At 44.7% G+C, this 288358-nt stretch overlaps 3 protein-coding genes and 1 long non-coding RNA gene across 8 annotated transcripts; 2 read left to right on the top strand and 2 right to left on the bottom strand.

Moving 5' to 3' along the window:
• Positions 1-4361: 4361 nt before the first annotated feature.
• Positions 4362-9328, bottom strand: LOC144943004 (uncharacterized). Its single transcript, XR_013639434.1, has 2 exons — positions 9096-9328; positions 4362-5281 (listed from the first exon to the last, which is right to left on the bottom strand). It is a non-coding gene; the product is annotated as an uncharacterized LOC144943004 (long non-coding RNA).
• An 8877-nt stretch (positions 9329-18205) lies between these two features.
• GLB1L2 (galactosidase beta 1 like 2) lies at positions 18206-86235 on the top strand. Of its 5 annotated transcripts, XM_078870122.1 has the most exons (20): positions 18207-18531; positions 19818-19942; positions 25122-25340; positions 31405-31473; positions 33392-33487; positions 35290-35398; positions 36658-36750; positions 37315-37396; positions 38275-38339; positions 39423-39507; positions 40736-40873; positions 45996-46076; positions 50421-50527; positions 54726-54872; positions 61076-61147; positions 62444-62522; positions 67014-67101; positions 68676-68787; positions 83551-83667; positions 84835-86235. In XM_078870122.1, the coding sequence occupies exons 2-20, from the start codon at positions 19851-19853 to the stop codon at positions 84916-84918; spliced, it is 1935 nt and encodes a 644-aa protein (XP_078726248.1). In that variant the 5' UTR covers positions 18207-18531; positions 19818-19850; the 3' UTR covers positions 84919-86235. The 5 variants fall into 5 exon arrangements, with proteins under 5 accessions (XP_078726252.1, XP_078726248.1, XP_078726247.1 ...); XM_078870126.1 differs by having other exon boundaries at positions 18206-19942; positions 83598-83667; XM_078870121.1 differs by having other exon boundaries at positions 18207-19942.
• Positions 86236-112333: 26098 nt separating this feature from the next.
• Positions 112334-149823, top strand: LOC144942896 (popeye domain-containing protein 1-like). The gene is made up of 7 exons (XM_078869898.1): positions 112334-112599; positions 114538-114662; positions 119495-119682; positions 120541-120649; positions 124692-124859; positions 137723-137846; positions 149645-149823. Exons 1-7 carry the CDS (start codon positions 112341-112343, stop codon positions 149821-149823), a joined length of 1152 nt encoding a protein of 383 aa, XP_078726024.1. The 5' UTR covers positions 112334-112340.
• Positions 149824-164193: 14370 nt separating this feature from the next.
• LOC144943005 (alkaline phosphatase-like) lies at positions 164194-235897 on the bottom strand. Its single transcript, XM_078870127.1, has 10 exons — positions 235776-235897; positions 226718-226966; positions 225151-225380; positions 215380-215557; positions 206501-206670; positions 184842-185046; positions 182139-182273; positions 171631-171822; positions 169086-169190; positions 164194-164405 (listed from the first exon to the last, which is right to left on the bottom strand). Exons 1-10 carry the CDS (start codon positions 235876-235878, stop codon positions 164194-164196), a joined length of 1779 nt encoding a protein of 592 aa, XP_078726253.1. The 5' UTR covers positions 235879-235897.
• Positions 235898-288358: the final 52461 nt, after the last annotated feature.

Genomic DNA, 288358 nt, shown 5'->3' on the forward strand with positions numbered 1-288358 from the left:
AGGGATGAAACGGAGGGACAAGAGGATGCATCAATGGAAGTCAAAGTGAAGGCGACGAGGTCTGTTGAGGTTTTGTCTGAGCAGGATTTAGTGAGGTACAACCGGACTCTCATTGGTAAGGACAAAGTCAGTGTTGACTTTGGGAACTCGCATGCTTCCTCTTGCCACCTACAGTTACAAGACAAAGCTATCTCAGTGATGGATGAGAGAAATCTCGAGGTGATCTATGGCAGTGAAGATGGCGGTGACAAGTTGAAGCAGCAAGATTTAGAGTATAAAAGACAATCGGCAAATGTTCTAAAGTCTGAACACATGGCCACAAGCACAGTAACGTCCAATAAGGGCAACCTAAAGACTAAACACATTGAAATATTAGAGGTGCGTGACCTTGATTCCACGGGAGCATTCTCTCGTGCCGATTCTGAACTGGGATTGCGAATCGTGAGTCAAGCTGTCATGCAGCAGGCGTATAGACAGGGCGTCAACGTTTCGCCAGACACTCCTGTCAGCTCCTTACACACGACTCACTCGAATACATTGGAAGCTAGCACTGGCACTGCCACACACTTACCAGGCTCGTCATTAGCTGTGTCTAGACAAAACAGTGGCGCAAAAACCCAAATGCAGGCTTCGTCCCTGCATGGTAAGTCTGCAGACCATTTAACGAGTGTGGATTTTGGCAGCCGTCCTGCTGCATCTGACACAGTTTCAACAAATTATTCAGTGTCGTCCGTATACCATGGTCATTCCAGCAACATGGTCCTCCCAGTGCAGACAGAGGTATTTGCTGATCACCAGTCGATGGACACAACTGCAACATTCATGTCTTTGGTCAAGTCAGGGCAGTCAGAAATAACAAATTCATCGCAATCTCAAGACCTGAGCGAAAGTGGAGCAAGGCAGGGGTCAAATACATTTGAAGGAAACAAGGTAATGTTCGATAGCAGCTCGACCCTACAAGGTTCGGGAGTTCAAGATCGCAGTTCACTGTCGAAGAGGACCAAAACCATTATTGAAGGGAGGAGTGTGACACCAGCAATAGAAGCTGTAAAACATGCTCGAGATTACCCAATGGCTGTCACCTCTGGGGATCGTCAAGGAGCATCTGGAGCAACATTTTCAAAAGCCTCAAGAAGCACCATATCTTCATTTTCCTCTAGTCAGCCCAGCAGCACCACAACTCAGACAGAGCCTTTGTCACCGTCCCAGTTCAGGGAAGAACCGGGACAGTTCACTTTTCAGAGTTCAGAGGTCATCATAGAATCACAGGCTGGAGACACTGTTGAATTTGGAACTAAACAGACATCCAACACTTCTGATATCAGGAGAGTCCAATTTGATAACGCGAGCCGAGAAGATCGCTCATTATCAGGGAATACAAAATTAATTCTGGAGGGAAGGAGAACAGACGTGTCATCATTGGCAGGAGGTACAAATATAATTGACATTCAGAAGGGTATGCAGTACAGCACAGCTGTTGGCCATCGGTCTAAAGGAACTTCCCTAGGCGGTGTTCCAGAAATCATTACAACAAGTGCCATCACATTTTCTGCACCAGTGTCCACACATCAGTCCTTTAATATGCAAACAGAACCATCAAAAACTTTAGTTGTTAAATCTGTGCAGCATTCTGTTGGGGGTGGTCAAGAAGGAAATATCGCTACAGCTGGTACAGGTCTTATTCAAGGCTCGAGTTCATCCTTTTCTGCTGGTAAAACCACAAGTGTGAAGAAAACGATGTTATCATCACAAACTCTAATCAAAAGTAAAGACTCTAGTTCAGAGGCAAAAGTGCTGCATTCAAAGCCTCACCAATGTAAAGACAGCAGCAGTGATGTGCATGGAGAAACATTGCAAAGTTTAGAATGCTCTGGAATGGAATTTGAACACAGAGGCACCCAACGCGTGGGCAGTCAAGAGCAACAATTTGTTTTAGAAACGATGAATTCAACTATTGAAGGAACACAAAATTATGCATCACCATCACTAAAAAGTGACACAAAGGTGCTATTTAATAAACAAAGGAGCTATACCGGAGATGTAGAGTTTGGAGTTCAATCAACCACCCGTGCTAATTCCATAAACAGCTCCAGTGGATTTGTATCATCACTTTCATCCATTCAGCAGAATAAAATAGAAAGACCACCTTTACCCGCACTGGCAACGTCTCTGGAACACAATGTTGGTGACACTTCAAAGGTATATTCCACAAGTGCTGACAGATGGTCTAAGCAAAGTTCTTTGTCGTCATTTTCTTCCGATGAACACGGCAGAAATACGATCCAAGGGCAAACGATTTCTTCTATACCTGCAAATAAAGGGAAATGTTTGGATATAAGAGAGAGCTTCACTGCATCTACACAACCTGGTGGACTCAAACCAGGCTCTGTTCAGCTAACACTTCCAGAAGAACTTTCCAAAAAACAGGAAAAAGAAAATCAATCTGTCAATTTAGTAACACAAAATACGTATTTCAGTTCCATCCAAAAGAGCCCTCAAAAAGAAATGACAAACGCAAGCAGCACTTTCATTGAATCAGGAACGGCAAAGCTATTGAGTGAATCAACACAGTTAAATACCAAGTTGAAACTTGCAGATAATTCTATGCCGTTCCGTACAAATAAGACATTAGTACAGCCATCGAGTGCAACCAACAGTGGCATTCAATCTGCTGATAAAATGCCAAACAGTGTTTCTATAAGAGGTTCAGAGGCTTCAGCCATTACCAAATTGCATGGATCTTCACTAGGTGCCGGTTTGTCAAGCTCGCAAGGAAAATGGGAATCCTCACAGGGTGTCCTGACTGCTCTGGCTGCCACAGGTTCAAAGGGTCATGGCATTGTTTCAGAGGAATTTGGGCACAAGCAGCTTACTAGTCCAACAAAATCAATGGGTCAGAGTCATTACGCTTCCAAGTCTTCCTCAGCAGGTACTATCTCGTCCGACATGGGTGGCAGTGGACGTTCAACTTCTTACCAGATTTCAGCGTCTGACAACACTGTTGAAGGTCACGTTAAACATGCAATGTCGCTATCGCAACAGGCTACAACATACCATCTGCAGCCATTACATGAGGCTGTTGCCCCAGTTAAAGGTGCTGCATTTTCTGCTTCACTAGAGCAGCATTCACTTTTGCATCAACAAAACGTTAGTGGAGCATTTGGAAGAGAACTACTGGAAACAGCAGACAAGTCTCAAGCTCAGCTTGGGGGCATGGTGAGTACAAGAATGACCACATGCGATGCAACTGCAACACAGCGTGGCATCTGTACAGTCACAGGCTGGGAAGGTTTCACAATCTGTGCAACTACAGAGAAACATGACCCGTGAGACCACCGCATCCCAACGAACAAACCAATCTGATCACAGGGAGAAACAAGTCTCTAGCCACACGTCCATCCGTGCAAAGCCCTCCATTTCTGGTTTGAAGCAAGCAAGAGGCGGTGATGAAACGATACGGATAGTGAGAGATAAATCAAATGTCACGCCAGAAGAGGAAGCAGGGTATTTCAGATCATTCCATAGATACGTGAGTGGCCAGACGAGCCTGGGCACTGGATTCTATGAGGTACATTCTGTTTAATATTCATTGACCATCCCCATGATGCTTAGTCTCACTTTCACAAGCAAAATAGTAAATGTTTCTAAATCGCATGCAACTGCCATTTCAAAATAGGTGATATGTTGCTATGCACACAACATGTAACTTCAGTATGCATATTGTATCAAGTGTTGTTATCGTAACATGAGTGTGCTGGTGAACTTTTTATTGGATTCAGAATCACACTCTTCCATTATTTTTTCTAAAGATTGGATAATCTAAAATAGGTGTCATATTTGGATGCAAACTTGTATCAGGCTTCCTTTAAAACGTCCACCTTCCAATTCAAACATGAACATTGATTTTTTTATTGGGATTTTTTAATGCTAAATTTCACGTCATAATTTTTGGAGGGCTGTAATTTTTTGGCGGCCAATGTTTTATATATAAAATTATGATTTTATATTTTGTTTCAGCTCTCTATAAACTATCTAGATGCTAAATTTTGTGGGCCTAGCTTTAGAAAAATATAATAATTTCACCTCAATCTTAGGTAGCTAAAATTTGTTTCTTGAAGTGTAGTTATAACCATTGACCTATACTTTTGCCAAATACCGTATCAGCTTTCCAGCACTTCTAGGATAGTGTAGTAACGCTCACGACTCGTTCACACCGGAGTTGGAGGCACACTTGTTTATTTAACACCAACGTTGTGACATACACATTTGAGGGGGTATCGGCCCCCTCACCCGTCTATCTGAGGACACACCTCTCTAGCTAACCCTAGCCTGCCTCTGAGTCCTCCACTAATGGGCTAGGGGAGGCTATCTTGGCCCGACACTGGTCAGTCGGGCCCGGTACCCAGAGTCCAGACCAGCACTGGCTCTGGCTCTGGTACCACGCCACTGGCTCGAGCCTGCGCGGTCCTGATAAGGACGGCGTACCAGGGGGAGTCCAGGGCTCTATCTCAGACGTCTTCCGCCTCCTCTTCTTTAGCTAAACATCACTCCCGAGCCCTTCGATACATTCCCCTTTTATACCCAACCCCTCCCTGAGGGGTGGGGCCCCGGGGGATCATAACGACCGAATCGACCCCCCAGGGTGTCTGGCGCGGACGTCGCAGAGGGCACCTGCTTGTGCACACATGTAGCCCCGCCTACTGTGTTTGTTTACCATAGGCTGCCATGCATAACGGGCTCTCTCTCTAACACCCCTACATCACTCCCCCCCGCATAGCATGCAGCCGTCCCGGCTGCCAACATACAAAAATTTGACAATAAAGGTGCCTTCACCCCCTGACCGCGCGTGTGCCTCACTATTTTTGAACAATAACAGGAACCAGAACAAGAACGCAACAACAAGATGAGAAACAACCCGACGCACCCCCCCCCGAATAAATACGAATTCCGTAAAAAAACAGCCTATATACAATCAGCAGGGAACCCACCACGCACACACAACACACGGTGAACCCAACATATGTACATCCGAGGAGCGGGGAACACACCACCCACACAACACCCAATAAACACAACAGCTATGTACACATTTTCCGGCCTCACAACAGTTTGCGCATTTTAGCGCGCGTCCTTGCAGCGGGCCCCTCGCACGGGGTAACCCCGCGTGGCGGACCATCAGGTGGCGACTGTCCGTCTTGGGGTGAGCATTCATCCGACTCCGCGTGACCCTCGGTATCCGCAGGAGGGGTGATCGGGCGTGAGCCCGTCACTCCCGATGCTCCTGAAGGTGGCACAGCCGGCAAGGCATTAGGTGAGAGCGACGGAGACGGACCCAGCGAGTCGGCCGACCCCCCACACGTTTGGCCACGCGTGTGTGAAGTGGGATTGTGTACCGCTGCGAAGGGTTTCAACCTAGAGGGGTGCACGAACCATCTCCGCTTCCCCCACTTTATGCGCACGCACTGCGGACGTAACACCTCCACCACTTCCACAGGGCCCCGCCACGGCCGCACCAGTTTAGAGGAGGTTGCCAGTGGCACCTGGGGGCAGTGCAACCATGCCTTGTCCCCCGGCTTCCACTGCAGTATGTGCGCTCGACTCAATCTGAGGCGCTCATTCGCCTTCTGACGGAGGTCAGAGTTTTGCATTGCAGCATCCCGTGCCTCGGTCAATTTGTCCAGATTAAATTTAACATGGTCAGCCAGATTAGTTTTTCCCTGCGGCACGGGGATCCGCAACTGGGCACGAACAGGCGGGTCTGGTTCTCGGCCGTACATGAGGTAAAAGGGAGAAAACCCCGTAGCTGCATGGGGTGCCATCCGGTACGCCGCCAAGACCCCCTGAATTTGTAGGTCCCAATCCGTTTGCGAGTCCGAAACTTGTTGTGATAACATGGACGAGATGGTGCGATGCAAACGTTCGACCATCCCGTCAGTTTGTGGGTGATATGGGGAGGTCCGAATTTTCTTTGTGCCCAGGAGATCGCAGACTTGTCTGAGTAGTTTACCGGAAAAATTTCTGCCCTGGTCGGTCAGCAACCTCTCCGGAGCACCTTTGTCCAGGACATAACCCTGAACAAAGGCCTCCACGATGGCTGCTGCCGACTGGTTGGCCAGAGGCCAGGCCATAGGCCAGCGTGTAAAATACTCGACACCAGTCAACAAATATCTATTCCCCCTGGGGGTGGCGGGGAATGGTCCCAAAATGTCCAGAGCGACCAGCTCGTTTATCCTGGACACTTTGATCGATTGCAAAGGCGGGTTAGACTCCCGTGCCGGCGGTTTGCGTTGTGCACATTGAGGGCATGATCCCAACAAATCCCCAACATCCCTCGTCATGCCAGGCCAATAAAAATCAAGTTGCAACAAGGCGAGAGTCTTTTGGGTCCCCAGGTGTAGGAGGCGCTCATGAGCGGCCCATACCACCCTACCCCGCAACCCAGTAGGGACCACCAGCCGATGTCGGCGTGACTTCCCGTCCCAATGCATCAGCAGACCTTGGCACATTTCCCATGCGTCGGAACCACCTCTTTTTCCCCCCGCCGCACCGCCAACGCGACGTCGCCACCCGAGGAGGGAGACATCCTCCATCTGGAGGCGCCCCCATTCAATGACGGGCAACCCCAACAGGGAATCTTTGCCCTGTTGTTCGATCGAATTAGGAACCACTGCATCGTCGTCGTTGGCGGCCGCCAAGACAGGTAGCGATGTGTCCCCTGGAGGCCTGCAACGTCCAGACCCCAGGAGGCATGCACACTCGGAGGCGGTTGGCAAGCGTGACAGAGCGTCCGCGTTGGTGTGGCGAACGCCCTTACGGTATGTGGTTTGGAAATCGTAATCCTGGAGGACCTCCAACCATCGGGACAATTGTCCCGATGGCTGTTGAACCCTCAGGGCGTACTGCAGTGCCGCATGATCTGTGCGGACGGTGAAACGCCGACCGTACAGATATGGGCGATACTGTTGGATGAAATGGACAATTGCCAACAGTTCCCTACGGGTGACACAATATCGTTGCTCCGCTGGAGACAACACCCGACTGCCGTACGCAACCACATGTTCCACGCCGTCAACCACCTGGGAGAGCACGCCCCCAATACCCGTGTTGCTCGCATCGGTGTCGAGCAAGAACGGTTTTGAAAAATCAGGGTAAATCAGGGGAGGAGCGTTTACCAAAGCATCCCGAAGGGAGCAAAAAGCAGCCTCCTCCTCCTGACCCCAGCAAAACCGAACCCCTTTAGATGTTAAAGCATGTAGGGGTTTGGCGATAGTCGCAAAATTAGCGACGAAGCGTCTATAATACGACGCAAACCCAATAAAACTCCTAACCTCTCCCACTGAGGTGGGAGTCGGCCAGGAGCTTACACACTGCGTTTTGGCGGGATCGGTAGAAATACCTGAGCGCCCCACGATGTGCCCCAAATAACGCACCGACTCGCGTAACAAATGGCATTTTTGGGGCTTAAATTTCAAATTAGCAGCCCGCATCTTTAGGAAAACCGCCCGCAACCTCTGGAGATGTTCCTCAAAAGTTTTGCCAAAGACAATGACGTCATCCAAATAAATCAGGCACGACTCCCATTGCAATCCAGCCAAAACCAATTCCATCAACCGCTGGAAAGTTGCCGGCGCTGAGTGTAAGCCCATCGGCAACCGGTTGAATTGAAACAGGCCGTGCGGAGTACGGAAAGCAGTTTTAGGCTTTGAATCATCGTCCAGAGGAAGCTGCCAGAATCCCGAAAGTAAGTCCAATGTGGAGAAGAATCGCGCTCCCGCCAAGGCGTCAAGCGATTCGTCCATCCGTGGGAGCGGGTATGCGTCGGCAACCGTAATTTTATTAAGGCGCCGAAAGTCAACGCAAAACCGCAACGAACCGTCCTGCTTCTTAACCAGGACGATCGGCGCTCCCCAAGGGCTGTTGGAGGGAGAAATTATGTCGGCGGCTAGCATGTCATCAACAGCCGATTTGACATGGTCCTTTTCGGCGGGACTCAACCGAAAAGGATTTAGGCGTATTGGCGCGCTGTCACCCGTATCAATATGGTGACGCAGCAGATGAGTGCAGCCCAAATCGTATTTATCCCGACTGAAAACGTCGGAAAATTCCCTCAGTAGTGTCTTAAGACGTTGGCGCTCTAAATTTGACAGGTCCGTCGATCCCGCGCAAAGCGCCTCGAGCCACCCTTCATCGCTGTCTGAATGTGGTCGCGGTGCAGGGGCAGCGCCGACATGACTCGCGACGGGTTCCTCACAGGGCACCGGCGTTGCGTGAGCAAGCACGGTCCCCTGTGGGACCACCACCGTCTGCGAGCCCACATTGAGGACCGCGATGAAGGGTTCTCCATCCCCTCTCACTATGGTCTGGGCCGGGAGTAAATTAGGTCCACTGACCCCGGCCCTAGACGGTCCCAGCAAAACCCCTTGAGCCCCAATGCCCTTAGCGAAGGGCCGCCGAAGTCTCAAAGGAATTAACATTTGCGCCCCCGGAGGAACGCGCACCGTTCTATCTACGAACGCCGGCACCGTCGCGAACGCCGTCCGGCTCGTAGCGGGGGATGGCAAAAACGCCATGCGTCGGCCCGATGGGAGCTCAATGCATCCCTGGTCGATTAATATCCTAATCGGCATTTTGGCCAGGAAATCCGTCCCCAGCAGGCACGGAACCGCCAGCGAGGAGGAAACAAAAATCGGCCCAGATAATTTAATATCCCCGACACAAATTTGGGCTCGAATTTGTCCGATGATGCCAAGTGAACCCCCGTTAGCAGCAAAGAATGGCACGTTAACAGGCATCAAAGGACGGCTTTGGGCAGGGAGAATGTTATAAATCAACTCCGAAATAATGGTCGCCGATGCTCCTGTATCGACCAGGATGCGCACCTCGACCCCATCGATGTGACCCACAACGGCCGACGACCCTGACGACGCGGCTACAACCCGATGGGCCAACACGGACCACTGGCTGGGTTCAATCTGAGTACCCAGAGCGGTGCGTGTTGGTGCCATGGTACGCGATATTGGCCCCCCCTTCGCTGCGGTGTTTAAGTGTGCGACGGGCGTGTGCGTGGGCCAAACGTGAGGGGTGCCGCGACTCGCCGGATTATGATGGTGGAGCTTGTGACGAGGGCCGGCGTCCCGTTGAGGTGTCGTCCTGCGCTGCCCAGGAGAGCGGCACCCCGAGGCGACGTGGCCCCGGATGCCGCAGTTGTAACAGCGTGGAAGCGCTGGTGACGACGATGGATGTTGTAGACGGCTTGAACCGGCCCGGTCCTCCCGTACTCCCGCTCCATGCTGCCGTTGATGGTCGATGGCGCAAACCTCTTCCGCCGGGAGGGTGGCTGCAGCGACGGCACGCCCGCTCGCCGCCTTGCTGGCCTTCCGTCGTTGAGAGGACAGGTTTGCGTGGAGAAGACGGGCCGCTTGGAGGGAGCACATCTCTGCATCGTCCTGTGCGACAATGACGATGTCTAAGTCGTCCGCCAGCAAAAGTATCTTCTCTGTCACCATGGCGTCGACACCCTCGTCATCCATTCGTGGAAAGGCCTCCTTCGCCAGTGCCAGGAGGCTTGTGCGGTACGCCAGGGGCGACTCCTTCGTCCCCCGCTGGCGATCGTAAAAGAGTTGGCGACAGTCCGATGGTGGACCATATACCGCCGACAGCACCTGCATCGCCTTCCGCAGCGTGGAGCGCCTCTCCTTCGAAGCCGATGTTAGAGTGGCGAGGGCGTCGCTGTCGAGAAGTGCTGGCAGCGCGCGGAGAGCCTCGGCGTCTGTCCACTGTGCCATCTCCTGGTGAGCGAGGAAGCGCCGCTGGAAGCCGCCCCAGTCGCCATCCTCGCCCACAAATTCCTTGAGTGGAGGTAGCCGCTGATGTAAGGCAGCGGCTGCAGAGGAAGAACGCACTCCCTCGTCCGCCTCACTCAACTCAGCGTCGGCACGAACCAGCGATGGCATCGCCGGTCGCACCCGTGGTGACGTTCCGCCCGTTGGTGGTGACGCGGCAGGTACTGTACTCCCGCCGTTGGACGCGATGCTTAGAGCGGCCACGCCCTCAACAGCAGCTGCAGCGATGGCGGGAGTTTCAAAATGTTGCTCCGTGGAAATGGCGGGAAGGCGCTGTGATCGTCGGCTGCCGTTGCCCCGTGGCGGTCCCGCAGCCCCCAGCTGCGTGATGGTGTCGAGCATGGCGGCTGCGGCGTACAGCAGCTCGGTCAGCTTCGCGTGCGCCTCCCTCAGCCCCTCCATCGACGGCTCCCCTTCCTCCAGCTGCTGTGGCGTGGATGCGCCCAGCCCCGGCTGGTCGATGGCATCTTCAGCCGTCTCGGGCCCTCCGACTGCAGTGGTGTCTTCTGCCTCTGGTACCCCGACTCGAGTCGTCCGACGTGTATCCATGTTCGTACTTTGTTTCACTTCTGACGCCAGATGTAGTAACGCTCACGACTCGTTCACACCGGAGTTGGAGGCACACTTGTTTATTTAACACCAACGTTGTGACATACACATTTGAGGGGGTATCGGCCCCCTCACCCGTCTATCTGAGGACACACCTCTCTAGCTAACCCTAGCCTGCCTCTGAGTCCTCCACTAATGGGCTAGGGGAGGCTATCTTGGCCCGACACTGGTCAGTCGGGCCCGGTACCCAGAGTCCAGACCAGCACTGGCTCTGGCTCTGGTACCACGCCACTGGCTCGAGCCTGCGCGGTCCTGATAAGGACGGCGTACCAGGGGGAGTCCAGGGCTCTATCTCAGACGTCTTCCGCCTCCTCTTCTTTAGCTAAACATCACTCCCGAGCCCTTCGATACATTCCCCTTTTATACCCAACCCCTCCCTGAGGGGTGGGGCCCCGGGGGATCATAACGACCGAATCGACCCCCCAGGGTGTCTGGCGCGGACGTCGCAGAGGGCACCTGCTTGTGCACACATGTAGCCCCGCCTACTGTGTTTGTTTACCATAGGCTGCCATGCATAACGGGCTCTCTCTCTAACACCCCTACAATAGTATTAACATGTGTATCACTCACACACGCACGCATGACTGACTGATTTATACAAAATTCTGTGACCATAAAATTTTGGCATGATATTATGACTATATTAAAGTTTCACCTTATATATGATGTATATTTCCAAGTGTTATACAAATTTAAAAGTTTTCGGTGTATTTGTGATAAAGATTCATATACATCTTCTTAGGTTTTCCATTCATTGGCTACCATAGTCTGATGAGCTCCCCCTAAGTTTGTACCCATCATCATTTTCGTTCTTTTGTCTATCATGTGTATTAGACCTCCCCTCCTCCTCTCTGCCCATTGTGTTGGCGGGTGCAGTGGCTGGCCGCTTGCGAACAATCGCTCCATTGTGTTGGCGTGTGCAGTAATTGGCCGCTTGCGCACAAGCGCTTCCACGTCCATCGCCCACCCTTTTGGCCTCGCCCCCCCTCCCTCCCGATACGTTCCTTTCATTGGCTACCATAGTCTGATGAGCTCCCCCCTCCCTCTCCCTCCCCCCTCAACTCGCTTTTAAGGGATTACATCTTGAATCATTGCCTCACTTGATACAGCTAATCTGGCTGTGACGGTCCCACCTGATGACGGAGACTTGTGTTGCCTCCGAAACGTCGTGATTTTTGTTTTTATTTTATTTTACTTTCTACGTGACTTTACCGAAAAAACCTAAGAAGATGATTCCTTGCAGTCACGAAAGCTTCAAATCTAGAATTCATATACATGTTCTATCCAGACTATAGCCTCATATGGTAATTAACAATTTCATGACATCATTGCCTTAACCTGGATTGATGGAGTTTTATAATTACTTTTTTGTAAACATGTAGACATATAGGCAAATAAAATGTCATGCTAAGCAGTTCCTTTATACTTACGAATACTCATATCACTGTTATGTAACCCAACAAAAAAACGTATTTTTCATTTCCCACGCGTTGTGTTTCCTCGAATCTGTGGGATTGCCCTTGAAGATGAAAGAGCGTGGCTCATCTTCGAAAAGGACGCTTTTAGGCCAACATCAACACTTGTCTTCACTATCAAAGGAAACAAAAAAGTACCCAGTACAATTATGTGACAGTACACTCGGTTTTAAATTCACGTTTTTACATAAACACAGTGTCATGTTGTAAATAAGTGAATATTATTGTACATTGTTCTTTGCAATATTTTCTCTGCCATTCTGTTGCAGGTGAAGAAGATTTATGGCCTGGCCCCACAAGCCTATCTCATCGGCATCAGCAGTGACAATGACCTCTCCAAACAAGAGTGAAAAATACTGTCCTGAAATGGACCTTTGTGTCTTCTTATATTTCTAAAATATACAGGAGCTCGACATCATGAGCTGCTTAACACGTCGGCTTTCGCGACCAATATCCATAATATAGGTTTGTTGGGTTAAATTGTTTTTTTAGGTTAGGTTAGATTGCAAATGTTGTGGATTTGCTCTCCAACACACCAGTGTGCTGCACTAGTCACATATTTGGCATGTTCTATTTACGTGACAAACCTTACCAATTGGCTGTGTCGGGTGGTGGCGGGTATAACAACACATTTATATTTACGCGATCTAATAAAAAAAAAACTATATTATGGATTATTATGATCTGCATCTATCTAGTTTTTTTCATCTTCCTCTGCAAATATTTAGTTTTTATGGCTGACTTTATTGACACATTTGTCCATGGCATTAGCCTGAGGCCATAATTACTGTCACAGGATCGTTTGAAACTACAGCAACATATTTTAGTAACGTGGACTTTAAACTTTTAAACGGAGTCAATTTTGAAGGTATCTAAAAGGCTGCTTAAAGTGGGTCATGCTTTGTTTGTGAAGCCATCCAGAAGTGCCTTCTCTGCTACCTTCATTGCATCATTACTACTAAAGGGGGAATGTCACCGTGAACTTTAGACTCATTGGCTCCTTGATCCATGTTGAGGACTCTCTCTGCCAGACTGACTGTTTCATTCATTCTGTATTCAACCACTCCACTGCAGATCACAACACTTACATTTCTGCTTCTTCCCTTAAACTGCGCTAACTGTAACATTGGCTCCCATCAACTCTTTTCCAAATATGTAATTACCTTGCTCAATTTCATTAAATGTGTTACACTGTTACATGTGACAACTTTAATTGTGGCGTTTGTTGCTTATCGCTTTGCATTTTGGGACTTTGGCCATGTGCTCAGGAACTGTGATTTAATTATCGGTCTAGATAAGGCTTACTAGATTCCTCAATTATAAATTGCAGTATAGTGCAGTGTTCAATATTGTTTTATTTCAGTTAACAAAATTGTGGTTATTGCACGGATATCTTTGGCAAATTCCCAGAGATATCACAGTACAGCTGGGACTGCATTCGTTTCAGTTGAAGAAAGTCACATTTTACGAGGGCCCTTTATATCTGTTGTGAGCATGTCCATCTCTTACTTACATTTGGAGCGTCTAGCACAATACAATACTGTCTTTCAGACACGCTCTATTAAATGAATAAATTTTCCAGTTTCTTGGATGCATCTCAGAACTTGTTAGCCACTGAAGGTCAAAGTGTACCTTGGACTCATTCAGGCTGTACCCATATGGCCGTTTACATATGATGTGACTTGATTTAATCTGTTCGAGGTCTTCATCAATTTAAAAAGAATTAGCTTCCATATCTTGCGCCATATATTTATACTCGTTTAATAACATGCTTTGTTTAATACGTACTGTGTACCAAGCCAATGCCTTCTTGCACAGTAATCTTTCGGGTTTGTAAATGTACGTATAATCATACTGTGGTCGTGTTTTACAGTTTTGGTTTAATTAAACTGTCATAATATTTAAATGTGAAATGTAAAACATAAATACTAATTCGAATAACTTTTTTTTTTATTCAGAGCATGCATGTTAAATTACATCTTTAAAGAGTAGGATTGTTTTGCTATCGTGTATAGACTCAGCATAATATTGGCACGATATTCTGTATGTAGCATGTTTTCCTTAGCCTTTGAAAATTTTAATTAATTTTCTGCAATTCACGTAATTGGATTACTTTGACCCGGGGCGGGGGGGGGGCTTGGTTATGTTACTCGCCAACGTGTACAGCTCGCTGCACAGGGCGAATACATGTTCGACCGTGTGTAATTCCTATTGTTACTTCATACATTTTTGCAGCATTAACAATCATGCAGTATAAGCATATATTCTAGGTAAGTGTATTTTACGTTTGGAGATGACATGGTGATATTGTGTAGGTGAAATGTGCTAGTGAGTAAAAGTTTCTTAGAAACGTTACACGAAAGGTGAATGGTCTACATCTGGATAGTACACCTACACAGATAACCGTGTATACTAATTTAAAGTAGCTAGCTTGCGGATACTGTTCATTGTCCAATGTTAAGTTGTAACGGATATCCAGTACATATTTAAGAAAGCTGTTCACACATTCTGACTGTTTTGAAAATACTGTATTAATAAACATGAAACCCACACAATGTATGTGTTGTGTCAATAATTAATTAAAGCTTATGAAATCACTATACCTACTGTACTGTAGTTTCGCTCAAGCTAATACTGCAAAATTATACAACAGAATCTGTGAACAAAAAGGATACCCGTTTCTAGTATATTTGTATTACTGCATGTACTTGCATATGCCCTGAACATGTGTATATTGCTTTCATAACTAGGTAGAAGCCTGTTGTGACATCTGTGGAATGGGGTTCGCTTAGGTACAATAACAAGGGCTTATTTTTGAGAATATGGCTTCATACAGTACCAGTATTAATGTAACACTTTGCCATGCATTTGTTCGGCATTCAATCGCTTACTCCTGTGTGCCACGTGACCAGGGTTTTAAGCACTTGCTGTACTTTACAGCACGGTAGGAATTTCAGGTGGAGGTGGGGTTGAAACAAATTAACAATTGCACATTGGCTAAGCCACTAAATTATACATCCAGCTAAGGATGAGTGTATGTGCATTCAGAGTTTGAGATGCAACAATGTAGCACACAAGCACATTTTGACGAAATATTACATTAACTGACGGCAATAAGTCATTTCAATATTACTTATTTCCCAGATTGCCTCCATTCATTTGAAACCATTAATGTGAAGTAAAGTTTTAAAACGAACACTAATCAGTAGGGAAATGTATTGTAGTGGTTTCTTGAAGTTTCAATAATTTTAGTTGAATAGGTTTAGGCTTTATATTGGTACAAGTAAAAAAAATAAAAATCCATTGAGCAATATATTATTTTTCAATGGGGACATGCTCACAAAAACGTGATTACAAAAAAAACCTGAACAAAACAATCAAAAAACAACTGTACATGGCCAAGTTTCAAATGGCAAGGTCTGCATCAACATGGTACAACGAGCACATTAAAAACCAAGGCTAAAAAACAATACGTGCCAAAAATATATATGTAACGTAATGTACGCAAAGCAGAGTGTTCATGTAGTTGTGGGATACGAATTTCGTACAGTCTATTTACGAATTTACCCTCTTATTTACAAACAATGTTTGAGAGTACTGTACGGTATATAATTGGATGCCGTTCTCATCCACTTAATGGGAACACTTCCAAATGCCGGCGAATAATAGGAACTTATTGGTACGCTGGGAATCGAAGACTCAGTGGACTTTACATCTTTCGTGGACAATATAAGTTGTGGGTACGTACTACGTAGTATGGTTGCGGACAAGAGGAGTTCTGCACAGTAGTTAATGGTTTGACTGCACATGAGTGGAAATGGCCTTGCCTCACATGCATACCTGTCAACCCATACGGTTTACCCATATTCTTGTACAGGTAAATTGAGTTTTCAGGTCCGTGCGGCATATAGCCATTTCAATACGGGCAAAACAAATGTCTATTTGCATGTTTCTCCCTTGTGATGGGACTTTGTAAGATGAACGTTGAGATTTATAAGGGGCACGGGGTGACCAATACGGTCTGAATTGGTCTGTAATAAGGTAGGCACTGACAAGGAGGTAACAAGTATGCAGACTGCTGGTGGTAAGTGCTTTTAACAAGTAGCGCCGATGAAGGCCGGAACAGTACACGAGGGGGTGGGTGGCCAGCACCACGCCGACCACCTTTGTCTCCCCAGTGGCGATGTTTACACTGATGCCAGGTACTCATTTAAGGCCGAGTCGACCTAGGGGAGACCCAGGGCCGCCTCAAGACATACACACACACGTCATGCTTGACAGCGGGGATTCATTATGTTGATAAAAAAAACAGCAGAGGGAAGTTACTTTAAAATGGGACCTTTTTCCCAGTACCAAAATATCAAAAAGTAAGAATAGGGTTTGCCCTTTCTGGAAAAAAAACAGGTGTCAAGATGTTCAAACACCAAATAGAAACATTTTGCAAGGAATCAAGTCTGCATTAACCACACCCATATTATCGGAGCATGTTTTGTGTTTTGCATGTTCACCACAAGTACGTGTGGTAAATTCAGTACTTGATTCCTTGCAAAAGGTTGATATTTGGTGTTTGAACGTCTTAACACCTCTTGTTTTATTGCCAGAAAGGGTAAAACCTATTCTTGGTTCATAATTTGATACTGGCAAAAAAGGTCCCATTTTGTAGCTGCTCACCCCAAGCTATGTGTAGTGTGAGCAGAGCGGGAGACAAGGTTCTTGAAGAGGCACCTTCTTTATTCAACACTATCAGGTCCACAGGTTCATCCTCGCTTCTCCCGAGTCGTCTAGCCGAGCCTTAACACAACCCTGACCGTGTTACACCGACGGCGCCGACCAAGACAGCCAAGAGCTATCCGGCCGACGACAGCGACGAAAGCGGCGAAGACGACAGTGACGACAAGCGAGTCCACTTCCCAGAACCGGCAGCCACGAGCTCTCCGCTGCTTTTATGCTACCCGGTGCGGCCTGGCTCCGCCCTAGCCGCGCCTCCCTTCTCGAACCCACTTGCGGGTTCCAGGGGCTTCTAGACGGGGTCTTCTATGACCCTTGCCCCAGTTCTTCCGCCCTGCCGACACACCCGTGTATATGCTCACCGGTGTGTGTGTACTGCTCGTCCACTGCAGTTGCCGTTGCTGGACAACAGACGGCGCTATTACACTACAAATGCTCTGATAGGGCATTGTCCTTGCACTGCTTGCCTTTTGGCATTCTCTGGTCTGACACTGGTAGTGATGTAGTGGTTTCACTGAGACACACACTTGTTCTTGGAGGCAACACGTTTATTTAACAATCCCAACAAGGTAACTCCCTAAACGTACAACGTAGCTAACTAGACCCCAACGGGGTCACTACATAACGTACAACATAGTTAACTCTGTACTCTGGTCCACTACCTAACCATACAACGGGATACTATATAGCGGTAACCACCACGGGGTAACTATATAACCGGACCAGGTCCGTTAACACAGTATGCTTCACGACTAACAAGCCCCGGAGACCGAAGAGATGTAGACGGCGAGTTGATTCCCAGAAGACAGCCCAGATCGACTCTCGGGACTCGTCTCTTATGCTCCTCAGCGTGGCCTGGCTCCGCCCTCGGCCACGCCCCCTTCTCAATCTTATCAGAAGAACGAGGACCCGACACCACGTGTCCCGTTACCTCTTCTGTACGGTCACGTGCCCTCTCGTGTTCACCCAGACTATTATATCCTCCCATGCGCCCCTCTCTGCATTCACCAGAGCCATGTCCCTCATGGACTCTCCTTTGTGCCCCAGCAGCACACGCCGCTGACAGGGACATTTACACCCTGGTTCTCCTTGGAACTGCAACTGGCGCCACGCGTCGTCACGACAGTGAGACTAGACCCTACAGAAGGCTGTCTCTGGTGTATACCAATTAGTTTCAAAGACAATGCAAATATATTGTCAGAGCACGTTTTGTGTTTTGCATGTTCACCACACGTACGTGTGCTTAATGCAAACTTCATTCCTTGCAAAAGGTTTCGAATTGATGTTTGAACATCCCAATACCCGTTTTACTGCCAGAAAGGTTAACATCTATTATTACTTATTCATACTTTGATACTAGCAAAAAGGTAACCCATTTTGTAGCTACTCACCCCGAGCTATAAATACCCTGGTAGTGCATTGTCATTGGACTGCTCGCCTTTTGGCGTTCTCTGCTCTGACACTAACGAGACTTGGCCAGGCCAATCAGTAAAAAAAATGTTAAAATATATCGTCAGTGCATGCGTTTTGCGTGTTCACCACAAGGCGCTGTGCGTGGTGAATGCAGTTACAGTGACTCGATTCCTTGCGGAAGAAGTCACCGGTTTTTTGTTGTTGTTGCCGCTCGGTCTCTCCTCGCACCGGAATCACTCGCAGAGTGGGTGGGACGGCATCGTCGTCGTCGTGAAAACGATTCGGGGCGGCGATAGGGAAACAACAGAGCCTCAGCCATCGCGCCAAAGGGGGGTGTGAGCTGGCCAAACCAGTCCGAGCACGTTTTATATATATAGAATGCACACACACGCTACAAACAATTGAATAATCATCTCTCTCGAAACACACGCAAGAGAAAGTCGTGTGTCACACAGTTCCGCACTGTATGTAAACCACACACTGCACACACTGCACAGACACATATACAGTACTTGCATCTTACGTTTAAACTACAGACTGTGTTGCAACGTACGCACAACGTACAAGTTCTACATTGTTGTACGGTACATAGGGGCCGTGATCGGCACAGCACGAACACCGATGGTAGCCAGCACACTTAGCAGTACATACCAGCTCACGCACACACGCCACTGTATTCTAAGCGAGAGTGAATAGCGATATGTTTAGCGTATATTTGTAGACACTTTATCGAACGCTGCGTGTGTGTACGCGCTATACGCAGCACACAATTTCGTTGAACCGCACTGAATGTAGTTTAACTGACACACCGAATGTGCATACACAAACACACGACGGACATAGTTCTAGGCCTTTGCACGCTGCATTCACTCCCTGACTGTTAAAAGCACCGGCAGGTGATCTTAGGTCAAAGCAACACACGAGACGTGGCACACCGCGACATGAACACACCGTGCACGTGCAACAGACGTGACCACGGTGGGCCCCAAACCCACGACCCCGCCGTCAATGGCGATGCAAAACAAAAGCTGTGTACACAGCGGGGCAGGGTGGCGACTTCACTGGAGACAGCACGCACACTAAGCCACGCTGCATAGAGACTGCGTATTGTTATCATTGCACACGGTGCACACCCCCCCCCCCTACATCGACACACACACACCCCATACATCGACACACCACTGCGTCACACCTGTTGCAGTCAGCTGTACGTAAACTTTCCTGCAGCGGCGTGTCGCTTTTCAGTGTACCACCACCATCATCATCATCGTATGTTCTAGTTTATCACTCTCATTCTTGTTTCATCTCCCGAGCCGCGACGAACAGGTTGAGAACTTGGGACAGAAAGTTTGTGCTTGATAGAGAAAGTTGGGGGGAAATCCAGAAAATATCCAGAAAGTTTGTGCTTGATTGAGAGAGTTGGGGGAAAATTCAGAAAATATCCAGAAAGTTTGTGCTTGATTGAGAAAGTTGGGGAAAAATCCAGAAAAAATACAGAAAGTTTGTGCTTGATAGAGAAAGTTGGGGAAAAATCCAGAAAAGATATAGAAAGTTTGTGCATGCTGAGACCAACCCCTCACCCCCCCAAAAACAACTTTGGACCGAATGAGTTCCATTGCCATTGCTCCGTGAAGTTTTAGTGAAGTCCACTGACGTTATAAGCTAAGCGCCACACGGCCACAGATAGCCACCCACGTGCGTTGTTGTGAGTTTCCGCGTTTGGCTCACGTTTGCCGTGCCGCAAATACAGCGACAGAGAAGTGCAGGTGGGTGGATTACAACCATGGCAAGCGTCACCATGCGAAAGTCGCAGAAGAACCGCGTTTACTGTTTATTGATCGTGCTGTTCGTTTTGGTGATCATCTACATGCTCAGGTGAGTGGCGTGCAGGTGAGTGTGTGTGCGCAGATGATTGAGTTTGTGCGTGCAGGTCATTGTGTGTCTTAAGTTCAGGTGAGTGTGCGACTAAGTGCAGGGGGGTGTGTGTGCAGGTGAGTGAGTGAGTACAGGTGAACGTGTGCAGGTGAGTGCGTCGAAATGTGCTGGTCAGTGAGTTTGTGTGTAGGTGAGTGTGCAATTGAGTTTCCAAGTGCAGGTGAGTGTCTTGAGGGTACAGATGAGTTAGTGTGCGAGTGTGTGCAGGTGAGTGAGTGTGCGAGTGTGTGCAGGTGAGTGAGTGTGCAATGTAGGTAATTGCGCGTCGAGCTTCAACGTTTAGGTATGTGCACACTGTAGATGAAGTTGCATGGAGGCAGGGCGTGTAAACTGGTGAGTGGACAGATATGAATGCACAGGTGAGAGTGTGCATAGGTGAGTGTACACGCGTGACGATTATCAGAACCGGCCACGAGCCTCTCTTATGTCAACTCAGCTCATGAGTGCCTGGTGCGGTGTGTAGTAAACATCGCCATTGGGGAGACAAAGGCGGCCGGGCGTGGTTCTGATCACACGCCCCCTCGTGTTAGGGCTATACGGGGGATCTGTGTCTTTCAGATATCTCTACAGGTGAGTGTGTGTGGAGGTGCAGAGATGGGTGCGTCTTTGAAGAGGTGTATTTTCACAGGTGTGTGTATGTGGATTCCAGGTGAGCGTACAAATTCAGTGGTGGAGGTTAGGTTAGGTGTGTGTTAGCGAGGTGTATGTATGTGAGCTGTATGTCGGCTGTTGTATGCGCTTTGCAGTTGAGTGTTCAGGTATATTTCAAAACGTGTGACTACCATAATCGAATTATTGCACAGTACAATGCCATACTTAAGAAAATCATTTAAATATTATTGTTACAGGATATATCTAAAGGACATGTATATGAAAAAAAGTACGTTGTGGTTTAAGTCTACAGGACTGTATTTTAATTTAACCAGAGTATTACTTGAACATCCACTCCAGAGATATTGCAAGGTTCAGTCCTTATTGGTTGTTGAGTCGGGACATTACATGGAAATGTAGAATTTCTACTCCACTGCCATGACGGTCAAATAAGATGTGCTCTGCCACCAAACCGGTGCACTCCGACTTAATCTGACTGCCGTGACTACCACTGGTTTAATCACACCGCAATATCTTGTCTTGGATCAGACTTGGTGGTGGATGTGGCACGTGCCACTCTGCCAAGGGGGCTCTTAGGCACTGCAAGTTGGGTCTGCTTGGCATATGGACTTGCAGTCCAGCCCGACCACTGCTGTCTCTGCTTCAGCTGGCATTTAATTTGTGGCTCGCGAGTACATAATACAAGTACATGTCCCAGCCCTGTGCTGCTGTTTATGTAAATCGTTAATGTTCAGCTCAAGAGTTGTATTTAATGGGTGGCTCTAGGCGCTGAATGATGCACAACAGTATTTTATTGTGCCTGTTTTGGAGAATTGAGCCAGCAACATTGCATTAAATCGTGGCACAGAATCCCAGGCTCCCACATAAGCTCACAACCACCTTTTAATGATCCCTGATGTTCGTCCTCTACATCACCACGGATGAGAAGAGTTATACTGTAATAAATAAACAATGGCCTATTTTGCCACATAGACATGACAGAAATTGTGCAGTATTCATTAGTTGAATACTGTATTATGGTTATTTGTGCTGAAGCGGCCTGTCCGGTAGTGCTTATGCGAAGCATTTTGCCGACAATGTTGGTCCGCTTCATTCAACTCAGCAAAATTTGCATAAAAGGTCTGGTTCTGCTGATGAGACTCGAAACCAGACCAGAATTTTCCCGCTTAAATTATTCTGGAAAACATTGGTTTAAACTGCCCATAGGCAAAAAACATAGCACGGTTGGCCACGTGCTGCAAGAAGTTCAACATACAGTACATACATTAATTAGAATACACGTCTTTCCACTGGTGAGAAAGTACCTCCTTTTAACTACATCATTTGGTATCACAAAAGGTTACTTTACATGCTAAGACATTTATTAGAATGCTGCACAGTATTTTATAGGCTTGTCAACATATTTCATTGTTGTACGCAATTATGTGCTTGCTTCCACTTTGGCCTGGCAAGTAATATGTTCGTTTTAAGTGGTTAGCTTGTTCAGTTTTTAACTCTGCGACCAACGTTCGATTCCCAGCCTTGGATAACTTCAGTATCAGAACCGGACATGCCCTCTACCCCTTCGCCAACTCGCACTGACCTGCGCAGTGAAGTATGGTAAAAAAAAACCATAACAGACATGATTAAGGGAATGCCATTCATTGGTGGATTGAGAATGGCTGGAATTACTTTTATGCTGCACTTAGCAGACTCAATACATCTATTACAGTATTTTTTCCAGTAACTGAAATGACCTTTTCCCTATACTGTACCATAGAGTGCATTGCTGATAAATACAATTTGAAACAGTTTTTCTGACCACTTATTCAACCTTTATGGCTGGGTACAGCCAAATTAAATAAACGCCAATTTTACTACGTGGCATATTTCTGCAGTCTACTTACAATATTGCACTGTTCTTATTGACTTATATGAACCCACTAAACTCCCAGCACTGAACGCTATTGCAATACCGAATCCTGCACATTCGCAACAAAGGTATTCATTGACAGCTTGCGTGAAGGAGCAAAGCTTGTTAACATATTGTTGAATCGGCAACATTGCACAACCCTTGTGGGTTTTGGGCCAAAGTGCATTGCTATAAACGTAGAAAACCTTACGTTTGACCTTTGAGTTCTCCCTCCAATAATGGGAGAGTGCGTATAGATACTTTGAACCAAGGGATGTGTTACACAGAATGCAGTACCGTACTTAAGGTGCCAATCAAAGTCCACACAGCCAGTGTCTGTGCGGAATCGGGCACAGAAAAGGCAACGTATTTTTGAGAGGTAAGTGCCAGTTATTAAGCTCTCATTGTCACCAAATAATTCTAGATTTGAAGTTTTCGTGACCTGATGACGGAAGCTTGTGTTGCCTTCGAAACGTTGTGATTTAATTTAGTTATTTTCATTCTTTTTTTTCATCTACGTGACTTTACCGAAAGAACCAAAGAGTATGTCACCAAATAAATTAACTCCATTTGGCTAAATTCAGCCATTTAAACCTTTTTTAAAATTCATTTTCATCGTGTTCACTGTCCGTATTTAGTACTGTGCTATATTTTACAACAGGCTCGAAATGCCATATGTTATATGGCGCTGTTAATTATATTCCTGTAATTAGCATAATCATTGTCAGCCATGGTCTCTTTAGTGCTGGATTAAGGCTTCTCCATGCCTTCATGTGGTTCTGGTCCATGTCATAGCAGGTAATATACATCGAATAAACACTTTCCTCTTCGGGCACATTGGTATCTTGCTTTTCATTGTGAAGTTCAGTTTTCCAAAAGCACTCCAACCTGATCTTGTGTGCCTGTTTCATCATTTAGATTATGGTCCACATTGAATAATTTGCCCAGGGTTTCTAAATTTTTCACTGTTTTCCAGTTGTGTCGCTTAAATATATATAGTTTGTATCTCTTTTTCTTACTTGTACAGGAACTGTAGGAGGCTTTTGTTTTACCCATGTTTATTGAGCCGAAATGAACATCTTTGTTAAGATCTTTGAATTTTCTGTAATTTGTTTCCATTGGTTTGTATAACTGTGTTGTAATTAAAATAGAAGACCTCCGTTTATCTTCATGCATTTATTTCTCAATCCAATTTTCCGAAAATTCATATTAATCTTGCTGTCAACGGCTTTGGCGATAGTGTATTTTATCATCTGCTCTCTAATGTGTATGGTATGGAATAAACTAGTGAGTGGTCGGTCTCAGGTGAGAGGTGAGAGGTCAGTATGTGATAGCGACAGGTGATTGTGGTGCGATTGCCATGTCACGCAAGTCCATAGAGCGGGTGAGTTGCCCACCGGTGTGTAAGGTACACATCTTTTAACCCCGGTGAGAACGTTTCCAGAACGACATCTGGCACTAAACTAGAAAGTCTTGGCAGCACAAGCATCATCTCCAATGGAGGCAAGATATATGAATCCACTAGATAACAAACAAATTTTGTTCACATCGTCGTTCTAACTGGTTTTTATATAATAAAATAAATAGTGCACTTGATTTAGATGTTATTTTAAAGGAGGGATACTTTATTTCAGCTGACCCATTGATTTTGCAGACTCTTTATACTCATTCAAATTGGTAAAGCAAAGACTGTCATTGTCAAGTCACTCAGTACTACCTTTTCTATTTGAACAGAATTGTGATGTAAAAAAATACACTTACTTGCTCTGTATCTGTTATTTAAATCCAGTGAGAGCACATTATGATGAGTCCTGTATTAACATGAAATAAAAGTGCAAGGATAACTAAGCACAATATGGTAAATTAATTAATTAATCTATTCTGAGCTCTTTGACCATCCCAAAAGTTCTACCCCCTACTGTGCATGCATCTTTTGTGTATCACTCTGTGGTTACTGTATTACATTAACTCATGGCATGTTTGGATTTTAAAATGGACTCTGAAATTGAAAACAAAAGTTATGCAGTTAGCAATTGGCCACACCTGATGTGCTATTAATGCACACACTGCAGGAGACGTGTTTAGTGCAATCTGCTCTTGCCTAGATGCAGTAAAATAAGAACATTCACTTGGTCCAAACTAAAGTAATTTGCAGAAATGCTTTTCCTGTAAAGATGGTGATTGAAAAAATTTGCCTAATTTTGACAGAACTCTTAGTAAAGACAATAACATCTGGTAACTTGGCAACATTTGTTAGAACTGCTTTTTGTGTTTAGTTTGTTGTCCTTCCCCTGCACCTCCGATTATCACGGTTGGCGATATACGGTGAAAAGAACTTCAATATACATACATACATAACAAGCCTGATGAGACCTGGAAGATCAAAACCAGGCCAGAGTTTGCTTACTTGAACAAATGCTGTTTGACAATAATTGGTCTGGAAAACCAATACGCAGATGTGCTACACTTTATATACATTGAGACAGACCATAGTTCTGCTTATATATGTTTTTTTCTGAATTTTCCACAACAACGCATCATGATTTTTAAACATACCATACTCCCAGCAGGGCATAACCTCAGCTATGCATCTTCACACCCCACCCTGTGCTGCAGAAACCTGCAGAGCGAGGTTCAGTTGGACATGGATGAAGAAATCCTGAAAGCCGACCTCAAAAAGTCAGGCTCACTGAAGACACATGGTCAGGAGTTCACGCTTGACGGAGAGGCGCTGCACATCCTGGGAGGATCGGTGCACTACTTCCGCGTACCCCGGGAGTACTGGCGCGACCGCCTGCTCAAGCTAAAGGCGTGCGGCCTCAACACGCTCACCACGTGAGGACCGGGGCTTGATGCTTCCATGCATCACTCATGATCCAGCACTCGCTTTTTCAGTGTAGCTACTTTCTGGAGGCGTCGGTCACCTACTTAGGACTCTTCTGTCGCTGCTACCGTGGTTACTATTTCTGTGAATTCGCTCATGGATTAATTACATTTACTTCCTTTGCTGGTGGTCAGGTGCCTCATCCCCTTTCGATTGCAACTACCATGGTGACTGTTGCCATGAACTTCACTTGTTCATTCCTCCATCCATGGAGAGGGTTTAGGCTACCAGACTTGACTGTTTCATTTCATCCATACTGTGTTCAACCACCACAGTGCCGTTCAAAACACTTATCTTTGTGCTGCTTTAGTTGCATTGCTTAACTTTGTAATTCACGCGCCATCGTTTATTTTATCCAAGTTCTTGTAACATTGTTCAATTTAAGAAACACTAGTGGGAAGTACCCGGCTTTGCCTGGGCGAAAAAGACACACACATGTCGACTTACACACACACAGACATTGACCCACGCACACAAACACATCGACCCACACACACACACATGAACTCACACACATAGACTCACACACACATCGACCTACACACACTTCAAGTTCATTTATTAGGTATAGCCCTGTGAGCCATTCGGCTCTTGAATCGGGCACAACCGCAACAAACAAAAAACAAAAACATGAACAAGAAAACATCTTAAAGTGACTATGTGCAAACAGAAAATCCAAGAAAAGACAGCAAAATATTGCAGAAAAAGCACCGTACACCAACACTGTGTGCAAAAATCCCAGTAGGATGCAAGTCAACAACAACCACAAGACAACTTAGATTAAGGCCATCAGTCTAACTCTGTACTACAACAAACAAACATGGCCAAACCAAAAAACTTTTCGAAAATCACCAAAATAAAGCCATAAAAGCAATGAAACAGTGATCATAGGAACTGTGACCGAATTTTCACAATAAACGACGTAAACAACATGTACTACCAAACTCTGCAGCCATAGCTGGCTGCATGAGTCACTCCACAACAGCAGGAGCATCAGTCAGAGTATCAACATTTTTCAATGCACCTTTAAGATCAGAACACTAAATCAAAACACAGATCATACTTTGCAGCGATCATCCGGACTGAAACATTGTATTTTAGGCCACTGAATTGCAGTGGCAGCTAGGGGTGTACAATGGACTTACACACACACACATATTGACTGACACACACACATGGACTTACAAACACACATGGACCCACGCACACACATCGACTTACACACACGTACACCGACTCACACACGCACCTCAACCATTGGGAAAGAACCATCTGAGGACCCAATCAAAACCATCACCTTGCCATAAATAGCAGAGGTCACCAAAAAGATCTCCAAAATCATGAGCAAATACAGGATCCAGGTTCGATTTAACACAGTACATAAAATTTGTGATCTGATCTCATCTATGAAGGATGTGATCCCTGACATGCAATACCCCGGCGTCTACGGCAGTCGTTACATTGGGGAAACTAAGCGACATGTCTCGGACCGTGTTCGTGAACATAAGGCAGATCTGAAACACGGCAGGACCAATACCTTGGTCGTGGCTAATCATTGTTTTAATGTGGTGGGCTCACACGAAATGTATTTCTCTAAGACGAAGGTACTTTGCAAACCCACTGGCTACCAACAAAGATTCGTTCATGAAGCCATCCTCATGTTCAGACACAGACACAACTTCAATCGAGAAGATGGGTACAAACTGAGCAATCATTGGAAGGACGATGTCAACCAGTTTAAGTCATAACTGGCTGTGATGTTCCCATCTTACCACCTTCCGATGTTAGTTGTTATTTTTGGCTCTATGATTTTACATTAACAGGTAAAATTTCCTACACTAACACAGCCACCTCGCTCGCCGAGCTCGACGTTGCTGCTCTGCGATCTTTCATCAACATGTTCATCTCTCACATTAACATGCTAATCTCTTACATTAACATAGCCACCTCAGCGCCCTCATCGTGGAGGCCGCTCTCCGATCATACATTAACATGCTAATTTCTTAGGTTTTTTCGGTGAAGTCACGTAGGTAAAAAATTAAAATTAATAAAAGTAAAATAAAAAATAAAAAAAAATCACGACGTTTCGCAGGCAACACAAGCTTTCTTCTTCAGGTGGAACCGTCACGGCTATCGTGATGTGACGGTTCCACCTGAAGACGGAAGCTTGTGTTGCCTCCGAAACGTCGTGATTTTTATTTTATTTTTATTTTACTTTTATTAATTTAAATTTTTTACTTACGTGACTTTACCGAAAAAACCTAACAATATGAATCCTTGCAGTCACGAAAGCTTCAAATCTGGGATATGCTAATTTCTCACATTAACATCACTAGCCCGCCCACTTTGTTTATGACCCTTGGGCTACACCCATTTTAACCCTTTAAAACAGTCTGCCTAAGCAGCTTTCCCCCTCTTTTTTATCCTGATGACGATCGCTTGTGTTGTGATCGAAACGTGGTAGTTTTTTGTTATTTTTTTGTTATTTTCATTGACCTTTCTACGTGACTTTACCGATAGAGCCAAATAATCTTTAGGCATGCTTACCTGTTGCTGGCTACTTGGTATCTGGGCCTTTGAGTCTGCGCTCAGCAACTGTGATTGAAAATAATCATTGTCACCATTAGTGGTTCGCTAAAAATTGACACTGGAAGTAGTTGAGTGGTGTCCTTCTCTTGGACCATTCCCTAACGTCTATGATGCTCTCCTCACTTCGGGACCCTACAGCCAGATGGTGGAGAACTAGAAAAGCAGATCTTTGAGGCTGGCTGTTGATCGTGCTGGCAAACACTAGAATAAAACTATAAACTATTTTTTTATTTTACCAGTTAAGGTCTACTGAGCTATATAGCTATTTTTTTTATAAGCGACCTGAACAGAAATGATAGCTCAACGAAGTGGCTTATCACATGGAAATGTATAGCAGCCAAATACTCTAAATGCATGTTTCTAAATGTAGAGGGAAAAAACGGAGAAAAATGTACGCAACCACAAGGAGTGAGACATGAAAACTCCAAATTTACAGGTGTAAGGGTCGGGATCAAACCCACCACCTCCTGTATACCAGGTGAGGGAATTAACATCTCGCCACCATGATACGATGTTAAGACATCGAGGAGAAGGAAATAATGATGGCGAGTTATGGGGCTGTCACTGGTATTGACCAAGGTTACCCTCTGACCTTCACCGTGTGCTCACTTGCCACTGTGCCAGACATCATGCAGTCAATTTTAGCTATTCATCGGTGTCGTCACTCTGTGACGTTCATTATAAAATTGATGGTAAAGACTACGACGTTATTCAAGGGTTTATCTGTTGTCACCAGCTTGTCCCAAATTAAAAGCATTGCACCTTGTAAAAGTAAAACTATTCACAGATACCTTTGTTGGAGGTGACTCCATAGTTCATTCACCTCATCATTTCTGTCAGAATACTTAGGTAGGGCACCTCAAATCCAGACAGCCAAAATCATCAATCTTGTCCCACGCAACTTTATCTTGCTCAAGCCTAGCGCAGTTCTGAGGGATTAAATGTGTAAGTACAGTACAGTCAATAAGTAACACGCAGTGAATCACTCTTTACAGAAGTATTGTTAGGCAGGCATCGTCTTATGGGACAGCCCTTGACATTGTGATGTTTTGCTGAATGTGGGAGTTGCATAAGAACATTTTTGTTTCATAATGACACGAGTCTGAGAACGTGCAATTGATTAGTCTGTAATTCTTACAAAAGCAAACATTTTCTAAGCAATACACTGATAGATATATGCGGTTTTAGTATTTATTAAATTGTTGCAAGTTAATTTCTTGATTTATATTCTCAGGTTTTTTCGGTAAAGTCACGTAGGTAAAACATTAAAAGTAATGAAAGTAAAATAAAACAAAACAAAAATAAAAATAAAATTCACGACGTTTCGGAGGCAACACAAGTCTCCGTCATCAGGTGGGACCGTCACAGCCAGATTAGCTGCATCAAGTGAAGCAATGATTCAAAATGTAATCCCTTATAAGCAAGTTGAAGGGGGGGAGGAGAGGGGGGGGGAGTTCATCAGAATGTGGTAGCCAATGAATGGAACGTATCGGGAGGGAGGGGGGGTGGGAGGGGGAGGGAGCCAACAAAACATTTGGCGACGGCTTGGACGCGGCTGCTGCGCACGCCAACACAATGGGCAGAAAGGGGGGAGGGGAGGTCTGATACACATGATAGAACAAAGGAACGAAAATGCCCATGTTTATACCAATGCAGGCTGAAAAATGAAGAGAGTACTGTTAAAAATAACTGGGGATGTTAACACTCGGTGAAGTAAATTAAACTTGCTTATAAGGGATTACATTTTGAATCATTGCTTCACTTGATGCAGCTAATCTGGCTGTGACGGTCCCACCTGATGACGGAGACTTGTGTTGCCTCCGAAACGTCGTGAATTTTATTTTTATTTTTGTTTTGTTTTATTTTACTTTCATTACTTTTAATGTTTTACCTACGTGACTTTACCGAAAAAACCTGAGAATATGAATCATTGCAGTCACGAAAGCTTCAAATCTAGAATTCTTGATTTATATTGTGGTGTATCAGTGGCCCACTGGTCAGCACGCTGCACAATTAACCTGAGAACCTGAGTTTGATTCCTGGTCAAGGCTAATATCAGTGGTTTGTGATATGAACCAGTGCTGGGCGCCGCCTTTGCCAACTGGAACTCACTCGTGTGGTGAAGTATGGTCAAATAATCCACACAACAGACATGGCGTGGGGAAGCGGTCATCCAGCAGTGGACTGTTAAAGACCTCTACACATTGACATGTAGATGTAAAAATAATGTGAAACTGCAAATGTTGCACTGTATTGCTTAAAATGTGTGTGTAATGTTCAAATGAATCGACTTCAGTAGATGGCAGTCTGGCCACATGCTTGTGGCTACATGTGCTATTTAGAGCTGTGCAGGCTATGATGTTGATTTTAAAATACACAAGATAAAAAATGAGATGTTCACAAATTGATGCTGCATGAGATGAGAATTTTGCATAAAATGCAGTATAATCTTGGTACATATATCATGTATTCCTGCATATAAGGAATATCGAGGAAATTATTAGAATAAAAGTATTGCTGTAAATGCATTATTTCGTTGTACCAATTATGCTCAAACAAGGGGTTGTGTTGGGAAATCATCATGAAATAACATAGTCATGATTCTTTTGCAAATGTAACAGTGGATATATAGTGCCATTTACACACCCACGTGTAAACCAGCACACATCTACCACACCCACCACACCACAGTCCATTTGGCACGTGGCACACATGCACACGTAGACTTCCGCACACAAGCACATGACAGTATATCCTGTGAGGACATTTTGCCCACTTTAACGCATACACATGTGCACACACACGTATACGTGCGCTCACCCATATACGTCTTCTCACAAGCACTCACATGGACAAGACAGATCCCTATTATAGCCTTAACACACTTTTGGGGCAAGTGCTAATATCGATCACCAGTGAAGGCCGGAACGGCGCATGAGGAGGTGGTGTGGCAAGCACCATATGCGGCCCCACCTTTTGTCTCCCCAGTGCTGATATTTTACACACTGCACAATTTGGCTAGCCATCGAACAAACACGATCACTGCATTGTGCGCTTTCGGAAGCGCTTCTGCGGCCGTCTGGAACGATCTTCCTTCCGATATTAGGAAGCCACTTCGAGCTATGCACTTTTAAATCTAGATTTAAAACTCATTTCTTTAAAACTGCTTTTTGTGTTGAGTTTGTTGTCCATTCCCCACACCTCCGATTAGCACGGTTGGCTATGTACGGCGTGCAAGAAGTTAAACATACGTACATACAACGTACCGATTTAAGGCTTAGTTAACCTCGCATTTTGGTTGTGAGCAGGAATCAAACTCGGATAGCTGTGTTTGTTGTGCAATGCGCTAATCACTACACTACCACTTCCCATACACACCCCTGTACACTTACACATGCATATCTCTCCCTCCATGTCTGCACACAGATATGTGGCGTGGAACCTGCATGAGCCGCAGCGGGGAGTGTTTGACTTCAGCGGGTCTCTGGATATTGGGTACTGTCACAGTGAATGCATTACCCAACTGCTACTCATTTATTTATGTGTTTAATGTTTATTATGCATTTATTCACTTTAGTATGCCACAGTAAAGGGCTGCCTCGTTCACATGTTCAAATCCCCAGTCGATGTGCTCCTCTCTTCTTATGGAGCATTTTTTGTAGCTTAACCTGCCTGGGTAGAGAACATAGCAAATATGAACATTAAAGGAAAAGTATAAAAGAATACGAACATTTATAAAGCATGGAGATGCAATCACAGTAGACTATGATGATCCCATGGTGCATATAACGCGTCTGATTTTAAATGTTGATAAGATTGATAGAAATATGCTTTATAGCTATCTATCCACATATCCACCTACCGAACTGGTTACCTCCCTATCCACAGCCACATTTTTAGCTATAAAGCTATGCAAAGAACACCACTCGTGAATGTGTATACACAATGCTAATTGAGTCATTGAAAGGTTTAAATGTGTGCAGTATATGTCTATGATGTGAAATGGGTCAAATGTTGGCTGCTTTGGAAAAATGTATGAATTTATAATGCCTAGGCTTATGAATTCATTATCTTGAAACCTTTGCACGTTTACCTCACACTTTGTGCTGCAGGACGTAACCTGCTGTGTACAAATACATCACACTCGGGGAGGATTATCCATTAGAAGTTCGAGTCAAAAGAACAGGGAATGTGGGTGTTAAAGTCTACACACTACCCATAGTGATGTGCAACAAACAATGATTGACTAAGCTCCGTGCTGTGTTGAAGTGTATTCATCTCACCGCGACTTATTTTGTCTAGAGTAGACGGCTGTCTGCTGGTTGCACTCAGATGAACTAAAACGTACAGCTTCAATTGAATCTAGTGTGTATTTTTTCACTAATTCTAGATTTGAAGCTTTCGTGACTGCAAGGATTCATATTCTTAGGTTTTGTCGGTAAAGTCACGTAGGTAAATTAAAATTAATAAAAGTAAAATAAAATTAAAATCACAACGTTTCGAAGGCAACACAAGCTTCCGTCTTCAGGTGGAACCGTCACAGCCACGACAGCTGTATCAAGTAAATGAGAGATTACAAGAGCTACCACTCCGTATATATAATGGTTATATATACGGAGTGGTAGCTTTTGTAATGGTTATATATACGGAGTGGTAGCTCTTGTAATCTCTCATTTACTTGATACAGCTGTCGTGGCTGTGACGGTTCCACCTGAAGACGGAAGCTTGTGTTGCCTCCGAAACGTCGTGATTTTAATTTTATTTTACTTTTATTAATTTAAATTTTTTACCTACGTGACTTTACCGAAAAAACCTAAGAATATTTTTTCACTAAGTTCATGTTCTAAACTAACCCCGATAACTTGTTTATTTAACGTGAATGCTTTTCACAGCCAATACAATTCATCTGCATCTGCTAAATTTGGCTGTGACGATTCTTCAACTCATCAGTGAGCTGAAATTATAATAATTGGCGCGTAACACGCTTGCACACATAACAATTCATGTGACTGAGTCCGGTGGTGATGGGGCTTCATGACGCAGATTTGGTCATGCCACTAAATAGTCTAACCCAAACATCGATCTTTTTATTTCCTAAAAAGAAACTGGATTTTTTGTACAAGCTCAACATTCCTTATTTTCAATTCCACGAGTTTAATTCCATCAGCCACCCAGTAATTATTCTGGTGCTTCATACATGTCTGCTATAGCTGTTAAGTGGATGTTAAAGACCCTGTGATATTCTCTACAGAAGTAAGCGTGTGTGTGCTCTTGAGATAAAGCACATCTGAAATGTTATATTTCCTTCAAGTAAAAATACATTACTCTCACAATTAGGTAGCGTGTTTTACAAGTTATAGTTGCTCTTTGCATGTTTGATTAAACACTCGTCAATGTTTGTAAATGTTTTAAGGGCATTTATTCAGCTGGCTAAAGAGTTGGACTTGCATGTGATCCTGAGGCCTGGACCGTACATCTGCGCCGAGTGGGATCTGGGAGGTTTGCCAAGGTATTTCACATATCAGCCGCACACACACACTCACACCCCGTTGTTTAGCTTGACAGACTGTTGAGGCAAGTGCTAAGAGTAAATATCCATTCAGATCCGTGAGGTAAGTCCTCGCTTCACATGTGTTCACACAACGCGCTTTCGCTATCACGTGTTCCTTCCGTTTGGGGAACACTTTTCGTACAATGCACCCGTTATAATGCAGATCACGCCCTGTTGTAACGCGGTTTCCTAGTGGTCGACAACGAACTGCTTTCTTGAGCTGCGCGACTGAGCGGTATGTTACAGTATGCGGAATGATAAATACGGCGTTGTACCCTTACTTGTGCCAACATCTTACTGTGTGAGCGTACATCGTATCTCGCCCAACTTGATTGTTAAATTAATTATGGGGAAATTGTTTTCGCTCAACACATTTTTCGCTTCACGCAGCACGTTTCAGGAACGCATCTACCACGTTAAATGAGGACTTCCTGTACAATACATGTAGAATAGTGTGGCTAGTGCTGATTTTAATGTATCACACCTCCTATCTGTTTAGGCGGTCAACCAAGGGTATTCCCAATCCAGGCTTGGAAGACACAAACTCAGGCACAAATTGTACCGTGCATAGATTGTTTGTGTACAGTGGCGGCTCCTGCAAAATCTCTCAGGGGGGGAAAATGTCTGGATGATTGATAAGGATAAGGTCCACCCATGCAAAGGATAAATTAACAGCTTAAGCATGTAAAGGCAACTTCACTTCTTTAATATTAATGAAAAATAAGGTGACTCTTACAATACATCTTGTTTGTTTCTATACTCACTATTAATACAATCCACTCATGTTTCTTTTATTAAAGATTCCACTAGGTGGCGACAAATAATTTTGTTGGATGAAACGTGCTTACGTATGATGACGTAAGCACGTTAGTGCGAGCCCTCCCGGAAGCCATAGAGAATGCATTGCAGCGCCCCCCGTTCGAAAAAAAACATCTTTGAATGTAAGTCTATGGGACCACTCGGGGCGATTCTCAGCCGGAGGGAAATCGCCCAAAAAGAGGCGGTACTCCACAGAACGTAGCATGACGCTGATTGGACTATATCCAGAGGCACAGTGACGGCTAGCGTGACTCTGTGGTTGAATGACATTGGTGGTGCGTCGCCCAATCGCCCTAATGAAGAAACCGCCCCTGTTTGTGTATGTGCTAACATCAAGCACATATTCAAACCAGCGCAGCACATGACGATATCATGCAATGATCATTGCGTTTAGCGTAAGCGTTGGACATTCCAGATTTCTATATCGGGGACAGACAGCTCAAAAGACAACTAAAGTTGACTTTCCACAGAGTGGGATTTATCTTCTTGGTTCTTTCGGTAAATTCACGTAGAAGGGAAATAATACAATTCTAAAAATGAAACAGGTCTGTCGGAAAGACAGCGTCTGTCTTTCCGACAGACCTGTTCTTCACCTGAGGACGGCTGCTTGCATTGTGGCCGAAACGTCGTGAGAATAGTATTTTATTATGTTGTATTTTTATTATTTAATTATTTCCCTTCTACGTGACTTTACCGAAAGAACCAAGAAGATGAATCCCTGCAGTCACGAAAGCTTTAAATCGAGAGTGGGATTTAGTTTCATATTGGTGGAGGGCTGAACAGCCAAATTGGCTTCTGACTGGGATGTGGGAATTTGAACTCGCATCCTTCCAATTTACACACTTACAAAGCTAAACTGGTTTTCAGGCAGTGGTTTGAAAGAACAGTGATGGTTACTAATTTAACACCGATATATTTGTTTCTTCTTTGTTGTGTTACAGCTGGCTTCTGGCAGACCCAGATATGAAATTACGGACAACTTATTCAGGATTTATAGATGCAGTCGATAACTTTTTTGAGAAGCTCATGCCAAGTGTGGCTCCTCTACAAGTGAGTGATGTTTGTAAACTGCTTAACAGTAACACTTTAAATCCTGCGTTTCAATTATGCTTTGTTTTTGAAAGGGCGTCTTTCATGCTGGGGCATCTCAGAACTGCAATAAGTGACTTACGTCACTTTTCATCTAAAAAATGTTGAAAGCACACCACCAATGGCAGTTGTCCCTGTATGGCACAAGGTGTCTTGGCACCTGGTCTGCAAGCAGGCATCAATATGCCCGGATGGGGCGATGATTGCTGCTGTGTGTTATTCCGATTGAAATATTTTAAATAAATGCACTTCATCATCTTTTGGGCTGTGTTTAGATTTGGGGGAGTGGTAGTGTCGCGGTTAGCGCGCTGCGCTACAAACCTGGCGACCCGAGTTCGATTCCCGCTCATGGTCAACACCAGTGACGATTATCTGATCAAGTCCTGGGTCTCACCTAGGTCGACTCAGCCTCAAATGAGTACCTGGTGCGGTGTGTAAAAACATCGCCAATGGGAAGACAAAGGCGGTCGGGCGTGGTGTTGGCCACACACCCCCTTGTGTGCCGTGCCGGCCTTCATAGGTGATGGCGAACAGCGTTTGCCCCAACGCTGTTAAGGCTATTCAGGGGGATCTTTGTCTTTGTTTAAGTTAGAATTGTGGAGCATGTGCATTGGTTGGAAATGTTTTTAGAAGATTAAAATTCTGGCAAGAGTTATATTACTTGCGATGATTATTTTTAAATACAGTGTATAGTCATAATAATTAGATTGTTAATTAAACTGAAGACATTTTTTTCAGTAGGTACTTGTACCATTATTATTAAATGCAAGAACCATTGGAAAAACGTCATTGAAGAGGCTGCAAACTTGGGCCTGGGAATTAATGTGAGCAAAACCCAGGTCATGTCCAGACCTTCGCTCAACAATTAAGAGATGTCTGGCAGGGACACAATTGGAACCTCGGATAGTGATTGATTGCGAGCCAAATTAAACCATTGAAATAAAGAGGATGAGATAATGCATTCATAAGTGTGCACATAATGGTCTCCTGTTTCAAGTATTGTTTCATGTATTACTTTACAGCATGATGAAATGTTTTGATCGTGCAGACCAACTTTTATGGTCTCTCCTGCAAGCATGCCAAATATTAGACTGCTTAGCTATGTTTATCCACTCTCTCCTTGCATGTTTATATAAGCAGTTCATATCGTTTAGATGGCTAGTTTTAATGCACGTGTATCCGTAACCTAATGGTGTTTTGTTCTTCTTTAATGTTTGCAGTACACTTACGGTGGCCCCATCATTGCAGTGCAAGTGGAGAATGAGTATGGAGCTTATGCCAAGGACACTGGCTACATGGAATCCGTAAAGCAGGTAAACAGCCACAGCAAATATGCAGCCATGGCGGCTGCTGATAAAGTGACAGCCAATGTGGGCATCAAGATGCACAACGACACTAACAGCAATGAGTGCAGCAGCAGCAGATGTTAAAGATGTTTGTTAAAATATTCTTTTTTAAATTAAATCTACTCGTAACTGGACACAACAAAAACATTGTCACAAAACCAATTTGCCACACACAGCAACATCTACAGCAATAATCTTAGCATGTTCAGTATTCGGCCTAAGGTAGGGAACTGCCTTGATGTAATGGTTAGCACACTGGCACTTGCCGTACAGAAGTTGCCAGTTGTTTTCCATCTCCCTGCGTGGCAATTATTTTAAAATTGGTGCATTCATTTCCTAAAATTCTACTTTTGTATTCTGTAATTAACCAGGGAATGAAATAACCCCATTGAGATCATGAAACATTTCCTCTTTTGCAAGGGTTACCTGGAATATGTTACTGGTTACCAGTTACCTTTAACTACCCTAATACTAACAATACTAACCACGTGTGTCCCAACTTTATGGGCTGTCTTGTGAATGTGTTTGCAGGTTTTGCTGAAACATGGGATCATCGAGTTCCTGATGACATCGGACAACAAAGATGGGCTAAGCCAAGGAGCACTGGATGGAGGTACTTGTATATCTACACCTACATATACGTTGTTGTAACTGTTCACGTACATTTATTTATTGATTTATTTATTCCACTAGTTGGCACTGGCAGGATTCGGAACTCCCAGGTCGGGTTCAGGGCTGCCAATGAAGCTGAGCTCCATCCCACAAGACAATGCTGACTTATGTAACGTACAGATATTAATATGCTCGAGATGCTGGTATAAAGAATCATCGTACAATTCCATAGACCTGTTAGTAAATACAGTACATCCTTTGGTAAATTAATTCGTCTGGCACAACGGGATATGCTTCTGTAATTGCCATATGTTAATTTAGAACATGTACGTTTATTCTAACACAATTGGCAAACACTGGAGAGGCAAACTGAGTTGCCCTCTTTGGGCAGTGGGTTCTGTATCATTTGGGTTGGTTGTGATTGTGTGTGGCTCAGCTGGTACACGAAATGCGATCTTTGCTGGAACATGTATTGTCAAATACCGCCAGCCAGGATGACTATTTTCTTTTGTATTTATATGGAACACATTGATGCAGGTGTGGTTATTAAATGCTAGAATTGTAAAAAGTCAGTGCCCGAATGCTCAAGTAAGTAATTTTGGAATTAATCATGCTTTTTACTCAAAACGTTTAACACAGGGTTCATTATAAATGCATCATCAGTCATTTTCAATGTGCCATATGTTATTTTCCTATAAATACCTGCAGTATTCGCATCTGGTAGGGGGGTGCTACATTTGTTATGAGTTAGAGAGTGGTGGCTTTGCCAATCATTAATGTAAATGTGAATCAATTCAGTGGCATGTGCCCAAATTTCACCATTATATATACACACACACACAGTCACAACAAGAAAAACTTTTGATAACTGTGTTTCAGCTCTGTCAACTATGAATTTCAAGCATTTTCAAAGGAGCTACTTTGAGCATCTTGATTCAGTTCAGGTTGGTATGGTCCTCGAAGTTTGTCAATTAACAAACAAATATTTTGTTTATTCTGTTATTGGTTATCATCAAATAACATCTTGTAATAATTTCCCGATAGACCCACACATTTGTAGTACTCTTACCGCATCTGTATGCAGCTCTGTAAAACTTCATTTATGCCACATCTGTTTTGATGTACCATGCTCAATTTGATCCCTTCATTCAGCATGTTCTCTCTTTTGGCCACTGATCTGTCAATACCTTTGACCATTTTGACCTTTTTTACTGAGCAGTATAAATACAATTTAATGCAAAGAGTGTCTGGGATGTCTGGTATTTTGATGCGTTGTTTTACATTTTGTACATTTGTTTTCATGTGCAGCATTCCAGTGATGTTTTTGTCGCTTATAACTCCAGTTCTACCGTATTTTCTTTGTTGATCACCTTGCGTGTTGTTCAGAAACATGTTTTACCTGTACTTTCCATCATCATCATCATGTACTTTAAATCATCAATAAGCAAATACTATTATAATTGAGGAAAAAATATACAGGACTATCGTCATTTTGGGGAATGGCCCTTCTACATCGTCCATGCAAAGGACTGACAGAATCATGCAGGTGTGTGTTTGGGGAGTGGTTAGTGTAGTGGTACAGGTAGGAACAACAGTTCCACACTGCCCACCAGGGTTTATTTGTCTGTCGTGCATAGCCCCTCCCAAACATGTACGCTGCCGGATTGGTTGAAGTGCGTCACGTGACCGCGAGCTTTCTGTCGTGCACGAATGCGCTGTCCAACCAAGTTCCTACCTGCCCACTCCGAAGGAACGTGTTTAACTCACTGTGGCAAAGCTGGCAATCTGAGTTCAATTCCTGCACGCAGCCAACAGATGTGATGAACATCTGCACTTCTGGGCCTCTGATAGGTGAGGTCAGCATAGGTGGGCAGGCATGGTGCTGGCCAACGCCATCCATATTGTGTGCAATGTTGACCTTAATGTGTGCTCGCTAACAGCACTTTGCTCCAACAGTCTGTATGGCTACACGGGGGATCTATGTATTTGGCTTCGTGCATTTGTCTTTGTGCATTTTATGAATGCAGCCAAACCTTCCTAAAATGGTCATGGAGTTCTGGACGGGATGGTTTGACAGCTGGGGGAACTACCACATGGTGTTCAATGCTGACGGTATATATATATTTAATATATACATTGTGTTTGCAAACATGTGCACGTATGCTGCGTACGATATTTCTTGCATCACTGTACAGTATTGGCCTTTATATATGGATTTGCTTTGCAAACATTAAGTCTGACAACACATGAAGGGGCTCTTACATCAGGACCATATCCATCATGTTCCAATTGATCATTTTATGCTCAGTCAACCTAAGGGACACGCAACCCAAAATCAGATACCAATTTCTACTGGTGAACTTATCAGGGGAATTAAATCCACGTTGCTTTACGTCGGTGCAGTGTATAGACATTCATACCATAGGTTCATACATGTGTCCATACTGTGGGTATGAATTGCTTGCAACTTACATTTGTCAATAAAAAGTTATATTATCCTGCCACCTTTATTATTATATGCAGTCTTCGGTATGTAATGATGCACCAATTAATCAACAAAAATTAGTTATTGTGCTCATGATGCAAACATTGAATTGTTGATGTGAGAGTTGATCATTTTAGATGTATGGAAGTTATATACAAACAATATGCTCATGTTACATTCAAGCTAGTGTAGTGAAGAAAATTACAAGTAAGACAAAAACATAAAAAACCACGAGGCGGTAATAAGGAAACAGTAATGATTCTTCATTCTGACAGTTCATCAAATCGCAGTGTAAAGGGGTTAGTGTTGTGTCATACCTAGTATATAGCATTGGGCTGTAGACTTATTACGAAAAAAATGCATTCATTTTTTAAATAACCAATATACTAGGAAAACACATTTATCACTAATTTGAAAAAAATACTACAGCATTGTACTTTGACATATTTATTTTGGAAACTTTCCAGAAACATCCATGGAGATCATTTGGCTGCTATACATTTCCACATGATAAGCCTCTTCGTTGAGCTATCAATTGTAACGAGATCACTTCTGAAAAATAACTAATAGCTAAGTGGGCTTTACCTAGTTAAAAAAAACAGTTTAGTTTAATTAATTTTAGTGATTTGCTTTGTTTTGTTGTAACTTTCTGACCTGCCCCTACTGGACATCTGTAAAAAAAAATTAGCTTCATAACTCATTGGATTTCTCCAAGATAAATAATAATTCTTGATTCTGAATACTGTGTGTGCTGACTCTAACTTCAACATCATCACAACACCAATATCCTGGTATTGTCACTATACAAGAAACCACTGCCATCTTGTTAATATGTTCATGCTTGTCCTATTGCAGCACTGATTGACAACATGAAGAAGATACTGGACCAGAAAGCATCCATCAACCTCTACATGTTTCATGGAGGAACAAACTTTGGATTCATGAATGGGGCTGTGGAGTTGCCATCATATCAACCAGATATCACCAGTTATGGTGAGCGATGAATCTCATCGTTACATCACTTCCACCATCATTCTCATCTTGCTCATTATCATACTCAACATTCGCATCATTACTACCACCAATATCGTCATCATAATTGTCATCATCACCCACACAACCATTATGATCAGTACCACCACAATAATTATAGTAATGAATATCAATGACTCCACCATAACCATGAACATGATCATCCCAAATATAAACATTGTTCACATCATCACAACCATCATCATCATTATAAATATACATCCCCTTTGCTGTTGGCTGTGCACATCTGCTGAATAAGTGATTTTAAAATGTTTTGGTTGGAGAGCTGCAAAGATGCAAAGATAAGGTACAAAAGAGTAGGTACATTGACTGAATCTAACAGCATTTTGTGGAGTCTTGAATCACGAGACCATTGCCCCAGTACAGACATGTAAGCTGGTTTTGCTACACACAGGCACATTTCCCCCCCCCCCCATACATATTCAGGATATTTGCGTTGCTGCCTCCATAATCTTATGTGAGTATTATCCCTCTGAGCCACCCGCCCGTCAACATTGCATTTTTTTTTAATACAATACAATATGTATTTACAAAGCCGTCTAAAGACATTGCAGTGTAGTGTACGATGCGCACTGGGGAAAAAGTGACCTCATTTGAGGGTGGAGATACATGGGAATGTACGGGGCTCTGGGAAAGAGGGATTGATTATTGAATTAAGGACTTATTGATGAGCATACAGCTTAGGCGGAGGAGAAGAGAAAGACGGTCTTAAGTCTGAACTTGGATCAGGGAGATAGAGTTAGCAGTGGAGAAATCAAGGGGTAGGAATTCCAGACAGCAAGAGCAGCAGAGAGGGAGAGACCTTTCATCGAGCTGAGGTTAACTGAGGATTTTGTCAGGATGTCATTAGGCCACAAGCCCAGACCAAATATTCCACGTGTCAGTACCACCCACCTGAGGTGGCGTCACATTAGTGGCCAACAACAGTGTGATAACCGTTTGAAATTTATGAGTTATCAAATAACATGCTCCTAGCAGCGGCAAAATGAATTGGCACAACTGATCTTTTGCTGCCAAAGAGGTCTTACCACTTTGCTCCGGCCCATTGACTATTGGCGGCTGCTGGAGAGCTTGTCGGGGAAAGTAGAGTGATGGAGGATGGATGCAAAGGTGATGGAGGCAGGAGATAATCCATGGAAGACCTTCAAAATATGTTGATGGTCATCATGTAATTGATCCAGTTTGAATTGGGAACCAGAAGAGAGATTTGAATAGTGGATTCCTTCTCTTAACTTGTGACATCTTTATCAAAAGTTGCCCATTGTGTGCTAGTGGCATTGCACAATTCACAAATTTGGAAAGGGCCTGCAATTTGGGTAAAGACATAATAATATATCTACGGTTACTTTGGTCCATTATGCAAAAGGCAAGTGGAGTCTCAATGGGCCCTCGCCCAGTTACATTTTGATTGATGGGCCGTGCTTGACAACCAACATTGGCCAAATTGTATTTAAGCTATAAAAGGGTCCTCGTTAAACCAACTAATCAGATGTGCTGAATAAGCTCATAAAAAAATCCATTTGCCTGTTTTTTGGGGAGGCCTTTCATTTATCAATTTTATGTGTGGTCCACAAGATTGTCTTTTAGTGATTATTTTGTTTTACAACATTAATACCTCTGCTCAGACATTACCGTGGAAATCAAAGGAGCGCCCATCCATGCTAAAAAAATTATTGTGCAGCACAAGCTATCGCTATAGATGTAATACATTCACTGCACTGCTCCACAGGGTTGATTTTCAACTCATCCCATGCTATTACCATGCAGTGTGGTGCTTTATACATCTTAATGAACAAATGTCTGCATTCTGTATGCAACCTTTGTTTAAAGAGGATTACTGGGACATAATTTATCTGTAGATATATGATGCACACATGGTTTGTATGAGCTTATCGGCTTGTGTGTAGAGCCATGCCGGTGTGTATGTGTAGTGTATGCGAGCAGCGTTGTTTAGTGTTGAGTGCACTGCGCTACGAACCCAGTGACCCAAGTTCGATTGCTGGCCATGGCTCCATCAGTGGTGAATATCTGCACCTCTGCTATGTCGACTCAGCATTAAATGAGTACCTGGTGCGGTGTGTAAACAGCACCGTTGAGGCAAATGCGGCAGGGCGCGGTGCTGGTTTTCATCAATACTCACGAACAGCACTTACTCCAACAGCCTGTGTAGGCTGCAAAGGGGATCTTTGTCTTTGTCACGGTGGTGTAGGGTTGGTACAGTCTGGTAAGCCTGGCTTTCCAGGTTTCTGGCCATGATGCATTACAGCAGTGCCAACTGGTATTTGAACTTGGCCTGGGCCCCTTCTAAGTTAACTGGACAGAAAATAACTATCGGTGCGACTGGCCGTGTTTGTGTGTTTGCAGTCGCATATTTGTTATCCCACTGCGCTGCAAACTCCATGTCCTAAGATCGATTCGCAGTCACGGCTCACATCAGTGGTATTATTTGAACCGGTCCTAAGCCTCCCCTAGGTATACTCAGCCTTAATTGACTAAACTTCATGCGATGTGTAAACGTTAGCACTGGTGGAGACAAATGACTGGGTGGGGCATTGGCTACACCACCCCCTCATGTGCCATGCCTGCCTTCATAGATGCTCGCTTACAGCACTTGTCCTAACTGTGTATGGCTGTAGGGGGTATACATCTTTGCCGTTACCGTCACTTTGTGGAAAACGGCAGCCGTTGTTTGGGAACCAGTGATATAGAATGGTTTTCACACTCAGCTGCAGTGTGTATGTTATTGTTTTCAATCCATGACTGCCAAAATATCTGAGGCAAGTTACATCTGCCTCTTTCCTGGACTTCCTTTCATTCAACTCAGCCTTGCATTATTACCCGGAGCAGTGTGTGAGCATCACCACTGGAGAGACAAAGCTGCCAAGGTGTGGTCCGAGCCACTTGAACTCCAGGTGTGCTGTGCTGCCCGAATTCGGCGCTCGCTAACCGCACTAGCTTTAACGGTCTGCAATATTAAATGGGGCATCTATTTAGTGGGTGCACTTGTGTAATGATCCCTGAATTCGCTGGTTGAAACATGTGCTGTGGTTTTTATTTTCATACTTTCATTACACGGTAAAACAGGAAAAAGCAGTATGTTTAGTTTCTTATTATTTCCACAAACTATTTTCACGGAGAAGTGCAAACACTTGCCAGAGCGTATTCATGACATTGGGCACATACAGTACTTTTCATTTGAAAAACGTACGAGAAAGACGCGTGCACGATTATTGTTTTTTAAATGCTTTATTTATTACAGTTTAAAGAGAGATATTGTTACTGTTATTTAGATCTGTATTTCAGACTAGGATAGCATTTGATAATACACTGCAGAGGAAAGGCTGTCTCTCTAACAAAATAATGTCAATCTGCTGAGAGAGATAGAAAAAAAACCTGTTTTACTCAGAATTCAATACTGAATTCAGAATAACCTTGATGAAACCAGAGGTGACTGGGTGTCTTAGATGGCTAATTCCATCTCAGATCATTGAGGTGGCCCTGTTACATTTATGATTAGATCGCAGGCATCTGCCCAAGACAAAACTGATGCTTACACATTGCACCAGGATCCTCCATGTGACTCATTGAGATTAACCATGTCATGTGATTCACATCCTTCACTTTAACTCGCTGAGATCCCATTGGCGTTCATTGTCTTGTGGTTGACAATTTATCCAGGCAAGAGCCCACTGAGATACATTGTCTTGTGATTTATGTCCTGTGACCCACACGATCCCCATTGTAAATTGTACATTTTATTATTTCCAAAAATGTTCAAATTGCACCTTGCTTTCTGACTGCATCAAATTTCACCCAGTCGAATGTTTCTTAATAGTTAACAAAGGCCAGGCACAATGTTATTGTGAGTGCATTGTCTCATTCTTTAATACATATAAAATCCCTCACAGAAGACGATAATAGAAATAAGAAATAAATACTGTCCCTTAAAATGTGGAATATTCCAGCTCTTGTTTGCCATGAAACTCTATTGCAGGGCATGTGGGAAGGTCGCAATTGAAGGTGTTTCGTAGGTGCACACTAGTCAAGTGACATGGTCCTCTATGTGCGGTTCTCTAGCAGAGTTATGCACTGCTCACTGCGAGCGTTCCACACTTGAACGTCTTCGTATAATGAGATGGTGTCCATAGCATCGGAATGTAACTGGGAGGGATAAAAGCCCCACAAACAAATACATTTTAAAATGTGCATGGAAACATTTTAAATGTTGGTTGATGCTCCCTTTGTGTTGTTCCCAATTTACGTAATTTCTCGTGAGGCCTTGTAGCCTGATTGCACACATTTTTTGTTTCTTTTCGATTGGCAGGTCAATAATTATATTCATAATCAACGATTTTTGGGTTTAGATCGCGTTATTTATAAATGTGTCGTAACCCTCCACCACCCGACACGGCCAATCAGTAAAAAAGTGTCACGTTGACAAAAGACAAATAGTTCACTGCTTTTGTCAACGTGACACTTTTTTACTGATTGGCCGTGTCGGGTGGTGGAGGGTTACGACACATTTATAAATAACGCGATCTAAACCCAAAAATCGTTGATTATGAACAATATTGGTCGCGAAAGCCTACGTGTTAAATAATTATATTGTTTGCTGCTTCTCTGAGGACGTAATGTCAATATTTGTTGTCTACCACTGTTTAGTCCCGCTGAAATACTCAAACGTTTTTTTCCTATGTGAAGACTTGCTCCTACCCATGGAATGTGTAATTTCCATCATTGGCTAGGATGTTTAACAGAGATTAGTACCACCTGAATGATTTGCATGAGCAGAAAAACACTTCAATTAATCTCACTGTATTCATACATTTAACATGTGCCAATGTATTGAAATTGTCTGTTTGATATTCATTCTGTAAAATGCTCACGTTGTCAATATAAAGCATTCCAAATATCTCTTATGTTATGAAATACCTTGCTGTGCTATGGCACACATATCCTTTGACCCAAAGTTATTTTGTTTATTTCCTTAAAAACTATCACCAATTCTAACAAAAACATCAAACGAATGTAACGCAATGCCTTGTTCCATTTGCCATTGCAGATTACGATGCACCACTGTCAGAAGCTGGAGACTATACACCCAAGTACAAAAAGATAAGGCAACTACTGATGACTCAGTTCAGTAAGTGTAACTTTGTTTAGTTTCTCTATTTATATGACACGCCAGTGTGGTCTGCTACAGTTTTCATGAGACGAGGCATTGACCAGTGTGTATCATCTCATCAAATACCCTGAGGTGTATTTTGAAAGTGGGCCATTATGTTCTAGTGTCATGTTTGGAAATTGCCAAACATAAAACGAAAAATTACTGCAATAAATATGGGATGATTAAAATGTTTTTTTTTAAGGAGAGGAAGGATAAGTGGTTAGCAAAGCAGAAATTATTAGCTGTTGATAATCTCCACAAGTAATACATTTGAAATGAAAAAAATGTTAACGTCTAATATTTAAATAAAATGTACATTCATTAATACACATGTAGTGAGTCCAACTGAGTCGCAAATGTTGTTCATTAGAGGCAACACTTTTATTGTAACATCAACTCACTAACACAAAGGGGTAACTGCCCCTTCACCAGATCCAGCGTAGGGTGGTGACCACCCAGCTAACGACACTACATGTAGGAGTTACAGCTACGAAGGGTCGGACCCTCACTCGGGTCCCCGACCACGTGTTGATGCCTTGTAGGACGTAGAGCTTCCAGCTTGTAGACGTGGACCTTCAGCTTGTAGAATGCAGCGACCCCGGTCCCTCTTAGCGACCCGCCTTATATCCCCCCCCCCCCGGGTCGGGGCCGCTCTGCCCTTGGCCCCACCCGCCTTCTCGAGCGTTCCAGCTCCCTCTCCATCCCTCTTGAGAGCTCTCCCCGGACACGTGATCACCCCTGAGCCCCCCCACCTGGGGGCCTCTCTGTGGACACTCCGGATCACGTGTCTACGGGGTCAACCAGAGTTCCATGTCCCTGGGCTGACACTCTCCCGCTCTCCCTGGTGGGAGCTCGCACTACACACTATGCGTGGTGCCCGCGCTATCCCAGCGCTCACCAAGCCCCGCTAGGGATGGTACTACACCCGCCCACGGGGTGTACGCAATGATATTACATCGCACGCCACGGCCCTCTCAGGCCAGCACCTTTACATTGACATCCCTGATGTCACTGCACACAGTTTAACAAATTGCATTTGGTGGGCTGTAGAGTTCCGTTAAACTTAAAACCACATGCAGTCCCTTAATGTCTGTGAAAAAATATATATATTTTTAAATACTCCCGTTATGCAGACTTTTAATTATTATTACGCTCTAAAAGGGAAAAAAATTGTGCTTATCCCATTATACACACGCAGATGGTTTCTTTGATCGTCAAGAAATGGGCTCGTTGTCCCACCCACCAGCATAAAATATGTTGGCAGTTCCCCGATTATGATCTGTCCATTGTGGAATTTCTTCCCAGCAAGCGTTCAGTCCTATGAGACTTTACACACATTTAAAAAGCACTCAAACCCCATCTGCTTTATTGTGCTCATCCTGGATTAAGCTGATGTTGCACCACCATTCTCATTATTGGCTGTGTTCAGTGACAGGGCACTGGTACATGCAAGTTAGTAGCAATTTTACATCTGTCCTCCTTTGGTTACTTTGTTATTTGCATACGATTTCACTGGCGTGTTCAAATTCTGTACATGTGCATTATATTAGGACTCAAAAAAGTATATGGCTGCTCGTGACGTGTAATTTGCTTGCGCAAAAAACCTGTTCTCTTCAGAATGGACAGAAACACAATTTAAAGTTTCACAGCAGTTTGGGGTATTAGGAACACGAGACAGACCTTCATATGAAAATATTAGATATTCTGCAGCAGAACATTTTGACCCTATGCTTTTGTAACAAAAGTTTCAGCCCGAGTGCCTTGAAGTTGGCTGATAGAATATCCCTGCGGAGTGCCAACATCTGCTGTACATTTGTTGCTTGCAATGACTTTGCTGCGTTTCTGGAATCAGTGCTCTGTGAATACGGCATGCCTTTTGGGGAGATTGTACACAATTTCCGTTCTTGCTCAATTCAAGAAATGTTTTATCTGTTGCAGTGGCGGCTCCTGCAAAATCTCTCAGGGGGGGGCAAATGTCTGGATGATTGATAAGGTCCACCCATGCAATGAATAAATTAACAGCTTAAGCATGTAAAGGCAACTTCACTTCTTTAATATTAATGAAAAATAAAGTGACTCTTACAATACATCTTGTTTGTTTATATACTCACTATTAAAACAAACCACTCAAGTTTATTTTATTAAAGATTCCACTAGGTGGCGATAAATTATATTGTTGGATGAAACGTGCTTACGTATGATGACGTTAGCACGTATGATGACGTAAGCACGTTAGTGCATGCCCTCCCGGAAGCCATAGAGAATGCATTGCAGCGCCCCCGTTCGAAAAAAAAGATCTTTGAATGTAAGTCTATGGGGCCACTCGGGGCGATTCTCAGCCGTAGCGAAATCGCCCAAAAAGAGGCGGTACTCCACAGAACGTGACATGACGCTGATTGGACTATATCCAGAGGCTGACAGTGACGGCTAGCGTGACTCTGTGGTTGAATGACATTGGTGGTGCGTCGCCCAATCGCCCTAATGAAGAAACCGCCCCTGATCTGTTGTCTATTGCACCTTCAATAGTGCTGGATATTTTTGTTGGCCACTTGGTGTTTTGTGCCATTGGTGCTGTGCTAATCAATCATGATTTGACATATATTTAAAAATAAAACATAACAGTTTATATGTCAGACAACTGAACTATATTTCGAGCTGACTATGGCAGGTTCCACCATCCTTAGAAGTTAGGGGTTAAGGGTATATCCAGATAAGGCCATCTGTCTGGATGGTGCTGAGGCCTAGTGCACCAGGTTCAATTCAAGGTGGTACGAGTTCAACTCCTTGTCATGGGTCAGCTTGGCCCAACTTGCCTCTCGTGTTATAAAATGAGAACAACTCGATTCACTTAGCATGTAGGTTTTCCCAACCATAATTAAGATTAATAATCGATGTACCCATATATGTTATCGTACATTAATCGTTAACATGTAGTTTAAATTAGATGTATTGCTCTTACGATATCATGACACCTATTTAAGAAGCCGTTTCAGGTGACAATTACTCTGACTTCCTGGATTTACCGGATGATGCTTGACGCATTTGCAAGCAAACCACCGTATCTAATTGCTAGATTTGTATGTGAGAACTTGGCTTAAACACTAATATTTGGCACGTTAAGCACTTGTACAAGAAAACTGTTTAATTCGTGCAGGGTTTTTCAACGCAAATTTGGCCAGATCGTTTCGTGGCCAAACCCAGCAATTAACTATGAATCGAGAGCGATTTTTTTGCGTGGAAAGACTGGCCGGCCACAATCGGAATTTAAATCTTCACTATTCGCTTAGAGCCACCAACAAAGACGAGCACCCCTGCATGCTAGTTTGAACATGGTAATACAGTACAGTAATTGACTTTTAAACATAAACTTCCTAACTGAATTACGTATCGTAACCAGTTTTCATTGACAGATTTGCATTCTCCAAAATATGTGTTCAAAGTATAGTTCGGCTCAATTATACACCATGCTTACAATTATATTTTTGGGGTGTTGGAACGTAACTTCGTGACAGGTGGCTAATTTGGCCCCGATACCCAAATGCAATGGCATACTGTTGGAAAAACTGTCATGGGATCTTAAATGTCTTCAAGCAGATGTCAAAGCTGGCAAATGTAGCCCGGTTAAAAAAAAAATCTGCCTCCGTTGCTGTGTTTGTCCCCATTGCTGCTGGTGGCAGTGGAGGGGAAAGGTTTGAAACCCTTGACAACTGTTGTGAGCGATTCGGAGAAGAGACTCGGCATCACAAGCAGCATCCCATGTGGTGCAAGAAACGCCATCAACCACAACCGTTCTCCACAATTTATGTTCATCGTCATCTCGAGGGAACAGCCCACGTTCTCACAAACCGTATACATCTTCAATTACAAATGAATTGAGACTGATTGTCAGCATGCGCCTGTGGTAGGTGAGCATCGCAGAGTAGTGAAAATCTAATGGCCTCATAAAGTTTGTGACACACATGGTGAAATTTGGATCCTTGAGCATATAAGATGCTCTTTTAGCTGAACAAAAAGCATCATCGATGGAAAGTGTCAGTCTAATTATAAATTGACCTCCACGTTCTTAATAGAGAGCCCTGCTTGCCCTTCGAGTAATCAACTTGGGCCCTATTGTTGGTTTTAAACCATCCTGATGAGTACATTATGTCTTTTTGAGACCGCTGTTGTTCGCACCTCGATGGAGGTAACGGAGGCTGCTGGCGCATCGCAAATGGAAACACGAACGCAATAGCAAATGTATTTTCTGATCATGGTCTTCATCATCATCATCATCATTCTATCGGCAGTGCTTCACTTGTAACCGGACGTTGTTGTTCACAGAACTGAAACTCATCGACCCTCCGCCACCTACACACAAGGCTGCCTACGGAATAGTCACCATGAATGAATACTTGCCTCTGTGGAGCTCCTTGGAGTTCGTTGGAAAGGTGAAACACACACAGTAGCAATCTGTGCAGAGCTTACATTCATTGAGTATTATTAATGAAGCTGATGGACTACTCATTGCTGTGCCCGGAAGAATATTTTCTTTGTCCAACATGTAAAAAAAAGAGTTGAGGTGATTTCTTGCTGAAATAGCCATTGAGGCAGTGTTAATCTGCTGTTTATAGTTCTGAGCCAGTGGTGGAAATTCCACATTCCTGTGGTACTCATTGTATCGACCCGGATGGATGATGGGATGTCAACCTCCAACCAGGATTTGAAGTCACAAAATGGCGGCTGCTTTAATGTACTGTCCTGATCGCTTGTTAACTAAGGGTCTGCTGGGCTTCATTAGCATAACGACAGAGACTTATTTGTGTTGTCTAAAAATGTTGCTTAACTCTTTATGTTGAATGTGAACATTGGAATACACTTTTTGTCTTTTTTGTAACATTGCTGAGAATGCAAGTGTTGTTGCCTACTTAAATTCCAATTTGATAAGAGATTGGCCCAAGACCGTATCGCTGGCACTGCCCTCTTTCCTAGGTGTTCCAGCTGAGAGCCTCCTCAAACTGGACATAGACGATTAAGAAAATAATAGTCTCCCCTTGAAAAAACTGAAATCCCCTGGACAATTATGGCATTATTTTTTTTATAAATGAAATCCATGAAGTAGTTTGTTACTATACACATACAGTCATTTAAAACATATTTCAATCGAAAACCCTTTTTGGGTTTAAATCTCAGCGCATGCTGTGTTTCCACTAAAAACAAATGGACGGAGCAATTTCTTTCACTGCAGAGACATTGACAATTCCGTCAAACCCACACGACCTCATTTCAGCCAATCGCAGCGATATGGCATGCGTGACGTGAATACATTTAATAAATAATTCCTAAAAGTGTACTGTAAACCTAAAATGACATTTATTTCTACTTAGTAAAAAACAAATGTGAATATAATCACTGTTGCGTGCAACATTGTATACAAACGATGGCATTTAGTTTGACCGTTAGGACACGACTCATTTTACGGAAACACTGGAATGAGATTGTGATCGCATTATATGCACATAGTGGGGTTGCACAATTGGTTAAGTTGCATTCAACACCTGAAGCTAAAATGTATCTCAGATTGCCAATCAAAGCAATGCAAGTTAAAGGGGAAAACAAATATCACAATTGCCTTTGGTGTAAGATGAATAATGGAGTGAAATTAGTGGACTTTGAAAAAACCCAGAATAACTCTTACAAAGCACAGCATCACTCTCAGAAGCAGTGCTGTGATGGTGTTGATATACAAACGGTTGCCGGGCAAAATGCAAATGCTCCCGGTAATGATGGTCTCAGCCCCGCAGGACACACAGGATTCCTGTTTGATCCTTTGATTGAATCAGTTCGTGCAGGTGGAACCTCTTGATGGGAGTAGAGCCCATTTAAAAAATTCGATGCTGAGTGTTCCCAAGTGCTTGGGGATCATTTCATTTTTTTGGTTCTCATTGCTGGCCTCTGCCAATTAGTTAACCTCTTTGACATTGCCGGAAATAATGACAACAATAAAATAGCAAAATGATCCATCATGCCACTCTAGAAAATGTGAAAACGAACGTTAACAATATGTAGTAAGGCTACTACTTCCATCTGGTGCAAGGGCATACTAGCAGTTTTATAGTTGTGAGCTTCAGATTCAAATTAACACCCAAGCACACACGCACAGAGCCCCGTATCTGTACCATGGATACATATTTCAGACGCTTCTAGCGCTTACATCTGATTCTGGATCTTTTGTGAAATGATGGATTGTGTTTGATATGAGCTCTCTGACATTTCATGGAATTTCGTGACATTTGAGGCTTTATTGAGAATGAGCGTCCCTGGTAAGTGAGAGGCAAAGAGAGAAAACGCTGGGTAAAAACAAGGGTGGGATGGGGAATGTAGTCCAATAAAGGATGAATCCTCGCAAAACACCTGCTGAAGATTAAGCCTTTCACAAAATAATTTAAAAGTCACGACAAAATGACAGAATCTTAGATGAACCTGTTCAGGTAATTTTGGTGTTCTCTGTAAGGTTATTGGATGTCGCAGTGGTGTAATGGTTAGCACACTCTGTACTTGCAATCCAGAGGTCTCTGATTTGATTAGATTTTTCAGCGTGGCAATTAAAACAATGTCCCAGGTTTCTAAAATCCCTCCACCTCTGTTCCCCCATCAGTATACTTGGGTATACACACCACAGTCGATTGGCAAGTTGTGTGTGGTGTGGTAAAGTATAGATACTCCCACCTCTTCCAAGTTATCTGCTCAGCGCGGAAGAGTAAACTTAAACAGTGGTTCTCAACCTGGGATACGTGGACCTCTGGGGGTACGTGGCAATGTCCCAGGGGGGTATGTGAGGTGATTTCAAATGTGTGAAATTATATCATACATGAGAGTCATTTGGTGAAGAAATCATATATAAATCTGCCTATATAAAATAACTACGATACATTTTTATCCATAAGGTAAACGAGAATGATATAAAAGACCTCTCTCAACGTAATGATCGTAAACAATGTGGTTTCCTAGAATAACCAGCGAGCACAGACAAATTGCGTCACGCATGCTGAGCGTCCGTTGACATTTTATTTTTATTCGCTTGCAGTCACTCGCTAGTTAGGATACCTCACAAAATGGGAAATTGGTTAAAATATTGATGTTAATTATTTATACATGTGTAGTGGTGATACGCGCTGGGTGTATACGTCGTGTGCCAGCGCGTATGTACGGGTGTGTGTGTGGTGACGCGCGCTGACGGGGAGGAGCAGGCGTCAGTGCGCGGGTGGGGGTAGTGCTGCTGATTGGCTGTGTGCCGGTGACGCGCTGAGAGGGAGTGATCGGGTGGCAGCGCGGTGTGATTGGTCGGGGAGTGGAAACACGCGCTGGGCGGAAACGGATCGTAGAGATAGCGCGTGGTGATTGGGTAACTGAGGAGCGGTGCCGACGTTGAGATCCGCATCCGCTCCGTCTCCCGGGAAGAAGAGATATATAAGGTGATGCACAGAGGAGTAGGGGGGCAGAAGTGGAACCATCTAAGAATGAAGACGAAGGTGCAGAGATAGAGCCCGGAGAGGAGAGTAAAGGAGAGTAATGGAGAGTAGAGGAGAGGAAGGTATAGGTGTGTAGCCGGAGAGAGAGAACGGTCTACACGAGCTGAGTAATGTATAGTGTGTAGCCAGAGAGAGAGAACGGTCTACACGAGCTGAGTAATGTATAGTGTGTAGCCAGAGAGAGAGAAAGGTCTACACGAGCCGAGTATGCATACGGTGTAGCCAGAGAGAGAGAAAGGTCTACACGAGCCGAGTATGCATACGGTGTAGCCAGAGAGAGAGATGCAAAGTCTACACGAGGCGAGTGGAGAGTGTAGCAGAGGCGCAGAGTCTACACGAGACGAGAGAAGAGTGTAGCCGAGGCGCGGAGTCTACACGAGGCACAGAGAGCCAGCAGCACAGAATCTAAGAGAGTCAAGAGAAGCGTAGGGTGGAGAGAAGAGGTCACGAGTTGTACCGTTGTATGGTGACCGCATTGTGAAGAAGAGAGGCCACGCGTTGTATCGTTACAAGTCAAGATTTAATAAAAGAAGTGTGTTCCCGTCAAGGAGTTTCCTGCCGTCATTTTCCAATACTTCACATGTATTTCACAGAACTATGGTGGGCCAGGCAAAGGGAGGGGGGGCGTATTCAGTTGAAACAAAATTCAACAAGGGGGTAGAGTGGCCCAAAAAGTGTTGAGAACGACTGAGCTATAAATACCCTTGAGAGGGTCTCTCTAGAACCCCCTCTAGCAGAGGGCCTTCTGCCAGGAGTGGCACGAGTGCGACATGTCAGGGCAAATCGCACCTTTACACGTATGATAATAGTTTTTAATCTACAGGCCGTGATATGCTACGATGCAGTGCATGCAAACTGAACGTGGGGCGAGGGTTCAAATCCATTGGTGGTGCTGAGCCTGTGGTAGAACAGACACATTGCTATGGAAGAGACTCGTATATGTGAGACACAAGTGGTACGGATATTATCAACCCTACAGGGATGATGAGCAGAGTCGACCCTCGACCGGATTTGAACTCGCAACCTTTTTCATTTGAGTCGAGGACTGTAATTGCATTGCTACCCAGTGACTAATGCATAATTATAATGCCGTATTGTGTGCATGTGATGTCTCCAGCCGATACACTCTGCTCTTCCGATGAACATGGAGAAATTCCCAATCAATGATGGGAATGGCCAGTCCTATGGATATGCGCTCTACGAGACGAAAATCCGTCACGGAGGCTTACTCAAGTCCAACTTGAACGTGCATGATCGGGCACAGGTGAGCATTGTCTCGTCATCATCTGTAAACTAAAATTAAAAATTACGCAGGGTTCAGATGGTCATGTCAAGTACAATATTTTCGTGTCAACGTGTGGCAATTTTCTGGCACAGATTTGCCACCCAAAGTGCCATTATAAAGTTAAACGTGAAAATAAACAATTTTATACAGTTAAAATATCTATTTGAAAGCCATTTGTGGCTGTCAGTTGTATGCAAGTGAAAATGAAATAGGTTTTCTGGTTGTGGTGGCAGACACCTGTAGCTCATTGCATTTAAAATGTGGTTGCTGAATTGGACATGGATTCATATGCGTGAGATCTACCCGCAGGTCAGTAAAGTTCCAGGAGGAGGTAGTACAGAAACGATGTTGCTGACCTAAGGCTACGTATTTCTTTGTTATCCCCCCATGAGTTTTGGTTTCTCCAAGCTGTCTAGTTATATTCAATGTCAAAAGATATCCCTTCAGCAATTGATAAAATATTCAAAGCAGGTCCATAAAGAAAAGAATACTGAAACTCAGTGAGTATTTTTTTACATGTATGCACAAAGACAAATATCCTCCCTTTAGCCTTAACAGATTGTTGGGCAAGTGCTGTAGGCGAGCACCGATGAAGGCCTGCATGGAACACAAGGGGGTGGTGGCCAGCACCATGTTCGGCTGCCTTTGTCTCCCTAGTGGTGATGTTTACACATTGCACCAAGTCTTTGAGGCTGACTTGACCTAGGGGAGGCCCAGGACTGGTTCAGGTATACTTCACCAATGTTGACCAAGATCAGGAATCGAACTTTGGTCGCTGGGTTCATAACACAATGCGATAACCACTAAACGACAGCTCCTCATACACACAAGCACACACATTTACGCATACATGCGCACACAAGTGTATTCAAAAGGACACCGATACGGCCTACATAGACCTTTGGAGAAAGTTCTGTTAGCAAGCACCAGTTCAATCCGGAATGGTGCACGATGGGTTGGGATAGCCACCACCATGTTATTTATATACTGCACCAGGTATTTATTAAGGCTGAGTCGGCCTAGGAGCAAGCCCAGACCCGGTTGTGTAATCATTATTGTTTTCCGTGGTTGAACATCAAACTCGGGTTGCTTGGTTCATAGCACATTACGCTGACCACTGCCATCATTCCCGACAACACATGCACACATACACACATTCATGTGCACTTAAAATGGAGAAAATAATCCATTTTCAATTTTTATAGTGGCCTTTTTTTATCATAATCTTTTGTTTGTCCACATCCGCATCTATGTAAGATTGCGAATTACCTATTTATTTCTTACATTCTAAAGTTTATTGCATTACTCATTTGGGCATCCTAATTGGTCTCGTATAGGAGCACATTGCAGTGACCCAGACTCTGGTATGGACACAATGTGGAGGAGGGTGCCTTGTGCTTAGAGAGTGCTCTTAGCATTTGAGGACATATTAAATGAGATGGCTTCTTTGTTTGTGGGATCAAAAGCTCCTCCTATACATTATGCAACGATATATTTCGTATTAATCAGTACATTATTTAGAAAGTCGGTTTGTGTTCTGTATCCACACAAACCACGGAATATTCGGATATAGTGCACAAATAGAAAATCAAAGGGACTCTTGTGCACAACTGCAGCTATGAACTCCAAGCCATGGACCGCGTAACTTCGCATTGCCCCAAATATAAACTTGAAGGTGGTCGTGTATCTACAATTCACCCATTTTCAGATAAACCAATATAATGGATAAATCCATTTCTAGTGAACCTCTAAGAGTTGTTCTTCATAAGCCAATACAACAGAAGAAGAAGAAGTGTTTTCTCATGTTGAGCTCATCTCTCTGCAATGTGGAAAAGATAGGATCATTTATTCTAGATTTGAAGTTTTTGTGACTGCAAGAGTCCATACTCTTTGTTTTTTTCGGTAAAGTCACGTAGGTAAAAATGTTGTTTTAATCACGACGTTTCGGAGGCAACACAAGCTTCCATCTTCAGGTGGAACCGTTACAGCACAATGAATGTATTAAGTGAAGAGAGCTCTAAGAGACACGAGATTATATACAGGTTAAGGGGGGGGGGGAGGAGCCAACCTATTTCCAGCTTGATTAGCCTCCCTTTTTAAGCAAGTCAAACCTAAGTTAAACTTTAGCAGTCTTATAGTTTACTGCAGTATACTGCAAGGCAACCAGTTTGTCAGCTTAAATACTGCCTCCTGTTTATGTGTCTCGTTTTTTCTAACCACTTGCCATCGCCTGCACACGGTGCTCTCTCCATCCCCTAACCCCCTGCAGCATAATTCTAGATTGGAAGCTTTCGTGACTGCAAGGATTCATATTCTTAGGTTTTTTCGGTAAAGTCACGTAGGTAAAACATTAAAATTAATAAAATAAAAACATTTATTTTATTTTATTATTAATTTTAATGTTTTACCTACGTGACTTTACCGAAAAAACCTAAGAATATGAACCCCTGCAGCATAACAAAAGGCGGCTTAACTTAGCCCCCCCCCCCACGGCCCATTCTGGCTCATCCCCCCCCCTTAACCTGTATATAATCTCGTGTCTCTTAGAACTCTCTTCACTTGATACAGTAATTTTGCTGTAACGGTTCCACCTGAAGACGGAAGCTTGTGTTGCCTCCGAAACCTCGTGATTTAATTTAAATTATTTTATTTTTTACCTACGTGACTTTACCGAAAAAACCCAAAGAGTAAAGATAGGATCAGTTAGAAAAGCCGCACTCCAAAATTAGTTCAGTACAGTATAAGTAATTCCACCTTTAATTTCTAGATACATCAAGCAATATAAACAGTAGTAACACCTCTACTTTACCCCATCATATGCATTCAACCAGTTGTTTGACTGCAGGGTCAGTGGTGGGTAAAGTGAAGTACACTATTTCCTCATACATCTGCATGTCAATTCATTTACGTATTTGGTGGGACTGCCTAGTTTGTATTTGGGGAACACTTGTGTGCATATTTTTCCATACGGTATTCCCTCGCTATTCACGAGGGGTATGTTCCGGAGATGCTCGTGAACAGCAAATTTTGTGGATTATATCGACCTACGAACATCGTACGCACAATGTTTGCAGATGCTTCTAAAGCTTCGAGAAGTCTCTCTCTCGCATCTCTTACCACTTTCGCTGTCATTACTTTATCCACTTTATCTCATCACATTCTCTTTCATCACTTTATCTCAACACGTTCTTTCTCTCTATATCGATGCAGTCGTGTAGAGTTCCAGATGCGATTAGCGGATAGCCAAAATCGCGGATAGCAAGGTCGTGAATAACGAGGGAATACAGTAAAGTCAACATGATCATCGGCCATGGTTAATCCTCTGCTGGGTGAAAGCCGCCTTAACCGCTGCCACTTTTCATTATCGTGCCTTTTTCATAATCTCCCTAGCATCTGCACATGAGCCGATATCATCACTGCACCTCTCTGGTTGACATCCTCTCAGATGCCTTCTGTTCTTTGGCTGCCACTCCATTATTATTCCTCACCATGAGCCCTCTTCCCTTATAGTGACGTGTTCTGCCGGACCCTACTTAAATTTCTTATGTTTGGATGCTTACGCTTTTATTAACTTGCATATGTTCTCTCATCTGCGCAGTTCACTTTTTGTATCTTTAAGTTTAATTTATTTGTTTGAATGCAAAACGAATATATCTTAGTATAACTTATGTTACTGCAGAGTTGTGGACCGAATTGGATAGCATTGTATTGTAATGTTTTGTTTGTTATTTGACTTCAGCCCGCCCTGACTCGTGTGGTGAAGCATGCTCAGTTAACCCTGACGACCCACAGAGGGGTGCAGAGGCCCTCCTCCAACATATTTACAAAAGGATGGCAGTGTATATGAGCCCAGTGAGATGAGCTGCTTGCAATGTTGACATTCGTAAGAATGGTCAGTTGGTGGCATTTCTCAATGTGGTTGTTGGAAAATATTTGGGATTTGGGTTATGATTCCACGATGCAGTGGCCGATATTTAAAAAAAGCAGCACATGACCTTAAAAAAAAGACAAGCAAAAGAGTAATCTCTCTTGGAAAATAAGTGCTCTAGAAAGGAATGTGTGTGTGTTATAGAACTTGCTGTGCCTTGTATGACCCTTAGACTTTTGGCTCTGCTCACTGTTGGTCACCTAACATACAAACCTATAGCCCATATGTTCAACCTGTCCATCAAAGAAGCATCAATACCTCTAGAATGGAAACATGCCTATGTTCGTCCATTTCACAAATGGGGCCCTAACGATGATCCAAATAACCACCGACCTATCTCAATTTTGTCCCCGTTGATGAAATTTTTTGAAAAATTATTGAACTACCAAATTAGCAGTTTCCTGTCAGACAACAATCTATTACATCGAAAACAATCTGGGTTCCGAAAAAAATACAGCACCACATCTGCTGCTTTTGACTCTGTATCACATTTACGGTAGCCTTGATAATAAGCAGTACTGCGCCAGTCTTTTTATTGACTTATCCAAAGCCTTTGATACAGTCGACCACAACACCCTGTTTAGTAAACTAAGTTGCCTCCGGTTCTCCAAACACGCAGTAGAATGGTTAAAAAATTACCTCTCTTTTCGCACCCAAACTGTATTCACAGATGGTTGGAGGTCAAACAGTGTTAAGATAACAAAAGGGTTTCCACAGGGTTCAATCCTCGGCCCTCTCTTGTTCTCTCTTTATGTCAATGAATTGGGCATTGACCTGGATCATTCCAGGGTAAATCGTTTTGCAGATGACACGATACTGATTACTGCTGGCCGCTCTCCGGATGACGTGATTGCTAAGCTCCAGGGTGATTTCAACAAACTACAACATCAGCTAGTTGCTCTTAAACTAGTCCTGAATACCTCCAAAACCAAGGTGCTATGCTTCTCACCAGGACTAAAGCAGGAAGTTATTTTCCCCCAATTACATTCCTTAAATAATTATCGAATAGAGCAAGTCAAGATCTATAAGTATCTTGGGGTCATTCTTGATTCAAAACTGAATTTTGAAGATCACATTGATTATATTGGTAATTGATAAAAGCTACTATACTGCCTCTACTTGATTACTGTGACATCGTGTATAAATAAGCCCCAAGTACTGTACTGAAGAAGCTTGAGATTTGCATTGAACTGCCCATATAAGACTCACCACTGTGATCTCTACATTGAGTCAAACTTAACATCTCTCAATGTTCGACGGCTTGTGCATCAGATCTTATTTATTCATGATGTACTTACAAAAAAATCCGCAGCTTACCTGCTGGATCTCCTCTCTGTTTCAAAGAACAAATTTGACCTAAGGTCTTCGCTCATTTACCAGCTTCACATTCCCTATTGCCGTACAAATACTGAAGGGCCTTTGCTATTGATGCCCCCAGGGTCTGGAATGCTATTGCCAATAAACTGCAACTTGAATCACTACCTATGAGATCTTCACTCAAAACTGCTCTAGAGGAGTTGTACACCCCTAGCTGCCACTGCTATTCAGTGGCCTAAAATACAATGTTTCACTCCGGATGATTGCTGCAAAGTATGATCTGTGTTTTGATTTTGTGTGCTGATCTTAAAGGTGCATTGAAAGATGTTGATACTCCAACTGATGCTCCTGCTGTTGTGGAGTGACTCATGCAGCCAGCGATGGCTGCAGAGTTTGGTAGTACATGTTGTTTACGTTGTTTATTGTGGAAATTCGGTCACAGTTTCTATGATCACTGTTACATTGATTTTATGGCTTTATTTTGGTGATTTTCGAAAAGTTTTTTGGTTTGGCCATGTTTGTTTGTTGTAGTAGGGAGTTAGACTGATGGCCTTAATCTAAGTTGTCTTGTGGTTGTTGTCGTTTGACTTGCATCCCACAGGGATTTTTGCACACAGCGTTGGTGTACGGTGCTTTTTCTGCAATATGTTGCTGTCTTTTCTTGGATTTTCTGTTTGCACATAGTCACTTTAAGATGTTTTCTTGTTCATGTTTTTGTTTTTTGTTTGTTGCGGTTGCACCCGATTCAAGAGCCGAATGGCTCACAGGGCTATACCTAATACATGAACTTGAATGAACTTGAACTAGACGCCCATTGCAGTGCGAAGATATTTTGGAGCGCAACAGATCGGTTTGTAGCTCTTCACTGTCACAATGTGAAGATAATTATTTAAGAAAACACTCACATTTCCATGTTTGTTTTTGTTTTCTCACACAGATTTTTTTGAACTCAAAATCTGAAGGATTTCTTGACGACGTGAGGGTGTCTGCAGTTATCCCAAATGTAAAGGTATGAGTCTATTTTTTTACTTATAATTTATCCTGATTAAACGAACGCACTTCTCCCATGAGGTGGTGGCACAGACGAGCGGTAGCATTGTTTGCCGCTTGATAATTATAATTGAAATTTATAACGTGCATTCCATTCTAGAATTCCAATGTCCAATGTATGATGAGCAGGAAACAAAAAACAGAACCAGGGCCACTTTAAAGAGATTGGTTTTCAAAGCAGACTTCAATATATCTACCGACTCTGATTGCCTGATTTCAAGTGGCAAGGCGTTCCATAGTTTGGGTGCCACGCAAACAAAAACCTGATCATCAAAAGAGTACAACCTAGAATTGGGACTGCTGAGTAGTTGTAGATCAGAAGATGTTAAGGACCTTGATGGAATATATAAATGTATTAGTTCCTGCAAGCAATGTGGGGTTAGTCCTTTTAAAGCCTTAAAGGTTAATAGCATGATCTTAAAATCTATGCGGAATTTGACTGGTAGCCAATGAAAAGTTCAGAGCACTGGTGTAATGTGCTTACAGAATGGTGTACATGTAAGCACGAGCAGCTGCTACAGTGCTTGTTGCAGACGTTTGCGTTTAGAGCCCCTAGCCACTTGAGTTGATACTTCGGGCGTATTAACCAAAGTCACGCACCGTCTGAATCACAGTGGACATTAAACATGTGATATTATAAAAATAGAGTAGGCTGTGTGTACCGGTGTTACAGTCCTACTTTAGAAAATTACAGGCAAATTGCTTAGCCATTCCGATGATGTCACATAGGTCATCGGAACAGAACTGAAATAAAAACTAAAATAAAATAACTTTTTTAGTACCGAGGCTCCCACAAGGCCATGCGGGGGGGGGGGGGGATGTGGCACAGCTATCACAGAGTGAGATCGTGTTACTACAATTCTCTGCGGTGACTACAGTGTCTTTTAAAACAACAGCGCTATGCCTCTCAATGAAATTAACGCTAACCGCTTGCACGTTCCTAGATTCAACGGTGAACGGGACCTACCCTGCAACTTGCAGACGTCTCATAACAGTAAAGGGTTAATTGGAATAACCAATAACAGCCTAATGCCCACTTCCAAGTATCACCTTATGCCGCACATGCCACGGCTTTTATCAGTGTAGTCCCCGAGGCTAAAGAAATAAATTATAGTTGGGCATTGGAATGATTGACATGTGAGATGCTGGGGTATATGTGAATCCTTATTCCTCGTGTTATTTCATGTAGGCAAACCGACCCCCTGACGGGGCACTGCCGAGTACTGCATTTTCACAGTCTCCTTTTTCACGGCAGGAAAAGTCGACGCTGAGTTTTTTGGTGGAGAACAGAGGCCGGGTCAACTATGGGTTGAACATTGACACCCAAAGGAAAGGTAGGTCTGCATTTTACATGCAACGTTGGAAAAAGTCTTTCATCTGCCCTCCCATCGTTCACGCCCCCTCTTGTGCCCTGCTAAAGGATTTCAGATGCAATTTGTTTGAAGGTCTGATCCGATGATAGCGGTAGGTGTTCAACAAGGGTCTTGTAACTTTTTAATGTTACCATAATGATTTATTCCAACCATGCACAACTGCACTGTTGCACAGTATGATTCCATGAGAGTTTCATTATATCAACCATCGTCAATCCACTGCTCGATGAAAGCCTCCACAAGGCACCTTCTCTGATCCTGAGACTTAGCAATCCATCTAGCACCTGCACACGACCTGAATTGACATCATTGCTCCATTATTTTTTAAGAAGATCCACGATCATCCCTCCCATTGACTTGTTATGCCCCAGCCCACTTACTTTGTCTTAATCGTTTTATGGTGTAATTACACTGCACGTATTTTTTTCCTGTGTCACAATATACACTTTATTTTCTTAATATGTAGACTTGTAATACAAAATGTCAATACATGTGATATGCCAAGTAGGTAGAAATTTAGAACCAATTCAGTCACATTAGACAATGAAAAGTGAAAATAAGTTCAAGAATATGAAAAGTTAGTCGCGATAATGATATCAATAATATATGTAACGTTAATCAAGGAATGTTATATAATCATTAATTACAACCTATGTGTATCAACTAATTATTTGACAGCCCAAAACAAAGAAGAGTATTATTTTTTACACTATAATTTATTAGCAATGATTTCCCAGTTGTGTCACATGGTAAACATATGTATTCTAGATCTCCCTGTTGGCAATGCGGCATTTTATGTGGCAAAGTACTATTTCAGAGGGTGTGACTGACAGGACAGGACTGCTGCTGATGTCTCCTCACTGCATCTCTGAAACAGCAAGCACACAGTAGTCCATTCATGCCATTTTATATTTTGAGCTTTATTTTATTGCTCCTTTTCTCCTAGCCTCTCTGGGTCCACCTTTATCAATTTATTTAGTTTCGTTCTTGGCACGTAGTTGTCTCACAGCCACGATTACAGTGAGGGAAAAAGTATTTGATCCCCTGCTGATTTTGTACGTTTGCCCACTGACAAAGAAATGATCAGTCTATAATTTTAATGGTAGGTTTATTTGAACAGTGAGAGACAAAATAACAACAACAAAATCCAGAAAAACGCATGTCAAAAATGTTATAAATTGATTTGCATTTTAATGAGGGAAATACGTATTTGACCCCCTCTCAGTCAGAAGGATTTCTGGCTCCCAGGTGTCTTTTATACAGGTAACGAGCTGACATTAGGAGCACACTCTTAAAGGGAGTGCTCCTAATCTCAGCTTGTTACCTTTATAAAAGACACCTGTTCACAGAAGCAATCAATCATATTCCAAACTCTCCACCATGGCCAAGACCAAAGAGCTATCCAAGGATGTCAGGGACAAGATTGTAGACCTACACAAGGCTGGAATGGGCTACAAGACCATCGCCAAGCAGCTTGGTGAGAAGGTGACAACAGTTGGTGCGATTATTTGCAAATGGAAGAAACACAAAATAACTGTCTTGTCTCAGCTCTCTGTTAAGTTAAAGAACATTTCTCACAACCAATGTTGATCAATTAAGGACCTTATGTTTCAGTTCTAATCCTGCGGAATGGAGATAAGATAAAGATACACACCTCTGATTCGAACGGTTGTCTACGTATGGTGCAAAAGAAATTCAACATACGTACATATTACCATGTTTGAACATAGACGTTTGTTTTAAAGTTAACTTCATCAACTGACAGATCGGGATTAAAATGAGGAAATAAAGAGGTGAGTGACTGCAGGTTGAAGTGCTTTTGCAAAATTTAATTGAAAAAAAAAATCGATCTATCAGTATGCCAAAAAAATAACATTTTTAATCCGGGCATGTTTGCCTGCGATGATATGTGGATCGGAAACATGGACACTTAGAAAAGAAGTGGAATAAAAGACAGAAAACACGCAAAGAAACATGGGGCGGTGCACGCTTGGATTTACGCAGAGAGGCAGGAAGAAGAGTGGATCAGAAAGCAAGCTCAATATCGACATCTTGAATATTAATAAATGTAAGTGGGATTGGGAGTGACACATCGCTAGAAGGGATGACGTCTGATTGGACAAGACTGGTGATAGAATAGCAGCCAAAGGGGGGAAACACACTCAATAGGATGTCAACCACGGACATGGGATGATGATATCACCTCATGATCCGGGGGAAGATGGATTATGGAATTGTAAGACCATTGGGGGGGAAAAACAACGATGTGAGGAAGATATTATTCAGGAGCGGATTTATCATGGCTGTTGATGATGTTCATCAACAAAATATAGTTTATGGAGTTAAGAGTGGTAGTCTAAGTGGTAAAAGATGATGAATAACCAAATTAAAATATGCTAAGCAACTGTTGCTTAATCCAAAAATGAATGCAAATTCTAGTTTTATGCAGACAATATTACTGCTGATTTAAATTTGCCTTGAATGGCTTATTATGTCGAGTGTGATATGCAACGGTCTCAGCTTAAAAAATTAGTGTGCAGAGCATTTGGTTGCGATGGAAACAGCCTTGTAAGATAAAGAGGGATTAAAATAATTACATGGTGCATCTCATTTGAGCGGGTTGGCGATACATTGTGACCTCTGTGCCATGGATACACGTTAAATACGTTGCATTTTCTTTCTCTCTCTCTCTGAGGGACAAAAACGCTGGTTGCTTGGCTGTTTTGTTCCATTCAATTGCAGGTTAATTTGTCTCACATATTAACCTTTACGTGTAAATGTGTGTGCGGCAAGTACATGAGCAGCCTTGTGACCGCTGCTTATTTAAACATACAAATCAGTGTGAGCTGCCACTATGTTTGAGTGTATTCCCCTTCGGTGAGATCGTCGTATATCCAGCGTAAATACAAGGCAATGACACCCGGTGGTATCGTGTTCAAGGATACCAAATGTGCGCCTCTTAGATGCTGAGCTTTTCTAATAGTAAAACAAAGGTAAAGGGGCAGCTCTGCAATTGCTTGCTCATGCCAGTACTGCTGGAATGGCTTCCATTGTGAGGGACCACTCTCTTGAGGGTTTCTCTACAGTGCACTTGGCCTACTCTTTCACATTGGCCAGACGTCTTGGGAGAAGTGGGAGAATACCCACGTGTTACCCCTACCACATGCAACCTCCCGATTGACTGCGGTGTGCTCATCTCAACTGCTGGGTGGACATAGGTGTTGGGGAGGGGGGTTAAGAATCTTGCACCGTTTCCACTGCCATGCCGGGAGATCAAATGACACTGAAAACCTATGAAATGCAAGTCCAGTGTGCTAACCTGTACACCGTGACAGCATGTGTGCATTTTAGAATATCTCTGCCTGTCCAGATCATCCCTGCAAAATGAGACGATCCTATTCATATTCTTTGGGTCTTTCGGTAAAGTCACGCAGATAGGTTAAAAGAAAATACAAAAAATAACACAAAACCACGACGTTTCGATCGCAACACAAGCGTTTGTCATCAGGAAAAGACTATCCTAGTTTCTTAAACAACATCAACTTTAATTAGTTCTATAGAGAGTGGAGATAACATAGTTGGCTTACTGCACTGCCACCCTGGTGACACGGGTTTGATTCCTGACGACGTACAACACCAGTGGAACATTTTTAAAAAGTATGAACCTGAGCTTGGTTTTTGGTTGACTTTCAACAAATTTAGGTATGCGCTGCTGTGATTCAGCGTTGCTAACATCAGTACTGGCCATACAAAAGTGACTGTACATGCAAGATATCGGTGACCTCACCCACCTCCTTATGCAGTAGCCCTGCCTTAATAGGTGCTCGCTAAATGCACTCGCAATGTTAGTCTATTATAACAAAGGGAGACTTTGTCTTTGTATTCTTATGTGAAAATATGTATTGCTGGTGTAACAGGTTCCGGAGACACTTGTAGAGGTAACTTCTTTATTACAATACAACACTCCAACAGTCCAACAGTCCTGATACTCTGTTACAGCCTAGGTACACAGCCTAGCTACACAGCCTAGATACTCTACTCTGGCTACGCTCCGGAACTCGCCCTCACAAGGTCGTAGAGTCGGGAGTTCCAGAGTCCCAGCGCTGGCTCTCACAGCATCCCCGGGTCTTCAGATGGCTGGTCGTGGGTCTTGGGTCTTGAGTTACAACTGGGCCCCGATCGTCCAGGGAGCTCTCCTTTTATGCCTGGTACAACGAGGGGTGGGGCCGTGTGCGCCCCCAGATATCCCACAGAGCACACACAGCCCCCCCCTTTGGCGGCGCCAAGGGGATTAAGCGTCTGGACCCCCTGGGAACTCAACGCCTGGCTTAAGCGTCTGGACCCACCTGGGAACCCAGAGCCCCCAGCAGCCCCTCCCTTCTTATGTCACTACATTGGCAAGGTTTGCAAACTCGTGTATATGACCTAACATTGTATCTATGTTTGCTTCAGGATTGACTGGAAACTTAACACTGGATGAAAAGCCTCTGGAAGAGTTTCAAATATACCCGATGGAAATGAAACAAGATTTCATCAACAGGTTTTTTATTTTGTTATATCTCCAATGTTGTCATCATTAGTCACGTTCTGAGGAGGGTTCCTTGTAAGACAGGAGAAGCCCATGAATTATACGAAACTGAACGAGAGTACTTACGGGATCACTTCTGTGGGCCTCTCTTACACAACACTAGGTGGTCTTCTTTCAGTCTCGGGAGAGAGAAAATTATTCAAAACGGAGGAAACCAGCCAATATTGGCACCGATAATCTGCCAAACTCTGTGGTTCTATATTGGGGATGTTTGGCCAACCCTATTATGGAGTGTTTATATAAATGGGAGGAAGCCGGAGAACCCGGAGAAACCAGCGCATGTGAGCGGCGTAGCACTTCCCGTAGAGATAGAAATGTAGTGATCTACTTGCTGTACTGCCATGGTACCCTGGCAAGCCAGGAGAAGGCAAGCTCGAAGACCACGAGGAGGGAGTTTAACGAATTTGTAATCCACCAACCCTCACTGCCTCCACAGTGTTAGGTTCCAAGCACGTACCACCAGTGCTTTGCCGAATATCAATCGTTCGATATTGTAAAATTGAAGTACTTGGAGCTAAATAAGGTCAACTAAAGTGTAATTTTTTTTATTTTGGAAAAATCTCGCTATTAAGTTAAGACAATTAAGTTATCTCCACTTGAGAACCTGGTTTAATTTTGGTTGACTGCTCAATATCAAACTGCGGATCTCAGCAGTGTTATGTGTTCTGACATGCATCAAATCGCGAACATAAACCCAGCCAACGACGTGTTTAGAACGTTATCCACGGCGATTTGTGGAGCGGAACTTCGTGGATCCCATTATCCACAGGGTCATTCTCAGAGTTTTCACAAATCCTTTCTGTCCTGCAGATAATATGACTCAGAGGCAGGGCTTAATTTATCACTCGATATTCTCCAGAATGCTGCTACGCTTGGCTTTGGAGTAGGGGTTATTGGCATTGGCACTTCCGCTATAGTACAAGGCACGCCTATCCATTAAAATCCTACATTATTGTACAATATAATCCTATAATCACGTTCATAGTTATATCGGAATATCTGATACAATGATGTCGTTATCATGAGGACAATATGAGGTGAGATGGATGTGGCGTGCCAAAGTAACTCATGGAACGGCGTTCTAGACTGTTGTGGCTGCTAATGGGTACCACAGCTGCAGATAACGAGTACTCCAGTAGCATCATCGAATCTGGATTAGGAAGAAAAAAACAAACATGAATTACTTATCCATAATAGATCAAACTTCACTCTCTAAATCATGGCACTATAATTGTTAACTTAACAGTGGCTGCATTTTGGATTGTTCTGGCTGAAATTGAGCACTGGTCGTGCATGAACATCACTGTATTTATAAGCATGTCCTTTGAAGTGTCCCTTTTTAGCTTTATTGGCCATTTTCTTCCTTTGTAAATGTTTAATCAGTTAGCCAGATAATGATCATTTGTTTGAAGCCAACTGAGTCTCGCTATTTGAACACCAAAGTGATGTGTGTGTGTGTGCTGATATTTTTTTTTATTTTCCTTGTTTCATTTCAAATTGTGTGTACCTGATTTCCTGGTTTTTAGTCTGGAGAAGGCAAAGTGGAGCACAGTCCCCTTGCAACCCTGGCTCCCAGCTTTCTTCCGCGGGACCCTGCAGATATCTGGCACTCCACAAGACACGTTCGTACGGCTCGACGTAAGTTTATTCATCTCGCACGGCAAGAAGCGGGAGCGTAAACGTATAACGCTTTGGCCTCACTGGTGAGGCACACGCGCTTCAGAATGTAAGCAACGAAATGTCACCAAGTTGTTTCGCTAATGGGCAGTGAGTTGGCCAGAGCTTGAGAGCCCATGCTGATCGTGGGGAAGTTTTTTTTCTAAGTTTATGCTGAAGTATATTAGAATGAATGAATAACAACTAAAACCAAATTAGTGGTTGTCATGGATCGGCTAGCCCCCACCATAGGAAAGTGGACGTTTCCACCACTGGCTTCAGGGCTGTAAACGGGAGATTGAGCAGGAATTCACTTCGACTTTATCATGACAATGGTGATTCCTAATTTTCAAGAATGCTCACCACTGGGACATTTGACCAACTCTATGAGTGAGCATTTTACATATCGGAGGTAACGTTGGAACTTGGATATTCATTGACACTTTCCTGGACAATAAATGTTAAATTTTATGTGCTAATAACCTGAAAACCCTTGCCCAAAAGACTTTGGAAAAAATTGTGCTCCTATCCGCCTCTAAAAAAATATTGCGAGACCCCAGCACCTAATCCAATTGTGGGATTATTTTACTTCAAAATGAAAGTACTGGACTGTGTTAATAAAAGACACGATTATTCTACCTCGCACAGCAGCAATTACATTCTCAGCTTCTTAAAAGGAACACCTTGTGCAAGGCACATAAAAGACAACATATCCACATGGCATAAGGAATGGCATCTGTGTGGCTGAACAGACAAGATTAGAGCAGATAGATGGTTTGAAAAATAATGAAAAGAATAGATAACAGGGAATATTTCCACTGAATTCTACACATCCTCGGGGGACATTGGGCCTGGATAGAGCTCAAGATAAAGAGTGCTCTCTGCATGTGTGTACGAGAACACACAACTGCGGTTATGATAAAGTGCGTAAGATGTGTGCCACATTCAATGACTATTTCAATTCATGCAATGTGTATGCAGTACTGAGATTTGTGTATACAGTCGGATTTATTTTATTTATATAAAAAAATTAATTAGATTTTTTTCCCTCTGTATTCAGTTTTTTTAAATAATTGTTCAATAGTTTACACAGTGCATACATTTTAATGTATACAATTAAATAGACATCCAGGGATATCTTTCGAAGCATAATTTAGCATTTTGTCACCGATTATATACGAACTAAATGGCAGCCCATTCTCTTGATGGGGTGAATCTAACCGATTCTTCCCACCATGACCACATAGACCCTACTCAACCCCCAAATGGGCCCACCCCTCTTCCTCTTGGTCACACAACTCACCATGCACCTGAACATCACCGTACACTCACCTGACAGTCACAAGTCATCTGTAACTCACCACCAACCAGACACTCGCACTCATTGCTTATCAGGCACTTTCCACTCGCCACTCGCCTGCAAATCACCTGACACCACTCACCAGACACTCACCATTCACCTGACCCTCATCGGACGCTCACTAGACACTCACCTTAAACTTCACACTTACTGGACCTGACCTTCACCATACATGGGACACCACTTTCCTATGACTGAAAAATGTAATGCCAGGTATAGTTGATGTGCGGTGTCACTCTACCCTGTGCATTGAAGTAGTTTGTGCAGCAGGTGGCACACTGCTCAATGCAATCAGCATTCTGTAACTTAAATTATACATAGGTCATAATCATTAGTATTGGTGTTTGCTGTCTCGCAGCCAGAATGGTCCCTCACTGGACTTTGAAAAACGAATAATACTCAAGTAAATGCTGTGCCTAGCTAATAGACAAATAGATGAACTCCCTTGTTAATATCCTTTTGCATTCATTTTGTAAGTCAGAGGCATCCTTTGGGAACTCAGTCAGGAGTCACATACGTGTAAGTTCCAGAATACTTTGGGTACCATTTCAATAGGCCTCGAATAATATGCAACTTTATATGCTGCCCCCTAGTTTTTCATAAAGAGTGGGGTGCCATTAGTGAGTCATGAAATTGCCTACGAATTATTTTAGCCCTGAGAGCCTGGGTGTGGTTGCCATCGTTACAACAAATTGAACAGTCCGCCTACGTCGATCAAGACCATGCATTGCTACTGTAATAGAGTTTAACATGATACCAACCAAAATCTCGGTACAAATAAATTCCTGCCACCCAAACACAGATGGCAAATTCCCAGATTGTCCAGGTCAAACCCGTACAGGTGGCAACCCCAATCCAGACTCGTCAGATTAATTGGACAACCAGTCCTTAGTTCAGCTGGGACTGGGTTCAAGACTGTTCTGGAAATTATTATGTGCCATGATTATTACGTGCCATATTTTATTGTCGTTATACTGCAGTGGTGTTTATAGGAATATTGGGTACAACTATGTATGATTGTTATGGATAGGGGTACCTTGCATTCTAGTAGTAGTATCTTGCGCCGATAACACTTCTTTTAAGCAAGCCAAACAGCGTTGCGGTGAATGGAGAGTGAGAAATGAAGCCCTGTAATATATATAATTCATGGTGCGGAATGAAATTTACTTTGCTTGTGAACCTGGTTTAAGCACAGCTGGCTGTGAGGGCTGTATAGCAGTGCTCTGACATGAACGTTGAGCTCTCTGAGCTAAACAAAATGCCCTGAATCACAGGGGCATTTAATTACAATACAGTTCAGTTTAGATGACACTTCCTATAACACTATCTGAAGATAAATGATTAATGTTAACAGAAAGAGGAAACGACCATCCGAGATGTTAGATGATGTGGAGAAGATGATGCGGCAAGCTCCTAGTATGTACCGAATGAGTGGGTGGGAGATGAGGAAATGCTATTTTGAATCGTAAGGAATGGTCGTGATTAATGTCACCGCTTCTCATTACAGCAAAAGCTCTGTTATCCGGCAATCCATGGGGAATGGAGGGTGTTGGTTAATCAAATATGCCGGTATCTGGAGTTATACTTTTGGTTCACCAAATGTACCAAGTACATCAAACTTTCAAGAAAGAAACTAAGCCTGCATTTTTAACTATGATATGAGAAATAACGTAGTGTTTTTTTTTTTACAGAAGTACTCGCCAGTCAGTTGTAGAGCATTCTAAGTTGATTGTAGAGAACCAGTGGGGCCGTTTAGATTACGGTATACGGTAGTACTGTATGTACAGGCTTCCGCGAGCACCACCACTCGGTAACGTCTTGAAGCTCCCATAAACAACGGGTCTATGAGAAGCACATGGCAAGATGCAGGATGGCTGTCAAGAAGTTCCCGGATTCGTGAACGAAGATTTGTATTCCCGCCTTTGACAGATGCTGGTTAATAGAGCATTCTGGATGGTAAAGTGCCGGATAACAGAGCTTTTTCTGTATGTATATGTGAACATTAATTAAAAAAAATTATATTCTATGGTTCTTTCGGTAAAGTCGCATAGATAGAAAAAACAGTAACAATTAAATAATACAAATAAAAATGAAAATAAAGTGAATAAAAGATAATAAAAAGTATCACGACGTTTCGATCGCAACACGAGCAATCGTCATCAGGAGAAAAAGGAGGGGGAAAGCTGCTGAGGCAGGCTGTTTATAAAGGTTTAGTAATGGGCGGGGCAGCTAATGTTAATGTAGGAGAGGTCTCCGACACCGGCAGTAGGTCTACACCAATCAAAGAATTGCACTTCACTCCACACACCCACACCGCTGACGGTGGAGGTGGACAAGAAAACACAAATCAAGTCATGACTCAAGTGGTTGATGACATCTTTCCAATGGTTGCGGAGTTTTAAACCGTCTTCTCGGTTGAAATTGTGTATGTGTCTGTATATATGGATGGCTTCGTGAACTAATCTTTGTTGATAGCCAGTCGGCTTGCAAAGTACCATCATCTTAGAGAAATCAATTTCACGTGAGCCAGCCACATTAAAGTAATGATCAGCCACGGCAGAAGTATTGGTCCTGCCGTGTTTCAGATCTGCCTTATGTTCACAAACACGGTCCGAGACATGTCGCTTGGTTTCCCCAATGTAACTGCTGCTGCAGATACAGCTTAGTTTGTAGACGCCGGGATATTGCATGTCAGGAATCTTGTCCTTCACAGATGGGATCAGGTCACGAATTTTATGCACTGTGTTAAATCGGACCTTGATCTTGTGTTTGTTAAAGTATTTGGAAATATTTTTGGTTATCCCTGCTATGTAAGGTAGGGTGATGGTTTTGATTGAATCTTCAGATGGCTCCTTCCTCGCGGTTGGGGTGATGGCTTTGCGGATTGTGTAGTCAGAATATCCATTCGCCTTGAGAGCCTTGTGTACGTGTTTGAGTTCACTGGTCAGGTGCTCATGGTCGGAGATTCATTGAGCTCTGGTGTAGCGTTTTGATGCGGGAATTCTTCTGGGATGGATAGTGGTGGGAATCAGGTTTTAGGTAGGCGTCAGTATGGGTTACTTTCCTATAGACAGAGTGGCTCATTGAGCCATCTGGTCTCCTTTTGATTAAGACATCCAAGAAGGGTAGCATGCCATCCGTTTCTACCTCCATGGTGAATTTGATTGCTGCAGAGAATATAAGCCGGGTCTCCCAGAGGGGCCGACGTTTTTGTTCATCCTGAAGAAACCTTCGTCTACGTTCTCTGAGTCTCCAACACGTGGACCTGGACCCTAGCTGTGGTCCCAGTCCGTATTAGCTAGTTACATTGTAATTAGTGTAGTTCGCCTGGTCGTCACCACCATAGGTTGTTATTCTGTTAAGGGGCAGTTACCCCGTGTGTTGGTGTTAAATAAATGTGTTGCCTCCAAGAGTACGTCTGCGATCAGTTGAACTCATCTGCTATTTAAAAAGAGGTTATTATACGATGGGATAAAACAATGTCCTTTTTTATTAGATGACCCAATTATGCTGGGTGAGATCTGAACACAAAACTTCAAGTGAGCGGAGTAAACACATGCAAATCTGTCTTCCTTCTTATAACATTTATTGACTCAAATGCTTTTTGTTGCGAGTTTGCATGCCCTGCCCTCCATCATTGTTTTTGTAATTAGGTGCTTGAAATTTAGTTTACAATTAAATTATAGTTTTTCCAAGGACAAAAGTGTATAAATCAGTGACGTTAATTTTGGAGTAAATTATTCTCTGTGAATTAATGTTGTTAATTGTGCAGTTTGCACCTTTATTTTAAAAAAATGTGTTGCATATACACATTTATATATATATCCAAATTCGTGTTTTTTGTCTTTAAACATACTTTCCACTTAAAGATTTTTCCCAATGGCGTGAAGAAGTAATTTATATTTCAACACGGTGGTAATTATTGAAGTCATTAAACAATGGTGCATTCTATGCAATTACCTGGATTACATTTTTGCTGACATAGTGTTTTGTACTTCAAAAACAATATCAATTTAATTAATGAAAATTAATGGGTAGGGTGAGAAGTGGTTTAGAGATGCCCCTACCAAGTGTTTGGTTATACATGTGTAGTAAATTCAACTTAGTCGCACACGTACTTTTATGAGGCGACACATTTATTAATACCAACACATTAACACAAAATGGGTAACTGCCCCTTTACCAGATAATAACCTGTGGTGGTGAATACCAGGCGAACTACACTAGTTACACTGGGAGTAGTTACAACGGATATGACTCCGGCTTGGGTCCTCGTCCACGTGTTGGTGACTTCTTCTTGGAGGTAGAACGTAGATTTTCAGATGACAACAGCAACGCTGAACCCCGGTCCCTCTCGGGGACCCGGTTTATATGCTCACTGGCCGTGGCTGGCTCCGCCCTTGGCCACGACCACCTTCTCATACCCTCCAGCCGGATCTCGCCCTGGCACGTGACCACCCCCAGCCCCCACTTGGGGCCCCTGTGTAGATCTTACTCGTGACGTGCCTTCCAGGGTCAAGCAGATTGCCATGGCCTGGGGTAACCTCATTCCATGGCTGACACTCTCACACCCCATCCTCTAGGGGTCGGCACTGCACGCCACGCATGGTGCCACTCAGCGCTATGACTCAGCGCTCACCTAGCCCCCACTAGGGCTGGTACTACACCCACATATACAGGGTATCCGCGATGGCAATGCATCGCATGACGTGAAGGTTTTGCCTTTGTAGTGAGGATTGTAAGTTGACGCTGAGGAAGGGGGAGGAGGTGCCTCGCCCCCCCATGTGGAGTGACGTCACCCGCTAATTATTATTAATGGGGGGGGGGGGGGTCCATTGGAGGATGTCACCTGCTCATGACTATTAATGAGGAGGCTGGCCGACGTGGAGTGACGTCATGCGCGGGACACACAGGCATTCTTGGATCATTATAGGAGTAAATGATATTGGGCAGGTAAAACAATAAGCTGATGGAACAAACATAGTTAAATAATATGTGAAGACACAACATTTCATTCTCCTTCTCATTGCTCTTACCCACAATGCTCCACAACACGTAATCCATTTGTGTACGATACTGCACAGGGTCCCATATTTTATATGAAATGCTAGTGCCAATGACGTCTGGTAATATATCAACATGTATTTAACAAGCCTGAGTCTGCTCATGAGACCAACGTGACTTTACCGAAAGAACCAAGAAAAGAACCCTGCAGTCACGAAAGCTTTAAATCGGAATATGTTTGCATTCTTTCAAACCATACAGAGCCAGCTGTGTTCATCAGAAGTGCATGACCGTATGCTGCACATGCAATGCTATAATTATTGGGAAAACTTGAATGGGATGTTTGGGAACTTCTTTAGTACCGTACGTAGGCAACCGTGATAATCGAAGGTACGGGGGAAGGACAACAAACTAAACAAAAACATCAGTTAAAAATAAATTCGTTTTCAATCTCGATTTTAAAAAAGGCAGTACAGTACAGTCATTGCTTAAGAACCAAATAAAGTATTTTTTTGCTGCTGGCATTAGAAAGCTTGTGGGCTGCTTGGACAAGTGCATTTTAATACAATGTTTTTGTAGACACTTAGTCTGTGATGTGTTTTTATGAAATAAATGTCCCTTTTTGAAAAACCCTCAGATATGTTAATGTGAGTCGGCATGCAATGGGTTTATTTACTAAACTAAACTATTTTTTATTTTACCAGGTAAGGCCCACTGAGCTACAGTGAGGGAAAAAGTATTTGATCCCCTGCTGATTTTGTACGTTTGCCCACTGACAAAGAAATGATCAGTCTATAATTTTAATGGTACGTTTATTTGAACAGTGAGAGACAGAATAACAACAACAAAATCCAGAAAAACACATGTCAAAAATGTTATAAATTGATTTGCATTTTATTGAGGGAAATAAGTATTTAACCCCCTCTCAGTCAGAAAGATTTCTGGCTCCCAGGTGTCTTTTATACAGGTAACGAGCTGAGATTAGGAGCACACTTAAAGGGAGTGCTCCTAATCTCAGCTTGTTACCTGTATAAAAGACACCTGTTCACAGAAGCAATCAATCAATCAGATTCCTAACTCTCCACCATGGCCAAGACCAAAGAGCTCTCCAAGGATGTCAGGGACAAGATTGTAGACCTTACACAAGGCTGGGATGGGCTACAAGACCATCGCCAAGCAGCTTGGTGAGACGGTGACAACAGTTGGTGCGATTATTCGCAAATGGAAGAAACACAAAAAACTGTCAATCTCCCTCGGCCTGGGGCCCCATGCAATATCTCACCTCGTAGAGTTGCAATGATCATGAGAACGATGAGGAATCAGCCCAGAACTACACGGGAGGATCTTGTCAATGATCTCAAGGCAGCAGTTGGTAACAACTACGCCGTGAAGGACTGAAATCCTGCAGCGCCCGCAAGGTCCCCCAGCTGAAGAAAGCACATATTCATGCCCGTCTGAAGTTTGCCAATGAACAACTGAATGATTCAGAGGACAACTGGGTGAAAGTGTTGTGGTCAGATGAGACCAAAATGGAGCTCTTTGGCATAAACTCAACTCGACGTGTTTGGAGGAGGAGGAATGCTGCCTTTGACCCCAAGAACACCATCCCCACTGTCAAACATGGATGTGGAAACATTATGCTTTGGGGGTGTTTTTCTGCTAAGGGGACAGGACAACTTCACCGCATCAAAGGGACGATGGACGGGGCCATGTACCGTCAAATCTTGGGTGAAAACCTCTTTCCCTCAGCCAGGGCATTGAAAATGGGTCGTGGATGGGTATTCCCGCATGACAATGACGCAAGACACACGGCCAAGGCAACATAGGAGTGGCTCAAGAAGAAGCACATTAAGGTCCTGGAGTGGCCTAGCCAGTCTCCAGACCTTAATCCCATAGAAAATCTGTGGAGCGAGCTGAAGGTTCGAGTTGCCAAACGTCAGCCTCGAAACCTTAATGACTTGGAGAAGATCTGCAAAGAGGAGTGGGACAAAATCCCTCCTGAGATGTGTGAAAATCTGGTGGCCAACTACAAGAAACGTCTGACCTCTGTGATTGCCAACAATGGTTTTGCCACCAAGTACTAAGTCATGTTTTGCAGAGGGGTCAAATACTTATTTCCCTCATTAAAATGCAAATCAATTTATACCATTTTTGACATGCGTTTTTCTGGATTTTGTTGTTATTATTCTGTCTCTCACTGTTCAAATAAACCTACCATTAAAATTATAAACTGATCATTTCTTCGTCAGTGGGCAAACGTACAAAATCAGCAGGGGATCAAATACTTTTTTCCATCACTGTATATAGCTCTTTTTCAGGAGCGACCTGACCACAAATGATAGCGCAACGAAATGGCTTACCATGTAGAAATTTATATCAGTTAAATACTCTAAACGCATGGTTCTAAATGTGGAGGGAAAAACCGGAAGACCCGGATAAAAATCTACGCGACCACAGGGAGAATATGCAAACTCCAAATATACAGACGTCAGGGTCGGGATCGAACCATGACATCCTGTATACCAGGTGAGGTAGTTAATATCTCCCAACGTGGTGGCAGTAATCAACATATTCTACAATGGACCGATTGGCTCAGGTTTAATTCCCGGACATACACAACATCAGCAACAGAAACCTGAATCTGGACCTGGCCTGCCATTAGGTTGACTGAGTCTAAAGTGAATACCTGGGAGTGGTGCATACAAATCTGAAATGGGGAGACAAAGGCAACCAGGTGTGTGATCAGGTTTCTCTCCCTTATGAATACAGAAGAGTGTCTCTTTATGCCTCTACAGAATAAGGCTAGGTCGCCCCTGTGTGTGATAAACATAACCTCCTGAGCTCTTAAGTCATTCTGTTATGCCAGTTCAAACAAGATGATTGTAGGAGACGCTCTGTGTGTTGACCTTGGTTTGAATGAGTGCATGTTACAATCTGTCCAGATAAAAGGTGGGCTGCAGTGTTCCTTGTAAAGATATTTGTTTGTATATGTACAATTCATGCCTCTGGAGTGCATTCTGAGATGAATAGAAATTCAAAATTTTGACCTCGGCCCAAATGACTTCCCAGTGGTAATACTGGTAAAAAAAGAGAGTGGTAATATACCAGGAAATGTGTATGTGTGTACATACACGCATGTGTATGTGTACACACATACACATACAAATGCAGCCGTGTAGTGGGCAACATGAGTGTAGTGGTTATCCCACTGTGCTATGCACCCGGTGACCCGAGTTCTAATCCCGCTCACGACCACCAACACCAGTGGCGATTATCTTAACCCATCCCAGGCCTCCCCTAGGTCGACTCAGCCTCAAATGAGTACCTGGTGTAGTGTGTAAACATGGCCACTTGGGAGACAAAGCCGGCCGGGTGTGTCATGCCAGCCTTGATCAGTGCTTTCTAAAAGCACTTGCCCCAAAAGTCTGTTCAGGCTATAAAGGGCATCTTTGTCTTTGTATGCACACATGGTGGTTAGTGCACTCTGCTACAAACATATCTGAAGGGGTCCTAGGGCTGCTGTAGGTCAACTTGGCCTTGAATAAATACCTGGTGCAGTGGGTAATCATCATCACCACGGCACACCACCCCTGCGATGTAATGATGTCTCCTGATTCCGTGAAACAGATTCGGATTGTTATTTTAGTTCTTTATAAGAATAGATTTTTCACAAATTATAACTGACATTTGAATTGCTTCAGGATGACCACACATCCCTTATCTTTCTCTGAAAATCTTGAGACCGCAATGGAGGCTGCGTAAACAGAGAAAGGATCGAGTGGACGGCTGGAACAGATTAAATTGTAAAATAATTATTAAACGACTGTCAAGCTTGTGCCATTGAAAGTGCCTTTAGAACATGTAATATACACGTTTGAGAACAAACACAAGTTCTTGCAAATAGCATACTGCACGATTAGACATGTATTCATCACCAACGAATAATGATGAATTCCCGGGTGCTGTAGATGCACATATGCCACAATTGGAATAGCGTGTGTCTTTGCATGGCTCTTTAACCACATGGTGTCGGGAAGCAGATGTGGTTGGGTCAGTTCTTACTCCCCATTGCCTGGATAATGATATAAACCATCAGCCCATCTGCTTGTCTATTAATATCTATTCTGAATACTGAGCTGGCTTTATAATAAAATAATGACCAGGCTGAGTTTTATTTTAATCTAATAATCAACTTTCTGACTCTGGGATGCTTGAAGTACATATCTTCGTTGTGGGAGACCTTGGGAAATACATGGGTTCAAGCAGTTTTCATCAAAACATGTGAATAATTTTCGAGCCAGTTATGTTTTGAAAGTGGTCTCATACTTAACGGACAAAAGGTACTGCTCTCCTTCGGTTGTCTTGAGCCAGGAGTGGAAATTCTACATTTTAATGGCAGAAGCAAGTATATCTACACTCCAACCACTGTAAACTCTCACCAAGTGGTCAAACATAGTCAGTTAGTGCCAATGTTACCAACGCGAGAGAAGTGGTGATGATGATGAGTCTGTACAGACTCCGATTTCTACTTGACATCCTGTGATATTTTACGTCAATTCTTGAAATGCTGTTGTGGGAAAGAGGCTTGTAATCTTGAATAGTCATTTATCAAAGTTATTCCAAAAGAATTAACAAAAAAACAAGTGACGTTTTTGTTAGTTGTTTTATCCATTGTGTAATAGAAACATAGCACGTGGTTTTGCATTTTAAATTGTACCCTAACCATGCCTAAATACTGTGATTTAATTTGTGTTCTTGCGCTCTTACTATGAATATGTTTTACAGCTTTCATGTGTATGCATGCATATGTTTCGTTTTTTCAGTGGTAAGACCAACGCTGCTCGGTCATGATTGGCCTTGCTTAAATTGAAACACATTGCATGCAGGCACCATAAAAAATGTACACCTCTAGAACATTCGCGTGACCCAAAATGTAAAAACCAATGTCTTTGCTGATGTTCAGAACTGGACACGTGGTTCGTGCGTGTAATACGTTGAAAAGTCATAGATTTCTGGCTTTCAAGTGAGTACTGAGCCAGAAGTGCAAATTCCATTCTGCTATTGCAGGGGGAGTATATATAAAGGATAGCCACTGTTAACCTCCTCGCAATAATTTTATTGACGGCCGAGGAACGATGGGCTGAGGTTAACCGCGAACCAACATTTGAACTCGCAGCCTTCCGATCGTGAGCCGCTCACTCCTCCGCTGAGCCACCTGACCGGGTCCAATGCACGGAGTGCAATGCCGTAGCTCTGTTGGATATGCGCGTTAGCATACCCAACTTCATACAACAGGAGTTGAGACCTCGGTGCAGATAATTGCCTAAGCCCTGACTCTTTATACAATTCATCTGCAGGCCGTAAGGTGAGCTATGAAGCAAAATTGCACAGTGACCCTGGCTGCTCCAATGTGCTATTGCACAGAATGCCTTCAATCAGCTTTGCTTTACTTGCTTTGTTGAAATGTGATTTGTAATTAAACCTCGGGCTTTTTGGGGTTTTTCTTCCAATTTAAGTGTGTTATAAAAAGAGATGAAATTAACACTTAAAAAATTTGTAATTGTTGATGTCAAAGAATGAAATGAATGTTGACACGGTCTGATGAGAAGTAATTTAGTGTACATTTAGAGTGTATTAATAGCTAGTTGCTTTTGAAGCTCATATATATGTGTGTGTAGTGAGAACACAGAAATCACCCGATTTCATCAGATCTCAGAAGCTGAGCAGAGTGCTTGGATGAGCAACCAGCATGCGTAAACCAGGTGTTGTCTTCTGCGGGGCTATGCTATAAGCAGAGACGTTGATCGTCAAGATGTATTGTACACCAATGCCTATAACACCCTGCCTTCGCCAACTCACACTGACCGGCATGGGTGAAGCGTGGTCAAACAACCCCACAACGCCACTGCACGGTGAGGGTGGCATCTTTGTGGATTGACAAAAATGGCTGAAAATTCAAGTACGCCCAAAAATGTACTCTCTAAGATTGGGATATCAAAGGCATTCTCAAACGTGTCGTTTAATTGCATTATCGGTGTCAAAATGACTTAAATACGATGAAAATGTGTCCAAAATTTATAAACGTATAAAAAAAAATCGCCCTGCTATTGGAGAGCATCACCGACGTTTAGCCAAAAGCTGTAGATTCAACAGCAAATTCTATCCACATTCAAGACTGTAAATCATGAGCCTCAATTGCCCCTAAGAGACCATTAAAGGAGACTTTGCATTTAAATTATGTACGTAATTAGGAGTGGTGGTATAGTGGTTATCACAGTGAGCTCTGCTCCTGTGACCTGTGTTCAATATCTGGATATGTTATGGGCCATAACATCAGTGGCAATGAACTAAGCCGACATGTTCCATCGGTCGATTCATCCCAAAATGAGTTTTGTGGTCCGTATTGGCATTGGCAAGACAAAGGTAGGATGGTGGCTACATTCTAATAATAATGTACAGCCATTTGTAAATGCAATGCTGGAGGAAAGTCTCCCCATCTCGTGTTGGTCACAGTTGTTTGGCCAGTGTGAGTTGTTGGTTCATGGATAGCCAGCACTGGATCAGACATCACTTGCCACTTGTTAGTGGTGGGAACCAAACTCAGGTTGCTAGGATATTAGTATAATGCATTGCACTAACCACTCTGTTACTGATTCACGCCAGGGAATTATATGAGAGGGCATTAAATGGTCACTTTATAGCAGATGGCACACTGGTAATTTCCCACTAAAATGTCTATGTATCCTTTGGGATTAAACTATTACCGACCATAAAAATTGCTCAGTGGTGAGGTTCCTGACAATTGTTATTTTGATGCCCAAATGATAATAAAAAAGATCCCTATTCAGTCTTATGGAGCACAAGGAGGAATGTGCTGTTAGTGAGCACCTATGAGGAGCAGGCATTCCACATGGGGGGTTGTGTGGCCAATACCATTTCCAGCTGCCTTTGTCTCTCTGGTGCAGATGTTTATACACAATACTAGATTCTAAAGATGTACTCTCGACTTTCGGTTAAATTTGAAAAATCTCAAAATCAGGCCTAAATACGAAATTTCAGATGTTGTGGTTAGTTTTTTTAAATGATCCTAAAACCGGAAGTTATGTCTTTTATGACATTACTTTTGTGCTTTTCCTGACAAATTGGTGTAATGTGGCACTGCCTTTAGCATGACGACGCTTTCTTTAATCACATAATATTTGCGATCAATAACAGATAAGAAATAGTCTTGAACAATTCAAAAAGCGTTTTTTCAGCCAAATCTCATCCTTATTCAGTACTCATTTAACGAGGAGTTGACCTCGGGAAAGCTCCAGGACAGAAACAGATAGCACATTGAGCTGCTGTGCATGGCCAAGGGTTCATAGCACAGTGTTTACCGCCGCTACATCCCTGACACCATCGTAATCAGCCGTGACCTATCCACAGCTGCATTAAGCCCTCTTCATCATGACGTAATCATTTATCACGGTCTTACGAGAGCAGCTGGGACTCAGCCCAGCTGGTGAGCGTCAACCTTCGTGACGATTAACATGCTTCAGTGAAACGTCGCATATCCGACCTACTGGGAACTGAGATATAGGCGGATATTTGACTGTCAGATGTGCCAAATTGTACATTGGTCTCGGTTATATGTTTTCATTGTGATTCTGGTAGATTCAGCCTGGCTTATGCATCAATGCCAATTCCAGCCACTAGATCAGCATGGCCATTGAAACTTAAGGGCCCAAAGCCTCATTTCACCACGATTCCGGCACTTCGTTGACGCTCAATGAGAGGAACTGTGGGGCCCGGCCATCCCGGTGAAATCTACGTTAAAACGTACAGAATAGCCTTTCGAAATAGACACGAGCAAGCCAGAATTCAGGGTAGGCCAATAAAGCTTCTGGTAAAAAAACAATATCTGGCCGAAATACTGTTTAAGGCACTTTTTAAGCTTCACATGGCATTATGTGGTCTTTCCACAACAGTGACTACAGGAAGTAGTGTTCAGACCGATGAGACTACTGGCCATACCACTGGGACCTCTGAGACCACCACTTCAGAATCAGAATCTTTTTCAGAACTTTTATATGTCCTGGAGAATTCTGATGAGCTGTGCAGTTGTTTTTCACAGATGTCCAGTAGGACTTGGTCTGCTGATACGACCAAATGATATGCTCACTCACGTGACATATATACACAGTTGCTTACGAGTGCATGTATGCGTATGCGCACGCTACAATGCTCTCATGTATTTGAATGGAGATATTTTCTTTGTAACAATCAATACAAAAATCCCAATTCCTGCTGGAACCATTCAGGGTGTGTTTGTAGGAATCAAATGTGATTCCTGCGAGAATCTCCCAGCTCTGATGTCAGCATACGGTGTGTGAATGCAGGAATTTGAGAAAGGTGTTGTATTTGTCAACGGCAAAAACCTCGGTAGATACTGGATTCTGGGACCCCAGAAAACACTATACCTTCCTGCTCCATGGCTCAAGGAGGGTGACAATAAGGTTTGTGAGAATTACCCCAACACACACATACATGCAATGCATCATAATAATCAGCCATGGGAGGTCCACTGCTAGATGAAGGCCTCAAGTGGCCTCCAACTCTCACAATCCTGCCATGTAATAATCTATGTACTAACTGTACATGAACTGATTTAATCTCTCCATCTCCTCTGTGGCCATACTCAGACGCATTCCATTGCTTGGCTGCCAATTCATTATTGTTCTTGACCATGGTCATTGCCCCTTCTATCCGTGACATTTACTTGCGTATATGTTCTTTCATACACGTGCTCCTCTTTAGGAATTCTCAGTGCATTTCTGGACACTTATTTTCCCACTTTTCAGTTTTTTGTTTCGTTAATGACCTTGTTTCTGCACCATATATCATAACACCACTTGTAATCAGTATCTGCGATAATCTAGGCTCTGGTATATCATTGTGCTCATGCCATCTCATAATTTGTACGCCATTGGCTTACCGTGTGTGGACAGGGTGAATCTGAACCGTAACCCTCGCAAGCATAAATGGAAATGAGTGTTCATTTAAGAATGTTATTTAATATTAATGTGCATTGCATGCTTGCTGCGAAGTCAGCAAATGTTGGACCAGTATGCGAGCGCTATAAATGTCAGGTCACCTGACCTTTATTTGCATGTGTGTATGCTTAATGTGCACAATGTGAATTTATAAGTGAAATATGTATGCATAAAAAATGTCAGTGGGGAAGAAATTCCATATTTCCATGGCAGGAGCTTGTGTTACCATGGGAAAATCATTGTGGACTTGATGTAAAGTAATGATCATTTTACGGACCTCGGAGAGAAGATGGGCTGAGGTGATACCAGACCGGGATTTGAACTCATAACGTTCCCATTGGAAGAACTCCAACTATAGCACCATGTGGCTAGACATTTTTTGTGCATAAAATATAAAAAAAACTTTATATATCATAGGAATTGTTCGTGACTAAAAAAGCTCGTGGTCATAAATAGTCACTCCAGTCACTCACTGATGAATGTTTTATCCTATACACACAAGCTGTGTATGATAGCTAAGACTTCCTGTATTGTTATTTCTCCATCTAGAGTACCAACTACAAAATGTGGACTATGGAGTCAGTGGTGAATTTATCCTTCGTCCAAATGATGCATACATTTGTGTTGCAGATTGTGCTGTTCGAAGAATCCAAAGGTGGCGGTGCCATCTCATTTGTGAATGAACCAGAGTTGGGGAAACCAGTAGAAACTTAAAGTTTACTTGGTGTTTACTGAACATAAGTCTGAATTCCAAGGCTTGACTGAAGAAAAGTTTAGAATTTGTTGGCAAGGTTAATTGCCATGGCATATGCTGTTGTGGAAGGTGCAGTTTCAAGTCTATGTACATTTTGGGTAGAACCATCCAGTTGGACGTTTAATCTCATTTGCAAAATATGTCCATTCTCTACTGAAGAAGATTTTCTCAAATAAACGCGATTAATGTAAAATTTGGCACGCCTTTGGAAAATAAAGGGCACATAATTGATTCATGAATCAATTATGATTGACCTCATAATTGATTAATCATATATTTCACGGCACAGAACGGTAACCTGATGATGTTCACCGGTGTTGCTAATGAGCCTTTTTGTGGAATTTTATGGTTTAACCCGTGGATTTTGTTACAACTCGCTGGGAATGAATGTTACACACGAGGCTAACTTCGACTGCCAGTTGACGACACTTGCACTGGCACAAAACACGAAAACAAAGTGTACGCTGTTGTACCAAGTGCTCGTTTTTGGCCATACACAGAGTGCTACGGTGTAACACCGCGAACATTGCAGATTAAGCACTTGTGTTGATGCTTCAAATCAGATTTGGTAAAAGGCTTCATAACGAAATTAACGACAATACCGCGTAATTCATGATGGCCACATCGGTAAACATTTACCATATCCATTTGTGCTGCAGTTTTACAGCACTGCTTTTGTTACTAAATCAAGGCAGTAGATGTCACCACTGTATTGGATACATTCCCGTTATAGACGTTGCTGCAGGAGACTAGGATTTATGCTCACGATAACTTCAATATGGGGTTTTGTTTTGACCGCTTAATCATGCGTTTATTTTTTTGGTTTTTAATTACTTTGAAATTTAAAATGATTTTTGTTGTGGATTTTTTGTAGTGTTCATAGTGATAATAATATGGAGACAGGCATTATGCACTGTACCATGTATTCAAATGAGTGGACTTTTAGTGTTTAAATGTCTACAGTTTGTATTTTTCATTTTAAATGGGTGCTGGCTGGATACTATTTTTCTTACTGAAGCTTAATTCTTATTATTGGTAATGAATATTTTTATTGCACATTGCTGTGGCATTAGTAAAATTTACGGGGTTTTTTGCACTTGGTTGTGTAAATGCACTCTTAAGACTAAATGCACATATTGTCAAACATGTTTATTATATTAAAAAAAATTAAAATCACCAAATCAGTCTGTGTAATTGTTTCTCTACACAACAAGTGTTGAGCTGCAATGTAAAGCCAATTCCTTGAACGATATGGAATGATCACAGGTTCAAATAAATAAATTTCCTTTCAACTCACACCACCAAGACCTCTCTTCTCATTTTTTTGGCACGAAGACTTCAGATAAGATTAATGCTTTTGTCAAACCGTAATTGCAAATATGGCAGCTGTGGTTCGACCTCAGCACTACATATTAAAGGAAGTTGGCTGCTGGTTCATTGCGGTTTTTAGTTACAATATGAGGGCACCTGAGGTGGATCTGCTGCTTGCGGGACTAATGGCACCATTTGGGTCGCAGGGATGGTGCAGTGGTAACACGTGGGCCTTGCGGCAAGAATGTTCTGGCTTTGGGTTCGGCCACCTTTCTGCGTGAAGATTGATGGCTCTCTACACGGGTTTCCTCCCATAGCGAAAACAATAAACACGCAATGCCACTGGCGTTGCCCAAATATCCTAATGTAAAAAAAAAACTGCATTTTACATAATTGGGATTACACACAGCAGATATCGACCCCTACTGCAAAAAAACTTGGCTGGACCCTCCTGACAAATAGACGCGAGTCTGTCAGGCTTCCTGGGTAAAACAAGCGTAATAATCACGAGTACTCAGCCAGCGTCTCTGGCAGCCTGTGTTCATGCCCCTGGGGTACCAGCAGAGGCGAAAATGAGTATTCTTTGATGTCTGCAAGCCAGAGTCACCAATCGTTGCACGGCACAACATTGGTTTCCCTCATGATTAAGTACACGTGCAGCCTTTTAGCAATCCACTGCTGGATGAGGGCCTCCCTACCACACCTTGACCATACTTCACCCTGCTGGTCAGCGCTAGTTGGAAGTGGGGAGCGTCATCATGGAAGTGTAGAAGCACAATCCAATAACTGATTTTACTCCACAGCCGTTAGCTAACCACCACGTAGCCAGATACCCTATAACAACTTGCCTGTGTTTTAATGTTTAATGGTGGGCATCCATTCGATCACTATTCAGGTTCAAACATGTTTATCTTCCAAGAGCTGATAAGAGCAGGTGCATTCCGGATAATTTGGCCATAGGCTTATGACTATCTTCACCTATTATGAAATAGTGTACTCCTCGGGAGCAAATGGTGTCAAACATGAAATGGAATGCACGATTAATTAATCACCGTATAATTTTTACGCAGGAAGTAGTACCTTTCTACCGAGAAAGGAGAAGACATTTGTTGAATGTGACACTGGGAAAGGTCTTTGGCGTTTCAACCCGAGAGCATTTTATTATCACAATTGACAATCATGTTTATACGACTGCTTAAAAGATCTCGTCAAGTATGTGGGCCTGGTTTTGACAGACCATTTTGTAAACTTGACTGCAGATGAATATAAAGTGGAGTAGATACAGTGAATGTAATTATAATCTTTGTGCGAGTGCTTTTGAGATGCATCATTACAGTGTTTATTACCTAGAGGAAGCCATCGTACAAAGCTATTATACTACGATGTATTTTTAAAGTAAAAATAGTCCCAAGTGTTTTCCTGCTCAAATAAGACATGGGTTGGCAGTCGTCTCTATTGGTGCTGCTGAGGCAGTGGTTAGCGCTTCATATTGCCATGGGAGGGGGCAGTCTCTGTATAGGACTAATGGTGACGTCCTTCGGCAAGTCATAGACCCCAGATAGAAGCTGGGCAGAAATGGATATGATCGTTTTTGTACGTAGTTCTTTGGGCTTTCACATCCACACACAACAGCCATATTACTACTCTTCATTTATGTAATGGCACTGGAAACTCAAGAACCAAGACTAGTAAAAGGATGAGCGGTACACACTAAAAGCATCAAAACATTCTCGCTCCCACGGCGCAAGTTTGTTTTTTGAGAGAGCGTAACCTGACGTGGAGGTCAAGCCGAATGGTTGAAGGGAATGACTGGTTGCTTGTGATTGTTCTACAGAGAATCATATTAAGATGGCCCAGTTACAATATATTTCACACCACGATGCGTTTGTGTGGGTTGTCCTACTTATTCAAAAATGTCTAGCCATCATGAGAGAGTAGGCCAAAAATGCCCTCTGGGTGAGCTCTCTCTGGTGGAGGCTCTTCTGGCAGCAGTGGCGTGAGAAGGATATTGCAGGGCTACGCCTTTAACTTTATTTTGCTTGTCTCCTCCCCTTCCTCCGATCCCAGAGAGCACTGAGTTTGGGCTTCTGTCCGCAAAATTTCTGTACACCCTCCCATCCTTTGTTAGGGTTCGTGCCCTTTAACGGGCTCTTGTCAAATCAAATCTAACAAAAGAGGTGTGTGGGTTAGATCGCGTATCACCATCACGTTACGCGATCTAACCCAAAATCATCTTTTATTATATGGATAATATCTTGGTCGCGAAAGCCTACCACGTGTTGGACGTGTTGAAAGATGTTTTCACCATCGCCATTGAACTATCATTGAGATATCGAGATAATGTTTGTTCATCGATCGAACTCGAAATCCAAAAGTGTGACAAGGATGCGCCCCCTGCGTGCACAGTCACCTGTCCACATTGGTGAGGGTGGAACAAAATGTGCCACTCAAAGCTACTCGTGAGAAACAAACTAAAGCTAAAGAAACGGAGCACAGCTACAACCACACCTCTGGTTGAATCCGGAGTATTGTTTGATTGGAAGTGAGGCGAGTGCTGGCTTACAGATCTGTAATTTGACTGCTTTTTTATATATATATTGGACCCCTGAGCACTTTGCAGACCTGTTGACCTTTCACAGATCCCTGTAATGTGGCTGTGGTTCCCTCTGTGTCTGAAGATCCGTGTGGTTGAGAATTCCTGCATTACGCTCGGTAGTCACCTTAATGCAGTCATGGCAGGTTCATCCCTTAGTTATCTCCTTCGGCAAGGCCACGTGAGAATAATGCTCGCTTCTCATACTAGATTTCCGATCTCTTCTTCAGTGTATAGGTGCAATTTTCACAACCAATGTATTCGCCCACAGTGTCGACTGCTCCTTTAGTTGCAAACATGTTAATTGATTGCGCTGTTAATGCTATACATGTTTATTTAGCATATGAACACTTCCTAACCTTAGCCACAGTCTCTTATAATTCACTTTCAGAGGTCACACATTAAGCAAGGTGGATCAGTTCCCTTACAGAACAAATTACTTTGCGGCGGTAAACAGTTGTAAATGGTTTTGAAAATGCGACATGCTGATAACATGCTGCTCGGGTGAAAATTTAACTTTTGCAGGCTTCACGTAACCTGAATGTAAAGATTTGTTTATATGAATCATGTCTTCATATAAATGCATTGGTGTATGCGGTATATGTCGTTTGTTGTGGAGAGCAGTCGGCACAGTGGTTAGCGCTGCAAAGTCCGGCGATCCGAGCGCGATTCCCGCTCACGATTGATGATAGTGGCGAATATCTGAATAGGTCCGGGACCTCCACTAGATCGACTCGGCCTTGAATGAATAGCTGGTGTTGTGTGTAACCATCAGCTCCTGGGAGACGAAGTGGTAAAGTTGAAGGCGCTACGAGGAGGGATCCTCGTTTTGTTGTACATTTACATTTTACATTTAGGAATGACTCGCATGACTAAATACGTATTAAGACTTGATTTACAATCGATTTACCTTTGCAATGATTGTTGCATAGTTCATCATTGGCCTCCAAGCAATTAGGCCTGCCTGCGTAGACAATGCAGGAACAAGGACCCAAATTGATTAATTAGGGCTATTGTCACATCAATCATCGTTACATCAATCAAGCCTGTTATTCTAGAGTGTTGGGTGTGATGCGACATAATTATACGTCCGTTGGAAAGGAAGTTGTATTCTTATATAGTTTCAGTCACAATTGGTCGTATCCAAGCAGCCAAATTGATAGCTTACTCATGTGGTGCCATATTCTCCAGATAATAAGATGCTCCGGAAAGAATAACGCACACCAAACTTGCGCCCGTCGTCAATATTTATTACAATCTGGCCACATATCTGCCAGATTATAAGATAGGCACCCAACTTTAGCTTTACATTACATGTACATGTACTGGGGAAAAGTGTCATAATCCCGAGAAGACGGTATCCCCTGAAAAGATGTTATTTAAGCTCATTGAGGTTTGTATTTTGGCCTTAGAGAAAAATTACTTTTATCTATCTGCACTTTCATTAACAAATACGGCACGCTGCCTAAATTTACAACTGCAATAAAAAAAATCTATCTTACGACTAATTGATTCATCTTTTCCCATTACGCTTGGAAGTCGAGATTTAATGCAATAGAGTGCAAGGATGAGCAAAAACATGCATTTATTCCCCTTCCATAATGCGTGTGTCTTTTTTTTTAGACGTGGCGTTATCGCCTTGAAGACCAAGGCAAGAGTTGTGTGTGACGTAGTGATTGGTTGGCGAGGTCATGTAGCCCGCATGCCCAGCCACCGCATGGCTACACAGATTTTGGTCGGCCGGATAGAGGGGGCTAAACGGGCGCGGCACGGGTTAGAGAAGCAATAGAGTGGTGTGGTACAAGACGATGTGGAGCTGAGTGGACTTGCAGATGACTGGTACCAGCGGTGTCAAGATCGGCCTCTGAAGGAGGTTCGTTAAGGACGCTGCTACTGGGCAGTTGGAGGCAGTTGCCCTCCAGCAACAATGGAGGGCAGAGGAGAGACACTCACAACAACGAGCGGAGTATCGGGCAGATAAAACACAGCTGTATCTGCGGCAGCAGTTACACATATACGGATGGATGGATGAATTGCAACAATTCTTCAAATTGTCACCGTACTACTTTCCTGAAAATAAAATATATTTTATTCCACATCCTCCCTTACATCGCACATTGCGCAGCACATTTGTCAATAACACTATGGCTTTAAAAGAGATGAAAAATAATAGGAGACGGTTTGAGCAATGTTCCTTCTTCATAGCACTTGACAAACCTCACTGGCTGTTAAGTTACTGAACATCTGTGACTACTGGATATCTGTGAAAAAAGTTTTATAGCTCATTTGGTTCCTCCAGTATAAATACATATTCTGATTCTGAAGCTGGTTTGAAACAGTTGCTGTCCACTCTAGGGCAGATGTTTACTTTCTGTATAATATGTAATACATATTCTTTTTCGGGTTAGATCGCGTAAATATAAATGTGCCGTTTAAACCGCCACTACCCGACACAGCCAATTAGTAAGGTTTGTCACGTGAACAAAACATGCCAATTCGTTATTAGTACAGCACACCGGTGCGTTGGAGAGGAAACCAACAACATTTACAATTCGAGTACCACATTTATTATGGATAATATTGGTCGCGAAAACCGACGTGGTTGAGTATAATAGTTATATTATTAAAGCTAGACTACAAGCAATTCAAGTATTCGAGGTCTTTACGAAGGACAGCGAATATATTACGTATAATTTCTATAGACTGTCATGAAAGGCATTATATTCCTGATAAATTCATTTTTGTCATTCCTTTTATTATCGTTAAAGCAGGAAAATGAATATAACCTAGATAGCATGGCCACCTTGCGTCTAATTCGGTTATATAAAAAAAGATGGCTTGCTATTCCAATACCTCGTCATAAAATAATTAGTATATGTTGTTGTTTTAAAATGTTTAAGATATAGTGTCAAGGCTCCACGTTTTTTTTTATTTTCACAAGGATGCCCATCCTCCCACAAGGGAAATTGGTTATATTTCAGAACGAGGTAAGTGGAATTGGTCCATGCCCAATGACCTTATTGATTTGTGGAGGGATTTTTTAAAGCAGGGATATGTAGGTTAACAAACTGTTGATTGTATTCCACCTTGAGACTTGCTCACGGCTGTTTTGGAACATTGGTTTGTGGTGAGTGGTTAAAAAAAGGTGATCAATTAAATGCTTTTTTCCCTTTATTTCTCCAACACTGACACGTAAAAACAGCACATGCCAATCTGGGTACTTGTATTAAAACGTATGAAATTAAATACAATAGAGGTTAGTCAGTTTAACACGTAGGCTTTCGCGACCAATATCATCCATAAGAGGTTTTGGGGTTAGAGAGCGTAAATATATAAATGTGTCGTTGAAACCCTCCTCCACCCGACACAGCCAACTAGTAAGGGTTGTCATGTAAACAGAACATGCCAAAAATTCACTAGTACAGAACACCGGTGTTAGAGAGCCAAGCCACAACATTTACAAACTGAGTACGACGTTTCGCCAGTAATTACAACTAGCTTCATCAGGCATCAGCCAGATTTGTGAAGTCTTACTGTTTCGTTCCTTACATAGAGGCGTAGATGTGTTGACCACGCTTCTGCACTCTTGCACATGTGGGGGGGGGGGGGATTACTGAGGCAACGTACATTATGCCTGTGCATTATGCGAGCCCTTTGAATATGTCCTTCCTGTCTATTGTGTTTATTAAAATAGCCCTACCAACGATAATCCCTATTGAAGCACGCTGCCCTTTGTAGGCATACTACTGGCCAAGACTAATTAGAGAATCTATCGAAATTAAAATAAATCAAAAAAACTTTAACCGTTCGGATAGTTACCGTCTTAGTGCTGCGTGGAAGCGAATAATCAAATAATACATTATTTAAATGCGTGCCTACAAAGGACAGCGTACCTCAATAGGGATTACCGTTGGTAGGGTTTTAACGACACATTTATATATTTACGCGATCTAACCCGAAAACCTCTATTATGGTTAAATACAATACTCAACAAGCAATTTGTCAAATACCCCTCGGTAAATTTGCTAGGCCAGGTGGCTGGGCGTCGATTGAGTGACTCTCATTCAGAAATATTGTGAGTTAAAATCCCGGTTGGGTGTGTTGACTCAGCCCTACATCCCTCTGGGGTTAGTAACATAAGTACCACTCTGTGGGGAAGTCAACAATGGTTGTCCTCTGGATAGATTCGTCCCGATCACAATATTGTGACATTTGTAAGTACTGGTTCAAGGCTGCAAGCAGGAGATGAGCACTGTATCAATGCTCAATTGAGCAGGAAATAACTTACTTTTACCTGTTTTTGAGCATTGCTAATGGGTCACTTCCAGTTTTCGGTTTGCCACGCATGCAGTTTATGCAATTACATGTCTTTCACCACCTGCTCATATAAACATACACTGCAGCCGAGGAGCTTATTGTAAGCAAATGCAGAGTTGAGGAGAATATTAAGCGACGTGGAAATTATTCAAGCTCGCACACTTAGAATCGGTTAGGAACCGAACTATTTTGGTTTTTATTTTGTTTACCCAAATTGCTGTAAAGTTCACAACTTGAAAAGACAGCAACATATACATATCTAGAGCAATTAGCTCTAATCTAGATCAGGGGTCAGCAACCAAACTAACATGAGCCATTTTTTTCGAATTCGGTAAAAAAAACCCTCAATATTTCAAGAGCCGCAATGCACGATAATGACGTCACGAAGCAGTCCTTCGAGAGCCTCACGCGGCTCCGGAGCAGCAGGTTGCTGACCCCTTGATCTAGAATCGAGATCGTGTGCATGGGGCAATAACAAAGACGAATAGAATGAGAGATGAATAATGTACAGAGAAGAACGGAGATATGAACGATGGATGTGACACTTAGAGACGAGTAAACGAGCATGTGGATCAAGGAACAAAGGGAAATGAGACCGGGAAGTAAGGGGGCTTGAGCAGGACGTACCACACGTGTCCTGGCCAAGCCATTGAATGAGACTGGTAATGCAATGGCAGTCAAAGGTGTGAGGACAATTAAGAGGATGTTCACCATGGAGATAGAGCAATGAGATGTGTGGCATGTGTAAAAGTGAGCATGGACATGGGAAATATTCCATCCAGCAGTGGACGGACGGGGGCTGCTTCTGATGATAATGATACAAAACCTAATGTAGGCTTAACAAATATGTATTCTGCTGCATCTTGGTGTAACATTTCCACTCTGAGCATGTATATATTAGTTTCCACCATATGAATGTACAATTTCCACTATTGACTCGGGGTCTGCAATAAAATGTCAGTAAATTATATTTTAAAAAAATAATGAGAAGAATTTGGTTTGAAAGATCGCGCTACAATAATGATTGAAAATAAAATGATTAAAAAGTGCTCTTTATACAAAATTACAGCTTACAACTGCACATCCTATTAATTCACATTGTGTGCCTGGAAAATAAATCGTTCAATTAGACTCATAAATCACGAATACAATGCATTCCAACACAATTACACTTGACCCCCCCCCCACCCTCCTTGATGCACTGCAGTGTCCATGAGGTAGTTATCCTGAAGGTTACAACAAATGGATTCAACTTTTCCGCACTTCGCCAGAGCAAATACACATATACAAATGTTAAACGTAAACATCCATCCTTAAAACAGTTTCCATGTGAATACAACATGCAAAATTCATGCCTCCATAAATCATCAGGGTTTTTGTTCCCCCTCCCTCTTTCTCGATAGATGATTGTGGTGTTTTTGTGTGTGAAAGAAGTCGCCATTGGCAGTAGCAAGTGGTGGCAAAAGGAGGGAACTATGGGTCACGTTCCATCGAGAACGCTGTTACGGACAAGTGGACATTAGCCAACACGTGACCTGGGCCCTTTGTACACCTCTGATTCAAAGTTGGGTACACTCACGTCGAACATTTTGCTCAATGCGATGCGTGAGGCCAAGGGCACCGTGGGGGATCTCTCCCAACTCGCTCGCTCACTCTCTCTGGGAAGGTGAGGAGCTCACCTGCTTGAAGCTCGATACTGGCCGGGTCGGCCCACTCCTCTGATCGTCGAATTTCAATTTTTATCTCTCCTCTGCTTCTCTCTCCCGCCTGGGATCACAACTCTAGGTTATTTTCTAAATCCATTCACCTGCATCGGTGTTGGGCGATGCCTTGTACACTGATTCTGTTTTTTTTATGTTTGCATTGTTGAAAAAAGTATATAACACGAAGATTAAATGGTTGGAATTGAGTATTTCAAATACTTAATGAGAGTTTTATGATTTATGGAGGATGTCTTGGCCTCGCTGTGCGCTGCGTTGCACCGCTAGCTGAGTAGTTAACCTCGCGTCCAATAAACCCTCAGAGCCAGGATGAACGTCCGACTCCAAACGTCATTTATTGAATTTAACGAAGTAAAACTGGTAAGAAAACAGCACAGTTACAGCATCTGTTAATACCCGGAAACACCAACACAATGAATGAACACCACAGCATCATAACATTGTCTTAGATAACATGTTTCTCAACAATAGATCCTGGATGGACAAGGCACCTACATTACCACTGAATAGCTATACAAGAGCATAAGCTGCTGTTACATAAAGGCACATCGTGTATTCATCACACTGGACCCCAAATGTACAGTGTTACACAACACTAAATTCTGGTTGAGACATTTTGTCATCCTTGCTCTCAAGATTGCAAAATAGTTACCTGGGTACAAGTTTGACTCGACTTATTCGATTACAGGTAACAAGTCACAACAAGGCAAGTTGCAGGCTTCGTTGTTCACTAGGCCTCGTATTTATCATAACAATTTAACAGCATTATAAAGACATTTACATCATTATAACGGTCATTCTAACATTATAACAGCATTGCCAATATTATAAGAACATAAACGAACTTACAGACAATGCTTCTTAAAGTCCCACGATGGACAATTACAGCTGGCGATGTGTGCCGCCATCTTGAATTATGTGTGTAATGGCCGACGCCCGCGTGGTTGAGCGGGAATCTTAAATCGCAACTTCTTGGTCACGTGACCAAACTTAGCATCAAAAACTGTGTACATACACCCCACATCTGCTGTGAGGCAAGACACCTGCCGTGAGGCAGAACAGAGGAAGATGAAAGTTGTACTTCAAATCTAGTCAGTTTGAATTTAAAGCAAGTCCAAACACTTATTACATAAAAACATAAACTGGTAACAATACTTTCACATTTTGTAAAACTCGTGTGTATTGCGTATAAATAAGCATAATTATACACGTCATAGATTTGTGTACATCATAGTGGCATATGCCAGTAATTTAGTTTCAGGCAGAGGTGATGGACCACAAAGGGATGAAATCTATGGATACCTATCACTTAGAATACAGTAAAACAAGCAGGTGAATGTGTGGTTACTGCTGTTTCCCCCACGTTCAAATAAGTGTCAACCATTTCAACCCACTGCTGGATGAAAAATAACACAAAACAGCAATTGCAAAATGTTCCAAAACAAGACATGACCAAGCATTGAGCGTTAAGCTTTTGTGCTTAAATATATGTATGTCTTTAATTTAATTTACAATTCTGTTTGTGTCTATTATACACATGCATATATGAATGCAGCATTTCTGTTTAATGTGAAGTTCCACTGTTTTAATTTCAGTTAAAGTTAATTTTATTTTATTATGTGCTGCACAGCGGGGATTATTACCACTGCACATGAATTGGCCTGGAAATTAAAAGAGCAATTGGCATGCATAAAAAAGTGCTAAATTATGCATTGTGGGCTGGCATTACGGGTCAATACCCTACTGTGCCTAAATAGAAACATAGCCGTAAAGCAAGGAAATGAAATGGATATTGGCTTCATCGTGTCTTGCAAACACAAAAGATGATGGTTAGCACCGTACAACTGTCCACTGAGGAGATGGAGTGGTGAAAGCAGCTTAGGTTCAGCTGCTAGGTGGATTTTACCACCAGAGGATCGTGAGAGGTGGCAGCTGCAGCTTGGGGAGGCCTACATCCAACAGTAAATTAACTATGGCTGATAGTATAGTCAATCCTTTTATTAGCGTGGTTGGTTACGTATGTCGCGAAAGAAGTTCAACATACATACATATAAACAATACCAAATATATATAATATGTTACAGCTTTTGATCAAACCACTGCTAGGTGAAGGTCCTATCCACGATGTCAGGTTAGAGGGTTGTTTGACCATACTTCACTATGCTGGTCAATGGAAGTTGGTGAAGTGGAGTGGGGGAGGTGCGGAGCGGTTTTAGACATCACTTGTCCCCTGTTAGCCGTGGCCGGGAATCAAGCTCAGGTCCTCAGGTCCACAGCGCAATGCACTGTCCGCTGCACAAGCACGCTACCTTTCAAAATGTAAACAATAAAAAAAATATTGTGAGTCTATACATGTGTTATTAATAAAATCCCATCCTCCAAAAATGTGACCTTCCTATACGCTTGGTTATTAAAATGTGTATTGCGCTCGTGTGCTTATTTATATTTTTCTTGCATAATCGTGGAGCTCCTGCCAAAGGAAATAAACGGCAGTATATTTGATAGTTTGTTATTGTGCTTCCTCAGCACTATGTGTGCAACGGAATACCCCGACCGCAAAGTACTGTAACTTTATTAGGGTCCCATTTTTCTTCTCCAGCACAATGACATGAGTTGTAGAATTATTTGTTCAGGGTCCATTTAAGTAGCACAATATAAATGGCTCTTGGCAATGCTACCTGAAATGTGGTCAATAAAAACAGATAGCCGTGATGGTATATTGCTGAAAACTGTGCTCGTGCAATACAGTGAGAAATACAGTACTGTACGTGCTGCGGTGGTGTAATGTGGCGAGCACGCAGGATTTGCAATTCAGGAGTAACCAGTTCGATTCAATCCCCTGGCGTGGCAGTTAATAATTAATTAGAATATTTATTTATACTGGAGGAATCCGATGAGCTATACAGCTCTTTTTCACAGATGTCCACTTGAAACAATGCTGTGAGATTCTTAAATCTCTCCTGTCTTTGTCCACCCAGCTGTATAATAATAAATATACTACAATTAGTTGATTAGCAGATCATGTATGGTGGGGTAAAATGCAAGTACTCCCATCTCTATCCATGCTAAAATGAGCACTGCATTATGGAATATCATTAACAATGACATTTGTAGTAATAGGTTTTTACCCTTTCAACTGGTACACCTTTATACAAGGCATCATGTTTGCAATAACCACACATCTGGTCCAACACCAATGGAGACTAGGCTCTAAGAAAAGCTGTCTTTGGTGTGGACCAATCAACTTCAAGGACAGTGCATATCATTATCATCAGAGTTGTTTCTTTTTTCTTTGCATTTTGACTGCTTGTGTTGTGGTTATTGCAAACATGATGCCTTGTATAAAGGTGTCAGTTTTTGTACCAGTTGAAAGGGTAAAAACTTATTACTATATTTTGCTACTGGTAAAGGAGGTTTCATAGTGTAAATGACATTTGTATTGAACAAGTGGCCCCTGCCATGAAAATGTTGAATTCTCTCTGCTGACACAGCAGAGGGGTATTTTGAATTCTGAAAAATAAATCTGTAAATAATTGAGAACTTAAAAAACATAAATACTGATTTTAAAAAGGACTGCGAGATTTACGCTGTGCTGCAAAGGTGTAGATCTATCCATTTCGAGACCATTATGAAACATTTAAATACTAAGTTGAATGCATAGCCTTGTTAAGAAGCATGCAAATGTATTGAAATGAACAGTCACGCGTGTTTGTGGATGATTTCATGTTTGCAGCCATCAGTAAAATCGTCCACCCATACTTTGGTTTGAGTGTGCTTCATTGACATCACCTTGGCAAAGAGTGCGCGAAACCTTGCAGTTGTCATTGATTCTTATCTCTTCTTGTCTTCGCGCGGACTGTATCTCAAATCTGCAGTACCTCGTACCCCCAATTTGTGCAACGTCACCCACATCCTCCATTTTCTTATCCCAAATGAGACCAAATCACTGCAAACTCCAATCCCTCACTACTGGCTCTCAAGCCAACCCCAGGTCAATGTCAAGGTTAATTTCCGATCATTAAAAACCTCCATGGACTCGCCACTGCCTACATCTCCCCTCCCACCACCCACCTCTATGCATTCTCAGCTCCAGCAACCTAGGCTTTGTGTTAAAGCGTCCAGTTTAACATAGTTTTTTTTATATTCCAGTCAACATTCGCTCAGGTGGAGGTCGCTCATTCTGCTCTGCTGTCCCCATTGCCTGGAACGCTCTCCCTTTGGCCATCCGTAGTGTTGTTTTTATCCCTGTTTCAAATCCAGACTCAAGAGTTTCCTTTTCATGTTTTCCCGTGATTTACCACTCCTCTCCTTACATATATAAACACTATTTCTGTGCAGCACCTTAAGATATAATTGCATTTTGAGACTATGCGAATACAAATTGCGTAACATCGTATGTACAAGAGTTGAGGGAATTAATTTAGTCCTAAACAATTATAGCAACAGTGCATGTCTCCGCATCGTTTGTGTAAAAAAGTATCGAGACACTGGACTCATTGCGACATTCCACATGCAGAGCGGACTCCCTTGGCACTGTTGTGGCCCTGAGAAGGTACAAATATATTCAAGAATTAAGTATGAATGTCAGATGGTTGGGCCCTCGGGCAGTGTGATATTCTTCATGTCACTGAGAAAAAAGCAACAGCCACCGCATCCACCACTGGGAGCACTGACAGAAGTGGATTAAACCGCATAGGGAGTCCAATTCTCTTAAAGTATTACCCTGGGAAGACAGGGCCTTCGTGTATGAAGGATACAGCTGCATATTGCCATTTGGAACAGGTGAACATTGGCACTACCCAAAAAAGTTACTTCCAAGAAAATATATGACAGTGTTTATAATATATATCAAGCTAAAGTCAGTGTCTCCTGGCTGAGTGGTAGTCTTGATCGAGAAGTCGAAATGCCATCATCCCATGGCGGGGATGTCTCTTCGTAGTTACACCACTTGGATTCCCACAAAAATGTGCCCACATTATTATCCCAAGAGGGATGATGGGTTAATTCAACCTCTGAAATTTGAACTCGCATGCATTCCGCACACTTTGTCAGAGCAGCACGAATCATATGGAATAATGAAACACATACACGTGCTCATTATCAGTGGTTCTCAACCCACGGGTTTCAGTGGGGTCGAAAGCTGCGGCATGGATACCGTGAAGGAGAAATAACGAAGGTGTGCACGGAACGTAAACGCCACGCTGCAGCAACAAGCTACACTAATACACAACGTGAAACAAACGCCTTACTTAATATGAAACGAATGCTAATACGACCACATTGACTCGAGGCATGGACATGCGATCTCCTTGTGCATTGTGGGCTAAGTAAACTGAGTTGTGAATTTTGGTCTGATCGGGTGATTGGGGGATAAATGGTCTTGATTTGCGGGCTGCCATACCAACAATGTTGAGAACCAATGCTGTATATCGAGCTACTACTGGCCAAGACTAATTAGAGAATATTTAAATGGAAAGAAATCCAAATAACTTTAACCGTTCAGATAGCTACCGCCTTAGCGCTGCGTGGAAGCGAATAATCAAATAATAAGTGAGAGGGCCAAGAGGTATGCGGTCAACAGTGCTTGACTCAGGGAGGAGGACGCCCCTGCCATGCATAGTCCCATGGGATGTTGGCTATCAACAACAAGGCAACTCCTATGACTAATTGGGAATGGGACGCAAGCATAGGATTGATCACCCTGTCGCTGGCCGCCTTTGGGGAGGGTGTATAGTGTGAAAGGCCGAAACACCCTAGGAACCAAATGTACACTACTGACGATGCGCTCCCCAAATTTCACCAGGCTCACTGTTCATGAACTCTTGGAAGTGCTTGCACAAAGGATAGTAACATCTCATCCTGTGTTCTTGGAATCATATTTATTTAAATACATGCTTACAAAGGGGAGTGTACTTCAATAGGGATTACCGTTGGTAGGGCTGTTTTAATAAACACAATAGACAGGAATGACAAGTTCAAAGGGCTCGCATAATGGGCATGCATTATGTACATTGTACAAGAGTGTAGAAGCGTGGTCAACACATCTACGCCTCTATATAAGGAACGAAACAGTAAGACTTCTCCACAAATCTGGCTGTCGCCTGATGAAGCTAGTTGTAATTACTGGCGAAACGTCGTACTCAGATTGTAAATGTTGTGGCTTGACTCTCCAACACACCGGTGTGCTGTACTAGTGACGAATTGGCATGTTCTGTTTACGTGACAATCCTTACTAGTTGGCTGTTGGGTGGTGGCGGGTTTAACGACGCATTTATATTTTTACGCGATCTAACCCAAAAACCTCTATTATAGATATCGAGCCAGGTTGGTTTCTTATGGATGTGAAATTTCCATCGCTCGTACAGGGATGCCAAGGTGATGAACACTGGACTAAACGTTTATTTCAGCATGAGATATTTTTGGCTTAAATGCGATGTTTATTGGGTGGGTCCTCTGAAGTGGCTGTCGTCTTAATTTAAGGGCGAGGTGGCCACGCGTGTGCGTGCCACATGCAATGCATGGACGCAACAAGGAAACGGCACGGGAGTCACGCACGCCACAGTGATGCTGTGGCGTGCGTGACGAATGAGCACGTCGATGTGAATGAGTGCGACATCACAGTGCGTACCAAAAGCTCACAAAACCAATGTGACTATTTGTCTAAATTTATGGTGCGTTTCGGCATCATCGGGAGGCTGCTTTGGACATCTCGCTGTGAGAATGGAATTTTATAGCAGTGGACTGAGTGAAGTCAGCTGAGGAGGCCATTTGAATACCCTTTACGAATGGACTCTAAAAAGTACATGTCACTAAGATGCAATTTTATCAGAAGTACATATAATGTTACTGATAAATTAGATGTAAAATAGGAGCCTCCATTTTTGTGAGCGGAGATCAAAGCTAAATAATACAAATACGAGGAACCGATCAAGGCAGTATTACAGCTATAATTATACAAAAGGGCCGTGATTGCGCAATTTAAACGATTCACAGGATCTGCAGAGATTTTTACAGGGCGTCCCGTAAGTCTGGAATCATAGGAAAAATAATGCAAAAAAGGAAATAGGAACGCTTTTATTCACAAAATGTCCTCAATGTGTCCACCATTTGGCCTGATACACAACCCCTCGAACGTACACTGCGTAGCTTATCTTGTATGGATCCCGTTTCCCTAAACTTTACAACAAGTTTGCCAACACAGCTCTGCTATTGGCTCGCGGTCTGAATGCAGTCTGATAAATTGAACAGCGACCTCCCCTCCGTCTCCGATTTCCTATAAGTATAATTATCTGGACTCGTTCTTCCTTACTCAGGTATGTCTATCTTTGGCCTGCAGAAATAAAAAAAATAGTTATTTTTCCATATGATTCCAGACTTATGGGACACCCTGGAGTGAAGATCTGAATGCATGTAGAGAGAATGGAAAACGTATGGCATAATGACTGTAAAGCAAAACACTCGTATGTAAGTTACCAATAAGGGGTAGGCTTCAAAGAATGTGGGAATTAGGAACAATCACGTTGTTCTGAAGTTAAAGTGAGAGTGCATTACTCGTCAGCGTAGATTGTACCTGGAATAAAATGCCAAAGAAGGTGACTTATGAACATAGTGGGGTTTCGAAAAGGGAGAAGGAGGGATGTGTTTTGTACGTTCAAATTGAGAATACTGGTTAGATAAGGCTGGAGACTTTAACGGGCTACCGTTCATTTGCTTAATTGGTCGTGTGCCGAGTTTTGACTCTTGTTTGTCATCCATGGGTGTGGAAGACGGTGCTTGAAATGGAAAACCTCGCTCGTATAGTTGATTTACATTAGAGCCTCCATCATAATCAGCATGCAGCCATCAGCGTGGCAAATGAAATTAGAGGTTTTTTTCCTTCTTTTAATATTGAGAAAAGTGTCTAGGCCAGTCAGCATTCTTTTTGAACTGCCGCTCTTAATCATTATGCTGAGATGGTGGTGGATTTAAAGCTTTCGTGACTGCAGGGATTCATCTTCTTGGTTCTTTCGGTAAAGTCACGTAGAAAGGAAGTAATAAAATAATAAAAATAAAACATAATAAAATAATTCTCACGACGTTTCGGCCACAACGCAAGCAGCCGTCTTCAGGTGAAGAATGAAACACTGCCAAGCTTGGAGCTTATATATAAGCTACACAATCCGCAAAGCCATCACTCCAACCATCAAGAAGGATCCTGTTGATGAGCCTTTCAAAACCATCACCTTACCCTACATTGCTAGGGTCACAAAAAAGATCTCCAAAATCCTGATTAAACACAAGATCCAGGTCCGATTCAACACAGTACATAAAATCCGTGATCTGGTCCCATCTGTAAAAGACGTGGTTCCAGACATACAGTACCCTGGCGTCTACAAACTAAGTTGCCTCTGTGGTAGCAGTTACATTGGAGAAACCAAACGACATGTCTCGGACCGCATCCGTGAACATAAAGCAGACCTGAAACACGGTAGGACAAACACCTCAGCCGTGGCAGATCACTGTTACAATTCAGTGGGCTCACATGACATTGACTTCTCCAAGACAGAGGTTCTCTGCAAGCCATCTGGCTACCATGAGAGATTCGTTCATGAGGCGATCCACATATACAAACACAGAGACAATTTCAACCGAGAAGATGGATTCTGGCTCAGCAATCATTGGAAGGACATAATAAACCATTTCGGATCTTAACTGATTGTTGTTCACGTTTACGGTGACTTTCAGACCGCAGTCCACTCACTGGCATTGACTGTGTATCTTGTGTTCTCCACAGGGAATGCATTATTTGCTCCGCTGCGGGTCTCCTTCCACCGCTCTCCCATTGACATGTTTCGTGGCTTCTACATACTATTAACATTCTCTCCCTTTGTTAATGCTACCCCCTACCCCCTCCCTTTGATGCTGCTAATCCTGCATAATGCATGGGCATAATATGACTTTGAAACCCCCCCGCCCACCTCCTACGCATTTCCCATAAATATGCTAAATTCCTCTTGATATGCAAATTATTTTGTCAAGGCGCTCTTCTTCCACCTCCAACCCAGCTTATATATACGCTCCAAGCTTGGCAGTGTTTCATTCTTCACCCGAAGACGGCTGCTTGCGTTGTGGCCGAAACGTCGTGAGAATTATTTTATTATGTTTTATTTTTATTATTTTATTACTTCCCTTCTACGTGACTTTACCGAAAGAACCAAGAAGATGTGATATTTGTACCATGCTGTTACTAATCTTTTGCAAGTACCACTATCTGTGCAGCATCTTATGAAAAATATGCCATCTAATTTCGACCAAGAACTTATCTGCACATAATATATTCTAAGGCCACAGTGACAATCATCATTGTCACGAATTGCCTCTTGAAATATATATATTTTTCATCAATCTGGAATACGCCTTTTGGCGTCCTCTGGTCTAACACCGTTTGAGACGAAGCTCAAAAGGAAGCTGTCTCTTGTGTGGACCAATCAGTTTCAGGGACATGGCATATATTATCAGAGTATGTTTTTGTTTGCATTCTGACCACACGCATTGTGGCTAATGCAGACACGGTTCCTTGTAAAAGGTTTCAGTTTGGTGTTTTAACATCTTAACACCTGTTTTGTTGCCAGAAAAAAGGGGAAAACCCTATTATCAAGACAAAATGTACCAGACATTTTCAAGCAGGAGAAGACCAGGTCGAATAAATTAAACATAACTGTACATATTTAGTGCCATTTCGTCTTCAAAATAATAATGAAAGGGGACATTTATTTAAATACACTATATTTTGTCTATTTTCTAATCACACAAGTGATTTCGTGCAGATTTCAGTCAGGCAGGGAAAAATATATAACAATGGAAATACCTAATCAGAACAATTCATCATAGCTAAAAGCCAATTAAGCAAACATGCCTGTCTTTGTAAGAGAGACCAGAGAGGGAAATATGCAAAGAAATAGCGGTGAAAGGGTACAGGATGCATACTTAAAGAGGTAGCCTTGCGCTGGCTTGCTCTCGGGACTTTTGGAAGAAGTGCCTTCACTAGATGGAGCTATAGAGATCTCCTCTTGGCTGTATCTTAGCGTCCTCACCACACGTGACCTGCGAATCTGTTTTCTATGACCATATCACCCTGAATGTGCCCGACCTCATTAGATCTCGGAAGGAAAGCAAGTTTTAGCCTGCTCAGTGACCTCATATGGATGATGGGCTGCCTCATTCCCCAACCATCATCATCTAACATACTGAACTAAAAACTATCAACTAAACTATATTTTTTAGCAGGTAAGGCCCACTGAGCTATATAGCTCTTCTTCAGAAGCAACGTGGCCACAAATGATGGCTTAGCATGTGAAAATGTACAGCAGACAAATACTGTCAACGCAGGCTGATTCTAAATGTGGAGGGAAAAATCGGTGGACCCGGATAAAAATCCACGCGACCACGGGGAGAACGTGCAAATTAAAAATGTACAGGCGTCAGGGTCGGGATCATACCCTCAACCTTCTGTATACCAGGCGAGGTAGTTAACATCGCGCCACCATGGCACCCGTCTCGCTAACGGGGTGCCACTGCACCTCCAGGCACCACCATGTCTTGTGGGAGAGGGAGATGGTTATTGTTGATAATATAGGATGGTAAATTGCTCTTTCAAATCGGAATTTCTATGACAAAGTCAAGCTTGAGATATGTGCCAATTTAACTTCCTCATTTTTTTCAAATGCAACTTTAATAATGCTTGAGTTCAATATTCAGTAATTCCTGCGTTTTGTAGTCGAGATATAAAAACAAGTGTTAAATAATTACGTTAGCTTAAGAAAAATATACTACTTCATGCTGAGATGCATATTTTGCTAAACTGTAAACTTGGGAATAAATTATACCCACGGTAATATGCAGACATTTTGGCATTATCCGCACCCACATTAACACATACGGAATGTGCAAACCTATTCAACAGACTATGCATCAGCGGGATTAAATCAAAACGGTCAGGAATGTTTTTTTAAAAATAATTATTAATCTTCGACAAGTGTTGAATAAAATGTGTTGTGAACAAATACATATGCAAGACATCCATTAAAGATTAATGGCTCTCCCTATAAAACACAGCACTGTATCAGTAACTGGCTATGTAGCACTGGCTATTAATGTTGGTCAGGAACGATTTTAACCCATCCTCCCCTAGAGATTGATCAAATGAGTGCTGACCAGTTTGTGTGGAATTCATCGGTGACTTTCGTATGGATAAGAAACTGACTGCAACAGAGATGACCGCTATTCCGTTGCTCATTTACAAAAATAGATGTAAATTTCGATTTAAAGCTTTCGTGACTGCAGGGATTCATATTCTTGAAAACATTTTATTGCTGTGGTTTTCACACCTGATGATGGCTGCTTGTGTTGCAATCGAAACGTCGTGAGAATTTTATTGTTGAATTTTTATTATTTTATTATTTTCCTTCTACGTGACTTTACCGAAAGAACCAAGAATATAAACATAGATGCATTAAGAAAGACAGTTAAATATGCCTATCACGTCGCATAGGTACATTAAGTCAATTGGCAGGTAACATGTGGTGGGCTAGACTGAAGTCAATCGCTCACTTCACATGTCTGGTAATATGCGCGGGTAATTATCAAATCGTGTATTTCGCAGCAAAGTGGACATTAAAGACCGTAGCACCTGTGTGTGACAAGGTCATAGGCCAAAATTCTGGTTTGTGAAATCACGAAGAAATTACTGTATACAGCTGCCGTGGAGACCCGTGGTTTATATGCAGTGCCCTCGCCAATAACACCATGAGAATCCAGCAGAATTTGTTAATCGAACCTGACAATGCTGATGGGGTAGACACTGCATACATTTGCTTGCTTAAACCAAAGCTGCTTGATTTTATTGGTGTGGAAAGCCAATATGCCGATGGACTAAACATATGTGGAGACGTAGAATGGAGTTCTGCTTATACAGTATTATTTTTTAAAGCAAAGCACATTTGTAATTTTAAACCTGTTTTAAGTCTTACCTTACTTATGATACATTTCGTGTGTATGTTGAACTTCTTTCGCACCGTACGTAGCCAGCTGTGCGAATCGGATGTGCATACATACACACACATGTCCTTATACTAATGCAACGGAGTTCCAATTGAATGAGTCTTAAACTTCAATGTGATGTTGTCTCTTCCACAAAGCGCGTCACACATCACGGAATCACTCTGTTCAGACAACCAAAACGTCCTTCCTTTTATTCTCGTCTCCATCCTTTCCCGAAGTTTCTGTGACTTTCCACTAAAAAAAATCCCATTCATTTGCCCGAACGGTTTCCCAACCGACCACGCATTTCCATTTAGTGTTCCCTGACGACCAATCCCATTGGAATGTTCTCCACCTTCATGCCGCCTGATGCCAGCTCCCTCTGTGCTAGCTCCTGAGGAGCCCGTTAGACTCGGTGAGTGGATGCTTTTTTTTTTATTTCCCAATGGGGGTTTGCCTCTCGGCATCCCTTTACACTTGCAACCCGCACGTGTCAGCGCTACGCACAAAATCTTCGCTCAACGCTGTGGGATGCGCATGACTTCACCACCGCACGCACGCGCATTTGGGCATGCACCAGACATGCAGACAGGAATACAGGCAGGGAACCCGCCAGGAGAAAAAATACGTTTTTCTTCGAACATAGCACTGTATAAGTATAAAGTATGATAACGTAGGGATATATTCACAATATTTATTAAAGTGATGGGATTCGAACTTAAGCCCTCCGATTTGCAAGTGCCGTGTAAATGTGCATTCCTGTTGGGTAATGCCTTTTGAATTATACATGGGCATTGCTGATTTACATTAGCAGCGCCATCTGCATGTATTTTATGTGACTGGAAAACCCGAGGCTCGCTGTCCCGCACGAAAATTGGAGTCACCAGCGGCAGGGAGTATATTACCTAATATATATCGTCAAAGTAAAAGAGAAATTACACAAGCACGTCTGCATGCAAACGGTGTTGCCCTGCTCAAATGATCATTCAGTGTCTTGCTCATCTCCTGTTCACAATCTTGAACGAGTAGTGGGAATTCCACATTCCTATGGCCGGAGCAAGTATATGCAGTACCTCCCCGATTTAGACTTCGGTCTTATCTTCGGCTTGTAACCTCCTCCAAACGTATACCTCTTCCAAACGTATACTCCTCGAGCCCCCTTTCTGGAATATTCTTGTCCTTGTTTCATTCTTAGCCAATCCCTATCCTTCCCCTCTAACGGATCCTCTCTGTTTTCCGGCTTAATCCCGTGCAAATCGTATTCCTCCAATCCCTTAAAAAGTTTGCCTTGCGACCAATCACCGCGGAGGTCTCTTTCTACCAATCGGAGACCTTTGTCTCTGTTTAGGTTTTGTACCACGTTACGATCCACCATGCCATCTCTGTGCTTCGATTCAAGCACTTTCGGTTTACATTATGGTTATCAGGAACGCATCCCGGTCGCAAACCGGGGTGTGTCTGTATACATAGGACAGCCACTGTTAACTTCCCAACAAAGCCAATGCTCACGTTATCGACCCTATAGGGATTATGGTCTGAGTCAACCCACGATGGAAACTCGCAAACTTCCCACTTGCATCGCCCTACCGCCGAGCCATCTGGCTGTTTATAAAAAAAAAAGTCTGGAACGCATCACATCTATTTGTGGTTTAAGACGGATGTGGAACTTTATAAAATGTGTATTTCTTTTTTTAGGAGAATATGTACAAAAATATAAACTTTTCCAAAATCGTCTCACTATTATCTACAGATATTGCTATACATCATGCATTCAATGTCCTTTAACTGTAATGTTAACAATTAATTCTAGTTACATTGGGCAATTGATAGTATTGTTTATCATATAATTCATTGGTGTATTATGACCTACGATTCAAAATTCTGTGTTTAACTTTCGATTTAGGGCAGATCACACCAGTATATATATTTTATAAATATGAAAAACTCTATCCAATGGCTGTAAGAAGGAAATTGTTCATACCATCAAACTGGCAAAGACGCTTTAACGATTGAAACACTTAAAACATCAAATGAGCACTGGAATTGTTAAAACTAATGCATTCTTATTTCCTGAGCACTGAACATCCAATAATACTGTATATTGTTTAGCCTTTCTGTTTTCACGACTGCCGTCTAATAAATTAATGCATTTCAAATGCATTCACAATGGTGCTTATTACCGGCACTTTTTTCCATTCTTCTAAAGTCTATGAGCGGTGATGGAGGGTTTTGACCGACGGTATACAATCACACTCTTATTTTATCTCACACCATTAAGATCAAATTCCACCACCCCTTACAAGGCACCCTTTTAGCAGCCAACGGGTGCAAGAATAGCCAAGCCGCTCACTCTGCTCGGGCACAGGATTAGATAACTGTGCTCGAGCTATTTGTATTTTCGAGTGATAACGCGGGCGTGTGCGCACCCACAGCCATTTATATTTCATGGAGGGGCATAACCAATTGTCGCAAAATGTATCGCTTACGCTGAGACGGAGACTCTCACATTTTAGAGGGTGGTTGCCCTCACGGCAATCTTGCCCCCCCCAACCCCCCTCTCTCTCTCTCTCTCTACTCCATCCCCTCCCCCATGCATTTCTCTCTGCAGATTCTAATAATTATGAGTTCGCTCCAACCCCCACTAATCCTTATTCACTTTTGGAAAGAATAAAATCACGGTAATGATTCAATGCACTGGTTTATCTTCTTCTTCTTCGAGTGCGTAATTGCTGGCAGGCTCGGAAATATCTGTATTCCACTCGAAATCAACTATACGTCGCTGCCTTAACATATGTATACACACAAAATAACAGCCCTCATAGCCAGAGACAGACTTATTATTACATCGTTTTTTCCTCAAGTTTTAACGCGGATTGAATGTGTTGGGGGAAAGGATGAACCTGCACGTTACGCCACGTCCTGTAAACAATTTACACCACCGCCATTATACTCCTGTGTAAGAGACAGAGGCAACAAAACATCTCAACCAGGAATTGAACTGAGAACATCTGGATCTCCTCAGTGTAGATGCATTTTGTTCAGAGTTTTACTCTATAGTTTTTTCTATAATTTACATTTTCTTAATTGCTGTGCTTTACTCTTTGGTTCTTTCGGTAAAGTCATGTAGGTAGAAAAATACAATAAAATAAAAATATCATATATCACGACGTTTCAATTGCAACACAAGCGTCGTCCTCAGGCAGAAACAAAATAACCCAGCAGTGGAACTGCTGAACCAGGAAGAACACAGTGAGAGAGCTGTTACAACAAGACGTTATATATGTGGCGAAGGGCAAGCAGGCGGGGTCTGAGCTGGAAAGGAATTCCATCCCCGCACGCAAGCACGTCAGTTGTGTTAATGGGGGAGATTAGGGAGAGAGAGATTAGGGAGAGAGATTAGTATGAAATGAGCTTCCGTCGCCACATAAGAGTATCGTCCCCGCATATGCGCACAACAGCAGTGTTAATGAGAGAAATAGCACTATGTTGACGGGAGGGATTGGGCAGAGAGATTAGGGGGTTTAACAAGTTAATGTGATGTCTATGTGTAACACAAGCTGTGTCGCTGCCAACTGCGCTGTGAGAGGCAAGCGCGTCAACGCAAGAGATCCACCGCAACGGTGGTCGCGCCAGTGAGACACACAGCCCATCACACAGCCAGAACCATCGATACATCGAGGCTAAGGGAGCAAAGGTGGCCATGTTAGTGAGACTCCAGCCCGTTAATGCAGAGGCACCTAACAGGGCAATGCAACTCAGAGAGTCGAAGATAACAGCCAAAAGGCAGGGAAGGATGGAAGCACCACAGCAAGTTACGACTTTGCTTGGTTTATGACGTCCTTCCAATGATTGCTCAGCTTATACCCATCTTCTCAATTGAAATTATCTCTTTGTTTATATATCTGGATGGCTTCATGGATAAATCTTTGATGGTAGCCCGAAGATTTGCAGAGTACCTCGGTCTCGAAAAAAAACAATATCGTGCGAGCCCACTGCGTTATAACAATGATCAGCCACTGCAGAGGTATTGGTTCTGCCGTGTTTCAAATCTGCCTTGTGTTCATGAACACGGTCCGAGACATGTCGTTTCGTTTCCCCAATGTAACTGCATCTCCGACCAGCTAGGTGGCGCTGGTCGGAAATGCAGTGAGCCCTATGGTGTAGTGTTTTGATGAGGGAGTTCTTCTGGGCCGGATGGTGGTGGGAATCAGACTTTAGATAGGAATCCGTGTGGGTGGCTTTCCTGGAGATGGAATGTCCCAACGAGCCATCAGGCCTCTTCTTTTGTAATCGGAATCATAATATGTATTGATAACGGAGGAATCCGATAATCTATAAAGCTCTTTTTCACAGATGTCCAGTCGGGGTGGGTCAGAACGTTTGTTGGTGACCTAAGTCTTGTAAATAATACTCTTCTGTTCTGTTGAGTTTTCACCTGATGAAAACAGCTAAAGTTGAAGGCAGTTGTTTAAGAGCAAAAATAAAACACACTCTTTAACTCATTACATATTATTAGAATTCTCTTTTTGCAAGATAGACACTTTATCACCAAGGCCCTTGCATTATGAAGTAAAGGAAAATGGAATGTTGAAAATTATTTAAATTCAGAGCAACCCTTGTTTACGTGTAGCTACAGACTTTACAACATTAAAATGATTAAAAACAACAACGCCTAAAAGGCTGACACAATTCTAAATATAGTGGTAATAACAGTGTTACATCGTATTTAACGTGAAAATTAATACATAAAATAATCCGCGGTTTGTATGTTATAATATTTCACAGTTAGTGTGTTTAATTTAAAAAGGATACGTTTTTTTCAGGCATCAAAATGCAATTCAGTGTACACGTAATCTTTAACTCGCTGAAAAACCGGTACAAGTTTTATAATTTAAATACCAGAGTGGGCCCTCTCTTATCCAACTGATAACTTTGTCGTGTATGTCATTAGCAACAATGCTCACTATGTCTCCATTTTTTTCTTGCACACATTATCAACCAGATGGAAGATTGCATGGCTAAAATCTACACCATGCGCCCCCAGAGAGCTCAGTAATTCTGCTTCAGCATCTCGTCGTGTTGTGTAGTTGGCATGGAGTGCTTATGCGTAATAGTCTGTTAAAGCTTCAGTTAAATTTAGCAATCTAGGTTAATTGTTAGATTTTGTTTTACAATTTGTATTTCGTTGTAAATCGTTTTTGTTATATTTAGTCGTGGTTATTTTTGTTATTATATTGAATAGCACTGTCTTCATTTTACACTTGTCTTTTTCACCCAATGTTATATTATCCATATTGTTTACTTATAATTTTACCAAGCACGTTGAACAACCGACTCTAAATTTGTAATATATTAATGCTCTATTATAGCTTGGAGTCGCTCTTTTTCTGCGCCTCTTCGTGTTTGCCTGGACGACGCAACAATGAGATCAACTGTGCTACTGCTTCTCTCGGTATCTTGTCCATTGGTTGCCTGCGCACCGGCCTCTAGTAACTCGAGTACCTTTAGTGCCTCTACTATCTCCACTAACGCCAGTGCCCTGAACAGTAGCGCGTGCCTTGAGTGGGAAGAGAGTCAGCACGGACTCTTCCAGTTCGCCAACACTGCCTTCTTGGTTGCCTATTTAATTCCAGCCACGCTCTCCTGCCATATCCTGCTGTTTCGAGGACTTATGATATTGGGTGAGTACTAAAAGCCTCAATTGAATGTAAAAAAAGTGTTTTAACTGCATTTGATACTATTGTGGAAAACTACTGTTGCATAAGAAATGTTGGATTCACCAATTACTCTGTTTAAAAATGATGTAGATGATGTATGTACGTCTGTGCATGCTTAGCGAGCAATGGAAGGGCAGTTTAGCACTCAGTTCGTTCCTCGACCACGCACAGCAGTAGAAAGTGCTGGTCCTGGTCCTTTCCTCGGTCATCTCATCCTTAAATGAGTACCAAGTATTGTGTGCGATCAGCACTGGGGAGACAAAGGAAGCCGGGCATGGCATTGGCCACGCCACCCCCCATGTGGTATGCCGACACAACTAATGTAGATGCTAGTGAACGGCACATGCCCCTCCATGATCGAGAAGTTTGAATCTGGATATCTTTTTTTACTTGAGTATCAAAATAACATGGTCGTCAGCAAGCTCATCACTGATCCATTTTTCTGTCGGGTAATGGTTTCATCCTTGAGAACAATGTTCATTTTACTGGGAAATTAGCATCTGCTATAAAGTGACCATTAAATACCCCGTGACATCGTTTCATTGGACTGGAACTGTGGAGCAGCACTACAAATCTGGCAACCACGGCTAACATCAGTGACGAGTAATATCTCAACTGGTCCTGCACCCACCCAATTTACCAACCCACAGAGATCCCTGTTATGAAGTATGGGCAATGCTAATGACACAGCATGGGGAGGCCTTCATCCAGGAGTGAATTGACAAAAGGCTTTAAATTATTCTTATTTTTGTGTTATTCACTCAACTAGGCAATTGCCTGAAACTTTACCTATATTTGATTTCATTCTAGAATTTGTTAATAACGTTTTACATAGATTTCTAAAAAAAAACAGTATCAGACATTATTTTCATGTTCACAACGTACCAAATATCTGATAATTATCAGCTATTTGGTATACAATGGAATAGTATATCAGGCATCTTTGACCCTTATATATACATATAACATTATTTGAGAAGTAATTTATGATATAGTATTTACTTATATTTTAAGTATATATGGGTTTGAAAGGGCTGCACATAATATTCCAAACCACTTTATGAAGACGTTTCCTGCCCCTCATGCATGCAGTATATTTCTGTAAACTCCACATACTCAAGATTGTAAGATATTAATGAATAAATAGGCTTTGCACCAAAAGGTTAAATACATACGCTTGCAGTTGCATACAGTCTAGTTTCCGTAAATGATTTGGGCAGTTTAATTCAATTCAATATAATGCCTTTCAAGTGGGTGAGAAACAATAGGGATGTATTATTTATATTAAGAATGCCATCTGAGAGGTCAAAGTCACGTAGTCCACGTCACGGTGTATTCTTGCTTTCACGAGCATCGGTGCTCATTTGTTTTGGCGAACTTTAGCTATACAGCAGCAGTGGAACTTGCACATTTCTACGACATGGCCTCTTTATTCGCACGAGAACCACTGTTGACTTTTGCCAAACCAAAGTGGTGTTAATTTTATCAGCCTCGAAAGGATGAGGTGTAGAATCAACTCCTGACGGGATTTGAACTCGCGACCTTCCAATTGCAAGTGATCTGCAGCAGAGCCACCTGGTCAGGTTTGGGTACACAGCGACATCGTTTAGTTATTTGATTGCAGACACATTTAAAAAAACAATGGGATTTGGTGATTGTTATGAGGTCACAAGGCCTTAGCATCCACTGTGCAGTAGCGTTCTTGCTATGCTAAATCTCTGTGGAACTTAACATGCAGCTATGAGAATTTAACAGATACATTTTTCTCACGAGACTACTGGACTATTCAGCTGTCGAATGCAAGTGTGTTTTAGGTTATGTGAAAATGGCCTCCTTTCACAAATACTTTAACATCAATTTATGGCAATTGAACTTCAAGCATTTCAATGTTCTGTCTTCCAGGTTGCATCTTTTGGATCCTGTGGGCCACTTTGTATCAGTGTGCCTACGGCATTGGAGTGTGGGGTCTGGTTTTCCTCATTATTTGTGCTGCCCATGCAGCCCTGCTGCTTTATAACATGCGTCTGGTAAGTGGTAAAGACGCACTTTTGCATTATAAGACAAAGAGCACGGTGTAACACCTTCAGTCAAATGAAGCGACAGCATTGTGCCCTCACACTTCCATATCCTTCAAAAGTTTGCTCGTTTAAAAGTGGCCGAGTGGCTCAAGGGGTTGACAAGAGTGTTAGAGTGCTGAGTTCTGAGGTCAACTGAGTATAATAAAGATTTGATGGACTTAGCCTGTCCACCAATGAATATGGCACATTATCTTTTTTCACCTGAAGACGATTGCTTGTGTTGCGATCGAAACGTCGTGATTTATTTTATTTTATTATTTTCCTATCTACGTGACTTTGCTGAAAGACCCAAAGAGTATTTTTTTAAATCTAATTATAGGTATGTTATGAAGATAGTTTCCATGGCATTTAACATTTGCTTCACGTAGCGGAGAAGGAGCCTCATGAAGTAATTTCACAAGTCAGTCCGTCATGTAATTATATCATCTTCTGGGGCAATTCTCTGTGACAAGGTGTTGCAACGCTCACTTGCCTCATTTGCGGCATTGTGCTGGCTAGAGTTCTAGCACTCTGTGCTGGGCCCAGGAGTCCAAGTTCCCATGGCAACCCATCTGGTCCTAACTGATCCCGTGGTAGCTTCGGTCCTGGGCCTTTTTACTGGCTTATCGATCCATGCTGCACGTTAAGAGCTCGACTGACTCGAGAATCGCTTGTGACCTCCACGATGTAATTTCCAACAATTTGGTGCAGCTTTATTGGCAATTGAGGGAAGACGATGATGATTATTTGAACTGAGGTGAGGATCTCTCAGCTGGGAACTTTACTGCACTACGTTACATCTTACCCATGTACATACACAAATATATGTACGTGTATAACGATTATTTGTCAATCCACTGCCGGATGAAGGCCTTGCCGTACAGTGCGGGGTCATGAGGGATGTTTGACCAGACTTTAGCACGCTTGTCAGTACGATGTGGCCGTCTGGAACGCTATTTCGGCCGTCTGGAATGCCCTTCGTTCCGCTATTTGGAAGTCATTGGCGCGATGCACTTTTACATCTAGATTGAAAAATAATTTCTTTAAAACTACTTTTTGTGTGTTAGTTTGTTGTCCTTCCTCCACACCTCCGATTAGTCCGGTTGGCTACATATGGTGCGACAGAAGTTCAACTTACAGTACATACAAGGCGAGAGCATATAGACGTCGGAGCATAGTAGAGTACGACAATAGATTTTTAAACACTGCACCGTTGGCAATATATTCCTGCAGGAGCCCAAGTCACCCATGGAATGCCTGGTGGTTGTCCATCCAAGCACTATTCAGGCTCAAGCATGCTGAGCTTCTGAGATTTTATGAGTTCAGGCACATTCCGTGTGATTTGGTCATATCCATGAAATAGCTTTAAAGAAACACTGTCACTGCTTTACATTGTAAAAACATAACAAAATCTATTTAATTTAAATTTATATATATAATACATACATGCTGAGGTTTTTTTTACCAAAAATTATTGGTATTATTTAATTAATAATTACCAATTTCATACTCTTTCTTTCTTTCGGTAAAGTCACGTAGGTATAAAATAAAATAAATTAAATCACGACGTTTCGGGCACAACACAAGCGTCCGTCATCAGGTGGGACAACCACAGCAAGAAACAATTGCTGAAGTTTCTTGCTGTGGTTGTCCCACCTTATGACGGACGCTTGTGTTGCGCCCGAAACGACGTGATTTAATTTACTTAAATTTCTACCTACGTGACTTTACCGAAAGAACCAAAGAGTAGGGATCCCTGCAGTCACGAAAACTTCAAATCTAAATTGCCAATTTCATTGAGACGTTTTGTAAATCTGGCCTTGCCTCGAACAGACAGCGCCGGACACCCTCCAGCGCCTGCAATCAAGCAGATGGCGCAGTCTGTGTCATTGTTCCTCGAACACATTTAACCATGGAGGCTGAATCCCAGTGCCCTGAAACGTTGGATGTGGAAAGTAAGATCTCTGCCATATGACCCCCCCGCAGGCTGTCAATAAAGAAGACACATGTCGACTTCACTGGGCATGCCAAACCGTCACGCTATGCTGAGTTAATCGGTGACAAATTCACCAGCAGAGACACCCTGATTTATCCAGTGTCCACATGTCTAAGGAAGTAACTGAACAGTAGTGACATTCTGGATTGTGCTTTGTAAATCTATACATTTATCGTGAGCATGAGCACAATGACAACTAATTATTAATCGTAATTATTAAGCATATACTCTTTGGTTCTTTCGCTAAAGTATTAAGCATATGTTGTTAACATCAAGGTTGCTGAGCATAGGGTCAAAGGTCCACACTTCCAAACGAGGAGCAAAAAACAGCACTAAAGTTGTAACAGAGAAGCGTTCATGTGTCTCGAATTGAGCAAGGCTATACAAAGCTGGTAAAAAAAGGCGATGGCAGAGAATTCGAAAGTGGTCAGTAAGTGGGTGAGTGTTTTGTTGCGGCCTAAATGCGCACCTAGCCTGGAACAAGCGCTGTGGTGACGTCACCACCAATTAATGGTGAATGGGGGTTGTTGTGGCAGTGTGGTGGTTGAACACAGCATGGATGAGACCAAAGACTCTGGAGACTGAATCCTCAACATGAGTGGATAAATAAATGAGTGAACTTCATGGGAACTTCAAATTGGAGTTATGCAATGATAGAAGCAAAAAGAGACGTATCTTTGGGACTTTTTTGGCAGTATCCAAATTGATGAAAAATAAGAATCGTTTTACCCTTGCTGGCAATAAAACAGCCTAACAGGTGTTAAGATGTTCAAACGCTAAATAGATACCTTATGCAGGGCATCAAGTCTGCATTCGCCACACATACTTGTGACGAAAATATGCAACCTATCATGCTCTAATAATATATGGCATTGTTTTTGAAACTGATTGGCCTACACCAGAGACAGCCTTCTTTATGGCTTAGTCTCACCAGTGTGAGACCAGAGAACGCCAAAAGGAGAACAGCACAAAGACAATGCAAGTATCAGAACACTTATAGCTCGGGTCGAGCAGTTATATAAGAAAAGGTTTTACCCATATGGAAATAAAAATAGGTGATACATTGTTCAAACACCAACAATATACCTTTTGCAAGGTATCAAGTCTGCATTAGCCACACATACTTGTGGCAAAAAAAACATGCAAACAAACGTATTTTGACCTGCACTGTGGTGTTGCATGCAGGTGGATTGTTAAGTGTGGCAGGATTGTGGGAGGTAGTGACCACCTGAGGGAGACCTTCATGCGGCAGTGGATTGACAATGGCTAATCACGATGAAAGGCCCACTGAGGTATAGTAGCTCTGCTTCAGAGGCGACCTGGCCACAAATGATAGCTCAACGAAGTGGCTTATATTCAAAGAATATTAATTCCTGCAGTCATGAAAGCTTTAAGTCAATAAGTGGCTTATCATGTGGACATTTCTCGCAACCAATTACTCTAAATGCACATTTCTAAATGTGGAGGGGGAAAAAATGGAGGACCCAGAGGAAAAATCCACGCGATCACAGGGAGAGAGAACACACAAACTACAGATATACAGCAGGCGTCTGAGTCGGGATCGAACTCCATACCAGGCAAGGGAGTTAACATCTTATATTTTTGGGTCTTTCGGTAAAGTCATGTCGATAAGTTCAAAGAGATAAGAAATAACCCATTGGGGTACCTTCAACTTGTTTGTAGAATGTTCCATTCCAGGTGAAGTAAGTGTTGGTGAGGCATTGTCTCACCAGGGCCGGTACATCAGGAATCAGTCCTTGTTGGACCAAATCTTCAATGATTGCAATGGTGTTAAGCACAGAAACTTTGGTAAATAAAGAGACCACATTGAAACTAACGAGCAAATCACCTGGAGATCGTGAGATGTTCTTAATTAACAATACCAAGCGAGTTGAGTTGAGTACAGCTGAGGTGGTCTTTCCAGTGAATGGTTGTAATGTCTCAGACAGGAATCGGGCCAATTTGTAGATGAGTGAGTCAATGGTGGAGACGATAGGACGAAGGGGTGTCCCTTCTTTATGGATTTTTGGTAATCCATACAATTTTGGTGGTCTAGCAGCAGAGGGTTTTAAGGAAACCGCTTGGTTGGTTCGATCAAAGATGTCGAATCAGTGATGATATTGTTGGTTTTCGTAACAAGGCGGTTGGTGGGATCTCTTTAAATGTTGGTATAGCTACCATCATTAAGTAGGTCCTGAATTGTGTTATTGTTTGTGGGTTTGTCCATGCTGACTGTGGCATTGCCCCTGTCGGCTGAGAGGATGACAATGTGATCTCTCTTTTTAAATTGAGAAAGCTCAAAGTGCTCATCTTTTCTGATGTTGCTAATAGGTGTCTTAGCGTTTTTGAGGATTGCAGCGATTCCCGATCTTGCCACATCTGCAGTAATGTGTCCCAAACCCCTAAGGGCTATGTCGACCTGGGCAATGATATCATCAACTGAGATGTCTTTAGGGGTGACTGCGAAATTCAACCCTTTGGCTAGAACCAATTTTAGGTTGTCTGAAATTAGACTGTGCTTGACACCATTGCACTCATTGAAGATTTGGTCCAACAAGGACTGAATCCTGATGTACCGGCCCTGGTGAGACACTGCCTCACCAACACTTACTTCACCTGGAATCGAACATTCGACAAACAAGTTGAAGATACCCCAATGGGTTCTCCCTTGACTCTTTAAACCTATCTACATGACTTTACCGAAAGACCCAAGAATATTAATTCCTGCAGTCACGAAGTCAAGGAGTTAACATCTCACCACCGTGGCGAGTGATGATAATAGCTTGTTTTTTGTTTTGTTTTCAAGGTAAAGCTGCCCCCAGAGCTGAGTGACTTGTACGTTGAGCTGTTCGCACCTCTCAACGTGCCCAGAGAGGTGTTCCGCTCAGTGGTGTCTCAGTACTGCATGATAGAGACGAGACGCAGGGGCGAGGTGTACGCCCTTGAGAACAAAACCCCCATCGACAGAAGGCTCAGCATTTTACTCAAGGGAAAGTGAGTGCCCTCTTCTCCATAATAACCACTTTGTGTAGTTGTATCCACATATATATGTATCAATGTATTATTCTATCTAAATGCTTAACACATTCTACCTATATTTTTTATTAGCCATTTGTCAATCTAATAAATGTCTCGCTTTAAATATTTTCTCCCTGGACTTGATATTACGTAGATATAATTAGCCTCATTCAAGTGTTGCGGCAAAAATGTATCCAGCTGGTGGGCAGGAAATTGCCATATTTGAATGATTTTTTTTCTTCAGTTTTTCACAAAAAAAGGCAAAAAAGTTGGTTCACGAAACAATCCCCATTGAATCTCTGAACGCTCTCATCTCATATAGTCAAACAAAGGAGACTTAATTGTTTCGACTTAACGCTTCGGCCAGCGTCTGGAATAGTCAGCCACTGGAGCGATGCACTTTTTAATCATCTAGATTGAAAACTAATATGTTTAAAACTGATTTTTGTGTTTAGTTCGTTGTCCTTCCTCTGCACCTCCGAATAGCACGGTTGGCTACGTATGTTGCGAAAGAAGCTCAACATACATCATACATGAACTTGTAAACCTGAATTGAAAACGAATTTCCTTACAACTGCTTTTTGTATTTAGTTTGTTTTCCTTCCCCCACCTCCAATTAGCACGGTTGGCTACGTACGTTGCAAAAGAAGTTTAACATACATACATGAACTTTTAAATCTGAATTGAAAACGAATTTCTTTACAACTGCTTTTTGTATTTAGTTTGTTATCCTTCCCTCCACCTCCGATTAGCACGGTTGGCTTTGTACGTTGCGAAATAAGTTCAACATATACACGTATGTACATGCTGTCTTGCGCGAATGGTTTGTTTCAGAATGAAGGTGACTTGCCAAGGACGCTTTTTACATTTTATTTACCCAAACGCATTCATCGATTCAGTGGAATACCGGATGATGGAGACACAAAAAGGGGGCAGGTCTCAGGTGATACCTTCAAAACATTTCTCATGTTCGCGGAGTGCACTTTACAGGGCGAATTGTCAGTCAAGTTGCCCTTTATGGATGACAGGTCGCAGACACAGCTGTAACACTAATTATAGGTCTCGAGGCATATATATATAACAGCTTCATGGAAAGTAGACCTTGAAGTGAAGTGGTCAAGTTTTGAAAAATTATTGTTTTTCTTCTTCTTCCATTCCGCGAAAATGGCACACAGACGCACTTGTTGTTAAACCTTGGCACCGCGGCATTTCCTGTCAATGTTTCGTCAATTAGGAGAAACTCCTCCTCATACGCTGCTTTTGATATCCACACGGTTGACTTTCTTTCAACTCTAGACTAGAGAGCTGCCTCTTATTATACATTAGCATATTTTACATCAACCTCTACACATTCACACATACATAATAGACTTTTTTTATGAGACGCTCATAGGATCTAACCTAAACAACTCTATTATGGATAATATTGGTCGTGAAAGCCTACGTGTTAAACATAAATACGTACATTCACACATTTCAAGGTGCTCGTACCATGTGTGTGGATGTAAGTGGAAGCCACCTTTATTGAGCATGAAAAGCAGATCAACAGGCGGGTTTCTTATGATAAGCTGGCTCTCGCGACGATGGGATTGTGGAATTTCTACAAATGGCTTCGGGCCATCAACACATCTGAGTGCTTCCCAAATGCTTGTAGGAGTAGGAAGACGCTGACATTGTTGACCCTGCAGTCAGTGAAAGTAGAAGAGGCTGCTGCAATGAGATGGCCATCGATGTAAGAATTTGTGGATGCGCAAATTTACTGATACCAAGCGTGGGATATCTGCCGGCTTGTTCTTTCTGAACAATGAATCCACAATTGCCCATGGGTCTGAATACTATACGACATGATCTAGCGTGCGAAAGCCCTTTTGACCTATAACACGAAAAACACCCTCCCTGAAGGGACACACTGAATGTGACCTCCTTGTCGCTGTCGTGACATCTCATTTCTTTGCAAAATCCCTTCGAGAATAAAAAACAATTCATTTTTTTTGCGTTCCCCATTTTCCCCATGCTCGCCACCGCCTTCAACGGAAACGATGTTGCTGGAAATGAAATCTGTCATGCTCAAAATGTCGGATGTCTGTCTAGCCATGTTGGACAACTAATTATAGCGCCGCAGAATGCAACCGGCATGCACACAGACGCTTCCACAGCATAGAGGGTCAAAACATGCCTAGGATGTTTTTTTTGTATTGCCTTGGACAAGCAATGCCAAGAATTAACAATGGGGGTTGTGTTTGCCGCAAGAAGTCAAAGATGGCTGTAATTGTTATGTCACAGTCCCCTGTGTGCTGGACCGTGAATGCGTAGGCTCGCTAACGGTGACCGGTCTCAGCGGCCCAATTAAGGGAAACGGAGGGAGGCACATGGCTCCCTTTACCACGGTCGCATTAATATTCATAGCAAGAGTTATTGAACACTCTTCAGTGCAATGCAATGAATGACCGTTTTCCAATTTATGATAAATGAAGCAATCTTAGTCTGGTAATGCCTAAATGTGCGAATATTCGATTTACGAAGTTTCAGTTAAACGAACTCTAGATGTATTACCATTCATTTTAATGAGGGGGAAAATATGAGTAGAATAATATGCAAAAATAAATACTAATTAAATAACGTTTGGGCATGTAAATCTTCGGTATTGTGTACATAAGAAGAATATGCTTCTTTACTTTGTCAGTTTTGTATTTATATTAATACCGTACAGTGTAAAATAGAATATTATTTACAATATGAATTGCCTTTTTGTACAATATAAATGGTAAGTTATTAAGTGTTTATAGTATGAAATAGCAAGTTACGAAGGCTGGGAGTTCATTCTCATAGTACTAATGTTGTAAGTGATTCAATATATACGAACGAAGCTCCAGGAACACATTGTGTCGTTAAACCCGCCACCACCCGACATAGCCAATTAGTAAGGTTTGTCACGTAAACAAAAAATCCCAATTAATTACTAGCTCAACACATCGGAGTGTTGGAGAGTAAGCACACAGCATTTACAATTCGAGTGCGACGTTTCACTGGTGATTACAAATAGCTACATTTGTTACAGTTGCTGCTGTTTTTAGAGCTTGCATCGTTTGAAGTGGCGTTTCTAATGGTAGGGGCTTCATAACAGCTGAGGTTTTGTATTTGGTTGCTGATTAATATCCATCTATACGTGAGGATATTTACCCTGATTTCCCGTCTGTTTGGGAAGCAAAAGGTCCCGTGGTGCATTTTACAACATGATGCAATTACCCGCCAGTGTCATCGCCAAATGAATCATTTGCCAAAGCCATTATCCCCAAAACGAATAGGGCTTCCTCATCAACAAGTTGTGTGATGCAGCATAAAATCTGTGAAAAAGAGCTTCATGGCTCATCGGATTCCTCCAGCATAAAGATTTAGATTATCATAAAATATAACAGCAGCTCTTTCAAGCAACAGCGCCTGCTTCGTATTTAATGGAACTGACTAACTGCACAGAAAGTGATTATGTTGTGGAATATGAAAGGTAAAAGCAAGCTTAAGCAGAATTCCCTTCAGTCTCTCCACATTATATATATAAAAATCAATTCTAGTCCATCAGCCTACTGGCTTTCCAGACCAACATTATTAAGTAGCATTTGTTTAAGCCATTAAATTCTGCATTGGTTTTGACCTCCTGGGTCTCATAAGAAGAATCAGGCTTGTTAAACAAATGCTTATGTATTACCAGATTACCATAAGCTAGACTACTCCATAAAACATTACATGGGACATCATTCAATGCAAAAAAGTTATATTGTACGCAAACTCGTCAAGTGTAGCAGTGGGTAGAAACACAGAATTACATATAATAGTCATTCTCACTTAATTAGCAGATGGATGTGATAATTTTATGTCCGTGACTGAAGAATGAACGTAAAAAAGTTGCATTGTTTATGTTTGATAACAATTGCAGGTTGAGTTTCTCATTTATTCAGTGATATGTTTTACGCATTCTGCATCGACTTCAGATTATGGTACCTGTCTGTGAGGATATGGTTTCCAAAAGTATATATTTTTTTATTTTAATGCAGAGTGGTTATGCTCATAGATCTTGACAGGCCCATGTATCACCAAAAGAGGAACTTTTTAATGAGTTTTTGTTCATCATAAATGACAAAGTAGTTTATACAGAAGGGTCAAGTGATAAAATATGAAGCAAATGCGGTATAAACATGTAAATAACTACGGTATCTTAAAAATTCAGCTGCATATTGAATAGCATTACATATCGTTTGGCAATATATATGTAATAGACGAATCTATTTCAACTCTTAAGGCAGTGTTATTGAGAAATGCATTGCCTTTTTTATATTTATTGTTGTGCACCACTGCCAATGCTTTATAACCAACTAATTGTTGAATAATGATTGGTGTTTGATATGCTGGGACATCTCATTGCGATAGACTCACCACACAGAAATCCATAGGCTCACCACTCAGAGAGCCATAGACTGACCAGTTAGAGACCCATAGACTCACCACGTAGAGCTTTACATCACTTTTACCAAAAGAACCAAAGAGTTTACGTCACTTCTCAACACATTTGAAAGAACACCCCCAGTGGCAGTTCCTTATTACCTGATCTGTTTAATTGCCCGTTCATGTGCATCCTTTTGTCAATCCACTGCTGAATGAGGGCCCCCACACGCCAAGTCGCGTCATAGGGGGTTGTTTGAACATACTTCACCACGCTGATCAGGACGCATTCGTGAAGGGGGGAGGAGTGTCCCAGGATGGGTTCAGATATCACTCGCCATTGGCATTAGCCGTGGCCTGGAATCAAATTCAGGCCGCCACATTCATCGCACGGTCCACTAACCATTGCACCACTGCTCTCCCCTATTAATGTTACATGAATCAAACATAGCCTCTACTACCGTAAACAGATTGGTCTGCCCCACTGGGGATCCCTTAAGTGACTGAGTGAGTGAGCGAAGGAGCGGGGTGTGGTGTGATGTTACCACCAGGTATCGATATCGGCAATGGACGACTGCCAGCTTGTGTCGTGGTCACAAGAGCGTCTGATATACTTCCTGAAGACAAACCCATTTCTGGAAGTGGTCTTTGCCAGCCTCATTGGAAGAGACATCACCAACAAGATATACGCACTCAAGGATGTGACGCTGACGTCCCGCGTAAGTACAACCTTGCCACTGTCACCGTTTCTCTGCGCAATCTCATACATCTGATCCAATTCTCAGGTTTTGGGTGCGAGGGTGGCGAGATGTTCCCCTGGTATACAGGAGGTCGTGGGTTCAATCCTAATGCCTGCTGTATATTTGGAGTTTGAATGTTCTCCCTGTGGTCTTGTGGATATTTTTCGGGGTCCTCCGATTTTCCCCTCCATATTTAGAAACATGCATTTAGAGTATTTGGCTGCAATAGATTTCCACGTGATAAGCCACTTCGTTTGAGCTATAATTTGTGGCAAAGTAGCTTCTTAAAGAAATAGCAATATAGCTTAGTGGGCCTTATCTGATAAAATAAAACAAAATGTTTCGTTTAGATTGCTGATCTACCACTCGCTAACTTATTCCAGTTACTCGCTCACTGTTGGTCAGTCACCTCCTTAGCACCCTTCTATCGCTATTAATAATAATTTAAATTCATCATGTGCATTCTATTCTAGGATTCCAATACATAATGCATGAAAAGCAAGAAACAAAAACAGAACCAGGGCAACCGACCAAACTAAAGAGGGAAGGCCACTTTACAGAGATGGGTTTTCAAAGCAGACTTAAATATATCTACCGACTCCGATTTCCTGATTTAAAGTGGCAGAGCGTTCCATAGCTTGAATGCCATACTTACAAAAGCCTGATCACTAATAGAGCGCAACCTATACCTGGGAATGCTGAGCAGTTGGAGATCAGATGATCTTAAGAACCTTGATGGAATATATCAATATATTAGTTCCTACAAGTAATGTGGGGTGAGCCCTTCTTAAAGCATTATAGGTTAATAGCAGTATATTAAAATCCACTCGAAATTTTACTCGTAGTCAATCAAGAGATAAGAGGGCTGGTGTAATGTGCTCACGGATTGGTGTAAGTTGAAGCACTCTAGCAGCTGCATTTTAAACAAGCTGGAGTCTGCCCAGTACTTTGCTCAGAATTCCAACCGATAATAATCATAATTCAATTTGTAACGCGCGCAAATTTGCAGACGTAGTGGCCGCAACTCAGAGGCGCGGAGCCAAGCTCAGAGTCGCTCGAAAGCATGATTGTAGAGGTGAGTTTTTAAGTCTCTCTTGAAGGAGGCGATTGAGGTGATGCTGCGAATGTGCAGAGGGATAGCGTTCCAGACTGTTGGGGCTGCCACAGAGAAGCGGCGCATAGACATGACCATCATGGATCTTGGTATCAAGAGGAGGTCGTGAGTCGCGCTGTGCAGGCATCTGCCGTGTGCTGAGCTGCAAGTTGTCAATAATGAAGAACGGTACGGCGGGCAGGCGGATATGAAGGCATTGTGGCAGAGGCAAGCGGTCTTGTATGTGACCCTACTGGCGATGGGTAGCCAGTTGAGAGCACGGAGACAAGCCAGTGAGTCGAGACGGGGATGAGTGTGGGCAATGACGACGCGCGCTAGGTTGTTTTGTAGATAAGGCACTGCAGTAGTCGAGTAGGGATAACACAAAAGCATGGACAAGTCTCTCCAAGTCAGCAGGTGACAGGAATCGATGCATTCTGGTAATATTTCGTCAGTGGAAAAGGGAAATTGTAACCACCTTAGATATATGTGCCTCAAAGGATAATGACTGGTCACACTGAACACCAAGGTTTCTGACCTCCCATGTGGGACTGACATCGTGACCATCAAACAACAAACGAGGCGAACCAATTTTAAAAAGAGGCAGAAGGGAGCCAATGAATATGGCGTCAGTCTTGTTGCCATTTAATAGCAAAAAGTTTTGGCGCAACCATGAATTCACTACTTTTAGTGATGCAGATAGCGCAGAAGAAGCTGTTGCATAGTCGGGTTCTAACTGGATATAAATTAGAGTTTCAACTGCATAGCAATGGTAGGATGAGCCAATATGTCGGAGCAGAATATCTAATGGTGCCATTTAGATACTAATAAGTGATGGGCCAACGACAGATCCCTGCGGAACACTGCAGAGAACTGGTCTAATTGGTGAATTGAAGCCATCCTTTGTGACAAAGTACCTACGTTTATTTAAGTTAGAGTAGAACCACAACAAAGCTCTGCCAGATATCCCCATTGAAACTTCTATTCGCTTAAGGAGAACCCCGTGATCAATGGAGATGTAGCAGAATGAGGAGGCTGACAAAGCCTTTATCTGCTGACAAAAGTAAATAATTGACCACCCTTACCAGGGCAGTTTCGGTGCTATGCACAGGCCTGAACCCCGGTTGAAAGTTGTCAAATAGATTGTTTGAGGCCAGGTGCTGATGTAAATGAGTTACCACAGCTCGTTCCAGAATTTTATACAAATGTAATAAAAGACTCCTTCACACATGATGTCACTCTCCGTTGGTCCTTTATTTAGATTCTTCTCCCCCGCACCCCGCTGGCCTCCTCCTCGGACCAGCGTCTCCTCTCGCATGCCACGCACGCCCTGCTAGCCCCTCCGCTAGCCCCGTGCACCCCGCACGCTCTGCTAGCCACTCCACTAGCCCCATGCACTCCGCACGCTCCGTTAGCCACTTCGCTAGCCCCGTGCACCCCGCACGCTCCGCTAGCCACTCCGCTAGCCCCGTGCACTCCGCACGCTCCGCTAGCCACTCCGCTAGCCCCGTGCACCCCGCACGCTCCACTAGCCACTCCGCTAGCCCCGTGCACCCCGCACGCTCTGCTAGCCACTCCGCTAGCCCGTGCGCCTGGCTGACGGTGTCCCAAGCCCCATCAGCCATGTGGCTGATGGCGCGGTGGCCACCCAACGTGGTCCCACCTCTTCACTCCATCGACTGGCCCTGATCTCTTCCGGGCTCCCTCCTATAACCTCTCTCCCACGTGAACCTGACTCCACCCTCTCGGATCGTCACATCCGGCCTTCCCATTTACGCTCGCATTACATGACCCCCCCCCACTAAAGAAAAGCCAGCCGTCCTCGGCTGAAACAGGACAAAATAATGCGAGCGACAACATGACCATCAGGAATCACTCCAGACACAACGGAGATTAGAACAACAAGACAAGTAACGAAAGGGGAGGGATCAGGATCCGGTACAGAACATCGGCCCGTCCTCCACACAACAAGCAACAAGAATTAAGAATGGAACAATGCACAACAATGGCAACCGACACGCAAGAACGGCCGACGCGCATAAACCAGGAATGCGGTGTCTTAGAGCGTGTCCGTGTTGCTGGTCCATCTGCCTGGATCAAGTCCAACTTCAAAGAGCAATTGGTAGAGCAGGAGTGACGAACAGACGCTCCACTCCCCCTTCAAGTCCACATCCGGTTAGCACAACCGGTAACACCCAGTGTGGCAGGCGCCGAAGATCTGTGACGAGAAGGAGAAGCCAACCCCCTGAGGCACAACACAACAAAACGCACATCCGCATGTCGTACACGACAGCCATCCGGCCCCAGGGTAGTGGAGATGATCGATATCTGGCCCGCGTAAAGAAAACCCCAATAAATACCCAAAATAGACGCGATGGATGCCCCAGTATTTACCTTTTAACTAAAATATGATTTACACGTGACAACAGAAATTCTCCTGCTCTTGCCCACCAGCAGTCCTCCCTTGAAGACCAGCACAGACATCTCACGTACACAGCATCTACCCACTGTCACTCTCAACACAGCCCCCAGCCACACACCCTCGCGTGGAGAGAGCCACGCTCCCCAGCGGTAATATTTAACTTGCCCTCACGCTCACCGTGGTCGTCCAACCACAACAACGTCCACTGGCCATACACTCGGCCAGTGAAATTTCGGGGACGAGACAATGGCACATCGCAACAACTCAGCCACGCTCCATCCCGTACTATCCCATCACCAATGGACACACCCCAGCAGCTTATAGTCTGACGCTTTACAGACAAGGGAAGGTTCATCCCTTGGCAAGGCCAGACCCCATCGACCCCCCCCCCCCCCACGGGGCAATGTTGCCTTATACATTCAATAACGTCCTAACCCAGAGCGGAACAAGTCCGCGGCCCTTCCCGCTGGAGGACCCGCAAGGGGAATCCCCGCCCCATGCTAGCCAGGTCACCCTGTTCGCTGCCACGTAATGGAACCTCTACTCCTGAATCCCGTGAGCCCCTGGCCCACCAGGTTCAGTCTGCCACAACACAATTGAACCACGACTCCCCGAGCCATATGAGCACACGGCCCATTAGTTTGAGACCAAACCACGGAGTGTCTCGCCTCCGGGCTGTCGGGTCAGCTATCGGCCATAGGCCGATGTGACCACAACTCGTACATCATCCACTCAACAATGGCAGGCATATACTGATGAAATATTTGCCCCAGAACAGAACCCAGCCAGCATCTCCATCCCAAAATGCTGGTGCAATGATACGCCCCTCTTTAGTGAGCCACGTGCCACTACGCTCTTGTTACCCCGATGGGCGCCAACACACCAGCATTGCGCACAACACGCAATGCACGCACACAAGTTAGAGCGCAACACGAGAGTCAAGGAATGATTACCATAACCACATCCCCGCGGCTCGACGTGTATACTCCCTCTCGGATCGTCACATCCGGCCTTCCCATTTACGCTCGCATTACACAAATACGGAAGGTTGGATATTTGGCGAAAAGTTTCCAGAAGCTTGGCATCAAGACCCGGATTTTTCTTAAAGTGGGGTCACAGCATTAATCTTAAAACTGTCAGGAATGGTGCCGGTTTTGAGGGACCTGTTGAGAAAACTGAGGGTATACGGCCTCAGCATAACAGAATGGTCGCACAACAGCCTTGAAGGGAAGGGATCCAGTGGACAGCTGGTAGGTCGAGAGACAGCAAATAAAAATATGAAGTTCTGCAGTTAATTTTGCGGGAAACCCGGTCAACAATGTGCCCTCGAACTGATTTGGAGGCAAGTTGGAAAAGAGGAAAGAGACATTAATTGAAACTGGATAATGGGAATTGTATCGTGAACAAAAACTGTTGAATTGTATTAGAAAACTCAGCGGAGGAGTGAAAGATTACATTTGGTTCCTTATTAAAAGTTGACTTATGCAGGAAAATAAGGTCCGATAATTGTTATCACTATTTCCAATGTGACCAGCAATGTAGGAGGCAATTGTTCTTATGATAAGTACAAAGTTATTCTTTAAATATTTGATGATGAATAGTGAGGCTGGACTTTCTCCAAGCACGTTCTGCTTTACGAACGGTAGTTTTTTGCACCCTCAATGTTTCAGTGCACCATGGTGAAGGGCGATGTGAATATATTCGATGGGTTCGGAGGGGAGCCAAATGATCCAGGATCTCTGACAGAACAGAGTTATATAATCGAGCAGCTCCTTCAACGGGAAGCTCGCACTCATTAGCCAGTAGGCAGCTCGATATGGCGTCTGTGAGAGAGGCTGGGGAGATAGATGCAATTTTGAGAAATTAAATTCGATGGATAATAGAAGGGCCAGGAGAGTGCAGGAATATATCAAAGAGGACCAAAGAGTGGCATGAGATTCCTGGATCCATCCCAGTCATTGCAGATAGTGAAAGCCAAAGAGAACAAACCAAATATAAAGTATGTCCACCAGACTGTGTTGCCTGTTTGACATGCTGGATGAAACCAAAAGGGTCAAGGATGGCCAAAACGTCCCTGACATGAGGTTTGGATGGTGTATCAACATGAACATTGAAGTCACTAATTATGATAATCTGTTCAGAACAAGCACATCCCACCGAGAGGAACTCAGAGAACTCTGAAAGGAATGTGGAAATTAACCTTGCAGGGTGACAGATAAATTGAACAATGCCGGCTGGGTACACATTGACCTTCGATCCAATACCACGTGCTTAAATAACTGGAAACGTTGAGGACTCAACATTTGAATGACTGTTTTGGTCTCATCCATACTGGGTGCAATCACCAAACTATGGGTAATACCACTTTGGAATGCAGTAGCATTGTTGCGGATATTAATCACTACTGATGTATAACACGAAATAATACATTGCTTTGTTGTGTAGAATATAAATATAACAGATAAGCAAACAAAGTCTCCTTCATATTTCTCTCTCCAAAAAAAATATTTCATACACACCTCATCAGTCCAAAAGCCTTCTGGGAGTGCATAATTTCAGCAGCGTTCAATTAGTACAGGCAAAGTCTGAACTGGTTTGAACATACAGTATCTCATCACTACTGATTTTAGCTGTGGTTGGGAATCGAACTAAGGTAGTTAGGTTTATAGTGCAATGTGCTGAACACCGGTGTCACTGATCCATCCCCTAGGGATTTGTATAAATTGTCGTTTCTCACTCATCTATGCATGTATTGTGAGCATAAGAATAAACTTTAATTGATGAATAACATGTACAGGTATGATAATTGGTTTTTTACCCTTCTATCTGGCAACAAAACTGACACCTTTTTACAAGGAGTCATGTTTGCATAGACCGCAATACCTGCAGTCATAATACAAACAAAAGAACATAACTCTGATAATGTGCACTGTCCTTGAAGTTGATTGGTCCACACCCGAGACAGCTTTCCTTAGAGCCTAGTCTCACATGGGTTGGACCAGATGACGCCAAGATAGAAAGGTAAAAAAACAATTATCATATTTTTTACTGGCAAATGAGGTTCCCATAATGTACAGGTATGTTCTTTGCACTTAAATACAAATTACCAATTAAGTTAATATTTACGCCTAGAGCACATTCGTTATATACTGGCAGTGTGCACCACTTATTTATGAGTTTGACAGTCGTGTGATGTTTTTTTTTATGTTCTTGACTCTGTGTAAATGTCCTTGACACTGTATAAATTGTACGTGATAAGTAGTTGTCTTTACGATGTTTACATGTTTAATATTTCACTTGACACCCTGGACACTTACAAACGAAATTGTCCAATATGTGTAAGGGATTATCCCAGGTGAATATTTTTTTACAATTAAAATAAATCACGAAAATAGTTTCAAACGTTTACACCAATTCTATATTTTCTCGTAATTATACTTTCCCGTAACTCGCAATATTTTACCGGTATATCCAGATAAACTTTTCTTTCCCCGTGATTTGATGTTTATTGATCGAGTTCAGTAACTGGAACATGAACCCTGACCCTGACTCTGAGCGTTACCTTAACCGTACACGCATACAAGAACAAAAATAGCCTAAATAATAAATGACCATCTCTTGCAATAAAAAATATACTTTTCGAGTCATGTTTGTATGCATATACATATATATGGTGATGGCATGTTGCTTATCGTAGGTGGTTAAATTGGCAATAACAAATACGCATACAGTGGCATTGTCTTCCACAGTGTAGTGGGGGTTCATTACCGCATGGACCATGCATTCCCTTCTAATGGTGAATTCGTGCCAAGAACGCCACCTCTGCTGAGTTTTGCTATGATCTTGCCAACTAGTACCTCGGGGGTAAACCTTCGCCATAATTTCAATCCTGTCTACCACTTCCTTTGCTCCCTTACTCCCTTTGTTGTTGTTGTTTTGGTCTCCCTGAGGATAACGCACCCTTAAATTTGAGTCTGGCATAATATAGTCAACAGTACTGGGGTCGATAAAAGTGATCAGGCCTGCATATTCGTTAGTTGTGTTGGCCTTGATAGGTGCTCACTAACAGCACTTTCCCTCATTCCTCTATGAATATGTGCTTCTTTTGTGTATGTATTTATACGTATTTGTTAATGATACAAAAAAAACATTACAAATGTGCAGCCTGCATGTTCTTTGGACGTGGCCGTCCCTCCGTACCGCCAACCGCCCTTCACTCCCTCCGTCCCTCCCTCGTATCGACCTCCTTGACACTCGTACCGAGCCTTGAGGGAGGCCATTGTTCAGGAATCCACACAGATTATCCAGAGGGAAAAAACATGTTTTTCCCATGTAGTCTGATACGATTTCCTCAGTACATTGTGAGAACGATTGATTTATGTCTAACCATATACAGTAATTCAGAAATATATTTTACAAAAAAATTGCAGAATTGTACTAATGACATGCGCAATATTCTTCTATGGAACATTTAAATCAACAGTTAACAATCGTGGGAAAATGTACCCCTCCGTTTTGCAGCAACCCCTAAAATAAAGTTTTTTTCTGCATTGAAGCTATTTATACTATGCACTGTTTTTATTTTACCAGGTAAGGCCCACTGAGCTACATAGCTCTTTTTTAAGAAGCGACCTGGCCACAAATGATATCTCAATGAAGTGGCTTATCACTTGGAACATTTATAGCAGCCAAATACTCTAAACGCATGTTGATTTTAAATTAGGGAAAAACCTGAGGACTCGTAGAAAAATCCACACGACCACGGAGAGAACATACAAACTCCGACATATACAACAGGCATCAGGGTCGGGATTGAACATACGCTCTCCTGCATACCGGGCTAGGAAGTTAACATCTCGCCACCGTGGCACCCGCTCATTTCAAATTCACTGGAGTAGCCAGCTCGAGATAGTTGTAATCATGCATGCACACACCGTAGCCATGTCCCAGAGCCTCTAATTCAAATGCCAGAGCTTTGTCTCGTGGGAACCTATATCAACTGCAGATTGCTTTTCATTAGTTGGAGTAATCAGTGGTTAGAGGTATTGTATGATGAGCCAAGATAATCAACAGCTCTTAATGACAGTTGACCTTTCCACTGTAGCATCAAATTGATTAACATTCAGGCAACTCGGAATGAGCCGTGTAGCGTCGGCCCGTGTTAAAATTTGTAAATCGTTATTCTTCGCGTGATCCTGTTTGCGTTGCTCAAGGAGGGTGGAGACAGGGTCGGCAGTTAACACATATTGCGCATTTGGGACGTCTTCTGAATTCAACATACTCTTTTATTTAACCAGGAGAGATGCAATTGAGATCCGTTATTGAAATTTTTTTTACGGGAGAACTGGTACTCAAACTTTTGTAGCGTCAATTGTGAACAAGTACAAAATGTAACATTTGAGTCGTCGTTGGCACATAATGACCTACTCTTGTCTTTAATGCCCACTTTAAACTAGATGGCTTGCGAAGTAATTCCCTGCGGAAATTAGCAGATGGCTGTAGGAATTGAACTGTCAAATCGAGTCGATTCATGCTCAATTAAAACAAAATTATTTCTATACAGTTTGGCTGTTTGTGTGATGGCATAAATCTCTTTTGTCTTCTTTCTTGTGCGTTCTGAAAATGTGTCGGGTATAAAGTTATGCTATGGATGTGAAATATGATGATGATGGTGATGACGATGATATTGATGCAATATTATTCTCTACAAATATGCATGAGCACTGTCAGTGTATAGTGAATCAAATTACACATAGCTAATTGCCTTTAAACAGCAAATAAACGCTAGGCATGAAGGTAATACAAATTCATTATATATATGTTACAATAATGTAACAGTTACACTGAGATTGTATTAAGTAACATAAATATTAGGGAGTCAGACCAGGAGACACACATTCACCAAAGTTAAAACGACAAAAATGAAATAAAAATTAATAAAAATAAAATAATAAAAAATCACGACGTTTCGGAGGCAACACAAGTCTCCGTCATCAGGTGGGAATGTCACAGCCAGATTTGCTGTATCAAGTGAGGCAGGGATTCCAAGATGCAAGTTCTTAAATACAAGTTAAGGTGAGGGAGGGGGGAGCTTATCAGAATGTGGTAGCCAATGAATGGAACGTATTGGGAGGGGGGGGGTAAAAGAGAGCACGAGGTGTAAGTAGACGTCGACGTGGACGTGTTTGTGCGCAAGCCCCTGTTGGTGCACATGATAGAAGAGAACTAAAATGCCCATGTTGTTTTTTACCAGTGTTGGCTGACAATCAAATACGAATAAGGAGAGTACTGTTAAACGCTGGGGATTTTAACACTCGGTAAAGTAAAATAGTGATCGCGGACACCATCAGTCAGATTTGAAACACGGCATAAATTGAGTCTTCCGCCGTTGCCGATCATTGCTACAACACGGTGGGCTCATGATATTGTTTTTTTCGAGACTAAGGTGCTCTGCAAACCCTCTGGCTACCATCAAAGGTTTGTACACGAAGCCATTCAGATATACAAACACAGACATAATTTCAACCGTGATGATGGGTACAAACTTAGTAATCATTGGAAAGATGTTATTAACCATGCAAAAAAGATTTAACAACACATTTTTGCACCATCTTATCTGACAGGCACTATTTTACTTTACCAAGTGTTAAAATCCCCAGCGTTTAACAGTACTCTCCTTTTTCGTATTTCATTGTCAGCCAACACTGGTAACATGGGCATTTTCGTTCTCTTCTATCATGTGCACCAACAGGGGCTTGCGCACAAACACGTCCACGTCGACGTCTACTTACAACTCGTGCTCTCTTTTAGCCCCCCCCTCCCAATACGTTCCATTCATTGGCTACCACATTCTGATAAGCTCCCCCCTCTCCCTTAACTTGCATTTAAGAACTTGAATCTTGGATTCCCTGCCTCACTTGATAAGCAAATCTGGCTGTGACGGTTCCACCTGATGACGGAGACTTGTGTTGCCTCCGAAACGTCGTGATTTTTTATAATTTTATTTGTTTTAATTTTAATTTCATTTTTTACCTACGTGACTTTACCGAAAAAACTAAGAGTATGAATCCTTGCAGTCACGAAAGCTTCAAATCTAGAATTAAAACGACATGTAAGAATATAGTCAGAAAATTGATTGGAAAAATAAATACATAGGCACAGATAGAATAAGGATTAAACCATCTCAGACTTGCTGATGAGAAAGTCATAACATCCAATCAATGGTCATGAACAGCAGGAAATAATAAGTGAACTTAATAAAGACATCTGCAAAGTTGGGTTAAAGTTGAATACGGGCAAAATACAAGTAATGGACAACAAGGTGCACTTATAAATATCTGGTTATCACATAGGGACTCAAGGGGGCCCAAGAGCACATTCACTGCTGAGGTCCTGTGCAGGTGCTGGGCGGATCGTTACATCGCAGGACCGTGAGAGATTGCGACGTCTTGAGAGGACTTCATTCGGCAGTGGATAGATCATGGGTGAACGATGATGTATTGTTTTTTTACTGTCACATTACTTTGTTTAAATTGGGGAAAATATACTTTAAAGTCCGTCTTCTTATCGTGCCTGTTATTGCACGATGCTGTGAGCAAGGGCACATGCATTCCGTATCGCTATCATAGGTGTTGCCATTGCAACATACTGTTGGTTCGTTTGGCCAAGAAGAACAACTATAACAACACATGTTTTGCCCATTAAGATAAGGTACGACAGCACAGTGGATCAGCACTGCTGTCACATCGCTGGGTGTCCCATGTGAATTTCTCAATATTATATCTGTCCTCTTGAACACATGTTGTATGCTCTGCCGTGCACTGTGGAGGTCGCGTTTAAATGTCACCTTTATCGATGTGGGAATATTATGAATGCAAATATTGACTCGCCAGTGCTCATCGGAGCACAGACTACATGCAAATGCAACGTGCATTATTCAGATAAAAGGACACAAAATAAAAAATATAATTAGAGATTAGGATGCCATTCTTCTGGTGTTTACAGCATTCTCCTGTTGGCCGACATATATATATATTTTTTTTCAATGGAGCAACAATTTTAAGTTTGGTCTCTGGTGATGTTTTTTTGACATTGTAATACAGTGCCGTTGTACATTATTGCATTAATTTATTTAAAATAACCTTTGTATTGCTGTGTCGTGGACAGAAATGTGAGATATTCAGAGTTGAATGTGGATAGTAATTATTACTTTGTAACATAGATGCAATTAATTTACTGGTGATTTAAATGTTGGACCGTGATATCACCCAGTGACATTGCCACGATGTATGTGCTTAGTGTCATCCTCTAGTGTGTGGGTATAAAGCACTCTATAGTCAAACGCTTGGGGTGTGGGCGGCTGTAGGGTTGTCGTAAGTTGGCAGTCGATCAATGGATTCTTGAATCTGTGCATAGATTTAAGTCTTATCCCACATATGCATGGTGGGTTTTCTCTCGGTACTCCGGTTTAGAAGCTGTGCTGATTTCCTGTTTACAGTACTACGTTGGTGGTGGAAATTCCACATTCCTATGGCAGGGGTAATTCTCGGCATAATTAACCGCAAGCCAGATTTTTAACTTGCGGCCTTCTGATTGTGAGCCGCTCGCTCTACAGCTGTGCCACCTGCCTAGTTTAGCGAGTAAGAAAAAGTATTAATATAACAAACAATTATAATAATCAAGGTTCAATTCCTGGCCATGGAGAATATCAGTGGTATTTGAATTTAAACTTGACCTGGTCAACTCAGCCATAAATACACACTTTGTGCAATGTGTTAACATTAGACCTAGGAAGAAAATGTGAACTGAGTATGATACAAAGGTGTGCTGCTTCCCAGTCTTCGTAAGTACCTCCTCTCAACTAACATATGTACTGCAGATCCAAATGAATCTTTGTACTTTTTTATTTTGGTGTTGCATCCATCAGTTGCTAAGCCAAACAAGTAAGCCAATCCAGTGAGTGCTTATGTTGGTAGATGCTGACCAAGTCGATTGTCTGGACACACAGCAGAAGCATTAGTTTCACACACCTGACACTGCTGATGAGATCCAAAAGGTCAGATTCCGAATCTTTTATCTTTATCTGAATCTTTATCTAGACTGCAGGAAGAATCCGATGAGCTATGAAGCTCTTTTTCATAGACGTCTCGGAGGACATCTGTGAAGGTCAAAAACCAGTCCAGAGTTTGCTCGCTGTAAGCAAATGCTGCCAGATAATATTGGTCTGGAAAGGCGTATAGCCTAAAACATAGGTTTTTTTGTATGCAGAAGTACAGAACGGAGTTCTGCTTGTTAACAAGTTAATCCTCTCGTTCTTTCTCCCAATAGAGTATGAAAAAGATAAGCAGCCACCCAGGGCTTTATGCTCGAGAAGTCTTGAGCATCGTCCGTCGGAGCTGTATTCCGATCCAAGTCACCAACACCACGACTGCTCTTGCCCCTGCTGAAGAAGGTACCACAATGACTAATGTTATTTATATATTTGCTCCAAGGAATAATAATACTTACAAAGCCGCTGTGAATTATAAAACTGTGGAATAGTGTGTACGGTGCTAGTTTAAATGACTGCGACATTTCACGACAGTAACGCAGCCTTTCTTATCGATTACAGTATGTATGTTCGGATTAGGCCACCCGAATGATGCTGCCAACTTTGTGTTGTTAATATCCTCCACCACCGAACACTGCCAACAAAACAAATTGTCCCATGCACACGTGTTTAACGCGTCAAACGATAGTTGTTTCGACAATTATCACAACCACATTCAGCAATCAGATCCAATATTAACATGTTGTGTCGAGACTAAACATGTCACGTTGATTTACATTTCACATCGCTTTGCTTTGGCCATGATGCAAGGCAGATGTTGGAATTAAATGGATTTCACATCCATGGTAATTAAGATAATCATGATGATGAATTGTACCTTTAAATAATTGCCTTTTAATTGCATGCTAAGGAGCCACTGTACTTAGTGCTTATATACTATGGTTCTCATGTGGCAAAGACTCACACAATACAATAATTTAGATGCACAGAATGCCAAGGATATAACATGGAAATAAAAAGGAGGGAGGGTAAGTGAATGATGCCCATTTTAGGGAAATGAGCTAATGCTACTTGAGACTCAAGTTTCAAGCAATATGAAATATATCGTATTGTGCATTCAAATAGGAAATCTGTCAATGATGTTTGCATCATAAGAATTATATTAAATTTCTACGTGGTGCAAAGAAGGTCGTTTAATTTTATGAATATATTTAATGAATAAAGACACTTTTGTCATTGCATTAAAATTATGGAACCACATTGGATTCATACATAGAGTGTGAAGAATACATAGTAATGTGGCGATGAGGATATTAAATGTAACACATGTGTAGTGTCAGTGATTCGGTGACAAGGTTTATAGGAGGCACCTTCTTTATTATAACATTCACGGTCTCGTCCACACACTCTCCGCAGTTGCTTAGCCGAGCCTGCACACAACACTAGCCGTCTAACACTGACGGCGCTGACTGAGGCAGCCAACAACTATCCTGTAGCACAATATCTAGCGAAGACGGTAGCGACGACGGCGACGAGACGACAGCAACGACGAAACGAGTCCACTCCCAAAACCGGCAGCCTCGAGCTCTCGGCTCCTTTTATCTTACCAATACGGCCTGGCATAACACTGACCACGGCTTCCTTCTCGAACCTACTAGCAGCTTCCAGGGGCCTCCAGATGGGGTCTTCCATGACCCTTGCCCTAGTTCCTCTGCTTTGCCAACACACCTGTGCACACGCTCACCGGCGTGTGTACTGTCTGTCCACGACAGTTGCCGTTGCTGTCCACCAGCCGGTGCTATTATACTACACAGGCAAGGCTTGATTACTTTCCCAGAACTCCTCAATGGGCATTTTATTTTTGTTCCTTTGAGAAAATAAAAAAATATCCGTGGTGAGTGGAACTTGAGAATGCTTATGTCTGTTAATGATAGCAAAATACAGGGACTAGTCAATAACAATTTGGCTGATGTAGAAAACACACCAGTAACATTTAGAGACAGGGTCAGGATGTATTACGGGTTCAAGTACAACGCTTTTTGTTCAACATGGTTCGATAATAAACGAACGCGTGTAAAGAAGAAAGTGTCAACTTGCACCCAGATATGATCGCGGTGTTCTTGATTTTCTTCCAACTGTCTCCAACTGTCTGAGCGTAAGTAGGAAGCTGGTGGCAGAGCAATTTGAATGCTTGCCACCGAGTAAGAATGTATGAGGTCAATAGTTTAATCTTTGGTAACTCACGGAATTAGAATATTTATGAACGTACTCTTAAAACAGTCTGAAAAAGTGTTATAATGTGTCACGGACATCCTGTTTTCGGATGCTTGACTTTGTGTTTAGTTGTTGCCCTTAATAAGAAATCGGAGCGCTCAGGAAGAAAACAATCCATTCGCATTACGGTATAAACACGTCACGGGATATGCCTGAAGCCCTCACACACATATACACACGAGCATCCACACAAAGACACAGATGCTCCGTTTAGCCTCGTAATAATCTTCTTCGCGTATCTGTGTCTCCACATATATTGAAGTGTTTCTTAAGAAACCCATCGGAGCGCACAGACAGACGGTTCAAACGTATTGTCTACTCGTCTATATTGTGATGTATACACTGCATAATGATGCCAATTATTGTTTTGTTTAGCCTTATCAGCTGTTAGGGCACTTACTAAAGCAGCGAGAGCATTTACCCAACCACCTTTTTATCCCGAGTGCTGATGCTTTCACAGGCACTCATTTAAGGCTGAGTCAACCTCGTCAACGTCCAGTGCATATTTAAATACAGAGGCAAAGATTCCCCGTGTATAGACTTTTTAGGATGCTGGGGAAAGTGTAGTTATTAAGCAACTTAAAATGCGAAGCAGGGTGCACGAGTGAACAGCCCGGGACAGATTCAAACTCAAATTGCTGGTTCGTCGCACATTCTGCTAATCACTGCACCTCCGATTATCACGGTTGGGCTACGTACAGTGAGAAATAAGTTCAACATACAGGACATACAAAAACTGTATCACCGCTCCTTACTTTGACTTTCGATTTTAACAAAAGACAAACGCAAACACAAACGCACAGCTTTATAAACACATCAAAAGACAAAGACCCCCCGGAAAGCCTGGACAGACTGTTGGGGAAAGTGTTGTTAGCGAGCACCTATGAAGGCCGGCACGGCACACGAGGGGGTGGGTGACCAACGCCACCCCCGGGCCGCCTTTGTCTCCCCAGTGGTGATGTTTGTCCACCACACCAGGTACTCATTTGAGGCTAAGTGGGACAGACGCATTGGCTGAAAATGTTAAGGGATTTGCATTTAAAGTTGAACGTGAGGCAGTTTTCAAACCATTAAAACAAAGGCTGATGCAGCAAAATGATGTCATGTCAATTTACTGGTGCTGGCAGCCTATTGTCCACCATGCATCTTAATTTTCCAAAGCAAACACTTACGGAATTTTAAATTGTAATTTAAGGTAGGACGATATGCAATCGGTCAATATTGTGAACGAGAAACCTCCCCGTTCCGAGGTCCAGGCTAAATCACACCTTGATTTTGAATCATTTGTTATCGATTCTAATTGATCTTTTTATTGATCTGAGAGTGGTTGTACGTTTGGGTTTAATTGGATATTTTGTAGGATTTTCATTCTCTTTCCGGAGTTCTGAGCTATTATATATGTATTTTTTACAATTGTTAAATAAAACATCCAAAGTTACGTGACATTTAAATTGTATTGTGTGGATATTAAAGCCACACGACTCACTCTTGCAGCATACAAATATAGTGAAGGAAGATGATGCCAACACTTCTGAGGGTCCGATTCAAGTACACGTTGCTTTTAAGATCTTAAACTTTTTCCGTTCCAAGATGTCTGCAAGTTGCAAGGTGGGTGTCCCGTTCACTGCTGAATCTCGGAACATGCAAGAGGTTAGCGTAAATTTTATTTAGAGAGGCACAGTGCCACTGTTTTTAAAGACATTGCGCTCACCGTAAAGAACTGTCGTGACATGATTGACACTCGATGATAGCTGGCGCCAAATTGCGCCACGCCCTCCCGCATGGCCTTTTCCGATTCGGTTCCGATGACTTTCGTACGTCATCAGAACAGAATCGTGAGAAAAAACTGATGACGTTTACATCATGACTTTTGACGCATATCATCGGAATGGGAAAGGGTTACGCTGCCTTTCTCCCAGTCCACGTCTCCCCTCTCATCTCACTCTACCCTGGCGTTCACTTTGCTGCCGCCGCTTAGGCCATATGTGGGGAAGCTATAAATTAACATCTACACTGCTCCTCTGCTCCTTTGCTGCCCCGGAGGGTTTGGCATTCCACCTCCCCTCCTCCGCTAATTGTCTGTCTGGTCAATTCCCTAGCCACTCTTTAAGCCCATACCCACGACTTTTCTGTTCTCTGCTGTTAACCGGTAACTTTACAAAGAATACTTTCCACAATGCTTGCTAGCCATCTCCATAAACAAGAATACTAACGCCTCCTTTGCATCTGCTTGTTGCTTCAGACACTTAATACGCCTTACAGGGCATCCGAAATTAAGCCGCAGTTATAATGGTTATCACGCTGCTCCTTGCAATCCAGAGGTCGTCTGTAGGACCTCCTCCCCCCTCTGTCCACCCAGCACAGGGGTCGGCAGCCAAAATAACAAGGAGTGCAATTTTGTTTTCAAATTCGGTTAAAAAAAGTCTATATTTCAAGAGCCGCAATGTACGTGAATCCTTAATAAATGACGTCACGAAGCAGTCATTTAAGAGCCGCGTGCAGATGCAGAGCCGCAGGTTGCCGACCCCTGGCCTAGCAGCATAGAGGGGGGTACAACCACAGATAGTCGATCGGCAGGTCACACGTGGTGGGGTAGAGTGTGGGGGCACACCCCACAAGACGTCTGACGACTGTATAAGAAGAGGCCACAAATCCACTCGAGTGGCTTTCTAGAGAAATTCCTCTATTTGAGGCCCTTTTGCCAGCAGTGGAGTGAGTTAAATTACCTTTTACAGTCCATTCATTATTATTCACTTGGGGTTGCAATTATTAAGATGGTGTGCATTTTTGATACACCATATTGATATGCTCCTCTTTTTTACACTTTAGAAATACATATTGTTGCTATTGATTTTATTTGGTATGTTCGCACATATTCAGACTAATAATAAAGTAAATTTCGATTTAAAGCTTTCGTGACTGCAGGGATTCATCTTCTTGGTTCTTTCGGTAAAGTCACGTAGAAGGGAAGTAATACAATAAAAAAAATAAAAAAAATAAAAAATATTTTATATTTTATTATGTTTTATTTTTTCTTATTTTATTACTTCCCTTCTACGTGACTTTACCGAAAGAACCAAAAAATAATAATAAAGTACTTACATATCACCGAGAGAGTGAGCATACAATACGACAGAATACGTCTGCTTATGTAATACATAGTAAAATACATCTGCGTAAAAAAATTATTTGATATCTTGTTTTGAGGGAAAACATTTAATATTTATAAAGTTTGTACAGTCCTCTAAAGCCAGTGGAAGAAAAAACACTTTAATATGAAAAGCCTACTTAGATCTCATGGGGCAACAATACTTGCAGCCTTCTAGGAAATGTAACGGTACAATTGTTTATTTTTGTTTACTTCATACAGGTCTGCACATATGCAAACATGCTCTTGAATAGTTTTGACGGCTGATTCATGTACAGTTCATCTTCGTACTTTTGTGTGACTCCGGCATTCACATTACCAAAATGGCCGAGGCAGTACATGACAAGAAGTACACAAGCTAATCATTAGTGTTAACCTCCTTCCCAAATCTGTCCCTCCACCAACTCTGTTAGATATGGGTCCTAGTTTCTTATATTTGCCATATAAAGTGTGATGCATCATATAGTTTTGTGTCTAAATAGGGCCCATAATAACAGATGGTTTCTTGCCTAAAAACATCTGGCAGTTGTTCACCAGCATTGATTTAAGCAAGCCTGACTGCTAATAAGACACTGAATATTGAACCAATGCTGCTGAAAAAAATCTGCTATAAAGCTGTGTGTCCGATAGGTATGCAGAGGGAATATGTTTCGATAGTGAGCACTATCGCCTTGCATGTGCAAGATTCTCTGGGTAGCCTAGTTTCTGCTCACATGCCAAACATGCGTAAACACGAGTTTCGAACTCTGTGTGGTTCCTGGGAGCACTACCTCACCCACATCATCTCCATCGTCGTCATCAGCAGCAGAAGAAGAAGAAGAAGAAGAAAAATATACATACATATGAGACAAAGGAACGGATGGCAGGAGTGGTGATATAAATGGCATTGGCAGTTGTGACTTCTTTTTTCTTAGCTGAATTCACAATTTTTTCTCATTTCTGTCATGTCGTTTTTAATAGTCCGTGCATTGTTTTTTTTCTAACGGTTAGCTGCAAAAGAAGATTTGGTGAGACGCAAGGCACCTGACGCTCACACACTTTGTCATGAAGTCATCATTGAAGCAGGAAATAGAGCGTGTCCGAGAGTATGTCCACTGAGGAGGGGGAGCAATGACATCAGTCCGTGCGCAGGTGCTACTCGGATTATTAACATTGCAGGAGAGTGGAGGAGGTGGTGGTTGGGGGATTTGGGAAGGTCTTCATCCGGCAGTGGATTGATTATGACTGCTGCTGCTGATGATGATTGATAATTAGGTGATACTTTGTTTTACAAGCTATGAGCGGTTTTATTTGTGTCTTCACAGATTGAGAATCACCTCTCTCCGGACCTACATTAATCCTCCAAAAGGGTTCCATTGCGTAATCTGCAAGAGTATCATCCCATCATTTTTTTTCCAATGAGGAGGGCACCCGGGGACTTTACGAGCAAGCAGTGATTGAACTTTGGAACTATCATCTTCACATCTGATGCCAATAACATTTTAGATCGATGCTTATCTTCGTAAGTATCAGGCTCATTGTGCGACTGATCTTTAGACAGAGCGATGTTATACATATACGGCAACAAGCAGACGATGTATAGTGAGTTTAACACGTAGGCTTTCTCGCCCAATATTATCCATCATAGCCTTTTTGTGGTTTAGGTCACGTAAATTTAAATGTGTCGGTAAACCCTCCACCACCTAACATAGGTGGTAGTACGGTTTGTCACGTAAACAAAACATGCCAATCCATTACTGGTCCAGCACACCGGGTGTGTTGGAGAGTAAACCCACAACATTTACAATTCGAGTACGACGTTTCACCAGGTAATTACAACCAGCCTTATCAGGTGACAGACAGAGTTGTGGATAAATGATCCTGTTTCGGTCTCAAAAAAAATATATAAAATTCTGGATAAGATGTACAGTATTCCCCATTCCATGGTGCTGATGTTTGTAGCCTGCCCCTTGTTGTCAGCTGTCAAAATGGGCATTTAAAGTTAAACTATGTCAAACAACATGCAAATCTGTGGTGCTTGCAAACAGCAGGAAGGCGCAAGTCACTTCATAACTTGTGTACGTCTCATGTGACCACCAACTCAAATACAATGTTTTTCTTTTCTGCCACCGTGACATTATGATTGGTTTAAACGATAATATAATACGCGAGATTCTATATAAGTCTATGTGGCACTTTTAAACACGTATAATTTTGATGTGTATACACATTTGTAGCATTAAGTAATACAAGCAAAACGCTACATGATTGATATTGCACGAGTTAGTGATTTATATGAGTGTTAAAAGTAGGTATTTAACCAAAGGTTATAGAATACAACTACATTAAGTTACACAAACAATGCTGTTGATTAATGTAGAAGCAAAAAGTGTGAATGGAAAATGGTAAAATGGTTACATTTTCCAAACTATCGTTTGTGCCAAAATATAATCCATATATCCACTCATGGAAATCTTTTCCATACAAATACAAATTGTTATGCACGAGTAAAAGTGGAGCCTTGCATTGTGATCTGGGGATGGAGTGGGAGAAATACTGGTGTTGGAGAAAATTGAAGGCATCATTGACTAACAGTTAATGATGCACATTGACAGCATGGTGACCTCAGAGATCAAATGCAGACCATCTTTATGCCATACAATCAGATTGGTTGATGTGGATAGAGTAGCTGATGCTCACAAACAACTTTGTTATATAAAAATGCTCATATTTATGACGTTACATTGTTCAATACCTATGAAAATATTTTAGCTGTAATTTAAAAAATGAGATAGTTGCAAGGAGATGTAAATTTAAAACAACTGTATCACTTTCCTTTGCCATTAAAACCCTTTGCAGCATGCTCTATATTTGAAACTCCTTTTTAACTGGAACTCTTTTCTGTCTCCCCGTATGAATATATAAATGTTTTTTGTCCATCGGCCAAAACGTCCACTGTGACGATGACAGCACGCACTATTGTGGCTAAACATGCCAACAACGTTAACCAGGACGGCCACGGGCTTGAACCGCGAACATCTACAAGGTGATAGCCTTCTGGTGGAATTTAAGTCCTGGCAGAGTGGCGCTCTGACCCCTTGAGTCACACGGCCACCTCTAAAAGACCTAATTTTCAACCGTAGGTCCACAAATCAGAGGTCTTAAAGTTTCTGTCAAAATCCCGACATTTAATGCCATCATAGCTGATTTGTTTATTCTAAATCTTCACCGGCCATAGATGGGCAGCAATTAATATTATAATAGAGTATTGCCAACGGACCCACCTTATCTCTCCAATTGTACAGAGTAAAAGGCTCTGTAAATTTAGAATAGTTATAATGATAGTGTAGTGGGTTACTTTAGATACACTAGTCGTAGGAGGCATACACGTTTATTCTACACTTTACACAGTACAGGGGATAACTATAGACGGGTCAGAACAGCCAGCACACTGCCTGACCCAACACCGACGAGGAGGACAAAGACTTCATAGATGACAGGCTCCATTCCCAAACCTCAGCTGCCCCGACCCGGCATCAGGGCCTCCCTTTTATCCTCCCCAGCATGGCCTGGCTCCTCCCTCGGCCATGTCACATTCTGGAATCTACCAGAAGATTCTGGGCTCTGCCCTACGTGTCCCCTCTGTCACCTTTACCCTACATCCATTACCCCGGCCGATCACGTGCCCTACTGGCAGACTGGCTGCTATATCCTCAAATGCCCCTTCTCTGCCAGCAACCGGTGCTACGCGCTCCAGTGGCACTCTTCACCTGTCCTACGTGCCGTAGTGACCCATTCTATGTCACTACAATAGTATGAACATTTAGCGTATTTTACTAGCCGAGTACATCGACTTCTTAGGGACTGCTCCTCTGTCTCTCAGGGGAGCAGTCCCCACGATTGTGCCACCCAATCGGTCTCCATGGAGACCGCGCCAAGTGGCGCAGTGTCGAGTAGAGCAGCATAGAGGGAGCGGCTCCTGGCCGGTGAGATGAACCCCGAAGGAAGACGTCTCCGAGGCTGGGTTTCCAAGACAAACGGCAGGCCGGCCATATGGCGTACAGGCCTCGCCACGGCACGTTTGACGATTCCTGGGATGCTCGGCCGAATGCCCAGCCTGCTCCTTGTTCAGAGGTAGGGTTGGCCCCTTACAATTTTTTTCAGATTTTTTCAGGGCACCTGTCTCACTGGTGAGTATATGAACGTGATTTTTTTTTGTTCCAGGTTCCTCCAGCTCGGGGAGCAACACACTTCTTTATTGTACGATAGGTAAGATAATTCAAAAGTGAATTAAATAAACTTAGTAAAAAAATATGCAGCTGTAAAAAATAGAAGAACAAAAAAATATAAATATATACACACAGAAGTACACAGAGACACACAGCTCATACCCACCCAAAGCCACACTATGGCCTCATGTTATGAGGTCCTTTTCTGCTCAGTCCTATTTTGAATTAGTCCATTGCAAATGAAAACCGTTACTAATAAATGTGGTGGCTGTTGTCGTATCGTTTCATCCAGCTGCAATAATGGAGCATTGTGCTAAATATAAGGACATTACGTATCCTCACCCCCCCAATAACAGGGCCATATTTACTGACTGAAGCACAACATGTGACCCTTTCCATATCAGTCTACATACCCATATCAGTCTACCTTTCCATATCAGTTCTCAATAAATAAACACATGCAATATTACTCGATTTACATATGAATAGTAACGTAATTAACATTTGAATTGCGCTATGTTGACATCGAAAGCTGAGCCAGTGGTGTTTTGTTGATGTTTTTTGTTGATGAAACCCGATGTAAGAGCTTCTTGGCTCACAGGGTAATTCTAAATAAACTACTACTATGGTCGCAAAATATATATGTATAAGAGTTAGCCTGAAGATTAAAAACAATCGGCAAGGTAAACAGCAATTAAACGGGGCTGAAATGCATTATTTCAAATATAATTACACTGGAAACCATCTATAACACTCGAACTTACAGTTTAACACGTAGGCTTTCGCGACCAATATCATCCATAATAGAGGTTTGTTGGGTTAGATCGCGTAAATATATGTGTCGTTAAAACCCCCACCACCCGACACAGCCAACTAGTAAGGGTTGTCATGTAAACAGAACATGCAAATTCGTCACTAGTACAGCACACCGGTGTGTTGAAGAGCCAAGCCACAACATTTACAATCTGAGTACGACGTTTCGCCAGTAACTAAAACTAGTTTAAATCTTGACTTAAAGCTTTCATGACTGCAGGAATTAATATTCTTTGGGTCTTTCGGTAAAGTCACGTAGTTAGGTTCAAAGAAAATATCAAAAAAATGTATTTGAACCTATCTACGTGACTTTACCGAAAGACCCAAAGAATACAACTAGCTTCATCATTGTAAGTGTTGTGTCTTGGCTCTCCAACACACCGGTGTGCTGTACTAGTGACGAATTGGCAAGTTCTGATTACGTACCATCCCTTACTACTTGTCTGTGTCGAGTGGTGGCGGGTTTTAACGACACATTTAAATATGTGTATACGCGATATAACCCAAAAAACCTCTATTATGGACTCGAACTTAAATTTGCAGACAATCATCCAAACTGATTGACTTGATTTAAATTACAAAAATGAAGTATAGTATTTTTCTTTTACTTTACACGAGAAAAATAGTTTCAATCGATATGAATAACGCTGTTCCATCTGTCCGGGGCTCGTCTCAATTACCCAAATGTAATGAGGCTGAACGATTGTTTTTTTTAAAACCAAAAACCTGACAGTTTCTAGAGAATTACGACACCTTTTGGGAAAGATGGTTGCGTTCTAGGGTCCTAAATTATCGCAAAAATTTATTTTTATTTCATGAATTTTTGCATGATATCCGCCTTTGTTATTGTACTAAAAAGATGCCAAGTCGTTTTTACTTTTATTTATTTTTATTTCATGAATTTTTGCATGATATCCGCCTTTGTTATTGTACTAAAAAGATGCCAAGTCGTTTTTACTATACTAATGCCTGTGTGTACACTATTTAACCCCCCTCCACCGCCTGTCTCTTTAACTTTTCCCACGCAGTGGCACGCATGCCCAACACTCGCCCCAAACATTGAATTGTCAGCCCAACACTCGCCCTTGACACTGAATTGCAAGGCCAACGCTATTCCATAACATGGGGATGGAGCTGTGACACTCACAAGACACCGGGCAATGCCTGTGATGTGTCGTGCAGAGCCACGTGCCCTTGGCCCCACGTGAGTGGCTATTGTGGTGAACTCTGGTTTTCGCCTATATTGTACAAATGCATCCAGAGCAGGGCATTTGTAAAACGGTCCTAAAAAACCCCACGGGTGTTTAAATTAACAATAATTTTCATGTCGCTTTAGCCTTTGAAACGAAATATCGTATTTGATATCTACAGTATAATCTAACATTATTTTGCCAAGGCATTGTTCTTGCGAAAATGCTGAAAGCTGCCAAAAAATATAGTAGGTAATGAGACCTGATAATGAGTCTGTGAACAATATTTCAGATGCCTGATGGTTCTCCATTAACCGGATTAATGATATCTTTTGGTAGATGGCACCTGCATCATCAGTGCTTTTAGGGTTGGACATCAGGAGACAGGGCAAACTGATTACAACCATAAATGTGTAGTGAGCGATCCCCGACACACATCTTAGTAGAAGGCTTCTTGTTTATTAAGAGCACACAAGGCGATTCACCTAGTAACGCAGCTACACCCAGGCTGCTCTAACACGCGGCCCCTCTCCATCCTGCGTTATGCTGGCTGGTTGACGAGCATAGCGGCGAAGACGCAGACGAAGAGCCACGTGGTCGAAGACGAAGATGACGGCGAGCAGCGATGCACTCAGTACCCAGACCCCACGCTAACAGCCCCGAACCAAGGGTTCGGTGCTCCTTATATCTCGCTCAGCGTGCCCAAGCTCCACCTCTGGCCACGCCCCCTTTATAGAACCTGCTAGACCCATCGGGATGGTTCTCAGAGCTTCCCGACTGACACCAACCTTGACCCTTACCCTGTCATTACAAATATAACAGAATGCTTTTTTCTTGATAATGTTTTTTAACACCACTGGAACCTCATTTGCCAGTAACAAAATATGATAATTGTTTTTTTACCCTTTTTATCTGGCAACAAAACTGACACCTTTTTTGCAAGGAGTCATGTTTGCATTGACCACAATACCTGCAGTCGGAATGCGAACAAAAAACATAATGTTTAAAAGGGTAAAAAAACAATTATCATATTTTGTTACTGGCAAATGAGGTTCCAATGGTGTAAATGCTTACCCCGAGCTCTCATACTCTGATGGTTCATTGTCTTTGAGTTGTGCGCCTTTTGGCGTCATCTGGTCCAACACCATGTGAGACTAGGCTCTTAAGAAAGCTGTCTCGGGTGTGGACCAATCAATTCAAGGACAGTGCATACATTATCAGAGTTATGTTTTTTGTTTGCATTCCGACTGCAGGTATTGTGGTCAATGCAAACATGACTCCTTGTAAAAAAAGGTGTCAGTTTTGTTGCCAGATAAAAGAGTAAAAAAACAATTATCAATGTTTTTCAAGGTTTGATTGTTCAATGCATTCCTTCTGTAATAATGTATGCAATGGATAAATCAATGTTATGTTTGCAACGGATTGTGATACATGCCAGACACCCACTGTAGTGACTGGCCTCCACACAAAACATATTTCCCATAATCCCAACTCCCTGTTAATTTTTTCAAATCCCATTTAAACATTTCCAGCACTTTCCATCTGAACCAAACTGTCATAATTATTGACGAGCGACGTGTGTAATATGTTCTCAGAATGCCGTATATCCTGGTGGGTCATGCTTCCAGCGCCATTGGACAGGCTGGCTAGTTACATATTCTGTCACAACCTTTATTTAGGGTTAGTCACCTTCAAGGATGAAACAAGAGTAGCCAGCCACACTCACTCTAAGCCATGTAGTCAAACACAATCAATCATTCATGATTTCTGTTCACAATACTTGTGGTTTATTTATGCGCGACCTTGATGCACTCTCAAAAAGTGTGCATCAAGGAAAATAAAAATAACTTGTAACCATTCCTGGCAACAACAAAAAGTCAACCAAGTTCGTGACAACAACACTACATTGCATGAACTTGAGTAATGTAGTCACGTAGGTAAAATTAATAAAAATAAAACAATAAAAATCGCGACGTTTCGGAGGCAACACAAGCTTCCGTCTTCAGGTGAGACCGTCGTGATTTTTATTGTTTTATTTTTATTAATTTTACCTACGTGACTTTACCGAAAGAACTAAGAGTATGAATCCTTGCAGTCACGAAAGCTTCAAATCTAGAATTGAGTAATGTAAACAATGGAAAAATATGACTCAAGAATATTAAAAGTTTCTCTAAGGTACATTTAAACTTCAAAAGAGACGTATTCTAGGCAGGAAGAAAAACGGCGGTTGGGTGGGCGATGTGAAAGCGGTCCTCGATGCATTGTGGGCGAACCGTGCCCCATGCCATGTTGGGTCCACACGAGGTGTCTTGATGAAGTGGGGGGCTCATTGAGGGTTGACCATTTCCAGGCCTAGCGTATCCACACAAATCTTCTCCATCACGACAAATGCGAGCGGGTGGTGGGCGGATGATGCTCAGCACCATAGCTACGTCCCTCTGACTATGCGGGTGCTTGAATATATTTGGATGCCAATCAGCACAAGCTGTGTGTGCGGCGACCGAAATTACCCTGGTGCTTACCTAATACTCGGCGGCTGCATAGCAGAAGGGCGATACGAGCGATCATGCAAAGCATATTTGAGCCGCCCAGTTTACTTGTAGACATAGTTCCTCTTCCCCACTGTGGTCGTCATCTTCCTGGAGGCGGTTGTGGAATGTCTTTGTGCCGATATGTGTCCTCTCTCTGTGTGCCCTTGTGATGTTTGTCTGCTTGTATGTCTGTCTATAGTTTTCTAGTTAGATTTTGTTGCTATTTCTTTTATGCCTGATGATTGCTTGTGTTGCAATCGAAACGTCGTAATATGCCATTATTTTAATTTATTATTTTATCTTTAGACGTGACTTAACCGAAAGAACCAAAGAATAATTCCTGCAGTCACGAAAGCTCCAAAATTAAGAATGTCAGAGGCCTGTCCAATGTCAAGGCCAAGGTAAGACTGGGAGATTGTCGCCTTTCATGCACTGCCTATTTTGAATGTATGTTGGCTGTGCTGGAATTGTGTAGGTGAAAGCACGCCTGGACACCGTTTCCATCACACGCGGCTGCAGGTGGCTTCTTGCTTGCAGTATAATTATGGCGTTCTTCGGCCATAACGATGTCGACTGCCCACCTTGGCAAGACTCGGGGACATGTTGACCATAATAATAAGAATAAAATAATACTCCACTTTTGGATGAAGGCCTCATCAAGCCATGTTGGGCACCGGGGTTGTTTAATCATGCTTAGTGTTGGTTGTTAAGGGGGTGGGGGCACAGAACCTGTACTTGTACAGATGTAATAATCCTTCTTGAGACGGCTTCGGAATCAGTCCTTTTATTTCCACTTCCACAATACACTTTACTCACTCACTCTCCGTTGCTGGCAGACAACGGAGAGAGGACAGACTTCACACTAAGTCCCCACCACGCACGTGGCACCCAGAGCCCCCGTACACGCGTGACCCTGCTCTTCTCGTTTCCCAGTCTGCTCTCGATCGTTCTCTCTCACTCTCTCTTAATCCCTTCGTCACGTGGTCCCCCCAGCCAATCGTTCATGGACAGCCTTGACCATTCTCGATGGTTCCCTGTCAATCCCGGGACCACGCCTCTCATCCGGCTCCCCATTAGCTGGGGCCCCGAATGGCTAGGCCAATCACTCCTGATGACATGCCGTGATCACGCCGGGGCCATGCTCCCTATCTCAACCCTTATTGGCTACAAGCAGGACCGGCAAGCTAATCCCCACGTGAACCCTCTATGGCTGTTATTACATCACCCCCCCCCCCCCCCGGTGAAAAAAATTTAGCCGTCTCGGCTAGGAAAAGGGTGAAGAACCAATTCCGCAACATCTTATTAGGGCACCAAGGTGCGTTTAACAATTCGAGGGTGAACCGGCGTTCCCGCGCCTAACAACATTTAAAACAGTCACCCATAAAAAAAAAATCACGACATACATTAGGGCGCCCCTGCAGCGCAGTAACGACAAGGAAATTAGCGAAACGATCAAACGTTAACGAAACGGAAGAGATTTTGACCGCGTACGCGACACGGGACCCTCTCCGCTCCCAGCGCAAGGTCGCTTTGCTTCCGGATGGACAGGAGGTGGCAGGCTCGAAGAAGAAGTAGGTTGTTGGTGCTCGGTCACGTCCAGGGCGGGCCCCGTTGGAGGGGGGGCAGCGGGGGCTTCCTCAGCCCTCAGAACCTGTTCATCTGCAGGAGGCACAACACAGTCCCCCTTGGGATCAACGGGTGTGGCAATCGGCGTAATCAGCCCGGCAGACCCCGGCAGGTCAGCTAGTGGGGATGAAGGACCGACACGCGCATCAACATAGGTTTTAAGTCGCGAGGAATGAACATACCACCGACGGTTTCCGTACTGAACGCGGATACTCTGTGCGTTCCGAACATCTATCAGCGTCACGGGCCCCCGCCATGGCCTGTGCAGTTTAGGGGATGCGCCCACCAGTACCTGGGGGCAGTGGAGCCACGCCAGGTCTCCCACTGACCAAGGCATGCGAGTATGCGATCGACGCGCATACCGTTCGTTCCTTGCCTGAGCACGGGCCGTCGCACACCGGGCAGCCTCTCGCGCCTCCGTTACTCGTTCAAGCGAGTCACGCACGTGGTCAGGCAAGGAGCGGGACGGTCGCTTACTCGGCGTGCCCAGTTGCACATCGATGGGTGGAACATTTTCACGGCCGTACATCAAAAAAAAAGGTGAGTATCCCGTGGACGTGTGCGGAACCATGCGGTATGCCGCTAAGACGCCTGGTATGTGCAGGTTTGCTTTTCACTGACCGTGTGACAAAGCATAGCCGAGAGGGTACGGTTGAATCGTTCCACTATACCATCTGTTTGTGGATGGTATGGGGAGGTGCGAACTTTCTTAGTACCTAGCGCGTCACAAACTTCCCTAAGCAATTTAGAGGAGAAATTCCACCCTTGATCTGTGAGCAACCTCTCAGGTGCCCCCTTGTCCATGACATACCCGTTCAAGAAAGCGTCGGTGATGGACGCTGCCGTTTGATCGGGCAGAGGGCAGGCCACCGGCCATCGAGAAAAATATTCCACCCCGACCAGAAGGTATTTATTGCCCCTAGCCGACGGGGGAAATGGCCCCAGAATGTCGAGAGAAACGAATTCGTTGATACGGGACACCTCAATGGAACGCAACGGTGGTATATAGTGGTTCCGAGGCGGCTTCCTCTTCGCACAATCATGGCACGAGCGGACAAAGTCATTGATGTCTGCCATCATACCGGCCCAGAAAAAATCCTTTTGCATCGCGGCCACAGTCTTTTGGACGCCGAGGTGCATCAACTTATCAGCGTGCAGAGCACGGAGCAGGTCGTAGCGAAGCGAAGTAGGCACTACCAAGCGTGGTCGGTCAGACAACCCGTCGGTACACATTAACAATCCCGACTTACCCCGGAACATCTGCCATTTCCAGCCCGCCAATTGAGATTTCTGTTTCCCTACCAATTTCCGTAGCGGAGACAGCGAGGCATCGGCCTCCTGCTCGCGCAACCAGACCGCATGCGGCAGCCGTAAGGTATCATCGGTGTCCACCGACACCTGCTGGTCCTCCTCCTTCGCTTTCGCTCCTGCGTCGTCCTCATTCGCTATCGCCCCCATAACCGGGCAGGGCGACGTGGGCGGTGCCGCGCAGCGGTGCGTGCCCGTCAGGCAAGTGCACGGAGGAACGGGCGGCAGCCTTGAGAGCGCATCCGCGTTCGCGTGACGGGCCCCCTTTCGGTATGTTATATCGAAGGAAAATTCCTGTAACGATTCCAACCACCGGGCCAATTGGCCTGACGGCTGATCCAATTTGAGGGAATATTGCAAAGCCGCATGATCAGTGCGGACCAGGAATTTGCGTCCATACAGGTAAGGCCGGTACAATCGAACAAAATGGACAATTGCTAAAAGTTCCCGCCTTGTCATGCAATAGCGCGTTTCCGCAGGGGATAGAACCCTGCTGCCGTACGCCACCACTCTCTCAACCCCGTCCTTGCGTTGCGACAAAACGGCCCCAATGCCGATATCACTAGCATCCGTATCAAGGATGAACGGCTGCGAAAAATCTGGGTAATCTAACGTAGGCGCCGTGGCGAGGTGGTCCCGAAGTGCCATAAAGGAACTTTCTTTCTCCGCACCCCATTTAAACCTTTGATTTTTGCCAGTTAGAACGTGTAATGGTTTAGCCAACGTCGCAAAGTTCTTAACGAAGCGGCGATAATAGGAAGCGAATCCAATAAACCGCCGAACATCACCCACCGAAGTGGGTGTGGGCCACTCACGTACACACTTCGTTTTCAGAGGGTCAGTGGATACACCGACCGAACTGACAATATGACCCAGGTAATGGACGGAGTGTTGCAGAAGGTGGCATTTCCTCGGTTTAAACTTAAGGTCAGCCGCACGCATTCTTTGAAAAACTGTCTCAAGGCGTTGGAGATGTTCCTCGAACGTGCGGCTAAAGACAATTATATCGTCTAGATATATGAGGCACGTTTCCCACTGCAGTCCCGCCAACACCAATTCCATGAGCCGCTGAAACGTGGCCGGAGCCGCGTTCAGGCCCATAGGCAACCGATTAAATTCAAAGAGGCCTTGCGGCGTGCGGAATGCCGTTTTGGCTTTAGACTCGTCATCGAGGGGAAGCTGCCAGAAGCCCGAGGACAGGTCAAGGCTGGAAAAGAATTTAGCACCCGATAAAGCATCCAATGAGTCATCCATCCTCGGTAAGGGGTACGCGTCCGCTACCGAAATTTTGTTCAACCGGCGGAAATCAACGCAAAACCTCATACCACCATCTTTCTTCTTAACCAGAATGACGGGCGCGCCCCAAGGGCTGTTGGACGGCAAAATAATATCCGCCGCCAGCAATTCATCTACTGCCCCACGCACGTGTTCCCTTTCCGCCGGGCTCATGCGGTGAGGGTGCATACAGACGGGAGGCGCCGCACCGGTTTCAATATGGTGCGACAAAAGCGACGTGCGGCCGAGGTCCAAATCATTTCTGCTGAAAACATCAGCGTACCGTAGCAATAGCGAACGCAAGGCGTTCCTATGTTCATTTGACAAGGAAGAATTCTCTCCGCATAAATCTGCGATCCAGCGTTCTTGTGAACGATCGTGCGGAGGCCCACCCGCGGGCATCCGAGCGCGCGGCGTTTTGTCACAAGAGGCGAAATCGGTAGTGGCGTGAGCCAGCACCGATCCCTCCGGAACAACAACGCGGTCAGGTCCCCCATTCAAGACCTGTATGAAAGGTGCCTGACCTGGGCGCACAATCGTTTGTGCCGCCGCCAAAGAAAAAGATTTCGATACCGAATTCGATGGGGATAATAGCACGCCCTTCGCATCCCTTCCCATTTGAAGTGGTTTTCGGTAACGCAGCAGGATGAGCATTTGCACTCCCGACGGAACTTCCACCGTAGCAGCAACAACAGCAGTAACTGCGTTACCTGTAGGCGCATTGGCCAGCAGGGAAGGCAGGAACGCCATCCTACGACCCCCCGGCATTTCCAAACAGTCCTGGTCAACCCGTATTCTCAGCGGCATCCGGCGCAGGAAATCAGTACCCAACAAGCATGGAACAGCTAGCGAGCGAGAAATTAACACAGGTCCTGCGGCGGTAATATTTCCGATAGCGATGCTCACATCTACCTGTCCGCAGATACCCATGCTTCCCCCATTGGCGGCAACACACGCATCATTAACCTTGTGTATCCGCGACGCAGGAATGGACAACAAATGAAAAATAACATCAGAAATGATGGTAGCCGATGCGCCAGTGTCCACCAAGATACGGACGTCAACGCCGTCGATGGTACCTCATACCGTCGACAAGCCCGACGCCGCAGCCACAATCCTGTGAGCCAATTTCTTCCACTGTGTAGCAGAGCGTGTCAATGGAGCAGGAGAAGTAAAATTATCCTTAGGAGTGTAAGAATGAGTACGAGTGGATGAGTGATGTGACACGACCTGCCGGGTGTCCGATTTGTGCCGACTCGCCCGAGGTTGTTGCAGCTCCGCAGCAGGTAGAGGAGATGGATGTCCCGTTGGCGGAAGAGGCGACAGCAGAGGTCGGCAGCGGCAGTCACGGGCGAAGTGGCCCCGTCTGCCGCACTTGAAACACGCGGCCGATGTCGGCCGGTGGTCGGACGACCCGGCCCTTGCACGCGGCCGGCCCGTGTAGTCGCCCCGCTGGTCGCGCAGCCACCGTCCCGGAATCCTATGCGGGAGAGCAGCAGCCAGCATGTCGTCGTCGCCCGAGTCGTCGGAGCAGTGGACAACCAGTCGCGGAGACCACCCCAGAGGCGGCCCGTCGATCTCGGGTTTCCCCGTCCACGCCGCCATCTGGTCCCAACGCTTGATATTAAACTTAGCGTCCAGGCAGCGCGCCACCCACCGCGATGAAAGCGGTTTGTGGCCGCACACTGGTAGAGAGATGTTGAGCTCCTGAGACAACTCCAGCATACGGGAAAGGATGAGCGGATCCAAATGATCGGCCATTGCGTCGGGGTAGGCGGCCATGGCCATCGCCATCAACGCCCCCCGATAGGCCAAGGGCGATTCCTCCGGTGCTCGGCGACGCGACATAAATTTTCTGGTGGCCGATGTCGGCGGGTCATAAAATTCCGCCATCTCTGTGAACGCATCCCGCAGTGTCTTCTTATTGGACGCCGGGATGGAGCGGAAGACTCCCAGAGACACATCATCGAACAGTGTAGGTAGCGCTCCCAGCGCTTCTTCCTCCGTCCAGTTCACAGATCTAAAAACTGACTCGAAGCGCCACGTAAAAGCACTCCAATCGCCCCCGGCGATAAATTCTTTAATTTGTGGAAGGCGATGTCCGCGGTGGCAGGCGCGTGCCCCGGGCGTCTCCGACTGCCGTTCCCGCTCTCCACTCGGTGCAGGCAAAATGGCGTCCGGCGGCCGCGTGGTGGTAGGCGCGCCCAAAATGGCGGCCGACGACTCTGGCGCAGCCGCCCCACCCAAGACAACGGCGTCCTCCCGCGTGGCAGGAGCAATGGCGGACCCCGATTCCTTAGCAGGACTTCTTCCCGCGGCGTCCAGCTGATCGGCGATCTGGCGACCCACGGCTGGTGAGGACGCCACTGCGGTCAGCAGGCTTAGCAGAATGGCGCGCAACGACTCAATCTGCTCCGCCATCAGCCGACATTCGTCTTTTGGTCCTGCGGTGGTCGCATCCTCCCCCGGTCGATGCTGAGAGGCGTCGAGGAGAGAGTCATCAGCAGGCGGCATAAGGGCTGTAGCTCCCAACAGCTCATCTTCATCCGTCTCGACCTCTTCCTTCGATAGAGGCACGGGCAGGTTCTTTTTTCTGGGGTGCTTAGACATCTTGACGATCGTCCAAACAGTCGCAGAATCACTTCTGACACCAGTGTAATAATCCTTCTTGAGACGGCTTTGGAATCAGTCCTTTTATTTCCACTTCTACAATACACTTTACTCACTCACTCTCCGTTGCTGGCAGACAACGGAGAGAGGACAGACTTCACACTAAGTCCCCACCGTGCACGTGGCACCCAGAGCCCCCGTACATGCGTGACCCTGCTCTTCTCGTTTCCCAGTCTGCTCTCGATCGTTCTCTCTCACTCTCTCTTAATCCCTTCGTCACGTGGTCCCCCCAGCCAATCGTTCATGGACAGCCTTGACCATTCTCGATGGTTCCCTGTCAATCCCGGGACCACGCCTCTCATCCGGCTCCCCATTAGCTGGGGCCCCGAATGGCTAGGCCAATCACTCCTGATGACATGCCGTGATCACGCCGGGGCCATGCTCCCTATCTCAACCCTTATTGGCTACAAGCAGGACCGGCAAGCCAATCCCCACGTGAACCCTCTATGGCTGTTATTACACAGACATCACTCGCCACTGATGTTAGCCGCACAGCTATTAATTGAACTTACAGTGAGGGGAAAAAGTATTTGATCCCCTGCTGATTTTGTACCTTTGCCCACTGACTAAGAAATGATCAGTCTATATATTTTAATGGTAGGCTTATTTGAACAGTGAGAGACAGAATAACAACAAAAAAATTCAGAAAAACGCACGTCAAAAATGCTAAGAGCTCTCCAAGGATGTCAGGGACAAGATTGTAGACCTACACAAAGCTGGAATGGGCTACAAGACCATCGCCAAGCAGCTTGGTGAGAAGGTGACAACAGTTGGTGCGATTATTCGCAAATGGAAGAAACACAAAAGAACTGTCAATCTCCCTCGGCCTGGGGCTCCATGCAAGATCTCACTTCGTGGAGTTGCAATGATCATGGGAACTGTGAGGAATCAATGATCTCAAGACAGCTGGGACCATAGTCACTATGAAAATAGTTGGTAACACACTACGCCGTGAAGGACTGAAATCCTGCAGCGCCCGCAAGGTCCCCCTGCTCAAGAAAGCACATATACATGCCCGTCTAAAGTTTGCCAATGCACATCTGAATGATTCAGAGGACAACTGGGTGAAAGTGTTGTGGTCAAATGAGACCAAAATGGAGCTTTTTGGCATCAACTCAACTCGCTGTGTTTGGAGGAGGAGGAACGCTGCCTATGACCCCAAGAACATCTTCCCCACTGTCAAACATGGAGGTGGAAACATTATGCTTTGGGGGTGTTTTTCTGCTAATGGGACAGGACAACTTCACCACATCAAAGGGACGATGGACGGGGCCATATACCGTCAAATCTTGGGTGAGAACCTCCTTCCCTCAGCCAGGGCATTGAAACTGGGTCGTGGATGGGTATTCCAGCATGACAATGACCCAAAACACACGGCCAAGGCAACAAAGGAGTGGCTCAAGAAGAAGCAAATTAAGGTCCTGGAGTGGCCTAGCCAGTCTCCAGACCTTAATCCCATAGAAAATCTGTGGAGCGAGCTGAAGGTTCGAGTTGCCAAACGTCAGCCTCGAAACCTTAATGATTTGGAGAAGATCTGCAAAGAGGAGTGGGACAAAAAGCCTCTTGTGATGTGTGCTAACCTGGTGGCCAACTACAAGAAACGTCTGACCTCTGTGATTGCCACCAAGGGTTTTGCCACCAAGTACTAAGTCATGTTTTGCAGAGGGGTCAAATACTTATTTCCCTCATTAAAATGCAAATCAATTTATAACATTTTTGACATGCGTTTTCCTGGATTTTGTTGTTGTTATTCTGTCTCTCACTGTTCAAATAAACCTACCATTAAAATTATAGACTGATAATTTCTTTGTCAGTGGGCAAACGTACAAAATCAGCAGGGGATCAAATACTTTTTCCCTCACTGTAGGTGTCGCCAGGTTCACAGTCTAGTGCGCTCACACCTGCAGCACTATTCCACCCCATACATACAAATACGTTATTAAAAGTGCAAATTCGGATTGGGTGGGCAAATCTTCTTCTCCACAAAGTGGTGCTCAATTTTATTGACCCCGGAGGGTTGATGCGCTAAGTCAACCCCTAACCAGTATTTGAACTCGTAATTGTCCGATTGGATGTTGAAGGCAGTTTGTGGTCTTGAGGGGGGGTCAAGTGTGCGCAGCGTGCTCATTGGACAACGGGCTAATTCATGTCGATCAGCACTTTTAAGTGAATGATTGATACTTTCCCTGCAATTCAGATTAGTTATGCTGGCTATGCCTGTCACAAAGAATAAGACAAAAATATTAATGCATGACAATATTTTAACATGTCAGTCCTCAGAAATTTCCAACCGTAAATGATAAAAAAAATTATCGCTGGTATAATTAAGCACTATAAAAAATTATGATTGGTTAATTAAAGAACATGTAATACACCCAACATCTTTATTGATGTAGCATATCTTAACCCTCTGTAGCATGGAACTGAATTTGATTCACATTAAACATATTGATATGGAAATGTTGATCAAAACATAGGTACTTCTCTGTCCACATATCTCAACCTCGCAGCACCACATGACACCACTAACGCCATTCTCTATTCCGACTCCATATCCAGACACAAATCTTTCAAGTTTGCACTCCGAAATTTTCGCGGTCCTCCATGGTTTGATTCCTGCCTACCCTCTGATCTAACTCTTCCCCCCCCCCCCCCCCACCATGCACCCCCCCTCTCATCTCTCTACTCCTCGTTGTGCCCTCTCTGCTCCAGCATTTAAGACATCTTACTTCAGTAGGGATTTGCTTATTTTCCTCCTTCTGCCCTCAGTCCTGAACCCCCTTTCCCCAGCCATCCAAGACCTTTTTTCCCCCCATCTTTGAATGACTGCCTCATTCTATATAAAGTTTCCCACTTTTTACACAGTGTCTTGAGATGGAATCATATTTATAATGCTATATAAATATGAATTAATAGTTTAACGGTCTTTAAATATCTCCACCGACAGTGTACAATTTGTTCATCAATAAATCAAGTTTATTCACATTTCGAATTTATCACAGGACCATAACGATATATGCAATTGTAATACGGTTACATGTGTAGGGCAAATGACTACACAAACTGCATATTAACTAGTTATGCTTTCAAAAAATAAATTGCCCAAAGCATAAAAATCGAAAAGTCAACATTAATAAGAAAATGTCACCTCATGGTGTTAGTTAAAAGTTTGATTTTAATGCCACAAAATGTGAGAGAGTTAATTGACTGAGAATGAATACTGGCATTTGAATGCACATGATCAATTTCACGAATATGATAACATTGAATTAGAGCACAGCCGTGAAGAATTGGCATTTAATTGTTAAATAATTATATATATGCATCAATAAAATATGTGCCCGTAATTAACAGCCATCTTCGGCTGTTAAATTGTATTTTAGTGTGCGAACATAAAACAACCTGCAAAGCCATGGCAAATCCTTTTTGCTACACAGGACTAGAAACATTGCATCTTATAGAAGAAACTTTTCAAACAGCGTTATTGACAACTTTTGTTGCATTTTGTTATTAGTGCCAACATAGTATCACAAAAAAGTACATTTATTATACGGAGAATCGCCCACAATCGCATAGTGGATCAGAGGGTTTCACTGTATTTTATATTTTCCCACAAACATTGGCATTATTATGAGGACTGTTTTAAAACAGCTACGTTACTTTTTAGCACAATGACTTAAACGATTGCCACTTTAGAGCTATATTCTTGGTTCTTTTGGTAAAGTCACATAGAAGGGAAATAATAAAAAATAAAACAATACAATTCTCACGACGTGTCTGAACAACCTCCAGTTGCTGTCCGTGGTGCTCACGTAAAAAAACGCCACTTTTTTCAAATTTTCTTGCTGTGGTTTTCACACCTGATGATGATTGCTTGTGTTGCAATCGAAACGTCGTGAAAATGTTATTATTTTATTTGTATTATTTTATTATTTCCCTTCTACGTGACTTTACCGAAAGAATCAAGAATATGAATCCCTGTAGTCACGAAAGCTTTAAATCTTAATTTCACTTTAGAGCTGTTTAAAATACACTTACTGTATAGTACTTACGCAATTTTCATTGAAATGGTTTTCCCTTTTTTTTTTTTACAAACCTAAGTGCATGAATCCAGGGTCAAAAAAACGTCTGGCCAGTGTGGAAGAGTAGGCCAAATACCCTCGAGTGTAGGCCCCTCCAGAGCTCCATCTAAATAGAGGCCCTTCTGCCAGGAGTGGCGTGAGCAAGAAATTGCAGGGTTGCACCTTGACCAACTTTCCCCCCCACACTTATCAAGGGTTCAAAGAGCCAGGAGAAACATGCTCTGCGAAATTTCAGACAATATTGATTCAAAAACACGTCAAACGGAAATGATGTGACTTTCATGCCATCACTTCGAAGCTTTTCCGAATAAAAGGGATGTCACGTGGTATCAGGTGACGCTACTATTGTTAGTACGAGGACATTTTACTAAGTACTTAAGAAAAAATTATACTAAATCCCAAAATTACCAAAAAATATCCGAAATGTTTCAAAGAAAATACAATACAACTTTTTTAATCGCGGTGTTTGCGTATTCGCGACAACTTTATTGCAGTGCTCTATGAAATTTGCGGGGTTGCGCTTGAAACATTCACGGCCGTAGCACGCAACTACCCGACAGGAGGTACTGAAGTGACGCAAGGCAGCAGCGTAGATGGCGAGAGTGAGAACGTTTGCCCCAGCAACGCCGCTCTCCCAAGCAGTCAGACTTTGTCTGCCGAACCATTCACACGCAGGTGGTGTTCCTTTCCAAATGTTTTGGTTTTAATTACATGCTGTGCTACCGTTGACCATGGTCCCTAAGCAAAGTGATATTTTAAAATGTAAGTTTAAAATAATACCGTGCAATCTTGATTTGAAGCTTTTGTGACTGCAGGAATCCATACTCTTTGGTTCTTTCGGTAAAGTCACGTAGGTAGAAAAATAATAGATCACGACGTTTCGATCGAAACACAAGCAATCGTCATCAGGTAGGACAACAACAGCAAGAAAAAACTGCTGAAGTAGGCGAGAGATCTGCCGTGGCATGAGGTTATATAGGACTCGGTAGTAGGGGGAGAGAGAAGGGGGAGAATACCGTGCACTATTAATTTATTTAACTCTAATATTTAAAGTATTTATATTCATCATTATTAAAGGTATATTAAATAACAGAAAATATCATACAATTTATTCATTAATATATACATACAGTTTATGTTTAAATGCAATATCTTTAATCTCCCTAAACCTATTTTTTAAGCTTTGAGTTTTAATATTCTCCAGGAAAGTGCTCCCGCGAATATTCAGGGTATCCTGTATTTGACGTTTTAGAATCCCAATCTCATCCCTTACGTGTACAAATGGGTGGCTGCTATGTAGTAGGGAAATGTTCTACAGCAGATGCACTGCTGTGCACAAAGGCGACTAAGTCACAAACACCTCATTAAAGAGCACAAAGAGCTAACAGCTACGATCTTCAACGTAGTTTATCAGCAACCTTAAACCGCATCGGCACAAACTATTACAGATACGGATACAGATACGTGATGCACGAATGGAAAATGTAAAAATCTACAGTGTGCGACTACGGTCATCCAGAACTGACCATTGAACGCTACCCAAACACCAAATACTAAGGCAGCAACGTAAATTCAAAGTTGTTTCTCCATACATCAACAAAGAAGAAGAGAATGCCAAGGCCTTTTAACTGGACGTCCTGCCCTCTGGGGTGCAGTGGCTCTCACGATAGCTGCCCAGGCATGCGGCATAGCGTATAACGTGGGCCACGTAAGTCTGCTCCTGCACTCCACGCAGGAGGTGGGCCATGGGACCGCTCGCAAACACGGGGACGTCCTCCCCGCTGTGCGTCTCTCTTGTCCGTGGCACCGCGCTCTTCACTCTGTAGTCGTCCGCAGCTAATAAGGGGAAAGCACATAGATGAGTGCCTGTAATCATGCACTCTGGAGGTAAGGGTTACTAGATCACTCAAACTTCTGAAACTCCCCATGGACGTTAAGGTAACCTCCTAGCTCTCCAGGGTACAACAGGACAGAAAGTGGATTAATTAACATCTGTGTAGTGACATAGAACGGTCACTACTGTGTTGGCCCGTACGAGGGCTGGGGCCCCAAGGGGGTGCCTGGGGGGTCACGTGCTGGAGGGATGGGGACCTTCCCAGAGGTGGGGGAAGTGAGGCGTGTCCTGGGAAGGGAGGCGTGGCCTGGAGAGAGCCAGCCACGCCTGGGCGGAACCGGCCATGCCAAAGCAGATATAAGCGTGGTGTGAACGGAGAGCAAGGCTGTTGTACTGTACTCCAAAGTGAAGACATCATCAGTCGTCAAGTCCCGAGTCGTCGTCCTGGGCCAGGCAGGCCGTTGCCTGCCTGGTCCAGTCTGTATCGTGTTCCAGAGTGTTAGTGAGTTGAGGAAGGTGGTCACCACCTTATGTACAGTGTTATATTACTTACCATTTAATAAATAGTGTTGCCTCCAAGCTGCGTGTGTGTGCACCTAATTCGAACACATTACATTTGGTGTCAGAAGTTGTGGAAAAATAAATATTGCTAGGTGTTATCCTAGGGAAGTAAAATGGGCACACGAAAAACAAATATAAAACTCACCTGGACGCCTTCGTACGACGGGGACGGTGTGACGACCATCCTTCGGACAGCCCCGGGGATGGCAGCCCCGGTGACAGAGGGAGAGAGAGATGGCGCTGCACGCGGAGCGGTGGGACTTGCATCGCACTGCTACTTCGCCGCCATCGGGAACGGAGCGACGGAGCCGCGGGGAGAGGACACCATCGTCGCTGCGGGGGCTGGCGGGGGAGGCCCGGGCATGCGGGCCACGCGGTGGGCCCGCCATTTCGGCGGCGGGTCGGGGCGCTGTTCCCGCCAAAACGCCGCTCCCGCCATTTCGGCGGCGGGTCGGGGCGCAGTTCCCGCCAAAGCGCCGCTCCTGCCATTTCGGCGGCGGGTCGGGGCGCTGTTCCCGCCAAAGCGCCGCTCCCGCCGACATCAACGCCTGCGGAGGGGGAGTTCCACACGTGCAGGTGGCGCCCCCGTCTTGTGGATGGGGGTTCGCAAGAGCAGGCCGTGTTCACCATGCAAGATTCTTCGGGGTGTCCCAGTGCTCCACCTTGCCGCCCTCCACTATTCATAGTTTGCCAGGCGAGTCGTGACATGACAAGCACCCGGCCTCAAGAAAAATAATAATAACTTCACCCATCTTGCGTGTGCCGGGTTGCGATCGCGGGTGTTTTTTTTTTTAACTCGCTGGTTTGCGGAGCGTGTTCGTCCGGTTGTGTGCGTGATAAAGTGACGCGGCGACCATGCGGGTTTCTGCTTGTAACAGTGTTGTTGTTAATTACGGCGTCGAGATCGGTATCTTCTGGGTGTAGTTAATGATTAATTCGTTGTTGGTGTCCCGAGCTCCGTTCATATCCTGTATGTTGCCGTGTTAATGACTCGTGTTGTTACATCGTTGTGTTGCGAAATCGCCATTGTTATTGTGTATACTGTATGGAGTTTCGCTCGTGATTGTCACTTGTAACTGTCAGAAACTTTGATCGTCATTGTTGCCAATGTACAGACCGTATGGAGCTTTGCTTGAAATTGTTAACAGTGTATGGACTGTTGGGTACTTGCTTGTGATTATTTACTATGTACGGATTGTCTGGAGTATTGATTGTGTGTGTTGCCATGTGGGGACTGGATGGAGCATTGCGCCAAATGATTGACTGTACGAACTTCGTATACTGCATATACTGTATTAATCAATTCGGCGATTTTTGACGTTTGTGTCTAGTTTTTTTTTGCTCTCAAAATTCGAATGCCCTGAGTCCCATGGTTAATGGTGAAGGGGTTTTTGAAATGACAGGTTCGGTGTGTTTCAACCTCACTGGTTGGCTCCTGTCCGTTGTTGCACAGATGATGTCTTTTGTGCGGGAATGCCCCTTGTGTTCTACATCGATCGGGGGTGCGTTTCCGTTAATTGCTGTCAAATTGCGTTGCTCTCTCCACTCGGTTGGTACAGCTGCATGCTGCAATGCGAGTCTCGGAGATGATGTGTACGGATACGGGATGTGAGGTGTATTGTTGTGACCATTGAATATTCGGGATCGTGACAAATTGTGCGTACCTGTTCGGCATTGGATCAGTTCTGTGGGGGATCATAATTCAAATTGTATGTGTTGTGATGGTGTTAAATTGCGATGGTGACATGCTGCCAGGGATTTGGAATTGTGGTGCTGGCTGTCACTTATCTTGGGGCGCAGATCCTGACCAGGATGGCCCAGTGAGAGTTGCGTGTCTAACACGAACATTGTGGTCCCGTCCTGCTGTGTCTGACGGCTTGACCTGACAGCCCGGAGATCGAGACACTCCGTGGCTTGTCTAGCCTAGTGGGCTGTGCGCTCACATGGCTCAGAGAGTGTGGTCCCGTCATGCAATGGCTGACGGCTTGACCTGACAGCCCGGAGATTGAAACACTCCGTGGCATGTCTAGCCTAGTGGGCTGTGCACTCACATGGCTCGGAGAGTGTGGTCCCATCATGCAATGGCTGACGGCTTGACCTGACAGCCCGGAGATCGAGACACTCAGTGGCTTGTCTAGCCTAGTGGGCTGTGCGCTCACATGGCTCGGAGAGTTTCGTCCCGTCATACTGTGTCTGACGGCTTGACCTGACAGCCCGGAGATCGAGACACTCTGTGGCTTGTCTAGCCTTGTGGGCTGTGCGCTCACATGGCTCGGGGAGTGTGGTCCCGTCATGCTATGGCTGACAGCTTGACCTGACGGCTCGGAGGTTGAGACCCTCCGAGGTGCGTTGAAACAGTGGGCTGGAGATTCGTAAGGTTCAGGTGGAGTTGTCCTGTTACGTTGAGACTGTATCCCTCAGTTGTTAGGGTGCATGTTGTGCAGTGAGTGAACGATGGGTCGTCTCAACTTGGTCGGTACAGCTATATGCTTGCGATGCGAGTCTTGGAGAGAGACTGGGTCGTCTCAGCTCGGTCGGTACAGCTATATGCTGCGATGCGAGTCTTGGAGAGAGACTGGGTCGTCTCAGCTCGGTCGGTACAGCTATATGCTGCGATGCGAGTCTTGGAGAGAGACTGGGTTAAAATCTTACCGATATGGCCGACGCGTGCTGCTGGTTGTGACGCCGCGTCGGAAAGGCGGTGGAGTGGTAACATGGAAATTCCCCCCCCCCGATATGGCCGACGTGTGCTACTGGTTGTGACGCCTCGTCGGAGAGGCGGTGGGGTGGTAACATGGAAATTCCCCCCCCGATATGGCCGACGCGTGCTACTGGTTGTGATGCCGCGTCGGAAAGGCGGTGGGGTGGTAACATGGAAATTCCCCCCCCGATATGGCCGACGCGTGCTACTGGTTGTGACGCCATGTCGGAAAGGCGGGGGGGTGCTAACGGGTGACTGTCATTGCATGCGTGATTCTAACGGGGGGGGGGGGGGCTGTGCTGGAGCGTAAGTGGGTTAGCCAGTTTTCATGTATATTTGTTGTTAATTCCCCGTTTTATATGCGGTTCCCTTTTACCCTCGTCGATTCTGTATATATTACGTGATTGTATTTCTTATCGGTCGCCGGTCATTTATTGATGTTGCTGGTTCGGAGGCACACCTTTTCAATGTTTCACAGTTGTGTTACAGCCGGGGACGGCTGTGTGTTTATACAGGGGGGGGTGATGTAGTGACATAGAACGGTCACTACTGTGTTGGCCCGTACGAGGGCTGGGGGCCCCAAGGGGGTGCCTGGGGGGTCACGTGCTGGAGGGATGGGGACCTTCCCAGAGGTGGGGGAAGTGAGGCGTGTCCTGGGAAGGGAGGCGTGGCCTGGAGAGAGCCAGCCACGCCTGGGCGGAGCCGGCCACGCCAAAGCAGATATAAGCGTGGTGTGAACGGAGAGCAAGGCTGTTGTACTGTACTCCAAAGTGAAGACATCATCGGTCGTCAAGTCCCGAGTCGTCGTCCTGGGCCAGGCAGGCCGTTGCCTGCCTGGTCCAGTCTGTGTCGTGTTCCAGAGTGTTAGTGAGTTGAGGAAGGTGGTCACCACCTTATGTACAGTGTTATATTACTTACCATTTAATAAATAGTGTTGCCTCCAAGCTGCGTGTGTGTGCACCTAATTCGAACCCATTACATCTGTATCGGGATTGAGTGTTATCTCCCCTCGCATGGGTTTTCTCTAGGTACTCTGAGAGGGAGGGATGCATGAAAGGAGGGAGGGATGGTCCCACTCAAAACGCATGCAGGCTGCGAATTTTATTTAATATCATGTATGTGCAGTTTTTGGATTTCCTTTGTAACACGGTTGCTTCTGCTTTCATTTATAGTTGGTTGTTTTGCTCCGATTTATATATTATTTGTAATTTTGGTGACCCAAGTCATTCTTGACAACGACACTATTCTAATCTCTTGAGTTATTATCTGGTTAAACAAACGTGAACTTGCGTATATTACTGTTTACAGTATAATTGTGCCTTCATGGCAGACTTAATATATTGTGCCTATCAATCAACAAATTGACGCCTCGTGCGATTCAGTAGGATCACAATGAATCATCCATGATTCAGCAATTTACCTGTATCCACAATGTCCCGACGTGTGCTGTGCCCAGGCCCATTGGCATAGGCGAGCGTGGTGAAGGGTAGGTAGTCCACATCGCTCACTTCCGTGTCCACTAGCCCTGCAATAAGCACATTGTTGCATTGGGAAATGTCTTGCATTTTGGCACATGGATGTCATAATCCTCCAACACCACCACCATCACCACCACAAGTCCCCAGTCCAGATTTCACCATGCTCATGTGGGTAGGGTTGGGGGTTTGGGGGCGGTTATCACCTTTAAAAGGCAACTTTTGAGAAACTCCAAAAGGCCCAAACCAAAACTTATCTAAAGAGTGTTCACAAGCATAGAGCGATCAATGAATATGAGATGGAGCCCAGTCACAGCTTTTAAAAAATGTATTATTAACCTCAACTCCTGAATGTCACTGTCCAAATGTAAAATAAACCACGGTCCAAGTATACAAAGTCTCAGTCGCATTCGTCTCAAACCACAGTGATATCAAGATAACCAGATACCTGGGCAAGGCTCTAGGTAGAGAGAAAAGAAGTAACAAGGATTAGCAAAGAACAACACCATGTAATATGCAAGGGTTTCCAGGGGTTACAGGGCAATGAGAAAACACAAGTCACATCAACCAGATCAAAGGTAATGGCAATAATAAGTACTTGTTATAACAACATAAACACAGTCCTAATAGTTAGCAATGACGGTCCAGACTCCAGTACTTAGTCACGAAGGCAGGGGTATGATCCTACGCTCTCAGGTCCTTAACACAGGCCACCGAGGTTACAAACTTGCAGGTCACAAACACAATCTGAGCAGGGCTACACAGGTCACGGACCCGCAGGTGTCGGTGAGAAAGTGAGCGAGGTGCAGAGGTCATGAACAACCTCGTGAGCAGGCAGCCTTTCACAGAGGCGATAAAGGGGGCCGAAGCAATCCAGACGGGAGGTGAACACCTCGGGGTGCAGCTGCCACTCGTGGATCGAGCCAGCTGCGGCCGAGCGAGTCGACCCCCGACCATGTGGGTCACCCTCCAGAGTCAAGTGCATGTCCTCTGCTCAACTCAGCAGGATCCAGGCCTCCTCAATAAGAGGACAGAATCGGGGGGGGGGGGGGGGGAATCCATAATGTTGTTGCAGCGGACCAGAACTGACCTGCCAATCAACTGTGGTGTGAAATGCCACAGCGCTAGATGTATGACGTGCACTTCGAGCAGGTTGGTGCTGCCCTTTGCAAGGGTCGGCCAGCTCGCCTACACTGATCTCCCCTGGAGATGAGGTGAGCACTCCAGCCCCAAGAGCTGGCGTCCCAATTGAAGGCTCTGCAGATCGGTGGCAGCCGCACCACCTGTTGGAGGTTGCCACCCCATGGGTCCCAGCAGCGTAGCAGAGCTTTTTGTAAATGTCTCATTTGGTACTTTGCCCAGAGAATAACCTCTGTGGTTCATGACGTGTGCCCCAGCAGAACCACAATTACTCTTGCATGGGGCACTGCATTGGTGGCAACAGAATGGGCTAGCCCAGCTATCAGGAGCTCCTTCTGATCCAGAAGCCACATTATCTGCTGGTCCGTTCAAATATCAGCTCCCAGATGGTAAAGCTGCTGGGTTCGGGAACAGAAAATGCCTCGCCCGGTTGATGACTCAGCTGTGTGTCTCCAATAGTGAGATGACCGTGGATATATCCATCTGAAGCCTGGTCACCAATGGCGCCCTCAGAGAAAGTCGTCAAGATAGGGCCACAATGAGGGTTGCCAACACCTAGGTGAACACCCTTGGCGAACTCTATGGAGGCAAGCCAATCCCCTGGCTGGAGCACTCCTGTGGTGGACTAAAGAGATTCCACCTTTAAATGCTATATGTGGAGAAGCAAGTTTCCTCAGATCGAGTATCCCCCTGTACCTGCCGGATCGTTTTTTGAGCATGAAGAATTTGGAGTAAAACCCGGTTCTTCGCTCGTGGAGTGGCATGAGTTGAAATAACCTGGATGCTAGTGTAAAGCCCCGACAGTGGTGGTGAAGGGTGGAATTCCACCGCCGGCGGGAAGCACCTTGAAATTTAGGCGGTTAGCCTCGCTCCATGACCCTCAACTCCTAGGCGTCCGATATAGAATGCTGCTAGGTGTGCAGGAACGCTGAGATGCGGGACCCTATGCTCAACGGTGATGGGAGAGCCCCGCCACTCTCAAACATCATCTGTTTTGAGAATAGGTTTTCCCTTTTTTTTGGCAACAAAACACCTGTTTTGGTGCCAGAAACTGATTGGTCCTCTGGTCTAACAATCAGTTTCAAAGGCAATGCATATATTATCAGAGTATGTTTTTTCTTTGCATTCCGACCATAAGTATTGTGGTTAATGCCGATATTATTCCTTGTAAAAGGTTTCAGATTGGTGTTTTAACATCTTAACACCTATATTTTTGCCAGAAAAAAGGGGAAAACCCTATTCTCATATTTGGCACTGGAAAAGGAGGTCCCATGATATTGTCTGTTTTGCCAAATTCTTAAAGAGGAAATGCGCACTGCCTCGTTGTTAATTTGAGCAAGCTGCACTCACCAAGGATGGGGTTGCCTCTGCTGGGGTGCCCCCCGATGGTGAGCGTATGGCCGTGGTCTGCCGTGACAACGATCAGCGTGTTGGCCGGGTCGGTGAGCTCGTGGGCGCGCTGCACCGCCTTGTCCAGAGCCAGCACCTCGTGCAGCGCCCGCGACGCTCGACCCTCATGGTGGCCTTTGTCAATCAGCCCACCTATGCCCAGCAACACACGGGACACATTAGGGCTTTATTTACATATATAATCACAATTCAGGATAAAGATCAATGTTACCATGACCAAAGCAGTGTGTGCTAAACACACACACACCTCGCCAACGCTTTCTATGTTCCATAAGATCCTGCGGATGCTGTACAGTACAAGCATGACTCCCCCATCATGCACACGTAACCTCCCAAATGCAACCATTCGTTGACGAATCAAAACAATTTACTGCAATGCTCTCTTCCAGATTTCTGCTTTGCTTATCCTGTATTGCCATAATCCATCTTAAGCACCTCTGCTCAAATGAAAACGGCTTTCAATCTGCTGAGTTCGGGCCTGACTCTCTGATCCATATCGTAACATTAAGAGCCCTCCTGCCTCACAAACCTTTTTAATATCGAAACAAAGCACATTTAAATTGTCTCCACAGTGTCAAATGATCAATGGACGGTGTTCATCTCTGTTGGTGGTTCAGAGACAACGGCTGAAATCCCACATTTCAAAAGTGTGGGCCGTTGCCTCCACAGGATAACCATTGTTGATTCCTCACAAAGTGTGAGTCACTTTATCGACCCTGACAATGGTGGAAGATGTTAGGCAGTTAATAATTTATAACAATAATAATACATCCCTAAGTAACAACGGCTACCCACATGTGCCTTACATAAATAACATTTTTAATATATTATCAGACATAAACAGCACTAAATGAAATTAGAATTTTACAGTGATTGCTGGATAGTGCTGACATACAGTTGGTTATGTTCAATAAGTAGTCTGAGTGTTGACAGTCAGTAAAGGCCTTATGGGCCAGGATGATAAGAGGTTTTATGAGCGTGCCTGTCGGGCTGACATTTAACATTGGGGTCAGAAAGGATGTAATTTCTAAACCTTGGCACAATAGATCAGGGTTCATGAATATTTAGCCCATTCCACAATACTCGGTAGATAAAGTCAACCCAATGCAGGGACCTGCATAACAGAACACTCTTTTGAAATGGATGTCAAGTTCGCTGAGCTTTGAGTGGGAAGAAGGCTGAGAAAGTTCTTCATTGGTTGAGTCTTGGAAAAAACGTAAGAAATAAAAAAGTGTCTTGCCAAGGCTGGAAGTCAGGCTGATACAGTGAGGGAAAAAAGTATTTGATCCCCTGCTGATTTTGTACGTTTGCCCAATGACAAATAAATTATCAGTCTATAATTTTAATGGTAGGTTTATTTGAAGTGAGAGACAGAATAACAGCAACAAAATCCAGGAAAACGCATGTCAAAAATGTTATAAATTGATTTGCATTTTAATGAGGGAAATAAGTATTTGACCCCTCTGCAAAACATGACTTAGTACTTGGTGGCAAAACCCTTGGTGGCAATCACAGAGGTCAGACGTTTCTTGTAGTTGGCCACCAGGTTAGCACACATCTCAAGAGGCTTTTTGTCCCACTCCTCTTTGCAGATCTTCTCCAAGTCATTAAGGTTTCGAGGCTGACGTTTGGCAACTCGAACCTTCAGCTCGCTCCACAGATTTTCTATGGGATTAAGGTCTGGAGACTGGCTAGGCCACTCCAGGACCTTAATTTGCTTCTTCTTGAGCCACTCCTTTGTTGCCTTGGCCGTGTGTTTTGGGTCATTGTCATGCTGGAATACCCATCCACGACCCATTTTCAATGCCCTGGCTGAGGGAAGGAGGTTCTCACCCAAGATTTGACGGTATATGGCCCCGTCCATCGTCCCTTTGATGTGATGAAATTGTCCTGTCCCATTAGCAGAAAAACACCCCCAAAGCATAATGTTTCCACCTCCATGTTTGACGGTGGGGATGATGTTCTTGGGGTCATAGGCAGCGTTCCTCCTCCTCCAAACACAGCGAGTTGAGTTGATGCCAAAAAGCTCCATTTTGGTCTCATTTGACCACAACACTTTCACCCAGTTGTCCTCTGAATTATTCAGATGTGCATTGGCAAACTTTAGACGGGCATGTATATGTGCTTTCTTGAGCAGGGGGACCTTGCGGGCGCTGCAGGATTTCAGTCCTTCACGGCGTAGTGTGTTACCAACTATTTTCATAGTGACTATGGTCCCAGCTGCCTTGAAATCATTGATTCCTCACCGTTCCCATGATCATTGCAACTCCACGAGGTGAGATCTTGCATGGAGCCCCAGGCCGAGGGAGATTGACAGTTCTTTTGTGTTTCTTCCATTTGCGAATAATCGCACCAACTGTTGTCACCTTCTCACCAAGGTGCTTGGCGATGGTCTTGTAGCCCATTCCAGCTTTGTGTAGGTCTACAATCTTGTCCCTGACATCCTTGGAGAGCTCTTTGGTCTTGGCCATGGTGGAGAGTTTGGAATCTGATTGATTGCTTCTGTGAACAGGTGTCTTTTATACAGGTATACAAGAAGGCAAGAATAACGTAAATTATGCTGTGAAATAATAACTTCAAATACTCAAATCTTGCACAACAAAACCTTCATCACCTCATTCATTGCAGGTATATGCCGGTTAAAAATTACCAAATATTTATTTTCTCAAATGTACCATGTATATGCATGTTAACGTAGCATTCCTCTGTAATACTTTATACGCTATAATCGTAATTGTCATTTGCAAACAACTACTGCAGATTACTATTAAGTATGGCACCTTTAATACAAACAAAAGCAACATTCTACATAATTAATCTCTAATTGCTGTCAAATACCATTTCTTATTTTAATTCGTCATGCTGCCAATTTTTAGGTTAGTTTTACTTAGGTGCATTTGTGCGGGCTTGAAATCCAGTGTCGATGCTGTGGGTTGATGGATTAGACTGAGACATTCAACCTGCAAGGATTTGAGGTAACCAGTGGATGGAAGTACACCAAGCAGGTTGGTGATCTATGTGTATGCCTCTGAGTGTGTAATCCAAGGCTGTAGCCATGGAGTCAACATTGGGGGGGACAAAATCTTCCAGGGTGTCTGAGGGTCCCAACCCAGAAAAATATCTAAATTTGAAAACTCATTTCCTGCCTAAAATATAAAAAAATGGAGTAACACATGGAATGGACTTTTATTTTATTTTTTACAATAATGTCTGATAGTGTATTGTATTACATTGCTCTGTTTTTACTTTTTTTTACCATTTCTTGTTTGATTCTATGTAATGGCAGAAATTAGGGATTAATAAAGTACAACCATAACCACAATCATATAAACATACATCTATGGATTGGTTTACACTGGTAGGAACCTCCTGGTTACACCAGCCCACAGGGGATTATTGTGTCCGTCCGTCGTTCAGGGGGGAGGGAGGGGCTGGGTGGGGAGGGTGGGGCTGGGTGGGGAGGGGCTGGGTGGGGAGGGGCTGGGTGGGGAGGGTGGGGCTGGGTGGGGGTTGGGAGGGGTGGGGCTGGGTGGGGAGGGGCTGGTCACCCCGTGGTACCCTTATAAAACTCAACGTTTAACCTGCTCACGACGGCTTGTGCCCGCTCTCACAGTCGGCCATATTTGCGGAATACACCACGCCGCCGTTGATCCTGGCCATTGACCGAGTAACCCAACGTTTCTACCAGTTCCCTCCGCAGGAATGTGTAATGAAGTAATTGTGGCCAAGGTTTAGCAAATTGTTATCTTTATTTACATAGCATAGCAATTTTTTCATAGCAATATATTGGGGACGACGACATTTTGAGCATATTTGAATATTGGGGGGATGTGTCCCCCCAAATGTTGTTTTGTGATACTGTGTCCCACCCAATATATATTATAAATACGGCCTTGGTGTAATCCACATATTTGTATGGGGTTTCTATGTAATGGTGTTTTACTATGCTCACATATAAGTGTAGGACTTGAAATATGGCGCGCCACGTGTTCTCTTGTGCTGTTGCTATGCAAGAGAGCAGTGTACAGTGGGGGGTATTTGAGGACGGTGTTGTTGTTGTTGGGCGTGAGGGAGACGCCGTTAAGAGGCGCGACAGGTGTTAGGGGTAACCGGGGGACACAGGCCGGTGATTGGTTAAGAGGGTGAGTGCTTAATGACTGGCGCCGCTCAGGCGGGAATAACAAAGTCACGTGAGGCTGGGGGCCTGGGGGCGAGTGGTAAAGCGGGGGGGGGGGGATAATTGATTGGGACTGATTGGTGTGGATATAAAAGTATAGAGTAAAACGTAGGGACGGGAGTCTTGGTTGAAGCTGGAGTGATGGTGGCCGGTGATAGATAGAGCAGAGAGTACGGTAACAGTGATAGAGAGAGAAGAGAGTAGGATAGAAGAGAAGTGTACGGACCTTGGGAGAGACGGAGAGAGAGCGGAGCAGAATCGCGGAGCGGAGCGAGCGAACGGGGAGACAGGGAGTGTCGTTAATGACGGACGGTGGAACGGAGCGAACGGGGAGACACGGAGCGGTGACGATGAGGAGGTGAACTCTAAGTGTGAATAGAGCGAACGGAAAGACAACCCGAGTACGAGTCCTACATGAGGACACGGAGGAGCATTTAGACTTAATGACACTTTGCTGGATATGTAGAAGGAATTACAATTACCATAAACACATGAAACATGTTTTTTGTGATACTGTGCTAGCTGTGGAGCATAAGCACAAATAACAAAAACTATACACATTTGTAAATAATACATCCTTAAAAATAAAATATGTAACGTGAAATTTCAGGCAATGGCCTTTCTTTTCGTCACACGTGGGTGAAAAATGGCCAATGACCATCCTGGTGTAACAGGGCAGTAATTAAGAGACCGAGATATAATTAATCACAGCGGCAGATTTGCATCCATTGTTATTTGCACATCATGTTCACAAATGTATCTCCTTTAATGTGACTGAGCAATTTGAAGAAAAAAATCAGGCAGAAGAGAGGTGTGGCATTAGTTAACAGTCACTGATTTTGCCAAATTGACTTGGAGAGCCACCCTTTGTTGCAAGAGTGCAATACAAGTCACTTTAAATGGATGAAATGTACGCACAATACGCTTGATTGATGTAATAATTTAATGACACTTAAGAAATCATTCAATCGTATTGTTGGAGGGCTTCAGAAATGACGAGGATTTATTTATTTTTGACACAGCAGCACTCCACGAGAAGAGGATGGCTTATTGTTCGACATGTCGCCGGGAAATAGGAGATCCCTGAGCCTTCTCCGGGTTAAACGTCTGTCACCTACCTCTCACTGTAGTTTGAAATCCTGTATGAGGAACATTTAGTCAGAGAGCTGCTACTGCTATCACATTCTCAACATTGGCCAGTGTAGTCACATGTGCACCTGTTGAAATCATGTATTGGAGAAAACCTCAATCGTTGAGAACATTGAAGTGGCCGATAATTAAATTACATAGACATGCAATGATTGCATGCCTCGTTGCTTCTACCATGTCACATATATATGGTTTGTATTTGTGGTGGAAATGTGTGATTGGAAGAATATGCCATGCATATACATTCTAAGATTCAAATTGCTGACCTTTGTTTAACCAGAATAATTCATATTTGATATCATATGGTTGGACACAAATCTCCAGGGACAAATTATGTAAGAAAGCACCTGTTACGGCTGGAAGTACGAATTATGGGGCGGTTTGACCAGCTCCATGGCCTGCCACCTTTGTTTGTTTCCCAAATGATGTTATCTAAACACTGCACGAGTTACAGTACGGCTATACATTATTGACGAAAGGGAGGAGGCCCAGGACAGGTTCCAATATCACTTGCAACTGATGATATCGAAGGTCAGGAATTGAACCCAAGAATGCGGGCTTGTAGCACATTACACTAACCACCGTCTCTGTGCTCCAAAAACATACACAGACACATGCTGTCCACCTCCGAATAGCATGGTTGGCTATGTACGGTGCGAAATAAATTCAACATACATACAAGAGCCCTAGTGCAGCGCTATTGGCGAATCAACTACATGTGTAAATCACCTTTAAATTACCTCCCCGATTCGCGACTTTCGTGCGTTTAGTATATCTTTCACTTCTCAAGGATAGTAAGCAGTGAAAAATGACTTCTGGTTATCCTCATCCTGTACAGAAGAAAATAATCAGCAGGAATGGGTTAGTGGTTGGATGATGTCAAAGATCACAATTAGGACAGCTTCAAAAGGTTTTAATAGATGTGTAATCGTCAGTCCAATGTTGTGCTAAGACAGATATGAAGACTATTCCTAGAAGAGGAATATGGACACCAAATGTTACAATTCAATACTGGAGGCACATTCAGTTGTCTCCAGGTTACTTCAATACAAAACATTAATATATGCATGAACCCGATGCATGCATTGGGTTGGAGACGGTAGCCTTTTTGCGGCCCACCTGTTACGTGTTTTCGTGTTATCTTGAACACTGCTAATACCAATCATCTAGGTGAAAATGGCATAGTTAATTCGACTTTAGATATGATCAGTAGAGATAAATAACCGAAACAATGACCCCTTTAAGGGCCAGAAACTGATCGGATGAGGCCTTCGAGTATACCAACTAAACAATGTAGAAATGTTGAGACATAAACGTGACTTCCTGGCCAGAAACCAAAAGGGAATCAACACTGACGTCACCTTGCAGGAGACACAGGCTGATGACAGCACACGGAAGGCAAGTTACACAATAAATTGGAACACCCTTGTTGTTGCTGCTGCTGCACCCATCTACCACCCTAAACATGGCCTCACCACTTTCATCAAAGCCCCTAAATAAGGAATGTCTATCAACACATCTATCAGCAGCCACTCAGCCAGAAAATATGTGGGTGACTTCATTAGACACCACATACAATAGGGCTGCTCAGAGAATGAAGCCGGAGGGAAACTCGAGGAATAGTAGTCAGCACAAGCCAAGTTCCTTAGATACGACCCTACACAGCCAGGCACGTTTCACTCAGCCTGGTGTGTGCAGATGACATAGCCCTTGCTGCACGGGGCACGAACCTCCCCAAAAACATTGCCAATACTATTCTATGGGTCTTTTGGTAAAGTCACGTAGATAGGTTCAAGTAAAATACCAAAAAACTACGACGTTTCGATGATGACCGCTTGTGTTGCGATCAAAACGTCGTAGTTTTTGTTATTTTGTTATTTTCTTTGAATCCATCTACGTGACTTTACCGAAAGACCCCTATAATATGAATTCCTGCAGTCACGAAAGCTTTAAGTCAAGATTGCCAATACTCTTAACAGCTGATCGCTGGTGACCCTGACCAAATCCTTACAATACCACCACCAGCGCTTTCCACTTGAAGAATCATGCAGCAGATGCCATCCTTGATAGGTCTTTCGGTAGCCTAGTGCACTATGACCCCCACTCAAAAATATGTAGGGCTTATCATAGACAGAAGCCCGAACCTTCAAGCCCCACACAAAACAGATCGGTGAAAAGACCAAATCAATAATTGACCTGTGAGAGAAACTAGCAGGAACGACCTGGGGCACTTCAGCTGATGTGCTCCAAACTGTCGCCCTCTCACTGATCAACTCGGTGGCAGAGTATTGAGCTCCAGAATGCTGGCGAACAGAGTGGAACAACAAGGATACACAGAATAAACACCTGATCCGAGACCCAAGCATCGCACCTCCTGGTGTAGACATTCCTCAAAGACACTGGTGGAACCATCAACCGCATCAGAACATCAAGAGGCCGATGCACATATCTCTTGAATAAATGGAAACTTAAAGACAAGCCAGTGTGACTGTGGCCATTCAACTCAATGCGCTGTGTGTAGTCTGTGTCCCTTCAATGCAGGAATAGCAAAACTTTGTAACTCTCTTTTGAAACCCTCTCGTGGCTAGCAGACCTCGACATTGGCATTTAGCTCCTGAACATATTTCCACATGCACTGATAGAATAGAATGCACCGAGCCACAATTGATTAACCACATAGAGCACACTCAAATACATGTCTAAGGTTTAAGCTCTTAAAAAAGCACATAATTTTGATGTGTGCTCTTCATAATAATAATAATTACTATAATTACACTGAAGGATTAACTTAGGGTTAAGGTGTTCAAACGTGCATTTTGATCTCAAGTATAATTATGGCTTTTTATAAATGAGCAGCGTGCTCATGCATATTTAAGCAGGGCAATGGATTAAAATTGGATGAATTAAAATCCTTAAACGACCGCTTTTGTATGCCTTTGACACAATACGTATGTATATTTCGCTATTTAATTAAAATTGTATTTACAAAATAGTGTCTTCTCATTGAATACATGTTTTTTCATCGTGTTTAAATTTGTTACTTATATACATATATTGTGGATGTGTCTCTGTATCCTTAAGAATTCAGCAGATATATACCCCTGCTATGACGTGGAAGCAAATTAATAACGTCCAAAACAGCATCGAGTTTCAATCAATTGTTCTGGGTTTTTAAATGAATTATAATTGACTCAAAAATGAAAGTGATTTCCTGCTGCAAATGAGCATTGAGGCATTGGCGCTCATCTCCTGATAACAGCACTGCTAAGCCAGTGGTGGGAATTCAACGACCGTGAAATATGCTAACGATTTGTCAAGGCCTTCACCCAGCAGTGGATGTATCGTGGCCGATGCTGATGATGATCCAAATGCTAAATATTGGAAAACATTTACAAAGTTACGCGTTCATTATCTTTAAGCCAAATAAAAAAATACATATAGGGTTATAATTAAATATATGTTAAGGCACTTCAGCAGAGTCTGCTAGCAATGATATTTGTAAGGAAGGCTTGCATTAAGCAGTACTCTATATTGACGATAATGATGAAGATGATGTATTATATATACAGGAGTACATCACCAACGTATTACAATATTAAAAATAAACTGTGCTCATGATATATGATTTCATTTATCACTTCAAATGTCAAATATTAATACGAAAAATTATATAGAGGTAGGCCGGTGGTTCATGGGTTCGAATATAGAAATCCACCCATAAAAAGACAATGGGTTCTCTAGTTTAACGAATTTATTGTCGAGGTCTGGTCTCTAATGACTACCAAAAAAGCCCATTTTGTTGAAGTTGTTTTCTCACTTAATTGAGCTAAAGTCCAGGTCTAAAAATGTTTTTTGAGTTTGCCTGCCACACTACAAACATTTCTCCTTAGCTGGGCATATGCAAAAGAGCAGTGTCCCCCTACTGTTGATGAAAGAGGTTCCTTGAAGAGACATGAGAAATACAAAACAATACAACTTGGATTTATTTAGTGTATAAATGTCACCGCAATTCAGAACACAGTTCTTTTGTGACATGACCTTCCGTATCTATTCTCAGAAACTGGGTAATGCACTGCCCTGAGAAAGCTCCGAATGGACATTGCATCTCATCATACAATACCGAGAGCATAGTTCGAATACCTATGGGGGACGGGGGGGGAATCTGAACAGCTGATTAACAAAAACATTCAATTCGCTATAATCAAAATTGGTGGTGGTGATTGTAAATTTAGGTCCGTTTTGAACTAAATCCCCCTGGATTTGCTAAAAATAATAATACAGTAGTTTAGTTTAAAATCAAAAGCAGGTATCCTATGGATATACTGCTCCTACCATGGTAATGTGGAGTTGTTTTACGACTGGCACAGGATCCACCAGTCGAGATGAGCACCCCCGCCCTTGATTTTTTCAGTAGAGAAATACTTTAACTTGAACGAATATATCTTTGAACTTGCTGCACTCAGCTAATTTATACATTGCACGGCAAATTGTCATGAAGGATTAGAAATATCAACAGATAATTGGCAGTGCAACAACACTAATTACATCGGATTTCTAAACCATAATTTAAAAACATCATTAGGTTAATTAGTTTGTTATTTTTATAATATTATGTATTTATTTCTCTATGTAATAATATGCCTGTTCGCCTGTCTGTCAACGCACCAGGATATGCAGGAAAAGAAATACAAGTTTGGCCGGGTGGCCGAAAGGGTCGGGGGTTGGAGGGGGATGTTGGGGGGGGGGGATATGAGATGGACAGAAGGGGTCGATTGGGCTGAGATGGAAATGGAGGAGCTGATGACCTCAGAGACACTGGGGTGTTGGGCAGATGAGTACTGATGTCACACAAGATTGGGGTAATGTTGTGAGGAGGGGAGGCAAGGTGGCAGAGAAGTGTGATGACGTCAAGAGGCACTGGGGAGGTGAGGAGAGGTGTGATGACTTCCTGTTCCTGCTAGTTATTATAAACATATTTGCCACTAACTTATTGCACAATATGGAATTGCCTGTGAGATGGCCTGTCTGAATGTATGTTATTGTTGCATACAGTAAAGCACTGTGTATAAGTAATGAAAAAAATAGTATTAATACATATTCAACATAATAAAGAATATAAAACCTTCAACAAAGAGGAAAAAGCCATGCTTGTTCTTCTGCAGGATCTTCAGACTCTTTTCCACCATTTCTACCAGGGACGGGTCATTCCGCTCGAGGTGGCTGGGAGCCCATCCCATATGTCCCGGCTCAAAGAGCCCTGGAAAGGGAAACGCACAACACTCCTTTCCATTATTGACATTATGACAAGTTAAGGCAAATCAATAAATTCCCACACTGGGACATCTGGGAGACCTGTTGCAGAGATCATTGGCGATGTATACCAAAATATGGTCACCATTATGCATGCTTTAGCCAAAACTGATTTCTCTCATTCCTCCTTCCTTTCTTTGCCATCATCTTCTGTTCTCCGCTCTTTCTCCACTTACTTTGCATAGCTCTCTAGTTCCTCTTGCATTTCCACATATGTTTAGGGACTACAGATTGATATATCTTACTTGTGCCCTCTCACTTGTATTACTGTTCGACCAGACTTTTATATATTTTTGTTGCTTAAAAGCCTAAAATAAAAGATAAAGTCCTGCTGTGTGTGTGTATACTATAGAAAGCATGGGCCTGCTTTCAAGGTGCATTTAGACGATTTTATTTTTCCAAAAATACATTTGTTAACTTCACAAATCCTAATCTCACCTTTTTCATCACAAAATATTATCTAGTCAGTTTGGTGTGGTGCTCTTGACAGATCAAAATGTGAGAATAGTTGTGAAAGGGGAGAGGAGAATAGACAGAAAACTGCAAATTCGACATGCCATGTCGACTGGTGAAAACATGTGTGAATGGCTAGAACACATTGCTATTAAGGATGTTAGCCAATGGACGAGAATAGTGATTGATTGGTGGCCAAAGGAGGGAACATGTCCTAGAGCACAACTACCTCAGAGATGGAGGGATGAGATCAGATCATGGGTTAGAAGCCAGAGGGATTGTGGCGTTGTTGATGGCAGTTTATTTATGTGGGTGACTGTGTGCGGTGATTTAATCTGGCTACTAAAGGCTCTGCAGCAAGTCTGGTCATATCACAATTGAAAAGTTCCGAGTTAAAATTCCATTCAGAGCTCAGCTCAGCCAACAATCCTACTATGGTCGATAAAATAGGTAGTAATTTGTGAATGCATCCCTGCTATGATGTGGAATTTCTACAGCTGGCTCAGGATTGCCAATGTACATGAGCATAGCTCCAATGTTAAATTGAACATTTGAACCATTTGACTTGACTTGATTGGTATTGTTGTTAAATATTTTACACTTACATTTTTTGTTATATACTAAGGCTTACTCTTTGGTTCTTTCGGTAAAATCACATAGAAAGAAAATAAATAAAACAATAGAATACGACGTTTCGATTGCAACACAAGCAGTCGTCATCAGGTAGAACTAAATTTGAGAGAGAGACAAAACACAGAAACGGAGACACACAGACAGACAGACACACACACACAAGCAGAGAGAGACAACACAGAGACACACAGAGAGAGACACACAACATAGACACACAGAGACCGCTTACTAAGGCTTAAATACTGAATACATTGTTAATTATGGTTAAACAAAGACATTCAATATAACTGATAACATCTAATACGTTACTCTTTAACTCTCGTTTCAATGAGAAGAGAGGAAAAAATACAAATGTATGCGTAGCTTTGTGATCCATGTCAAGGGAAAATATTTGGCTTAAGGATAATTTACAATTGTTGGCAAAAGAATGAGTAATATGGATTAAAGTTTCCCCATGGCAGGTGTTGGCTATAGATTAAATGAGAAGCATCTGCTTACATTATTTTCACACTTCTGGTCAAGAGTAAAAAAAAACGAAATTAAGCATGAATTCAAATGTGATCATGTCTAGGCTCTCCAGGAGGCAAGGAGACATTGTAAACGCGACAAGGGAGCTGTCTGCCCTGAAGTTACCAATGACATGAAACGACCTAGATCATGGTTTTGAAATGCTTTTTCACGAGGCTTGACTTTTTTTTCTTTCACGGAGGGCTATTCAAATTCAGGAAGATATCACCATCGCGCGGACACACTCAACAATAGACGACATCCCAGAGGAAGGGGAATGCTCTGCGGATTATTGCCAACAGCTGTGCCAATTCACGAAGGCAGCGACTTCACATGTGAGCGGCATAACTGCTGATTGCAGAGCAATATGACGCGCGTAGGGCCATTATTACTGAAAAAGAGTTCTTCTCGTGACACGTTTGCGTACAATAACTCTCCATGCGACAGATTTATTTGGAATTGGGAATTAATATTACCACGCTCGTATTAGGTTAGCAGGATGTAGCAGATGTTTCATTATTGGCTTAATAGATAAAGGAAACTATTTGTAAGGTTATACACTGCCGGCTTTATTTTGCATTAATCACACTGGCATTTGGTTTTATTCTCCACTACTTTCCGAACCAAATCACATTAATTGAGAAAAATTAAAACACGAGCGTTTGCTTTTTACTTGCAAAGATAATTTACATTTAGATGTGTTGATTAAATAAACATCTATATTTAGTACAAATGCACTTTAAATGTCAATGCAATTCATTGCATTTCCAGCAAAAATTTGTGCAATGTTTTTTTTTTACCAAATTAACCTGATTGAAACGACCGCTTTAACAATTTTAGGCTTGAAAAATAAAAATAACTGACTCTTCTGAATAGATTTGTTAAGCTTTGGTGTAACTGACCAATATGTTTGAATACATACCAAGCAGGTAATTCGTGTCCTCGGGGTTAATATTTTCAAAGTCCTTCTTTGTCCAAACGTAGTCAGATTTTTTACCCCATGTGCGAGCAAGCCACTCATGCACGAGGTTCCGTCCATCCTGCCTCTTTCCCACGTGCGTCTCTGGGTATTCAGGATCCTTCACAGAGCTCGGGAAAAAATTACTCCGACCGCCACCAAGAATGACCTGGGAACGCACAACGGATGCGAGTTAATACACTGCGTGCGTGTTTCGCTCTAAAGAAGCATGCATAAGCGACCCTTGAAGAAGGTGTATCACACCACAAACAGGAGACAAATTTCGTGAAATTGTACGTCCATTGATCACACTATCACTGGGGTATGTCACCACCCCATGTCAAATTACGAATAATTATAATGCAGTAAAAACGGAACCCACACGTCCTTTGGACGTGTCCATCTGCCCGACCCTCCCAGCCAGCCAGCAAAATGTAAAATGTACATAGAGCCCTGTCTCTCCACCTTTATCTTGCCTTCTATATTGTATGTTGCAATTTATATCAATTTCTAGCTGTCTATGTTTCTCTATTCCCCTGCCCCCTCTTCTAACTCCACTCTATCTCACCCCCTTCCCCTATCTCTCTGCCTGTTTATATCTCTCGCCCTCACTCTCCTAATTCACATCTCTCCCTTTTCTATCTCAATCTTTCTCGCCCCTACTAATCCTCTCTCCCAATGCTTGCCACGTTCCCTCGCTGTCGACTTTCCGTTTTGCTCTCTCTTCTCACCAATTCATGCCCTTTCACCCTCTCCCCGCCCTACTCAAATCCGTCTCTTCCTCCTCTATATCCCTATCCTCCCACCCCCCTATCTCTCCTCTGTCTTCCTCATCTATCTCCCTCTCCTCCCTCCCCCATGCCTCTATCCTGCTCCTTCAACCCTCCCCCTCTATTCTCTTGCATTTGCACGGGATCCACGGGTGGATGGGGGGGGGAGATGCGTGACGTTAGCACGCTGTGGATGACACCATCACGCAGACACGACCGTAAACCGTGCCTACCGTGCACGCGCAGCTGGGCGAGCGTCACCCAGACGGACAGGAGTCCAACCAGATTATCGAGCCAGAAAAATGAAAGCTTTGTTCTAAGAAAGTATGATAAGTAAGAATCAAATGTAAGTTTGATATTCACAATAAAGTTTTTTTTTTAGGTTAGATCGCATAACTGTAAATGTATCGTTAAACCCGCCACCACCCAACACAGCCAATTAGTAAGATTTGTCACGTATACAAAACATGCCAATCAGTTACTACTTCAGCACACCGGTGTGTTGGAGAGTAAACCCACACCATATACAATTCGAGTACGAAGTTTTGCTCGCGATTACAACCAGTTTCATTATGCGATTAGCCAGATTCAAACCCACGACCTCCAGCAAACTAGGGGAGGTAGTTAACATTTCGCCACCGCGGCGCCTAATTCAGAGACCCCTCTCTGAAACTTCAGAGAGATAAGTCTCTAAATGGATCATATAACTGTATTGTGTATGGCCATCGTCCACATTTACCCTCGACAACCCATTGTATTATTTCGTATTGCTTATGTAGAGCATCTACAGGTGACCCATAATGATTGCACAACGACACATACAGTGAGGGAAAAAAGTATTTGATCCCCTGCTGATTTTGTACGTTTGCCCACTGACAAAGAAATGATCAGCCTATAATTTTAATGGTAGATTTATTTGAACAGTGAGAGAGAGAATAACAACAACAAAATCCAGAAAAACGCATGTCAAAAATGTTATAAATTGATTTGCATTTTAATGAGGGAAATATGTATTTGACCCCCTCTCAATCAGAAAGATTTCTGGCTCCCAGGTGTCTTTTATACAGGTAACGAGCTGAGATTAGGAGCAAACTCTTAAAGGGAGTGCTCCTTATTTCAGTTTGTTACCTGTGAAGTATTGAATGACGGCAGGAAACTCCTTGACGGGTAACACACTTTTTATTAAATCTTGACTTGTCACTATACAACGAGTGGTCTCTATTCCTCAGACTACACACACTTCACTTGACTCGTGTAGCATCTATTCCTCCGGCTACACACACTTCACTTGACTCGTGTAGCATCTATTCCTCCGGCTACACACACTGCACTTGACTCGTGTAGCTTCTATTCCTCCGGCTACACACACTGCACTTGACTCGTGTAGCTTCTATCCCTCCGGCTACACACACTGCACTTGACTCCGTAACGTCCGTGAAGCCTACAGGCCCACCCCGGCTTGGGCGTGGGCCACAACCTCCGAGTCCCACGAGCCGGCTCTCTCACGGACGTTCGGCTCCGGGTCCCAGGGTTCCGCCTCTTCCTCCGTCTTCTGTCTTCGCTGGTACTCTCTCCCCCTTGCGCCTGTGCGCATCCCCTTATATAGTCCCCGCTCACGGGAGACGGAGTGTATGCAGACCTCGATGTGAGCATCGCTCCTTAGTTGACCAATCACGCCGCGCTGTTCCTACGATCCGTTTTCCCCAGCGCGTGTTACCACTACACAACCAATCACGCCGCGCTGCCACACGATCACTCCCTCTCAAGCGCGTCACCGGCACACAGCCAATCACCACCACACAACCCATGACCCCGCGCTGACCCCTGATCCCCCACCGTCAGCGCGCGTCACCAACACACACAGCCAATCACTACGCGCTGACACACGATCCCTACCCCAGCGCGTATCACCACTACATCACCGCCTCCCACATAGCTCGCAGCCGGCCCGGCTGCTAAACAACAACACAAGAAAACCCCACCCCCCAGTGTGCCCCGTAACGCAACAACAACAACACAACAATAACAACAACAACAACTTATGTACAAATCGACAACCAACGCAATAAAAGTCAACAACAACACCTAGATAAGAAGCTATGTACAGCCTGACGAACAACACAATAAAAGCGAATTCCAGAAAATGAACGCGTCCAGTGTCTCTGCGACCACATGCAGTGACGAGGCGCTCCGGCCGTCTCGACTCCTCAATCGGTAGGTCATAACAAGTAGCGCGACCTAGCGCGAGTCCGCCTGGCCGGTCCGTCGTATGGAACGGGACGCTGACGACCGTCCGGTGGCTCCGGCAGCTCTGGACGGCGCGGATCGGGCCTGGAAGGACCGGTCGCGCCGTGAAGATCCGGCCGCCGGTGGTCGGCAGCTGTCAGTTCCGAGACACCTGGGAGCGGATCAGGCGGAGACACGTGAGGATCAGGCAGAGACATTTCCCCCCTTGGGTCGTCGGTCACGTCACATGCTCGGCCCTCACGACACAAAGGGAGGCCATATGGAGGCGAGAACGGTTTCAGTCGGGAGGGGTGGACGTACCAACGACGCTTTCCCCATTTTATTTGAACGCACTGGGGGCGTGCAACCCGCACGACCTCCACGGGTCCCCGCCATGGCTCCAACAATTTAGGCGACGTAGTCAAAGGTGCCTGAGGGCAATGCAGCCAAGCCCTATCACCAGGTTTCCAGTCGTGCACGGACACCTTCCGTGCACGCAACCGCTCGTTTGCAATTTGGCGAGCCCGCGAATTAAGCCGTGCGGCCTCCCTTGCCTCTGTCAGCTTATGGATATTAAATTTAATATGTTCAGCCAATTTCGAACTTGTTCGTGGTGCGAGCAGGCCCAGCTGCGTTTCCATGGGCGGGTCGGCTTCCCGACCGTACATCAGATAGAATGGGGAAAATCCCATTGCTGAATGGGGGGCCATTCTATACGCGGCGAGGACCCCCGGGACCTGCAGGTCCCAATCAACATGTGCCTCACACACCTGCTGGCACAGCATAGAAGTCAAAGTCCTGTGGAGTATCTCCACCATCGCATCCGTCTGTGGGTGGTACGGGGAGGTACGCACCTTCTTAGTACCCAATAGGTCGCACACCTCTTGCAGCAATTTACTTGAAAAATTTTTCCCTTGGTCGGTCAGCAAGCGTTCGGGAGCCCCCTTGTCCAGGACGTAGCCCTGGACAAAGGCGTCCGTCACAGCCGCCGCCGACTGGTTGGCGAGTGGCCACGCCATAGGCCACCGGGTAAAATATTCGACACCCACCAACAGGTACCTATTACCCCTAGGCGTGACTGGAAGAGGCCCCAAAATATCGAGCGCAACGAGCTCGTTAGTGCGCGAGACCTGAATAGATTGCAGCGGTGGATTAGATGCCACGGGCGGTGGTTTCTGTCTGGCGCAATCAACACATCCCTTTATAATATTTACCACGTCACTCCCCATCCCCGGCCAATAATAGTCACGCTGAAGCAGAGCAAGCGTTTTGTTTACTCCCAAATGCAAGAGGCATTCATGTGCGGCCAGGACAACTTTCCCCCTCACAGCGGCAGGCACCACAAGTGCGTGCCGCCGGGACAAACTATCCCATCTCATTAATAGGCCTTGCTTAAGTACCCAGGAGCCAGTTCGCTCCCGGCCCTCCTCGGGACCCCCCACCCTGCGGCGCAATGCTAGCAGGGAGCTGTCTTCCATTTGGAGACGGCCCCACTCAATCAGCGACAGTGAGAGTAGCGAGTCCTCTCCCTCAGGGGTAGCGGGAACATCCCCGATTGGTGCACCCGCGGTCGCAGCCAACGCCCCCACACCTTCCCCAACTGTCGGTTTACAGCGCGCCGATCCCGATAAGCACGCACATTTGTGACAAGGTGACAATCGCGACAGGGCATCGGCGTTTGTGTGGCGCAACCCCTTACGGTATGTAGTCGTGAACTGATAGTCCTGGAGGACTTCCAACCACCGTGACAATTGGTCCGAGGGTTGGGCGACCCTCAATGAATACTGAAGCGCCGCGTGGTCCGTCCGGACCGTAAACTGACGGCCATATAGATGCGGTCTAAACTGTTGTACAAAAAAACAATAGCAAGCAGCTCGCGACGGGTGACGCAGTAGCGCTGCTCCGCCGGTGACAATACCCTGCTACCATAGGCGACCACCCTTTCGACCCCTCCAACGACTTGCGAGAGCACCCCCCCAATGCCCGTGTTGCTAGCATCCGTGTCTAGCAAGAAGGGACTCGCAAAGTCAGGATAACGCAAGGGTGGGGCACCCACCAAGGCGTCCCGGAGGGAGCAGAACGCAGCCTCCTCCTCCGGTCCCCATCGGAACTTGATTCCTTTTGCCGTTAGAGCGTGCAAGGGTTTTGCAATGGTGGCGAAATGCTCAACGAATCGGCGGTAATAAGAAGCAAACCCGATGAAACTGCGCACGTCAGAAACTGACGTGGGCGTCGGCCATGAACTGACACAGTCCGTCTTCGCGGGATCGGTAGAGATCCCCGAAGAGTCGACAATGTGGCCCAAGTATCTAACGGACTTACGAAGAAGGTGGCATTTGGCCGGTTTAAACTTTAAATTAGCCGATCGCATTCTCAAGAACACCCCTTTCAATCGCTGGAGGTGTTCCTCAAACGTCTTACTGAAAACAATGACATTGTCAAGGTAAATCAACCACGTATCCCATTGCAAGCCCGACAAAACCAACTCCATAAGGTGCTGAAACGTCGCGGGAGCGGAATGAAGTCCCATGGGTAACCGGTTAAACTGGAACAGGCCCCCTGGAGTCCGAAACGCTGTCTTAGGTTTAGACTCGTCGTCGAGTGGCAACTGCCAGAATCCCGATAATAAATCAAGAGTCGAAAAATATCGCGCACCAGACAATGCATCGAGGGACTCGTCCATTCTGGGGAGCGGATACGCGTCAGCCACAGAGATTTTATTCAGGCGACGGAAATCTACGCAAAATCGCAAGGACCCATCCTGCTTTTTAACCAGCACAATAGGTGCTCCCCAAGGACTGGAAGAAGGCGAAATAATGTCGGCTTCCAGCATATCGTTGACGGCCGACTGAACGTGTTCCTTCTCAGTAGGACTCAGTCGGAAGGGATTTTGCCTGACCGGTGCCGCATCGCCCGTTTCAATATGGTGGCGTAACAGGTTCGTGCACCCAATGTCATACTTATGCTTACTAAACACATCAGAAAACTCTATCAGCAACGCCCGCAGCGCACCCAACTGTACCGTTGACAAATCGTTCGAGTCCGCGCACAGCGAATCGACCCATACAAGGTCATCCCTCGCTGTAATGTTCCCCGTGGGGCTCGGATCAACCTGCGCAACCAGCCGCTCTTCCGCAGGGATCCGTGCCGCGTGAGCTAGCACGGTGCCCTGCTGAATAACGGCCGGCCGCGACCCAGCGTTTAAAACCATCACAAACGGGTCCTTGTCAGCCCGAACCAAAGTGTGAGCCACCGACAAATCGAGACCCCCGACAGCCCTATTTGAAGGACCCAACAGCATGCCTTGTTCCGAGGTCTCCCCCACCCACGGTTTCCGCAACCAGAGGGGAATTAACATCTGTGAACCCGGGGGCACGTGCACGGTCTGTGTCGCTAACGCTTGTATCGTAGCGCACGCCGTCCGAATTTCAGTAGGGTTCGTCAAAAATGAAATACGGCGACCCGATGGTAGTTCAATGCAACGCTGATGGATGAGAATTTTAACGGGCATTTTAGCCAAAAAATCAGTGCCCAATAGACAAGGAACCGCCAAGGAAGAAGAAACGAAAACGGGTCCCGACAATTTTATATCTCCAATGCAAATGGACGCCCTAATCTGACCGATAATGCCCAACGATCCCCCATTAGCGGCGTAAAATGGCACGTCCACTGGGAGCAGCGGTCGACATTGGACGGGGAGAATGTTGTAAATGAGGTCCGATATAATAGTCGCCGACGCCCCCGTGTCCACTAACACCCTGACCTCGACCCCATCAATGAATCCCGTAACGACGGATGATCCCGCCGAGGCAGCCACTATTCTGTGCCCCAACTTCGACCATTTAATGTCCCCCCGGTCCCGGCAGAACCCCCCTCGCCGAACCGAATTCCCGAACCCTAACCGGCTCTCCTCCGCCGCAACGCGACGGCCCATGTGTGTCGTGCACGTAGGCCGAGCATGTGAGGTGCCGCGACTTGCCGGGGTTAGTAGGGACGACTTGGGGCCTTGGTCGTCGTCCAGCCGAGGTCCCATGGCGCGCTGACGTGGAGCGCGGCAACCGGACGCCACGTGGCCCCGGAGGCCGCAGTTATAACACGTGATGAGGGTCGTCGGAGATCTCGGTTGCTCCAGCTTGCGGGCCGATCGCAGAGGGGAACGACCCCCCGACCTCCAGTCCCCCGGTCGTCCCGTGGTGAACGCCTCCTCTTGTGGGCTGACAACCTGGGGTTCGGTGACCACCGGGCCCGGAGCTGAGGCCACGGCAGCATTGCAGACGACCCCCTGTTTACGTTGAAGGACCTCGTGCGCCTGTATACTTGTTGCGACCCGCAGGGAAGAAATATCGATCTCGTCGGCCGTGTTGATGGGGACCCCCAGGTCCTGCGCCAACTTGAGCAGTTGCTCCAAGACCATCGCGTCCTGGCCCTCCTCGTCCATACGAGGGAACGCGGCGTCGGCGAGAGCCAGCAACGCCGTCCGGTAGGCGAGCACGGTCTCCGTGTCCGCCTTCCGCCTTGCGTAGAAATGATGGCGACACGCCGAGGGAGGTCCGTAGACCTTGGCCATGAGACCCAACGCGGCCTTAAGCGTGGAGCGGTCCGACCTCCGTGCTGACGTGAAGGCCGCGAGCGCGTTGTCGTCCAACATGGCAGGCAGTGCCCGCAGCGCCGTAGCGTCGGACCAGGCGGACATCTCCTGATGCGCCAGAAATCTGCGCTGGAATTGGGCCCAGTCCCCGCCATCTGCCTTGAAGGCTGACAATGTTGGAAGGCGCTGTTGAAAGATGAAGGCGTCCTCTGCCTCGTGGTTCCTCTCCGCCGCTCCGTCCGTGTGCGAGATGGCGGCCCCAATGGCGGGTGTCTGATGGCGGTCCGCAGCGCGCGTCGATGACGTAAGCGGGCGCGCTTGGAGAACCGCCGCCACGTGGTGCTCGCCGTTCCCGCCAAAAGATGGCCGCGCAGTAGAAAGGGCGGGAATCCCCCAGTCATTTTGGCGGGAATCCCCGGGGCGACCCTGTTGAAAGTCCACCGACGTCCCCGCTCCTCCCGACGTGCTGATCTCCGCCAGGATGGACGCGGCGGCGAGCAGCAGCTCCGCCAGACGGGAGTGCGCCTCGCGGAGCACGGCTTCGGTCCCCAATCGCTCGTCCGGCGCCCTCGGCGGATCCTGCGGCGTCGGCATTTCTTCTTCCTCACCCCCTGATGCCAGCTGGCCCGAGTCGTCAAGGTTATCCTCGCGGTCAATCTCGTGAGTCCGACGGGTCTTCCTTGTATCCATGCTTGGAAGACTGTTTCACTTCTGACGCCAGTTGAAGTATTGAATGACGGCAGGAAACTCCTTGACGGGTAACACACTTTTTATTAAATCTTGACTTGTCACTATACAACGAGTGGTCTCTATTCCTCAGACTACACACACTTCACTTGACTCGTGTAGCATCTATTCCTCCGGCTACACACACTTCACTTGACTCGTGTAGCATCTATTCCTCCGGCTACACACACTGCACTTGACTCGTGTAGCTTCTATTCCTCCGGCTACACACACTGCACTTGACTCGTGTAGCTTCTATCCCTCCGGCTACACACACTGCACTTGACTCCGTAACGTCCGTGAAGCCTACAGGCCCACCCCGGCTTGGGCGTGGGCCACAACCTCCGAGTCCCACGAGCCGGCTCTCTCACGGACGTTCGTCTCCGGGTCCCAGGGTTCCGCCTCTTCCTCCGTCTTCCGTCTTCGCTGGTACTCTCTCCCCCTTGCGCCTGTGCGCATCCCCTTATATAGTCCCCGCTCACGGGAGACGGAGTGTATGTGGACCTCGACGTGAGCATCGCTCCTTAGTTGATCAATCACGCCGCGCTGTTCCTACGATCCGTTTTCCCCAGCGCGTGTTACCACTACACAACCAATCACGCCGCGCTGCCACACGATCACTCCCTCTCAAGCGCGTCACCGGCACACAGCCAATCACCACCACACAACCCATGACCCCGCGCTGACCCTTGATCCCCCACCGTCAGCGCGCGTCACCAACACACACAGCCAATCACTACGCGCTGACACACGATCCCTACCCCAGCGCGTATCACCACTACACCTGTATAAAAGACACCTGTTCACAGAAGCAATCAATCAATCAGATTCCAAACTCTCCACCATGGCCAAGGCCAAAGAGCTCTCCAAGGATGTCAGGGACAAGATTGTAGACCTACCAACGGCTGGAATGGGCTACAAGACCATCGCCAAGCAGCTTGGTGAGAAGGTGACAACAGTTGGTGCGATTATTCACAAATGGAAGAAACACAAAAGAACTGTCAATCTTCCTCGGCCTGGGGCTCCATGCAAGATCTCACCTCGTGGAGTTGCATTGATCATGAGAACGGTGAGGAATCAGCCCAGAACTACACGGGAGGATCTTGTCAATGATCTTAAGGCAGCTGGGACCATAGTCACCAAGAAAACAGTTGGTAACACACTACGCCGTGAAGGACTGAAATCCTGCAGTGCCCGCAAGGTCCCCCTGCTCAAGAAAGCACATATACATGCCCGTCTGAAGTTTGCCAATGAACATCTGAATGATTCAGAGAACAACTGGGTGAAAGTGGTGTGGTCAGATGAGACCAAAACGGAGCTCTTTGTCATCAACTCAACTCGCCGTGTTTGGTGGAGGAGGAATGCTGCCTATGACCCCAAGAACACCATCCCCACCGTCAAACATGGAGGTGGAAACATTATGCTTTGGGGGTGTTTTTCTGCTAAGGGGACAGGACAATTTCACCGCATCAAAGGGATGATGGACGGGGCCATGTACCGTCAAATTTTGGGTGAGAACCTCCTTCCCTCAGCCAGGGCATTGAAAATGGGTCGTGGATGGGTATTCCAGCATGACAATGACCCAAAGCACACGGCCAAGGCAACAAAGGAGTGGCTCAAGAAGAAGCACATTTAGGTCCTGGAGTGGCCTAGCCAGTTTCCAGACCTTAATCCCATAGAAAATCTGTGGAGGGAGCTGAAGGTTCGAGTTGCCAAACGTCAGCCTCGAAACCATAATGACTTGGAGAAGATCTGCAAAGAGGAGTGGGACAAAATCCCTCCTGAGATGTATGCAAACCTGGTGGCCAACTACAAGAAACGTCTGACCTCTGTCATTGCCAACAATAGTTTTGCCACCAAGTACCACGTCATGTTTTGCAGAGGGGTCAAATACTTATTTCCCTCATTAAAATGCAAATCAATTTATAACATTTTTGACATGCGTTTTTATGGATTTTTGTTGTTGTTATTCCGTCTCTCACTCAAATAAACCTACCTATAAAATTATAGACTGATCATTTCTTTGTCAGTGGGCAAACGTACAAAATCAGCAGGGGATCAAATACTTTTTTCCCTCACTGTACAATATGTGCTGCTGAAATGAGATGCACAGTTAAATGCCCCACCCTTCTCATGGCGGGGTTTGTCTAATCCAGATTAGCCCTGTTTATCACACTTTAGCTAAATGACTCTCATTTACATTAGAAAATGATAATATCACGTAAATTGTAGTTTCATAATTGTAATATATAAAGCTAATGAAACCCGCCTTTAATGAGAGAATGTGGTACCCCCGTTAAAAAATAATAATTTTATCCGCCTTCAATAGTAAATTACATGGTGAAATTAATGATGGATGGTGCTGTATGTGAAATTTACGTTAATGTATTAAATATATCTGCCACACTTGAGTTGAGCACTGACAATTCAAGAATTGCATTTTTTTTTATCACATTGGCATTAATTAATCATGTTTAGTTACAAGACATCTTAAAATGTTTAATAACGTTTCTTTCCCAAAATATAATACATTCTTAATTAACTATGTGAAATGCTAGGTTTCCGTGATACTTTTATAAGTCTCTTTAAACAAACAAATGGTATTCATCATATTGTCATTTTACGTGACACCTTAATGTCACAGAGTTTTTCATGTTAAAATCTGTAGCATTATTTCAAAATGTGATAATATGACCCGGAGAATATGTCGCAACTTAATGAACAAATGCATGACTGGGCAGACACCTGAACATTTTGTAATTAATGACGCCCAATAAAGTACGGATATCGCAATGTCTAATAATATCTGGAGCATATTATATATCAATATCTAATACACCGGTATGAATGTAGTTAACATTTTTCATAACTCCAAATTGTATTGTAATTGTGCTTATCAGCATCACAACGGGAGATGAAGACATTTTATGAAGAAATTATTACATGAAGCAGTGGATCGCCTTGTATCAGAGAATACCTCTTTCGACATGACGACACCCCCAACACTACGGTATATCTGCATTTACTCCAATAGGCCTCAATATCCACACTAGGGGCACAACCTACATATGCTCTGCCAGGACTGTCACGTGTAAATGAAATAAAAAAAATACGTGTTCATCGAGGCAGTTACTGATGACTATGATCAGACCACCAGATGACTATAATTTTGAGAACAGTATTTTGCCTGCCCAGATTCAAACCCTGGAACACAGTGGTGTTGTTTCAGTGCTTGGCATGGGATGTGAGCTTCAGAGGCACCTGGCCACCAGCGTGGTGGCGCTTGTTGTTGTTGCTTTAAAGCCAGCAAAAGGAGGTTAACTTTTTTCAGGATCATTGGCATCGAATTAAGCTTCAGGAAATCAGATTCCATGAAATGGTCAAGTATCAAAGCTTAATTTAGCCTCTCGCACCCCTGGAGGTACGAGATGCCCTTTCTAGGAATCCGGAACAAATTAAGCATGGGCACGTAAGTACAGCTACTTTATTTAATCAAACATATGTATTATTAACATTATAACAAAAATAAACTAACGATTCAGAACCAAATGGGTGCAGGCTGCAGCAAATGTTGAGAGCCACTGATGTAGGGGGATCGTGTTGCCCCCCTTGTGTGCGTGGGTTTTCTCTGGATGCTCTTATTTCCTCCTATATGTGTAATAAACGACTGGACCACGATGTCTGGCTCAGTGTCCTTTATTATTCGGTTCGTGCTGTACACCCACACGGCTGTCTTTACTCTGTAGCTTCTCCACGGTGCTGACTCCAATGTCAGCCCGATCCACAACAGCAGCTCCGCTGCTGTTTCTCTCACACAGCCCCCCTTGGCTGTACTCGCTGCTGCTCTTCTCCCTCCGCAGCTCTGACAGCTTCTTGCTCTCTCTCTCTCTCTCCGCAGCTCCTCCTGGCAGCCACACCGCTGCCTCTAACAAGCAGCCCCCTCTCTCTCTCTCTCCGCAGCTCCTCCTGGCAGCCACACCGCTGCCTCTAACACGCAGCCCTCCTGGCTGTCTCCTCTGCAGCTGCACACCACTCCGCAGCTTCCTCTTATCTTCGGGGTTGGCTCCCGATGGCCGTCGGCGCCCCCCCTCTCCACACTCGCCCGCGTGGCCTCACTCTTTTCCGCTCACACCCCGACTGCCTTCCCCTTCCGGTTTACCCGCTTAAGGACCCGAACCTTCCCCCCACGTCACATGACTCCACCCCCCGTGACGTCACATCCGGAAGGTCGCTTACGCCCGCATTACACCACCCTCCCCCGTAGAAAAATCCCAGCCGACCTCGGCTGACCAATAGCAAATCGTAATGCGGCGAACCGAGCTTCCCCCCCTAAAGGACACTAAGCATACAATGTAACAGCAAGAACAACAACAACAACGCAATTAACATCAACGAACGTACAAAAAGCATGCAATAAATACAACTGTAAGAAGAAAATAACAAGACAGCAACAATCAACGAAACGTAAGCGATTTGGAACGTGTGCGGGTCGCCGGCCCGTCCCGGACGGTCGGCGGCCCACTCGCAGAACGGGAACGCGATGAAAGTCGAGGAATGACAGGGGGTAATCCCCCTGTCGCAGCTGGAAGTCCACCGACGTCCCGTGTCCCTAAAGAGTTAGTCTTGGGCTTGTCCTGTGACCGTGCCCGCAGCTGGGTCGGAAGGGCTGCAGGGCTCGAAGGTCCCGCAGACCTGGCAGGCGTCCTCCGAGCAGGGCCCCTCGTCCCCCGCAATGTCACGGCCGGCCTGTCTGGAACAGGTACGACAGGCGCTCTAGCAAGATCAATGGACGCAGGCAGGGGAGAGTCAGCAGCAACAGACCCCGGCAAGGCAACATTGGGGGATGACGCATCATGTAAGGGAGCAACATATGGTTTCAAGCGCGACGTATGCACAACCCAGCGACGAGACCCAATCTGGACGCGTGCTGACTGTGGGTTGGGAACCGCAATGAGGCGTACGGGACCATGCCAGGGTTTGTGCAATTTCGGCGAGGTCCCCGGACGTACCTGTGGACAATGAAGCCAGGCTAGGTCCCCAACCTTCCAAGGGCACTCCCCCTCAGACCGTCGCGCATATCGCTCGTTCCGGGCCTGGGCTTTGGCCGTAGCCACGCGGGCATTCTCCCGCGCCTCCGCGACTCGGCGAACCGTGTCCTGGATGTATTCAGGAAGTGGTTTACGAGGTTCCTTCACCCCAGTTCCCAATTGCACATCCACCGGCGGCACGTTTTCCCGACCATACATAAGGTAAAACGGCGAATATCCTGTAGCCGCATGAGGCGTCATCCTGTACGCCGAAAGCACCCCGGGGATGTGCAGATCCCAATCTGATTGTTGTTCACTCACGGTATGGCAAAGCATGGCAGACAATGTCCTGTTCAGCCGTTCAACCATACCATCCGTCTGCGGATGGTATGGGGATGTCCGTACTTTCTTAGTCCCAAGGCCCGCGCACACTTCCGCCAATAATTTAGAAGAGAAATTCCTGCCCTGGTCCGTGAGGAGTCTCTCAGGCGCCCCCTTATCCATAATATACCCAAACAAAAAGGCGTCGGTAATGGCCGCGGCCGACTGATCGGGCAACGGCCAGGCCATCGGCCAACGGGAGAGGTACTCAACCCCTACCAGCAAATATTTATTACCCCTCGCCGATGGTGGAAAAGGTCCCAATATGTCCAGTGCCACCAATTCATTGACTCGAGACACCTGAATCGACTGGAGAGGCGGCACGTAAGGATGTTTCGGCGGCTTACGTTGTGCACACGCAGGGCACGCGCGCACGTGCCCTACGACATCTGTCGCCATGCCGTGCCAAAAATAATGACGTTGCAACGTCAACAAGGTCTTCTGCACCCCTAAATGTAAGAGAGTGTCACAATGGAGGGTTCTAATCAACTCGAACCGCAAGGACGTTGGTACCACCAGGCGCCAACGTTCCTGGAACCCCTCCCGCCACATAAGCAGACCATCTCGGAGAGCGGTTTGCGGCCCCACAGCCGTACTTGGACTCCCATTGTCCTTAGCAGACCGCTTCCGCAAGGACACCAATGACTCATCCATCATCTGTTCCCGGATCCAGACAGACCGCGGCAGATTCAAAACCCCGTCAGCCGGTCCCGGTTCCATCGGAGTGTCCGACTTCTCGACGGCCAACGTGAGCGGCTGAGGGGGGTTTGGAATCGGCGAACACCTATGCGTCCCCGACTCACATTTACAAGGGGCGCGCCGCGGTAATCTGGAAAGTGCGTCAGCGTTCGCATGGCGCACTCCCTTCCGATGTTGAATTTGGAAGGAAAATTCCTGTAGCGTGTCCAACCAACGTGCCAACTGTCCAGATGGCTGGTCAATTTTAAGGGCATATTGCAAGGCCGCATGATCCGTACGCACAATAAAAGAACGACCGTAGAGGTATGGTCGAAATTGCCGTAGGAAAAAAACAACCGCCAATAGTTCTCTGCGAGTGACACAGTAGCGGGTTTCCGCAGGAGACAAGACTCGGCTACCATACGCCACGACACGCTCTACACCCCCTTTAGACTGTGATAACACCGCCCCAATACCTGTGTCACTCGCGTCCGTATCAAGAATGAATGGGTGATCGAAATCGGGATAATCCAATGTTGGGGCCGTGGCCAATAGATCACGCAGACTCCGAAAGGCCGCCTCCTCCGGCTGTCCCCAAACAAACTTCCGTCCTTTACCCGTAAGGAGATGCAAAGGCCTCGCAATCGTCGCAAAACCCGGCACGAATCTTCGGTAATACGAGGCAAATCCCAAAAACCGCCGAACATCCCCCACGGTGGCCGGAGTCGGCCAATCCCGGACGCACGCCGTCTTTTCCGGATCCGTGGACACTCCCTCAGCGCTCACAATGTGCCCCAAATAGCGGACGGACCGTTGCAGTAGGTGACATTTCTTTGGTTTGAATTTCAATTTGGCAGAACGCATCCTCGTGAACACTGTCTCCAGCCGCGTCAAATGTTCATCGAATGTGCGGCTGAAGACAATGATATCGTCCAAATATATAAGACATGTCTCCCACTGCAACCCCGTCAAAACGAGCTCCATCAATCTTTGAAATGTAGCAGGGGCCGCATTCAATCCCATCGGGAGACAGTTGAATTGAAATAACCCCTGCGGCGTACGGAATGCGGTTTTCTCCCGTGAGGACTCGTCAAGGGGAAGCTGCCAAAATCCCGAAGAGAGGTCCAGTGTGGAAAAGAACTTAGCCCCCGACAATGCGTCGAGGGAGTCATCCATACGCGGCAGGGGGTACGCATCTGCCACCGATATCTTATTCAATTTGCGGAAATCAACACAAAATCGCAATTTGCCATCCTTCTTCTTAACCAAGACGACTGGAGCGCCCCATGGGCTGTTAGATGGCGATATAATGTCCGCAGCCAACATGTCTTCCACTGCCCCCCGTACGTGTTCTCGCTCCGCAGGACTCATCCGATGCGAATTTAATCGAATAGGGGCAGCATCGCCCGTCTCAATGTGATGGTAAAGCAAGGAAGTGCGGCCCAAATCCAAATCATCGGAGCTGAACACATCGGAATATGTCAACAACAATTTACGCAGCGCACCACGTTGCTCCATGGACAGGGAAGAATTTTCGTCACATAAATGAGCAACCCAACGATCATCCGAACTCCTTGGCTCGGAAACCCCAGCAACAACTCCCCGGCTATGTGGACAATCATGGGTCGCAAACGCCGTAGTGGCATGTGCCACAACCGTACCGGCCGGGACACGGACGTTTTCTCCCCCCGCATTAAGCACCTGTAAAAACGGTAATTGATCCGGCCGGACGATGGTCTGTGCCCCCACTAACGCCAACCCGGTTGTTATCGTGGCGGACGGTGACAACAAGACCCCTACTGCTCCTAGCCGATCAGGCAGGGGCTTCCGATACCGCAAGGGTATAAGCATCTGTGTACCAGGTGGGATGTCCACAGATGCGACGGACAGCGCCTGCACTTGTACGGCCGAAGCAGGTCGCCCCCAGGGCGACGGCAGAAACGAGATTTGACGGCCCCCCGGCAGTTCAATACAATTCTCATTGATTTTGATCAAAATGGGCATCTTAGCCAAAAAATCGGTGCCTAACAAACAAGGAACCGCCAAAGATCTCGATATCAACACAACACCCGAGGCCGACACATCCCCAATAGATATCTTAGCATCCACCTGACCCACGATACCCATGCTACCCCCGTTCGCAGCGACGCACGACCCATAAACCGGACGCACAGCCCCCGACGGAATGCCCAACAGATGGAAAATGACATCCGATATAATAGTCGCAGACGCCCCCGAGTCGACCAAAATGCGCACGTCCACACCTTGTATGGACCCCGGTACAGTGGACGAACCCGTAGCGGCCGCGACAACTCTCCGTGCCAATTTGCGCCACTGCGTAACTGAATGACAAGGCCCCGTCGATGGCCTTTCTTTAACAACAACAATAGGATCGCGCAACACAGGTGGTGGGTGAGGTGGAAAGCCTTGCCGAGTGTCTGGTGCGTGCCGACATGCCTGTTTCGGAGGATCTTTAGCCGACTTGACCGGTGCCGAGGCCTCCTGCTGCGGCGGAGCCGGGAAGCGGGCCCAGCAGTCTCTGGCGTAGTGGCCCCTACGCCCGCAGCGGAAACATTCGGCCTCGTTGCGCCGAAGCGCAGGCCTCGCCTCCTGACGGCCCCGTTCTGGTAGCACCGCGCGCGGTCTCGGCCCGCCGCGTCCCGTCCATGGAGCGGAGGCGGCCGTCAGTTGTTGAGGGCCCCGGTCATCCGGAACATAGACGGCCTGCGCAGGGTTCCACCCCAGCGCATCCCCTTCTTTGACGGGCCCCCCCGTCCACGCCGTCACTTGTTTCCAGCGACGGAGGTTGAATTGCGCATCGAGACACTTAGCAGCCGTCCGGGAAGTTAGCTTCTCATGCCCACACACAGGCATGGGGATCCCTAGATCCCGAGACAGCTCCAACATTTTCCCTAATATGAGAGGCTCGAGCAGGTCCTGTGGCGTCTCAGGATAAGCTGCCATGGCCAGCTCCAGCACCGCACCCCTGAACGCCACGGGCGACTCCTCTGGTGCTCGTTGTCGTTGAGCGAATCGCCGATGCGCATCATCTGGTGGCTCATAAGCATTGGCCATTTCTTGAAAAACACCACATAAAGTTGCCTTCTTATCGGTCGTTATGGAACGGAAGAATCGGACAGATTCGTCGTCCAGGAGAGTCGGCAACACCTCCAAAGCCTCCGCATCGGTCCATCTTGCTGTGCGTACCGCCGCCAAGAAGCGGCAGGTGAACGCGCTCCAGTCCCCACCGACGGAAAATTCTTTAACCGTTGTAAGGTGGCGACTCCGACTCCTCTTCCCGCCGTCTTCCAATGGTGGTGGTTGTGATGGCAAATTCAAAATGGCGTCGGCCCGCGGCGTGGCCAAGATGGCGGTTTGGCGCCACGGAGCGCGCAAAATGGCGGCCTCTTGCCGCGTGGGCAATGGCGGCGGCAGGACAGGCAACGTGGCGGCCCGCGGAGCACCACTTGCATCATCCATCGTCCCTGGCGCGACGAGATGGCATAGATGCGCCAGAACGTCCTTAAGTGCCTCCAGTTGTACCGCCATCGCTTGCCATCGTTGATTCGCGTCTGATGATGTCGACGGACCCGCCACCGCGCCAACATCCTCCACTCCCGTTCCCGTGGTCGCCTCAGCCGGGCTCTCCTCCACCACCCCAACAGGATCCGTGGTTGGAGGGAGTTCGTCGTCGTCGGACGAAGAAGCCGATGCAGGCGCCGGATTAACTTTCTTCCTCACTTGTTTCGACATGCCGTTGCACTTCCGACACCAGTGTAATAAACGACTGGACCACGATGTCTGGCTCAGTGTCCTTTATTATTCGGTTCGTGCTGTACACCCACACGGCTGTCTTTACTCTGTAGCTTCTCCACGGTGCTGACTCCAATGTCGGCCCGATCCACAACAGCAGCTCCGCTGCTGTTTCTCTCACACAGCCCCCCTTGGCTGTACTCGCTGCTGCTCTTCTCCCTCCGCAGCTCTGACAGCTTCTTGCTCTCTCTCTCTCTCTCTGCAGCTCCTCCTGGCAGCCACACCGCTGCCTCTAACAAGCAGCCCCCTCTCTCTCTCTCTCCGCAGCTCCTCCTGGCAGCCACACCGCTGCCTCTAACACGCAGCCCTCCTGGCTGTCTCCTCTGCAGCTGCACACCACTCCGCAGCTTCCTCTTATCTTCGGGGTTGGCTCCCGATGGCCGTCGGCGCCCCCCCTCTCCACACTCGCCCGCGTGGCCTCACTCTTTTCCGCTCACACCCCGACTGCCTTCCCCTTCCGGTTTACCCGCTTAAGGACCCGAACCTTCCCCCCACGTCACATGACTCCACCCCCCGTGACGTCACATCCGGAAGGTCGCTTACGCCCGCATTACATATGTATAAACATGTTAAAATATAAATCCAATTTACGACCCTCCCGAAAAGAAGAGTCCTACGTCTCAGTGTGGCTTTCCTGGATAAATAAGTCAACTATTATATATTTTTTTACAAGTTATTGGTGACCAGGCTGTGACCATTAACTTTCTACATTTGAGAACCCAGTTCATTCATTGGCAGCTCTCTGGATTTGAACCCATACACCTGAGCCACCCATCCACCTTGTATAAGGAGTTTTGTCAATACATTTATCGCAAATATTTTACCAGGTGGCTACCAGAACAAAACTGGCAACTCAATGAAGACTGATAAATATTTTAGTCTGATGAATGTTAATATATCCATTTACCAAACCCATTAAAACAATTCTCAGGGTATGATTTATTCCACCTGTGTTTCAAAAGTTTACTGTTACATTTAAATACAACGTAGCTAATTATGCCATATTCTATATACATGTGTTCTCACTTTAAAATGTATATCTGCAGAGGTGAATTGCGTGCGTAAAGCTCCACTGACTCACAAACTGTGACAAGCCTGCGGCTTAAAAACGGCGAAAATCCCAAACAGACAGCTTTGAATTTCAAATTTGAAAGTTATAAATTAGCAACTGCAAATATGGTCACGTTTGACAGATGTAGACACACACGTCACTTTGAATGTTTTATTTATTTGATATACTTGTATTATTTAATTTATATATACTGCACTTTACGAAGAAAATACACCTAGATCATTGCATATAACACGTACCACCTGGTAGGTAGGTATTGGAATCCTTCAGTTACCTTTCACAATTACTCTAATTAAGATGGATCAGAAGCAACGTGGCTTTGTGTACCCAAATTTGTGAAATAATTGTTCAATTCCCAGGTTTTTGCATGTTATGAAAATGTGTTCCATTTACACCGATTTTGATTGGCTCAGCCGATTAACTGATGGCGAGACAAACATTCCAGTGGTTCAGACCTGCTCAGAAATTACGGTGCCAAACAGGCATTGGAGGTACTTGAGACAACAATGCATTTAAAACTCCACAGCTTAACAACAACTCTCATCAAAGTCTGATGAGCTGACTAGAAGTGACCGAAAGACTCTGCCATAGTGATTTGTTTGTCGGAAACAAACAAATCCACGCGAATGGAATAATGGGAAAAAAAAACTATTAATAAGTATACATAAGGGTGATGGAGAATGGAATTACAAGAACAGCACAAACATATATTGGGATCGTTTACATGTCACAGCAACCTGCTCTGAAACCACATTAACAAACTAGAAAAGCCCAAATGATGCTTATATTACATTGTGTGATTATCGGGGTCTGTATCGCATGCTGTAACTATGTCATCATGCAATTGGGTTCGGTATTGGGATATTTGGTAAATTGTTTTTCCAAGGAGTTTTTTTATACGTGGAATGAATGTTGTGAAACTCAAGTGGATGAGAAGATACCCCCCCCCCTACCCCATCTGTACAGATGAGCCAAAACTCACTTGCCGTTGTGCCATCTCCTGGTCTTCTTCCAACTGAGGATGTTGGGTACATGATAACCTACGTCGGGTCCACCAACCATCTCTCAAAAGCACAGGCATGCACCACTATGCCCATGAAATCAGGCACATACACTGTAATCAATACTGTACTTAGCAATAGTGGGGGGACATTATACAACACTGCATGTAGTTCGCCCTGAGTTGGGTTCCATGTATATTGATGGCTCTGTAAGACCTGTAGCAGACCATGTGATGGTATTTCTAGATTTGAAGTTTTCGTGACTGCAAGGATCCATACTCTTTGGTTCTTTCGGTAAAGTCACGTAGGTAAAAAAATAAAATTAATTAAATCACGATGTTTCGGCAGCCTACTTCAGCAATTGATTTTGCTGTGGTTGTCCCACCTGATGACGGACGCTTGTGTTGAGTCTGAAACGTCGTGATTTTTTTTTTAACCTACGTGACTTTACCGAAAGAACCAAAGAGCATGTGATGGTATATTTTATTTACGAGTCTTTAAAACCCTCCATACCAGGGGTGATCAGTGGTGGAAATCCAATGTATGCAGTTGTCTCATCCTCATTGAATCAACATAGCAATGTGATGTCAATGTGACTGAAATGATGCGCTATACAATAACATACAGAGCAGAGCTACGATTAAGGTTACAGAATCTAGATTTGTACATTTGTCCATCATGAGCTGCTCACGTGCTTTTTGTTATTCACTTGATATTCTGTTCATACCGTGTTTAAATCATAGACAGGATTCAAAAAGAAATCACACAATCAACGCAACACTTATCACTAGCTGTCTAATAATTAAAACATATGTAATTGTGTGGAGTATGTCCATTGCCTGAAGCATCAGGACATTTCTATATATTAAGGATGTGATACTGATTTTCAGATTAATCTGATTGCTCTGTAAGATCTGAAAACACACAAAGCAGGCATAGATGCGAAATTTCAGATGATTAGATTGTTCTTTCTCAAAACATAAGATCACACATTACATTTTACCTCTGCAAACATGAAGATACAGGACATTAAATTCTTCTAAATTATCCAAAACTCCAAAACTAAGAAAACTATCGAAAATTGCCCTTAAAATCCCAAATCTGAAATATTTTAATTTGAAATTCATTCGTACTGTATACATGAGTGATGTGTTTGGATGTGAAATTCACGTTGTGTGAGTTAAACTTTTCTGGTTGAATACTTTATTTTATTGTAAGCAACTTAGTATCTCGGCTCATTTTTCAATATATTTTTTTATTCATTAGAAAATTAGGAACGCAATCCGAGTGTGTATATTTATTTCAGTTCTAAGGCAGTGTATGCCAAAACAGCTCCATCACCTGAATGTGCTCGCTGTGCTGCAGCAGCTGCGTGGCCAAGTCCTGGCAGCCGAGGTCACGTGCGGGGGCCGGTACGTGGTGCTCCCATGCGCGACTGGGCGAGTGCCCGTACAGCGGTGCCGGGGTTGCGTGCGTCACCCGTGCCGTGCTGATTAGCCCCGTTGTCTTCCCTGAACACGCCACGTACAAGCACACACTACAAACTAGCGGCATGTAACATACGATCACACGTCGCATACTTCTTCTTTCTTATGGCATTGTGAAAAGCAACAGTTTTATTTTTTCTTAATGATCGTCATAAATGTGTAATGCGAGCGTAAATGGGGTTTGCTGCTGGGCTCTGGCCCAATCACACGGCCCGGGGTATTGGGGGGCGGAGCCAGTATGGGAAGGCCGGATCTGACGATCTGGAAGGGGAGGAGTCAGGATCACGTGGGAAACAGGATATAAGGGGGAGCCCGGAAGGGATCATGGTCAGTTGTTGGAAAGAAGAAGCGGGACCACGTTGGGTGGCCGCCGCGCTATCAGCCACGTGGCTGATGGGGCTTCGGCACACTGTCAGCCAGCGGTGTGCGGAGCGGGGGGAGCTGGAGAGACTGACGGAAGAGCGCGTGCGGGGCACGTCGCGAGGAGGGCACGTGCGGGGCACATCGCAAGGAGACGTTGGTCCGCTGTCAGGACCAGCGGGGTGCGAGGAACAGCGGAGGAGCTGGCGAGGGAGCGCGTGCGGGGCGCGCGCAAGGAGAGGAGCCGACGAGGTAGCGCGTGCGGGGCGCACGCGAGGAGATGCTGGTCCGCGGTCAGGACCAGCGGGGTGCGAGGAGGAAACTAAATAAAAGACCAACGGAGACCAGCAGTGTCCGACGAAGTCTTTTATTACAAATGAATGCAAAGGTTCCTCATCCAGTCCAATCATGTGGTTGACGCAATGTGGATTTCACCGATGCCGCCAGGATGTGCATGGATGGAGCATTCATCGGTGATGTGCTTGATGGTTTGAACTTCTTCACAGTCGCAATTGGGCGATTCTTTGATCTTCCATTCATGGAACGTGTACACGCATCTGCCGTGTTGTGTTTGAGCATGGTTCAGCGTGGTCTATAGTTGTCGTGGAAGAGAGAATCCCGGTACTTCCACCGTCAGATCATGAATGATGTTTTTGTTTGCCTCGTCCATAGCTGCCCATGATTCAGACCACCGAGTGGCGGTCGGATGTTGGCTGGATTGATATTCACCAGCACAGGAATCCACGGGAGTGGAGTCGACTTTAGGGAACCGTTGATGATACGAAGCACGTTGTTAATTTAGGCATCGACAAGGTTCGTGTGAGGGCGTGCACCCCACACTGGGGCACAGTACTCTGCGGTGGAGTGAACAAGCGCCTGTGTCGATATCTTCAACGTGCTGGCATTCCCCATGTTGTTCCTGCAAGTTTCTGAATAATATTCACTCGTGCTTTCGTTTTACCTTTAGCTTGTTTGGAGTGGTGATGTGAGTTAAGCATCCGATTCAGGGTAACTCCTAGATACCGAGGGTGTTCATCATGCTTTAGCTTCGCCCCACAGAAGATAACGTTCAACGTTTTCGAAGCTTGTCTGTTGTTCAGGTGGAGGGCGGAGACGACTCTCTTCGATGGGTTAGGCTTAAGGTGCCAATTCTTGAAGTATTTCTTCCAGAGTCTTCAGATCTTTTTCGAGGACAGCCTCAATGTCCTCCATTTTCCGTGCTTGAGTTGCGAGTGCGATATCATTCGCCTATGTGAACTTACGACAAGATGTTGCTGGAATGTCGCTAGTATAGAGATTGAACAGCGATGGTGCCAGAACTGATCCCTGCGGGAGTCCATTTTTCACTCTTCGTGAGCTGCTTGCAGCTTCACCAAGGTGGATGGTGAACCATCGGTTGCTCAGCATTTCGGTGATTAGTCTAATTGTCGGGTGGCAAGGCACGGCTTTCGCAAGCTTCAGCAGGAGTCCCTTCCGCCATACGGTATCGTAAGCTGAAGAGAGGTCGATGAAAGCTGTTACTGTTTTGAGCTGGTGCTCGAAACCGGCTTTGATGTGACTTGTTAAGCCAAGTACCTGGTCGCAACAATTTCGACCAGTTCTAAATCCTGCTTGTTCCTGGGAACTATTTCCTCAAGCGTGGGCATCAGCCTTTTGAGCAGAAGCAGCTCCATTAGTTTGTCGCAGACGCTGAGTAGGGAGGTAGTTTTGAGCGTCCGATGCGTCCTTGCCTGGTTTCAGAATGGCTATTATTCTTGACTATTTGCACTCCTTCGGAACGATGCTTGTGGAATGGATGTCAGTGAAGAATGTGGCTAGCCATTTTCTTGCTCTTGGTCCCAAGTTATTGATAAATTCTGAATACATATCGTCAAGACCTGAGGCTTTCTTGCATTTAAACTGGGCAATACCGGCACCTACTTCCACTGAGAATGGACGGGATAATTCAGAGGTTTCTTGGCAGTTATCTAGTGTGCAATAAAGTTATTATTTGGGTCTTTCGGTAAAGTCATGTAGATAGGTTCAAAGAAAATAACAAAATAACAAAAAATACGACAATTTGATCGCAACACAAGTGGTCGTCATCAGGAAAAGGGGGGGGGGGGACCAAAAAATGTTTTAATTCCTGCAGTCACAAATGCTTTAAGTCAAGATGCAATAAAGTTATTTGTAGACTTGCCGTCTTATGCTTTTGTCGATTGAAGTTCGTGAATTGTTGATAAGTTGCTTAGCAATCTTGGCAGGACTGACTTGCGGAAGTTGACAGGCTGGCATCGCGGCAGCTCCCATCAACCTCAGGAGGCGCCAGGCTTTACGGCTCGATTTTGCAAAGTCAAGTGCCTCAACTGTTTCGCGCCACCTTTCTCTTCTTTGCAAATTCAGTGACTTGAGTAAGGCTTTAGCAGTCTCCTGCTTCTTATCAGCATGGAATTTCCGGAAAAGCTGTTCACTTTCTGGAGTCCCGGTAAAAAGGGTAAATTACCTTACCTTACCGAGGCCTAGTAGCAGGGAAGACTGAGAGCAGGTTGTCATCTTCTTCCCCACGTCGCATACTAGCAGCATGTGAAATCAAATGTTTCGCTCCGGATGACCACTGCAAAGTATGATCTTGTGTTTTGATTATAGTGTGCATTGAAAATGTGTGATACTCCTACTGATACTCCTGCTGTTATGGAGTGACTCATGCAGCCAGCTATGGCTGCAAAGTTTGGTAGTACATGTTATGTATATCGTTTATTGTAACATTTCAATCACAGTTCCTATGATCACTGTTACATTGCTTTTGTAATAAAAGACTTGACCACGATCTCTGGCTCAGTGTCCTTTATTCGGTCCGTACTGCGTTCCCACACGGCTGTCTTTCTTATTCTCTCTGTGCTGGTTCCGATGTCACTCCAGTCCACATCAGCAGCCCCGCTGCTGTTCTTGTCGCTCTTGCAGCCCCACAGCAGCTCCGCTGCTGTACTCTCACACAGCTCCCTTGGCTGTTCCTGCTGCAGCTCTGACAGCCTCGTGCTGTCTCGCCTTCTCGTCGCTCCTGCGACTCTTGGCAGCCACCCCGCTGCCCCTCACACACAGCCTTACTGCCTATCTCTATCTGCAGCTTTACACCTCCCAGTAGCTCCCTACTGTTCCCAGGGTTGGCTCCCGCTTCTGACGGTGCCCCCTCGGCTCGTACGCCCGCGTGGCCCCACACCTTTCCATTCACACCCCGACTGACTTCTCCTTCCGGTTTACCCGCTTAAGGACCCCCTACCTTTCACCCACGTCACCTGGCTCCGCCTCCTCGTGACGTCACATCCGGAAGGTCGCTTTCGCCCGCATTACACTTTGATAGCTTTATTTGGGTGATTTCGAAAACTTTTTGGTTTAGCCATATTTGTTTGTTGTAGTACAGAGCTAGACTGATAACTTTAATCTAAATTGTCTTATGGTTGTTATTGTTTTACTTACATCGCACTGGGATTTTTGCACACAGCATTGATATACGGTGCTTTTTCTGGAACACTGCTGTTTTTTCCTGGATTTTTCTGTTTGCGCGTAGCCACTTTAAGATGTTTCTTGTTCATGTTTTTGTTTGTTGCGGTTGCACCCAATTCAGGAGCCGAATGGCTCACAGGGCTATACCAAATAAATGAAACTGAAATGTTACATGCGAGCACATATTGCATACTAGCGGCATGTCACATACGAGAACACGTCACATACTAGCACGCATCACATACGTGCACACGCCACATACTAGAATGTACCACATACAAGATGCGCTTCTGCAGCCATCTGGAATGCTCTTCCTTCCGATATTAGGAAGCCACTTGAGGTATGCACTTTTAAATCTAGATTGAATTTTTTTTTTTTACTACTTGTTGTGTTTACTTTGTTGTCCTTTCCCCGCACCTCTGATTAGCATGGTTGGCTATGTATGGAGGGAATGAAGTTCAACATAATATATGTGTAGTGTCAACGATTTAGAGACAGAGTTTCCATGAGGCACTTTCTTCATTACCAACTCCCACAGTCTCATCCACACACTCTCCACAGTAGCTTAGCCTAGCCTGCACACTACACTAGCTGTCTAATACTGATGGCGCTGACTGAGATAGCCAACTACTATCCTTCATAGCACAAAATCTTGCGGAGACGTTTAGCGACGACGGTGACGAGACGACAGCAACGACGAGACGAGTCCACTCCCAGAACCGGCAGTCTCGAGCCCCCTGCTCTTGGCTCTTTTTATGCTACCAGCGCGGCCTGGCTCCGCCCTGACCATGCCTCCCTTCTCGAACCCGCTAGCAGGTTCCAGGGGCCTCCAGATAGGGTCCTCCAAGACCCTTACCCTAGTTCTTCCTCTCTGCCAACACACCGTTTCACACCCTCACTGGCGTGTGTACTGTCTGTCCACCACAGTTGCTGCTGCTGTCCACCAGCTGGCGCTATTGCACTACACATGCAAGCACATGCTACATTTAAATAGGAGGGAGCCCTCCAAACATAATTTATACTTAGGGCCCCAGATGGGTTAGCGGCACCACTGTCTACACTACTGAAGAAACAATTCCACAGGCAGATGGGGAAGTGGCTCAGGAGGGTAATAGAATTGTCAGAGCGCTAAGTTTCTGTCAGAAAATGAATAAATCAATATATTTAAAAAGCCTGAAAATGTTAACATTTTACATATTGTATAAAGTAGTCGTAAATTAAAAGTAGCCTGACGTTCAAACACCACTGCTAATGAAAAGGATATGTTAATTAAAGTTTATTTTAACCAACTAAGAACTCAAGATACCAGGATGTCTCATTGGTAAGCATGAACCTGTGGCATTAATATGCAAGTAAGGGGCGATTGAGTAATTTGCGGTGTAATTTTCGAAATTTGGCAAATTTGGACCTCGATGCCGGCACACAGCCAGCACACAATGGCCCTGCTCTTGCTAATTACATCAGGGGCTCTTTGACTTCCACTTTGAAGCAGACGGCGTCCAGTATTATTATGGTTGTTACAGCCGCAGTAATAACCAGCATGGTCGCTGGATTTGCGTCACCTCCGTGGTTTTGAAGCATCCTTTAAAAATATATATAACCACTATTTCACCTGAAATGGCTTCAAAAGGTCATCGGCTAAATATCGAATTAATATTTGTGCCATTTGCTTGTATTTTAGTTTTGTTGTCACGATATTTATTTAATCCACTCCCAACAAACGCTTCAAGGATGCTTTGTGGCTGCGGAATTTTGAAAGGGATTGATGTTCTGGTCCATAGGTGAAAGTAAATATTATTTTTAATTCCCCACAAGATACCATTTTATTTTTTCCCATGGACTTGCCTTCTGCTCTGAAGCAAAAACATCACAGGAAACACTCGCCAACTTTATATTTTTTCCATTATAAGTTTGTGTTCAAATGCAATTATGCCTGGTATAGCAGACTAGGAAAAGGCATTTTATTTCAGTGGATATTGATGCAGTCATCCAGGTTCTCACAAACTGAAGGCTTTATAATAAAAAATAAAAATATTAAACATTGAACAGTTTTACTGAGATTGAATAAATTAACCAAATAAAAAAGAGCAGTCAAGGAGGTGATGATACCCTCCTACGAAGGCTATAATTGGATTGGAGAAATAAAGGCAAATAAGTGGTAAAAGTGGAGTGGGTATTGTTACTGTAATCAGCCGTCACCACTACTGACCTGGTGTAGCGCCAGCCATGGGTCAACAGGGAGCAACAGCGAGTCCAGCATGTACTAAGTAACGCCGTTAGGCCAGGGAACCCAGAGGGTGGTTGGGAACCGGAGATACACACCCCAGCCCCCGTGGGGGCTGGGGGATTACGCAATAGTCCAGGTCCCTCCAGAAGGTTCTAGAGAGTAGGCGTGGCCAGGGGCAGAGTGACCCTGGGAACTGTAGAAAAGCCGGACCTCTGAACGGGTTTGCCAGTCGTCGTCATGCTGAAGATCTGAAGAGCCAGCCTAGAATAGGACCCTGGGAACCCCCGGACCCGACGTCCTTCTAAGGGCCGGGACTAAGTGGGCCAGTGGCCGGGACCCGAGGACCTTGGCTGGGTCGGGTCAAGGTAGCCTCCCCTATGTCTCCCTAGCCGGAGGGCTGAGATATATAAGGGTCGTCCCAGTGAGCAGGACACGCTAGCCTGGAGGCTATACCCCTTTGTGTCAGGGACCTTGTGTTATCGTTACAAATAAACGTGTTGCCGCCAGAGAAGACTGGGTCTTCATCATTACCACTACAAAAGTAATAAACATTTCCGATACGCTGATGACACTTTTTACAACCAAAGGTGATGAACTAAAGGCATTGATTGAAAAAAAACCTTAACAGCAACAAAGTGGAGCCGAAGATCGAGTATGAGCAAAACAAAAGTTACGTACAAAAGCACTGGAAAAAAAATAAGTAATTGGGGCGAGAAAGCATGTATAGCTCAATCAATTATGAGGTAAAACAATAAAATGTATGAATAAGTAGATAATCGAGCGCAGGATAGAGTGGTTTGGGAACTTTTATTTATTATATTTGATAATGAACAGAAACAGACTGATGTAGCTGCTGAAAATGCTTTTCAATCAGTGAATATTGTGTGCTCTGGCATATAAATCTGAAACATGGACTCTGACAGAGAACACGGGCAGACATCGGAAAGGTTTTCAAAGAGACGTGTGCTGGAAATGACACTGAAAGAGGAGCACATGCAAATTAGAGAAAATGTTGATTGCAAAAATGCTGAGCGTGCTTTGCTCGGGTACATTGCTGTAAGGAGTGATGGCTTATAGATGGGAGTGGTGGCAGAATGGCAGCCAAAAGAGAGAACACACATTAAGAGGATGACCACTTTGGGGACAGAGTGATGATGCATATGTATTTTTAACAACACTGCTAATCGGAGGTGCAATATATATTGTGGCATTGTAGGGACCGACAGGGATAGCAACGATGTAGAAGACCATCACCCAAAAGTGGATAGATCATGGCTACTGCTGATAATGATGAAGTTGGTGTTAAAAAGGACGGTTATTTATTTTCGGTTTATGTTCGCAAATAGTGCTGTCTCTTCGATATTTGGATATCTGTGAAAAAAGAGCTTCAGAGCTCATCAGATTCCTCTATAAATGTGCACTACATTGCACTCGTTCATTGCGAAGGCTTGACACTTTATCCATGTGAATGGCATTGTTCAAAGGTAGGGGACATGCCAAATTGTTACTGTGTAGCGTTTCAATAAAAAAATGTACACCCCTACTGTTGGGTGAAGGGTTATCCTTGAGCAGTTATTTTATTTAATATGAAGCATACATTCATAAATAAATGTTTCCTTTAATGGGTAATTGCACCTGCTATTCCCTTCGCCAGCAAACATTGAATATTCTGAGACGTTATTTAAAAAGTGTACGACTGTGCACAGGATTCAGGGCTAAACAGTAGCATAATATGATATCTTGAGTTAGGACGAGGCAGCTCTGTAAACACACTGATTTTTATTCTGGTTTTTGCACACTAAAATACTACCACCCAGCTATGTAATGGTGAGCACACTGGACATGCAGACACAACACTTGCATTCCTTGGAGCTGGTTACTTCAGAATATTGCGTAAGCAAAACTTTAGTAACTTTTTAAAATATTACATGTATCAAATGAGAGTTGGATAACATGAGACAACCATGAATTAGAATGAGTTGATGTGACATTTTTTGGTGTGGACATTACATCTGGTATATTCTCCAAATAATACAATAATGATGAAAGGTGAACGTGTCTCCATGCACCGTGCTCAAATGAAAGTTGGATGTTCCTCAGTGATTGGTTGAAATTCCTGATTCCTATGGTGAGGATCAGTCTCATAGGGTAATCAAAAACATAATTGAGTTAAATAGTTCCAGTGTTTGACTGCTTTATCAGGGAAGATGTAGAGTAGTGCTCATCTGTTGCCAGAATTGAAATGCCTAGTGTCAGACCGAGTCCATATTCAGGGCAAGCATTAAATATTACATTTAAATGTTTTTGTTTTATAGCTTGCAGATATATAAAATGACTAGATGTAACCCAAGTCGCCCTTTACAAGAGGCAATACTTCATGTGCTTCAATGAGTTTATTTCATCTGGTTACCGACCGATGATAATCACAAATAACACCGTTAATGCATTTAATTATTTTCTTGACATTTTCATAAGGAAGTAAAAGCGTAGTTTTTTGGCCGTGCCCTGCATTTTTCCCATAAGGGACCAAGGAAAGGCGATGGTCCCACGCGTGTATCTATTCACGTATTTATTAACGCGTGCATTCACACATTCACGTATTTCCTCGCTCGTGCATGCATACGGTTTGTTTGCATCTCGGGTGCGCCTTTGCCGCACAGCGGTACCTGCTTGAGCCGCCAATTTGAGGATGGAGTCGGCCTGGGTCTGGGGGCTCATTGTGCCACAGTCTTCGAACTGCACACTGTGGGACACCCCGATGGTGTTGGCGTTGCTCTTTATCCCACACAGCAAGGCTGTGGCCGTGCACGCAGACTCGGGAACTTGCCTGTCCACACAGTATGTCTGCGAGGAAATAATTGATGAATAAAAATGCTATATTTCTTATATTGAAGTAACTTTTTTTTTAAAACAGAAAGTATAAACGTGACGTTACAGGGCACATCTTAGTTACATGCAGTTTTATGGAGTCTTTAAATGTTATGCAACACTGTATTTTCAACAACATAAATGTGTTGATTCATTCTTCAACACACCGGTGGGCTAAAGTAGTGAACTATTTGTATTTTGTAAACGTGACACATTTTTTACTGTTTGGCCGTGTCGGGTGGTGGAGAGTTACGACACATTTATCAATAACGCGATCTAACCAAAAAACCTCTATTATGAATAATACTGGTCGCGACAGCCTACGTGTTAAACATACATTTCTACGTTTCTTTCATTCGAGCATTTGGCTGCTGTCAATTTCCACGTGATAAGCCACTTTATTGAGCTATGATTTATGGCCAGGTCGCTTCTAAAAAAGAGCTATATAGCTCAGTCGGCCTTCCCTAGCAACATAAAAACATAGTTAAGTTTTAGTTTCGTTTCCACTATTTTAACAAAGTTGCACATACCTAAGATGCGCCTCAGTTTACCAATTCACAGTATAGGTCAGTGTCAATCATTCACATTATAGGCCAGTGTCAATCATTCACAGTATAGGCCAGTGTCAATCATTCACAGTAGAGGCCAGTGTCAATCATTCACAATATAGGCAAGTGTCAATCATTCACAGTAAAGGCCAGTGTCAATCATTCACAGTATAGGCCAGTGTCAATCATTCACAGTATAAGCCAGTGTCAATCATTCACAGTCTAGGCCAGCGTCAATCATTCACAGTATAAGTCAGTGTCAATCATTCACAGTAAATGCCAGTGTCAATCATTCACAGTATAGGCCAGCATAAATTATTCACAGTATAGGCCAGCGTCAATCATTCACAGTATAGGCCAGTGTCAATCATTGACAGTATAGGCCAGCGTCAATCATTCACAATATTGGCCAGTGTCAATCATTCACAGTATAGGCCAGTGTCAGTCATTCACAGTATAGGCCAGTGTCAATCATTCACAGTATAGGCCAGCGTCAATCATTCACAGTATAGGCCAGTGTAAATCATCCACAGTATAGGCCAGCGTCAATCATTCACAGTATAGGCCAGTGTCAATCATTCACAGTATAGGCCAGTGTCAATCATTCACAGTATAGGCCAGTGTCAATCATTCACAGTATAGGCCAGTGTCAATCATTCACAGTATAGGCCAGTGTCAATCATTCACAGTATAGGCCAGTGTCAGTCATTCACAGTATAGGCCAGTGTCAATCATTCACAGTATAGGCCAGCGTCAATCATTCACAGTATAGGCCAGCGTCAATCATTCACAGTATAGGCCAGTGTCAATCATTCACAGTCTAGGCCAGCGTCAATCATTCACAGTATAAGTCAGTGTCAATCATTCACAGTAAATGCCAGTGTCAATCATTCACAGTATAGGCCAGCATAAATTATTCACAGTATAGGCCAGCGTCAATCATTCACAGTATAGGCCAGTGTCAATCATTGACAGTATAGGCCAGCGTCAATCATTCACAATATTGGCCAGTGTCAATCATTCACAGTATAGGCCAGTGTCAGTCATTCACAGTATAGGCCAGTGTCAATCATTCACAGTATAGGCCAGCGTCAATCATTCACAGTATAGGCCAGTGTAAATCATCCACAGTATAGGCCAGCGTCAATCATTCACAGTATAGGCCAGTGTCAATCATTCACAGTATAGGCCAGTGTCAATCATTCACAGTATAGGCCAGTGTCAATCATTCACAGTATAGGCCAGTGTCAATCATTCACAGTATAGGCCAGTGTCAATCATTCACAGTATAGGCCAGTGTCAGTCATTCACAGTATAGGCCAGTGTCAATCATTCACAGTATAGGCCAGCGTCAATCATTCACAGTATAGGCCAGTGTCAATCATTCACAGTATAGGCCAGCGTCAATCATTCACAGTATAGGCCAGTGTCAATCATTCACAGTATAGGCCAGCGTCAATCATTCACAGTATAGGCCAGTGTCAATCATTCACAGTATAGGCCAGTGTCAATCATTCACAGTATAGGCCAGTGTCAATCATTCACAGTATAGGCCAGTGTCAGTCATTCACAGTATAGGCCAGTGTCAATCATTCACAGTATAGTCCAGCGTCAATCATTCACAGTATAGGCCAGTGTCAATCATTCACAGTATAGGCCAGCGTCAATCATTCACAGTATAGGCCAGTGTCAATCATTCACAGTATAGGCCAGTGTCAATCATTCACAGTATAGGCCAGTGTCAATCATTCACAATATAGGTCAGTGTCAGTCATTCACAGTATAGGCCAGTGTCAATCATTCATAGTATAGGCCAGCGTCAATCATTCACAGTATAGGCCAGTGTCAATCATTCACAGTATAGGCCAGCGTCAATCATTCACAGTATAGGCCAGTGTCAATCATTCACAGTATAGGTCAGTGTCAATCATTCACAGTAGAGGCCAGCGTCAATCATTCACAGTATAGGTCAGTGTCAATCATTCACAGTAGAGGCCAGTGTCAATCATTCACAGTATAGGCCAGCGTCAATCATTCACAGTATAGGCCAGTGTCAATCATTCACAGTATAGATCAGTGTCAATCATTCACAGTATATGCAAGTGTCAATCATTCACAGTATAGGCCAATGTCAGTCATTCACAGTATAGGCCAGTGTCAATCATTCACAGTATAGGCCAGCGTCAATCATTCACAGTATAGGCCAGTGTCAATCATTCACAGTATAGGCCAGCGTCAATCATTCACAGTATAGGCCAGTGTCAATCATTCACAATATAGGCCAGTGTCAGTCATTCACAGTATAGGCCAGTGTCAATCATTCATAGTATAGGCCAGCGTCAATCATTCACAGTATAGGCCAGCGTCAATCATTCACAGTATAGGTCAGTGTCAATCATTCACAGTAGAGGTCAGTGTCAATCATTCACAGTATAGGCCAGTGTCAATCATTCACAGTATAGGCAAGTGTCAATCATTCACAGTATAGGCCAGTGTCAATCATTCACAGTATAGATCAGTGTCAATCATTCACAGTATATGCAAGTGTCAATCATTCACAGTATAGGCCAATGTCAGTCATTCACAGTATAGGCCAGTGTCAATCATTCACAGTATAGGCCAGCGTCAATCATTCACAGTATAGGCCAGTGTCAATCATTCACAGTATAGGCCAGCGTCAATCATTCACAGTATAGGCCAGTGTCAATCATTCACAATATAGGCCAGTGTCAGTCATTCACAGTATAGGCCAGTGTCAATCATTCATAGTATAGGCCAGCGTCAATCATTCACAGTATAGGCCAGTGTCAATCATTCACAGTATAGGCCAGCGTCAATCATTCACAGTATAGGCCAGTGTCAATCATTCACAGTATAGGTCAGTGTCAATCATTCACAGTATAGGCCAGCGTCAATCATTCACAGTATAGGTCAGTGCCAATCATTTACAGTAGAGGCCAGTGTCAATCATTCACAGTATAGGCCAGCGTCAATCATTCACAGTATAGGCCAGCGTCAATCATTCACAGTATAAGCCAGTGTCAATCATTCACAGTAGAGGTCAGTGTCAATCATTCACAGTATAGGCCAGCGTCAATCATTCACAGTATAGGTCAGTGTCAATCATTCACAGTAGAGGTCAGTGTCAATCATTCACAGTATAGGCCAGTGTCAATCATTCACAGTATAGGCAAGTGTCAATCATTCACAGTATAGGCCAGTGTCAATCATTCACAGTATAGATCAGTGTCAATCATTCACAGTATATGCAAGTGTCAATCATTCACAGTATAGGCCAATGTCAGTCATTCACAGTATAGGTCAGTGTCAATCATTCACAGTATAGGCCAGTGTCAATCATTCACAGTAGAGGCCAGTGTCAATCATTCACAGTAGAGGCCAGTGTCAATCATTCACAGTATAGGCCAGTGTCAATCATTCACAGTATAGGCAAGTGTCAATCATTCACAGTATAGGCCAGTGTCAATCATTCACAGTAGAGGCCAGTGTCAATCATTCACAGTAGAGGCCAGTGTCAATCATTCACAGTAGAGGCCAGTGTCAATCATTCATAGTATAGGCCATTGTCAATCATTCACAGTAGAGGCCAGTGTCAATCATTCATAGTATAGGCCATTGTCAATCATTCACAGTATAGGCCAGTGTCAATCATTCACAGTAGAGGCCAGTGTCAATCATTCACAGTAGAGGCCAGTGTCAATCATTCACAGTAGAGGCCAGTGTCAATCATTCATAGTATAGGCCAGTGTCAATCATTCATAGTATAGGCCAGTGTCAATCATTCACAGTAGAGGCCAGTGTCAATCATTCACAGTAGAGGCCAGTGTCAATCATTCATAGTATAGGCCAGTGTCAATCATTCACAGTAGAGGCCAGTGTCAATCATTAATAGTATAGACCAGTGTCAATCATTCATAGTATAGGCCAGTGTCAATCATTCACAGTATAGGCAAGTGTCAATCATTCATGGTATAGGCCAGTGTCAATCAAACGCTGGGTCATAATCCCCAATCAAGGGGGTCATTTGAGGTATGTGTCTTCCATGTCTTTCTCTCTCCTCATGTATGTCTCCAATCTCGTGCATGTCTCTCTCTCTCTTCCTCTCCCCATGCCTTTCTATCCTCGCATCTCTAGCCCTATCACTCTAGCTCTCACTATGTCTCTCTAGCCTTGTGTTCTATCTCTCTATGTCTGTTGCTCCACGTCTCTTTCTCTCTCCTGTTTCTCACAATCTACCTTTTCTCATTCTTTCTCTGCTCTTGTCTCTCATAGAATATTCTCTCGTCAGTCTCTCTTGACGTCTTTCCTTTATGTCTCTCCTCTTGGTTCTCTCCCTCACTCGTGTCTCCTCTTGTCTTTCTTCTCACGCGTCACCTTGTGTGTCCCTCTATATCCCCGTGTCTCTCCGCACGTTGTCGATTATAGTTGCTTATTTATTTTCTTTATAGAGGTCATAAATTGTAGCCTTACTTGTTTCATAAACAGCATTATAGAAAATCATGTTGATAAAACATTACAATCTAAAATGACATGAATTAACAAAAGGTACATGCGTTATTTGTATTTACTAATATCAAAGCATTTTTTTTAAATATAAAATCACCACTTAAAAACTGCCCAAAAGGAAATTGTTCTTTGGAAGCACAGACACAACCATGTTCGCTTCTACAACTGTGTTTTAAAGTTGTTTCTCATTCTGTTTGGCATTTTGCATTGATGAACGTTTCACCCAATGAGCAAATTCAGGAACTGCATTCTTCCATGCTACAAATTTATATTATTGATATAGCAATGTTCCAGCCTATTTTAATTATATATTGAATCAAGAACAGTGCAAAATCACGTACATAAATACATCCAATGAAAATGCATCTTTGTTACTTGGTTCATTACCAATGTAGCGGCAGGGTGGACAAGTGCTAAAACTATGCAAATACATTGGCAAATACACAAAGGTAAAAATAATTCCTATTTAGAAACATTCTCTTGTGCCCTGCCAATAATTGTTTGATGAGTTTTGAGTAAAGGTTTGCAGAGGGGAATAAGGGGACAGGGGAGGGAAATAAATATCTGTACACTCATAAAAACACGTATTGAGCTCATAATAGGGTATGAGCAACAGTCTGAATAGTATTATTATCATCAGCTGGTACGACTGGATATCACTTGATATATCTTACGTATTTAACTTGGAGGTCAATTGTTTATTTTGCAAGGACACTGTAGCCATAGGAATACAGTGGTCGTCATTACTACAGCACTGTTACTATTTAACAAATTGGAGCAGTGCCATTTCACATTTGGGATATTGGGTCCTGACACTGGCACACATGGCCTAGTCGTGCAAATGATGTCAAAAGGTCTTTAATATCTATTTTACGGAGGTTAGGATGTGTTAGTAAATCTGTACAGAAATTATTTGCAGCCCCAGGCATGGAACTGTCATCATCATACACATTTTCTGAGTGGCAAATACACTTGCCACTAACCTTTATCCAGCTACCCATGTGATGACCACTGTGTAATATAAGGTGTGAGCACATTCTTTTCGGCCTTTGTAATAGGTGATATTCTCAGCGTGACGAATGGCATCATAGATATTGATCACTTTTCCAATGCTTAAGAAATTGTGCACTTCGTGTGTGATGGACTGACAAGGATGAGAGCAAAGCTGCTGTACACGCCATCCTGCTGAACCAGTCCACTAAAATCCAGCTGGCTAACATATTCATTCCACTCAATCTTTCTATGTTGTACTCGCATAGAGTTTCGACAAACAGGCCTAACACGCTCAAAGGGAAATGTATTTGATTAATTTATTATTTACTGAACCCGCAACACGAACACAACAGAGGGTCAACAAACTCCTGGCGCAGTGAACATGTGAATGGAAGCCGGGCCCTCTGGGCGATTCTCCCCTAATTGGGGCCAGGTTTAAAGTTCACCGGGTTCTCTTCCCTACAAACAGTAGGGTCGAAGATCAGGAGAGGAAGATTAGAGGAGAGGGGTGCGGATGGGGGTGGGAGGGGGGATACATAACCAAATAGAGCAAATAAAACAAGAAAAATAACAAGCACAGTGCCCGGTTCTGCCTTTTTTCCTTCGTGGGAACAACAATCACTTATAATGTCATAGTCGTAGCATAGTGTATATGGCCCGGTCCTCCACTTCCCACTCACCACTCATTCTTTCCTCCTGTCGTTCTGGTATTGCTTATTATGCGGGGTTCCCAAGGAATGGGGGGGGGGGGCATATCGTGTCCTCCTATTCTCGTTATTTTCCCTTCAGCTTGTAGCTAAGGTGCTCCGTCGCTTCCAAGACGTACAGGGATCTATGCCAAGGTATCCAGGTTTATTTTCCTTACTCTTAGGTTTGAATGTGGTAACCAGGGAATGGAACGTGGGGATGGTGGGCGGGGCTACAAGAGTAATTGGCCAACGTCGTCAATGTGCAAGAGAATAATCGGTGTACCTCGACCTAAACCGGTGTGGGTTGAGAATCCAAATACAAAAAAGCAGTACTCTTAAACGCTGGGGATGTCATCACTCGGTAAAGTAGAATAGTACCTGGCAAATAAGATGGTACAAATATGTGTAGTTAAATATTTTTTGCATAGTTAATAACATCTTTCCAATGATTACTCAGTTTGTACCCATCATCACGGTTGAAGTTATTTCTGTGTTTGTAAATCTGGATGGCTTCGTGTACAAACCTTTCATGGTAGCCAGAGAGTTTGCAGAGCACCTTGGTCTCAGAAAAAACAATATCATGAGAGCCCACAGCGTTGTAGCAATGATCGGAAACGGCAGAAGACTCAATTTTGCCGTGTTTCAGATGTGACTTGTGCTCGCGGACACGATCAGAGACATGATGTTTCGTTTCCCCAATGTAACAATCACCACAGCTGCAACTCAGTTCCATCTGTGAAAGAATTCCATCTGTGAAGGATGTCATCCCTAACTTGCAATACCCTGGAGTCTATAAACTGAGTTGCAAGGGATGTCTTGTCCTAGAAACTTTTCCCACACTTTCTTGATTTTTTTGTCTAATATGTCGGGAAGATGATACGCGTCCGCCAATGTGTACTTCTCATTTTCCCTCTACCAGCCAGTCCATAACGGGCTGAGTGATGTGGGCAAAGTTCTTGTTTGGGGCTTTGGCAACGGCGTCCCTAACGTGTAGATACTTGTAGAAGTGCGACTGCGGGATATCATGTCATGCCAGTATCTGCTTGAAAAAAAAGAGCCCACTTTCCCTTCTTGGTAAGCATGTCCCTCTGTCTTTTCCATACCGGTTGCTTTCCATGCAGGCCAATTCATTCCCGTGCCCTCTATTTTTAAATCCTTTATATTAAGTTCACTTGCTTGCTTGCACGCTTACGACCGTGCAAATCATTCGGTCGTTTTTTAACCCACTTTCCGTGATCCAATCGAGCTGACATTTTGCACACAGACTCGTTGTGCGTGACAATTTATTTTCGTGAATTTTTTTTTCCCAAAATTTTACACTTTTTAGAAAAAATATATTATATTTAATTACCAATTGCTTAATGGTGGCAGGCAATCATCTGACCCATAGGTGGCAGCCATCTCAAGCCAGAGGACGAGATTACTCTAGCCGCCACGCATATAAAGGATTTATAGTGAAAAACTTTGTTTTTACGGGTTAATTTTTTAGGGATGGGTTTGCCCTCAGAGGGGATTGTCTATGCAAGGAGGGGGAGACTTTCAACTCCCAGGATGGTGGAAACGGTCCAGTGGGGCAAAATAAACAATCCCAGCAAGTGACCAGGGGCTAACCGAGCCTACTTCCCCTAATCCCCCTCTTTTCCGGGTTTATTCAGTGTTTGAAGTTTAAGTCTAGTTTATTTTATTTATTGTACGGATGATCCAGTTGAGACCAGGTGTCCGGCTATTGTACATGGGAGATCCGTGTTGCGTGAGCACAGCGGCAACAAAGGCAAAGGATCAATATTGCAGTAAACGAGTAGAGGGTCCTAAAGGAATATTGCACCACTAACAGATGAGGTACCTAACTGTCATAAGTGAAACACATGCAAATACAAAATCATTCCAAATGTATTTTGAATGCAAGAGGTGCCATAAAAAGTTAGGTACAGGTGCAAGTACCCTCTATGTTTTGGTTTAATAGGGAAGTAAAGCGGTGGTGTGAGGGAGAGAACCAATATGTAGATGAGCAGCAACGTGGACATATCTTTTACCAAAGATTTGTCAAATAGGATATTTAGTATTAATAAGGAGGCACTTCTGAGGCGACGGGAGGGAGTTAGAGGAACTAAGTGGTCCTTCAGGTAATTAGCGGGATTTGTTTAAGAATACCTTTAGGATGAAGACAGCAAAGTGATGATGGTCTCTCTAGATATCCAGGGGGACAGATTTGAGTACATTTACAGGTTTCAATGATGAGTTCCGTAGGAGGTGACAAAAGGGCAAAACGCAGAGTGGATTAGTAAAATGGAGTGAGACGTTTTAAGGGAGATTAAAAAGCTAGGCGTTGTCACAGTAATAAAATATGGGCGAGATGGTGGATTTAACTATATAAAGATGGAGTCGATGTGGAATACGGTGTTTGCTTCTGTAAAATAATAAAACTTTTTTTTTATTGTTGGCCATGTGGTCAATGTGGGTCTTGAAAGAAGGCATTTTCAAGCCCTGTATAATGCCTCGATATTTAAAGTTGACAAGCTGCTCAATCAGGTGTGAGTCCGGAGCCACAGTGTGGATAGGTGGCGAGACAAGTTTGGGCCAGATAATAACATAACTTTTTAGCTGTTCAGGGCCAGGTTTTAGGGCATTATGAAGTTGAAAAATATCAAAGTCCTGCTAAAGTCACTGCGTTTGCTTGAAAATGTAAAACAAAGTAAATTTGTTTGTTTGAAACTCATGGATTGTCAGCCTGCCATATCCTTCTGTTGTAAAGGGATTCATCTCTCAAATTACGCATTCCACATGCACGAATTTAACTTGTCACTTTTCTTACCTTCAGCAGTGCGGTGTGTGGGAAGTCTTCAAAGGAGAGGTGGGATTCCTCTCCCGTGTGTCCAGCCATCTGACCCTTGAGGATGCGGGCTGCGCTGACTGTGGAAAGGCTCATGCCGTCCCCTATGAACAGGATGATATTCTTTGCTGTCCTCACAATCGGTTGGGTCAGGAGGGCTTGGTTTAAGGCTGTGATGCCGATTTGCTGCCAGTACGCTGCATCCTCCACCACTGTAATTATAATAACAATGTCACTCGCATGTACATTGCACCTGTTAGAGAATTAAATGTTTTGAAGGCGCAAAGTTTTTTGTTGTTGCCGAGAGGACCCACTTATGGTAATTTGTCCCTGTATGTAACAAGATAAATACGGCACTTGACCGCAAGTGGGAAATTGTCTGTAAGCAGGGGACGAATGTTGCTACCGGTTACTCCAATTAAGGAGTTTCCACCGCTGGCGAACAGCTATACGAATGTACATATCGCGCCGCATGTGGCCAGCCGCACTAATCGTAGCCAACCCCTGTAAAGAGGACAAGAGCGCCTCCTCAATGCTCAGTTGAGCGGGAAATCATCGTCATCATGACTTTACACTCTTTGACGCAATATGATGGTGTTTGCTAGACCACAACTGACCCTCATTACCTCACCAGTGCCAACGTTGGTCACACCATACCAGCCCACCCAATGGAATACTTGAAAAAAGTTCAGATACCAATTTCCACTGGTATTGTGCACGGCCTGGAATCGAACGACTATCGATTTATCTTTTGCAGTCAGTAAATGGTCAACATTTTCACAAACTATTAACAAGCACGATATCAACAGGCACCGAGGCGTTCACTGTTTACGTTGTGGAAATATCCACTTGATATTGTGGCGCATAACAAGCTTGCAATCAATAAAGCAATTGATTGTCAGAATTAAATATAGTCGCCTGAATAGAGTGTCAAAATGTCATTGACTTTACAGAGCTGTGGTGACCAGAGGCCGGTGAGGCAGGGCCCCGCTCGAAAAATAATAATGTAAAAGAAAAAAAACAATTATTATTACCTGCTCATTATAAAGATTTCCAATTGCATCCACAGCACTCCTTCCTCCACTCCCACAAACCACCAATGGTCATGGGCGCCACGGTGGCGAGATATTAACTTCCTTGTCTGGTATACAGGTCATGGGTTTGATTCCGACCCTGATGCCTGCATATTTGGAGTTTGCATGGATTTTTCTCCGGGTCCTCCGATTTTTACCTCCACATTTAGAAACATGCTTTAAGAGTATTTGTCTGTTCTACATTTTCACGTGATAAGCCACTTCGTTGAGTTATTATGTGTAGTCAGGTTGCTTCTGAAAAAGAGCCATATAGCTCAGTGGGCCTTAACTGGTAAAATAGAAAGTAAAATGTATTATACCCAGGTCTTTCTTACAAATTGGATACTGAACCTTCCTAGGAACTTTCAGAGTTAAAAATGAGCCTAGATTGTGGTTAGACTATTCCAGAACTATAATATAATGAAGTGCTACATTTAAACCATTTATGTGGGTAATAGATTGTGCATTGATCGTACCCGATGGGAGGCCGTGCCTCTGGTAGCACGCCGGCTCCAGGTCACCCTGGGGCTCCCAGCAGCATCCACTCGTGTGGCACTCAGCCTGCGTAAGGTTGGGGCTGCCCCCGCAGCCTGTGCGCACCGCGTCTGGATCCAGGGTGCACGCGCTCACCGCACCGGCAGAGAGCTCCTCCCCCAGGATCTCACCTGATGCTTCGATGGCCATGGCCCGGCTGCTGTCACGACCTCTGGACAGAGGGAAGGCATCTGTGTAGGGGTGGAAAGGACATAGAGGGTGCTTGGGTGCATTAAAGTGCCCGACCTGCTGAAACAAGATTGCCGTGGTTATGTTCTCCATTGAACCAAGTCAAAGTGTGTTTTCAAACAAGCTTTTGGGTGGTGATAGTCTTCATTAGTGAACTGCCATGGGGTAATGGTTAGCGAAATGTATTTTCCATCCAGAGGTCTTTGGTTAAATAAAAACGTTTGGTGTAGCAGTTGAAACAATGGTGGAAGCTTCTTAAATCCTACTGCCACCTCCCACCACCTCTGTTCACCCAGCAATATAAATGGGTTCAAAAGTTCGTCAATTTGTAGGTCGTGTATGGTGGGGTAAGGTGTGGGTACACCCACATCTTCCAACATGTCTGGTCAACATGCAAGAGTACACCAGATACATTCTAGAGCTTCATATGTATGTATATGTATGTTGAACTTATTTTGCACCGTATGTAGCCAACCATGCTAATCGAAGGTGCGGGGGAAGGATAACAAACTAAACACAAAAAACAGTTATAAAGAAATAGATTTTCAATCTAGATTTAAAAGTGCATTGCTCCTTCGCGGGGTTTCTGTTCTCCTCCAATGTAAATCGGCATATTGTGCCGGGCGCCTGTTTTATCGCAATAAAAACACAAAAAAGTGCATAGCTCCAGTGGCTTCCTAAATTTGAAGGAAGAGCGTTCCAGACAGCTGCAGAAGCACATCTGAAAGCGTGTGATGCAGTGATCATTATTGTTCAAAGGTTGGGCAAAAGCCGCTGCGAGGATGACCTGAGTTTGCGTGATGATTTATGCTCCTTGACGAGAAAATATAAGAATGTACGCCACATATAGTAGAGACCCTTCTGCAAGCAGTGGCATAAGCAAGCAATTGCAGAGCTGCTTTACTTTGTCTCCATTGGTGGCCCTGAAGGAGTGGTGGAAAATCCATGAGTCAGGGTGGCCCGCATCTCAGTTGCCAATCAAAATGTGCAGCCCCACAATGTTGTTTTGGTACTTAGCACATGGGTAACATTACTTATCATGTGTGTTTCAATGCAATATAAGAACTGTGTACATGTATTGCTCACCGACAGCAATTGTACCTATGGTCTATCAGGCTAAATGGGGGGGATCTTGCATTTTTGCGTGTGCAGTTGAGCGAGTGTTTCGTGAATGACATTCTGCAATCAAGACCCCAGTGACAGATTACCACAAAAGCAAACACTTTGGATGAGATGTATCATACGTGCGTCACTTCAAAATGGCAAGCGAAGCTACACAGGTGTGAAATATGTCACCGTGAGTGTTCCATTTTCACGGAATACTGTGGTGCACATTATTATCTTCACATCGTTTTTTGAAAACTTTTATAAGCCAATGAAACACATAAAGGAACATTACACCTTACATTGAGACACGCGCTATGTGTGGGGGAAGGATTTGAACTCTCCTGTCTCTAGTACTCATATGCTGTGCAACCAATGCACAATGGTGACGTGCTCATAATCAAGGCTCGTAACAGACGGCACCATTTAAATAAAAAGTAATTCTTTCACCATTTACAAAACGGGATCGCTATGTTTTCCTGTGCCTTTGTCAATCCACTGCCAGGAAAAGTCCTCCCCGTGCCTGGCCACGGCACTTGTTTGACCATGCTTGGCCATGCTGGTCAGTGCAGGTTGGTGAAGGAGGGGCTAGGACCAGTTTAGATGTTACTCCACTGATATGAGCCGTGACCAGCTATCGAACTCAGGCTACGAGTTTCATACTGCAGTGTGCTAACCATTGCCTCACTGATCCACCACACCATTCCCATCAGGGTTATACATTATTAGTTATCCATTGAGTCAGTATTGGTAATGTTGGGGGATGGTTTAAATAGGTCGTGTTTTTTATAGATGTATGTTTTGTAGGGCTTTCCAACTAAGGGTGAAAGTGCGCAGTGGTTCTGTCCATCCATCTGTAAGCCTGCCTGTCCTTCCCATAACAGGGGGGCATAACTCTGATAAAGATGATCAAATAGTGTACCAAGATGTAGTATAAAGTTGTCCTCATATGAGGGGCTCACTCGATTGAAAACTGCCTAAAATTGATCAAAAGGTTTCCAAAAATGTGGAAACAAACCAAAGAAAAGAAAATTATTCGTGGATATGCAAATTAATGTTGCCCTGACAACTACAAATGAGCTTCCATAGTGTTAATTACATAATTGAGAAGACAAACACATTATGAAAAGTACTACATAATCCATGCAAGTGCATGATTTAAAAAAAAAGTATAATAAAGTGTCTTTCCATATGAGAAGATAATCATTTTTGTTACTCTTCTGACCATGGGAATAGAGAATGACCGCCCCTGGCTCAGGGCTGTCACTGGGACATTTAAATAGGGGGGACTATTTAGTAATTATTTATTCATTGTGAAATGCGTGTGTGGTGAAACATTTAAATGTGTACACGAGTGCACATTCCACGATACATCATGCTCACATTACCTTTAAAAATGCACGATACAAAAATGTAACAAATTGCCTGAGGTTATACCTCTTAATAAATTCAATATCCAGGGAAAAGCATATTGAAATTAGATATGCATTATTTATGGTTCAGTCGAACGTGATCAATATAGACCACCAGTGCCCAGCACAATGACCAGAATGTTCCTTGGAACACTGACCCCTATACACGGTACTGATGCTTTGTCAGCTGTTGCAGTGGAGATTTCATCAGTGCTTGGCATATTGACCGTTCTACTGAATATGCACAGCTACTCTCAACGCACCTCCATAATACGCAAAGCGATAAGCTATCTTCAGCTCGAGGTCGTGTCCCTCATTTGATTTTGAACTCAGGATTAACGTGCATTTAAAAATATTTAACATTATACGCATGTGGCGAATCACCCATGACAGTGCATAAAGGGACAGCACATAGTGATGGTTAATAGAGACCAATTGGAGTGAGTCGAGAAATAGTGTTGCTATGTAATTTCCCACCACACATTAATACTCTGGTGACTGAGGCCCCACTAAGCGAACAATATTTGCTTTCTGACAATCTAATTTGTATGATCTGAAATTCTGCTAAGTACAACATTCATTTTTTTATGTTTAGAATAATCATATTGGCATGCTGATATTAACCGAGGTGTGGTCAAATTCCAAAAGTTGTAATTTACTTGGCCTCAGCAGCCCCAAAATACTCATGCAGCCGACAGGAACACGGTTATAATTTACGTAACAATGGCCTGTATGATTTACATAAGTTTCGTAGCAGCATTTCACATGATTGGTTAACTATTAACACAAAATTTCCCCATGGGAAATCAAACGGCTCTGCAACTCAAGACATTATTAATCATGCAAAGTTATCCGTTGCAGATGGGCAACAACATATGATGGACTCAAATTAAAATCTTGTTGCTGTCCTGTTTGCACAAGGACATTTATGAGTTAATGAACAGCACTTTGTAAACATGCTTACACCACAAGAGAGCAGGGCAATGGTTCAGTAAATATAGACTTGTCAAACACTCCATGCGAAAGCAGTGCTTGGGACTATAGCGCTAGTATATATTGTCAGAGTAATTGTGTCGCGTGACTTGATAATAATGAAGAGTCCTCCATTACCCACAAGCAGTCTTGGTTCAAACTGTTTCTATTCAGTCGGGCATCTCTGTAGTTAAAGTATCTCCCTGACTCAATTGTAAGGTCATACATTAAAATCTACATTAACCCAGTCAATATAATTTTCCATACAAACGTAGTAATACTTTATAAGAAGTCAACAGTAGTGACTCTAAAGAAGGACTTGCTTCCACCATGGGAGTAAATAATGTACACGATGTCTTATTAGGCAGCCCAGAAACTTTAGGTTTAACAGCCCTGAATAATTCTGTTGATGAGACTCTAAAAGTAGAAACTGGTACAGAATTTACCTGGTTAAAAAATACTGCTGAAAACATTGGTCCAAAATGCACATACATTGATGGAATAAATATGATTTAATGTTAATGTGGAGTGATAGATACTTGTTATTCTTACTCCCAATCCACATGAGTTGAATTGAGTTTTCCTTATTGAGAATGTTTCACGTTTAAACTAAACTGTTTTTTTATTTTACGAGGTAAGGCCCACTGAGCTATGTAGCTCTTTTTCAGAAGCGACCTGGCCACAAATGATAGCTCAACGAAGTGGTTTATCATGTGGAAATTTATAGCAGCCAAATACTTTAACACGCATGTTTCTAAATGTGGAGGGAAAAACCGGAAGACCCGGAGAAAAATGCACACGACCATGGGGACAACATGCAAACTCCAAATATACAGGCATCACAGGGTTGGGATCGAACCCACGACCTGCATATCAGGCAAGACAATTAACATCTCGCCACCGCAAGAGCCCACGGACATATATGAGAATCTCCTTCATATACAGCTTCATCAATATACAGTACAGACGCTGCCAAACAGATACACTGAAATATTGCATCCTGTTATATATCTTTGCTTCACGTTGACCAACGGAATTTGTGTCAAATAATCCATTAATGAGCCAGTTATTTTTTAATTGTAATTGATATATTTTGCCTGTGGCTGAATCCATGTGTAGGGTACAGCACCACTAAAAAAACACAACTGTAACCTAGCCCCAGGTCATAGTACAGGGGCATTGGCTTAGTTGATATCAGTGGTTAAACAAACCATCAGAGTACAGGGGACTTGAGAATATAATGTCCCCACAATGTTCCCATTCCCAAAGCACACAGTCCCGGCAGTGGCGACTGCAATCGTCAATAAATGACAATTAGTGAAAACACGCGTGTCCATTCAAGTCAAATTCTAAATGTGTCTCTACACAATTGATTGTAGTGCAGTACTACATACTATTGGTGGCTCTCAGCCAGTAGTGGAGATTACGTATTCATATGGCAGGGGCCGGTCATTTCATGAATTAACCACTGTTGACTTTCCACGTAGATGGGAGTGTATTAACCCCAGAGGGAAAATGGGCTCGACTGAATCTTGACTGGGATTTTAACTCATAATCTTACAACTGTGAATGAAGCACTGTAACCACATCATACAATGGCAGGAAGAATACAACATGTAGCTTATAAGGCACATTTTGATGTCTAAAGTGAATTCTGTACATATGTCCAGTGCCCTTGTACAACTTCATCGAGATTGTCTGTCCCTATATATATGTACTATTTTAATCTAATACGATCAATTAAACGTATTAATAATCAGTATAACACATCTTCAAAAGTCAGCAAACCTAACTCTATCTTAATTAAACTTTCAATGCAATGTTTGTTCCCATTAATCTTTGCTGGAACGTAATTTCCCGAGCTTACAATGGGGTGACAAATCCAGGCACACGGGCGCACACGGGCACATATGGTCCTACCTAATTGGCAAATAAAACGTATTGCATGCCACCGTTGCCCCACTTGTGCTAAATAGAAAAGTGAGGTTGCTGGAAACTTTTACAAGCTCGATATTCTTTTGTTTTTTTATTAAAGCAACAAAACAAATTCAAAGTTGCTCCCCTTCTCAAGTAACTACTGGGGGAGGGGCAGAGCTCATCTTAGCAGCCTCAGCCAGTGGTAGAATTACACGTTCCTATGTCAGCTGAGGTAAAGTCTTTAATTTGACCGAAACATTTCAGAAAACATGCTAAACCAAACACATGCCGCCTGGTTTAATCGTGAAGGTATTTTTGAACGTGTGAAACTATTGTGAATAACACAGTGCTTTGATAACAATACATTTGACACAATGCATAGCACAACGAGTGGGTAGAAGTAAAAATGTGTCTTCCAAAATGTGATAACAAATAAGTTAAAGTTTCAGAGAGTGTTACTTTGAGATGTTATCATTCAATTTTAGCCATTGTAGTTAATGTTAGTGAAATATACGACTCAATACACCTCGGATCTAAATCCCACCAAAGAGTACATCCAGTTCACTTTTACAACTGAGATTTTATTTGGGCATAAAGTATAGTTCGCCCCACATGGCAGTATTTAGAACAGATGAGGGAAATCTGCTGCAGAAAATATTCAATTTCTATGCACCGCATGTGGTGAAGAACATAACTCTGAACACAATGGAAGCAACTACCTGTAATCCATGCACCTGGTGTGAAGGCATAGCGGAGGATCAATGTTGTCTCCCATCTACACTACTCCCTCTCATGCCGATTAGGAAAGTAGCTGTACCATTGCATTGGACAGCAGGCATGCTGGGACGCCGGGCAGTTATCATAAGAAAGGAATGCACTTAAGAACATATAAAATATAATAGGCTTTTCCCCTTTTATCTGGCAACAAAACAGGTGTTAAAATTTTGACTTAAAGCTGTCATGACTGCAGGAATTCATACTCTTTGGGTCTTTCGGTAAAGTCACGTAGATAGAAAAACACTAAAAATCATGACATTTCGATCGCATTCTGACCACAAGCATTGTGGTTAATGTAGACATGATTCCTTGTAAAAGGTTTCAGTTTGGTGTTTTAACATCATAACACCTGCTTTGTTGCCAGATAAAAGGTGAAAAACCTATTATCATAATTTGGTACTGGCAAAGGAGGTCCATTTGATGAAACATATAAAAGCATACAAAGTTAGGGAAAGGGATGCATTTGCACAGATTTTTAAGTAGCAGTCACATAAATCTGCGGAAAGGCCATCTGTCTGCAGCTGAGAGAGAGAGAGCAATGCTCCACACCAGCAGTGGTGGTCTAGCCCACTGAGGGCCCTAACCAGAAATAATTTTCTGAGCGAATTATATGATCACACACATTATTTGCGGGACAAATTTCATCACTTAGTTTGCATCACAGTTGCTTAAATAATGGAGCCAATGTACTAATTAATAGCAATTTCAATCATTTTAAATATCATGATAATGAGCTGATATTTGGGGCATGCCTAATAATTTTTTTTATAAATCTGAGGCCCCTTGAGCAATTGGGGGCCTTGCACTTTTGATTAGCTCAGGTATGCCTAGCGCCACCACTGTTCTAAATTAACTGCTATGGAGAGAAATAACAAAACATTAAGTTGCATTTGGTGGTTACGTGTTGAACAGAGCATGCTAGTGTGGGAGACAGTGGCATCACATCCAGGCATTCAAAAACAGAGGGTAAGACCAAAAGCCAGGTTATAATGATTTCAACTTATCATGCTCTGCACAGTATTCCCTCAATGTCAAACAAAGATAATGACTCAGAGGTGCAAGGGACCACAGACAAGTGGGAAAGCCAACAATGCGGTGAGCTGGTCGCAAATCTCCTGCAAGCTCTGCAGTCCTCTAGATATTAAGGTGTTATTGGTCAATAAATGAGCATTTACACGTTGAAGAAAACTGCAGCACCCAGAAGTTTCCCAGAAGGGACAGGTGGAGTCCACATTTTATGTATCGCCTTGTCGAGGCAATCCAGGGTATGGCACCTCCATTTCCACGGGAAGGGAGTTTCACAACATGTTTGTGATCCACCAGCCCTCGACGCCAGAGTGCTGGATTACAAGCATGTTCCACCGCCACCCGGCTATTGGTGGATATTCTAATAGATTTGTTATCACTTCTGCACCAGCTGTGGGATCTAGCAGATGGAAGGTCGTGATGATGCGATGTGATGACACCTCTTCACCCTGACGTTGCAGTGGCTCATGCCTCTAATCCACCAAATTCGAAATCGGGTTGGTGTACCACTCAGAGATAGGTGTTTCAAATGGTGGGTTGTGTTAATTTGTTATTTAGACACAATGGAGGCTTTGACTCATGCCATTATTCAACTGGTGTAGCACAATTTATATACATTGTACACAGTGATACCAGTAAAAAAAAAACATTATTAATATAATTCAATGAGTAAATGTACATATTGTGCACGTTTAATTCAAACAATCTATGCAGGGTGGCTTTTGGCTATTTAACACAATTTAACACAATTTATAGAACAGAGTATTACGAATGGAGATTAAGAGAGATGGAGGCAAATTGAGACACCCAGTGGCCTATGTCCAAAATAACCTAGAGAACGTGGGATTTCAATCGGTTGTCTGCCCCTCCTTTGCCCCTCCTTATCTTTGGATGAGAAAGGTGAGAGGCACACAACAAGGCTTTATGAAAATTATGTTCCTCCACCTTATTGATAAGGCACCCTTCCACATGGACATCAAAGTGGTACAATAAGAGTGATTATATGTGTGCAAATTATTGCCAAAGTGTCAAGAGGCAATTTTGGGTTTTAATAACAATAAATGGACGAATGTATACAAGCTGTCATCCTTGCAGGGGTTTCTATTGAAGAATGCTAGAAAAGGCTTATTCAGCTGTTAGAAAAGCAGAAACATCAGCACTGATATCGATTTTCTCCTTCTCAAGGCCATTACGGTCAAAGGCTGCTTGGTGGCCACTTGCTTTAAAGCCCAGATCGTATATAAACAAGTACAGTGTTTGCAATAGCATGCTAGCACTTAAAAATGCCTGCTTTCTCCAATGACACATTTTATAATCACCTTCAAGACTCTTGTGGATACAGGGAATGACAAACAGCAATTTGATATGCCCTCATTGAAGCTTCGATTCGACACAAAACATCCGAGATGGCAGATCTCATGCACCACAAACAGCACCGCCTATGTCACACACACAACGCAGATGTTAATAAAGACCTCTGACAAGTTCGACGAAGTTGTGTTTGTAACTGCACGGTATTAAACATTTTTAACCATGTGATTGTTTACCAAAGCCAAAGCGTCAACCGATATGAATGTAGCGTTTAATTAAAATGTTCACCCACCATCGATATCTTCAAGGGTGTCTGGGTCGACTTCAAATGAAGAGTTGTTTCCCATCGGGGAAAGAGCAGAAGTTAACAGAGTGAAGAAGCGCATTAAATTCATTTTTCAGCACTCCTATTCTCCCGCAAAAGATGCTGTGAAGGATTGTTTTTCCGCTCAAACGCTGACCCACTCGAAACAAACAGCACCATTCACAGTTCAAACGTCACAGTGAAAGTTCACCGGGTGAAGCATTCCATCGTGTCACATGGTCCATTATGCAATATTCGTAGATTGTTTCTATTTTCCTTCAAAAGCAACTTTGTTATTGTTGAAATGTTCTCTGGATTAACAAAATCTCAAAATTCACTGGTAAACATGCTTTGAAGCGTATTTATGGGGGGTACATTTAATATAATGAAAAAAGTTATTTACATTACATTCATGAAATCACGAATATTTGTTTGTTTTTCTGCGACAGAGAACATTTATTTTAAACAGGATATTATTTGGGTCTTTCGGTAAAGTCACGTCGATGGAACAATAAAATAATAAAAATTAATAAAAATAAAGTGAAATATATAAAAAAAATAATACAAATATCACAACGTTTCGATCACAACACAAGCAATCGTCATCTATTTTCTTCCTGGTGACGAACGCTTGTGTTGCGATCGAAACATCATAGTATTTTGTTATTTTCTTTGAAACTATCTACATGACTTTACCGAAAGACCCAAAGAATATGAATCTTCACTTTATTTTCGTAATTTTATTGTTATTTTTTTTATCTACGTGACTTTACCGAAAGAACCATAGAATATTATCAGATCATGTTTTGTTTGCATTTTCGCCACAAATACGTGTGGTTAATGCAGACTTGATTCCTTGACAAAGGTATCTATTTGGTGTTTGAACATCACCGTTGCATTTCCAGAAAGGGTATAACCTATTATTATTTCTCATCACATGATCTCTAAGCCCAGTTTACAACAGAAGACATATATTGGGAAAGCTATACCTTTCTGGGCTTTTACAAGGGTAAAGCCACTGAATCCATGAAAGTGTCACAGTGGCTAGCAATGGTGACCACTAGGGCTATTGAGCAGTCCGTGAGTGGTTTAGTAGAAAGGGCAGGGGTCCACAGTGTTGTGATTGCCCATTTTTCTGCAAACATCGCTGTCGTTAATACAGCATATGGAAAATTCAGCAACAGCCTCTATAAAAGGTTACTTTCAGAAATGCAGATGGTATTGTGTTGGAGTTGCGAGTTGTTCCAAAGCGGTAACGCCAAGCATCTGTACATCGCATATGGTATGCGACATCAGGTGTTCTGCATTGAACTTTGAAAAATGACTGTGACAGGCAACAACTGACACAGCACAACGTTCTACAATTCCACACGGGAGTGTGGCTCTTTATATGACTCTCCCGGGTAATGGCCAGGTATCAAAATGGCAATTCAAAGAAAGCTCAGCAAATGCACAAAAGCTGAGTTTTCAGCAAGAAAACTGACGGCTGACGACGGAAATTAAGCCTGTCACAAAATGTAAGGGACATGAATAGTGAGAGTTGAATGCCAAATTTTAGCTCGTGCAGACAGCTGGGTCATTCCCAGGGTCTGTTAAGCTGCATGACTACATGGCTGGAATAGAGATATTTGCATGGTTTGCCAGACTGAGGGAATGAATGCAGGAAATTGATTAACCTCTTGCTATTCTTCTTTATAATTGCTGTAACTATAATTCGCTACTTCACCTTCATCAGCGTTATGCTTGACTATAAACTATAGTTATAGGACTGTTGCAGATAATTATAACGTGATATAACCATGAGATAATTACATTTCGATTTAAAGCTTTCGTGACTGCAGGGATTCATCTTCTTGGTTCTTTCGGTAAAGTCACGTAGAAGGGAAGTAATAAAATAGTAAAACATAATAAAACAATTCTCACGACGTTTCGGCCACAACGCAAGCAGCCGTCCTCAGGTGAAAACCAGGTCTGTCGAGGCGACAGCGTCTGAATGAAACAGCACACGTGCTTGGAGCATATATATAAGCTGGGTTGGAAGGGGGGAAAAGAGCGCCTTGACAAAAGAATATGCATATCAAGAGTCATTTAGCATATTTATGGGAAATGCAGGTATGTGATTAGTACTACTCATGCCCGTGCATTATGCACAGCCCACAAAGATGTGAGACCTGAGTTCCCGTGTGCTCAGGCATCATCGAGCCACAACCACAGCTCCAAGATCTGAGCCAGGAACCAGGGGTCACCCCTCCCCCCAGCTCCACTTCCCCCTGCCACCCCCTTTTCTTATTTTAAAAGTACAGTAGAACCTCTGGTCACGAACGCTTCTGACCACGACCAAATCGGGTTACGACCAAAAAATTCACGACATTTTTTAATCTGGTCACGAACACAAACTCGGGTGACGATCAAACACGGCCGCCGCCGATTTCCCCTTCAACGCCATTTTTTTTTGTAAGCGACAAATTTCCTGTTGTTTGTTTACAACAAACAACACAAAGCGTAACAGTTATATATATTACATTTAGTTTACTATATTATATATATAACTTTGTTATATTAAATTCCTAGTAAGATATTCATTTTGTGAGTGTAGTCATACCCCTCCCCCCTCATTCAAGCCGTAATTTAGAGAGCGAAAGCGCTGAGTACGTAAATCGCTAACATAAAACCCCGTTAATCTCTTCTCGCCACATTCATACGATGATGCGGTGAAGTAAACGTTCATACGATATTACGGTGAATGCTTCCAAAAACAATACTGTACCCAAATATTACTGGTAACTTACTTTCAATAGAAACATTAATTGCTCATACGAATATTCTCTCTCTCTCTCTCTCAGAATCGACCGACTGATGTAGCAGACGAAACAATCATCTTGTTGAACGATTCTAAACCTTGATGCGACAATGTTAGTTTTCTCTGTTGTTCAAGGTTTTCTCAGTGTTATTCAATGTTTTTACATTTAGTTTACTATTACACTGTGAATTATATGGCATAATTAACTATTTTTGTGCTTAAAAATAATATTTATATACAGTTCGTAGGAGTCTGGAACGGATTAATCGTATTTACATACAATCCAATGGGGAAATTAGGTACGAGTCACGATCAAATCGGGTTGCGACCAAAGTTATGGAACGAATTATGGTCGTGACCAAAGGTTCTACTGTATCTGGCGTTGCCCGGGCGAAAAAGACACACACACACATCGCCTTACACACAACAACAACTGCCATTGGCCACTAAGTGGCGGTAACATCACCACGACGGTTGTGCCAGGCTATGTGCACCTTGAGGCCACGTGAAGTGCCGAACGCCCGCTGGCAGGAGGTCACGGGGCAGACCCAGATGCCACAGGTCGACTGAGACGACTGGCTGATGCAACACCTTTGCCCCGTACTGTGCCAACTTGTGCTTTCGCAACGCGGCGCTCCGCTCGTTGTTGTGAGCGTCGCTCCTCCACCCTCCGTTGTTGTTGGAGGGTGGCTGCCTCCAACTGCCCAGTAGCGTCCTTCAAGAGCCTCCTCCACAGAGGCCGATCTTGACACCGCTGGTACCAGTCATCGGCAAGTCCACTCAGCTCCACATCCTCCTGTACCACATCACTCAATCTCTTCTCTAGCCCGTGCCATGCCCGTTTCGCCCTCTCGATCCGGCCGAACAAAAGCTGTTTAGGCATGCGGTGGCTGGGCATGCGGGCTACATGGCCCAGCCAACGCAACCTTGCCTGCCGGAGGAGCTCACCGATTGGACTTTGCCCAGATCTTTCAGGGATTTGTGAGCTCCTCACACAATCCAGCCTGGTTGAACCCAGGATGGATCGTAGGCAGGCCAGCCTAAATGTTTCTAACCGGTGAAGATGTTCCATTAGGGGGGTCCACGTTTTGCAAGCGTAGAGAAGGGAGAGGAATGACCGTGGCCGAGAAGACCTAAAGCTTCGTGCGGAGCGACAGACCAAGTAGCTTCCACACAGCATTACGCAACCAATGAAAACTCGACTGATTCTGAGTGAGACCTCTGCTGTTAAACTGGAGCTGGTCATGAGCACATTGCCCAGGTATGGGAACCTCTCCACTCTCTCCACAACTGTCCTATCACCAATTGGGAGTTGTGGGAGTGGAGTGTACGATGTTACAAAATACCCAGGCAGGTGCTTAGTTTTGGTGGGGCTGATGGTAAGGCCACACCTCTTAGTTGTAAGCTCCAGGTTCAGCACCTCCAACTCCTCTTCGTGAGCAGCAATAACCAGATCATCGGCATATATAACATGGTTGTGCAATAGGGAGCCATCCCTTGATCGCACCCGGGCATTGATCAGCCTCCCATTATATCTGTACCAAATGGAAATTCCCCCGGTATAGCTATTGAAGGCTTCACGAACGACGTGGTCAAAATAGATGTTAAATAATGTGGGACCCAGAGGACATCCCTGTCGCACCCCAATGTGTACAGGGAATGGCTCTGACTCCCGCCCACGTAGTTATACCCGGGCCCGCTCACCATCATGACGGTCCTTAATGATCGTGATCCGAAAGCAGGAAGAACTATCCAGAGCCCAGGCCTACTGATGGTATCATAGGCCTTGACCAGGTCAATAAAGCGAGATGTAGGTCTTGTTGGAATTCCCTATACCTCTGCTGTAGCAGACGGACAGAAAATATGGCATCTGTGCAGGACCGCCCTTTCCTGAAACCTCATTGGGGCTCCGCAAGCCTCTCCTCAGCGTGCCTAGCAAGGCGATGTTGAATAATCCTTGCCAGGACAGTCTGTGTGGTCCCCCTTCTTAAAGAGGGGGACCACCAGGGCATCCTTTCAGTCCTGCTGAACCCGTCCATTGGTCCAGACTGTTGTTATGATGTCATGTAGGACAGTCTGTGCACAAACGCCACTCTTCCTCAGCATTTCACTTGGAGATCACCTCTGCCCGTTGCCTTTCCTGGTCACAGACACTGGATCGCCTTCAATACTTCCTCAACATATGGCACCTCAGCCAGCCATTCACAGGGGGTGACTTCTTCCAATATTTGAGGCACCACAGCCTCGGCAAGGTCATCCCCACTTTGTCCCACGTTGTTATCCAGGCTGAGGGATGTCCCCTCCCCCAAGACCTCACAGAAATGCTCAGCAAATCTGCAAACCTGTTCCTGGGGGTGGCCGATTGGATCACCATTCTTTCCCCTAATTATGGTAATAGGTGTGGTGCTGCAGGTTACTTTTTTGATGGAAATAAAGAGCGATTTGTTATTGCGGGCCATTGAGGCAGACTCCATCTCCTCAGCAACCCGCAGCCACCACCGATCCTTGCAGCGCCTCATGGCTCTCCGAACCTCCGAGTGAAGGCTGCGGTAAGCCTCCTCATTCTCTGACGTGGGATGCTGTAGCCGATGAGAGCAGGCTGTCGCTTTTTCTCAGCCAGCTTGAACACCTCCTCTGTCAGCCAGGGTCTCTGGGGAGGTCTGGACCGTGTACCCAAAGCAGCCATTGCAGCTGCATCAGGCACAGTCCTAAACCTCGCCCATTTCCCCTCGACATCAGGAGGAGTGGGGGACGATGCCAACCCCAGCCGCAAGCGATAATTAAATTCTCCCTTGCAACTTTCATCAGCTAGCTGAGACCATGCCACTAAGGGTTTGAATGGGGTCCTAGGTGTACACCTACCACTGGAGTGGAAGAATGGCAGGCACATCTTACAGATGATGGTCAGTGGGCAGATCAGCTCCACGGTAAGTCCTGGTGTCAAGGACATGGGCCCGCATCTGCTGTTCCATCACTATGCAGTCCAGCAGATGTTCTTGCTTGGGCCCGGCATGCATCCATGATGTTGTGTGGATGTACCGATGCCGGAACAGCGTGTTGGTAATTACAAGCCCATGGGCTGCACAAAAATCTAGCAGCCTCCTGCCATTGTTATTGAGCTGATCTGGCCCATGCCTTCCAATCACTCCAGACCATGTGCCAGCATCATGACCAACTCAGGCATTGAAGTCACCCAACAAGTTGACTCCATCCCGAGGGGCCACTTTAGCTAGTACCTGTGAAGTATTGGAAATGACGGCAGGAAACTCCTTGATGGGTAACACACTTCTTTTATTAAATCTTCACTTATCTCGATACAACGTGTAGTCTCTATTCTTCTGCGTACGGTCACCAGACACCGGTACAACTCGTAACCTCTTCTCTTCTTATAACACACCGTACTGAACTCGTGTAGACTCCAAGCCTCTAGCTATACACGCCTCACTCGTCTCGTGTAGACTCGCCTCGTGTAGACCCTATGCCTCTGGCTACACACACATCACTCGTCTCGTGTAGACTCTTCTCGTGTAGACCCTATGCCTCTGGCTACACACACATCACTCGTCTCGGGTTGACTCTTCTTGTGTAGACTCGTCTCGTGTAGACTCTTCTCGTGTAGACCCTATGCCTCTGGCTACACACACATCACTCGTCTCGGGTAGACTCTTCTTGTGTAGACTCGTCTCGTGTAGACCCTACGCCTCTGGCTACACCCATATCACTCGTCTCGTGTAGACTCTAGGCCCCGGCTACACACTCGGCATGCTGACACTGCATGCTCACACTACCCCCGCCTCTGGGTTACACAGAGTCCCGGTCCTCGCAGGACAGCGGGACTAGGTACCGCAGGGCCCTGGCTCTTCTTCCCGTCTTCCGTCTTCGCTGGTTACACTCTCCCCGTGCGCCTGTGCGCATCCCCTTATATAGTCGTTCCTCCCGGGAGACGGAGCGGATGCGGACCTCGATGCGAGCATCGCTTGTTAGTGAACCAATCACAAAGCGTTATCTGTACGATCCTTTTTCCCCAACGCGTGTTTCCACTCACCAACCAATCACGCCGTGCTGCCACTCGATCACTCCCACACCAGCACGTCACCGGCACCCAGCCAATCAACACCACACAACCCACGATCCCACGCTGACCCCTGATCCCTCACCGTCAGCGCGCGTCACCACCCACACATCCAATCACAACGCGCTGGCACCTGATCGCTACCCCAGCGCGTATCACCACTACATCACCCCCCCCCCCCCCCCCACATAGCTTGCAGCCGTCCCGGCTGCTAACTAACAACCTCCCACATCGTTAACACAACAAACCCCCCCCCCCAGTGTGCCCCGTAACACAACAACAACACAACAGCAACCTATGTACAATTTGACAATAACCGCAAGAAAAGTTAACAATACCACACACAACACCTTATATATAAAAAAAACTATATACAGCCCGACGAACAACATAATAAAAGCAATTTCTAGAAAACGAACGCGCTCCGCGTCTCTGCAACTAACGAAGTGACGAGGCGCTCCCACTGCCTCGACTCCTCACGTGGCAGGTCAAACAAAGTAGCGCGACCTGGCGCGAGTCCGTCTGGCTGGTCCGTCATACGGGACGGGACACTGACGACCGTCAGGCGGCTCCGGCTGCTCTAGACGGCGTGGAACGGGCCTGAAAGGCCCGGCCCCGCCGCGAAGATCCGGCCGCCAGTGGTCGGCAGCTGTCAGTTCCGAGACACCTGGGAGCAAATCAGGCGGAGACATGTGAGGATCAGGCAGAGACATTTCCCCCTTTGGGTCGTCGGTCACGTCACATGCTCGGCCCTCACGACACAATGGGAGGCCATATGGAGGCGAGAACGGTTTCAGTCGGGAGGGGTGGACGTACCACCGTCGTTTTCCCCATTTTATCTGAACGCACTGGGGCCGTGCCACGCGCACGATCTCCACGGGCCCCCGCCATGGCCTCAACAATTTAGGCGACGTAGCCAAGGGCGCCTGAGGGCAATGCAGCCAGGCCCTGTCACCCGGTTTCCATTCGTGCACGGACACCTTCCGTGCCCGCAGTCGTTCGTTAGCAATTTGGCGAGCCCGCGAATTAAGCCGTGCGGCCTCCCTTGCCTCTGTTAGCTTGTGAATATTGAATTTAATATGTTCCGCCAATTTAAAATTGGTTCGTGGAGCGGACAGGCCAAGCTGCGTTTCCATGGGCGGGTCGGCTTCCCGACCGTACATCAAATAGAATGGGGAAAACCCTGTCGCTGCATGGGGGGCCATTCTGTACGCGGCAAGGACCCCCGGGACCTGCAGGTCCCAATCTACATGTGCCTCACACACCTGCTGGCACAGCATAGAAGTCAAAGTCTTGTGAAGTCTTTCCACCATCCCGTCTGTCTGCGGGTGGTACGGGGAGGTACGCACCTTTTTAGTACCCAATAAATCGCACACCTCTTGCAACAATTTACTCGAAAAATGTTTACCTTGGTCGGTCAGCAAGCGTTCGGGAGCCCCCTTGTCCAGGACATAGCCCTGGACAAAGGCGTCCGTCACAGCCGCTGCCGACTGGTTGGCGAGAGGCCACGCCATAGGCCACCGGGTGAAATATTCGACCCCCACCAACAGGTATCTATTCCCTCTAGGCGTGACTGGAAAAGGCCCCAAAATATCGAGTGCAACGAGCTCGTTAGTGCGCGAGACCTGAATCGATTGCAGCGGTGGATTAGCTAGCACGGGCGGTGGTTTCCGTCTGGCGCACTCACCCTATGCCTCTGGCTACACACACATCACTCGTCTCGTGTAGACTCTTCTCGTGTAGACCCTATGCCTCTGGCTACACACACATCACTCGTCTCGGGTAGACTCTTCTTGTGTAGACTCGTCTCGTGTAGACCCTACGCCTCTGGCTACACCCATATCACTCGTCTCGTGTAGACTCTAGGCCCCGGCTACACACTCGGCATGCTGACACTGCATGCTCACACTACCTCCGCCTCTGGGTTACACAGAGTCCCGGTCCTCGCAGGACAGCGGGACTAGGTACCGCAGGGCCCTGGCTCTTCTTCCCGTCTTCCGTCTTCGCTGGTTACACTCTCCCCGTGCGCCTGTGCGCATCCCCTTATATAGTCGTTCCTCCCGGGAGACGGAGCGGATGCGGACCTCGATGCGAGCATCGCTTGTTAGTGAACCAATCACAACGCGTTATCTGTACGATCCTTTTTCCCCAACGCGTGTTTCCACTCACCAACCAATCACGCCGTGCTGCCACTCGATCACTCCCACACCAGCACGTCACCGGCACCCAGCCAATCAACACCACACAACCCACGATCCCGCGCTGACCCCTGATCCCTCACCGTCAGCGCGCGTCACCACCCACACATCCAATCACAACGCGCTGGCACCTGATCGCTACCCCAGCGCGTATCACCACTACACCTGTGACAGGAGGTCATAGAAGGCATCTGACTCATCAGCCTTGCCTGCATCCCTCCACGGATGTTCGTCTTCAGTGGGGGCATAAGTAACCATGACCACCATTCCTCACCTCTGGTTGATGGGAAGTCGAGCACAAAGTAGCCTGGAGCTTACAGCTTCCCACATCTCACCGCCACGCTCCCACGTCCGCTTCATCCTTTTGTTCAGAAGAAGAGCCACTCCCTGTTATTTGGAGACGAGGACTGTCCACCCCTCATGGTGGCAGGAGTCAGAGCCGATCCACCGGACCTCCTAAATACCAACCTCCTGAATACCACAGAGATCCAGGCGTTACCGGTCCAGCTCCCGACAGAGGAGTGGCAGCCTCTCCTCCGCAGTGAGTGTTGAAACATTCTACGTGGCCACACGTAGTGGTTTTTTGCTGTTTCTGGAGGAGCCCCGAGGGTAAGGATTCAGTCTCCTGGCTCCACCAAATGGGGTTTGGCCAGGAGACGTCGTGGACACGTCACCCCGGGGCCTCCGGCACAAGCTTATTAATTACAATTTTCCGTCGTGGTTTAGCGGTAATTAATTGAAGGTGTAGCGGTTCCAAACCCCTCGCAACCTTCTCGAGCCCCCTTTTGGCCGCTGTGTCACAAACGCCATGAGGGGAAAAGCACTGCCCATGACAGCGTTGCCCGTCCGGCATGACGCGAAGATAGGGGATTGTTTTGCCAGACACACACAGGCATCGACCCACACACACACACACATAGACTCACACACACGTCGACCTACACACACATCGACCTACACACACATATGGACTTATACACACATTTAGACATACACACACAATCGACTGACACACATTGACCTACACACACACACACAGACTTACACACAGTGACTCATACACATGTAATGCGGGCGTAAGCGACCTTCCGGAGGTGACGTCACGGGGGGTGGAGTCATGTGACGTGGGGGTAAGGTTCGGGGCTTTAAGCGGGTAAACCGGAAGGGGAAGGTAGTCGGGGTGTGAGCGGAAAAGAGTGAGGCCACGCGGGCAAGTGTGGAGAGGGGGGGGCGCCGACGGCGATCGGGAGCCAACCCCGAAGATAAGAGGAAGCTGCGGAGTGGTGTGCAGCTGGGGAGGAGACAGCCAGGAGGGCTGCGTGTTAGAGGCAGCGGTGTGGCTGCCAGGAGGAGCTGCGGAGAGAGAGAGAGAGGGGGCTGCTTGTTAGAGGCAGCGGTGTGGCTGCCAGGAGGAGCTGCGGAGAGAGAGAGAGAGAGCAAGAAGCTGTGAGAGCTGCGGAGGGAGAAGAGCAGCAGAGAGTACAGCCAAGGGGGGCTGTGTGAGAGAAACAGCAGCGGAGCTGCTGTTGTGGATCGGGCCGACATTGGAGTCAGCACCGTGGAGAAGCTACAGAGTAAAGACAGCCGTGTGGGTGTACAGCACGAACCGAATAATAAAGGACACTGAGCCAGACATCGTGGTCCAGTCGTTTATTACACACACATAAGACTCGCACACACATCGACTTACACACACACATCGACGTAGACACACAGCAACTTACACATACACATAGCGACTTACAAACACACATAGGCTCACACGCACACATCGACTTACACACACACATCGACGCACAAATGCACATCGACTCACATGCACACATGGACCTAGACACACACGTTATTATTTGAATATTTACTAACTTAATTTTTAAAGATTAGTTGTCTACACACATTATTATTTGAATATTTCCTCACTTCATTTAGAAATATTAGTTTTCTATCTACGTGAGTTTAGTGAAGGAAGCAACAAAATAGTACTTACTTAACAGTGCCGTGGTGAGGCCTAGTTCCATGCAGAGCCCCCGGCCTCGCCTAGATTGCCCAGCCGGCCAAGATGGCACCTTGGCAGGCTGTGGCTGCGCTGCTATACCGGCACCCACAAACCGCCCGCTCTACAGTAGCAGTACCTACAAACTGTACAGTAGAATCTATCCACTCTATAGTCATATATACTGACTCTATAATAGTACTCACTTCACAGAATGTAGTGGTGAGGCCTAGTCCCGTGCAGAGCCCCTGGCCTCGCCTAGACCAGGATGGTGGGACAAATAACTGAGGGTACACCACCGCATTCTATATCATACCTCTCAGCCGTACACTTCAAGAAACTAGTTTGTCATCGACCGCTCAGAAACAGGCGTGTTCTGCCCGATACGACGGTGTGCGTTCCACGATGTGCTAAACGTGTTCCCGAATCGAATAATCACGTTACAGCAAAAACGTGTTGTGTGAACACGCGTCAAGCGAGGATTTACCATATACACACTATAGGAAACACCAGTTGCACAGTGACCCCTCTCGCACATCCTCATCTCCCCACTCTCATGTGCTCCCCCCCACCCCGTGACAACGTCCCCCCACCCTCAGTGGGCCCCACCCACCCGCAACCCCTTCTCCGAGCGCTCGCCTGCGCACGCGCACAACCCCTTGCGCCGGGCACCCACACGGTCCCTTCCCCATCATATGCTGGGCCCATTCCCCCCTGACGTCACGCGTTGGACGTGAAGGGGGGAGGCAGCTAATGAGAAGGTGTGGTGGGCGGAGTGTGGCCTCTAGGAAATGAGAATGTTTGGGAACGAAGGACGGCACACCACTTTATATTAATGGATGTGCCTCTGTGTACATTCGCAGACGACCACTTCATGGGGAGTTTGCAGGAGTGATCGATCGAGAGAATCCCTCTTGCCAGAGAAATGTGGAATTTTCACCACTGGATCAGGGCTGCCAATGGAGGTGATTTATTGCCCCATATGTTCTTGAGCAGGGACACACTTTGAATTGGCTGCCTTGCCGAGGTTCACTTCAATGATGTCTAATAACTGAGGCTCTCTGTCGCACAACGATTTCAGAAAATAACATATTTTTGGCATTATCAACTTTAGATGCAGGAGGTCTTGGTCTGGCAGAAAGAACTTGGCAATGACAAATTAAAATAAAAACTGCATCTAATTAGACAGGTGATTTAATGAGGCAGGCAATTTCATGTAGGTTTACGCATCATAGGCAACATTTCATGATGCAAATGTTATCTCTGTCTCTCAAGCACACCCTTTGTTTTACCAAATATTAATGGATGACATTCAAGAGGGAGCACATTATTATTATTCGACGGAACAGAACATGCTCATATAGTTATTTTTTTGCCCAAATAATGGTTAATCTTACTCTTAGCAATGGTAGGTTGTATTTCGGATTTTGGGTAAATCTGGGGATTTTCTAAAAATAAAATGGATATGAAGCTGCTGCATTATATTAGAAGCTAAAATAATGAGGCATATCTGCAGTCCTCATTGTGACATTCCACAATGATATTATCTTACTGATAATACTCAATGTGGCAGATACAGACTGACAACATCTTTGCTGGAGGAAGTCACTGATTTGGTTGATCCTTTTGAGCAAAATCTCAGGACTCAGGGTCCACGTGATTATTGATGATTGAACATTTCAACATCCACCCGGGTCTGTTTCCAGAAGTCAACAAAGGCATAATTTACTGTGGGCCCAATGGTCCTAATAATGTGAAGAGGCTTCCTTGAATGAAAGGCTGGGCTAAAATGTGACTGCTAAAACATTATCCTTCAGCCACAGTGGATAATTTTAGAATTTTCCATCTATCACTTGACAAGAATTCCATACATCAAGACGGACGATTACCAGATTGGGACCCTTCACCGCAGCAGGCTGGTGCCCTGGTTGTGAAAAGGCATGACAGTACGCTATTTGAAAATTACGATCACACCTATTTTAGGTATTTGATTGCTGAAGGTCTATATTGCATTGTGGCTTGGCTCCTCAGAATACCTTGTATTATAGGAGATAGAAAATAAAATATGAATGGGTCGGATTTTTTTCTTCCATAAGACAGATGCAAGCCAAAACAATGACCGTTTGCACATTTCATATTCCGACCAGTTATTTGAAAAAAACTAAAACCCATAACATAATTCAAAAAGCAGAATTCATGCAATAATTTTAGAACTTTTGGTGTGTCGAACCTTACATTCTTACTTTTAGTGACATGAAAGTGTATCGCTGCTCAAATTAACAATGGCTATTAAACATCTGCATTGGCAGCCTTCAGCCAGATGTGGACATTCCACATTCCTACGTTTTGAGTCAGACTCTCCATCTACAGCACTGCTATTAACTTCTCAAAACAATGTTTATCATTTTTTATTCCAGAGAGATGATGAGTGTGACGTCAGCCAGTATTATAACTCGTGTCCTTCCGATTGTGAATCAAGCACGATAACTACAGTACCACCCATATGTGTATATACAAGTGCACAGTTGAAGAACTTACAAATAATGTACACAATTTCCAACTATATTGAACTTTGCATATTTATTATACTGTAATTCTGTATTTTTCAGCCAATAAATGAATACAGTGGCCTTCCACCGAGGAGATGGGGCGATAAAATAAATTCATGTTCAGGTGCCAAGTGGATTGTTACGTCCCAGAATCATAAGGTGGCGGTGACTTGGAGAGGCCTTCACTCAGCAGTGGATAAACCATGGAATGATGACTCTAATTATGCGAATAATGGTTAATCTTACTCAGTCTATAAACCCTGCACAGCTATAATGATAATTTCATATTTTAATTCGTTGCACGGTATTAACTCGCTCTGGAATGGAGAAAATGACTCAAGAGGCACGAGGAGCAGACAGACAATTGGGATGACAATGGCCCAAGCTCTGCAGTCCTCTATAAATTACGTTGTTTTCAGTCAATAAAACAGTATGTGTGGGAAGAAACAGCGCATCCAGAGAAACCCACATATTGGATGGTGCAATATCCTTTAACCATACCGATAGAACAAATAGAGAACAGTCCACATTTTTGCCGTGCCACATTCTCCCGGCAAGTCAGGGCATGGCATCTTGATGCCTCTTGGGAAATGATTTTCGCAACAAACGTGTTATTCCCCAGTCCTCACCTCCACAGTGCTGCATTACAGGTGTAAAGATCGAAAATAACAGACCACTTACCTGACACGTTACGCGTACAAAACAGACAGTCTGGAAGTGTGTCAAGACTCTGATTGGTGCAGAGAGGCCTCAACGAGGATTGGTTAAGACCAGATATTTGAAGTTTTCGTGACTGCAGGGATCCATACTCTTTGGTTCTTTCGGTAAAGTCATGTAGGTATAAAATAAAATAAATTCGGCAATTGTTTCTTGCTGTGGTTGTCCCACCTGATGACGGACGCTTGTGTTGCGCCCGAAACGTCGTGATTTATTTTTATTTTATACCTACGTGACTTTACCGAAATAACCAAAGAGTAAGACCAGATAATTGAACTGATTTGGTTGAAAATTTCAAACGTAAAAGGCGGGAAATCGAGGGTGGACTGTCAGGGTAACAACCGTTACAGAAGGAGGACGATGATTGGCTGAGGGAAATGGGGTGAGCGAACCTTCGAGAAAGAGGGCTCGAGGGATATAAAAGGGGAGAGCACGGGTGGAGAGAAGACTAAGTTCAAGCTGCAATAAGCGAAGCCCGGGCCTAGGAATCGCGTTGTGTCCAGAAGCAAGAACGTGTGTTGGCGTCACTACACAGGCAAACAACACCACCATCCAACTGCCTTTGGCAATAAGCAGCGAGCTACAATCGTATGCCAGAAATGAGTGGTTATGAATAGCCAGGGACGATTCATATACAGTGGTACCCCAGAGATTGAACTTAATTCATTTCAGAAGGTCATTCGAACACCGTTTGTTCGAACACCGAACTAATTTTCCCCATGAGAATTAATGTAAACGACATTAATTGGTTCCAGACACAAGAAATATCTCATTATAAAGTATTTTTACACGAAGTTTACAGTAATTCCATGCATAAAATCATACAAAAAAATAAGAAACACAATAAATACATGGAATAAATGAATAAATATCTGGGCAAGCGTCATGCACGCTGGCCATACGCGTCTCAGCCGTACAGGTTCTTTCAAGTCGCGATTGCCCGTTCGACCCCCGTATTTCGTTCGGTTTCCGGGGCAATTTTTCTTCAGAAATATCGTTCGAACACAGATTTGTTCGAGTTCTAGTGCGTTCGATCTCCGAGGTTCTACTGTATTGGGAATAGAACACTGGGCATATGGTCCTGAGCGAAGTGTGCTAACCACTGCTTCCCATAAAAAAAGTTGTAATTGAGTTGTGTGCGTGGCTGGGCACTCCAAAATGGAGTGACAGTGCATGCCTGATTGATGTAAGTGCTTGCTCAGAATGGGCCAGCAGTCATTTCATTTATTCCAATGCAATCAAGGTTCTTGTCACGTAATTTCTGGTGATGGACATCACTTAATTTAATATATCGAAATAATTAATGAATGACTCATCTCCATACAGTCATCACTATATCTCAGCAGCTTGACCAAGGATCTATTTTATTATTAGTGTAGTAGGTTCAAATTAGGTGCACACACACACAACTTGGAGGCAACACTATTTATTAAACGGTAAATAATATAACACTCTACATGAGGTGGTGACCACCTTCCTCAACTCACTAACACTCTGGAACACGACACAGACTGGACCAGGCAGGCATCGGCCTGCCTGGCCCAGGACGACGACTCGGGACTTGACGACCGAAGATGTCTTCACCTTGGAGTACAGTACAACAGCAGCCTCGCTCTGCGTTCACACCACGCTTATATTTGGTTTGGCGTGGCTGGCTCCGCCCCGGCGTGGCTGGCTCTCTTCAGGCCACGCCTCCCTTCCCAGGACACGCCTCACTTCCCCCACCTCTGGGAGGGTCCGGATCCCTCCACCACGCGACCCCCCAGGCACCCCCTTGGGGCCCCCAGCCTTCGTATGGGCCGACACAGTAGTGACCTTTCTCTGTCACTACATCACCCCCTCCTGTATAAACACACAGCCGTCCCCGGCTGTAACACAACTGTGAAACATCGAAAAGGTGTGCCTCCGAACCAACAACATCAATAAATGACCGGCGACCGATAAGAAATACAATCACGTAATATATACAGAATCGACGAGGGTAAAAGGGAACCGCATAGAAAACGGGGAATTAACAACAATTATACATGAAAACTGGCTAACCCACTTACGCTCCAGCACAGCCCCCCCCCCCCCGTTAGAATCACGCATGCAATGACAGTCACCCGTTAGCACCCCCCCGCCTTTCCGACGTGGCGTCACAACTAGTAGCACGCGTCGGCCATATCGGGGGGGGAATTTCCATGTTACCACCCCACCGCCTTTCCGACGCGGCGTCACAACCAGTAGCACGCGTCGGCCATATCGGGGGGGGAATTTCCATGTTACCACCCCACCGCCTTTCCGACGCGGCGTCACAACCAGTAGCACGCGTCGGCCATATCGGGGGGGGAATTTCCATGTTACCACCCCACCGCCTTTCCGACGTGGCGTCACAACTAGTAGCACGCGTCGGCCATATCGGGGGGGGAATTTCCATGTTACCACCCCACCGCCTTTCCAACGCGGCGTCACAACCAGTAGCACGCGTCGGCCATATCGGGGGGGGAATTTCCATGTTACCACCCCACCGCCTTTCCGACGCGGCGTCACAACCAGCAGCACGCGTCGGCCATATCGGGAGGGGAATTTCCATGTTACCACCCCACCGCCTTTCCAACGCGGCGTCACAACCAGTAGCACGCGTCGGCCATATCGGGGGGGGAATTTCCATGTTACCACCCCACCGCCTTTCCGACGCGGCGTCACAACCAGCAGCACGCGTCGGCCATATCGGTGGGATTTTAACCCAGTCTCTCTCCAAGACTCGCATCGCAGCATATAGCTGTACCGACCAAGCCGAGACGACCCATCGTTCACTCACTGCACAACATGCACCCTAACAACCGAGGGATACAGTCTCAACGTAACAGGACAACTCCACCTGAACCTTACGAATCTCCAGCCCACTGTTTCAACGCACCTCGGAGTGTCTCACTCTCCGGGCCGTCAGGTCAAGCCATCAGACACAGCATGATGGGACCACACTCTCTGAGCCATGTGAGCGCACAGCCCACTTGGCTAGACAAGCCACGGAGTGTCTCGATCTCCGGGCTGTCAGGTCAAGCTGTCAGACAGCATGACGGGACCACACTCTCTGAGCCATGTGAGCGCACAGCCCACTAGGCTAGACAAGCCACGGAGTGTCTCGATCTCCGGGCTGTCAGGTCAAGCTGTCAGACAGCATGACGGGACCACACTCTCTGAGCCATGTGAGCGCACAGCCCACTAGGCTAGACAAGCCACGGAGTGTCTCGATCTCCGGGCTGTCAGGTCAAGCCGTCAGCCATTGCATGACGGGACCACACTCTCAGAGCCATGTGAGCGCACAGCCCACTAGGCTAGACATACCACGGAGTGTTTCAATCTCCGGGCTGTCAGGTCAAGCCGTCAGCCATTGCATGACGGGACCACACTCTCCGAGCCCTGTGAGCGCACAGCCCACTAGGCTAGACATGCCACGGAGTGTTTCAATCTCCGGGCTGTCAGGTCAAGCCGTCAGCCATTGCATGACGGGACCACACTCTCCGAGCCCTGTGAGCGCACAGCCCACTAGGCTAGACATGCCACGGAGTGTTTCAATATCCGGGCTGTCAGGTCAAGCCGTCAGCCATTGCATGACGGGACCACAACGTTCATGTTAGACACGCAACACTCACTGGGCCATCCTGGTCAGGACCTGCGCCCCAAGATAGGTGACAACCAGCAGCACAATTCCAAATCCCTGGCAGCATGTCCCCATCGCAATTTAACACCATCACAACACATACAATTTGAATTATGATCCCCCACAGAACTGATCCAATGCCGAACAGGTACGCACAATTTGTGACGATCCCGAATATTCAATGGTCACAACAATACACCTCACATCCCGTATCCGTACACATCATCTCCGAGACTCGCATTGCAGCATGCAGCTGTACCAACCGAGTGGAGAGAGCAACGCAATTTGACGGCAATTAAGGGAAACGCACCCCCGATCCATGTAGAACACAAGGAGCGTTCTCGCACAAAAGACATCATCTGTGCAACAACGGACAGGAACCAACCAGTGAGTTTGAAACAAATCGAACCTGTCATTTCAAAATCTCCTTCAACATTAACCATGGGACTCAGGGCATTCGAATTTTGAGAGCAAAAAAACTATACACAAACCCCAAGAATCGCCAAATTGATTAATACAGTATATGCAGTATATGAAATTCGTACAGTGAATCATTTGGCGCAATGCTCCATCCAGTCCCCACATGGCAACACACACAATCAATACTCCAGACAATCCGTACATAGTAAACAATCACAAGCAAGTACCCAACATTCCATACACTGTTAACAATTCCAAGCAAAGCTCCATTCGGTCTGTACCTTGGCAACAATGACGATCAAAGTTTCTTACAGTTACACGTGACAATCACGAGCGAACCTCCATACAGTATACACAATAACAATGGCGATTTCGCAACAAAACGATGTAACACGAGTCATTAACACGGCAACATACAGGATATCAACGGAGCTCGGGACACCAACACGAATTAATCATTAACTACACCCAGAAGATACCGATCTCGACGCCGTATTTAACAACAACACTTGTTACAAGCAGAAACCCGCATGGTCGCCGCGTCACTTTATCACGCACACAAGCGGACGAACACGCTCCGCAAACCAGCGAGTTAAAAAAAAAAACACACGCGATCGCAACCCGGCGCACGTAAGATGGGTGAAGATTATTATTATTTTTCTTGGGGCCGGGTGCTTGTCATGTCACGACTCGCCTGGCAAACTGTGAATAGCGGAGGGCGGCAAGGTGGAGCACTGGAACGGCCCGAAGAATCTTTCATGGTGAACACGGCCTGCTCTTGCGAACCCATCCACCTCTCGCGCTCGAGCAGAAGGCTGGAACTCCCCCTCTGCAGGCGTTGATGTCGGCGGGAGCGGCATTTCGGCAGCAGGAGCGGCGTTTTGGCGGGAACCGCGCCCCGACCAGCCCTCGAGTTGGCGGGAACCGCGCCCCGACCAGCCCTCGAGTTGGCGGGAACCGCGCCCCGACCAGCCCTCGAGTTGGCGGGAACCGCGCCCCGACCAGCCCTCGAGTTGGCGGGAGCGGCGTTTTGGCGGGAACCGCGCCCCGACCAGCCCTCGAGTTGGCGGGAGCGGCGTTTTGGCGGGAACCGCGCCACGATCAGCCACCTAGTTGGCGGCCCCACCGCGTGGCCCGCATGGCTGGGCCTCCCTCCGCCAGCCCCCGCAGAGACGATGGTGTCCTCTCCCCGCGGCTCCATCGCTCCGTTCCCGATGGCGGCGAAGCAGCGGTGCGATGACAGTCCCGCCGCTCCGCGTGCAGCGCCATCTCTCTCCCTCTGTCACCGGGGCTGCCATCACCGGGGCTGTCCGAAGGATGGTCGTCACACCATCCCCGTCGTACGAAGGCGTCCAGATGAGTTTTGTCTTTGTTTTTCGTGTGCCCATTTTACTTCCCTAGGATAACACCTAGCAATATTTATATTTCCACAACTTCTGACGCCAAATGTAGTAGGTTCAAATTAGGTGCACACACACGCAACTTGGAGGCAACACTATTTATTAAACGGTAAATAATATAACACTCTACATGAGGTGGTGACCACCTTCCTCAACTCACTAACACTCTGGAACACGACACAGACTGGACCAGGCAGGCATCGGCCTGCCTGGCCCAGGACGACGACTCGGGACTTGACGACCGAAGATGTCTTCACCTTGGAGTACAGTACAACAGCAGCCTCGCTCTGCGTTCACACCACGCTTATATTTGGTTTGGCGTGGCTGGCTCCGCCCCGGCGTGGCTGGCTCTCTTCAGGCCACGCCTCCCTTCCCAGGACACGCCTCACTTCCCCCACCTCTGGGAGGGTCCGGATCCCTCCACCACGCGACCCCCCAGGCACCCCCTTGGGGCCCCCAGCCTTCGTACGGGCCGACACAGTAGTGACCTTCCTCTGTCACTACATTAGTATTCAACATCAAAAGTAAAAATGTATCTATGCTCATACATTTGGGCCATGCTATCTAATCATACAGGTGGCTCAACAGCAGAGCGAGTAGCTTGCAATCGGAAGTATGCGACAACAAAGCCTGCTTGAGGATTGACTCAGTCCATCGCTTTACGCAATGGCAGAGCCAGGATTTTCAGGTAGGGGGGGCAACCCCTCCAGCAATGAAAAATGATAGAGGAGTTGTTAGTAAGTAAGGACTTGTCCCTTGCTTTTAATTCGACGCTTGTGCCGCGATGGTGCAGCCATCGATCGAGGGTCGAATTCGAACCGTGTGTGATTGGCTTCGCGCTCGCTGAAGGTGTTGATGCCTTCAGGGAAGTCGTGTACTGTATACGCAACTGCGCACAATTCTGAGTCACTTATATCTGCTTTGCCGTAACTTATTGCCAATTATGGACTCAGACTTTTGTCCTATCATCTCATAGAGTCCCTGGCACGTAATAATATGCTTCATAGTGGCAGTGGGGGGGTCACAAAATGCCGATTTATTACTAATAAACCCCAATGATCCGATCGAAATTAGGGATTTAGATCGGATCATTGGGGGGGCACGTGCCACCCCCTCCCCTCCCCACTGGCTCTGCCAGTGGCTTTACGCGTTTTTTTCTTAACGAAGTGAACGGTTTTCTTTCCATAGAGATCGACCTGCCCATGGCATAAGAATGAGGAATTTCTACCACTGGATCAAGACTGTAAACTGAAGATGAGAAATGCCTCCATCTTCATTTAGGCCAGAAATCACTGACTTTTTATTTTCTATTGGGGACCCTGAATCAGTGGTAAAAAACAAACTAAGTCTGCATTCATCTGGCAGTCTCTGAACATAACCACTAGCTCTCCATAAAGTTGTACTTATTTTACCAACCTCAAATAGGTTATGGGCTCAGTCAACCATTGAAGTTCGTTTAAACTTCCAACACTGCAAATGTGAGCCCAATGCTCTGAAAACAGTGCCAATAATTGGGATGTTAGTACAAGTAAATTGCCTACTCAAAAGTGAACATCGACTAACATGTGATGTCATCGTTTGTAACACTAGGTCATTGAATACAAATGCAAAAGCCTCGGATCAAATATATTTTTAAAAACTACTTACAAAGTAAATTGTATTAACCACTGCAAATAAATTGTAGCGACATTGCAAATTGTGAATGTGATGTCATATCCCTTGCAAAAATCAAAGTTCTCAATTGGGTTTGCCTCGTAAATATTGTTTATAGATCTAATATATTGTTCTGAAAATATGCAGAATATTTTTGTTTTACCAAAACTGCTACTTAACACCGACACACGAATAGAGAAGCTCATGAGAAACTATCACAGCTTCTTTAGGGTGCTCTGCACTGGCACCACGGCAAGTGGGAGTTAATAATCCTGGTTAATCATTGTAATCTTACACCTCACAGTATTAGGCATGTACACTATCAGATAATTCCGTTTCTACTTGTACCTAAGCATATAATGCTGTATCGAGCATTACAATGGGATTGTAAACTGAAAAATAGTGCCGTTACACTATTTTTAAAGTTTAATTGTATATTTTTTATCTGTTAAGTTTTGGTATAAATAAGCCATGATTAATGGGAGTACATTAGTAGCATCTTACATCTCCAGCCTGATCACTCAGTGCCACTTACTTCGACACAAATGAAGCCCCCGAGGGGGAAACACAAGACATTTAAAATACATGTAAGAATGCCTAATGCAAGAGTGACAAGGATATCACTCACCGGTTTCTCACAATCTTTGTTATCCATGACCTTGGCAGCTGGAACTTGAGAATCCACAGTAATCAGTGTCACCGAGAGTGTCTGATGTAAACTGTGTGCCATTAATCTGCTGCCGTCTCCCTCAATTTCTTCTAAATGCCAAGTAATCAATCTCGGAATGGACGTGGAACAGAGCGTGATTGGTTCCTGTGACCACACTTAATAATACCCTACAGCTCTCTTCCCTGGAAAATGAACTCAGTAAGGCAAAGTCTTGGTAACTTTTCGATCCAATTTGTGTCCAAACTTATTTAATGTGCACTTTCATGTGCAAATATAAAACCACCTATTACCCCCCTTGTCTGAATCGTAGCATTAAACATCCTCATACTTCTCTTCAAGAGCAGCTTAGTAACGCATTCCTCCAAGTACTCTGCAAATGCTTGCCTGTGATAAATACAAAAAAACACTGCATTTTCTATCAATAGTGTCAACAACCCGTTTATTTGCATTCGACACGCGGTATTTTTGCAACCATCATCACTGTGATCAATCATCCTGCCAAATATAAAAAAATTGTCAAAATTACTCCCTGCTCAAACGAGTGTAGGGTGGGACACTTTTCTACAAAGGTTAACCTTGATCCTCTGGTGGGGGCCAGTCCCTCCATATGACAATCATTATTTCCTTCCAAAAAAGTGTTACACATTGATAAACTCCATAGGGATGAGTGGGACTGGGCTCATCCCCAACAAGGATGTATACCCAACATCTTTTTATTGCGAGTTGAGCACGCTGTCACAGTGCCACCTGGCAGACTATACCACGTATTAACTTTTGTAATACAGTATTTTTCGAAGATTTTCGTTTAGGTTAATTATATTTTAGGAATTCTGCCACAGTGGTGTAATTGTGAGCACCCTGGACTTGCAACCCAGAGGTCGCTGGTTCGAATCGATCTCCCGGCACGACAGTTGAAACAATGGTGCAGGTTTCTTAAATCTCCGCTCCGCCACGATGCACCCGGCAGTGCACGTGGGTGCACCACATTTAGTCAATTGGCAGGTCACGTGTGGTGGAGTAAAGTGATGGTACTGTTCTCTTGAGTGAAGGCCTTTCCGCCAGTCGTGGTGTGAGCAAGAAATTGCAAAGTTGCACCTACAGTATATGTGCTTTCTTGAGCAGGGGGACCTTGCGGGTGCTGCAGGATTTCAGTCCTTCACGGCGTAGTGTGTTACCAACTGTTTTCTTGGTGACTATGGTCCCAGCTGCCTTGAGATCATTGACAAGATCCTCCCGTGTAGTTCTGGGTTGATTCCTCACCGTTCTCATGATCATTGCAACTCCACAAGGTGAGATATTACATGGAGCTCCAGGCCGAGGGAGTTTGACAGTTCTTTTGTGTTTCTTCCGTTTGCGAATAATCGCACCAACTGTTGTCACCTTCTCACCAAGCTGCTTGGCGATGGTCTTGTAGCCCATTCCAGCCTTGAGTCGGTCTCCAATCTTGTCCCTGACATCCTTGGAGGGCTCTTTGGTCTTGGCCATGGTGGAGAGTTTGGAATCTGATTGATTGATTGCTTCTGTGAACAGGTGTCTTTTATACAGGTGTAGGACTTGAGTTATAGCGCGCCACGCATTCTCTTCCACTGTTGCTATGCCGGCGAGCAGAGTACAGTGGGGTGTATGTGAGGACACGGTTGTTGTGGCATTAGGTGAGAGGGTCGTTCAGTGTTGAGACAGGTGTTCGGGGTAGCCGGGGGGACACAGGCCAGCGATTGGCTAAGAGGGTAATTGGTTATTAGCTGGCGTCGCTCTGGTGGCAATAACAAGGTCACGTGAGACCGGGGGGCCAGGGGGCGAGTAATAAGCGGGGGATTGAGATAATTAATGGGGATTGATTGGTGTGGGGATATAAGCCACAGCGCGACGGAGAGAGGGGCTTCTTGTCTTGGTCGGCGTCTTGGATGGAGCTGCAGCGACGGTGCCCGGGGAATCGCAGAGCAGGCGGTGACGGTAGTAGAGCAGAGATAGAGTGGGTTAGCGGCGACAGACGGAGTAGAGTATAGCGAGACAGTGATAGCGAGAACGCAGTGTGCGAACAGGGGTAGCCATGCATCTGAAGGATGCAGTGTAGAATAGCAGGGTAGTCGACAGACCTAGAGAGAGAGAGAGGAGACGCGGAGGAGACGCTGCGCGGTAAGAGAGAGAGACGAGCAGCGACGCGATGCGGAGTGAGGGCACGGAGAGACGCGGAGCGTTGGCGCTGCAGAGAGAGACGCGGAGCGGAGTGAGGCCGCGCCGAGACGCGGAGCGGTGGCGCGGCGGAGGTGGACTGTTGAGCGGAAAATAAAGAGAACAGAAAGACAGCCGAGTACGAGTCCTACACAGGTAACAAGCTGAGATTAGGAGCACTCCCTTTAAGAGTGTGCTCCTAATCTCAGCTTGTTACCTGTATAAAAGACACCTGGGAGCCAGAAATCTTTCTGATTGAGAGGGGTTCAAATACTTATTTCCCTCATTAAAATGCAAATCAATTTATAACAATTTTGACATGCGTTTTTCTGGATTTTGTTGTTGTTATTCTGTCTCTCACTGTCCAAATAAACCTACCATGAAAATTATAGACTGATAATTTATTTTTTAGTGGACAAACGTACACAATCAGCAGGGGATCAAATACTTTTTTCCCTCACTCAGTACTTTTTTCCCTCACTCAGTGAGGGAAAAAAGTATTTAATCCCCTACTGATTTTGTACATTGCTAATTTTGTACGTTTGCCCACTGACAAAGAAATTATCAGTCTATAATTTTAATGGTATAGGTTCATTTGAACATTGAGAGACGGAATAACAACAACAAAAATCCAGAAAAACGCATCTCAAAAATGTTATAAATTGATTTGCATTTTATTGAGGGAAATAAGTATTTGACCCCTCTGCAAAACATGACTTAGTACTTGGTGGCAAAACCCTTGTTGGCAATCACAGAGGTCAGACGTTTCTTGTAGTTGGCCACCAGGTTTGCACACATCTCAGGAGGGATTTTGTCCCACTCCTTTTTGCAGATCTTCTCCAAGTCATTAAGGTTTCGAGGCTGACGTTTGGCAACTCGAGCCTTCAGCTTCCTCCACATATTTTCTATGGGATTAAGGTCTGGAGACTGGCTAGGCCACTCCAGGACCTTAATGTGCTTCTTCTTGAGCCACTCCTTTGTTGCCTTGGCCGTTTGTTTTGGGTCATTGTCAGGCTTGAATACCCATCCACGACCCATTTTCAATGCCCTGGCTGAGGGAAGGAGGTTCTCACCCAAGATTTGACGGTACATGGCCCAGTCCATCGTCCCTTTGATGCGGTGAAGTTGTCCTGTCCCCTTTGCAGAAAAACACCCCCAAAGCATAATGTTTTCACCTCCATATTTGACGGTGGGGATGGTGTTCTTGGAGTCATAGGCAGCATTCCTCCTCCTGCAAACACGGCGAGTTGAGTTTATGCCAAAGAGCTCCATTTTGGTCTCATCTGACCACAACACTTTCACACAGTTGTCCTCTGAATCATTCAGATGTTCATTGGCAAACTTCAGACGGGCATGTATATGTGCTTTCTTGAGCAGGGGGACCTTGCGGGCACTGCAGGATTTCAGTCCTTCACGGCGTAGTGTGTTACCAACTGTTTTCTTGGTGCCTATGGTCCCAGCTGCCTTGAGATCATTGACAAGATCCTCCCGTGTAGTTCTGGGCTGATTCCTCATCGTTCTCATGATCATTGCAACTCCACGAGGTGACATCTTGCATGGAGCCCCAGGCCGAGGGAGATTGACAGTTTTTGTGTTTCTTCCATTTGCGAATAATCGCACCAACTGTTGTCACCTTCTCACCAAGCTGCTTGGCAATGGTCTTGTAGCCCATTCCAGCCTTGTGTAGGTGTACAATCTCGTCCCTGACATCCATGGAGAGCTCTTTGGTCTTGGCCATGGTGGAGAGTTTGGAATCTGATTGATTGATTGCTTCTGTGAACTGGTGTCTTTTATACAGGTGTAGTGGTGATACGCGCTGGGTGTATACGTTGTGTGCCAGCGCGTATGTACGGGTGTGTGTGTGGTGACGCGCGCTGACGGGGAGGAGCAGGCGTCAGTGCGCGGGTGGGGGTAGTGCTGCTGATTGGCTGTGTGCCGGTGATGCGCTGAGAGGGAGTGATCGGGGGGCAGCGCGGTGTGATTGGTCGGGGAGTGGAAACACGCGCTGGGGGGAAAACGGATCGTAGAGATAGCGCGTGGTGATTGGGTAACTGAGGAGCGGTGCCGACGTTGAGGTCCGCATCCGCTCCGTCTCCCGGGAGGAAGAGATATATAAGGTGATGCACAGAGGAGTAGAGGGCAGAAGTGGAACCATCTAAGAATGAAGACGAAGGTGCAGAGATAGAGCCCGGAGAGAGAGAGAAAGGTCTACACGAGCTGAGTAATGTATAGTGTGTAGCCAGAGAGAGAGAGAAAGGTCTACACGAGCTGAGCGATGTATAGTGTGTGGCCAGAGAGAGAGAAAGGTCTACACGAGCCGAGTATGCATACGGTGTAGCCAGAGAGAGAGAAAGGTCTACACGAGCCGAGTATGCATACGGTGTAGCCAGAGAGAGATGTAAAGTCTACACGAGACGAGTAAAGAGTGTAGCAGAGGCGTAAGGTCTACACGCGACGAGTGAAGAGTGTAGCAGAGGCGCAGAGTCTACACGAGACGAGAGAAGAGTGTAGCCGAGGCGCGGAGTCTACACGAGGCACAGAGAGTCAGCAGCACAGAATCTACGAGAGTCAAGAGAAGCGTAGGGCGGAGAGAAGAGGTCACGAGTTGTACCGTTGTATGGTGACCGCATTGTGAAGAAGAGAGGCCACGCGTTGTATCGTTACAAGTCAAGATTTAATAAAAGAAGTGTGTTCCCGTCAAGGAGTTTCCTGCCGTCATTTTCCAATACTTCATCTGGCGTCAGAAGTGAAACGGGCTTCCAAGCATGGAGACAAGGAAGACCCGTAGGACCCACGGGATTGACCGCGAGGAAAACCTGGACGACTCGGGGCCGCTGGTGGCGGGGGGCGAGGAGGACGACTTGCCCACGCTACAGGATCCGTCGACGGCGCCGGGCGAGCGACTGGAGACCGTGGCCGTGCTTCGTGAGGCGCACTCCCGACTGGCGGAGCTGCTGCTCGCCGCCGCGTCCATCTTGGCGGAGATCAGCTCGTCGGGAGGAGCGGGGACGGTGGGGGACATTTTACAAGGTCGCCCCGCAGATTCCCGCCAAAACGAATGGGGGATTCCCGCCATGGCGCCTGGGCCTACTTTTGGCGGGAACGGCGAGCGCCACGTGGTGGTGGGTTCCCAAGCGCGCGCATCGACGTCATCAGCGCGCGAGGGGGTCCGCCATTTTACGTCTGCCGCTGGAGCCGCCATCTTACACACCGACGGAGAGGCGGAGAGGAACCACGAGGCGGATGACTTCATTTTTCAGCAGCGTCTGCCCACGTTGTCAGCCTTCAAGGCGGAAGGCGGAGACTGGGGCCAATTTCAGCGAAGGTTTTTGGCGCATCAAGAGATGTCAGCGTGGTCCGATGCTACGGCGCTGCGGGCGTTGCCCGCCATGCTGGACGACGACGCGCTCGCGGCCTTCAGGTCGGCACGGAAGTCGGACCGCTCCACGCTGAAGGATGCGCTGGGTTTGTTGGCCAGGGTCTACGGACCTCCCTCGGCGTGCCGCCATCATTTCTACGCAAGACGGAAAGCGGCCACGGAGACCGCGCTGGCCTATCGCACGGCGTTGCTGGCTCTTGCTGATGCTGCGTTCCCTCGGATGGACGAGGAGGGTCAAGACGCGATGGTTTTGGAGCAGCTGCTTAAGTTGGCGCAGGACCTGGGGGTCCCTATCAACACAGCTGACGAGATTGATATTTCTTCTTTGAGAGTCGCCACGAGTATTCAAGCGCACGAGGCCCTACAACGGAAACAAGGCGTTGGTTGCAACGTTGCTGTCGTCGCAGCCCCGGGTTCGGTGGTCACCGAACCCCAAGTCGTCAGCCCACGAGAGGAGGCGTTCGCCACGGGACGACCAGGGGACTGGAGGCCGGGGGCCCGGTCGCCTCTGCGATCGGGCCGAAAGTCGGAGCAACCAAGATCTACTCCGACCCTCGTCACGTGCTATAACTGCGGCCTCCGGGGCCACGTGGCGTCCGGGTGCCGCGCTCCGCGCCAGCGCGCCATGGGAGCTCGGCTGGACGACGACCGAGAGCCCAAGTCATCTCTACATTCCCCGGCAAGTCGCGGCACCTCACACGCTCGGCCTGTTTATTCGGCACACATGGGACGCCGCGTTGCGGCGGAGGAGGGCCGGTTAAGGTTCGGGGATTCGGTTCGGCGAGGGGGGTTCGGCCGGGACCAGGGAGACATTGAATGGGCGGAATTGGGGCATAGAATTGTGGCTGCTTCGGCGGGTTTGTCCGTTGTTACGGGATCTATTGATGGGGTCGAGATTAGGGTGTTAGTGGACACGGGGGCATCGGCAACTATTATATCGGACCTCATTTATAATATTCTTCCAGTCCAATGTCGTCCGCTGCTTCCAGTGGATGTGCCATTTTACGCCACTAATGGGGGATCGTTGGGCATTATCGGTCAGGTTAGGGCGTCCATTTGCATTGGAGATATCAAATTGTCGGGACCCGTTTTCGTTTCGTCTTCTTTGGCAGTTCCGTGTCTTTTGGGCACTGATTTTTTGGCTAAAATGCCTATTAAAATTCTTATCGATCAACGATGCATTGAACTGCCTTCGGGTCGCCGGATTTCATTTTTGACGAGCCCTACTGACATTCGGACGGCGTGCGCTACGATACAAGCGGTGGCGACACAGACCGTGCAAGTGCCCCCGGGTTCACAGATGTTGATTCCCCTCCGGTTGCGGAAACCATGGGTGAGGGAGGCTTCGGAACAGAGTATGCTTTTGGGTCCTTCTAACAAGGCTGTCGGGGGTCTTGATTTATCGGTGGCTCACACTTTGGTGCGGGCTGACAGGGATCCGTTTGTGATGGTTTTGAACGCGGGGTCGCGGCCAGCTGTCATTCCGCAGGGCACCGTGCTGGCTCACGCGGCGCGGGTCCCTGTGGATGATGGGTTGGTTGCGCAGGTGGGCTCGAGCCCCGCGCGGAACGTTGAGCCAAGGGAAGACCTTGAGTGGGTCCATTCGCTATGCGCCGCCTCGGACGATTTGTCGGCGGCGCAGTTGGGTGCGCTGCGCGAGTTGCTCATAGAATTCTCTGATGTGTTCAGTAAACATAAGTATGACATTGGGTGCACGGATTTGTTGCACCACCACATTGAAACGGGCGATGCGGCGCCGGTCAAGCTAAATCCCTTCCGACTGAGTCCCGTGGAGAAGGAACACGTTCAGTCGGCTGTTAACGAAATGCTAGAAGCCGATATTATTTCGCCCTCCTCTAGCCCGTGGGGAGCGCCTATTGTGCTGGTTAAGAAGCAGGACGGGTCCCTGCGATTCTGCGTTGATTTCCGTCGCCTGAATAAGATCTCTGTGGCTGACGCGTATCCGCTCCCCAGGATGGATGAGTCCCTCGATGCATTGTCTGGTGCGCGATATTTTTCGACTCTTGATTTGTTATCGGGGTTTTGGCAGTTGCCGCTCGACGAAGAGTCGAAACCTAAGACAGCATTTCGGACTCCAGGGGGGCTGTTCCAGTTTAACCGGTTACCCATGGGACTTCACTCCTCTCCAGCGACGTTTCAGCGACTTATGGAGTTGGTTTTGTCGGGCTTACAGTGGGATACATGCTTGATTTATATGGACGATGTCATTGTTTTCAGTAAAACGTTTGAAGAACACCTCCAGCGATTGAGAGGGGTGTTCTTGCGAATGCGATCGGCTAAGCTGAAATTTAAACCGGCCAAATGTCACCTCCTTCGGAAGTCGGTTAGATACTTGGGTCACATTGTCGATTCTTCGGGGATCTCCACCGATCCCGCGAAGACGGATTGTGTCGGTTCGTGGCCGACACCTACGTCCGTTTCCGACGTGCGTAGTTTCATCGGGTTTGCTTCTTATTATCGGCGGTTCGTTGAGCACTTCGCCACTATTGCAAAACCCTTGCACGCTCTAACGGCGAAGGGAGTGAAGTTCAAATGGGGACAGGAGGAGGAGGCCGCGTTTCGCTCCCTCCGGGACGCCTTGGTGGGTGCCCCACCCTTGTGTTATCCCGATTTTGCGAGGCCCTTTTTGCTGGACACGGATGCTAGCAACACGGGCATTGGGGGGGTGCTATCCCAAGTCGTTGGGGGTGTCGAAAGAGTTGTCGCCTACGGTAGTAGGGTGTTGTCTCCGGCGGAGCAGCGCTACTGTGTCACCCGTCGCGAGCTGCTTGCCATTGTCTTTTTTGTGCAGCAGTTTAGGCCATATCTCTATGGTCGTCACTTTACGGTCCGAACGGACCACGCGGCGCTACAGTATTCATTGAGGGTCGCCCAACCCTCGGGCCAGTTGTCGCGTTGGTTGGAAGTCCTCCAGGACTATCAGTTTACGACTACGTACCGTAAGGGGTTGCGATACACAAATGCCGATTGCTTGTCGCGGTTGTTGCCTTGTGATGAATGCGCGTGTTTGTCGGGATCGGCGCGCTGTAAACCGACGCTTGCGGGGGAGATGGGGGCACTGGCTGCGACAGCGGGCGCACCGATCGTGGATGATTCCACTGCCTCTCAGGGTCGGGACTCGCTGCTCTCGTTGTCGCTCAGCGAATGGGGCCGTCTCCAGATGGCGGACAGCTCGCTGCTAGCATTGCGCCGCAAGGTTGGGGGTCCCGAGGGGGACCAGGAGCATACCGGCTCCTATGTACTTGAGCAGGGCATGTTATTGAGATGGGACAGTTTGTCCCGGCGGAACGCACTCGTGGTGCCTTCCGCTGTGAGGGGGAGGGTTGTCTTGGCGGCACACGAACGCCTCTTGCACTTGGGAGTTAACAAGACGCTTGCCCTGCTTCAGCGTGACTATTACTGGCCGGGAATGGGAAGTGATGTGGTAAATATTCTGAAGGGGTGCGTTGAGTGCGCCAGGCGTAAACCACCGCCCGTGGCAGCTAATCCACCGCTGCAATCTATTCAGGTCTCGCGTACCAACGAGCTCGTTGCACTCGATATTTTGGGGCCCTTCCCAGTCACGCCGAGAGGGAATAAATATTTGTTAGTGGGGGTCGAATACTTTACCCGATGGCCTATGGCGTGGCCTCTCGCTAACCAGTCGGCAGCGGCTGTGACAGACGCCTTCGTCCAGGGCTATGTCCTGGACAAGGGGGCTCCCGAACGCCTGCTGACCGACCAAGGTAAAAATTTTTCGAGTAAATTGTTGCAAGAGGTGTGCGATCTGTTGGGTACCAAGAAGGTGCGTACCTCCCCGTACCACCCGCAGACAGACGGGATGGTGGAGAGACTCCACAAAACTTTGACTTCCATGCTGTGCCAGCAGGTGTGCGAGGCACATGTAGATTGGGACCTGCAGGTCCCGGGAGTCCTTGCCGCGTATAGAATGGCCCCCCATGCAGCTACGGGGTTTTCCCCATTCTATTTGATGTACGGTCGGGAAGCTGACCCGCCAATGGAAACGCAACTTGGCCTGTCCGCTCCACGAACTAATTCTAAATTGGCAGAACATATTAAGTTTAATATTCACAAGCTGACAGAGGCGAGGGAGGCCGCACGGCTTAATTCGCGGGCTCGCCAAATTGCTAATGAACGGTTGCGGGCACGGAAGGTGTCCATGCACGAATGGAAACCAGGTGACAGGGCCTGGCTGCATTGCCCTCAGGCACCCTTGGCTACGTCGCCTAAATTGTTGAGACCGTGGAGGGGACCCGTGGAGGTCGTGCGCGTTGCACGGCCCCAGTGCGTTCAGATAAAGTGGGGAAAGCGCCGTTGGTACGTTCACCCCTCCCGACTGAAACCGTTCTCGCCTCCATATGCCCTCCCCTTGTGTCGTGATGGCCGGGCGTGTGACGTGACCGGCGACCCAGAGGGGGAAATGTCTCTGCCTGATCCACACGTATTTTCGCCTGATCTGCTCCCAGGTGTCTCGGAACTGACAGCTGCCGATCACCGGCGGCCGGATCTCCGCGGCGGGGCCGGCCCTTTCAGGCCCGTTCCGCGCCGTCTGGAGCAGCCGGAACCGCCGGACGGTCGTCAGTGTCCCGTCCCATACGACGGACCAGCCAGACGGACTCGCGCCAGGTCGTGCTACTTTGCGTGACCTGCCTCGTGAGGAGTCGGGGCAGTTGGAGCGCCTCGTCACTGCGTGTAGTCGCAGGGACGTGGGGCGCGTTCGTTTTTTGGAATTTGTTTGTATTGTGTTATTGTTGGCTTTTCGTGTTCATTGTCAATCTGTACATAGTTGTTGTTGTTGTTGTTATGTTACGGGGCACACTGGGGGGTTACAGGGTTTTTTTGTTTGGTTGTCGTCTTATCGTTGCGGTTGGTTGTTGTTAGCAGCCGGGCCGGCTGCGAGCTATGTGGGAGGGGGTGATGTAGTGGTGATACGCGCTGGGTGTATACGTTGTGTGCCAGCGCGTATGTACGGGTGTGTGTGTGGTGACGCGCGCTGACGGGGAGGAGCAGGCGTCAGTGCGCGGGTGGGGGTAGTGCTGCTGATTGGCTGTGTGCCGGTGATGCGCTGAGAGGGAGTGATCGGGGGGCAGCGCGGTGTGATTGGTCGGGGAGTGGAAACACGCGCTGGGGGGAAAACGGATCGTAGAGATAGCGCGTGGTGATTGGGTAACTGAGGAGCGGTGCCGACGTTGAGGTCCGCATCCGCTCCGTCTCCCGGGAGGAAGAGATATATAAGGTGATGCACAGAGGAGTAGAGGGCAGAAGTGGAACCATCTAAGAATGAAGACGAAGGTGCAGAGATAGAGCCCGGAGAGAGAGAGAGAGAAAGGTCTACACGAGCTGAGTAATGTATAGTGTGTAGCCAGAGAGAGAGAGAAAGGTCTACACGAGCTGAGCGATGTATAGTGTGTGGCCAGAGAGAGAGAAAGGTCTACACGAGCCGAGTATGCATACGGTGTAGCCAGAGAGAGAGAAAGGTCTACACGAGCCGAGTATGCATACGGTGTAGCCAGAGAGAGATGTAAAGTCTACACGAGACGAGTAAAGAGTGTAGCAGAGGCGTAAGGTCTACACGCGACGAGTGAAGAGTGTAGCAGAGGCGCAGAGTCTACACGAGACGAGAGAAGAGTGTAGCCGAGGCGCGGAGTCTACACGAGGCACAGAGAGTCAGCAGCACAGAATCTACGAGAGTCAAGAGAAGCGTAGGGCGGAGAGAAGAGGTCACGAGTTGTACCGTTGTATGGTGACCGCATTGTGAAGAAGAGAGGCCACGCGTTGTATCGTTACAAGTCAAGATTTAATAAAAGAAGTGTGTTCCCGTCAAGGAGTTTCCTGCCGTCATTTTACAATACTTCACAGGTAACAAGCTGAGATTAGGAGCACTCCCTTTAAGAGTGTGCTCCTAATCTCAGCTCGTTACCTGTATAAAAAACACCTGGGAGCCAGAAATTTTTCTGATTGAGAGGGGGTTAAATACTTATTTCCCTCATTAAAATGCAAATCAATTTATAAAAATTTTGACATGCGTTTTCTGATTTTTGTTGTTGTTATTCTGTCTCTCACTGTTCAAATAAACCTACCATTAAAATTATAGACTGATCATTTCTTTGTCAGTGGGCAAACGTACAAAATCAGCAGGGGATCAAATACTTTTTTCCCTCACTGTATGTGCACAGCTGTTCACACACCTATGTGCAGAGTTTATGAATGTGTAATCACAGGGAGCCACCTGTCGGCCAGGATGGGTAATTACGGGTATGGGCGCGTTATATAATAACCAACTAGAAGGGGGGCATAACTGGGTTAAAGGTAAAATCTCCAGAAACCTGCTCGAAGGTTCTAGAAGGAGGCATGGCTGGAGGCGGAATCTGGCCACGCCAGGAAGTATATAGGGGGGACGTAACTGAAGGTTCGGGGCTTTCGGGGGGTCCCGGGTCCTGGCTGTGTCGCTGCTCGCCGTCATCTGTATTCATCGTCCGGCCACATGGCCGATCCTCTGCAATGCTCCCATCATTGTCATCACTACATTAGTCAGCCAGCTATGTAGTTATACGCTGACGATGGGGCTATGTAGAAAGGTCGGCTGTTTGTAGCTATGTAGATACGTGTTCATATATCGCCCAGTGTTTGTGCCCAAGTGTGAGAAATAAATGAGAAGCCCTCTACACGTTGTGTCTCGGAAGTCGCTGATTACACATGCATGCTTTCATTGTAAAGCATGCACACAAAGAAGTGCTGTAAAAGCGTATTTTTATTATTATTCCAAAAAACAATTTAAAATGCATTCTAAGGCCAATGTTGTCCCGACACAATACAGTTCTGGGAATCTCTACAAGTTCGCCTTGTAGCAAATGGTGCAAACGGAGTTTGCAGCTTTGTGAAAAAGGTGTTGTGTCCTTAGTAAAATGGACAGCACAAAAATCCGAAGGACGCTAATGCAGCACAAATATGCCGAAAAAAATATTACTTCTAAATGTACTACCGCGAATGGGTTAATTTCCAATGATGGCATTACGTTTTGATGTGAAATAACACGACTGCAATGACCATGCTGGTGACAACTTTGATCGTACGATGAGCATGCTTGCACTATTTGTTTCATGTCAAGTTTATCAATAACTGAAAGTTTAAATTATTTATTCACAATCCCTTTCTTGTGGTATTTCATCCATTTTTACTCGAAACTAAGTGACATCTGTTTGTACACTAGTTCAAGAATGCTTTGACCACATACGGGGGGAGAAATGTATTTTCACAGCCAGACCCCTGCACACGATTTTTTCTCCTTCCATTGGCTACTTAACCCTTGAGGCAATGAAGTTGCGCGTGCAATATTTCCCATGTGCAACCGACTTTTGTGTCCGTGTGAAAAAGGCTCCAGAATAAATTGAGTGCCCACGCTCGCGCGAGCTTTTCCTCCGGGGGGCGAGGCTCACCGCACACTGAGTTGCACATTGAAGTTGCATAATCATTGGCGTGAAAACAGGTACAACGCTACTTTACGGAAACTTTATTTCATCCTCCAGTTCGGGGAATTGTAGGTGAGAGAGTTAATTAGGCACGGCCAAGCGCAGCATTGATAGTAATTATCACATCGAGGAGATCAGTCCTCGCTTGCAGTGTGGCTCTCAAAAAAAGCAGCCTCTGCACACTACAATAGGTAATTGGAAGCTCTGCGGCATGCGCCAAAAGTGATTACGTCCTGCTGTTGACTTCGCTGTTATCGCAGCAGGAAACCCTGTCGCCATTCGCTTCCGTAATCCGCATTCGTTTGAAATCATAAACATGACACATTTCGTAATGTCACACGTTACGGCTTTAATTTCACTTTCTCCGTGGTGCACCTGAAACTTCGCAAAAAAATATTTTACAAAAAAAGTTTTAACGCAGATAAATAAAATAAGCTTTTAAAAATTGGCATAACACTCTGATAAGCCTGAAGTGTGTTCATTTTCAGTTGTAGGTTTTATTCAATGTTTTATCCAATATATCACACCTCGTTTAAGAGACACAACACACCGTCTATATGATGGTGAGTATACTGCGGTTGTATTGAGTTTAGTGAAAAATAAGTGTATGGCTGTGATATTCTTTCAATAGGTATTTTCATACGATCATTTGTGAAATGTGCTGAGGTTTAAATTTGCACGAGTGAATTACTAACACGTTCATTCGGAGTGGGCAGGTAGGAACTTGGTTGGACAGCGCATTCGTGCACGACAGAAAGCTTGCGGTCACGTGCCACATTCCAACCAATCCGGGAGCGTACATATTTGGGAGGGGCTATGCACGACAGACAAATAGTCCCTGGTGGGCAGTGTGGAACTGTTGTTCCTACCTGTAAAACCAAGTGCCATTTTATTTGATTAAAATATGGGTTCTACCTCCAAAATTAAACACTTAACTTAACATTCAGTTATTTATAAAGTATTATTATTATTTTAACACATTCCGGTCGAGTGGTGGCACAGTAGTTAGCACGTTGTACTATGAACTGGGTAGCCCGATTTGAATTCTTGGCCACCCACAGCTAATATCAGGGGTGGGGGTGATATCTGAAGCAGTGCTGGTGCCCATCCCCTCCTCACTAACCCACACTGGCCAGTGCGGTCAAGTATAATCAAACAACCCCCGTGACCCATCGTCAGCAGCCCCTTTTTAAATCCTTTATATTAAGTTCGCTTGCTTGCTTGCGTGCTTGCTTGCTTGCTTGCGTGCTTGCTTCCGACCGTGCAAATCTTTCGGTCGTTTTTTAACCCACTTCCCGTGATCCAATCGAGCTGACATTTTCCACACAGACTCGTTGTGCGAGACAATTAATGTTCATGAAAAAAAATTCTCAAAATTTTACACTTTTTAAGCAAAAAAAACATTATTTTACATATATTCAAATAGAACTCATTCATGGCTTTGGCTGAACGTCACAGTGTAAGAGCCCAGAGCGTAACCCCTCCACAGGCCGTGGCGGAGTAGTGCAGTTGGTAGCGCCCTCGCTTCCCATGCCAAGGGTCGCGGGATCGATCCCCACGTCCTCCACAGGCGAATATATTTTTAAATTCTTTATATTAAGTTCGCTTGCTTGCTTAGGACCGTGCAAATCTTTCGCTCGTTTTTTATCCCACTTCCCGTGATCCAATCAAGCTGACATTTTCCACACAGACTCGTTGTGTGTGACAATTAATTTTCGTGAAAAAAAATTTCCAAAATTTTACACTGTTTAGGGAAAACAAATTAAATATTTAATTACCAATTGCTTAATGGTGGCAGACAATCATCTGACCCATAGGTGGTAGCCATCTCAAGCCAGAGGACGAGAGGACTCTAGCCGCCACGCATATAAAGGATTTATAGTGAAAAACTTTGTTTTTACGGGTTTACTTGTATTCTATTCTGACAGATACCGCAGTACTATGGGTGTGCCATCAGACTGTGTTACAATCAGAAATTGTATAATCCCCGGTGGTCTGGGAGATAAGCCTAACGTATCTACTCGTGAGAAGGAGTCTGAGGACTCGGGGTGGCTGTGCTGGCAACACTTCCTCTGCTACATCCTCTTCACCCTTGTCATTGGTGTGAGCAGCCACAGCAAAATCGGCAGCAGTGGTGACAGCGGTAGCCATTTTATCATCGTCATCGTGTATTTTTTGTTACCACGTGTGGAAATATTGCACAATTGCTGGTTCAGCGCTAAAGCCTTCCCACTTTTATGCCACTTAGGAATTGTGAAAAAAACTACGGCAAAATACACATATAATAGCCCAGATCTGTCCTTCTGTGACTGTGATTAACGCCCCTGGATTGGTTGAAGTGCGTCACGTGACTGCGAGAGATGGGTGAATCAGTGAGGAAGCTGACGGTCGATCCACTCACACACGCCTCACTCATAAATACAGCTCACTCACACTCACACACAATCGCATGCAGTTTAGAGGAGACGGGTGAGTCAGAGTGAGGAGATGGGTGAGTGACAGTGAGACAGAGCCGTGCTCCGTCCACTGCTGCCCTAAGGCACCCCCGTGCTCTCCACTGCTGGCTTGAGAGAGAGCCGCACTGTCTCCACTGCTGCCGTGAGGGAGCCAGACGCACTCTCTCCACTGCTGCCCTGAGGCAGAGCCGTGCTCGCTCTGCTGCTGGCTTTGAGGGAGAGCCGTGCTCCATCCACTGCTGCCCTGAGGGAGTGCGTATGTTTGCAGCGCCCCCTGCATGAAAACGACGGAAAGTGCAGCATTCATCACAGAAAGATAAGGTTGTGCGCTTATATAAGAGTATGGATTGTGATTAGTGGACATTTGATTGCAACTTTTATTTAGCCAGGTATGACACTTACCTGTAGCATTGCAGATGACTAACACAGGTAGTTGGCACGACCATTCTGAACAACAAGTGTTCAAAAAAAAATAACGAACCGGCCAGGTTGCTCAGTGGTCGAGCGATCGGCTCGTAATTAAACGATTGTGAGTTTAAATTCGAGTTGGGGGTTGATTCAGCCCATTATCCTTTCATGGTCGATGAAGTGACTACCACTTTGCGGGGAAGTCAGCAGTGAATGTCTTGCAGAGAGACTCATAATTGCCATTGGAATCTGGAGTTCCCACCACTGCCTCAATTCTTATTTGAGCAGAAAATCACTTTTACGTGCAGCACAATACACGACAACTTGTGTTTTAATCTTAAAAGCATCGTGACAAGAAAGAACATGCCAATATGAATACACGCGTCTTTCCAATTTATTCATTTTCCTTCCTTGCTTATTTTGAAGAAGTTGTACATTCTGCAAAATGTCTTCTGTTCCATGATTGCACGCAACTTTTATTCAACAAAGAGAGAGCATCGAGTATGTTTGTCAGGGTTTTCCGAAAAAAAGTAGTTTCATTATCCTTGACCGGCAAATGCTAAGGATGTAAAAAATACCCTCAAGGTGAAAGTGGTATCACGGTGTCACTTGCTTTTTAAATAAATGAGCACAAGCATCGGGCCCACACATTGTCTCGATACAAATATATTTCCAAAAAAATAAGCACAAATTCATTCTGCGGAGATTTCACTTTCATACACCAACTCAAATACCACAGCTGTCGCTGAAGACTTGCAATTGATGGGAGGGCATCCAGCTGAGTTCCTCTTAACTTATTTATGGTTTTATTACAGGCTTTCCATGATGATTTGAAATGCGATTTTTGTTATGACTGCCCTATTAGCCATTGTGCGAATAATTGTTCATTGAGGTGAAGGATTTGAAATGCGTTGCTGTGAGGCTGTGTTATATTCGTATTGATTTATTTTAAGAGTGTGGCGACTTGGGGTAGGACAGCTGCAGAAGTTTGGTAAACAGCAGGCGATTAAATAATTTGGAGGAAGCATCTATTGCTAAAAAAACGTCCAATCGATTCATTGAACCCAGTTCTCAGAGTTTATTTGGCAGGAAGCTACCACGACAGTGAGTTAATTGCTGACAGCCAAGGCGAGTGTTTTCTGCATGTGTATTTAAGATAGGCAGTTGAAGCATGTCAGGTGGATTTCATTAGTATAGCTTCTCAGTCGTTTCACAATTTTGATATGTTGATCAGAGTATTTGGCTGCTATAAATTTCAACATGATAAGCCACGCTGTTGAGCTATCATTTATGGCCAGGTCGCTTCTGAAAAAGAGCTACATAGCTCAGTGGGCCTTACTTGATGATGATCTCAAAGTTAAGTGAGCTATAAATAGCAAATATTGTATTTTTTACGACTCAAGACTACACAGTTTAATCAAATGTGCAATTCAAGGTAATACAATAATAATAATAATAATATAAATCACATTCTGCAGCTATAACCATTCGAACTAAGATTCAACATGCCTATGAAGGTTAACATTGTGTCCTTACGCACCTGTGTTTGGCAGTGAAAACTGTTAGAGTACATTATTTATTCATTGGCATTATTTCACCATTTTAGAACCCAATGTTTGGTTAGATGGCTCAGTCAGCAGTTGAGCTGGAAGTTTGCGAGTTAAAATCCTGGTTGGTGGATGACTTAGCCCATCATCCCTCTGGTGTTGACATAATTTGTACCACTTTGAGAGTAAGTCAACAGTGATAGCCTTATAAATAGGGTCACTCTCACCATGGGAATGCAGAATTTGTCACTGGCTCAGGGCTGGAAACCCAGGAGATGAGCACCACTTCAATCCTCATTTGTGCAGGATATCACTGACTTTTTGAGAACCCATTGAGAAACTTTTGCAAAGGCTGACCTGGGGTCGTTAAGTGACAGGCATGACAACAGTGCATTTTTAGACTGAAACATTACGGGGAAAAGAGGTCTAAAATACATCTATTCAACTTCTGAAGATCGCCGCAGTAGTGCATGGCGAATGTTTGCGAAAGGAAACGCTCACCATACAGCCCAACTGGGAAAAACATCTTCACTGGGGATTACGGATCTCCTGTGAAAATCTAGTACGTGGTATGACATAGACTAGTAACTGACTAGTACTTGGTGTGACATAGACTAGTAACTAACTAGTACTTGGTGTCACATAGACTAATAACTAACTAGCGCTTGGTGTGACATAGACTACGTGTTAAATTGAGGTCTGCATTGCTTTGTGTAAAGACGTTCTGATATCTGTCAACTTGACTTAGCGCTGACCATGGAGGGGGCCTCAACAATTAACAGCCCTATATAGATGGAATGAGCTTCAGCTAATTGCAAACAGCTGTCTGGCTTCATGAAGACTATGGCGCGTATGGCTGGCTGCACGTTATCAGTGATTACAGAGCCATATATTTTCGTGAGGTTTAAGCACTCGGCACAGGTGCTTCGGTGGTGAAGCCTTCAACAAAATAAATGGAAATTGTAATTGGGCCGATGTTAATGTGTCTTGGTTAAAATTGAGCACCAATGCCTGAACAAGAGATATCATACTCTAACCACACTCATACAATGAGGGTAGATGGATAGACCGCAAAGTTTTAAAAGTTATTTCTCAATGCTCATGTATAAGGCAACGCCTGCTGAAGTGAATGTGGGACAATGGTCATCGCTATTGGTTGAAGGTATTGAGCTACGAGTGGAAATTCCACATTGGCATGGTGGTCGGAAGTCACTTCAAAGGACAAGCACGACTGACTTACAGAAAGCAGTACTAATTTCATCTAACCTGGATGGAGGGTAGACTGCATTGAGTGATAACTGGGATTTAAATTTGAAATGGTCTAACTAGCACTGAAATAATTAATATAATCCAGTAATTGATTAATCGGAAGTACATAAATCCCTCGCCAACCGCTGGGGTTAGGTTCTTGGGGGTCTCTGGGAAATAGGGGATTAGGGGAACCACGGCCACGGTCAGACTCGTCATAGCTTAAATAAGTGGCCTGTTTCTTCACTAAACACGGTCCCGCGACTTTGTAAATTCGTGGAACGAAACAGGTGGACTTCTCCACAAATATGGCTATCGCCCGATGAAGCTAGTTGTAATCACTGGCGAAATGTCGTACTCAGATTGTAAATGTTGTGGCTTGGCTCTCCCACACACCGATGTGCTGTACTAGTAACGAATTGGCATTATTTTGTTTACGTGACAAACCTTACTAATTGGCTGTGTCGGGTGGTGGCGGGTTTAACGACACATTTATATATTTACACGATCTAACCCAAAAAGCTGCATTATGGATAATTCGTATGCGTTAACAGGTATGTTATTGTTGCCTTTATACAATTGCTAAAGGTGGTGTCCATAGTGTGACGGTACACATCCTCTCCATATATAGGGCTCCCAGAGGCAATATGGCAGTAGTAAACATTCACGACTGCACCGTACTAATGAGTCCTAACGAGGACGATACCAGTCTGCAGTTGTTGCTTTGTTTCACTTGTGCCTGTTGTTGGGGTGGCCACATTTTCTCGACTCTTTAATTTGGTGATCTAATGACAAACCGGCCACACATTCAGTTCCTTTAAGCTGGTGGTCTGAATAAAGCTGAGAGCTTTTATACATGCACATCACACCTTTGTGTGTTGGTAAATATAGCTATCTTCATGCCTTGCAAGCCCTGTGATTGCTGTGTGAATGGTGCTTTACGAACACTGAATTATTGTATTGACAGTGGTTGTCTGAGCTTACCACATAGGCAGTTTGCACGTGACCAGCAGTTTTTTCATCACAGAAACATATCAAACGTTGAGAGGCATGGCCCGAGTGCACTGTTAGCAGTAATGATGGCATTAAAGATCTTGTGACATCATTTGCAAGAGGTCAATATGTCCCGTTCAGAGTCATGGCGCGTGATCATAACATTGCATATTAGCAGCAGTGAAATTCAACAGAAATATTAAACTGTTAAACTAAACTATGTTTTATTTTATCAGGTAAGGTCCACTGAGCTATTTAGCTATTTTTCAGATACCTGGCCATAAATGATAGCTCGACGAAGTAGCCTATTATGTGGAAATTGATACCAACAAAATACTATAAAAGCATGTTTCTAAATGTGGAGGGAAAAACCGGAAGACCCGGCGAAAAATCCACTTGACCACGGGAGAACATGCAAATTCCAGATATACAGGCATAAGGGTCGGGATCGAACCCACAGCCTCCTGCATACCAGGTAGTTAACACCTCTCCACCCTACTCATTTACTCCCATCCTTTATGTTTTGATATATTTTTATCTTTATATATTTTGCTGATATTCTTCTTCCTCTTTCCATAATACTTTCCTGTCTTTTTCCTGCTTCGCAGATCGCAGCTGATGATCATAAAGGTTGTGTCCGTGTGGATCGGTCACTTGAAGGATGTATACCCCACTTCTTTGTGTCCTTGTCATTGTTGACGATTTTGATATAATCATAAAAATAGTAATATTGGGTGATACACATTGTATTTGTGTCCCTATCGCTGTTGTAAAAGAGATTGTTGATCTGAATGAGCACTCGAGTAGTTTTTCAATGTTGAACATTGAATAAAATTTTCAGATTATGTTTTGCAGACTCCTTGCACATTCCTGGGACTTATTTATTCCAATTTCTTTGCACGGGAGCCCACGATTAACATAATGCAGAATGAATGGGTTTCATTTTGAGACTATTCTCTGTGGGATGACCGTTTAATGTCCCAGTAAACCTTTGTTACTTTCCCTGTAGAATACAGCCACTGCAGCCATGTATTCAAGTGCATACCCGCCTCTTTCTCGAATAGTTTGTGCCTCCCAAATGCCGGGTGAAGTTTAACAATGCACAAATTCGGGATTTACCACGAGTTTTTAAGTGACAGTCATCGACTGGGTCATGGTCGTCAAAGCCACCACACACGAGGGCCTTTTTTTTTAAACCCTGGGGGTGACTCGGGTCTTGATCCGCAAGACGTTTGAGGGGCTGGCTGAATATCCTGACAATGATATTCGACTGTTGAGCCACCCATTCACCTATCATATATGATGAATTTAAATTCTCCACATTAAACCTCTTTCAAAATACCTGCGGGAATTCACAAATGCGCAGAAAATCAACCTTTCGGTCCTTGCGGAATTTGTGGCTGTCATTTTCGACTCCCTTTCCAAAAGCATTATTATAAGCGCAATTGACATATTGGAATTCAATAAGTGACAAAAATTCTAAACTGCATCATGGTATCAGGAATTCCATCAATATTCTCTTGGGAATTTGACTTGACAAAATAAATTTGCTGTCTTTTAAATTTCCCAGTGCCCATTGAAAATTCTTCATTCCCAAGTGTCACAGGCCACACTTATTAGGCAGCATAGGGAATTTTTTCGATCGTGGAAAAGTCTTAGCAATGTGGTCACTGTAGATTATTTTGCGAATTCCTGTATGATATCTGAAATTCCTTTGGCAATTTCCACATGATCCGGAAGCTTAGAATGAATGCAGTCCCTTTGTGCAGAGTCAAGTGTTGACATACATACACAAATGTACACGCACAGACATATATTCTGACCATATTTTCGTTTACCCTTTGAGCAGTGCATGCAATGCAGACTCCATGTTCATTATACAAAGTGTCCAACACGAGTGTAGGAACCAATTTCATCCGGCGCTGTTTGAAAGAAAAAAAACTGACATTTAATGGCAACAACATGATTATACGCTAGACGTCATGCTTATCATTTGACAGTAAGTAGTGGGTGTTGAACTGGTTTGATATCAGGTGGGATTCGCCACGCAACTCTATGAGACAATGGTTAAATCAATCCGTCTCTGTTTTTTGCGCAATTTGCCATTTATTTATCCAGGTATTCATACACCAAGTGTTCATCCACTTTGCAAATGAGAGACTTATGTACTGCCGAACCGTGCACCTCTATTCATAATTTATATGACACGAACATCAGTTTACATCATAATAAAACTGTACAACCCTTTGTCAATCAACTGCTGGATGAAGGACACCCCCTATCTTCTGATCATGGGGCTTGCTTGACCATACTTCAACCATGATGGTAAAATGGGGGGGCCCAGTAATAGTTCTGACATCACTCGCCACTGATGATAGCCGTGGCCAGAAATCAAACTCAAGTCGCCGGGTTCATTGTGTGCCGATTACTGCACCACAGCTTCACACAGCAGTTTTCACGGTGTATTGTATATTGCAAAAACAAAACTTGCACATTAAAACACCATCAATAGGAACTTTTTTCAAAACTACCTTTAAAAAAATATGCATTTTAGACATTTAAAATTAATGTTTGAAAATATTAAACGTTCGTTTTCTCAGTTGGCCTGTCTTGGTGAGGGTCATGGCGGCAGAATTTTGAGTAGGGCGGTCCAGACCTCCCTTTTAAACGTTAATGGTTAAAATTTAGTGCAATGGAAAAAATACATCTATTCATACATGTAAATATATGTATTGTATGTACTATACACAGCTGGAGTTATGTGTATTCCCCAGTGGCATGATAACATTCAAACAGGGAATAGAATATTCCCTTAATCTGGATTGTTTTCCGCTGTTTCTGAGTTTGATTTCAACTAAGCCTTAACAGTCACCGCCTACGATGTATAATAATTATAATAATTTAGTATATATTTGGTATATTCCCATTTTTACAGCAAGAAGGTGCTATGTTTCACAGACACAGGCTGCATTAATTTCACAGTGGGTAGCATTGTTTTATTTGCAATCTCAAGTCATCAGTTTGCATGTAATTTGTCAAATTTGGAAAATATGGACCATTTTGACCAGAACACAATGGCACAATCTCCATTGAAACGTATTGTTGGTGCATAGTGTACAGAATGGGCCATTTCCTTTTGCATGGATTATTGCGGAGAACAACAATTTTTGTGAATAGAAACAAAAATTACCAATTGACATTTATGATCTTTAGCCATTCAACGGCGCTGGTTGTGAGTGAATGGATTGCTTTGATGCTGCTATTCACTGGCCCTGATGGGCAGTCAGCAGATGACCACGTGCTCAAATGTTTGTTCCACTCTACGGTCGCAGGTGTTGAGCACCACTTGTGTAGAAGAATTGACCCGAATTCACCCCTTTTTAAATCCTTTATATTAAGTTCGCTTGCTTGCTTACGACCGTGTAAATCTTGCGGTCGTTTTTTAACCCACTTCCCGTGATCCAATCGAGCTGACATTTTCCACACAGACTCGTTGTGCGTGACAATTAATGTTCGTGAAAAATGTTTTCCAAAATTTTACACTTTTTAGGCAAAAAAAAATTATTTTACATTTATTCAAATATAACTCATTCATGGCTTTGGCTGAACGTCACAGTGTAGGAGCCCAGAGCGTGACACCTCCACAGGCCCTGGCGGAGTAGCGCAGTTGGTAGCGCCCTCGCTTCCCATGCCAAAAGTCGCGGGATCGATCCCCGCGTCCTCCACAGGCGAATATATTTTTAAATCCTTTATATTAAGTTCACTTGCTTGCTTGCTTAGGACCGTGCAAATCTTTCGTCTTTTTTTAACCCACTTCCCGTGATCCAATCGAGCTGACATTTTCCACACAGACTCGTTGTGCGTGACAATTAATGTTCGTGAATTTTTTTTCTCCAAAATTCTACACTTTTTAGGACAAAAATATTATATTTAATTACCAATTGCTTAATACTGCCATGCAATCATCTGACCCATAGGTGGCAGTCATCTCAAGCCAGAGGACGAGAGGACTCTAGCCGCCACGCATATAAAGGATTTATGGTGAAAAACTTTGTTTTTACGGGTTATACTTCCAGCTTAGCATTCCGGCAAAAAGGTACGACCCGTGGGGGCTGGCTGGCTGGCCTAGTGATATCACTATTTAAACGTACGGCCGATGTTAGTGTAATACATTTCAATGGCGATTCTGGCCAATGTCGGTCGTCTTTTATTTTGGTCGACTATTGGGACTGTAACACGTACCAATGGGACTACCACTCACACCGCCAAAACTATCACTGTGCCCACTAATATTACTAGGACTACCAGACCACCGAATAATTGGCTGCTCACTCGCTCACTCATGTATGTAACGAATGTATATACATGGATGCTCATTCATGTATGTAGATATGTATGAAAATGTTAACGAGCGAATTCTCTCATTGAAAAATCGTGATCCCTGCAGGATTTGTTCACGGTGGAACCGAAGGAATTTAATTGCAATTCCTGAATGAATCATCTGGCTATAGTGTATGTGTGCATTTGTGATGCTGCACAACAGGGCTTGAAAACCTTACAGCAAATGGAAATGAGTTACTGGTTTCACAACCTTAGACCGCTCCAAAGGGATACGTCCAAGTTGTTTATAGTAAAGACTCCCAATTTATACAGGTGGAGGGAACACATTTTATCCTGCTGTCCTGAAACAACACGCCATTGTTATGCATGAGCCACATGCAGCAGCACGGGTTCCTTGTATTAGGGAAACAAATCCCATGTAAATCTACCGAAATGAGTAGCTTACATTGCTTCCACATTCTATATAACATTTGCTTATCGATTTGTCAATTTGAAATGTTTATCGACTATGTAACTAAGCTAACCATAATCCAATACCTTTAACTCATAGTTACATCGTGTATAAGCAATTAGAAATAATCAATAGCACACCGTTGTGTTATAATGTATACATTTTAGATAGTAAATGCCTGCACATAAAGGCATATATTTGGGGAAATAGATCTTGGGCATGTCATCTAAACCATATTAATAAAACCTAAAACTTGAGATAAAACATTGTTTGTTTCTTCTCCACTAAAATTGATGTCCAGTGTATTTTATTCAGAAGTCACACTGTTGGGTATATTGTAATCACGTGTGGGCAGAAAGCAGAGCATTCTTCAATCAGTAGTGGATCCTTGGGACCAATCCTTGGCCTGAAGATAACCTCGACGGCATTTTTTTAAGGTCTCACCTTTGACCCTGGCCTCATCTTTGACTTTGGCGTCAGGGATCTGGCCTTAAGTGTCCTCGGGTTGAGGATTTTGAGGACTTGGGTGTTTATAACTGGTCGTGTATTAATACAGTTGAAAGCGTGAATACATTATCCCCTGTCTGTTTAACACGTCGGCTTTCGCGACCAATATTATTCATAAGAGGTTTTTTGGGTTAGATCGTGATTATGATGTAATCAAACATTTGTTGTATTATGAATTAGCTCTGTCTGTTTGTCTGTTTCCACCTGTCCACATTGGTGGGTTCTGTTGACTCTCACATAGATGCTCCGATATACACAAACGTTGTCTTTGATAAAACCAGGCAAATGTATCCAAGGACTTCCCAAAACTTGGCGATTTAAAACGGTGCTTAAGCGATCAGCATTGCAGACCAAGCCGATGACGTCACACGCCATACGTTCACTCCACTCCCGATGATATTCCACGACATCACATGCCATGGCTGGCTTTGAAACTCTATTTAGTTAAAATATCTAATCGGATAATCCTTAGAGATGAAACAATTGACGAATACAAAGGCGCCATGCAACGTAACATATGCAAGCATTTAAAATCCATAAATTATACATTTGACTTAGCCATTGGCTCCCACCCTCTAGCACCAGGCCTTAACCTCGGCCATAGTTCTCACGAGTTCCAGCGTTGAATTCAAGACCAATTTAACTACTTTATTCAATATCTGATATCAGTAGAACGACACAGAATTTTGCACACAACTGAGCTTTCTTTAGTGGTCCAAACAGGCCTGCTGTTCCCGTTGTACCTAAGCCCTTGTTTGCTGGACTGAAGCAAATTAAAGGTACAACCACATTGTTTACACATGTTTTTCCCTGTAAAGACTTTGGTGACAAGGTTGAGAACCATCAATCTCATTACACATGACAAGGCTGATTAAAACTTGGGTGGAAGCCCAGGATTTCAACTTACCATGTCGGCATTGATGACTTAGTGTTCTGCTGCATGTGCAGAATTATACCCGGAGCCTCTCACTCACCTACAGGAATAGCTATGAATCTTGCGTTTCACAATACCTTGCTGATCTCGTCAAAGAGTATAAACCATCACACAAACTCCGATCATCCTCGTAGAAGCTTTTGGATAACCATCTAACAAAGATGGTCACTGAATTACGTGCTTTAAAAAGCGCTTCTAAGGCCATCTGGAATGTTCTTTTTTCCCACATTAGGAATCCACTGGAGTTTGGCACTTTTAAATACTAGATTGGAAACTAATTTATTCAAAACTGCTTTTTGTGTTTGATGTCTTTCCCGCACCTCTAAATTAGCATGGTTGGCTACGTACGGTGCGAACGAAATTTAACATACATACATAACAAGGTCAACATGAGTTGAGTGCAGCAGACCTCTATTAGCTATGATGTGAATCCTATCAACATAATTGCTATTTAAGATTCCAAACTATTACTATTATGCAATTGGGGTGAGAGTGGACAGCTTTGAGTACAGAGGTGTGGGCTGCATACATTTTTACTTGGTGAAAATTAAACAATCTTTCTATATTCAAAGGGGGGGGGAGAGGAATAAGACTTTGTGTAAAATGTTTGGTAATAATGATTCTGCTGTCGCTCTCAGTAGAGATCTAATAATAACCTATTGAACAAAGTTAAGATGTCAATCAAAACGTATTTTCAATTAAGCAATACCTTAGATCGGTACTGGAAATTTAATTGTGTAAAATCCATATAACTTTGGTGATTCAGTCTCTCAACAGGAAAACTATCAGTCTTCCAACTAAGTGGTTAAAATGATATAAAATAAGGCGACTAAAGGGGTGATACCAAATACACAATTACACAACTTTCAAAGTCAGTTCAACTTATAATGAAGAAAACGTGTTTGTGAATGTTCTTCCAGTGTTAACTCAACATTGCCGCATGCGGTCGGTTCCGTGCCATCCTGAAAGTAAAGGACGTCATTCGTCAAGACCTGCCATTTTCCTTTGGCGCAAAATCACCGCACGAGTCCTCCCACATACATCACGCATCATCACGGTTACTTAGCTGCTCAGGGCGGTGGCGTGTTGACAAATAGGTTCAATTTTCTCTGCCTTCGTTTTCTGCCAGGCAGCCCATCAGACAGCAGAGTGAAGCCCCCCACCTCTTCGTGCCTGCCAGCTGTCGGAAGTCGCCCGTATTGAGTCTGCCACTCAAAAGTGTCTCTGAGAAGCAGCCTTGATGCCCAGCCGCTATCTGTCGTGGAGACCAGCACTATAAATAGGGCGTTCTCTATGAAGGCCAAATGAAAGTCACTTAACAGAGACACCGTATGTAATCGTTATACAATGCAACTGAGTATTGTACGTTAGCCCACCGTTGCCACCCCATCCCCTCTCTCCCCTCGCCGGATTTTGGTGGCAATGTATTTCGATGGCATGCAAATAAACTATGTACCTGTGATTGTTTGGTTGAAATAATGCTGGGCACACATATACAAGACCATTGTTTTAATTCCCTGTGTATAGTTGAGCCAAAAGCTCTAGTACCACGCTTATCTAAACATCGCAATTTTTTTTTATTGCGGTTGGAGATAATACACGTCTGACCCATTTTCAAATCATTTGTGGTAGGTCAGTACCATGTTAATTTTGTGGCCAGTCGTGGCCACTGAAAATTTAGTATGGCACTGTGCTCATGAATACATGCTCGTGAATTTACATCCTGGATAGGTGGATTTCCATTTTGGGAATGAAGGTAAACTGCAACGTAAAAAACACTCTTGCTGAGGAAAACGAGCGAAGTCCGTAGTCACTTTGTAGTCTTAATAATCCTTGTAAGGTGTGTGGTATTGTGAGATGGAGACTGTGAGTTGGGGTCAGATGGGATGGAAGAGGCTTGAGCCATCGTGCTCATGCAAACTGATGCGTAATGACCTGAATTAAGCTTATGTCTGCCAGGAAAATGTGAGACCTATTCATATATTGGATGTATCTGCCAGCAAATGAAAGATAAACATTTATTGAGGTGAAAGGTAAGGGTAGTAGTGTTCCTTGCTATGCCGAATTCACTTCCTGTTTTTACGCCAGCCATGCTGGGTGATTCAGGTGTGCGTTCTGGTTTAAAGAGTGATGTGCAATTCGCTACGGGAGTGTGGCAGAGATAGGTTATTACGAGAGAAAAACATAGCAGAGAATAGAACACATGATAGAGACAGCAAGAGCGAGTGAGAGTGCACAGTGAGAGCAGAGTGAGATGCAAACAACAGTACAATAATATTGTAGTGATTTTCATTTTCAAATATGTATATTGTTACTTCATGTAATTATAGTTGTTCTATTATTTTTTTTTACTTTATTATATATTTATGAACAGATGGTAGCGTACATTTTCATTGAGTAATTGGTTGTTTCAGTCTACTAAGTCTAAGAATAATAGGTATTTTATATCACTATGTAACACAATTTTTGTTCCTGGGTAGTAAGTGTTATTTCGTAATTGCTTATGTCTAAAAAGTATAGAAAATGGCTATGATTCCCCACAAAGAACCATCAGGCCTCCTCTCAAACAGAACATCCAAGAATGTCGGCTTGCCATCTTTCTCCACTTCCACGGTGAATTTAATGGATGGGTGTCTAGAATTGATGTGGTCTAGGAAATGGTTCAATGCTGGGAGGCCATGTGGCCAAATGACGAAAGTATCATCCACATATCTCTTCCACAGGGAAGGACACAGGGTGGATGTCTGGATGGCGTCTGATTCAAACTTCTCCATGAAAACATTGGCTAAGTACTGCTGAGGTGGTCTTGCCAGTGAAGGGAAGCAGAGTATCCAAAAAAAACGGGCTAGCTTGTAGGTAGGGGAGTTGATCGTGGACACAATAGGCCATAGTGGGGTACCTTCTTTATGGATCTTGGGAAGACCATAGAATCTGGGAGGTCTTGCAGCCAAGGGTTTTAGGGAGGGACGTTTGGTTGGTTCGATTAGGGAAGTCGAACTAGTCATGATCTTGTTGGTTTTTGTCATTAGGCTGTTAGTAGAATCACATCAATTCTAGACACCCATCCATTAAATTCACCATGGAAGTGGAGAAATATGGCAAGCTGCCATTCTTGGATGTTCTGTTTGATAGGAGGCATGATGGTTCTTTGGGACATTGTTTACAGGAAGGTCACCCACACAGATTCCTACTTGAAGCCTGATTCCCACCATCACCCAGCTCAAAAGAATTCCCTCATCAAAACTCTATACCATAGGGCTCATTGCATCTCTGACCAACACCACCTGACCAGTGAATTAAAACATGTACATCTGGACCTCAAGATGAACGGATACTTAGACCTTACTATCCGCCAAGCTATTTCTCCCACCATGCAGAAACAACCACCTGAAACTTCGATCAAAATCATCACGCTGCCATACATAGCAGGCGTTACCAAAAATATTTTCAAATTCTAAACAAACACAAGATCCAGGTCCGGTTCAATACAGTACACAAAATCCGTGATCTGATCCCATCCATAAAGGATGTCATTCCGGACTTACAGTATCCCAGTGTTTACAAATTTAGTTGTACCTGCGGTGACTGCTATATCGGGGAGAAGTAACGACACATTTCGGACCGAATTCGCGAGCACAAATCAGATTTGAAACACAGCAGAACGAATCATTCGGCCGTTGCTGATCATTGTTACAACGCTGTAGGTGATCATGATATTGTTTTCTCCAATGCCAAGGTACTTTGCAAGCCGTCTGGATACCACCAAAGATTTGAAGCTTTCGTGACTGCAAGGATTCATACTCTTAGTTCTTTCGGTAAAGTCACGTAGGTAAAACATGAAATTAAAATTAATAAAACAATAAAAATCACGACGTTTCGGAGGCAACACAAGTCTCCGTCATCAGGTGGGACCGTCACAGCCAGATTTGCTGCATCAAGTGAGGGAGGGATTCAAGATGTAAGCTCTTAAGTACCAGTTTAGGGAGGAAGGAGGGGATGTGGCTCTCGGACGGTGGCTTTCACGTAGAAACATTTTTGCCGGGCGTCACGCCCTAAGCCCCGCGGTGGGAATAGGCTATTTCATTTTCCCATCCCTAAACTTTAAAATAGTTTAATTAATACATTTGTGCCGTTTCTATTATTTATTTACTTATTGCACGACATCGACCGTACCAACTGACGCCAATTGCTTGGGGGGGGGGGGGCGGACCCTGCCAAGGGGGACATTTCCTATTACGCGTTTAACAGCCAATACATACACACATCACGCTGCGGATATTTCTTCACAGTCTAATGTCCTCTTCGCCCCCAACACGATGTGTCCAGTTTATACTACAGACTCCCTAGATAATAATATTTTACTGCTTACATACCATTATTTTTGCACGGGCGGGGGATGCTGGGGGAGGGGGTAGCGGCCCAGCCCCTAGCCTGGCAATGTGCCAACTCCGCCGCCTCGCCAATGTAGGCCAGGAGGGGGGCTACGCATGGCACAAGGCCTCAACACGCCTATGGTAAGTACAAATT

This window comes from Lampetra fluviatilis, chromosome 29 (genome assembly GCF_964198595.1).
Source record: "Lampetra fluviatilis chromosome 29, kcLamFluv1.1, whole genome shotgun sequence".
In the NCBI taxonomy this organism is placed as follows: Eukaryota; Metazoa; Chordata; class Hyperoartia; order Petromyzontiformes; family Petromyzontidae; genus Lampetra; species Lampetra fluviatilis.

Excerpts from the sequence above, each read along its gene's own strand:
- LOC144943005 (XM_078870127.1), bottom strand. The coding sequence starts at position 235,878 with ATGAATTTAATGCGCTTCTTCACTCTGTTAACTTCTGCTCTTTCCCCG. Across the intron at positions 225,381-226,717 it reads GAGGCACGGCCTCCCATCGG|TGGTGGAGGATGCAGCGTAC; the intron begins GTACGATCAATG and ends TTATAATTACAG. Across the intron at positions 164,406-169,085 it reads TCGGGACATTGTGGATACAG|CTGCGGACGACTACAGAGTG; the intron begins GTAAATTGCTGA and ends TCCCCTTATTAG.
- GLB1L2 (XM_078870121.1), top strand. The coding sequence starts at position 19,851 with ATGGCAAGCGTCACCATGCGAAAGTCGCAGAAGAACCGCGTTTACTGT. Across the intron at positions 37,397-38,274 it reads CCAAGGAGCACTGGATGGAG|CTCTGTCAACTATGAATTTC; the intron begins GTACTTGTATAT and ends ACTGTGTTTCAG. Across the intron at positions 50,528-54,725 it reads CCTTGGAGTTCGTTGGAAAG|CCGATACACTCTGCTCTTCC; the intron begins GTGAAACACACA and ends TGATGTCTCCAG.
- LOC144942896 (XM_078869898.1), top strand. The coding sequence starts at position 112,341 with ATGAGATCAACTGTGCTACTGCTTCTCTCGGTATCTTGTCCATTGGTT. Across the intron at positions 119,683-120,540 it reads AGCATTTTACTCAAGGGAAA|AATGAAGGTGACTTGCCAAG; the intron begins GTGAGTGCCCTC and ends GGTTTGTTTCAG. Across the intron at positions 137,847-149,644 it reads TCTTGCCCCTGCTGAAGAAG|CGGCGAAGACGCAGACGAAG; the intron begins GTACCACAATGA and ends TGACGAGCATAG.